Source organism: Gymnogyps californianus, chromosome 4 (assembly GCF_018139145.2).
Source record: "Gymnogyps californianus isolate 813 chromosome 4, ASM1813914v2, whole genome shotgun sequence".
In the NCBI taxonomy this organism is placed as follows: Eukaryota; Metazoa; Chordata; class Aves; order Accipitriformes; family Cathartidae; genus Gymnogyps; species Gymnogyps californianus.
This window is the reverse complement of record NC_059474.1, coordinates 14,149,199-14,437,556: the sequence shown is the minus strand read 5'-3', so window position 1 is coordinate 14,437,556 and position 288,358 is coordinate 14,149,199. Positions and strand designations below refer to the sequence as shown.

The 288,358-nt window shown below is 40.2% G+C and overlaps 2 protein-coding genes across 3 annotated transcripts; one reads left to right on the top strand and one right to left on the bottom strand.

Moving 5' to 3' along the window:
* Positions 1–38,717: 38,717 nt before the first annotated feature.
* Positions 38,718–41,299, bottom strand: CYTL1 (cytokine like 1). The gene is made up of 4 exons (XM_050896438.1): positions 41,153–41,299; positions 41,003–41,047; positions 39,494–39,622; positions 38,718–39,331 (listed from the first exon to the last, which is right to left on the bottom strand). Exons 1-4 carry the CDS (start codon positions 41,294–41,296, stop codon positions 39,248–39,250), a joined length of 402 nt encoding a protein of 133 aa, XP_050752395.1. The 5' UTR covers positions 41,297–41,299; the 3' UTR covers positions 38,718–39,247.
* Positions 41,300–69,871: 28,572 nt separating this feature from the next.
* Positions 69,872–252,113, top strand: STK32B (serine/threonine kinase 32B). Of its 2 annotated transcripts, XM_050896172.1 has the most exons (12): positions 69,872–69,947; positions 100,143–100,198; positions 108,726–108,877; positions 166,949–167,122; positions 193,372–193,409; positions 202,918–203,007; positions 217,568–217,671; positions 221,826–221,942; positions 223,072–223,197; positions 229,162–229,293; positions 230,062–230,126; positions 251,975–252,113. In XM_050896172.1, the coding sequence occupies exons 1-12, from the start codon at positions 69,872–69,874 to the stop codon at positions 252,111–252,113; spliced, it is 1,269 nt and encodes a 422-aa protein (XP_050752129.1). The 2 variants fall into 2 exon arrangements, with proteins under 2 accessions (XP_050752129.1, XP_050752130.1); XM_050896173.1 differs by lacking the exons at positions 69,872–69,947; positions 202,918–203,007 and having other exon boundaries at positions 100,151–100,198.
* Positions 252,114–288,358: the final 36,245 nt, after the last annotated feature.

Here is a 288,358-nt window from a genome sequence, read left to right as displayed (position 1 = left end):
TTCCAAATAGAAAATAATTGGTTTCTTTAGTAAATAACGAGTACTAGAGTAGATAATATCAAAATTGCTGTAATTAACATCCCTGTAAAATGAAAAATTGACAGAAATGAAAATGGTGTCATATCCATACCTTAGCAGAAGTGTGATCATTTGTATGAGTCTAAAAGTGCAGTCAAAGATTTGTTAAGTCAAACACTCAAAAATGAAGAAAGTCAGATTGCCCATGACCTTCAAAATATTCTCTAACTTTTTCTATTCACTTAACAATAAATGTAATAGCTCAGAACTAGTTTCAGCAGCCCCTGAGGCAGAATGAGTTGTCAACTCCCCTGCTTTTGTCACAATCTTCTTTTTTCCTTTAAATTCCCCAGCTCACGTATTCAAGTACCGTGGGAGAACTTCAGCTGTCCTTTTTCTCATCCTATTGAAAATGAATAAAATTTTTGGAGTTTGAACCCAAAAGTTTTTAGAAGAACTTTAAAATGTCCAAGTTCATTACTTCAAACCATCTTGTTATTTATACGGTAACTTTTCGAGGCACAGCTTATACCATTTTAAGATGAATATTGCCTTAAGCACTAAGAAAATCAGGCACTAAATCCAGTGGGCACTTTGTAGGCACCAGAATAAAAGTGCTGATTTTTCACACTGATTTTTCAGTGTGGTGAGAATTTGTAACTTCCATTAACTCACTAAGCTTATAAAGGAGGCCTGAAGCTGTGTTTTCATTTTAATGGAATACAGGTTGGTACTGAGACTTTGTTAATATTGAGATATCAAGATAGCTAACTGGAGAGCAGTAACCTTGTGAAAATACACCCAGTATTTGCAGCGAGGGCATATATGGTAAGGTCAAGATGGGAGCTCGAATCCCCTGAGGTACTAAACAAGGATGCTTGCCATCAATTCAAGCTAAAAATTCTATGCTTTTGTCACCAGCCCATGAGATGAAGCTTTGCAAACTGCCAAGTCAAGTCTTTCCAAACAAGCAACAGATTAAGTTCAGAGGAACAGAAATAATCTTTATTTTAAATGTCTGATAACTTCAATAACCTCAGAATAACTTAGCTTGCATTCTGGGATCACTTTTCTGCAAGGGGGCAAAGTTGCAAACAGTATAAATTAAAAGTGGTAAAAATATTTATTGGCAACCTAAGTTTTTAGGAGCACAATTTTATATGTCTCTGTTTGCATAGCTTCAGCATAAATGGGGTAATATTAATACCACAAGAAGGTCTGTTTACATGCTGCTCCAAGAATTTTCTTGCAAAGGAAAAAACCCTTGCCTTTGCCATTATTCTTTATGACCACAAATCCTGGTTAGCTTAAAAAATTTAAGTCTCTTTTTACGTTTATATGATTCTATTTTTTTGATCATGGAACGAAAAGATAATTACTTGGAATGTCTGATAAAGCTGTTTATTAGGATAATCGTATTACTATTTTTTGTCTATAAAGGACATCCTACCTGAGCTTGGTTTGCTGTGGAGGAACAGCACTTATCACGTGTTGCTATGCTCACAGTGCAGTTGTAGGGCTCCTCTGGGCAGAAAAGAGACGGGGATGTTTCCTGTTCGGACACAAAGCCTTGCGTTTGTCCCTGACTAGCTAGAAACAGTCTATACTGCCACAAAAGAAGCTGTGAGACCAATAAAGTAATTTCTTTGGGTTTCCAGCAGCCCCAGTTCCTTCATTTACACTAAAAGCATAGTGCATGCAGTTGTATTCCTGTACAAGCCTTTCCATGTGCAAAGGCCACCCATCCGGTGATCCTTGTTCCACCACGGACAGGCCCTGTCTTGCATCTTTGTCCCAGTATCCAGTTTTCCCCAATGGAGTTCATGTCTTCAGCCAGTCCCACGGCCTGGCAGAGCGCAGCACTCACCGTGCCACTGCCACCTCTTAGCAAGTCTAACACAGGGGTTTCTTGCATTAAGGCAGTTTGCAATTCCACCTCTTCAGCAACACCTAAGTTCAAACCAATATGAAAGCAAGGCAGAGTCATCTGCAAAACTTTTAGTGAGAGTTGTCCTTTCTGTGCAGGACCAGTATGCAAAAATGTATAACAAAGCAGGGCTGCTGGGTCAGGAAACAGGGTTTTCTTCCCTCCGCTTCAGTGTCTGTTCGGAAGTTGAAAGGGTGGAAGAAGACAACTTAGTGGTTCTTCTAATAGGCATGGTATTATCACCTGCCACAACTGCTACCTGGTTTCCCCACATCAGGCTCTCTCTTCTTAGATGGAAAATAAAAACGGTTTGATTTTGCAAAGTGCTGAGAACCCACTTCTCTCACTGATGCATCTAAGCAAGTTTATTGCAGCACTAATAATTGCACACAGGCCTGCTACACTAGCTGTTTTCAAACTTTTTCCTTGCCCATTTCACTGACACCAGGGAAAAAATCTTTCTTCAGCATACACAATCATGCAACCTGAAAATAAAACTGTTGAATTAAAAGAGGTTAGTACATATTTAGGATAAAAGGTTGTGATAGACCTAAGAGAGAGAAGACAGAGAGAACAACTGAGGACAGGAAGAAAAAACTGGGCTGAACGCAGAAAGGAAGAACAGAAGCTTATGCAGCTGGAGAAAATCTGGAGTGGAGAGGATACAATACTAGCGGCTGAGAAACAGCAGCTGAGAAAGTCTTTGGAGGAAATGTCTTTGACATCAGCCTTGCTTTGTGTTCATACAGAGTGTCTACAGGGGGGTTATACAGCTTCAGCTAGGTTGTGGTATTGCCCTTGTGCAGATGGAAGCAGTGAAGGAAAAGATGAGAAACTGGGACTGTATTGTCAGAGTAGATCTGCCATGAAGTCCCAGCCAACCCCAAATCCACCACTCCTTGTCCTCAATGTCTCGTGGTGAGCCAGGGAAGAAACACAAATGGCCTAGATACTTTTTTGGCTTTTGGAGTTCCTGTGTTATTGAAATAAGGACAGGGAAAGGGGTGTTAGTTAAGAAACCAAAAAATTTCAGCTGGCTGGAAGCTTGTAAGCGACGCTGCTTTTTGGACTAGATGAGATTTATAAATGGCCGAGGTTTCTGAGGAGCTTGGGAGTAATCCAGCCTGTGGGTGGAGGGCTGATGCTTTGCTTATGATCCTCCTTGGCTGCATCATGGCCAAGAAGTGGGATGCTTGATTTTTCTGAGCAGTGAGGCCAACACTGCCCAGGGTTGGGCTGATGGAAACAGGGCAATGCTGTTATCCTCCCACGTGCAGATGTCTCGGAGGGGAGGTGGTAGGAAGCTGAAGCCTCTGAACCACAAGATGATGAAAAGCCTTAAGCTACATCTGACCTGGCTGCCAAGACCTTTGCTGGTGAGAATAAAGCTCAGGTGTTCAAGAAATCATGCTGTGTGTCTATCTAACTGTTTCTGTGTTATAACAGTCATTTAATTCACTTCAGTTTTAATTTTTTAGTAGTGAAATTGCAAAGCAAAGAGTGGCATAGGAACGATTATAGTTTTGACCGGTGAAGTTAACCTGTCATACCCAAATATGGTATGGTAACTCATACCCAAATAAACCATAGTGTTTTCTATTGGTCACAAAAAGAGATGTATCTATGATACAGCTAATTTAGGTTTGTCTTAATGTGATCTGCATGGATTTTTCTTAGCATTTAGGAAGAAAAAGTAACCATGTTTTGCTTTGGTCAAGATAAATCAATGGCCTTGAGACTTGGAAACAATATATATTCGACCACACAAACTAATAAGGCACCAGTGTTTTAGCAGACATTATAAAACATAAAATTAGATGGAAAATTGCCTTAAGCCCCTGTAAATTAAAATTGCTCTTTTTATAGCAAAAATGAGCCTTATATAGCAACAAACAATTTTGTGATCTTCATTTAACTGGCCAATTTCATATGGCAAACAGTATTTATTCATCCTGCTCCAGTGACCTAACCAGCAATTTACAATGTGATGCCTTGCATATTTTCACAGCATTGTAAAAAAATGAGGTTCTGTAGATTTATTTGATCCCTGTTGAAAAATTATTTTTTTACCTCCTCCTAACCAGTGTAAACTGGAAATTGTTCTTAATGTAATTCTCTTGCTTACCATCCACTCATTAATCAGGAAACTAATTAGAGCCAGTTTGCTTACTCTAATTTGAAAAAGTGAAAGTAACATATGCTGACAGTTAATTTGGATTTTTTTTTGCTAACAAGCACACAAGTTTTTATAATGAAATAATATTTGATACTGATACAGAAGAACATGGACTAATAAATTGCAACAGGCTGGGAAAATGCACTATGTTAATCACTATGGGAGTAATAACATAGATCATTTAATACTCTAGTTTTTCTGTTGATGATTTTCCATTTTAGCTATTTTTATACGGTATTACAGTGACTTGATTTGGAACTTCTCAAACACACGTCAATACAAGTTTTCAGCATTTTGCAAGTTTGTACAGGCCCAGTGCAATTTCTGAGACCGAGTTACAAGAAAAATATTATGCATCTAGGCTCCATTTCAAAAACTTCTGTTGTCTTGGCTTTTTAAAAATGTCAATATGCATAAAAGGGTGCCAGCTGACAGCCTGCAAGGCTCTCAGTTAAAGCTTGATTTGAAGCCCACCCAGATCATTTGCAGTCTTTGCTCTGAGCTGCTTTGTCATTGGGGCAGACGACTGGCAGCAGCAGCACGAGCATCCCCATCTGAGCCACTTGTGAGCTGGAGACTGACCTCTACCCAGATGGGTGGGAGTTTGGTTGTAGTACAGGTGTCCCAACATGTGCAATCTTCAGTCTAGTAAAAGCAAGTGACAACAGCAGTGGTGACTTCACTCAGACAAACCAGCAATCCCTCTGGAGATCTCAAGATCTGAATTATGCACTCCATGCACAGCGCCCTGTCAATGCCCACATGCTTTAACTGCACCCAGACAGAAAACATAAACCAGTACAGTACGGGAAGAAACATTTAGCTCTTCAAATTGCCTTTTAGCACAAATTCTGTGTTCTTCATATCTCTGTTTGGAAGCACTATGTTACAATGAAAAGTGGTAGAGTCGGAAAAAGCAGAGACACTCTTGAGTGCGCTAGCTTCTCAGCTGCTGTAATAACAGTTTTTACCTTTCCCCAAAAGGCAATGCTTATATCCTTAGACCATCATAGCTGCACCACTATGCTCATTGTTGGTATGATTTATTTTGAAGAAAAAAGTGTAAAAATACAAAATCTCTAAGGTCAACCTCTATTTGGAGAAGCCACTAAACTGTCTTCATCTTAGAAGACTACTTTTTCAATGCAGAGGTTGTTCCAGTTATTTACACCAGTTACTGCTCCCTGTTGGCCTTATATGAGGAGAGGTCCCACCCCAGAAGTGGACACTGAGCTGAGCTATCACCCTCTGTTACCACTGCTCTGTGCTCACCTGAGTGTGAGAGTAGGGTGAATAGAGGCAGGTCCTGTGGTTTGAAGTGCTTCTCCAAGCTGAGCCAGCCTTTGCTTTCCTGCCCACAACATGGGGGGTAACATGCATATGGAAGGGATCTCTGTGGCCAGGCTCACTCTGCTCTTGTGCCTAGCACTCATGCTCATCGCTCTGACATGCTGCAGAAGTGATGCTAGCCATGGGCCCCACTGAAGTAAAACAGACAGACTGAACAAAAGTTCTCTACACAAGTATTTTCCAAGGAACAAGGGAAGTTTTTGTGAAGAAACCCATCCCATCTGCAGGAAGAATGCAAGCGCTTGAAGGTTTTGTTTTTAAATGAATGGCTGAATAGAGACATGTCAGACACCACCACATCAAATGTGGGATGGCTAATGTGTTCGTGGCAGTCTCTTCTGCCTGGACTTGATGTGAAGAGTAAGAGGAATAAGGCTTTGGAGGAGTCACCTCAGGGCTCTCACACTGTGGGCATCACACCCAATGCTGTCTAGCAGGCAGGTGGAGGGGAGTAAGAAAGCAGGAGGTACAAGAGCCACTTTTGGACTGACTTGGGCAAGAGACTATGCTGTTCCCAAGGCATTAAGGCAATTGGGGCTCCTCCTTGAACAAAGCAGCTGTGAGTTGCTGCTCACACTGAGCCCTTTCAGCAATAGGCTGGGAATTGGGACCGCTCCTTAAAAATACATAACTTCCTCCATTGGCAGGGGGGTTGGAACTAGATGATCTTTAAGGTCCCTTCCAACCCAAACCGTTCTATCATTCTATGATTCTATCTCATTGTATGTTAAAAAAATGGGGCTGTACCCACCTGATGGAATAGGCCCAGGTTAACACATGAGGTGGAGGTATCAATGTGTTACCAAATTAATTATAGGATTCATTATTCAGCACAGGTACTGAATAGTACCAGTGCCTTATCAAGTTAAAATATAAAATCATGGTGTGGTTTACATGTCCAGCTTTCAGAAAATGCTCCTTCAACAACAGACCTGGCAAGGTGATGTGCTGCTACATGAGTGGTCTTGATGTTACTACAGGTTAGGTGGGGTAGCTACCAGGATGAGAGTGAGCCAGGCACCAAGGATCTCCTGAGAATAGTTCACGAAAATCCTTGACGATACCTGGATTACTTGCCACATGGTCTTGACTAGATTTGATACAGGGCTTTCCCCAGCTTTCAAGATTTGGGGAAGAGAGGAAATACTATAACTACAAACATTTGTATATATATCTATATGTATATACATTTTTTTTCACTTTCACTGATATACATAAAATTTTCTAAGTTTTAATGGAAAAAATATTAAAACCTCCTTCTAAAAAACCTCTTAGGCAAACAATATTAGGTCTAGAAGCAAACATTTGGGTTTTTATTGAAAACTACTTTCTGACTAGCCAATTTTATGCAATACTTGGTAAGCTAAAACTGTGCGAGACAAATTTCTATTGAAAATCCAAATTGTTTTAAGTAAAATGGAAGTTATCTTTTAAAAATATGTTTTGTAAAAACTGGAAACTTGGACTTAAAATTTGTTTTAAAGCAACTGAAACATTTGAGTTTATCTTTTTTACCTTTGTTGCAAAACTTTTGGATGCTATCTGGAGAAGGCCTGGAACTGGCAGAGAAATGCGAGAGGAAAAGGAAAAGAGGCACTTCCTACAGAAAGGGAGGAGAAAAAAAATCTTGGAATCCAGACTGAAGACTTAATCAGAATTTTTTTTTTTTCCCTCATGGAGTATTTGAACAACTTTAATTTTGACAAGCAGCCACTAGAGGTCAGCTGTGTTTTTAATTTAACAAAATTATTTCTATGTTCCATTCCATTTCATCCTATTTTTGTGTCTTTCTATTTTTTTTTGATCAAAATTAAACTCGCAAATAAAATAATTGCTGGACTTTGCTTTTGAAAATAAATCCAAGAGCCTATCATGTGATGGAAATGATAGTTAGCAGGAAAATGTAGTAGTCAAACGAGGTACTTCTACAGAGGTAGTTTTCACCATTGTAGTTGAAAATCTTCACGGCTGTATGGTACACTGATGTAACTATATGATTAGCTGGCAGATACTAGTATAGATCCATTCACTTCAAATAAATTACAGTAGTTCAAACTATAATATACAACACTAGTTTACTCTCTACCAAGGATTTAGGCCTATTTGAAAGTGGTCTAAATCTGTGACAAATTTTCAAATTTCAAATCTTTACATTCTTACTTTAATTTTGTTTTATTTTAGATTTGATGATTTGAATAGCCAGGCCATGTCTGAGTTTTTTAGGGCTTTCAGTTCAAATGACATAAACTAATCCCCTCGTCTGCATTTCAAAGTCCAAGTGATTTCTTAACTGTTCCACATGAATCCACAAACTGCCCACACTTCCCCCCTCCCGCCTGCCCCCCCCCCCCCCCCCCCCCCCCCCCCCCCCCCCCCCCCCCCCCCGCAAGTGTTCCTTGCATTCAAAAAGACTTGTGATTCCTCTCTTCCTGAGCAGGGAAATCAGGCTAGTAGTGGGATGCTGGAGTGCTATCTAGGTGGTTTTCTCCATTACTGCTTCTAAAGATTTATTCTTTTAACTGTCCACTATAAAATCATTTTTGAGTGTGTGTATGGCAGGAAAGCAAGTCAGGAGTTTCTAATGAGCTGACAGCCTTTTCAAAGGTGGAAATACTGGCTCCTCTCTAGCTTTAAAATGGGGATTTTTACTTCAGTGCATTATCAGTGACCACACAGTGCACGATGTAGTACTACTGTAGCTGACCGTAGAATTTGGGCCAAATCCTGTAAAATAATTTTTTAATATAACATACTTTAATCCTGAATCGTTTAGTCTTAACCACAGCAAGACAATGACTCAGCGAGGATTTAATGGCTGGCCCCCCTGGGAAAGGCATGCTAGCAGATACTGATTCATTTATATTGGACACTGCTGTGAAACATCTTGCAGACAAAACTCAGATGAATTACTGTACTTAATGCGGTTTATGTCATTTATTCATTGCTCAGATGCATTACTCTGAATCTGCTCCCTGGCAGTTTTCCCGGTTAACTGGGCATGGCAGTTATTAGGGTACTGAGAAACATGTGCTCTCCTCCCTGCGCTGGCCAGAAGATTACCTGCAATTGCTGCCTTCATCCTCTACTTTCCTACACTGGATGACAGATCCCTGTTTTACGATGTACCCACTTAATTTAATGGCTCAGAAGGATAAGTGTTCAGCAGGACAAATATCTGTAATAGCAAAGCAAATGAAGCAATGGCACCATATGAACTTTCCATTTTGAATGAGTCAAGTGTGGAGTGCTGTGAAGAAGGTTTTGGTCCTCTCAGCTTGTACTACTCAGTATTTGACCGATGCAGATTTTTAATCCCTTCTGCTGTGCCAGTAGGCCAGTAGTGTTTGCAACGTTGCTTCAGCCTCTCTCTAATGTTTTACTATCTTTTCTACTTTCAGTTTCATCCCTTGGCTGGGCTGGAAACCCAAGTGCATGCACCATGCATTTAAGCAGCACTAGCTCTGAGCACAGGCAAAGCTTGTGGCTGCCTTCAAAGGAGCCCACCTGAAGAGGGCTTTCCTGAGCTGGGAACGGAGAGAGGAGTGGGAGAGAGTGCTCCTGTCCTGCTCCCACCAGCTGTGTATGGTGGCAGGGCTGGCCAGCCAAGGAGCTGGAGTCAGCTCCCCAGAAGTGGGGGCAGAGACAACTGACCGGAAATTTTGGAGCAAAGCAAGCTCTCACCTGCCCTTGTTCAGTGAGGCAGAACTCTGTGCATATTCTTTTTAGATGAAATTACTCCAATAACCCACTTGATTTATAGTCCCTTATTTCTTACCCTAATCGAAACTACTGTATGAAGCCTCAGATGCTGGCTCAGTGACTGGGAAAGGGGAAACACCAATACAATAATAGTGATCATGAAATGAAAAGTTCATCAGTAGGAACAATCCTGCACCAGTGTTTTGAGCAAAATGTTCAATCTAAGAAGTGCAATTAACAGCACAATTGATTTTATGTCTCAAAATCTTGAAGGCAGAACAAAAAAGGCCTGGGAAAGCAGGGGAAAGAAAATTAATCATTCGAGTTCCTGTCTTCTCTGTGCTCTTGTGTACAATGTTGCATCCAAAGGCAAGATACTAGACTAAATCCAAGATCCTTTAACTCTTCTATGATACTATTTTTGTGACAAAAATTCAGGCCTGAGACTGTGGTGGTGCTTCAAGTACATATGTAACATGCTTTCCAGCCACATCCCTGGGATTCGTACTCAGTCTTAAGAAGAAACGGGACTCTGTTCACTCCAGATGTAAACGGTATGGTAAAATCATATGGTACATAGTGTGTTATTGCCATATGGTCAGCAGCAGCTTCACCTGATAAAAGCTCACGGGCTAGGTTGTCTCTCACCTTGGTTAAAGAGAGTCTCGTCAAAGGGTTCCTGGCACAATCATGCCAGTACCACTGCAGCAAGGGTTGGAAAGGTGCAAGTTGGAGGTCTTTTACCTGGTAAATTTGGTATGACCTACAACATAATCCATTGTAGCAAATGCTTTTTCATCAACTCCTGTCTGACCTTTTCTGCCACTTTTTTCCAAGCTTCAAGGAGCTGAGCTTTCCCATGTCAGAACTGCTTTCCACTCATACTGTCCCCTCCAATCTCTGCTCTGCTCTGACCTGCTTTCCCATTTCCATTTGACACAGCTGTGATGCAGTGAAGGGTATGTTGATTTATTTGCCTCCAGAACGATCACTCTGATTCTCATTATCAAAACATGTTCATCCTAGACCTGAAATGTCTTTCTTCTGCTTAATTATATCTCATGGCAGAGCCAGTATTACACAGCAGCTCATCTTCAGATGCACATTTTCAGCAGACTGATTAAGACACACTACATTTCCGAATTATTTTCCTACCCAAGTGTTGAAGCAATGCAAAGAGAAGCAGCTTGTTTAATTTCCCAGTGGACCTACCAAGGGCAGCTTGGATTTCTCTCAGTTTGCAGGTCTCCTCTTTCTTCATTCATTCATTTTTGCATTTCATTTTGTTTTGAAGAGACGGTGACGGGAGCATTACAAATACCTGGCACACAGAGAGTGGAGTGAGTTTTGTGGACAAGTTCAGAGAAATTGAGGACATTAGGGAAAGCAACAGTTAATAAAACAGGACTAGGCTCCACAAATTCAGTTGTTTCATGAAACTATTTCCAAGCAAAAATTACATCCTTATCATTTACAGCTGCAGAGTGGGAGAAAGAAGAGCTTGTACAGAACAATGGCTCATGAAGTATATTTAATATCCAAGAAAAAAGCAGAAGTCTGTATTGAGTCAGGTTGCAGGATAATGTCTCACTGATGATTAGTTGCCATTACAGTAATACAGATCAAGAGTCTGAACTCACGTTTGAGAAATGACTGTGATCCAATTTTCCGACAGATAATTCAATTTAAGATGTCCTCGTTTTTAAGACCTGACTACTAACTTAGTTCAATTAACATCTGGTGCTTTTCAGATTATGTATGTGGGATGAGTCGTCCACAGGCAACTTTATTATTCTTTTCAGTGGAATAAAGATGAGAACCTCAAACTGCACGACTTCCTGATTACAAGCCATTTTTTTCTCTCTCTCTGAACTAGAGCACAGAAGGGCTGTTTAGACACTCTTGCTGTTGGTAATGGTTAGGCCATGCAGTCACAGAGCAGAAACCATCTCATCTGACATTAACTTTTTTACTGTGAGGGTGACTGAGCACTAGCACAGGTTGCCCAGAGAGGTTGTGGAGTCCCCATCCCTGGAGGTATTCAAAAGCCAAGACGTGGTCCTGGGCAACTGACGCTAGGTGGCCCTGCTTGAGCAGAGGGATTGAACGCGATGAGCCCTAGAGGCTCCTTCCAACCTCAACCACTCTTTGATTCTTATCATGTGACACAGGTGACCCACAGTAGCTACAATTTAATAGGAGGCCACTGCTCCTTCAAGGAGCAATACCCAAAGGAAGAGAGGTCTGTAACCTCTCTTCTACCATATAACGTTCTTCACCCTTCCTAAGGAAGTTCATTTACCTCTCCGAATCAGTGTCTCATTTCATCTTCCTTAATCATACGGGGCTAGACTCACACATAGGTCCAAAGGAAAATACTTCCTTCATGAATAGTAAAACGTACAGTATATGAAGTACACTTCAAAACGGGTCTATTTTACTAAGTGTATTCTTTTTACTTGTGCTGGCTGTTTAAGCGGAATGAATATTTATAGGGTCACAGATTCTGTTGCCACAGCAGAGATGTTTAGTGTATAAAACCAGTTGCATCTGGGAGGATATTTGGTAACCCTTCAGTCCCACCACCAAACATCTGCAGTTTTACCACTAGATAGCAGTGTGTAGCAATGAATGCTGTTTCCAAAGATGGCTTGAAATAGCTGGGTAACTAAACGCATCTCATTCACCCAGCAGATGGGAGAAATGGCAGAAGGAGAAAGCAGAGAAAATACTTCCTTATTCTTTTTAAATCTCAGCTGCTTTTCTCCTGTGACAATTTTTGATTCAGAAATGTTGAATTACCTGCACTTGCTGAAAAACCAAGTGCTCTCAAAATCAAACCACAAGATGAAGGTAAAACAAGGAGTCCTTTGTCCTGTGCTACATGAGTGTGCACAGAGGTGTAGAAAGACTTTTCAGTGTACCTCAGCCCTTGCCCCAAAGGACTCAGGGGAGTTAACACTAGATACTGTTTCCTACAACAGGTTAGTGAAGGAAAGGGTCGATGCTGGAGGTGGAGAAACTGCAAAGGCTGCTGGTGGTGGTGTTGGCCCCACAGGCTGTGACCATTGCCAACATTGCCACTGTCTTACACCATCGTGTCCTTACATCCGCTGTGTCCCTGCTTCGATGTTTCCTTTATGATAATCCACTAAAATCTAGTCCCTGGTGGAGATAATGGAGTGGTTTTTTAGAGAAATACAGTGATTTGCGCCAGATGTGCATCTGTCTTAATTTACAGGTGGTTAATTCATCTCACCTTGGCTAAGGACCAAGTTTGATGGATTGGTGGAATTTATTTGTGTAGTGAAAATTGAGCAGGGATTTGAATTCAAAACTAAGCCAGTCCAGCAAGAGTTGCCAGACAGGGTAACAACTAGTAAACACCAGGACTGGTGAGTTGAAAAGCAGGTCTTAAATCTAAGGAGAAGGAGAGAAAGTGTGGTGCCTATAAGCTGATGATATGCCTCTCTTTGCAGAGGACAAGATTCTTCTATGTTTATTCTAAGTAATGCTCACAGGAAAAAATGAAGAACTGTGCATGTTCTTTAAGTCCTCTTCCTGAGGATAACCACATACAATACCTGGTATTTTGTCCATTGATGTCAACTTAAAAAAAATAATGTTGTTAACATATTTTTTCTTAAATGCTCGTTTTCTCTTCAGAAATTTTATGTTTCTACAGAGCTCTCTGCCCTTTAGGTCATGTATTCAGAGTGGTGTCGAAATTAGGAAGGAGCAAAAACCATATAAGAAGTGGGAAGAAGTTGAGTTACTTCATTGCTTTGGAGGTGTAGTGACACTTTGCAATGAACACACCCAGATTTCCTGGGAGGGGGCCTTTTCACCCCACTCCCTCCCCTGGGGGACTCCCTGTGCTGTTCCCATGTCCTTCCAGACACCCCAGTGAATGCAGCATGTTCCTGTTCCTCCCAGTCATCACGGCTATCCCTGGCAGCCCACGAAGCAGCAAGGCTGGATGTGACACAGATCTTGTATTACAGTTTTACGTCTCCTGCTTATCTGTCAGTGTGTCTTAAGATACTTATCGCTGTAAGATGCCAGAGTGAATAACTCTGCTCGCTTACAGCACACATGAGTGCACTGGTGGTATTTTTTCCCTTGCCACGATGAGATCCTTATGTCTATCATACTGAGGCTGAGTGGATAATATAGTCCTTTACTAACAAATACATTACTCCATACTTTTTAATAAGATTTTAAATTATGGCTGTAAGAAACATTTTCTTCTTCTATCTCCCCTCACTTCAAGTGAAAAAGCTTTGGTGGAAAAGATGCATTTTTTTTAGCACTTCTAGCAGGTACTACAGGATATGTAGAACCCATGTGGATTATACTGTTAATTTCTCTAAGTATCTGAAAACTTGGCAGTGAATTTAATATTTTTGTCAATGGAGATTTTGTAGACTTTTTGAAGGAAGGGACCATTGGGCTGCTCTGAGCTGGACTTAGAACCACATCATGGTTTATGCTCTGTATCTCTGCATGAACATGTCAAAGCTGTTGCTAGATGCTGTCTTAAAAGATGGCATTCAGTGCCCTGGCCCTGGCAAGATTTTGGCAAGTCATCATGTAAAAGTCTTCCTTGTTGTTGCTTGCTGTTTGCAGGGTGAGGGAGGACAAACAAGCTGCTTCCCAAAAGGCACAGTAAGGGTGACTGGTGAGGACTCCAGATTGCAGTAGATGTTGCTCAGGAGTGGGCAGCGTAGATCCTCCTTGCCTGAGGGCCAGTAAAACTTGTGCACTACAAAAGATGCCTTCTGTTCAAAGGAGGAAGGTGGTAGGAGTTGGAGGGAGAGGACGTAAGTCTCCATAGATAGGCCAGATTTGCTCTCCTTGTGTGACAGATAGGATCTCCCATGGTGGGGGAGCCCTGATTAACCCTCCTTTTCTTGCATAACTCTGAGCTTACTGTCACAGGGAGGCAGGGACAGTTCACAGTTCTTAAAGATGTCATCCCATGTTATCTGTAAACTGAAGGAGACATCTTGGTACTGCTTAAACTTTTACATTTTTACTGGGTACTAAGACCTGGGACTTTGTGTCCATGTCTCTGTTGCTTATGTTTTAACCTCTATGTGAGTTGTTGTATTACTGTGTTTTCAGCCTGGTCATAGACATTTGATCTATTTCTAGCTAAGCAAGGATGAAGGTGGGTCATCTTCTCATATTTGAAAGTGAATTCAGGGGAAAAATAAATAGAAACACTTCAAATTCCTCAGATCTGTGCCCCTTTGACATACTGGTCTTCCTGTGGCTTGTTGGAGGTGCTGGCTAGCACGAGGAAAGGGTGGCGGCTGATGACAGGCAAAGCAGAAGTCAGACGAGGGCTGATATTGTGACACTGGTGTATTTTTAAAAACTAAGGTTTTCATCTCTGTCCATGCAAGAAACTTGAATCCTTATGGAAAAAAGATTTTGCCCTCAAAGGGAAAACTATAAGAATGCCTTTCTGTTTTCTACACTAAAGTATGACTTGTAAAACAGAGGTACATCTCACTGGTGGGACTGGTGTGAATCGAAGTGGTTGCAAACTCTCTTCTGTCAGTTTGTTTCTGTAAAAGGCAGGAGAGGGATTGCAGGTCTGACGAAGAGGCTTTGAGAAGAAATATTACTCATAGATATTTCTATGAGATAGATTGCTCTCCTACACCGCAGAGAAAGGACACCTGTTTGCTGCAGGCTGCGCAAACTGCACTGACTCAGCTATGTTGAAAATTGGGGATAAAGACTCACTCAGTCACTACCAGTGGTCACCCTCCTGCCTGGGGAAGGGATTAATGACAGACTTTCTGCTTAGCATGGCCAAGTTCTTGGTAACAGGAACTTATGTATTTCACTTTATGTCCCTGCATGAGACACCTTTTAGCCTTATGTAGTTTATGCCTTCCAGTTGTTGTCAATTTGAGGTAAATCTGAAGTGCTGTTCCAAAGGTCATTTAATATCAAAGGCATAAAATATACTTGCATTTGTATGCAAGGAGGAGGAGAACTTCATGAATTCAGGTTGCCTCTTCTCAGGAGCATCTGTCTTCTCAGATTGCAGCTGCCACAATGCATCAAGGAAGAGGAATTTCCTTAATAACTGAAGAAAAACTGTTTCACTGCTTTATGGAGAACACTCACTGCTCTCAGCCCTACTCTGGGATCCTGCTAGCTCTGGGGGCAAGGAAGTGTGTAGTTAGACTTTCCTCTAAACTCCTGTGTTTGAAAACAGCAGCAAAATCCTGCAGTTTTTAATTTATGTCTTCTTTCATGTTTCTTTCTCCTTCTCATTCCTGAATCATCCCTATGGATTACAGGGAGTTGCTGTAGCATTGCTCCTAGAGCTTGACAGAAGTACATGGTATTGATGGTCCCTACTACCTTTCCAGACAGGGTCAGGTTATCCGCCCCCCTGGCCATGTTCTAGGGTGCAGGCAGGCTTGTAAATGCTGCTGGGCATGGTAAGAAGCGGGGAATACCCTGCTGCAATAACTTAACAGTCATGGAGTTTGCTTCCCTTGTGCTTGTGTAGACAGCTGTGATGTTCAAACCGAGCTTTGAATGTTTGGGCAGGTTTATAGAGGGAAAAGCCTCTTGAGCCAGACTTTTTCTTCTATAGGCAAAAGAATGGACTTTGTTTCCAGCTGCCTTCATGGGCCCTGATGTGCTGGTTTTGGCTGGGGTAAAGTTAATTTTCTTCACAGTAGCTAGGATGGGGCTATGGTTTGGATTTGTGCTGAAAACAGAGTTGATAATACAGGGATGTTTTTGTTATGGCTGAGCAGTGCTTACACAGAGCCAAGGCCTTTTCTGCTTCTCACCCCACCCCACCAGTGAGTAGGCTGGGGGTGCACAAGAAGTTGGGAGGGGACACAGCCAGGACAGCTGACCCCAACTGACCAAAGGGATATTCCATACCATATGATGTCATGCTCAGCATATAAAGCTGGGGGAAGAAGAAGGAAGGGGAGGACATTTGGAGTGATGGCGTTTGTCTTCCCAAGTAACCGTTACGCGTGATGGAGCCCTGCTTTCCCGGAGATGGCTGAACACCTGCCTGCCGATGGGAAGTGGTGAATGAATTCCTTGTTTTGCTTTGCTTGTGTGCGCAGCTTTTGCTTTACTTATTAAGCTGTCTTTCTCTCAACCCACGAGTTTTCTCACTTTTACTTTTCTGATTCTCTCCCCCATCCCACCGGGGGGAGCGAGCCAGTGGCTGTGTGGTGCTTGGTTGCTGGCTGGGGTTAAACCACACCACCTGATCATCTGGTAAATAAGATAAGGCTTGACTCTGCATATTCCCAAGATGGGAGCAGTTTGTATTACCAAATGCAATGCCATTAATGCCAAAGGAAATAAGGGCTTACAAGCACTGGCTCTAAAGCAACAAAAACCATTTGATGTCTAAGCATCTGCCACGCTGAAATCAACAGGCATTTAAGTGTCAATGGGAGCAACACCAGAGTGTTTGAGCATAAATCGATTGCTTCTGGGTTTCAAATCTCTGGAGGTCCCTTCTATTTACAATGTTGTGGATGTTAATTCCTCTGAAGCACAGGGTAAGAATTATTACCAAACATGAGAGGCTAGGTCAGATGCACTAAAAGTTAAATCCAGTATTTTAAATGTTTTGGTTGAGGTTCACTAGGATTGCTAATGAACAGTAGCTATAACAGTGACTGTGTTTCTTAAGAACTGGACATTGGTGTTTAATTTGGGCCTCAAATATGTATCTCCTTTTCTAATGACCTCTTATCCTCAAGCAAATTTGTAGACTTTGTTTGATGAGATGGATTCCATTTTTCATTACTGACAGTCTGCATGCAGTAGACTGGTAGCAAAGCCAGTATGTTGGCTGGAATACTATTTTAAGTAGTTCTGTGGGGTTTTTCTCTTTCTTGGTTTGATGAATGAAGCTATTGAGGAGAAGGGAAGTGAAAAACTTGGGTACACAAAACAGCAATTTGTTTGCCTGTTTACTAGCTTTCAGCTAGCATATTAATGTGAGTTCATCACAGTTCAACTGACAAAGAAGAGAGAAAATCCTTGGGGAAAAATATAGTCATTGCTATTGGGGATTTAGGTAGGGTTTATGCAGATATGATCCCATCCACATCTTCTGCCTACTTTTGGGGACTGTGTAGCCACAAAGGTATCTAAATTCATACCTATCCTGGCCTGGTTACTTTAGCCACTTTCTGGAAAGCCTCTTTCATGGAGAAAAACACCCTCAAAACAACAAAAAAACCCCACTCCACTAATGGAAGAGAAGACCAAGACTAAGAATTTATCCTAAACAAGAGGGGTCAGACACCTATAATATTGAGGAGGAAATGCCTCAGCTACTTAAATTACAGACACTATTTTCCAGCCATTGGGCCCATTTCAAAGAAGGAGAAATGGGGTTCCAAATGCAGAATTGCTGGAAATCCCCATGGGGAAGGACATTTCAAAATTACAGTCACAAAAAGATTGGTTGGTTTGTTTCTTAAGGGATCTTTTCCAGTTATTATCAAAGGCTTTTATGTCTTCTAGGCTGTGCTCCAGGAAAAGCTCTGAAAAGCTGAACTGTGGACTGTCTGCTGCCTGTCCCAGAGAGAGTAACCCCTACCCTCTTGGATGATGCTTTCTGTTCCTGTAGAGTCAGTAGGGAGACTAGTGGTTGGTTACTTACTCCTCGGTCTAATGGATTTCTCAGTACAACCCTGATAGGGTCAGTCTTCAGGTCTTGTTTTACTCAGAGGTCCTGTAGCCCCCAGGATCAGTCAGGGCAGGATGGACACATGATAATGGCTTGTCTGCCAGACTGACCTGCTGGAATGGGTGTAGTTTGAACACGTAGAGCTGGGGCATGAGAGTGCTTGAAGAGTACAAGATGTGCTGCAGAAAGAAGCTACGCTATGGGTATGTCTACACCAGCTTTGGCAAACAGCCTGAGAGTGCTCTGCCAGAGTGGACACGTTTGCCCTGACTGCATGTAAGTCATACATCTCCGTTAGCTTGACCTCAGTCAAGCCCCAATTTATTCTACCTTTCATCGAGGCTTGCTGCTTCCTCCTAAGAGCAGCTCCACATCTCCTGGGTCTAGACAGCTTCCAGGAGAGGCAAGAGCATTATTCCCCAGCAGCTTATCCCAATCTAAGCTGGACTCTTCTCTCCCTGCCAGCTGTGTGGTTTTGCCTCCTGCCCTGCCACTAGCACACAGGCAACTGTGGGGTGACGTAGTGCAGGAAAGGATTTGTCTGAAAATGAACACCTTTTGTGAAGGATGGGGTGGGTATGTCTGCCCAGGTGGAAAGCAGGAGTGCAGCAGCCCCACTAGATCAAGTGAGATTGCTTTGAAACCTCTCACTTGCCTGAAATAGATGGAGGAGGTGGCTGCAGGGCATTGCTGCCAGCTCTGGCATGGATGGAGAAGGAGTTGCGCCCACCAACATGTCTGTCACCCCAGTACCTAACCCTGGGGTGAGGAAGGTAAGGATCATGTCTGCAGGACAGATATGTAAGGTGAGACAGATGACTTACCTGAGAGCCTGCTCTTCCAATGCTGAACTTACTGTATCAGTCTCTAGAGCATACGATGGGGAGGGGAAAATGGCTTAGGGAGCCTGGGATCTGGCTGCTAGCCAGGAGGAGAGCCCGTGACTGAATAAAATATGCTTACATTATAGCTTCAGCTTCTTGTTAAACACTGGCCAGATGGTTCTAAGTGCTGGCCTATAAACCCCTTCCCACAACAAAATCCATTGCACATGGGAATACTCATTTGTGAAAGGGGGGAATTTACAAGTCTGGTGGTGCTCAGCTCCTGAACTGATGGGAAACATCGGAGGTGGGGTATCACATCTTGGCTGTGACAGCATTTCACCCGCAGTGCTGCTACCACTGAACCACGAGTGAAACAATGTGCTCCACCTGGTACCAGCAAGTAATGAGCCACTAGCCATATTCACCTCATACGCACTTCTATTTTAATTGCCCAGCATCTGTGCTGTCACCTTATTCCCTGTAGCCTGACAAGGAGTTAAATTACTTCACATTGTAAAAAGAGGCAAGGCATCATGTCTGAAGTTAATATGGCATTCTTGCTTTAAGTTCTCAAGGTGTACTCGCATTCCTGGGGGTGCACATACTCCATAAATGCTTCTGGAAAGCTTTCCTCAGCTGTAAGGCTGTGGATCAGACTTAGTCTGTGCTTCCTTCAGGTAAATCAGCAGCAATTTTTGGAGGGTTGCCTTGCATCTGTACTGATGATTTTAGGAGCGTGACTTACCATACTTCACAAAGTGGGGCAGTGTGGACTTGAAGCGGTGCCTCCCTCCATCCCACCCAGGAAATCCTCATTCCTGAGTTGCTTATGCAACAGAACAGATACCTGAGCTTTGCAAAACCAAAAAGCCAGCTGCCACGTAAGCATCAAAGAGAGATTAAATGCTGCCAAGAAGATGAGAATCTTCTACCTGAAATGATGTATCCATCCTTTCTGATGGCATTTAATCTCCCTTTGTCCCCCACAAAAGGAGGACTAAAGAAATTTTCAGTTGCTAAAGCTTTAACAAGCAGATCTAATAAGAAAAGAGGAAGATTCCAGAGTCACCGCACAAGCACTCCCATTGCACGTCATAATTTGCTTGCTGGGGCAAAACTCAGCGAAGATCCTTGAGGGAGGGAAAGGAGATAGCGGAAAGTAAAATAGTAGCTGCTTCACTTGTGTCTGCCTGCTTGTGCTGCAACAAGATGGAATGAGTCATTGGCTTTGAAGGGAAATGAAAGGGTGGCAATTTTATGTAAGAATATCAAGTTTTCAATGGTCTATGCTAATGGATAATGTGAAGGGCTGAAATCATAATTCCAAGGATGCAGGAATAAGTGACCTCTTTTAATTCACTGAGGCCTAAATGTCACCCCACCATTCAAGAAAACTGGAGAATTACTTTATTGCGAAGACATTGCCCTCTTTCGATACATTTCAAGTAGAGCAGCTGTGGGGTTTTCCTTGATGCTAAAGGTCTGTATAGCACTGATCTCCCTTTAATCCTTTTCCAAACTGAGAACTTAAGGGAAAGTTTAAGTCCTTCCAATTTCAAAGAATTTTCTTCATCGATTTAAAAGTTAAGCTTTAAGAGGGGTGGGAGAAGTAGTGAGAACAGAGAACTCTGAGCATCTTTGAAGATCAATTCCGTAGCATGGATTCATCAAAAGGAAGAAATAAACAATCTTATGACTGAGAATGAAGTAGAATTTGCCTTTTTTTTTTTTTTAATAACCTGAAGACGTCTTACGAATTTGATAATGCAGAAAGGACTGGATGTTCTTTGCAAGAGCTGGGTTAAACCTCAAAACCAGGCTGGCTTGTGAATACAACTAAAAGACCCTATTTCAGGTTTAATAGGATTCATTGCTTGTTTCCACATTTTTTTCTGGCCTGAATCCATTTTGAGAAAATGCAGTCTGAACCTGGTGATAACAGGAGGATATAAATCTATTTTAATTAAAGATAGAATCACAATCCCCTAAAGCAAGACAATAAACTATCCTCTTGCACTGAAAATAAGCTGACCAGATTTCTAGATGACAAATCTAGGGTATTGTGGAGCAGGTGCTGTGATGTCTTATCAGAGATTGGAGGAAGAATGCTACACTGACAAGAGAAAAAGGTTTATTATGGTTTTACATACAAGTAAGCAGTAATATCTGAACACAGCACGGCTGTATGGTAAATAATTACATGCCTTTCAGATTCTAAAATCTAAGGGGAATACTAAGAAATTCCAGTTTCCACAGACATCTATCTGAACAGTATTAGAGACATAGCTCATTTAGAGATGTACTCATATTAATATACTTGATAAATACGCCAAATAAAAATCACTGTGAAAGCCGCCTATGGTGTTAGGTAATTTGGTGTGCTAGGAGTGTTGACAATGTCTCTCAAGCTAGAATCCCTCCGGTCTTAAAACTGTGTTAACCAGGAAGGTATGTGGCCATTGCCAAGAGTGACGGTGCTCTGACCTGATTTATTAACATTGCTTTTTTATGTATTATCCTTCCTGCAACTTGAAAGTGTATGTGTCTGCACAGTGAGGAGGTTTCTGTGGGGAACACTTTTTTCACAAATGTATGAGTATGGCAAATAACACGGAAAACTTGCCAATTCATGTATTGAATGGGGGGGGGGGTGTAGGGAGAACTGTTTAACATCCTTCCCGCCTACTTACTGCTTTCGTTCCTGATGTTACCACAACAGAACAAAGCCACTGTGTGTTTTTTTTCCCCACCCTCAAACTCTGCCAACTTGTATTGCAGCCGCAGCTGCTCCTTGGCTATCTTCAGCAGCTGGTGGAAGTGGGAGTTCAGCTGTCGTGTCTGTGTTTGCTTGGGATCCAGTGGGCATTTGCGCGTGTGCTGAAGTCCGGCGGGTGGGAAATCCCACCAAAGTCAATTGGATGCGTGTGCTTAAAGTCCATCACATGCACAAATGCTCTTCCTTGGGACTGATGCCTGCTGATAAATGAAATGCATTAATCCCGTTACTGCTCCGTATCAGCATATGGAAGTTCCCCTTCTGCCATTCTTGGAGAACTGGATAACTTCTCTATATGACATTGTCATCATCTCTTAACCATGGTTTCTCCTGCAGCAGTCTGCGTGAGTTGTGCTGCCTAGGGTGCTGGTGTGAAGAGGAGAAGCATGGGGGGCGGCATGGGGAGCTGTGGGAGAGCTTGCTGGTGGCTTGCCAGACCACAGAGTGCTCTTCCCACCATCCTTGGAAGGAGGTGGAAAAAGGGGCCTGGCAAAGGAAGAGCTGGAGCCTGAAATAAACAACAGGGACAGAGATCTAGTTTTGGGAAAGGAAAGATAGGATAGTGGGAGGAAGAGTAAGGAAAAGAGAGCTGAAGAAAGCAGAGACAAAGAGATGTGGAGGAAAGGACCACTGATGTGGGCTGGAAGATGACCCGGCAAGAGAAAGCATGACAGGAATGAGACTGAAGAGAGGGGTGAGACAGAAATTAAGGGGGTCTGTGTAAGACTTGAAGAAGGCTTCAGTTTGATGCTGCCTGAGGTGTGGTCCTTGGTGCAGGAGAAGAGAGCAGACCTTTGACTTGAGGGACAAGCCGCAGAGAGACAGAGACTGGGTGGGACAGCAAAGCAAAATAACTTGCTTCAGGCCATACGAGAGCTGAGTGACAGCTGAATATCCCGAATGCTTATAAACATGGTGTCCTGGTTTCGGCTGGGACAGAGTTAACTCTCTTCTTAGTAGCTGGTACAGTGCTGTGTTTTGGATTTAGTGTGAGAATGATGTTGATAACACTCTGAGGTTTTAGTTGTTGCTAAGTAGCGCTTATCTTAAGCCAAGGACTTTTCAGTTCCCCATGCTCTGCCAGCAAGCAGGTGTGCAAGAAGCTGGGAGGGAGCACAGCAGGGACAGCTGACCTGAACTAGCCAAAGCAGTATTCCGTACCATGGAACGTCATGCCCAGTATATAAACAGGGGGGAGTTGGCCGGGAGGCACGGATTGTGGCTTGGGAACTAACTGGGCATTGGTCAGCGAGTGATGAGCAATTGCATTGTGCATCACTGTTTTTTTCTCCCCCGCCCCCCCCTTTTTTTGTTATATTCCTTTTCATTACTATTATTATTATATTTCATTATTACTATTGTTAGTATTATATTTTACTTTAGTTATGAAACTGTTCTTATCTCAACCCATGAGTTTTACTTTTTTCCTTCCTTTCCTCCTCCTCACCCCACTGTGAGGGGGAGGGGGAAATGGCTGCGTGGTGCTGAGTTGCTGACTGGGGTTAAACCACGACACATGGATGTTCTGCCTCTCCTCTCTGTAGGGGCAGTGGGGGATTTTGGTTCTCTCTATCAATAACACTTTTTTTCCTTGGCAGAAAAGGGATGACTAGAAAGTCAGGGAGCAGATGGAGGCTTTTTTCCCCCCTGATGTTTCTGAGCTGGTAGAAACTTGTAGCTGGATCTAAAATTAGCTCCAATGAAGCCTGGAAGGGAAATACTGTTGTGAATTGCATTTTCTGTGTGATTTCTTTCTTTCTTTTTTTTTTTAATATAATTTATAAAACATGAGAGAAAAGACAATGCTTTATGGGACCATGAACTGGAGTCATCACATTCTAAGTGATGACTCCAGTGAGTCATTTCTAAGTGAAATTTTTGCATCTGTTACTGTGAAGCATTTGTTTTTGCCCACATCCCTGCCAGGTGCTTGAGATAAGGAAGAAGTACCATACGGGTCTTCACAGCAACAGGGAGCAGAGCTGATATATTGTGTGTGTGAGGGAGTGAAGAGGTATGGGAGGGGGGTGGGGTAGCATTTGGAGGCCGGAGGACTGCACAGACACGTTTGTGTGGTCCAGGGAGGAATGAATCCTCAAAGGCTATTCAGGACCTGGCTCATGTCCGCAAGAAAGTTTCTCCACAGATCTTGCTGGCCTGAGTCACTGCCAGGCACGTGAGGAGGGCAGTGCTGGTCCCATACATGGAAGTGCCAGTAAGGGCATCCTCTCCTCCCTCCATGAACCAGGCAGAGAAGGATTGCAGACCTGCTTCCACCAGAGCCTGGCAGTTTTCTGAGCTTAAGCCTGTCTTGTTGGACAGATGATTGTCGGAATTGGTTTCCTTCTCTCCTAAACTTTATTTTTAGATAAGCCTTCCCCCTTTTCAATCTCAAGTTCTATCCCTATCATCCGTTGCTTAGCACAAGGGCACTGCTAGCATAACCTGCTCTTCTTTGCTTTGCCCAGCATTTGGCACTCTGAACTAGCCATAAATTATACATATTTTCCTTTTTCTGTCAGATCAGTGCATGGGCCTGCAAGTCCTGAGAAATTTCCTCTGAATTGTTAAAGCAATCATTTCACAAATCAAGATATGCTGTGAGTGAAGTCCTTAGTGATGTGTATGATTTCATGAATCCAGTAATGAGAACAGGACTGTTTCAAGTCACACTTTTGGATAAGAAAAAGAAAAAAAGGAAGCTTTAAGTGGCAGAACTACAGTCATTCAATAACCAACCTCTCTCCTAGAATAAGATTCTCCATCTTGCCACTAGTGTGCTGTCTCCAAAGCAGAATTAATCTCTCTGAAAAATCCTTATCATAAGCCAAAACCAATTGGTGAAGACAAGAAAACAGTTTAACAGAGGACTGCTGTAGTGCACAGGAATCTGTGAACTGTCCTCACTTCAGTTGCTGCAACTTAAACTTTGCAAAGTTTATGTTTAACAATTAGATTTGAAGGAACTTCAAGTTACTCAGTTTTACGTGGATCAGTTTCCTGGATTACAGGTCAAGGTTTTTTCTTTTTTAAAACAGAGCTTTTAATTCTGTCCATCTAAATCGTGCTATTGCCAGGCTCATTCAGACTTTGACCTGGTCTTACTTTGGAGCTTTGAGCATTGACCAGACTCAAAGGAAATAGTAACACTCCAGGCTATGTGGGTATAAGCATGATGCCCACAACATGGCAGCTCTGAAAAGAACTAAAGCAAGACGAAGATGGGGTGGCCTCCTGCCTGTGACTTTTCATAGTTTGGCTTGGGCTGCTCTTGCCTCCTGTGATGATGAATAAAGCACGTTTGTTTTTTGTTTTCTCTGCTGTGATATGGCTTTGCTTTTCTCTGTGGTCTCTACCTCTGGGATGCCTGGTTCATTGAGGTGACTGGATGTTGTGTTTATGGTTGCAGTAACAGACTAAGTTTGGGGGAAAAATAATAATAATAAAAATATATACACATACATATGTATGTATGTACATACGTTCCTTACAAAAGTTGGGCATTTATCAGCACCGATAGACTGAGACAAGTGTCTGGGGTGGGGGAGAGTAGAAGAGGGAGGGAAAGCTGTTGTGCTTGTGTTGTAACAGCATTGAATTATACTGTTCTTCTAGATGTGACCATTCAGAGCTAGAATTTCTAATTTTCAGAAATCAAACCTGTCTCAGAAAGCTCTAAAGTAGAAGCCAATCCATCCATTAGTTTTTTATTAGGTAAACTGTTTAGACCACAAGTTAATTTGATAGGCACAGTGGGACTCTCATCTCTGTTGGTGATAGTAGAAACTCTCTGACAGAGTAACAGTTGTGCAAATGCCCTACTTCTTGCCTCACATATTTTTTTTTAATGCTAGAACACAAAATATTCTCTAAATCTTTTTAAGTTGTTTCCATTCCATTACAGTGGGTATCAATTTTATTCATGCTTTCCAACAGTTTCTATTACTTTGATCTACTTTTTGAGATGTTTGTGCCCAATCTTCTTCGAGGTATTTGAGTGTTTAACCTTTGGAGAGTTTGGTGCTTAGGCATACTGGATAACTTTTCAGAATAATCTCTTGAATTCAAAGGGACTAATCCAATGATGTTGTTCACGCTTACATATCTACAAGGTATGGTTCAGTTGTGTGATTCCTCTAATGTGTTGGTCTACAAGGTATTGCTAGTACTCATAAAGGTTAATTTATGAATATGTCCCTGTATGATTTCAGTTACTATTTATGCACTTGGAGAAACGAGACTTTGATTTCCCTAGATATAAAGAGATTCATATCCTTCCAGAGAACACCTTATGTAAGCTTGCTGTTGTTATTCTCTTACTGGAACAGCATGAACCATTGGTTTTAATAAGGGGATTAAGAAAAATAGGCACACTTCGCACGGCTACATTGCCTGGGAACACATTTGCCTACAAAACTATTCTGGAAGATCCAGTTAGGAGCTCATTCTGTGCTGTGTGTTTAAATTCATTCCTACTCAGCATAACGTTTAAATATAGATTTAATGAATGCCTATCTATCTGATTTGTTGAACTGAGCCCACAGTCATTAAACAAAGTGGTAACAGGTGACAACAGCTTGGTGGGCCATCAAGCCCTTGTATTCCCTACGGAGCCAGGGAATACCTATCAACAAACTGTTCCTCTTAGTGCAGGAAAGATACAACGTGGGCTTTAAAGGCATCAGAAGGCTTTTCGCGTCTCTTCACATCATCTCACACTGTCAAGAGGTGCTGATGGTTCTACTTTTGATATCTCAAATCTCTTCTTTGTAGAGACTCAATTAGGAATTTAATTAAAACAGGAGACAAAAGGAAATAGCGTGTCTTCCCTAGAGGAATATTCCTAACACTGAGTGTGCAGCCACAGAAGAGAAGGGAAAAGGAAGCGATCGAGCATGGGAAGGCAGCAACTCCTGGAACGACTGCCAGGGTACGGCCTGTTCCATACTGTCAAGTGCTACTCATCTCTGTACCCTTGCACAATACTTGGGGTTTTTTTGTTTGTTTTTCCTTTCTCAAGGCAGATGACTTTCCTCCAAATAAAGATACTGTTCACGTTTTCCCCCGTCCTCCCTTCTATGACAGAAGCAACTGTTTCTGTTGTTGGAAGCTGGACTTAACAGAAAACTATTTGCAAGTGTAAAAATTAGCAAAGAGCTCTTGTAAATGGAAAATCCCAGATGAGCTGTATAAAAAGAATGTCTGTCCTTATTACTGAAACTATTCTTCTGACCAAGTCTATATTTAATCCTTCTGTCAGAGAAACTAATAGTTTGGGGGAAAAAATTGCAAGAAGAAAAACTGCACTAGTGGAGTCTGTTATACAGACTAGCTTGTAATAGAGACCTTTCCCTGCTGAGAACCAAATAAACCTTTCAGATACCTTTGGTAGAGTTGGACTAATCTATATTCCTTAGTGCTGCTCAACAGGAACATGTGCCTGCAAAAACACATGGATATAATTGCAGAATCACAGAAAGGTTCAGATTTGGAGAAAGTCTAGCCCATGCCACGTGCTCAAAGCAGAATCAGCTAGAGCAGGTTGCTCAGGACCTTGTCCAGTTGCATTTCAAATATCTACAAAGATGGAGATTCCTCAGCCTCTCTGGGCAACCTGTTCCAGTGTCTGACCACCCTCACAGTAAGAGTAAGCGGGGGAAGCAGAGGGGAAGGATCACTTCCCTTGACCTGCTGGCAACACTCTTCCTAATGTAGCCCATGATTACCATTTTGCCACAAGGGCACATTGTTGGTTTATGTTTAATTTGGTGTCCACCGGGATCTCCAGCTGCTTTCCAGCCTCTCGACCTCCAGTGTGTACTTGTGCCTGGGATTACTCCTGTCCAGATGCAGGACTTGTACAACAAGCCAAAACTGTTGGTGCCAGTATCAACCCTTGAGGTACATCACTAGTGACTGGCCTCCAACTGGACTTCATGCTACTGATCACTATCTTTTCAGCCTGGCATTTCATCCAGTTTTCGATCCACCTCACTGTTCACTTCTCTAGTTTGTACTTCAGTTTGTCTTTGATGATATTATGGGAAACAGAGTTGAAAGCCTTTCTGAATTTGAGATAAACAACATCCACTGCTCTCCCCACATCCACCATTCTTATCATCTGGTTGTAGAAATCTATCAGGTTGGTTAAGCATGATTTTCCCCTTCATAAGTCCATACCAGCCACACCCAATCACCTTCTTGTCCTTCATGTGTTTGGAAATGGTTTCAGGAGGACTTGCTCAGGGATGGAGGTGAGGTTGACTAGCCTGCAATTCCCTGAATCCTTCTTACCCTACTCGAAGATAGGAGTGACCTTTGCTTTCTTCCAGTCCTTGGGAACCTCCCACAATCACCATGACCTTTCAAAGATAATGGAGAGTGGTCTCGCAATGACATCAACCCTCAGCACTCGTGAGTGAAACCTGTCAGGCCCCATGGACTTGTGTATGTCCAGATTGTTTAAAAGTTCCTTACATGATCCTTGTCCACCCAGGGTAAGTTTTCTTTGCTCCAGGCTTTCGTACTGGTCTCTGGGGCCCGTGATTTCTGAAGGTTGATCTTATCAGTAAAGATGGAAGTGAAAAAGGCAGTGAGTACCTTTGCTGTGTCTTTTGTCACCAGCTTCCCCTCCCCTTTCACCAGTGGGTCCATGCTGCTGTAGAATGTAGGTCCGTGTACCTGTAGAAGACCTTACTGGCCCTTGCCAGATTCAACTCCAGGTGGGTTTTGGCTTGCCTAACCCTGTCCCAGCATGCTCAGACAGTGTCTCTATATTCCTCCTGGGTCTTCTGACCCCGATTCCACCTCATGTGAGCTTTCTTTTTATATTTGAGTTTTGTCAGGAGCTCCTTGGTCACCTATGCAGGCCTTTCGGTGCTCTTGCTTTAGTGTGGGTAAGGACATCCTCTTTGAAAAGCATGGAGCACAGGGAATGTAATTTCAAGGGGAACAGATTTGCTATCTGCAACTTCCATAATATAATAGGATATTTATAAATTGCATTTTGGGGGTTTGATTTATGGGAATTGACTGAAAGGATAAATGAACACAGTTTTTATGAGGTGCACTGTTTTCTGCACATTTGGGACAAATTTATCTCTTAGAGTTCATGTGTCTTCCAGCAAAGATAAATTAAACCTGGCAATAAACTTTTCATACTCCAGACTTACAGAGACAAAGCTGATCCTCTTGCCTTCTTGTACTACAGCAATCTTCCTCCAATTTATCCAAAACTATCTTCAGCATCAAGTAGCATCAAAATGTGTCTGGCTATTGTTAATAATAAACCCTGAGTCAGCTGTAGAGAGGCAGATTTCAAAATCAATGAAGCTAAGTGGAGTGGAGAAGAGAAAAATAGTCCACACAGCAGCTTTCTGACTTTGCAATCTGACTTGGTGAGTAGAAGTCATAAATTTGTGGACAGATGAAAAGCAAAAATAGTGAAATGCCAAAAGCTTGATTGTGAAGCCTATTTGAACCAACCAGCACACAGTCTCTTAAGGGAGAGCCTAAGTTTACAAAAAAACTAAGACAAAAGGTGTGAGTTATTGTTGCCAACTTCACTGTTTTCACTGTAAATGTGCTGTTAAAACTTACATAGTACTCAGCCAGTTTCAAAAGTTGATAGCTGTGTTTCCACTGGGTTTTTTGGGTCTAGCTCAATGATTCAGATGCTGAGACACAGTGTCTGTTTTCCGGATTGAAGCAGTGAACAAGGGTTACTTATAGCTTAACAGATCAACTTGCTTTGAATAGCAATAATAAAAGGCTACCTAGTGTTTTTTTTAAATCTATGACCCATGCAGGCTCCTTGCCTAAGTTTTAGCATGGTGCCAGCTCATGCAAGAGTGTGTGTGATGGGGAAGGTGTAGGATGTTTGTGGGTGTGCCTCCTCCTGGGGTTCTCCTTTTGAGTGCAGAGCCCTATGAGATGGCATGGTCCCGACCACAGCATCATGCCGTGGCTGTTCAGCTGCTCTGTGATGGAGCAATAGATCTGTAGGCAGATATCTGTGATCACTGGAATCAGGGAACTGGCAAGTTGCAGCACAGAGTCTGATCACTACCTGTGAGGAAGGGCCGTTGCAGTTTGGCCCAAATGAATGCAGTTGATGATTTAAGGAAATTTCTGCATTCTGACACAGTGCAGAAAGGGTGGAATTGAACCTCTGCTGTGGGGGAATGAAGAGAAATATTTTCACTGCTCACATCAGATAGGTTTTACAACAGATGGTAGCAGAACCAAAGCACCAGGAATGCCCAGTGAGAACAAGCGATGTAAACTGCACATGCCTAGGTATGGAGGCTGGACCTAGGCTTTGAGTAATCTTTCAGCAGAGCTGACATGTGGATAATTCAGTGGTTTTTTGATTTCTTTTTCCTTTCATATGTTTCTTTATGAGGGTTCCCCAGTAAATGCATCCCACAATACATCCAGTCCTACAGCAATTGCACCGTGGCAGAACATACCATTAAGTACGCTGCATATTTGTGTAAGATCCTGCTATTGACCACTCTACATAGCTGCATAAAAGGAAATATCACTGCCTCCTAGAGCTTCCCATTTACTAGCATCAACTGTTTGATCAGATCTGTACCCTGGACTCTTGATAACATATCCTGACAGTCAATAGGAATCCCACTTAAAATACTACAACACTACAGTTAAAATACTGTTAAAATATTAAAAATATTTTAACTACAGTTAAAATACTGTAACGCTACAGTTAACACTTCTTGAACATGTTGGTTCCTTTCCCTTGTTTTTTAATTAGAACTGCGGACTCTGATCCTGACAGGCCTCTTGATTTTCACCAGCTGTTCAGTGGTGTTATTGTATGACATTTCATTTGACTGCCCAGGTAAAAGAGAGAAGAGGCATGGGGCTTTGTCATACAGTCTAGCTTAATGTCTGACTGTAAGCATGCAAAGTGTATGGAGACACTTGCATCATACTGTCTCAGTGGTGGTGGTGGCTGCAGAATTGGCTTTTGAAGACATTAATAACAAATCACTGTGCTTTTAGGGATCCAGGTTAAACAGTTTGTTAATGTTCTACAGGATTTCAACATTTTTTAGGAATCCACGACTGTTCTGAAGTTATTGTTTGCTGCTGAATTTTGGATGATGTTCTTCCCAAAAAGCAATTTGTGAAGTACATTTTGCTGTGACCATCAGGTCTTTGCTTTTCAATGTGTCCTGTATAAGCCACTGGGAGATACATATTGCAGAGAATAGACTGGCCTTTCATTGGCTTGACAAGAGTTTTAACAGGGAGGAAATATTTCTTCAAACCAGTTCTGGCATATGTAATAAGAATCCATTTTATATTTGGACCACAAATCTAACTTTGGTCAAAAGCTTGCCAGGCACAATGAAATAGTAATCTATTTGATTGCTGTGTAAAATGCTGATTGTCAGTAAATGCAAGAGCCACTCCTAGACTATGTGAGGACATGTGGCTAAAGGCAGTGCTCAGAGTGCTGGAGGAGGAGGCTCAAGAGGCGTATGCTTTATTTTTGGTACTGTCATCGATTTGCTGTCTGATCCTAGGCAAGCTGTTTATGCCACAATGTTCATATGTTGATCCTCAAAACTGCATTTAAATAACTAAACAAGCAGTCTGATTTAGAGGCATCAATGCCTAAATTTAATAATCTTTTTCTGAGTTGTCAGAGGTATTATGAGGTGTAATGAATGTACATAAAGCACTTCATGATCTTTTCTTTACCTGTCTACATCTTTATCCAGATTTTTATGCCATGCTGATGAGATTCTAAGTTGGAAGTAATTACTGTATGTATGAAGAGATGACTGAGAAAGCCTAATAGCGTAATTACCCTTATCAATAGATTTTCTTGAGAGCAACTCTTTGTTGTCCTCTTTTGAAGACAGTGGTGATTAGAAATGATTTTATTTGCATAAATTCTCTTCAGAATAAGATTGTTTTGTGAGGACGTAAGAGATAAAATGCCATTACAGGAGACTGGAGCAAGTCTGATGCATTTGCAGTTGATTAAGGAAAACAGTTTTGTGGAAACTGAACCATCTTTCTTTGAACAAACAAAGGTGCAGGATGCTCTTGCCTGGCTCTTCTTCCTTCCCATCCCCATTCTCTACCAAAGAGAGTGAGTGACCTTTAGGATCAGTTAAAAACTTTTGACTCTGAAGGTAATGGCAAAAAGACAAGGCTTATGTCAGGTTTATCTTAGGCAACTGGATAAGCCCATTTGTTCTCACAAGTGCTGAGCAGTGAGTTGCAGGGTGGGAGAGGGGGAAGATGTGGCTCTGACCTTCTGCCTGCTCTTTGAGGCCATGGTGGAAGTTCGCCCAGCCTTGCCCCTCCTGCAGACTGTCATGCTGTGTCATTCTTCCTTTTTCATATATCACTTCATGACATTTTTTACCTTTGATGCAGAGGATGTCAAGGATGGCATATGTACCCCATGCTGCAAGTAATTTGGCCGTAGACTTTCTCCTAGTGTCCATACAAGGCTTGGCAAAGCTCAGGCTGTAGGCTTCTAGGACTCCTCCAGTGTTACACATTCAGATCCCTAATAAAAATGAGACAGTAGTGTTTAAAGGGGATAAAAGTGCTGACTGAAGAAAGGTGCTACATAAATGCAACTGTCTGCCATATCCCCAGAAGCGGCTGTGGCTCAGCCTGGCTCCAAACTGCACTAGCTGGTTGCAGGCCAGGCCCAGGCTATACAACCCAGTGCTGTGTAAAGGCTGAACAAAAGATACTCATGATATTCTTTAGTCTAGAACTGAGTTTGCAGGTCTTCTTAAAAAAAAACCAAAAAAACAAAAAAATTATGGCTTGTTATTAAAATTTCAGAGGAGGACACTAAGGCAAGCAATACACTTTACAGCAATTAAAAGACAAACAGAACTGCTTGGGGGCATAAAATGTAAATAATTCCCAGATGTATGGCTAGTGACTGGGCTTATAAACCCAGAGACAGTTCCTATTCACTAGAAGAGGGAGGCTATAGAAAAGCCTGAGTGTATTTCTTTGCTTCCTTGACCTGGCCTCCGTGTCCTGATCAAGGAAAAATTTTTGATAAACAGCCTGCTTTGCAAGCTTACATCCTGTGGCTGTCTAGCTGTCGTAAGAAGGCAGCAAAAGCCAAGCACTTATTGGACCTCAGAGAACTCACAGTGGAGAAAAATAGCTTAAATTCTGCAACTGCAGAAGAAGCTTCCTGTATATTAAACAGTGGAAAACAAACAAACAAAAAAAGTTGTGATCTCCAAATAACATTTTCTCCCTTCCTAGGTCATTAGAAGTGCTTCTGTCTGACCTTGGTTTACTAAAAATTACATTCTTGCTTCCCTTTCTCTCTCAGTAGGAATAACGCCTTTCTGACTCATTTAGCTGGTACTTATCCTATGGGAGAGTAATATGGAAACTGGGCAGATTTGGGGTCTGTTCCCTGGACTATTTCAGGATTTTTGTTTTAATTCAATAATAATATGAAATGCATTAACAATCTGGAAAGCACAGCTCTTCTCCCAGGAGAGCAACTGAACTGCTGCACTCCAAAATCAGTCTTTTTTTTATTTGCTCAGTGTTAGGAACATTTCCAGGTATTGAAACATGCCTGGCTGTACTTGGAAATTCTTATAACAGTTCTGTGCACAATTTTGACCTGGGGCAGATGCCACTCTTCCGTACAAGTTTTGGATGTGGTCTGGGAGATAGCATGGACCAGAGACCATTGCCAAAAGGCAACTTGGCTGCAGCCACCCTGGTAGGAACGCAAGCGTTTAGTAGTTAGGACATGAACAGTTTCATGTCAGAGAGTACCAGAGAAAGGTGCAAAGACATTTAATGTAGGGGTCTAAAAGTAACCTCGCATCCTCAGTTGTGCCATGGCTCAGTTCTGGCAGGATTCGACAGCCTGGGAGCTGGGACAGTGTCCTGGGAAGGAGGAGGTGTGGATCACTTTGTAGAGTCCATATGAATTTAAAAAATGTGACTCCTCATTGCATAGTCTATTAAAAAACTGGCACTGACTCCAGTAGACTTTATAGCTACCTGTACAGCAAATGGAGCAGCCATTATATTTCAGTATCTGTTGCTTTTTTTTTTGTTTTCTCCCAAATGTTTTCTTCATTATAGAGTAGTGAGGCCAACCTGTACTCTAACTTTCTATATTCATCTTAAAATTTAAATAAAAGTGTAACAATGTCTCCAGATTCTTGGAGATGAATTTTTATTTGTAATCTACTGTTGTCAGAACATTACTGATAAATCTTTCTTTCTACACTACTTGACATTGATAAAGCCTCAGCTGGATGTCTATATTTAACTTTGAGCACTGTGCTTCAAAAAGGGTGGGAACCAAGTGGATAAAGCTAGAAGAAAGGCAACAAGAACGGTCATGTTTTCTAGACTTCTGATCAATGAAGAAAGATTGAAAGAATTGGATTTGTAGAATAGGGAGAGAGAGACAGAAGTCTTCAAATGTACTAATGTCTGCTGCAAAGACAAAAAAGAACAATCCCCATTTCTGTGATGAATAAAACAGGAAGCAATGGGCTTAAATTTTGGGAGGGCAAATTGAGTACCAAGTAAAACTTTGTAACAAAAGAGGGGTCTGGAATGGATTGATTTGAACTACTGTGGGCTTTCTAGATCAACTTTTTCTTAAAATCTTTCAGGCAAACTGCTAACAGGAATGACCTGGGATAGCCAGGCTAGTCTTGGGCTCAAGGGATGCGTTAGGAGGTCTCAAGCTTCTTTCTTGTTCTATGACTTTGGCTTTTTTTCTTCTGTAAGGTTTGAATATTAATGAAGTAATAATACATTTCAATCTATTGCAAAACATCTTTGGAGAGGTTTTTCTTCCCCCTTGCATCTGTTGGCTTCAAAATCCTCTTATCTGTCTGAACACATCCTCATTACAGACCTGTGAACATGAAACAAGATTTCAGGGTATATAGTATACATTTATCTGTCTTCAAAAGATAGATATTTTGATTCGTTTTCTGTTCATTGCTGTATTATTTATCTGAGGATATACATTTACCCTATGCTGAGGAAACACAGACTATGAAAAATCTTTTGATAATGGGATCATGGCCTTTCTCTGGACATTGTCTCTGAATTTTGACTTAGCTACCAACAGCTCCCTTGCAGACTGTTTTTTTTTTACTCTGGCAGGCTAACAGTAAAATCTTGGGTGGTACAGTGTTCCTGGCCATAGCAAGCCTCAAAGAAAAGTGTGAATCCAAAAAGTTGCACAAATAAAGTTGGTGGAGCTTGTCCATTGTAATTTTCACTTGCATTGCCATACACGCCAAAAAACAGAAGATTTTAATGTGGAAAAAAGTACTGATTAAAGTACAGTGGTTAAATGTTTGTAAGGTAACATTACTTACAAGACCTTAGCATTGTAGCAAATTTTTGGAAAATCTCCATCAGCATCACATTAGCTTAACCCACAGATGCCACATACATAGGGAAAGGTGCAATGGACAAATGGGCACTCCTAAATCTGGTGTTTGGACAAACTAACGCTCCACTCCAAAGGATCAGATTCCTCCCCAATACTGCATTACTGTTCTTCCTTTGCTTTAAAAAAAAAAAAAAAAGGATTTCATAAGAACATATTTAATTTGTACCCTATCAAATAGTAGCAAGTCACATGTTATCCAGTGGAACCTCATCACCTTGAATGATCTAATTATCTGTTTGAAGGCTGCCAGTTTTCCTGACTTGGGGTAGTGGCCAGGGATTAGACATTTGCTAGCTCTCATCCCTAGCCTGGTTTCACCAAAAAACAGTATATGAGGAGTTAAGTGACCAGAGTGCCTACTTAAGAAAAGCCCATGTGACTGAGACTGGAACAAAAGAGATGGGAAAGGAGCTGGTTCTAGTAAAATCCATGATATAACTTTTTGGCAAAATTGGAAATTAGTGTCTTTGAATAATTTTGCAGGGACTGTCCCCAAGACATACCATTTTGACTACCTTGGGATTCCATATGATAATATGAGGGACGGTCTAGCAGTCCTACGACTGCTCTTTAGTGAGGCTTCTTGCAGATAGAGAGAAGTCTGCAAAAGAAAACCTAGTCCTAGGATTCACTGCTCCTTCCAACAAACTTCCTTCAACAGGCAAGAAAACAGAACAGATGCTTTGTTTTTCTACAATTCTTCCCTAATGATTGTACAAACTGAGTGCAGTTTCTTAATGACGTGCTTTTAGTAATATTCTGCAATAACTAGGCAAGATGCCAGTTGACAAATTACAACAAATATGTCTTTCATAATCCCTTCATGGTCTCCCTGTTGGCTGGGGCCCTAACGAGCATGGGCTGCTGTGTTGCAGGAATAAATGTTCAGCTGCATGAATGGCTCCACTGCTCCTTATATGCCTGGTATAATGGTAAATTAAAAAGCTGGTAAACTTACTGTCTTACTGAAAGGGAGATGTGGATGATTTCTTGGCAAATTACAAGTGGATTAGATCTCTTTTCACTGTTTTTTTCCCCTGGACCATGACAACCTGGCAAAAGATGCTGTTCATAAAAAGGGTTCATCTAATCACAAATCTCATTAAGACAGCCTGAGTGACAGCAGGTTACTGTGAACTGAAAGGGTATAGCTTTGCTTTCAGCACACTTTCCATAAAAAACGACACACGAGATGTGAAGAAAGTCACAGCATAAACCATAGGGAATATACTTGGTGTAAAAGCACACCAACGACCAGACAAATCTGATTCTGGGAATAAAACATACAGCATCTGCAAGTGGACGACAGGCTTTTAAAGTCCATTCAAGTATGTATAGTCCCGAAAGCATCTAGTTGCTTTTCTCAGCTTCTGCAGAAGTAGGATGTAACAGTACAGAACCAAGCTGTCGGTAAGTAACCATGCTAAGAGTGTGTTGCAGAGTGTGTCCTTGTCAGTCATGAAAAGGCTAAAGTTACTAACTAAAGCAATGCAAATAAGGTAATGATTTCTACCCTACTTCCAATTCCGAAGACTTCTTGCAAGATATTTTGTCCTAAAGAAACTAGGCTACATTTTTCTCACAAATGTAATCAGCCTAAAGCAGGAGAAAATATATTTGGAAGGTGGTTGAAAGAATGGGAACATTACAGGAGAAATCTGGAGTTAAGATCATGAGTTCCATCAAAATGGACTAAGGAAGGCTTATTTACTTCAATAAAGCAGGATGAAGAGGAATTATGAGAAGATCCATGACATAAGCCTCATCAAATACTCCATTTCAGAAAGCGTGTGTCCATGTGACAGGAAAGAAGCAGGGGCAGAAGTGCCATGGTTACCTGCACAGACTTTACCCAAGGTCCAGTTCTAGGGACAGAGTTGCATGGGCTTCTGCGGGAAACGAAACACATCTTGCTCTGCAGTTTGCTTGCCAAGTCACAACACAAGCTTTACAACAGGCCTGTGTTTAAAACCCATGAGATCTGGAGGTGGAAAAAACAGCCAAAAATTAACAGCTTCTGCTGCCAGCTTCCAAGCACGTGTACCACCCAGTCCCTGGGTTAGCTCTGCGAACACCATGGCCTGTGGTGACCATTCCGCACTTTCTTGCAAGGTACATCCGTGGCTGTCTTTGCATGAAGGCATGAAAAGCAGAGGCTGTGATGTGGTTTTGGTACTTGTATGGAAATGTATAGGCCTTGATGTTATCCCAGAGCTGCTTGCTTCCCCAGGTGGTGGCTGAGCCCCTGGTTAGAGAGAGGAAAAACTTGAATGTAGAGTCTGACAGCAAATGGTTCAACTTCACCTGCATTTCTCCTTGAGCCAGGGAGCTGCCAGTGCTTACACACTCCCTATGTGGGTATCAGGCTCCCTGCCAGCATGCTAATAGGTGCCCTTATTCTAGGATATGGCTGCTGCTGAAGGAGTTGGCCTTGGGTATGTCCAGGTGATGCAGAAAAAATGGTATTGGTATCTCTAGAGTGTGTAGGATCCTGTACAGAGGTTGCTGGCTTGGAGAGGGGAAGAATCCTAAAAGGCAAACTAAGCAATGATTTTTCTCATAGTAGGACTATCTGAGCTGTTGCACATTTTTGAGTTCAGCTTGGTACTAGATCAGATTGCTGAGCTTGCTACTGTCTCTACCAGATGCCCGTAGAGACACCTGAGTGGAACCCCTGTGAGCTGCCTGTCGGCAGAATGTCTCATCTAGAGGATTAGTAGGGTTAGTACATGAGGACCTCATCTTCAGGAGAGAAGTACAAAGTCAGACAGGCACATTCCTTGAATGTACACTTAGAATTAAAACAAACTGGAAAGAAAAGCACTTGTTTACTTTCTTCCCTCTCTATCTGTCCCGGGTTCAGAGTTTCCAAACCTTATTCTGTGGTTCAATGGGATAGCCAAATTTTCTACAGCTAAAATCAGATTAGTAGTTTCTACAGGACAGGGTAATTCCAAAATAAAGAAAAAACCCTTTTTTTCCCCTTGCACGTTTTTTTCCTTTGAATTAATGTTATGATTCACTTATTTCCATAACAGTCATCAATCATTTTGGTTTATACCATCAGGTGTTCACTGACATGACAGGATGATAGAGGAGCTGCGATTGTCACATAATCCCATGATTACAGAAGATGGGTTTTTTTTAAAACATGGTGAGACCACTGACCAAGTCACCAGGGTTGGCAGTGCTGCAGATGAACGACCAGCAAATATTATACAGGAGAGAGGAACCACTTGCACAGAGGGAAGGAAGGGACTCTCTGGGGTAATAGCAGCTACTTCCAAGAATATGGGGAAGATGTTTTCTATTCTTGGTACCAAAGAGCTGCTGGGTGCGAAGGTCTCATGTCCTGCAGATGCTGAAGGGACCCATGACTCTGGAACTATTATCTGGAAATTTTATTAATCTCAGTAGCTCAGTATATGGGCTGTGTCTTAACAATCTGTCCAAACCTTTAATAGGCTTTCTGAGCCACTGCCTCACAACTCAACTTACATTCTCACAACACAGAAACAGTATTTTAAGAAAATCCACTAATTTCATCAAAGAAATTGTTTGCAGTACAGAAAACTTCTCCCAGTAGAAACTTACACATTGTCAAATCATGCAGACACAGCAAAGTTTGCATTGTTATGGAAACAAAGCTAAAGATGGCTTATGCTGTGAAAAACAACTTGCAAGTGACCATGAAAAGTAAGTTTATAAGAACGACACCTTTCGGGTTGATCTTGAAAGACATGATGTAACACAAGCATCTTGGGTTAGAAGGTTGTTTTTATTTTACTACAGAGACAGGTTACTTTTACCTCTATTCTTACAAGTCTGACATCAAAAACTATCAGCATACATATATGAGCTATACAGGTAGAGATACATCTGCCAGTACAGAGTTATACTTCTCCTATCAAACACTTTAAGAATTGCTAAGTCAGGATAGAATATTGATCATAATGTATTTTCTTTATATGAATCTAGTTATTCATAAAATAGTAAAAAAAATCTAGTATCTAATGTTTAAACAAAACATACTTTATAGATTTGGCTAAGCTGAAATATCATACCTTGCCAAATGAAAAAATGCTCTCTAACCGTAGTTTCCCTAGCAGCTCAGTAGGTATGCAAGGCATGCAGTTCATTTCCTGCCAAGGCGGAGAGAAATGGGTAGGTCTGAGATAATATTGCTAGTGTGCTTGAAAAAGATCTTAGTTGTTAACATTGTAGTTGACTGCGTATACATATTTTGACTCTTGGTCTCCTTGAAAATTTCCCAGGTACAACATTTGGGTTGACTCCCTTTTAGCTCTCAATGACCGAGGGCTCAATGGGAGGTAGAATAGGATTTTCCAGAGCATTACAGTCATCAGTGAGGAACACCAAGTCCTGGAGAAAGAAAAGAGAAGGCTAACATTTATGAGGAAGGCAGAAGATAGCACAATGTTGAGAAGCTCAGGCCCTGATCCAGTTTTGCTCGTCAGGGGACAGGGTGGAGACAGAGAGGGGTAAAAACAGAGACTATGTCCCTGTTGGTGCATCTTGACCTACCCTTCTGCAGTAGGAGATCATGATGGTGTACAGGCTCCGGGCTTTTTCCTTCAGCTCACTCACTTCAAGCACTCTCTCACATCTGGGGTAGGCCACGAAATCACGGAGTTTTGCCAACACACAGTAATTCTGCAAAGCACGCAAAAGAGGTATGTGTAACCCTGCACAAACACAGATTTATGTTTCTCGTCCACCGCTTACAAAATTCTTACTGCCTCTTTGGGAACCTTGATTCCTACCTCTATGTACATGTAATCTATGTAACCTTTAGTTAGGAAAATTCACCATCAATATTTCATAACAAAGATGTTTGGTACAAATAAATGCTTGGAAAAGTGCATAGACACAGTTTTGGTCTGCTAGCTTATTTCTCACATGCTTTAGGAAGCAGCAGTGCCAATACAATCAAATCTGCTCCTGTAGTAGGTGGAGTTAACTACAGAATAAGTGCACTGTCTCACTTTTAAGAGAGCACCTGATTTAACTGGTGAACAGATTATCAAGATCTCACAGACATGATTCCTCTGTTCCCATATAATAGGCAATACTGTGAGCACCAGGCAAAATTTTTTTCGGAGTAATTTTTACCTCAGACTTTGTGTTATCAAAATAAAGCACAGCCAACATGAATTTCACAACGTCCTTGTGAAGCAGGTAAGTAAATATCCCAGCTCTTGCTTTAAAGCAAGGGAAACTGAGGCACTGGACTCACATTGCTTGGTATTTGCAAGGAAGTAAGGCACTGGCAACCTTGGAATTGGGATCTAGAGGGTCCTGACTTGCAAGACTTGACGGTGTAGTTGCCTCTGGCAAAATGTGTCAGATATCTCTTGCTTTGTCTGATATTTTCTACTTTTTATTTATTCAGTGGAGCACAGGGAAAAGAAGTAAAATATGTTAAATATCCCAGGGCAGAACACTGACATAAGCTATGTGTGCAGGAGGCTATTTTGTCTTTGCTGGGAGATGACTACTGCTGTCTTTTCTCAGTATCACACTTCCATATCCTCAGGCATACTTCTTCTTTCTGGATTCAACAAGTGGCTATTTAAAATAGGAAAAGCCAGCAAGGTATTCCTGCACTTCTTTTTATTAAAACTGCAGTGCCAGAAGCCACTCATGATATAAAATGAAGTAGATTTATTAAGTGAAGAAAGTTTATTCTGCATTTCTTCTTTTAAACTATTACTCAAAGTTTTGTTGGAAATATTTAACTTCTGAAAAGGCTCTGTCACAACAGATTAATAATGTACTGATGGTAATCACTTCAAAATATTGAGTTCCTCATTTTTGAATTTTTAAACAAGTAAAATCTCAGCAGCTCCATAGCGATTTTAATAAGGTTAAAAATGAGATTTTTTTTTTTTTTGGTTACTCATCTCTCTAGTTAATTAAGCTTTTAAAAATTTGTTTCAAACTACTCTTCTGGGGTACAATCTTAAGAGTTATTCTGTCTTTTCATTAGCTGCTTTTACTGTGCAGCAGTAAGAAAGAAGCGTGAAAACTTACATGTATGTCCAAGTATAGTCTGGGCAGCATCTCCATACATGAGTCCTGCAGGAAAGAAGAAAGACCCGTTGCAATTTTGTTTTGCGAGAAACGTGTCAAAAGCAAGAAACCTGCAGTGTCTTTGCAGGAGCAGTTTTCAGGAAGACTCACCACAGCTTTAGAAGTCTGTAACTCCTTAAAGGACTCCGTGATTTCTTTGCTCAGAGACAACACCCTCGAGTAGCAAGTTGGAGGGGCTGCATTGGCTAACAGGGCAGCAGAGAGCAGAGCAATCAGGCTCAGCAGCATCTTCATTGTGGGGAGCTTGTCCAAAGGAGGAGGAAGGGAGGAAAAAAATCACCGTTAGTGGTTAGGCAGCTACTGGTAAATGTCAACGGGTAAGTTTGACAAGTCAGCCCCCAATTAAATAGTCTCCTGCATCAATGGGAAAAAAAAAAGTCTGGGGGTGGTCCGAGCAGCAGCTTGCTGCTGTTTTAAATTTCCTGCCAACCTATGAGGCAGAGCTGCTAGCGCTTTCCTGTCCAGAGCAGGGAAAGGAGGGAATGAGGGTAACAAAAAACCCCACTACTGGCACTTTTCATTCCAGAAAGAAAACAACCTAGTGAGCATCTCAAGCAACAGAAATATATGTAAGAAACAGCACAGGGTTATCAAAGTGTTGTAGGCCCTGATCCTGTATGTGCTTTGGCACATACGCCTCTTTCTTGATGTGGTGGGTTGACCCTGGCTGGATGCCAGGTGCCCACCAAAGCCGCTCTATCACTCCCCTCCTCAGCGGGACAGGGGAGAGAAAATATAATGACAGGTTCAGGGTCAAGATAAGGACAGGGAGAGATCACTCACCAATTACCGATACAGGTAAAACAGACTTGACTTGGGGAAATTAGTTTAATGTATTACCAATCAAATCAGAGTAGGATAATGAGAAATAAAACCACATCTTAAAAACACCTTCCCCCCACCCCTCCCTTCTTCCCGGGCTCAACTTTACTTCTGATTTTCTCTACCTCCTCCCCGCCTGCAGCACAGGGGGGTGGGGAATGGGGGTTGTGGTCAGTTCATCACACGCTGTTTCTGCCGCTCCTTCCTCCTCAGGGGGAGGACTCCTCACACTCTTCCCCTGCTCCAGCGTGGGGTCTCTTCCACAGGAGAAAGTTCTCCATGAACTTCTCCAACGCAAGTCCTTCCCACAGGCTACACTTCTTCATGAACTGCTCCAGCATGTGTCCCTTCCACGGGGTGCAGTCCTTCAGGAACAGACTGCTCGAGCGTGGGTCCCCCGCGGGGTCATGAGTCCTGCCAGCAAACCTGCTCCAGTGTGGGCTCCTCTCCATGGGTCCACAGGTCCTGCCAGGAGCCTGCTCCAGCGTGGGCTTCCCACAGGATCACAGCCTCCTTCAGGCATCCACCTGCTCTGGTGTGGGGTCCTCCACGGGCTGCAGGTGGATATCTACTCTGCTGTGGACCTCCATGGGCTGCAGGGGGACAGCCTGCCTCACCATGGTCTTCCCCACAGGCTGCAGGGGAATCTCTGCTTGGGTGCCTGGAGCACCTCCTCCCCCTCCTTCTTCACTGACCTCAGTGTCTGCAGAGCTGTTCCTCTCACATATTCTCACTCCTCTCTTGGGCTGCAGTTGCTGTTGTGCAGCAACTTTTTTTTTCCCCTTCTTAAGTATGTTATCCCAGAGGCACTACCACCATTGCTGATGGGCTCGGCCTTGGCCAGTGGTGGGTCCATCTTGGAGCCGGCTGGCATTGGCTCTATTGGACATAGGGGAACGTTCTGGCATCTTCTCACAGAAGCCACCCCTGTAGCCCCCCACTACCAAAACCTTGCCATGCAAACCCAATACACTTGAGAACATAATGTACAGCTGTGGGACTACACAGGCTGCAGATAGAGAGAAATCCTTCCAGGACTGGTGTCATATGCTGGCAGTATCAATCAGACTTGCTTATCATCCTTAGCAGGTCTGAAAGGTTACTGCTATAAAGGAAACCTCCCAGGTCTAGTATCATTTTCTCTTTTAACCTATGCAGATGCTCACAATTTCTTAATCAAAACAATAGTGCTTTTTATGGCTGCTTGGGGAGACCTGTGTATTTACACATTTGTGGTCTCAAACAGAATGAATACATCTCTATATGGCTGTCATAAATGTATAAAAACTATTTTGCTTTCTGAGTTGACTTTATGAGGCTCTGTTCTTTTATTAGATGCCAGACGGAGCTGAAAAATCCAGATGCTGGGATGCAGGCCTGAGGCTGAACATATGTTGTTCTTACATGTTAATTGTCCTGTAAAATGGAGGTACCCTTGAATGAAGAACTGGTTATTTCACAAGTTATCCCCCCTCCAAAAAAAAAACCCCACACCACCTTTCAAATTCAGATTTTAGCTAGGTATTAACCAAAATAGTGACGTATCTGATGAAGTACTGCAATCCCCTGGCATTGCAGTAGATCAGGAAGGTTCATCAGAAGGTGGGAGGAGGGGAAATGACTGAACACCTGTAAAAGAAAAAGGCTTCCCACCAGCCATTTTAGAGAGAAAATCAGAGTCTTGAAAACTAGTTTTGGTGAAAAAGAAGTATTCTATATGTTGCAGAGGACTCTGACTTAAATCCACCAAAACACCCGGAGGAAACAGGGAAAGAGAATTGCATACCACTATCTTGTTATACATTTCTTTGCTTTCCTAAAGAACGATTGGTTTAGTAACATCATGTGCTCCTGAAAGTTAAAGTGGTAGATACTCAGAGAGGAAAGAAAAGTTGGGAGTCCTGGCTGTGGGGAATTTAGGACTGGCCTTGGTGAATGGGCTGCTGGGTCTTATTTTCAGGAAAGGGAGTTGCCTAGACAAGTGAATGAAGAGGCCAGAGGAAGGCAGGAAACCTTCTGAGATGGCCCCAAGCAGCTGGATCATAGATCTAAACACAGCTACCTAGTGCATGTCCAAGGAAAGGATGCTACCTACTGTGAGCCTTGCTGGTAAAGAAACAGACTCTTAATCACCATCTCATTACTGTAAAGAGTAGCTGAGGGTAGGAGTGAAATATTATCCTTCTATCACATTCTTGTTTGGCAAGCTGTTAAAGTGTAGTTCCTCTGCCAGAAGAGCAGTCATCTGAACAGCATAAATGCTCTCCCAGTACAAGAAGTCAGCAGCCCAGGTGCTGCTAAGGATGGCTTCAAAATGAAGCATTTGCCTTTTTATTTTTTTTTTTAAAGTGCAAGCAATATTCTCTTTCTTGGTATTTTACCTATATTAAGCCTACAGTGACAACTCCCTTTCAAACTACAATTAAATACTATGGATCATGTTCTAAAATATAGATGTCAAAGTCACTGTGACAAACGTGGCCATTCTTTGTCTAGCAAGAAACACCAGCAAGACACGTCTCCAAGTCCTGTGTCCTGGCCATATTCAGGCAGCTGAAAGCTATTTAAAAATCTCTCTCTTTAGGATGGGATAATGTTAAAAGTGCCAACACTGATTTGGAATTACATTATGAACTGAGCTATACATCAGTTGCCTAGGGCCAGCAAGGCAAGCGTGTAGCTTTCTGTAGCCTAACACAATACCCTGTCTCCCAAGTTGGGGTGAAAGCGCCATGCCGCAAGAGCCTCACCCAGTGGTCATGTCTGAAGGAGCCTCGCATAAGTGCTGAATGCCACCTATTGCAGTCACAGCCCTCAGCTCCAAGAAGACATCCAGAGGAGGAAAAGGCCAGCACTTGCATAGCACTGAGGGCTGGAATTAATTTCTTTCTCAGTTTCTGAAGGTGCAGGGTGTTGGGTTGGATGGCCATGTTCTGAGGTAGTGACAAAGGGAAGGGGGAGGAAAGGACTGCCACCCACCGTTCATGCATTTGCACTTGAACTCTGCCTGGCCCCACAATTGCAGCCTGCATACCCATGACTCTTGTCCTAAGAGGTGAGACTTGCTCAGCCCCACACACTTGCAGAGCTGCTTTGCCACTGAGAGGCATGGGAAATGATCCACCCATCAAGTTTCTTCTGCAGAACAGGGAAATGCAATGACTTGCTGAGCGACCAAGCTCTTCTTGACTCAGAGAGCAAAGCAAAGGCTGGATCCAGGCCTCACCAAAACATTTAACCAAATAAAAAAAATGAGTGTCTATTTTGTGAAGGGGCAAAATTGCTGAAGTAATTTGCTCTGAAGTTTTTGCTCAGCTGCAGTATTCCTGCCTTGTGGTTTCTCTTTGATCCCATATAAACTAACTCAAGGAAAGCCACCTGTGATGAATGTCTACTTGAATATCTAAAAAAATGAGCTACCCTCAGAAATACTAGGAAAAAAGAATTTCTTTGTTTTTGGAAAAGAAAGGAAGGACTGGAGTTTAATTTCCTCACCTAAATCTTCTTCTCCCTGGGCCAGATTACATGCATAGTTGACTCTGACCCAGATGGATATTTTCCAATGTCTACTAGCTTATCAGCACTTCTGCGCATCTCAGCATGCAGAATATGCCACTCAGTTCAAAGAAGACAAATAGTCTCTCCTTAGTTATTTTCTATTTGTAGCTCATCAGCAAGATTATCCTTGAGCTCTGAGTACATTCAATTTATGGTCCAGATGTGAGCAAATAACTTCTTTTTCTCTAAGCAGCTCACTGGCGACTTCAGGAGAACTTGCTAGTGACACTAGGCACTGGGAGTCCTTTCAGTCTAAGGCACCTGGCACAACTCTGAACCAGATACACAGTTACCGAAGCCCTTGAAACTCCAGTCTCTCTTTTCAGTGACTGTTTTTATGCAGTCACTTATGCAAAGCCACTTATTAATTCCGGTGCATACCCTGCCTTGGGCAGAGAAGGTCTTTAACAGGGAGACACAAGCTGTTCCTCACAAAGGCTAATAGCATCTTAGAGGCAACATTCAAAATGGACATGGAAATAGTCTTTAGAGCTACAGGAGGGGAAGGGGCAAAGATCAAAATATGTTAGAGTTAAAACTTGCCTAAGGATTGCCTCTATGGAGAAGCTGCTATTTATAGTCCTTCCAGTCTGTGGGACAACGCTCAGAGTGGCATTAGAAGGGAGCACAGCAGGAGTCAATCAGTACCACCATATTTGTGATGATCATCATGACATGGACATCTCCACCACAGACACATGTTTACCATACTCCTCAATTCAATGAGCATATGAGGGCCCTGAGGGCTCAGGACACACACTCTCTGAGTTTTGCATCAACTCTTGAGGCTGATGATGTCACTACAGCCCCGAGTGCTATTTACAGTGCATTTATTTACTCTTTTATAAGGAATATTCCATAGCAAAAGTAGACACATGGGCTGAGAGGTAGCCTATCATGACATAACTGTGTATATATTTTTTTTTTTTAAATTTTGAGCTATGTTGTCCTTTTGCTTCCAAATTACTGAAAACTCAAACAATAATATTTTTCTAAAAGTCAAAGGACTCACTATGCAGACAGAAATTCTTCCCATGTTTGAACAGTCTACCAGGGCCTCCACCAACTTTTGACAAAAGCCCTTTCAAGTTGCTGACTTCCTAATAACAAAATCCACTTGTTTTTAATGAAAATGTTTATTTTGAAATAGTCAGGGGTTGCCACGAGACACCTCATGAAATGAGCTTCTGATTATATTGAAAAATAGGAAAAGAAAAGTAAAATGGTGCTTTACAGAGAAAGCCCTGTGTATTTAAGAAGCGATTCAAAGCGCCGTGACTCAGCTGGCTGTTGTGGCAAAGGTGGCACTTCTTGCTTCAGAGCAGAGCTAAACTGCCCTGCAAGCTTTGATCTCAGCACAAGGCTTTTTGGAAACCCTGGCGTTTTGATTAAACTCTTATCTGTTTGTCATGTTTTTCCTCACTGTGCAACAGTGCACTTGGTGAGCCTTTTTGTAGACATCAGCACTGAATTTTGGGATAGGGGTTGTGTAGCCTCACACGTTGCCCTGAGTCTTGGGGGTGCTGGTGCACAACGCTGCCAACTGCCCTGGTATAGAAGGCAAGCCGGGTACGGCAGCACAATGTGCCTGCATTTGAAGCTGGGGTAATCCAATGTGTCTCCTTTTCTCTTTCACACTAGCGTTAGGTCTCTGCTGGTGATCTGTATGGCTTGGCCAGGCTGTGGGCAATGGACAAGGCAGGCAGGACCTCAGGGCTCTCACTGGGCTGATGTTGTAACGCTGTTTCCCCATGAGAGTTAAGCAAAAGTCCTCTTTGCTTACTCAGTGGTACGGGTTTCTTTTTTCTACACTGGTGTTGTTATTTTTATAAATTTACATATATATTGAGGAAACAGATGTTACTGCTTAAAAGCCTGTTCTTAGATAAAATGATTATAGAAGCAGCTAAGCCATCTGGGTCAGAAAAAGAAACGAGATGTTCTGAAATCTGGAGGTCTTCCCAGCACGAACCTGGCACTAGGCACTTTCCCTGCAGGAAAACATATGGAAATGGGGAGTCCTGTGGTCCAGGACAGAGACACAACAGCCCAGAAGGGGTGGGGAACAGGAATAATTTCCTTGTACTGCCTCGGACCAGTGATCGAATCATTGACGCTGGCTGTGCTTACCAGCCCTCTCCGTGGGCTGTGTGCCCAACCTGCCTTTGCAGCAGGGCAAGGGCTCAGGCAGCAGGCTCCTGCATCCCCCAGGGTTTATGGGGCTCAGCATGATGGCAGTGCCTGGGACAGCTCGGAGATGTCTGCATGAGTGTCTGTTGCTGCAGTGCTGACGTAGCCCGGCTTGTCTGTGTCTTGGCTGCTGTCCGTGTAATGGGGATAATGGTATTTCCCACGGACGCTGTGGGAACGCAGCCATCAACACCAGGGAGACAGGAGATTACGCGGTTTTAGCCCTGTCAGTGATACTCTTTTCAGTGACTGCAAGCATTATTGATTCAAGTAATGCAGGATTTAGAGTCTTAGGCCTTCATCACCTTGCTAAGAAAAAGGCAATTTTACCTCGGAGTAACTCGCAGACCTCTCCAGTGAAATAACAGCGGTGCTTTCAATCTGGCTCCCTGGCGGGGCGTGGGCACGGGCAGAGCTCCCTCCTTTCCTCCTGGTAGCACACAAGTGCCTTGTCTGTGCTCCATCCGGGCTTCGAGACCACTCGTGTGTGAGTTATCTTAAGGTAATACCATTCTTTATTAACACTGAAGTCAGGGCCTCAATAGCAGCATTTTGGGGAGAGAGGCTTGTTCAGGTTTAGACCAGTGCTCAGCAGTAAAAGCAAGTTATTCATGCCTTCCTGCCCTCCCCTTGCCCTCACTCCCCCTCTCTCTCCGCATGCACATGCAAATGTGGCAGATATAGCTCCAGGTCTTATCATTGCTGGTCAGCTTCCCACTCTCCCTAATTACACTCGAGATGAAAAATTATGTCAGCCAGCAAGGAATGTATCAGAGGTGATACAAATAAAAGTATTCATTTACTAAATTTGTCCCTGATACAAGCGCACTGGGGAATTCAAGGGCTGGAAAAAAGCAAGGTCTGAACTATCTGCTCTCAGAGGTTGTCCCTCCAAGGAGCTCTTGTCTATGCTGTGGTTAATCTGCAAGGAGATGAGGGACTTAATTTTCTAGGACTGGTATTCCTGCGCCTTTCAGAAGTATTATGTCGCTAAAAGAAAATAAATGGATGAGACTGAAAGTGCAGCTCTGTGTAACAACCCGGTCCAAGCCAAACAGGAATCCAAAGAGACTTCTCTGCTGAACTACAGCCTGCACAGGAGCTTTTTAGTAGCTGCTTAGCATGTTAGCAGGCTCAGTTTTCTATTTATTCTTGCCTAGAAACCTGCAAACGTCAAAGCTTATGTTGCTGTGTATATTTCTAGATACAAACAACAGTTCTTCCAGCAGGCTGGAACAACCATAAGGTAAAATAAATTCTCATCTCAGCTGGCTGAGAAGGTAAAGTACGGGTCCATATAATACATCACGTCTCCGTAGTTCTACTTTCTTTTCTATACACTACTTTTCATGTTTTATATTTAAGCATAGTGGAAGAAATCCTGCCATCACTGAAATCAATGACACAAGTCACAGACTCCTGCAGATCCACATTCTCACTCTAGATTAAAACTTGTGTTCAGTTCATTGGCCATAGTAACACAAAAGCCTTGAAGGCAAAGCAAGAGTAGATCAGATGCATTATTTCTTGTTTCTCACAGAGAGCATTACCTTTTGGAGTCCTGTCTGTTGGAGACACAACACAGGTTCAGAGACATCTTTGCCAATGCCCTAGAACTGAATGATGTGACAAGTATCTTGTACAGGTGTAAATATTTTTCTACGGAACAAAAATGTACAAAATAGGGTGGAATAGTTGATGATCTGCTCTACTAGGTAAAATCCAGAAGTGTCGAAAATAAGTGGAGTTTCATTCTGTTTAAGAAAATCAGTAAACTTAAGAATTATATTTTTGTTCTGTCAACTTGCCTTGAAACACAGAAAAAATAAATATCTGAGCATGTCAGACACTGGTGTCAATACCAGACTGTGTTTCAGATGTAACTGTCATTTAAACCTGAATTTCATTCTTCATTGCAACTTTTCTGTTTTAAATTCTTTTGATAAAAATAAAAAAGGAAAAAGAATCTCCTTCTGCTTCTGAACCACATGTAATGAATTCCCAGATGACTAAGTGTCCCTACAAGTGTGTTTCTAGTTTGTATTTGTTTAAGTCAGGTGACTAAGAAAAGAATTAGTTGAAGAGATGTGAAATGTAGCTGCATACATGCATGGTATAGTTGATAGCTCTCTATGGTAATAAGACCGTAGCTTGCAGCAGGGTCTTGTCCACACCAGGAGGTTGCCCTGCCATCCCAGCAGAGGCAGAGCAGAGGCAGTGCTGCCCCCATCCATCTGGCTAGGTGTAGGCAGCATTCAACACGTAGTTTTGAGAACGTCTGTGAGGACAAGGTGCCAAACAGGCCCCTCCTGCCTGCACGGCTGGTTCTCAGGCAGCTTCCCGGAGCGCGCCCGGCGGTGCGGTAACCCAGCCCACCTTGGTGTGGGGTGCCCAGGGCAGCCAGTGCCAGGGGAGGGATGGGTGTTCATGGTCACTGGCTGGGTGAAAGGCGAGTCAGATCCAAGGGTGGCTTGGGGGACTTTCTCAGCAACTGTGTGTCTATTTAGTCTCATGGTTTTATAAAGTTTCGTTGTACCCTTACAGTTATTCCCAAAAGGAAAGAGGAATAATGATACAAAATGGAGACAACATTATGGCTGGGTAATGTACTGAGGAAAGCACCGAGGGATGGCACGGAGAGAAATATTTTGAGTGAAGAATCACCCCAGTTGCAGCCTTATGCCTTTCATGTGTAGAACAAGCCAACATCTTTAACGTCTATGCTTTTAATTTTGGACCATTAAGCTAATTTCCATTAGAAGACTAATCAAATGAACATTTATTTTCCTCCTTTCTATTTGGCTGCAGCTTTTCTTGTTTTGTTTTGTTTTGTTTGTTTGTTTGTTTGATGTTTTAGAAGGGTTGTGGCTGGGGAAGTGGGAACTTGGCTTGATTTAAAATGTAAATGCAATTCTATCAATCTTCCCCTCCGCTAATAGGCTGCCTGGGCATTTTAAGGGCATATAGTGAAAAGGAAACTGTGACTGCTAAAGAAAAGCCACCCCCTGCTGTTCCTGTTCATATTTATTTCACAATCAGCCCATTGAAATGGTGTGATTCACACTCTGATGCTGTCGTTGTCTAGCTGGCAAAGTCACTGGTGAATTTAAAGAAGTTTCCCAAGCTGAAAACCAGGCAAACTGCATTTGGGGCTAAAAGCAATCTTATCAGCAATGAGAGCTAGTGAGTCACTGCAGTGGTCTCTCTTGGTGAGAGCTGAGGGTACCCTTGCAAATGAGAAGGTCTCTTGAAATAAGAAGCTGTCTTCAAAAAACTGTGAGAAGCGTGTTGCTTTTGAAATGTAAAGTGTCCTTCTGATATACATATACATAGAGTATACAAGAGTAAAGTCATGCTAAAGTTTACAGAGGCAATTTAAATGTTCTTTGTTAAAACATTGTTCCTCAAATAAATAGCCCAAAAAGGGTAAAAGCATGTGTGAGTGCACAAGAGGGAAAGAGGCTGCCCAATTCCCCAGTAATCTTGGGTAAATACTAAAGGAAAACCTTGTCTGTTTACCTTAAATTATCCAAAGTTAATATATTCATCGTCTACCTGATAACCAAGCAGTTTGTGTGAAATAATGACTTCCTGGCAACACAAAGACACACAGCTGAAACATTATCTTTACTATATTAATCACGATCTATCTTTGTGACAAGTATTACCATATACCCTTCTGCTGACATAATTTAAAACAAAAGTTTAGGAGCCAGTATCAACATAGAAGATCAGAATAGCCTAAAGAAATAACTAAAGATTGCTAGAGACTGGATTAATGGAAATAACTAAATCCAACAGTATTATGTGTTTGGCTATGAGTTTTTGCATAGAATTTCTACTGTAATGCGAGAGCTCATTATATGGCAATGATAGAGGACGTGAAAAAATGTGCTAAGCTTATTACTACATATTTTCTCATCAGTCATGTGATAAACACTAGCCACTAGTCAGAATTGCCATGAAAAAAGTGAATGTAATCTTAGGATGTGTCAGAGGAGTTATAGTCAGCAGGGACAAGGCGATATTGACACTGGTGTAAAAGCAGGGATCTGCTCATCTGGCATATACTTTTGGTCACCCATGGTCGAGGAGGATGAATTCAGACTGCATGGGGTGCAGAAAGAACAGCGAGAACATTCAGTGAATGGGAGAGATGGGACAATGTGGGCATTTTTCCCTTCTACCTCCCTTGCCTTGTCGTCCCAGTTACTTTTCCAACAGCTGGGTCCTTGTCCTGCTCTCCTGGCAAAGCTGGCTGTCGGCTCTGTGGCTCAGGGCACTCCAGCCCCATTGCAGCCTCCCTTATTCACAGCCCGTTTTCCCATAGCTGTTACCAGGAAGTTCTGTAATAGGAGTGGAAAGGGAGGTGGTCCTGTAGACAACCTCTCTATGCATATACAACCCAGTCGCTCAAAGAAGTAGAAATCCAGGCACACAAGGACTGCAGAGCCCAGGCAAGCTGGAAACTCTACTTCTGCGCTGCCCTTTGGATTGGGCACTGCCTTCATTACTGACCAGTAGCCATCACTTTGACTGATATGAGAACTGAAGCTGGAGAGGCATAGGGTGATGCTCCATGGCTTTCTAGGAGAGAGCCCACAGCTGCCTGAAATAGAGGCCTTGGAGTCCAGCCCCGAGAAGGACGGGGTAATGCACTGGCCAGAGAAGTACAGTTGCCCCACCAGACCCTAGTCTGAATACAGCATTAAAACTGCTGTGCAAGCAGTACTATGCAGCTACGTGGCGCTCTCAGAAAGGCTGGGTTTGCTCCTGGGGAATGTGAAAAGCACATGTACAGGCAGCACAGCAGCTGCCACGCTATGAACCGCACTCAGAACATCAACCCATTTTATCCATTAATTGTACACTAACAAAAAAGGTTGGCATCAACTTTGTTCATGTCAAAAAGACACAGTTTCAATTCTTCCTATTGCATAATTTAGGTACATGAGCTTCTGTAATAAAACAATGTGCCAGGCGGAGAATGATAGCATTGTCCACACCATTTTCTCTCTGACACCAAAGAGAAATGGAGCGAATAGAGTCAAAGAAACCGAACAACATTCAGGAAAGTATCAAAGTGATCAAAGCAGACTCTTTGATTCTGCTTTACACATACTTTTCAAAGAAGGGTTACATTTCCAAACACAGTGCGTCGGTTCTTGATGCCAATAAACCAGCTCTCTTTAGCTTTATACTTTGATAGGAGTAGGAACAAAAAAAAATCTTTAGTGAGAAGCATTTTCTAAGCCTTGCTATCAAGTGTTGAACTTGCTAGGAAAAGGCTAAATGTATTTGTTGCTCTCTGAGGATGCTGAGTCCTCATTGAGAGAGATCCAGTGTCAGGCCTGAGTAGCCCTGTAGAGGAATCAGCATTTGCAAGCACCAGGAAAACCTCTGAGCTGATCTTTTTGTTCATCTGTATTTAATACACCTCTTTGTTAACAGACCAAGCCTCAGGGGAAAAGAGCGACTTACAAAGCATGTGGAACTTGTTTAAAGAGCAGTTTGGAAAAGGTGCCTGGTCGTAGTCCTTTTATAGCTAGAAAATATTGATTATTTTTGTGTATTTATCTCCCATTCTTTTCCCAAAGAAATAGGCAAGGTTTCAAGTCTCCTGATCTAAATGCGCTGGAGTAAAATATTATTTTTTGATGTTGTAATTTGACCATTAATGATGTCAAGCATGAAGCTTTTCTTATACCCTGGCAGGATGTACTCCATTTCTGTCCTTGTAAAATCTGATTTTCTCTCTGTGCTGCAGCAACTGTAAAGCACAAGCTGCCCCCAGGGAGGTATTTTGTTTAGCTGTGTGGACACATTCCTCCAGGAAATATTGAAGCCAAACCACACACACACATACGCACACACAGGCACTGTATTAGAAGAATTCAAACCATGAACAGAAAACAAACCAGTACTGGGTCTGGAGTCTGAACTTCAGTGCGTGTTGAATTGTGTTTTTCACATTTTTCTTTGCTTTTACCAGCTGGGGCTGTGGACCTATATAGGCACTTTCCAAACACAGAGAACACTGCCCAAGGACAGCCCTATGTCCTCTGGCCATGTCAGAGCTAAAAAAAACGTGGAAAAAGATTTGCATGTCCAGCACTTACTTGTTTTTCTCATGTGTGAGACAGACATGGGCAGTGGCAATTGTCATAAGTCAGAATTTGCTGCAACATGAAAATCCAGCATGTGACTATGGAGGAAAAATTGTGCAAGACAGGAGATGAGAGAAGACATAGATGTATATTTACTCTTTTATGCATTCTTTTCTTTTTGCTCACTGAAGATAGAGCTATGAGAAAAGTCAAGCTCTGTTTTATTCTGGTGCTCCCCTTGGCAGCTAGTGTCAGGAATAGGACAATGATACAGAAATATGATTAAAACTATCGGAGCTCGACCCTTGCTTAGGACGTGGCTTCTGCCCTGAAATGGAGCTACTAATAGGCTGGAGCCACTCTTAAACTGAATGACATTGTAGTGCTTTCTTTTTTTAGCTTTATTTATTTAACACATTTATTTATTTATTTATCTATCTTCTTTATTTATCAAACATTTATTTATCAAGCTTTTTATTTATTTAACTGTATTTATTTTGTGGGTTCTGACCACAGGAAGGAAAGACAACAGGAAAATGTAGGCTGGATGCAGACAGCTCAGATGAGCAAACGTGAGGCCAAACCATGAGAGATGCCTCTGCAACCAGCCCCAGTGATGGGTGTCCCACCTCTGCTGCCCAAGCAAAGCCTGTGAGGATCACAGCCCCTCATGCCAGTGAGCTCAAGGACTGTCTTCCTTGGTGATCCCTCCATTACCAACTGCCCCAAGGGGCGGCAGAGCAGACGAAGAGCCAGAAGGTGGACGGTGCTGTCTTAAGTGGACAAAGAGCCCGAGAGGTGCCAGTGTTTGATGCTGGAGTGATACAGAAAAACGGCTGTGCTCAGAGATAAAAACATCACAAGCCTTGCAATGGATTTTGCAGCTTGTTTTGCTCAAAGGCACTGCTGGGTAGGGACTAAGTTTTCATAAGTATTTTGGGCAGTGTTCAACATACCATCATTTCTTAGCAAATGATTCTAGTAATTAGAAAACAGATATTTAAAAACTAGGATAAGACCAATGTGAATGAGGGTGTTTCTTTCCCCTTCAGATTGTTCTGCTGCTTAAACTAACATTAAACAGTAGGTGCGACAATTATGTTCTTGGAAGAAATACAAGCTAATTTTGGATTAGACTGCTGATGCTGAGAGGTTCTTCATATAGAACCAATGTATAAATTGCTTGAATTTCCAGTGCAATACATGAAGGAGTTTCAGCTGTGTCAGAGATCAGCATCTGATCTTGACCTCTTTTTTAAAGAAAGCACTGGTTAAAAGGAGAAAATGTCTTTCTTCTTGGGGGGAAACCCAAGGTCCACATTGAGCAAAACTCTTAAGAACATGTGAATTTAGGCATACTATTGAATTCAGTAAGAGAACTATTCTTGAAACTGTGTACACGCATGTGCCTACAGCATACATGGTAAGAAAAAACGCCCAGAAAAAGTTGTGGACAAATACTTGTGTGCAACTGCCTAGTCAAGCGAGCTATGCTTTGGTTGACTCTATGTTGGAGTTTTTACTGCATAATTCAGAATCATCTTTAATAAACCATGTGGCCATTGGTCCTTCTGAAGCATAGACGCCTTAGGGAATATAATGATTGTTTGCTTTTTTTTTTAATGTATGCTTTATTTTCTTAATTCCTTTTGTCTTTTGGCTCACAGCCTCCAGCAAGGGAATGAAGTCTACTGTTAATCTAACTTACTGGAGGATGTTTGAAGCACAGAATAAGAAGACACTACATGTGATTATCTACTATGCTGCTGAGAGCTGGAGACTAATTTCCAGACAACATATGTTGTTAGCACTGCTATATGGATTACAGCTTAGGGGGCAAAGTCATAGACCGAGACTCCCACTGAGATAGAAGCTGTGCAAACATGTGGTGAAAAGATGATCTCTGGGTCGCAGAACTCTGCTATAACCTCTGCACACTTCTCTATTCAACCTACTGCCATTTTTCTCCCAAGATTGTTTCCTTACATCCATAAATAACAACGTATTTTCCTTGTCTGGCAATTGCATGCCTTACTTAGTATTTGTTTCATGAAATCAATAAATGAAAAATGTCTGTGTTAATGTGGTGGATTCCTCGCTGTTGTGTCTGCTGGCATCAATGAATCATTCCCACTTGAGATAGCAGATTTAGAAGGTAATCAAATTTCTCTCCTTTCCAAGACACACTGTGTTCCTGAGCACTCTATGATTTCTGGTGTTAACCATTCCACAGGCAGAGCACATACATACCTCTGAAAAAGTCTGTATCTGGTTTGGCTGCTGTTGCTGACAAGTTTGGCGTTTTTGTGTACATGGGATGCTCAGGCTGGCCAGCTTTTCCTCCAACAGTTCTCCTTAGAAGAACAAATACTGCTTTTGGAGTTTATTTTATCTGGCGACATTTAGGATGAATAGCACATTGCCTGTGTCAGTCTTTCTGAACAGTTTCTCCTGTTTGGGTCTGAACCTGGAAAGCAAATTCTTCCTTCTTGTTGCCACCTTGGTACCCGGTCCAGAGAAGAGAGAGCTTTCACAGCACCAAGTACAGAGCTTGGCTGTCCTGCTCCAGCTCATGTATTCAGCTTCAGAAGGCCTCAGCTCAGTCCCTGCTGTGGGCGAGCTGTCACATTAACATCCATAATTCTCTAATGGAGGCTCGTTTAGTGTTGGACAGACAAGTCCAACGCCAGCCACTGGACTGTGCGTACCACATGCTTGAGAGATGTTATCTTCTCTGTGGTGCCTTCTGTCTTGATAACACTGAGGACTGAAAATGAAATATTGTGAGCTGGTGCCTTGCTGAGAGTTAAACTGAAAAGCCTGAGGGCACAGGGAAGCGGGAGAGCACAGAATGAACCATGGGTGAGCAGTCACGCTGGTAAATGACCAGCAAGTTCTGCACTGACATGAATAAAGCAAGCAAGCATGAGCTGTATGTTTAATGCTGCCTAAAGAAAATACATTGTCTTTTTGGCAAGAAAGAAAATTATTGCACAAAATACAGGAAGAAAACACACATTCAGATGTGTTTTAAGCATGCACTATGCCACTGCTTTGGAATATATCTATTCAGTAACTGAACATACCGCAGCTCTTTAGGTTCAGGTAGCAAGTAAAGTAAAAATAAGAATAAATGGGTTGATTGTTTCACCATATTTTACTCTGATTTTTATGATTCTGACCTTTTTACTTTCCTGTCTAGTACTCAATTTCAAAAGCAGCTTTTAAAGTACCTTTAATAATTGGGTTATATCCAGTGCTTTGGTAACTACACACAGGTATCTTGGTGAATAGGGTCTACGTGCTAGGATGGATATTGCTGGAGACTCAGTTTTCACTTGGTCAGCACAATGTAGGAGGTGTATTCTGACTCCTCTGGACATATTACCTTCCAAACAGTACCTGTAGTACCCTTCTTAAGAAAAGCAGAAGAAAGTCCATTAATTTTCAGTGATCAACTGAAACCAAATGGCTTTGAAACCGGTTAAGAAGCGTGATTACCTGGCTTTTTGAAAAAGGGGAGATTTTGAATGCTTTTGCACTGGATTTCAAGAGGTGACGTTTTCTAGCATAACCACTAGTATGGTTGTTGTTAGTGTTTATGTAAGTCAAGTATCTAAGGATCCAGTGAGGTAAGCACTGCGTAGTTAGTGATCTGAAGAGATCAGAAACAATGGCAAAAGAAGAGGAACAGAAAATGTTATGTGGATAGACAGTAAGTGTATTTATTTGCTCCAAAATTGCTGCCATGCCCATGGGCCATAGCGGATCAACATGAGCTGGGGTGGTTTGGCTCCTTGCACTCTTGCTGCTACCCCATTCTCAGGAGGTGACTCAGATGGAAACTGCCAGGACTTCTGCAAAATCCTTATTTGTGAGCGCACTCGCAAATACTTTTGCCTGGAACGAGCTCCACCGCCCTATGTGAGAAAAGGTCACTGTTGGGCTCATAGCAGGAACAGTTTATATAAACAACAACCTTCACCACCAACATAATTTTACTTAAATATTTTTCCTTCTGTGTTTTTTATCCCCCTCCGAGGGCTGTCGGTCGCTCTGTTGAAGATTCCCGTAATTTCAGCAGTAAGCCACAGCAGGCTTCTTTCAATCAACAGCAGCAGCGTCACAGCAAGCAACACCAGTAACACATTTCCCTCCAAGCAAGCACACTCTGACTTCATTCAGGCACACAAATGTGCTCCAAATCCCAAATCACCATCTCCCAGCCCAGCAAGACAAAGGCTGCAAACTGAGTTGAAACAAAAGAGATAAGCAAGTTGAAACATTTTCTGCCTGCAGAAAAGTAACCCAAATATTTGCACTTTGCCTACCTGTGGGAACCTCTATTCCTTCCCATGGTCTTGCTGCAGCGTTTCTCCTCTCCAGGCTGAGGGCCCAAGCCCTTTGGGTGGGAAACATGATCCTTCTTTGACCTGCAGTTGAAAATTTCTCATGTTTCTCAGGAGACACGAAAGGACTCCAACTTTTGGGAACCTCGGTACTAAATGAAACAGTTTTGAAAAGCTGCCTTCAGTGATGTTAATCAGATTTCGGCTTCAGAGCAATGGAAGCAGGAACCATGTTTTCTTCAGCTTCATTTCTTTAATTTCCAGTTCACCATTTGCATCACTACTTTAGCCTCATTTTCCAGTTTGAAGGCACAATGGGGCTTTTGTTGTAGAAAATACACACATAGACAGAAGAATAGATGCTGCAGGTGGCAGTCACTACTGAGCATTGGCGTTTGCTGAGCAATGAGGCCATTTGTAACTCTACTCATAAATGTTTGCTGAGAAGCAGAAGAGACAACCACCTTTATATGCACCCAAAAAAGGATCCTGTTGGAAGCTGGTGCCATTTCTAGGGTTCTAGTGTGATTTATAATTGTCTATGAATGTCATCATTCTCACAAATGGAGTCTAAAGCTATTTTAAAACATTATCCTTAAAGGGAGGTAAAATCACAAAATTCATATAAAAATCACACATTACGTTGTGTCACCAGTTGTAGAATATACTTTCAAATATAGGGGTGTATTATTTCCCTCCTCCATTCTTGTTTATGGAAGAGTACAGAAAGATAAAAAAGAAAGTCAGGAAAGTTATGAAATAAATAGCCTTAAAGGGTGATAAGCACAACTGTGAAGGTTACAGTAGATCTGAAAAATGTTAAAATCCAGACCAAGTTGTCATCAGTTTCATTTCTATATCAAAGCAGGGGAAATTGGGCATGGGCCCATTTTGTGTTGGGTGCCTTTTTCCTCCTCTGTCCTAGCTGATTGTCTCCTGAAGAATCAGAAGAATATCAGGCATATAAAATGACACTTTAATAGATTTATACTTATTTAAAAGTTTAATTACTTTTTCATTTTCAAATTAATTTTCAAGGCATTAAAAATGTTAAAATTAAGATATTTTTAAACAAAAGCATAACTTAAATGTGAATTTAATCATTAACAGTAGTTTTCTTCCTGAATTAATATATGTCATCACACAGATTTCTCAGAGGAAAACAGTGTTATAATATCTGAATAAAGGAGATATGGCAGAATGATGAGGAACTTCTTCACATAATAGGGACTTATGACAGCGTCAAATCAATGGCATCTACAGGGCTGCATATACTAGGAATCCTAGAAAACCACAGATGTGATGAGCATAACTGATTTTCCACTTCTACACTGACTAGTCTGTGTGGAAGGAGTTCCTTCCCCTTCCTAATCAAGCATGACTATTCCAAACTGGGTGTCCAATTGTACTCTAACAAGAAAAAAATTGTTGTTGCAAATGTATGTTATCCTGCAGGTTTACCCCCAGGAGTCAGGCTCATTTCTCACAGCTGACTGGTTGTGAAGGACAGCTGATGTATCGGCTATAGTCTGCTCATTGCCTGCACCTATGCACTGTATTGAGGACTTTTAATAGGATGCCTCTCCTGGTACTTTTATACATTTTTCTGCTTGAATTGTTGCTTGAATGTAAATTGAGATAAGCTGGAGTGTAATACAGAACTAAATGCTGAGGTGTCTGTACACAGCAGAGATTTTTCTTCACCAACTGTTTTTTCTGTAAGCTGCATTTTTGGATTATTTTCTTTTTTTAAAGAGGGAAGAAAGACAGAACAGGTAAATTCTGCAATCAGTCTAATGATATGCTGCTTCATGTCCATGATATTATGGCAGAAATTTCAGCAGGGGGCAAAAAAAGCACAAATCAGGGGCTATAACCTCTTTAAAGGCCAGGCAGTCAGGAGCCTGGAGACATCTTCTCTATCTAGATTAGCAATTGGTTCAGTGCTATGGGAGCAGATCTGGAATGGGAAAGAGCTGGTGCTGAGGCTGTAATGTCCATGCTGTATGCGTTTTGGGGGTTTCACTTAGACTAGCGCTAGTCTGATGCTGTGGGCTGACCACCCAGTACCAGTCAGAGCACTAGGTGTACTCCTACAGGGCACCTTCTGGTTTTGATTCATCCCAAAGGAATCCAGACTATGTTCTGAGACTGCTCCACGATGCAAAGCAAGGCACAATAAATTGACTCAACTGTGAGATTTGCTTTAAAAATGCACTCCTGTGTCAAACCAAACCAGTAATGTAGATGTAGCCAGTGCTGGGGAAAAAAAAGAAAAGCATCTGGTCACAGTCCTAGGGGACATATTTGTTCAGGGCATCTTTGCAGTAGTTTCACTCAAGGGAAATCCTAGAGCTGAAAAGATAAACATACCTTCATGGAAAGCTTTATCAGTCTCATTTTTTCCTTGAACTAATGCATGATCTGGGGGTAAAGGAGCTTAACTGGTTCATGGAAATATAATTTATGGAGACTGGTGATGACTTTGGCTGTATAAGAAGGTTCTGACAGATAACTGGGCTCTTGCGTCGGTTGCATAGGATTCCAGTAAATGCAATACCAACGAGCAGGAAAATGCTTTCCCATGCTTATGCATGACCAAAGGTAAATTACAAGGTGCCAGATACATAACTCCTGCTATTTGTCACAAGGCGCAATTACATATCTTTAACTTTCCAAAGCCATGTGGTTCTCAAGCACCATTAGGCCTCACTCACAAAGCACATTTAAACCTATCCCTCCTACTTTGTCTCTTCTACCATCTTATTGCACTGATTATGCTCTAGTACGCAATATTAAATATAGGTGCAGCAAATCTCTTTATGAGATAAGGGCAAAGAGAGATGTGATTAAATCTGAAGAACAGCAAAACAAACAAAACAGAGAAAAATATACAGCTATTAGACATCTTTCCTTGGGCTGCAGTCTTATCCTTGCAGCTTTTTTCTGAAAATTATCATAGAGTGTTTATTTTATACCCTCTAAGCAATTAAGGTAGTGGAAAAATGATAAAATTACCCATTTCAAGAACACTTACAGAAGTTTGGATTCTCATCCAATTTGTTCAGCAGACACATGGTAACCTTAAAATTCTGTCTATTGGTTCTGTAAATTTGAATGTGAATTTTGCCCCTTTTGCTGCAAACTTGAACAATTCATGCATCTATCAAGGCTTTACACTGACAGATTTTAGCAAACAACTTGAATGGGATATTCAGCAAATAATGTTTTTCCTTATTTTACAGATCCAATTAATTTTGATAACAGTTCCTTCAGGTGCCACTTTTGTGAACAATTGATTTTTCTTTCTTTCATTGCTCAGCTACCTGTGTACAAAATCATCATGGCTCCTTGTACAAAGCTCAACTTGCATAGGTTTATCTTGTGACCTTCAGCAGATGATTTCAGCTTTCAAACCATGAGCTTTTATTTTCTTATCTCTGAGATGAGAATACATGTCTTGAGCAGTTTTAGTGGTTTATGTCCAAATAAAAAAAAAAAACAACAAACCAGAAAGAGAAAGTGTAGCTATACTCCTTAGAAGAAAAGAAACAAGAGAGCTGTAAGTCACCCTGGAACCCCTATTTAGTGTTTTGCCTTAATAGCCCAAATGTAATAGTTCTAAAAGAGCAGTCTCTTAACTAGTCTGCGAAGTAGGGCTCTTCATCACTTGAGCTACTTTATGAGTTCCTGAAAGACACTCTGCAGGCTATGAAAGATTGGGAAGTCTATAATTTTACTTCAATCAATACTACTGATAAATTACTAGTCACAAGAAAGGACATGACAAAACACAATAGGACAAGCTATTAACAGAGCATCCCCAGTGCTCCAGATACAGCTATATTATATGAAGAGGGGAAAAAAAAAAAAAATCATTAAGCAGTAAAGCTTATTAAACAGCTAAAATTGAGAGGAACATAAACCACACAGGACTGGTACAGACTGTGAAAGAGGATGGCTGGGCTGTTACACTGCAGGGTAATGGCTGCACCTCCGAGCAGAAGAGCACCCAGAGCAGGCTGCTCGAGGAAGCACAGATCTATTCTGACCTCCTTTGGAATATTTACTGTGGGGAGGGGCAGGAGGTATGTTAGGTTACTGGAAGGACCTTGTAGCAGTTGTGCTGGAAAAAAAGCCAACACAGCTGCTCAGAAGATGTTCTGGGGCTGCACATCCCTCGCCTGCTCTTGCTTGGCCCTGTTCTCCAGCAACACTTACTCCTACAGCCCTGGTGCTGGAACGAGTTTGTCTCTCTAAAGAAAGGGAAGCTACTTCAGATGTTTTCATTTGCCCCTTCCTTAAGTTGCAAGAACTCCGTTCTGAAAAATATACTTTGTACGTGAAAACACCTGACGGAAAGATGAAGAAGTATGCAGTGATCGCAGACCATGAACAGCAGGAGTGGAACATGGGAATCCCTGGTCTCAGTTTCATGCCCAAGCTGAACATCGCCATGCTCAAGCACATGATGTTGCAGTAAGTTGATCACAACAAGGTCCCATGGTCTCCAAAGTCTTTTGTCATATATATGTTCTGATGCCCTCAACCGGTTTAGAAAGATTCATTTCCAATGTCCCAAATATAAAACCAAAGGCTGTGACCAAAACCTGTACAGGCAGAAGATATTTTGTCCACGCTTCCTGTCAATGTACCTGCATGCAGTAAAGAACAATCTCTTGCCTTTTTTTTTGTGTGTGTGTCTCACATTGCTGATGGCTTGACTCTGCTCCTATTGCAGCTCTTTCACACCAAAGTATTTCACACCAAAGAATTGCCGTTGACCTTCACAGGACAGATACATGTAATCTTGCAGAGGGCTGACACCAAATTTCTCAAATTCCAACCGTAACCATTGGGTTTTGCTTTCTCATACCGTGGACTTCAAAACTTCAGTCATACCAAGCAAGGAACTTAGAAAAAAACTTTCATAAGTTTTCCATGTTATTTCTGTGCTAAGGGAAATACATAATGCATGCCACGTTGAATTCCACAGAAACAGGTAAAAGCTACAAAGGAGCAAAATGCCCTCTATTTTGAAGTTATTTCTGCTATGTACTGCAGTGAAAATTGCTTAGGGTTTATCAATCTGAGATTTAGTGTAACAGTGTCAAATCACAAGATAGGCATAATGGACCTGATCAGGCTGTGACGGAAGCCAGTTGCAAAAACATGACTCAGTAGGAATACGTCCAAACTGGGGACAGCAGTTCTGGAGTTGTAATCATTCCTGATCTCAGATTCCAGCAACTTCAGTTTCTTTTCACTCCTTGAATATGAACAGGAAGCTGACTTCCTTTCTGTAGACAATCATATTTTCTGAGGGACTCCAGTGGGTTGAGGACTGTTTCTAGCACCAATGCTGTCTGGAATGGTGTTTGCTGTGCAAATAGGCAATTTAATCCGTTTTGATTACTGGGCTGATATCACAGTATTGTACAGATAAAGTGTATATGTGTGCTGGTTTTGGCTGTGTTAGAGTTAATTTTCTTCATAGTAGCCAGTATGGGGCTATGTTTTGGATTTGTGCTGGAAACAGTGTTGATAATACAGGCATGTTTTCGTTATTGCTGAGCAGTGCTTACACAGAGTCGAGGTCCTTTGTGCTCCTCACACCACCCCACCAGCAAGGAGGCTGGGGGTGCACAAGAAGTTGGGAGGGGACACAGCCAGGACAGCTGACCCCAACTGACCAAAGGGATATTCCATACCATATGACGTCATGCTCAGCATACAAGGCTGGGGGAAGAAGAAGGAAGGGGGGACGTTCGGAGTGATGGCATTTGTCCTCCCAAGTAACTATTAGGCATGATGGAGCCCTGCTTTCCTGGAGATGGCTGAACATCTGCCTGCCGATGGGAAGTAGTGAATGAATTCCTTATAAGTAAGACTAGAACTTAGCTAGAAGCCCAGACCCAAAGCTACTGTAATTTGGACCCCAATGTATTCAATGTAGTGCAGAACCGACTCTCCCCTCTTTGTCAGTTTAGGGTTCTGTACAAATAAATTGTTCTAGTTTCTCTGTAATATATTACTTACACAGGCATCCTTGCTCTTCTTGTCCTTTATGTCCAACACCTTTTAAAGATGCTGTGGTAAAGGCTTTCTATGATTTCCTAAGCTTAGCTGGGATCAAACACTTTCTTTCTCTCCTGAAACAAGGCTGAGGATACAACAGGCCTCCGAGTGAATGGCCATAGTTGTGCCACGTTCACACAGATGCAATGCAAGTGAAACAGCTGGATAGCATCCTTTTATTAACCTTATTGAATGTTGTTGGCCTCCTTGTAAAATGGAGGATGGGAAAAGACACACTTGCAATCTAACCATGAGATTTGATTCTGCACAACTTGTCTATGAGACTATTCCATACTCCAGTAAGTTTTCTAATGGGAAGCCTAGAGCCCCTTTTGTCCTCACACAAATCCATGCCTGGATGACCCATACTGGGATTAGTTCAAAACTGCATTATGCTTTAAATTTGTGCCTTGGGGACTGGAGATAGGACTGCTGGGGAAGCAGCAGTTGGGAGAGTAGGTTGGGAAGCCCAACTAAACCACTGCCTTCCAGCAAGGTCATAACCCTGGCAAGGTAAAGGAAACTTTGATCTATGCTTGGACCAAGTCTTGCACCCTGTCACTTGCATGAGTATGCCAGATGATGCCAATTAGACTCACTGCTGCTCACAGTAAACCTCAATAAAACTCCAGGTTTTTAACATTATCTTGGTAGAGCCTTAGGAGAAACAGTTTTCTCCAAATTAATCCAGGGATGAAATAGGAGTCAGTTGATTTGCACAGGCTCTGACCTTTCTTGGGAACAGCAAGTACTTATGCCTGAAGAGTGACTAGAAAACTGTCAGTGTGTGCTTCAGGTTCTTGCCGCTTGCTGGCTTCTTTAGCAAGTGCTCCCAATGCATAAGTTCCCCAAAACACAAATAAAAAAGGGCAGAGAGCATGTTCCAACAGCAAACTATGGAAAGGTGAAAGTTTTTTTCTGATTTCAGCGTCTTCTGCCTTTTATCACATCTCACTGATCTGTAAGGGGGCTGGGAGGGGAGCAGATGTGGTTTAGAAAGAGTTTGAGCCGATTTACCTCTGCTTCAGCTGACATACGGTAAATAGCTGTAGTGAGCTTACTGCAGTCCAGTGCAAAGTGAAAGAATAGAATAGAATAGAATAGAACAGAATAGAATAGAATAGAATAGAATAGAAAAGAAAGTTTCAGTTGGAAGGGACCTACAACAATCATCTAGTCCAACTGCCTAATTGGAAAGGAGTTGGTTTAAACCATGGAGCCCGTTCTCATGCCTGAACTGAGAACTTGACTCCAACCGAAGATTTCTAACTCCTTACACTGCTTGAACTTTCTCCTGAGAACAAATCTGACCACACCACCAGTGAGCACTCCTTGGCAAACTGGAAAAACAGTAAGAATTGTGTTCCTCTCTCACTGATACTCCCTTTAAAAATCGCACTGCCTTTTGATGAAGACTGTGTGCCCTACCCTTGTCTCTGCAATGGCAGGAAGAACACAGAGCAGCGAATGTGACTCTTCTCAGGAAAGAAGCAAGCAGAAGTAACCACCTCTGTGTGGGGACCCTATTGGTTTCCGAGGAGGGGACTATTATTAACCTATCATGTTTCCTTTTATAGTAGTCACAATCATAAAGATAAGAGATACCATTTTAATATCTTGTTTGTTAACTCCAGGATAGTGTTCAAACACAAAAATGTCAGTCTAAACACTCTGCAATTTACAAATATAACATATCAACAGGGTATGCTTTGAAATCAGGAGCCATGAGGTCACTCAGTAAGTCTCATCAGAAGCATTTTAAAATAAAAGTTGTAATCACAGGATTACTGGCTTTAAACTACTGAATTCCGTAAGGGAAATTTTATAATGCAAAGAAGTGTAATCATGTTTGATTTTCTTTATTGCTAACTCTGCATGGAGATCTGAAAAAAATAACTATTAATCTAAGCCAGACAACATAGGCCTTAAATGAAAATGTGAAACAATATCTTAAAATGATGCTCATGCTGATTGCAGCTTCTCATTTACAGGGGGGGAAAAAGCTCTATTAGACTGTCCTTTTTCCCTACTGTGTTTTCTGCATAGGCTATGCAGTGTTTACCTGCCAAAAATAAAATATGTTTTTAAGGTTAGAACTTTGTTTATCTCAAGCAAAGCCTGATCATCTTTTAGGAGAGTAGATAAGCATGAGAAGTTGGATTTGGTTCTAGTCTTGCAAGACTTACTAACTCTGACTGCTTGTAGCTTAGAAATCTCTGTCCCAGAAGAGTAAATATTTAATTGTTCTGAAAATGCTCAGGCTTCAGAGAGCTTCATTGATATGCATGATGTTATGATATAGAATTTCAGACTTATTTCTGATTTGCAAAAGCAATTGGAAAAACACATGAGTAATTGTTCCTGAAGAGTTGTTGCTAAATTTGGAGCAGATGCAGTAGAATTCAGGTTGTTCTGGGTAGCATTAAAAAAAAAAAAAAGATACTGAAATTATGCATCTGTTCAGAGTTTAGCATGTATTCAGGGTTGCAAAGGACAAAGGGGAGCCCAGGACTGTGTGAATAAGCAGCCTATATATTCAAGGCTTGATATTACTCATTTCGAAGGTACTAGAAAATTGCCATTGGTTTCCTTGAGTCTTTGCTGGGCCTTGAGCACACATCTAAGCTTGATGCCCTCTGTTCCATTGGACATCATTATGAAAACAACATTTGATTTAGCTACAGAAATGCTGATGTTCCCAGGAAGCTGGTGAGTGTGGTACAAACAAATCTTTGTTCAGAGCAAAGGCACTGTAACAATGAATACATTGTATTGCCTTCAGAACAGCAAACCCAAGAATTCTGGTCAAACTATCATTTTTTGGTGTATTTATATAGAAAATGACTGTGAAGGATAATGTTTGTCACTATTCAAGTGCAAGAGTTATAGAGGAATAGAATGTTATCAATTAATAAATCATGAATTAATGGCTCATCAATACTTTATTAATATAGGTTAATTTTTCACATCTCACGTTAACAAAGCATGCTGTTTGTCTTAACCTCCTAGCTATGCTGATGTTTAAACATAAGCCAGGAGTTTTCACAAACCAAGGACAAATTAATTGCAAAGCTGTGATAATCCATATAGGAGTCAAAAAGACACATCAGTCTAGTAGGACTGACTAATTAATGAATAGAGAAAACTCATTGCTCTGTAAATTGTTAGAACTGTTCTGGTTCATGGTGGGCCTTGTCATATGAAATCAGGAAAGACATCTCAGAAGACTCGTTAGACATTTGGTCTATATGGAGGTAGTCAGATGTAAAAAAGAAATAGAGTAACTCTTGGAGACAGTTTTGAGTAATTTTTTATGAATTTGTATTTTCTGCATGCAAAGGAATCCCAAACTGCTCCTCCCATGTTTGTATTCCATGGATGTGTTTCTTGTGTGTAAAATGATCAGCCTGGGATTTACTGGCAAACTACTTCTTCTTCCTATTATTTGGAAGGTCACTTTAAAATATTTTCACATGAATTGAAGCAATTACATTAACATGATGTAAGCCCTTAGCTCAGGTAGAAGGTAACTCTTATCAGCTGAAATGTGTTAAACTGTAAGGGCAGTCCTCCTTTGCTAATGCAAAAGGAAATGGATCAACATAAAGCACGATGTTGGCCAGGTAACCCAAAAGAGAACTGAAAGGCAATGATTTCTATATGTTACTGCTGTCTTCTGACTGAAGGAACGTAACCTCAATAACATGATACTGTTTCTACCTTTGACTGGATGACTAAATCTTTGAATGGGTGAGTAATAAACAAAAGAATAACAAAGAGCAAGTGATGCTTTCCAGACTACATTTTAGATGTATAGTCATGGATCAACATTTTGAAAGCTTCCCTATTTTGCAAATGCTTTCACATGTAAATAGTGGCAAAACAAATAATTTAAGTAAGGGATATCAGTGATACAATCTGTCCATGTCTACTTATGGAAAAATATCACTGTGTCTGAATTTATCAGCTCTCTGGGTTTGTAGGTACTGCAAGCTCTGAGCTCTCAGCCACACAGCACAGGGTCTTACCCACTGCATTCAATTCTAATCAACCTTTCCCTGAAAAGTTATAGCAGGACTATATTGGGTTCAAAGACAAGTGATGCGAGTAACTAAGGCAGGTAAAAATCATAAGCAAAGAGCCTGAAAGTTCTCCTACTTTATGTAGAACTTGTTTTTGGGCTTTTATAAACAGCTATACTGAAAGAAGGATGGTAGACATTACAGGAGAACATTAGAGTCTTTCTGCCTGTATATATGAAAATACATATACCCTGGCTTCAGGCTCCTGTTCCTTCTGCCTCTTCTCCCCTTGTAACAGTGGAGAAGCCAAAAATGCAACTTTCATTTGATTTTTCGTCTGCGAGTTTCCCCTACAGGAACTGCACAGACTTTGACTTGGATACAATAATAATGTAGATTTTTTTTTTTTTTTTAACCTGTTTCCCTTTGGAGGAAGTTTCATAAGTAATTGTTTCTACTTCACCTCAAAAGTTGCTAACGGTAGCATTTTTGGAAGGGAATGAGACAGCTGTTTCTGTGTATAAATATCAACAGCAACTCTAGAAAGACCTTACTACTCGCTATATAGCAGGTGATTCATGTTATACTTTAACGTTTCTGGTAGTTTTCCCTAATGCACTTTTACAGTGGAGTCATTTCAAGATACACAAGTTGATATATATATATTTATATATACATATATATAAATATACACACCCACACGTTTACTGCACATCCAGAAAGACAATCCCAAAGCTGCCCCCTCCCTTCGGCCAGCCCCGCCCGGGGGACATCCCCGTCCCGCCGGCAGGTGGCGGTGTGGGGCCGGGCCGGGCCGGGCGCCCCGCCCCGCCCCGCCCCGCCCCGCCCCGCCCCGCCCCGCCCCAGCAGCGCCTCCGCCTCCCCCGCTCCGCCGGCCGCGGGCAGCCGCACCGGGGCCTGTCTCCCAGCGCTCCGGGGGATGCCCAGCAGGGAGAAAAACGGGAGGGAATTTTTCTCTTTTTCTTCCTTTTCCCCCTTGTAAACTCGGTGAAGTTCGGTCAGCTGGGTGAGCCCCCAGTCGGGAAGCAAAAAAAAAAAAATCATCTCGACCCAAGGCAGCGCTTACCCCTCCCAGCCTCTCACCCGCCTCGGGTCCCGGGAGCCCTCAGCTCCCGGTGACGGCCAGCTCCTCCGGGCGGCAGGAGCAGCTCTGTCCCCCCCCATCAGACAGCGCCGCCGGGGCGGCGGGCAGCGCAAGGCGCGGGTGCCGGCCCCGCTGCCGGGACAGGAGCGGGGGCTCCGCGGTCCCCGGCGGAGGTCTGGGAGGAGAAAAAGCGGAGGGAGGATCCGCGAGGATCCAGGTAGATCCAGCTTTTACCGCTTACCAAAAGCCACCAGCAGCAGGACCTCCGCCTCCTCCCTCCCTCCTTCCTTCCCTCCCTCCCTCCCTCCCTCCTCCTCCCTCACTCCCTCCCTCCCCTGCCCCTCCGCGATGAGAGACGAGCCAAGTCGGTGCGCGCCAGCCAGCAGCGATCTCTGCCAGGGGCAGCCGGATCGCTTTCACGTCGCAGGGTGACGGCTAGCCCTGCGGAGGCTCCCCCGGCCGGGCCGGGCCGGGGCTGGGGCTGGGGAGGCGGCGGCGGCGGCGGCGGCGGCGGGCGGGCAGCTGCCCCGGCGCCGGGGTGCCTCCCGGCGCGCCCCGCGGGATGCTGGCGGCGGGGGATGCGGAGCCGGCCGCGGACTAACATGGGGGGGAGCCACTCCCACAGGGCGCCGGTCTTCGACGAGAACGAGGACGGTGAGTGCGGAGCTGTCCACGGTACCGCGCCCGCGCGCCCCGCCGGTCGCCGTCGTGTCGCACCTCGGGGCCGCGGGCAGCGCCCTCTGCCCCGGGCAGGTGCCTGCCTCCCCCCCCCCGCTCCCTCCGGGGAGCAATTTGGAATAGATCCTCCAGCGGGCTGTCTGCTGTGGGGTGAGCTGCCCGGGGAAGGAGGAGGGAAAGCCCGCCGTTGTTTAGCCGTTCGCACCCGTTGCGCGGGTATTTGCTTTTAGCCGGGCTCATCCGAAGTCTCGCACACCGGCGCTTGGGGTTTAAGCACATGGCAGGTAACTTCATACAGGCGCTTATGAACGGGCACCGTTTTGGAGATGGATGCCCACTTTTTTGTTTTCGTTTATAGTTGACTCTTTGCCCACCTGCCCATTTTAAATGGTGATGTCTCTCTCAGTCGGTATGCTTCTTCCATCACCTTTACCTTCTGAAACTTTTTTTAGCTTGTTCTAGTACTCTGAGATTTTTCTCCCTGACTAGATAATATTTCATGAGAAAGTGTATCTCATAAAGTTTTTGGAAGGCAATGGAAAAGTTTGCACAAAATATGATGTTTCTTCATTATTTATGCATTTCCATGTCATTTTCATACATAGACCATATTTAACTGGAATTATGTGAATGTATTTCAATTACAATTGTTTTGGCTTTTGAAGCGAAGAGAACACAGCACTCTTAGGAAGCAGATATTTGTATATTATCACTAGAAATGTTTTTAATGTTACTTATGGGATAGATGTTGTTGCCTATCTGGATGATAGGTGCTTAATTTTGAGTATATTCCTTTCCAGAAGTTCCCAATATATTTTAGTAGGAGGTGATTGTGCCTCAATAGACTATAACATTGTTTTGGCTTTCTGAGGTTCATAACAAATCAAAACCATGTATGCTCTTCCCTATATGTTCAGGACACATGGAGGCATTTGTATTGTTTTGCTAATAGGGAGGAAATATATTAAATGCATGTAAAGTGCTTAAAAGGGTGAATACACATTTACTTGCATCTAAGAGGCAATTACCATTCCCTATTCCTTGACGAAGCTTGAAGAGGTATTTGATGAGGTTTGGTTTACAAGACTCCGTTGTTTGTGTGGAGAATGGGACAGATTATTTACTACCTGTGTATTGTGGTGCAATAGCTGTGATTTTCTTGTACTGATACAAAATTCCAGTCATTTGCCATAGGTCATGCTATGTAAACAAGTAAGAGAGAAAGAATCCCCCACACCTCCCCCCCAGGTAAAATCTTGATCGTGTGCAATTAGTCTTGTAAATCTTGAGGTAACTCATCAAGAAATACCCAAGAGTGAAAGCATGGTGTTTTCATCACCCAGACATCCTAAGGTAAAAAAATAGCCATGCCTTTGCCTTTGCAAGACTTTTGATTGGGCTCTCTTGAGTTAGCAGTTTCCATGAATTATTATCACTTCCCCCCCCCCCCCCCCCCCCCATAAGACAAGGCTGTGGTCAGTTTTTGAACAAAATGAACGAAGTTCAATAATAAATTACTGCAGAGAAGACTTCATGCCGCTTAGTTCTTTTTCCCTCAGGAAAACATTTCTGTAATGCAGCCATTATTAATACCTAATAAAAAAAGCACATAAAGTGTTCATGGATTTCTATTAGGTCATTATTTTTTCTTTGCCTGGGTTTTTTTGTTGTTGTTTTGCTCAGGTTTTTTTCGAGTATGAATGTTCCTAACATAATCTCTTTTTTTCCTCTTAAGATATTATGCTTAGCATAACCATCTACTTCGGAAGAGTCCGTTGCTTATGAAACAATAACCTATTTCCTGTAGTACTTACAAATTATTATTCAGGATGGCATTTTCCCAAGTACCTAAATAATATAGGAAAATATCTCCTCTTTGAAAATGTGTCTTACAAGGTTTAATCTAAAATCAGGCTGTATTTCATATTTCCACTAGTAGCTACAACAGTCACTGTTTTCCACAATATTGGACTCAATATGAAATTAAAAAAAAAAGAGGCAAAAGAGAAAGTGTAGCAAGACAAAGTAGATTTGTTTCTTGAGATGGTATGATTTTGCTCAAGAATGACAACCCTTATCAATTCAAAGAGAACTGGAATAAATGAGTTGTGTATGAATATGTAGGCATAGTAGAAACTAAGCTGTTTATTGTATTGTGTGTAATGTCACAGCTGCCTCTTAAAATGAGAAAAACAAGCAGAAAAAAGTATTGTCATTTTATGTTTGTACATGTTAATGATGGATGTAGAATAAAACATGTATTTTAGAATAAGAGGTTTAAAACCATTTATTGTCACTTTGTAAATCATAGAAAAACTTACTTACTCAGTGTACCACTTAACAAAGAAATATGTAGAAATAGTACGTGAAGAAGACCCAAGTACTGCCTGACAAGCCTATAGAGTATCTGCTCTAGAGTTACCACTCAAGCTTTCTGTCTAATGAGAATAGGTGTTGATCCATTGGGTAGGTCTAAAAACTATAGGCTGTATGTAGACTCCCCACCATGCTTAGGATAATAAGAAATGATCCAGCCAGAACTGGGGACTTACAGCATTTACTTCATGCTGTAAATCCCCAGTTATCACAGACAGCATAACGCATCATTATCATACACTGATCTTTTTAAAGGCCATAATGCATACCATTTTTAAACTGGCTATATTTGTTCTCTATGTTCTATTTTTGTTAGAAGGATCTTCCAGAACTTCACTCTTTGAATGGTTAGAAACATCTGTTTTCCTGATTAAATGATTCTTAACCTATTTATAAGATTTATGTTTATTTCAACTTTTTTGTTAACTTAAACAGCTCTCCACCCTCCATGATTACTCCAGTGCATTTATAGACAGCAAAAATGTCGCCTCTCACTCTTTCAGTTGTAAGAAAACCTCTTCTAGTTTTCTCTTATTTCTACTACTTTTTCGTTCCCTGTGCCCCCCACCTGCGTGCATTTGAACCTGTCTTGGTTGCACACAGATAACCCAAATTGTACACAGAATTGCAGGTGAGTTTTCACCAGGACCTTGCGCTGGAAACAGTACTTCCTGATCTCTACTGGAAATAACTTTCCTGGTACAGCCTATAACTATATATGCCCTTTTCATGGACATATAATGTGGATAGTTCAGTCACCCTGTGATCAGTTAGCCCACCAGTGCCCTGTTCAGTAATTTCCCTGATGAGCTCCAATCTACAGCAGAAATTTTTGGTGTTCCTATGTACATGACCTTGCATTTTGCATGACTGAATTACAGTCCATTTCTGTTATTCATATTCTCAAAGATGATCACCCACTTCTTTCCTTGTGATGCTCTGATTCTCCATTACTTTACCAATGTTCTGTATTATCACCACTCTCATCAACTCCATGCCAGTTATCAAGTCCACTGAATATTTTGTGTAAGTATTCAGCTGGATTATTTCCAGACTTCATCTCCTTTGCTGTTAACCCTCGTCAGCCTCATAATTCCTATTTCAAAATAACATTTTTTTCTTGTGTTACCCACCTTGCATTTTGCCAGTTAATCCTCACCTTGTTCAGCTTTGCTTATACTTTCTTATACATCACTTCACTGAAATTGAGAAACATTAAATCTAAGCCAACTCTACCATCTACAAAATAAGTTTCTCATCAAGGAAGAGTATCTGGTTACTCCTGCACAAACAAATTCTAGTAAATCCATGCTGTATTTATCTCATTTTTTCTTCTTAGCCTAGGTTAAAGCACAACAAGGGCTAGGAAAATCCAGTGAACAGAGTCCTTTGTTTGCCTAGAGCTTATACTCTGGCTGAAGAAGCTCAACGGAAAGATATGTTTCATTTCTTGATTTTTATTGCTGTATAGGTTGGATAGACAACTAGGTCTGGTGTAGCAGCATCACTACCTCTAATCAAAGCTAGATACTTTAAAGGGTTGGAACTATAACATTTTTTCAGACATTTAGAAAGTGTTTTCAAGCTAGATACCACACTAATTGTGTAGTCAATTCAGCACTCAGGTAAAATGAAAACAGTTTCATTTTGGTTAATACTGCTGAAGCAAAGGAACGTTGACTGTCTTTACCTCGAATATTTCCTATTCTCATAACAACTACCCTCTCCTGAATATGTGTATCCAGCACTACTATCAGGAACACAAAGGAACACATCTTTCCTCATATTCAGCTCTTCAGAAACAGCAATAAGTTCACAAGAATGGCAATAAAAAAGCGAGAGGAATATTCACCATTGGTAAATGTTATTTGCAAATTCTCAGTAAATATCATAAGTAACAAATACTTTAGCAATAGCCTGGTGACTGTAAAGAGTATCTTTCTTGCTGGATTTGCTTGACTGTGCTCTGTTAAAACTTCAATGATATTTAACAGGTGAAAGTGAAATAGTAGAAAAGAATAATTTAGAAAAGAGCTGACTCAGGAGAGATATTACTACTGCCAAACAACAGTAACATATTTGCCTATATTGCGGTGGGAGATACAGAGGAAAGTATGAGAAACAAAAGTGTTAGAGGCTAGAAGTTGGTTCTGTGAAGTGATATGACAGTTGTCTTCGATTATTTGGGGCTTAAAAAGTCAGTTTTGCTACAGTTACTTTTAGAAACAAGTGCATTGAACTTTTAAAGACCTTGTTTTTATTTTTATGGTACGTAACTTTACATTTAAAGCAAATACGTATTTCCAAAGAGCCTTTCACTGAGCATCCTGAAGCTATAGAGCTTGAACACTCCTTTGTGGAGGTCAGTGTGACATGCTGTGCCTCAGTACTGTAGTCTTGTATGAGGGAAATGAGGCATAGCAACATGCCTTGGCTTATTTCTACATGGCCAGTCCCTGATTCACTGTAGTGCTTATGGATCTACTCAACTTCAAGCAGGTGCTGAAGTCCCACTGCTTTGCCTGAGTCATAAGGCTTCATTCTGCTGTAGTGTCATAACTACAGAGCTCAAAGGAAATCTTATGTACTAGAGAATATAGCACCCATCCTCTGGAGTTAAACTTTAAATTCTAAGTTGTAATTTAAAATTGATTTCTACCTCTCCTCTTTAGAAAAGCCTTCAGCTTAAATGAAGCATTTTAAGTTGTTGGCGAGTTGCAGAAAACGTCATTATTAAATGACCAGCTGCTGAAAAGACCATCTTGTACTAAAAGCAAAAAAATAGATACAGATCCTAACAAAAAGGCCTGCAATTAATATGAATTCAGGTAGCTAAATTCAGAGCATAATGGCTGAGTTTATGTAAAGTGCAGTGGAAGCTGAAGAACTATAAAAGTGACATAGGGAAAAATGACACACAAGGGTTTCACTTGGAACCAATTTAAAGCAACGGTTAAATGTCAAAATAAGTCAGATTTAAAATAGAGTATGCGGTGTCCAGTTATTGTCAGTGATATGATAGTGCTCATCAGCCTGCCGCCACAAAGCTGTAATGGATAATGTCTGAGGCAGTCATATAACAACTGCAAAGAGCTCGAATCACGAGGCTAATAACATACTCTTTTCAAACTAATTGTTTCATAAAATATAGCCCTACAGAACAGTTAAATAAAGGGTTTAGAATCTAAATACCTTTTGTTAGTGAAAGTAACAAATATAGGATGGGATTAATATTTCTGCTGGATTTTTAGTTTGTTCATGCAATTTCTATGGCGGTTCTGTAGCATTTTACTTTTTCCTTTGCCAAGATGAATATTCCAATTCCCTTTTAGAATTGGATTAGGTAGCAATACCACATTGTGACTTAAAAATGCTCTAAGGCAGTTCTGTGTCAAAAAATTGATAAAACACAGCTTTTGAAGGCATTATTTTATGCTGGATGTCAAGATTTTAGATAAGTAAGATCCAGACCATTGGACTTTTATTTTTTTGTTTTATGACCATGTTGAATTATATACAATTTTATTTTCCATTTATTAAACTTTAGACATGAAGTCATCGTTATGTGTAGTGCAATACATTTCAGAAACCCTAACGCTAGTGTCTGTACAAACACAGAACAAAATAGTGATCAGTGTTGACCGTGCAGTTACAGCATGGTATGAGACAGTAGGAGAATATAGACAGAAAGGAGAGCACGGAAGAGCAATATGATAATTCCAGGCAGTCACAGAGGTACCAACTACCAAACTGTTGTCAAGAGTTTGCATGGTCTGTGCCAAAGGAGGTTCAGAAGGAATATCATGGCATTGCAATTACCATCGGCCATTATCTTCCTGACTCAGTCTTCTTAAAGCTTTGGTACAAGGTACACAAATAATGTGGACCTCTTCAGACACTGAATGATGATTATAAGTGAAATTTAATACTAGATCACAGATTTACCTTTTCTATAGGGAACTCTAAAGAAAAGCAGGATGAATCTGACACTTCCACCTTAACTTCTTGCTCCCTCAAATGAGCTGCATCTCTGTTCCCCCATTTGACTATCCTAAAAATGTTGTGCAATATCTGATTTACCTCACACTGTCAGAATTAGAACCAAGACTCTTTCGAGGGACAGCTAAAGTATTTACCAATTTTATTTTACCAGTATTTACCATCATCCAGATTCAACAAAATCTCTGCGAGCAATGGCTTAGAGATGGACCAGATGAATTTTTGAGATCCTTCCTAAACATATTTTCTACAATTCCAAGATTTAATTTTCTGCTTTGGTGGAAACATCCTTGTCAGGACCTCTGTCATAAACAAAGGCATCATGTAAGTCTTTGCTGCTGCTTTTGTAGCCTTCCAGAATTTACACAAGTGGTTGGCATGACACCTACCTCTAAAAGTGTTAAGGAATTTCATGGTGGCTTGTTTTCTAGAAAGTGTAAGTGCTTAGGAGAGGTAACATTTTACCCATGTTGCTGTGTGTGTTACGTAGTGTGCCTGGATGTCAAGGTAGGCTTTTTGGGTAACTAAGTGTAAATAATTAAAGGCTAACCAAGCATCAAGCAAGATAAGCTTAGAGACTCCTATCCAAGATCAGGGAAAACTCTGAATGTGACATAAACTGTGAGAAAACAAGATTATTGTCTAAATCTCAACACCATTGCTTTTGCAATTACTCCTTTACAAATTCATAAACTGTCTCCCATCCTTGCCCACAGACGTTTCTTGCAGTGAAAAGGTAAGGCTCTGCTCCTTCAGCTGTGCTGCTGTGGTTTTCTGTGCCAAAAGAGTAGGCTTTCAGAGAGCTGGGTTCTGCAGAACTGGAGAAGCCGCATGGTAGAAGTAGCACACTGAAAAGTAAATGCTTGGTTTTCCCATGGACAAATGGTGTTTAAATGTACAGAGATATTAAACTGACTCTACTCAATATTGGCTTCACTGCAGGTAGAGTTCAAAAGATCAGTCTTTCACTTCTGCCAGGGAGATCATGAGGCTGGTTGCACTCCTTCCCCTCTGACACCTTCCCACAGAACAAGGGAGAACAGGTCTATCTCCTTCCATGGGCTCCAGTGTGACATCCACTGGGTCATTGATAACATCTGGCATGAAAGTGAAAGAATTCCTTGGTGTGGATGTGTGGATGTGGGTTTCAAAGCCAGCAGTAATGTGGGAATGCAGTTTTTTGTGAACCTTGAGTTACATGCTGTCCAGTGAATGGAGGAAGTTCGGCCTGGAATCAAATGTTGTGCCTGACTAAATTAGAAAATGACTGAGAAAATCTTTGGAAGAAAAAATAATAAAGAATTATGATCTTGCTCATAGATACTCAAAGAAAGTAGGTCCTATCTGCATGTGGGCATAAGAACGAAGAAGGCAGGGGTTTTGTTGGCCAAGCATGAGACTTTTACTTTTTTCTAGCTTCCTCATTAAACAGCAAGGCTGGGAAAGCAGAAGCAGAAATCTTCGTGATGCAAAACCTAGTGGGCAGTGACACCTGGGACCAACACTGAAGGGTGGAAAAGAGGAAAAGACTGTCAAATTCATTTTGGAGGTTTCACAGTATTTTGACTTAGCTGGAGTGAGCTAATGCTGAGATGGTGGGAAAGGTGTGGAAGAGAAAAGGTTGCTACTGAGATCAAGCAATACAAAGCAAAAATTTCTCAGATGATATTCAAAGGAAAGGACAACTTCAAGTTCAGCCTGGTAGTGGAGCTCCACAGTATCCTATCATGGTAAAACATGTGAGGGGAAAGGACAGAAAGTAGGGGACTTATCTACCAAACTTAACAGGAGAGACAAGGACTTTCAGGAGGGGGAAGAGCAGCAGTAGTAAGCAGTGTGCACATCAGGGGACCTGATCTCTCTTGAGCACAGTTCTGCTTAATTTCATGAACTAGTTAAATCGATTACCTTAAACTACCTTACTTACTGCCTAATGGAAGCCTATGTTGAGCTGTTGCTGAATTTGCTGTTGTACTTGTGAACAGTGTATATGTGTGTATATGTAAGCTTCCCTGCAACAGGAAAAGGTAAAAGATTATTATTCTGCAAAGATCAAAATCTTGTTGTCACGGTTTAACCCCAGCCGGCAACTAAGCACCACGCAGCCACTCGCTCACTCCCCCCACCCAGTGGGGTGGGGGAGAGCATCAAAAAAAACCCTTGTGGGTTGAGATAAAGACAGTTTAATAGGACAGAAAGGAAGGAAAATAATGATTATGATAATAATAAAATGACAATAATACTACTAAAATAATTAGAATATACAAAACAAGTGATGCACAATGCAGTTGCTCACCACTCGCCAACCGATGCCCACTTAGTTCTTGAGCAGTGATCTGCCCCTCCCAGCCAGCTCCACCCAGTTTATATACTGGGCATGATGTCATATGGTATGGAATATTCCTGTGGCCAGTTTGGGTCAGCTGTGCTGGCTGTGTCCCCTCCAACTTCTTGTGCCCCTCCAGCCTTCTTGCTGGCTGGGCATGAGAAGCTGGAAAATCCTTAACTTAGTATAAACACTACTTAGCAACAACTAAAAACGTCAGTGTGTTATCAACATTATTTTCCTACTAGATCCAAAACACAGCACTATACCAGCTACTAGGAAGGAAATTAACTCTGTCCCAGCCAAAACCAGGACACTTGTGCTGGCAATAAATGTTATTTTCTTAACTAAATCATATTCTGAGTTTCCTTGCACTAAATCACAATTTGGCATGAATAACAAATACAGGGTGTTTGCGGAAACAGAACAGGCAGATGTCTTAATTTTTTCCTCCTTTGGTTAAAGAAGAACAAAACTGGTTTACTCTCTGGGGTTCAGTCTCTAATACATTAACCGTATTGAAGCATAACACTGACTTGTATTTGTCTGCATTTGATCCCAGGAAACTAGTTCCTTTATCAGAAATGCCTGTTCATATCACACAGTATCTGCAGATGAGCACTAATGGTGCCCAAGATGCCTACACCTTCTCAGTACAAGAGAAGGTTGAGTGTTAATATATTTATCAGGACTTAGAACTGATTCTTTTAATACAGTATTTCATGGAACATCCTTTGACTTAATTTTAAACTCTTAGAAATGAACATTGTACTGTGTAAATGATACATCATGTATACACAGTACATTATACTGTACACTTCAAGTTCTTACTCTTTGGCTAATGTAGTAGATGGGCTTTTATTGTACTTCCTCTATGCAAAGGGTTTTTTTGATAGATACTAGTACTGTACCTTTATAAAACACAAATTTCTGGAGAAAAGAGGAAAAAACGAAGGCATCTGTTGCTTCACTGGTGAGTACTACCAGGCTTTCCCTTTGAGACTCCTCACTTACCAGAATCTGGCAAATATAATGAGAGTGCAGCATGTGACTGTTTTCAGGTTGTCCTCAGGAAAATCTTAGTGTTATATATTGGCCTATTCCCTTAGGCAGTCAGCATTCACCTGAAGTGTTCAGCAACAAGGGACTCTAAGAGTAGGGGTGTACTTTTGTATCCCAGAAACAAGGACTTTCTTCCTTTTGTTCCCAAATAAGTTATTTTCCACCCCAATAACCAGAAGACTTGTTTACACTGTAATCATCTCTCACCTGATCAGTTTGACATCATCTTTAGCTTCCTTAACTTCCACATTGACTCTTATCAACCTGTCTATTTTCATAAGTAAATGAAACAGTCTGAACGGACAGGCTAGGATTTGTGAGGCAATTGGACAGTTTTGTTTTTAACCACTGGAAATTTGAACTCTGTAAAAAATGTTCGTAAAAATATGATGTCTCTTCTTAAATCATTGCCTCAGTTCTAGAGGCTGTCAACTTTCTGTATTTTCCAATCGAACTTACTTTGTCTGTCAGGAAACCTAGCAGTATGCAACCAGGGAAAGCTTACTGGAGATTTGGCCCTTAGGGACATGGTTTAGTGGTGGACTTGGCACTGTTACGTTTACGGTTTGACTCGATGATCTTAAAGGTCTTTTCCAACCTAAATGATTCTATGATTCTATGATTCCAGTTTATTTCACTTGTATTCAGTCCATCAGGGTTCTTTTTCCAGTTTTGCATTTGATTAGTTTCTGCTATAACTAATGGAAGATTCTTTCTGTCTAGAATCAGTTTTTCTCCTACATCCCTTTTCTATGATCTCTGTCACAGGTCTTAACACAAGAGTATCAAATTCTATAATACTTTTATTCTTAGAAATGTTGTACCCTATTTTCTGACATGGTTATTAAGTGCAATGTAGACACATAAGTTACTTTCATTCATTCCATAATTGACAAAGGTATTTTCCTTTTAAATTGAAGGAACCCTTCTTAGAAAGCATTACTAGAGTTGGCAGCAGCCTATTAAACAGGTTTTTAAGGTTTTAATGATAACTAAACATAGTTGATGAATCTGAAATTTATTTCCCAAATTTTATATCCCCATAAATATTTTCTTCATAACATCATATCATAATAAAAAGTCTGTATTTTATATTTCATTAATCCTTTTCTTCCTTTTTCTATTTTGAAAATGTTTGTTTTGCTTATATTCATCAAATCTACCCTACAGTTTGTTTATCTGACTCAAATTGAAATATGAATTAAATCTGTGCTTTTTAGCCTCCTACTTCTATCTGGCAATATTTTCTTGCTTTTGAGTTTATTTCCACTTTCTCTCTCATTTTATCTCTTTCTTTCTTTCTTTCTTTCTTTTTTTAAAAATTATTTTAATTCCAGTTCTTTGAAGTTTGGAAACTTTTAGATGGGTTCTACAGCTGATGTACTTTTCTGCCCTGTCATTTTTAGCTTGGTTTTATAGTGAATGAAATAGAGCACTGGCTTTGTCATTGTATTGCTAACACTGTTCTGTGTAAGAAAGACTGTTGCATTAAGTAAGAGGCAATATACTGCAATGGACAAAAAACATTTTCCTTCTTTTTCCTACTTTTGCAGTGATAAGGGAACACCTGCTGTTCCTTATTTAAGATCTAAAAATGCAAACTGAGTTAATCCTTCCAGTAATTATTATTTCCTTTTGATATTGTTCTGCCTCCCTTGCTGAGCGATGAAAACTATTCTTAGCCACGCTGTTAAAACAGAGATGCAATATAATCACAAAATCACCATTAGCCTCCTGAGTGTCCTTCACACCTTTCTGAAACTATCCTCTGCTTTCCCCTGGACTGTTTTCACATTGTGTTATGAAGATTGTTTTTATGCCTTTTGGGGTTAGGTTTAGATAAATCCTTGTCCAAGCTGTAGAGCCTGCAAACTTTTTTGGGGCAATACCACATCTTAGCACTGTGATCTGCTACACAGAGCTTGAAGTCAAAGAACAAAACTAATCAAAAGATCCTTTCTGAGAAGTAGGAAAAAGTCATTATTTTAACCCCAGCTTCATATTTGACTGTTTAGCATATGAAAACTACAGAGATAGCTACACAATCTTATGTGCAGGGCACTGCTGTAAACCAGTTAGCCTTTACTGAGATTGGTTTGGATATAACGGGAGGAACAGACTAACCAGAAGCCTTCTGCACCTTCATGAGATTCTTCTCTGCCCAGCCTTGGCAAGTGATTTTTCAGGAAGAGTATGCCAATTATGCCATTATTTCCAACTCTTTTCCAGCCCAGTGACATATCTTTGAGGTCTTTTGCTTAAGTTTTTAAGCTAAACTATTAAACTAGATTGTTTTATGGTGCAAATAATAATAGCAGATAAAAACACTTTAGAAAGAGAAATATATTTTCAGTGTGAAATTCTCTGCAAAAATCTCAGTGTTGAAAGACTTTCTTGCAGGATTTATTGATCTTCTGTTAAACAAAAATGTCACCACTAAGTGCTGTGAGATTTTGCTGGAAAAAAGTCATAGAGTACAGTACTTTTCCTCTTGATCCAAACTTTCAGCTGGGCAATCCTTGTTCTTGCAGAGTTAGGGAGCTCTCTACTGATGAACGGGAGAAGAGAGCAGCTAGAGAATAGCTGCCTGGGCAGTTGATGGCTGTGGCTGTGGGAGGCAGGACATGCAAGTGGAGCTTGTCTGGTGGCTAGGCAAATTCTAGCTGTTGCTAGGATAGCATCTTCTCTCTGAATGGCTTTTCACAAGGCTTTTCTGAGAGTGAGGAGAGGTTATGTTTGCTGTTTAGAAAAGATTAAGTAGTATGTGGCAGTGAAGAGATATCATGTTTTCAGTGGTTTCAAGCACTTATTCTGAGTGCTGCCCTGACTTCAGACCTTTGATTCTCCTAAGCCAGGAGCCATCAGTCTATCTCACAGGTGTCAGAGGGAGCACAGGCACAGATTTTAAATGCATTAATAGAAAGCAACCCTTTCAGTGTAGTTGCTGTCCCTTACAGGGACTTGTGGCATTCAGTTTTCTCACTGTTTCTAGTGAGATGCTGAGAATTTTGAGTGCTTCCCTGGGCATAGAAATGCTAACAAGTAACTACAGGCTCGGCTCTCAGCCTCCTAACCTTCCTCTGCTAGGTAGATCATATACATCTTTTGATCCACAGACATACGTGGATCAATGACGTCCTGATGTTTCAAGTGACAGGATATCCTGGATGTTGCAAAGAACCTCCTGCAGTGCTACATTCCAATTTGGAAAAGAAAAATACAGCCCAGCAGATCACCCGGGAAAGACTGCTGACTACTGTCATATGCAATATGTTTCTTCTAGTCTTTAGTAATATGAAGCTGATTTCCAATCCTTTTTCCACCTGTATTTGTTGATTAAGATAACAAAAAAAAAAAAAAAAGAAAAAAAAAGAAGAAAAAAAGAAAGGATAGACCTGGTGGTGGGAAATAAACCTTTTTTTTGCTATTTTGAAAGCTTTCCATTCTGTACTGTGAAGAAACCAAGACTGTTTAATATTCCTTTCATAAATAGCTAGAGGAAGCTCTGATCTACTGATTTACTATTTTATCCTAGTTAAGAAAATATAATACAGAGACACATACATTTTTATAGAATAGTTCTCTCTCTCTCTCTTTCTCTCTCTATATACATAGATATTTTTATACGTACATTACTCTCATCAAAACAAACCCAGTATATGTGGTAGGGAACTCTAGAACTGAGTCACTAATATTCATTATTTTCATCTAACATCTATAATTACACTTATTTGAGATTCTGTTTCTGTGATTATACAGAATTTGTATAAGCACATTTAATACCACCAAATGTTTTAGACATTAAGACTAACAAACCTTCTGCTACACTGAGTAATTTTATCCTCTGCAGTTCACTATTTGTTTGTGCTTTGCACCTAATAACTTTTGTTGTTAAAATTAGAAGTTATGTTCTTTCCATTAATACCTGCCAGCTACCCACCCTCTACATCAAATGAATCTTTTTATTTATTCCTGTTGTGTGGTGATATAATGTAAATCTTTATAAGTTAAGTTCTGGCTTAGAGAGTCTACTGACCTTCTGCTGTTAACGTCAACCCCCAGCCATAACCCAGGAACTGTGACTGGTCTGAAGTCCTCCTCCTCCCCTCAGTCACCTCTGTGCCAGCTGACGTGAAAGCCTAGGAATGGAGATGAGGTGGATTTGGTTTGTTTTGTCAGTGTATCTATGTTTGCTTTGCTTTAAATATTTCATGTTTCACTCCTAATCTTAGTATTGGATAGGTAAGACAAAGGCCCTGATTTCCTTATTTATATTTACTGTTTTCAGCAATGCATGGTCCTATCAGCTTTGGTGTAATTGCTTGTGGTGTGTAAATAAGCATACTTTTATCAGGCTGAAACTGTCTTTACTTCATCACTGGAAGGATTTCCCAGAGGTAAGTAGTGCAATGGTCAGGGAATAAGTCATCAGCTCCAAGTAACAAAACTTCTGCAGTTAGGTGGCCATTGTATGTACAGCAGTCAACCCATCTTTTTCAGTCTCAGTGTCAAAACCACCAATTCCATCATGAAATATTTACCTGTAAACCTTGAGATGAAGAAATTTGTGTTGCACTGAAATTCTACAAGTTCTTTATGAATTAAATATAGCTGTACTATCAGGGTTTTTTCCTACCCTTTCTATATACCCTGAATGAAGAGAGTCACAAAAAAGTGATGTATCAAAATAGAAAGGTGTTTTAATGTTAACTAATAACTCAGGATATTGCTTCAACTGAAGTTGGGAAAAATCAATCATGTTGGATCAACAAAAGTTTGGTCTTGAACATGTAGGTAAAAAACCTTTGGGAGACCTGCTTTTACTCCAAAATGGCAGACAAAGTGAAGTGATTCTTATGAAATTAAATGATTCACACAGTGAAATAGTAAGAATCCTAGCTAGAATCAAAAAGCAGCCCCTTTTTGGCTCCAGATAACTAAAAAAGTTAGAACTGTAAAGCTAGGTTCAGGTCAGTCCCTCTGGAACCTCAGAGGTTTGGATTTGAGGTTCCATCCCTAAAAAGGATTTTATTTTTTTTAGAAGTATAACTTAGTTTTAAAAGTTTACGAGACCTATGAGTAAGACGCCACTTGAGTGCTGAAGTACATAGTGAAAGTCATTTAATTGCGGAGGATGGATAACTATGGGTGGGCTGACGGATGGAGCTAATGGAGGTCAGCCCTCTTAAAAGTAAAAGTTGTTTCTTTTATTTAAAGAGTTGATGGAAATCTGGCTAGTATATGAGGCATCTAGCTTCTGCTGGACTCTGAGGTGCTTCTTTGTGGCAAGGCAGTAATGGAATACTTGCAATTTTCTTTAACTCTTCCGTACTGGAGCGCTGGCACTTAAACATACTCACTATATGTGCTGCTCATTTAATTAAACACTGCCTTTTTCCATAATGATAGGCAGCTTTTCCTGTTTCCAGCCCCCATTCTACCCTCAGCTACTGCTGTGCAACCTTACTACCTGCAGTTGGATCCCACTGCTGTAAAACCATGGCCCGGGCTGTAGCTCTGGAAATGCCGCCGTGCAGCAGGAGCGGGCAGGGTGCGGCTGCCCTGTCCCCGGGCCAGGCGAGCAGAGCAGGTCAGTGAGGTAAGCGGGGTCAGCCAAGAGTCCAGAGGGTAGTTGAGGTGCATGGCCAGGCACAGACGTACCTGCAATCTAGCTTGGGTGAGGACTGAGCTGACGTGCAGCTCAGAAGAGCCATGAGGAGCCTTGTGGGGACCTGCCGTGGCTTTGCTGAGCTACACTTCATGGCTCTTTCTCGTTTCATAGCGGCCTGATCCAGGCCTGAGCTGCAATGGGACTCCTGAGCCCACAGGCAACGTGGTGGTGGTGGGGCAGGGGAAGCTGGTCATGGCCAACAATGCCAGTTAGTGCCCTCAGAGCCCTGAGAGATACAGGTTGTTTTTCACGTTGATTTTTGTGACTTTTTTGATGAGGAAGAGCCACGAGACACAAATGCCTGGACATCTTCAGAAATGATCTTCAAACGTTTTTGAAATTCTTGCGATTTTGATACTATTTTCAAATCCCAAAAGATAAAGCAGACCTGGACAGCCACATTTATAACCTGCAGGTTTGCTTACTTCTTTTGAAAGTTTTTTCCCGGGGGAACATCACTGCTATCAAACTGATGACCTTTAATCTTACAATGAGAAATGAAAAACAAGCCTACGGCTCTGCACTTCAGGCACACTTCTGCTGCAAGTTAGAAATGACATCATTCATTTGAAGCCCATGGGGCTCGTTAGGTTTGAAAACACTAAATGGGAGGCAATCCCAATTGAAATGTGAATCTTTCTGACCCTTCAGTGTCCTTATTTGCCCCCAGTATTTCATCTATAGTTGTGGTTAAAAATAGAAGAGATAATTCTTCCAGATCCAATTTTGGAGACAGACTCCTTGTCTCTTGGGGTCTCAATTCAGAAGAAAAAGAGGAGAACAACTCATACTTTGTCTAGGTGTTTGGATAAAATCCTATTCACATGGCTCCCTAACCTCCCATTAACATAGCACCAAGACTCATTTTCTGAAATCCTGCTCTGCAAGAACAGTGTTCTCCGAGCCACTGCCCGAAGGAGCCTAAAGCAAAGAGGTTTCTTAGCTTCCTCCTGGCAGGTTTGGCATTATAGAGGCCTCCACGTGGATAAGATTGACTAATTCCTCACTGGTAACTTCATTTAAAGAATTTTCCTTCACCTGGGGATCACTCTGGTAAATTTTACTGTGGGAGAAAACAGTTTGGTCCACTGAAATTTGACATTTTATTCCCATAGCAACTTCCCTCAGAGAGCCTTCCAGTTCAGTTATTAATGAGGTTATTCTCATAGTAGCTCTGAGGGAGGTGAATATTCCCACTTTCTAGCTGAAAAAGATGCTTCATAGTCTATTATGTGTTTCCTGATCTCACAGGGAAGTCTATTACTGTTAAAGTGGAATTTAGACTTTCTGTATTTTAGCAATACATTTTCTCAAGGAGTATCTTTTCTGTTGGACATACCTGTCAACCTGTTTCTCCTTGCAATAGATTTCAGAGATTCTTTTTGTCAGCTCATTCGTAAGTAAGCAACATGGTCAATCAGAAACTCTCTTTTCTCAACAAAAGGGAGCTGTCTTTTATCATTTACGAAAGGTCTTAAAGACATTTTACATTTAAGCAGGTCCTGAAACTTTTCTCCTTAGTTTCAATGTCAAGTTTACCCTTCAAAAGAGCTATGAACAGCATGGAGGCTCACAAAGGCTTCCCTGCTATTCACTGGCTGTGATAAGGTCTAGTACATCAATTCAATTGTTCCTTGACAACTTTCGATGTTTCCAGTGTTGCTACTAAGTTAATAGCTTTTCTGAACCAAATCTCTGTCCTGTCACAAACCAAAACTGTTTTCATAGCAACAAAAAGGGATCTTTAATTAAAACTTTCACTGATCTTAAAAAAAAATAAGTTCACTGACTTATAATTGTCTTATAATTAAAATTGACTTATAATTAAAACAATAAACTAATGACAATTGTGCTTTTCCCTGATTCACCAGCTCCTAAGAGGAGCAGGTTGACCTCCCTGACCGCCTTCTCGCCATCCTCTCGCAGGTTCCTGTCGATCATCTTGCTCCTCTCCACCGCCGCCTTGTCCTCGGCGCTCAGCGTGCAGCCCATTTTGGGAAGGGGGCTGGTTTACTTCGCCGGGGGAAGAGAAGCAAGGGAGTTTATAATAGTAAAATTTTATAAATTACTGTTTTATAATAGGATACATGAAGGAGTGATTAAGATGATATCAGAAGTTCCAATTACTTTCCTAAAACAAGTTAGTCTATGCAAAAGAAACCTTTCTACTAGAAAATAGGTTACCTGAATGCTATATGCTAACAGAATGTAGATGCAGCTACATCAGTTGCAAAGACCTTCTGTTATGGTAAACTAACCTATGGTTATCCTGAAGATTTGACACTGTCTAACTAAATCCTAATCATTTTCATGTGGCAATGAGGGCTATGGACTTAAGTTAGTTGCATTATTATCCAATGCACCAAACCTAATAATAACCCAATAATTTCATGTCACGTACCTTCAGTGCCAGCCTAACTGGAGAATCACGTGCTTTCATGTGGCCAGTCACAATGAATCCTGTGCACAAGAAGTGAACAGCTCTGCAACACTAATGTGTAACTGTTTCCAACCACCACCAAATCTTTTCTGGCCTTTAGGCTTGTGTGGTTACCCAGGCTTTGGACACTGACGGGCACCAATGTGGTTATGTAGCAAAGGTGAGAATTTTTACATTCCACTCCATCCTGAGGAACATTTGACTTCTGATGATATTTTTCATAGCACTGAGTTATAGACCAATATGTAAAATCCCTGATCAGTCATTACAGGCTTTTCACAACAATCTGTGGCTATTTGCTGCTTGTTGAAAAATAGCAGAATTAGCAGTGCAAATTCCTTTCACTTTTCTGTTAAACCTAAAAGTGAGAGCCCCTTTATTTGAAGTCCAATTATCTTTTTAGCTTAATGTATGGATGATTAACTAGTCATTATAACAGAAGACCAATGAGATGTTGAGAAGTGTTGCTTCAAAATAATGCTGCTGAAGGATTACACTAAACTGACCCACACAATCAAGACCATCTAGGCTGATGGCACATCGTCAGCGCTCAGGTTCTCACTTTCAGTCTATGGTACCATATTACTATTTTCAGACTGATCGGATCAGTGCCCCTCCACTTTCATGGGCATGGAAGTAGCATTAGAAGAATGTCTTGTCTGTTGTTCCCCTGCAAGGGGTTGACTGCACAGATGTCTCTTCTTAGTCACAGTTTGAGTGTCCTCTCCATTGCACGTCTGCACTATGTTGTAGTTCTACCCCTTTTTGAACTTGCTGATGCCTTTTGGTTTAGGTGATATCCTGGGGCAGGAATTATTATAAACTGAATTGCCTTTTTCCAGTATTAGCCTCCATTAATGCTTGCCACTGTTGTATTTTGTCTCTTTTTTCCTTTTAAGCTGTCTCAGCTGCTGCTATTTTAAATCTTAGGTACCTGTCAAGGGAGCTTCACCTTGGTTATTGCCTGTACCATTAGTCATCATCAGGATTTCTGAAGACCTTGCATTATCCCCAAAAAAGACAAGTAAAACGTATCATCCTCTGTGCTAATTTTTGGAGCTCACATCATCAATGGTGACGTTAAACAGATAGTCATTCTTTCCTGTTTTATACTGCACTGCCCATGAGGACATGTTATCAACTTGGGCTTGATCTCTACCAGATTGTCCAGCTGACTTTTTGCAATTACAACACACATTTCATGTTCCTTGTATTTTCTGCCTACCTCTGCCAGATCTATTTGACCTTTTTTTGGTTTATTAACAAGAAACAATTTAAAATTCATTAGTTTAAATGAGTAACTTTACCTTCAAATAATAGCAGTTGTACTGTAGATTGTATTAGCTCAAATCTTTCTGGCATAGGATGTTTATTATTATTCCTATTTATTTTCAGAAGGCTAATTGGTTGCCTTCCTGGGATTGCCTTCTAAGTCAAAAGACCTGCTTAGCAGATCGTTTTAAATTTGTCTTTACCTTTATTGCCTGTGCTCATTTATGCAAGAGGAGAAAATGCAAGTATTAGAGTCAATGTATTTTAATGGGACAGGGATCAGAGTTTGAGCTCTGCTGTGATATAAGACAATTTCTGTAAAAGTAAAATACATAAACTCTGTACTAAAAAGTACTGTAACTCCCCTATGAAGGTGACTATCTCATTCTACTGCCCTTGAAACTAGACTTCTAACAAAACTAGCCTCGTAGGTTATCATAAGGTGTCACAAGTAGCTTAATCCAGTCTAAACGTCCATACTGCCACCAAAAGGGGTGCTCCTGCTCTCTTCCCTGTTCCTGCTGTCTGCAATGTGCCAGAGATGGTGTCCATGTGATTGCCTCATTTTCTTGTCAGGTTTTCAAAGAGCAAGTCTTTTACCTGGACGATCATGTGCTCTTGTCATTGCATCACAGGACAAGGATCATAAAGAAGAGCTAAAGCGCAGTGTTGGTGAGGTGGTCTTAGAGATAAGTTTGTTGTGTGTAAGCTCTAAAGCGCACAAGTTATGCTCGTGATGTTGGGGAGTATAAGTATTTTCTACTTCCTCTCATTATTAGGCTGTCTGAAAATAGAATTCTTTCCTGTGAAAAGCTAAAAGCAAAATGAAAAGTAATATTTCTTGAAACATTCTGATTTCAGCAAAAAAGCAATCAGAAATGCACACACACTCTGCATGGACACAGACAACAATAATAGCAAAGAAAAAATCATCATGAATCAATACTGAGAAATTTTTCATTTCAGCTGAGATCTGTGAAGACCTTTTGATTTTGTAATTCTTTCACTTCCTTCTCCAGTGGAAAAGAGCTAAAATGGAAAGCAGGCATAAAGCAAAAAGATGAGAAAGACCCCAAATCTGGATAATTTTCTGTTTGCTTTCATTGGAGTTGAAATCAAAGTCTTAATCAAAAGATCAGAACTTTCATATTGTTTTGTATCCTTCAGATTTACATCATTTATTTAAAAGAATACTTTTTTCCTCTCATCTCTTCCTACATTTGCTCAAGCAAACCATGGCAGGCAAAAACTTGCTTTTCAATTACTCTCTTTTTTCCAGCCACCTCAGAGTATCTGTGTATGCCTCTGAAACAGAGTAACCTGTCTGAAGACCACAGAGGCAGCACACTAAACTCTCCCATTATTAATTTTTATGGTTAAATTTTGGACTAGTTTTAAAGAGGCATAAAGCCAAGAAAATTGACTTTATTTTTTAATCTAATGCTCCCAAGAAGGAATGTGGGACAGATATGCAGTCACAAGAGCTCTTCTGATCAGTACAATTAACCTATGCCAGTAAATACCTATTCGTGCTCAATCCTTCAGAAAGGAATAGCTAATTTCATCAAATTAGTGTTAAAATTCTTGTGGAGCAAAGCAACAGGCAAACATTCCCACACCTTCCACAGAACAATAAACCTTTGTTTTTCCATCACAACAACCCCTGCAGTCCCTGGAGCTTCTGGTGAAGCCCTTACTAAGGCTACCACAGGGCAACCTTTCAGTAGACTTTCGGCAAAAACGAATGACAGTGTTCTTGGATCAAAATCCTACTGCAGTTTGCAGCTATGGGACTTTTTGTGCTGACTTCAATGGCTTGTTGACAAGTCTCTGCTACCTGTAAATCCCTCCCAGTGGCTCACAGAAGATGACATCCAGATCCCTCAAAGCGTCAGGATGACTTTTCTTAGTTTTGTTTTGGTGTTGTATCTCAAATTTCTCGGCAGAGATCTTGAGATTGTAGGATGGCACTCAGTAGTTTCAGTTTAAACTTCTCTCAAAGAAAAGCTGTAATGATTTGCAGCTTGTTCTACTTGCCCAAGGAGCAAACTTTGTTTTACAGGTTTCAGATAGCTACTTGATATATTTTTCAGACTAGATGTATTTAATGGCAGTATGATTTTAGTCTGCCTTATTACAGTTGTAAACAGCTCTGGAGAGAAATTTTCATTTAATCTTGGGTTCAAAGAGATTCTTGTTTACCAAGAAGTTGCAGTTTCCTTGTGAATGCAAAATCACATCTTTATTTCTTTTACAGCTTTTACAGAATAGCATTAGAAAAGGAACTATGTTCTTTTACAGAATTAAAAGGGAACCAAAGTTTTGAGAATCAGTCCTAGCATCTTTTTCTTTAACAGCTTGGTTGTTTTCAAACGTGAGTTTTCTTTGGGATTTCAAATTTATTTCTGTTGTGGCAACACATGCTTGTTTCTCTAACAGTGTAAATCATTAGCTGAATCACCAAGTTCTTCTAGTCTGTTTTTATAGGATTTTGGAAAATGGTAGACTGTTGTAGTTCTTTCCAGTATTCATGTTAACTAATGCATTCAGAAAATTCCCCAGCTATTTAGGAAAACCCCGACACTTTTAACGATACAATGTGAGGTGGATTTCACTGAATACAGTGTAGAACCCCATGATGTTGGCACTGCCTTTGATGAGCAAACCATGTGTCATCTAAATATTCTGTGAATTTGATGTGTATCTAAATTACATGTGAAGTACTACCTTGTAGAAGGATTAACATAAGGAAATAAGAATTTCTGTAGTGCATCACAGCAGATGTTATTTAGCCCACTCTTTTATCTATGGCATCAGTTATTTATTGACAGAATATAGAAATGAGAGGTATAAAATGGTACTTTCCCAACACCATAGTACTGAGCTTTTCTCCTCATTTCTGGCAATCTAGGGAAGAGGTTACTTCCACTTTGTCATGTTTGAAAGGTGACATAGATGGGAGATAACAAGGAACTCTGTCAATCTGTTTTGGTTTTTTTGGAACAGACTTTTCCCCTGAATAACTTTTTAATGGATAATTAAACTTTTTGCAAAATCAAAATGCCCTTATTTTCCTTTACAAAAATTAAGCCTTATACTGGGAAAACAAAGTTGATTTTGAAAGTTTGAATGGAATACAAGTTTACCTTTTCAAACTGATTTCTTTTGGGGTCAGTTCAAAGCTAGACTACATTTCTGTGATATGACACTTCTTCAAAGGTATTGGAATCTGATACTCCTATTCCCTCCTGTAGATCCAAATCTTGTACCTGTTTACATCTCCCATAATCCAACACACCACCACCTCTGAGTGAACAAAGTGTGCATCATGCAAGTGCTATGGGTACACCTACATAATGGGAGATATAGTCCAGCCAACAACCTCATCATCACAAGGAAGCACAGTATAGTACTGAACTACTGTGAAAGAAACCACTTCGGATCAGTCAAGAAGTCTGAAATGAAAGTCTTTTGATAATACGGAAATGTTTCACTTTGAGGAAAGTGAAGTATATATTTCCTTTTGTAAGATGGACATTGTTCGGAACTTCTTCTGGTGTTGCAGCAGGGTGGAAGCTGATTATTGTTGTAATCTGCTTGTGATATTTTAAAATGGAAAAAATGGTATCAGTTCAAAATGAAATACTTTAGTTCAATTGATAAAGTAGGAAAATTACATTTTCAAATCAATAGTCATAATTATTTTGCTCCATTAAGAGCCATATCTTTTTTTTTAATTTTGAGTGTTGTCATGGTTTAACCCCAGCCAGGAGCTAAGCACCACGCAGCTGCTCCCTCACTCCCCCCGGCTCCCAGTGGGATGGGGAGGAGAATCGGGAAAGAAGGTAAAACTTGTGAGCTGAGGTAAGAACGGTTTAATAACAAAAGTAAAATATAATACTAACAATAATAATAATGAAATATAATAATAATAATAGTAATGAAAAGGAATATAACAAAAAAAAAGAAGAGGGGGAAAAAAAGGGAAAAAAAAAACCCGCTGATGCACAATGCAATTGCTCACCACCCACTGACCGATGCCAGAGCCGCGATCCACCCCTCCCAGCCAACTCCCCCCAGTTTATATACTGGGCATGATGTTCTATGGTATGGAATATCCCTTTGGCTAGTTCAGGTCAGCTGCCCTGGCTGTGCTCCCTCCCAGCTTCTTGCACACCTGCTTGCTGGCAGAGCATGGGAGACTAAAAAATCCTTAACTTAGGAAAAGCGCTACTTAGCAACAACTGAAACATCAGAGTGTTATCAACATTATTCTCACACTAAATCCAAAACACAGCACTGTACCAGCTACTAAGAAGAGAGTTAACTCTGTCCCAGCCGAAACCAGGACAAGTGTAAACTAATGTTCAAATATCAGAACTTCCCAAGAGACAGGAATTACATTTTCCACACATTCAGTCTGCAGACATGATCAGACCGAAATGCATTTTAAAGTTCAAAGCAAAATTAGCTGAATTTTAAACAAAATTTGTTTGACTTACAAAGTTCTTAAGTTCTTTCTAATTGCAAATAAAGTCTGGATAATTACGAAAAATTATTAACATAATAATTAGAAGCAGTTTATATTGAGACTAAAACACTCATTAAGCCTGAAGAACTGAGACATTGTAATGCAATTTAAATGCAAAGCCCCTAAATACAATGATAGAAAACACCATGCTTCATCATTAAAGAGATAAAACCAGCTCTGAAACTGCTTTTGTCTTGTCCTTCAGTTATGTAACTCTTTCTAATTAGTAGGTTCCCCAATCAGTTGATGTATGGGAATATACCATTCCACTCAGAAACCTAATGAAGCTATACAGATTTCGTATTCTTTGCTGACCTCAAAGGTGTGCCTGGCTTTATCATTCTGTCAACAAAAATTCATTTCATACTTAATTTAAACAGTGTCTTTCTTCACTAGTGCACTTGCCATGAATAGAGTATGAAGGAATGTGACTCCTTATGACTACTCTAACCATTTTATGCCCTTTAATCTAATTTTTAAGCACTGTTCATGTTTGTCCTGTCTATGTCCATTCAAGCTGGTGACTCCATCATGAGTACTGAATATATATGACTGTATCTACTTGGTTACTCATCTTATGTGTCTTTGTGTGGAAGTACAGTAACAATTTTAACAAGCTTTGATGGCTACTAAGACCTACTGAGGTTCTGTCAGCACAGCCTTGTGGCTCTCTGGAAAAGGCTGGAGAATCCGAAAAATAGACAGACGTATAAAGAAGACTCCAGAAGTAGTTTGAAATCCTAATAGCAGTGCTGTCCAATGAGTCTCAGGTCAAACCATACAGGCCAAATCTAGAAGGAAAATTTGATTTCATTATTACTTTGTTTTTCTGATTCACACAGAAGCAGGAAGCATTAAAGCACCCTGAAACAGACCTGCAACATCTAAGAGAGCACTCAGACTTAAATAAAAATCTATTTTCTTGGCTAATGGCCACATCACATCTCCTTGTTTCTGTTTTCTGTTGAGATCAGTGAGAAGGAAGCTAGATGTCTTGAAATGCTCATTGTGTTACAAATACACCTTTACTGTACACCTCTTAATGCCTTAGTAGTCATGTTCTGGTTTTGGCTACTGCCAGACAGTCCAAATAAATCAGTGGGACTCAATTAGAGAAGGAGGATGTCTGGATTCAGCTTATCAAGTTCTTCCAGTTTTTCTTGAATTGAAAGGCCCCTAATCTCTTTTTTATGATGCAAAGCATGTGTACACCTGTGCTTTGACCACATTGGATTGGATATTTGCTCTTGGAGATACAAAGTTCTTTCAGGTAATGGATATTGAGTGTATTTGGACTAATCACATATACATGCTATAAATATTCCTCAGCTGCAGTAAGAACAACAGATGTCAGCTCTATGTCGAATCCACCCAATATACATATTGCCTCTTGAGCTAGATGTAATTTACACTTGAACAAATGATGGGTAACATGAGAATATTTTAGATTAGCAAAACTACAAATGAAAGGGTAGAAATCTTGTGTTCTTGTATGATGTCATAAATCAAACACGTAACCATCTGCATCAATATAACTTCTTTCTTTTTTTGTTCAAATCACTGTACCACTTATGAATAATGCAGTAGAAGTGAATGCATATAAAAGGCTTCATTGTTTTAACATATATCATTATGTATATAATGCTGATTAAAAAAGGAATAATAGGCATTTCCACTACAATTATCCAGGCATTTCCACTAAAACTATCCATTGTTTTTACAGTATGGTTGCAAAAACCCAACAGTCTGTGATGTGCATATTTTCCCCAAAGTGTACTTTATCCTTGGGGAGCAGTAGAGCAAGAAATATTTATTTTATCTTTTGCTAGAAAGTTTTATATCAAATGTCCGCTCCATTAGCGCTCATGCAGTTGGAAAGTTGTGCCTGAGAAATAGCGTGGTCTGAAGTGGGAGCCAGGTTCTGTTCTCAGCTCTGCGGCAACTTGATGTGTGGGGTTTGAGTCAATCATCTACTGATTTCTGTACCTCCATTCCCACAGTTGTGTACACTTCTCACTCTTTGAAAATGGCTTTCAATCTTTATAGTACTTTTATAAAGCACTATTACCTGAATTGGCTGTCGCTACTCTCCTGATTACTTGTGTATCTAGAGCTCTAAACTACTTCCTATGCCTAATTTTACAGCTGTTGAGAGGGGTAATGATTCATGTTACAGACAGGGACAGAAGATATTGAAGCACTTGCCTAAGGTCACATGAGAAGGCTATGGCAGTAGAGGGACTCCTGCGTACAAGTTGGTCACAAACCACTGCACCACCCTTCTAGATATTCCGGATAGTTTTTGAGTATACTAATATATTTGATCAAGTATCTGTAATAGCTAGGACCACATTTTTTGACTTTTCCTGGTAAGCAGGGTGCAACCTTTTATTCAGCTTGTGAATCCTGTTACCGTCATCCAAGCTTTCATTAGTTCAAGGTCAAACTACTGGAAAATGCTCTACATGGGGCTAATTCAAAACCATGAAAATAATCGAAGTGAGGTATACTTGCGCTTAAAGTTATTAATAGAGACTTGAAGCTGTGCAATGGAATTCATTTAAGGTTTATTTGAGCATGACTAAATGGAAAGAAACAGAATAGTTTATATACATATATAACTCATTGCTGAAATTAACAGGCATCCATCACTCTAATATCATATCATGCAACATATGTCATAAAAGCTGATCTATTTTCTCCCTTAGTTAGCCAAATATCTGTTTTATTCCATAATCCTTCTCAGTTTTGAATTAATAGTGACTTTCTTAGGGATGAAGGTGGAAGGTGGGGGAGGGGAGATTATAATACTTCTTGATTTTTCCACATTGATGAAAATCAATGAAACTGAAAAGAAAATCCCTCATACTGTTGTTAATGCTCACAGTTTTATTCTGTGGATTTGCCTGTATGGAAAATTAGCTGAAGACAATATAAACTAATTTTGATTTCTGAAAAATGTCCATACTCTAAGACTCAAATACGGAGCTGATGTCTAAGATCTCCAAAGTATAGTGTGGTAGTAAAATGAAAGAAGTGCTCAAAAAGTTGGACAATGTTTTTTTTTTCCTCTTGAGTAAAGGATACCAAGAAAGCTTTTTTCGAAAGAGTAACAGTCATATTACTGTTACTGAAGAAACTGTCCTTCTGCCAGCCACACCATTATCGCAGTGGGGCTTTGTGCTAGAAAAATGTCATTAGCTACAACACCAGGCTCCACAAGAGTTAGACATGTCATGTTTTAGAGGACACAAATACAATACTTGTGATATCCTCGTTGCACAGAGGAAACGGTAGTGTCTGACCTTGAAGATATTTTAAACATTGGAAATGCCAGAGGTCATGGTGAGCTGTAATTCTTCTCAGATTGAATTTTCACCAAAAGGGAGAAAAAACACATACAGAACCTAAAAAAAAGTGTGATGAACAAGCCAAAAATTTTGAGAGTGTGAGATTAAAAACACCTGAGGAAAACACCTGAGGAGAATGACCAGTGTAGTAATAAAGTGGCAGTGAACTTAGCTTGACCATTCACTGTTTATCAGGGCTGTGATGCTAACCTGACTTCTGCCCGGCTAGTCTGTTGGTGATGGGACTGTTGTTTAAAGCATCTTAGTTTTACTCAGCTGAATTTGATATTGGTCTCAGCTGCAAAAGTATCCCTTTTTTTATTCTTTCCTAACATCCCAAGGGAGGAGCTTCCCCAGTTTTTGCATCTACAATGTTGTGAGTGTGTTTGAATGATCAAAAGAGACCAAGTTGTCTCACTTTAGTGAATTAGCCCTTTCCAGAAAACCACAGTGGCTGCAAGCCTAGCTCCTTTCAAATGCAGGCTCAGGTGTGTTTGCATACTTCCACGGTCACTTAAAATTATCTTTATTTTCTCTTGCACAAAACATGTTGCAATCATTGTACCTTGATTTAAATAAAGCTTATGGGACAGTGAACTATAGAAAGAAAATACTTTTTTCTTAATGAAGATCTGAAAGTGTAACATCCCACTTTCTATTCATGTTAAACATAAACATTGAGAAAATTTGATCAATTGTTGTGGCTATGTTTTTTAACCACTTATTTGGCTTACTAATAATCCATCTTAAATTCCATTATCTAGTGCCTCATTTAATAATTTCTTTCTTATGGAAGTCCAATTTACAATTAAATCCAATTTAAAAAAAAAAATGTTCTGGTCATTCAGAGCAATAAACATCACTAAAGAAGGAATTACAGAGAAATAGAATAGAAATTATATGGACAATAAAAAATGTCCTTCTTATAGCTAAAAATAAATGCTTAATCTTAGTTTTACAAAACCAAAATAATTCATCAAACAACTGATGCGTTTCAAAATCAGTCAGGCTTCAGGACAATAATATAGTCAAGTCTTACTGAAATGTGACTTGACTGAAATTTAGATAATTACAGACTGTTTCAACAGTTTTCCAGCTGTTTTGGGGAACTGGCCTCAGCTGAATGACTGCAAGGTAAAGAACAAACTCAAACTAAGCTTTCTTTAAGGACTGTGTTTGTTAAAAATTGGTAAAATAAACAGGAAGCATCAGACGGTCTGAAAGCAGAGGAATGACACAGACAACACCAGCATGCTGGAGGGAAAAATTGCTGAATTTTCCCTATCAAAGAAATTAATGAGATTAACATATTGTTTTGAACCTTCTCAATGCTGTGTTGAATTGCTACGTAAATTAAGGATCAACTTAAAGATTCCGGTCATTAAGCTCTCAAATCCTTCATTCAGGGGCGTGTGCTTGGGAGGGATGACTTGTGGGAACAAGATTTAAGCTGATGTAAGTCTATGTGGAAGGTGGTTTTGCTAAGCTGACTATCTTGTCCATCAGACCAGTATTGACCAGCAGGAACTACAAGACAGTGCCCCACTGGTAAAAATTGTCGGCAGAGACAGCTGCAGGTTGCTGACACACAGTCTTGCTTCTCAAACATCTGGGTAACCCTAACTCTTACATGATTCAGCACAAGATTTGTTTTCCAATTTCCAATTTCCAAGCAGCTTACAAATCATTTGCAAGGTTATGCATTTTCATGTTAGTATCCAAATCCTGAAACTGCTATATTCACAATTACCATCTTTGTTTGCTAAAGACTAGAGTCTGCTGCTTTCAGCTCTGTCAGCTCTGGATTTGATTTGGTCTCCAGCAATTACCAGGAAGGTGGTTGCTATAGCTGCATGAATGAAAGGAGCAACCATGTTTCCTTGAAGACAATATAAGCAAGCATAAATAAACAAATGCTTAAATAAATTATAAGTGATGTTAATAGTGTAAATGAGATATTACTGCAACAGGGAAAATAAGATTTTAGCCCTTTTCAGTGGCTTGATATATATCAACCTTGCAACTTCCTACTCAATGCTTAGCTTGAGCTGATACAACTTTTTTGACAAATATTTAAAGTATTATTATCTTTATAGGATTTTCTTCATCATGACGCAACTCAAATTTTTGTGGTATTTGTTCATGTTACCACATTTTTCTAGTGACAGTTTGCCTCCATAATTTTGCCGATTCCTGTTACGCCAATAACGGGCACATAGATGGAGGTACATGACCAAAGCCAGGAACATAAGAAAGTTTTAATTTTAAAAAATCCTTTTAAGTTGCACTGAACTTTGTCAACTCTGGTTCACTGAGTTTAGCTTTAGTGTGATTCTCTTCTGACAAGTGACTGTAAAAACTGTGTCACACATTGTCATGTTTGTGTTTCAGTGGCTCGGTATCAATTTTGTTCAGGATGTTGTTGGATTTTTTTTTAAACCACCAGACCTACTAATGAACCAGAGATTTGAAGGTCATGCTGTGTTCAGTCTCATGCAACACCAACAATAATGGCATTTCTGAGAAATGAAATCTCTCACTCACCTTCACAGCAAACCACTTCAGTGTCTAGAGCACACTGTGCTGTCAGATTTTCATGAAGTAGGAGTAAATCCATTCTACTGCCAAGCTAAAATGAAATCTCCCAAAACAAACTTATGCTACATCTATGAAGTAGTCTTACAATATTAGCATTATGTATTGTATTAAGGTGGCAAAGTTTGAAGGGGCTGATCCTGCTAGCTCATCATGGGACAAGCTTCCATCACTGTAACAGAACATGGGAATTATCCTGCAGACTGATTACTGTAACAATACTGTCCTTATATTACTATGTGTCTGTAAGCAGATGGTGTCACTTACCTGAATTATTCAGTATCCTTTTAATAGATCTTAATCTTTCCGGAAAATGCTGAGCAGGTTTTGCTAATGGCTGCGTAATGCTAACTTATTGTCTTGTTACTTGGTTAGGACAGAGATATGTTTCTTTTTGGAGATACTGGGTGCTGGAGGCATTGGGCCAAGACGAGTTGATGAATGAGTGGAGCATATTTTAAAACTGTCATTTCTTTTCTTATCTGATTTCTGATTCTGACTTAGCACTCTACAAACTATTTTCCTTTTCTTCTCTCCTTTGTTTTGCAGTTAACTTTGACCACTTTCAAATATTGCGGGCTATTGGGAAAGGGAGTTTTGGAAAGGTAAGACTGAATTTATTTTTAGCAGTTAAAAATCTAATAGAGAATTCCTTTGTGTATTTCTGGTGTGACCTGACTAGGGTAAAGGAACATAGGTTTTGTAGCTTTTTGCTTCTTAAAGACATCTGATCATCAGTATGAACTGACTGACTATTCATTAAATTATTTCTATTTCAGTACATTCACTAAAATTAATTGAGTAAAAATTATTATAATAATGAAGTCTCCTCAGTGGGGATTAGCAGAATTTAGAAATCAGTCCCCAAAACAAAAACAAACAAAAATGTAGGAGCAGACCACTTTTTTAGACCGTCCACTAGAGTTATCTTGTTCTTAAATCTCTGGACTTATTAATGTCTTTAAAATAATTGCAGTATTTTAAAGGCACTTTACATAGATTCAATACGCTTGGGACTGTATAAACTGACATACACTGTAATTATGATCATTGAGTAAATGTTTGTTCTATTCAATAGGATTTTGCTGAAACAGAGAAGATTAATGGTTTGTTTACACATGAGTAAACAACCTTTCCTTCCTAGAATAAAGACTATAACAAGGTTTTACATTTTAATTTGGGTAAATACAAGGCCATGCAGTGGGAGAAAATCATATTATAAAAATATTAGAAACCGTTACTCGCAGGAATACATTTGAAGGTGAAATATAACTTCAGTAACTGATCAAGCAATAGTTATCTAGATCTTGATTTCAATGATTCTTGAGTATATGCCAGCTGAGTGCTGGTGAGGTACTTCTGTAGTTATGCATTAAGAACACACACAAGATTTTGCTGGCTCTTGGCCTTCCATGCAGAAAAATTACTTTCATTTTACAGAGGCCAGAAATACTTCTCGCAGAACAGCATGGTCCTTCACGGCATGCTCCTTATTCGGTTCAGTAGTTTCCAAGAGAAACCCTCTTTGAGGTCAATAGGAGAATAGGCTGCTAGTGCAATATGGTATTCAAGAACCCCTTAAAAATCAGGGCAGCTGGAGATCTATGATTGTTTACTAACACAATACAGTGATGGAATATCATGTCAAACTAAATAGAGGTCCAGGAGTGCAAGTTAGGTACAGGATAAGCAGTTAAAGATATATCCAAGTCATGCTGGCCATCACAAAGATCACCTGCACTCCTCTTTCTTCAAAGCTTCCCCATTCACACCTGTACTGTCTCTGCCTTTTCAAAGGGGCCCTCACCCTTCCACATCATGCAGGAAAATAAAACAAGCCTACGTGCTTTTTGAAGGCTTGTTGGTTGATGTTTGATCCACTCTTCTCCATGGCATGCAGGAAACTGGTGAATGTTTCTATGATATTTCTAGAAATATCTAATTTTCTTACAGGTTCATATGGCTGCAGTGTTCTTGTGAACCTGCTTTGGGGATATGTACGGGTGAGAATAGAGTTTCACAACCCTGAGAGAACATGTTTAATGCAAGAAAGGACTCATGCATAAGTCTCTTCTAAACTTAAGTCCTTATTTTGCAGCTGTCAAATGCAACAGAAGTCCCTAGCATAACAGGCTGATTTGTCCCAAATGAATGCACGCTTCTGACGAATCACCTTGTTTTTCCTTCCACAGACAGGGAAAGAAAGAAACCCATTTTAAAATGACCTATTACACCGTAGCCAAAAGCACAACATGGTAAATCAGTCACTGTTTCAAGTGTCTTTCTCTGTGAGTCAGTCTTGCCTTTATCGTTCATTTAGAAGTCTCATTGCTGGCAACTTTTCCTATTACTGTCCTTCTGGAAGTACCTGGCAGCAGGTAATATCAACAAATGATGCAAGACCTCTAATCTCTATTGACTCGCTGTTTACTGTTTGGGGTCTATGGTGCTCTAGCATCCTGCAACATATAACACTGTGTGCGGTGTCATACCTTCCTTAAACTGCCTTCTTCCTTTATGGCTGCTCTGTGGCCTTTTCTGTTTTCTGAGAGCAGTAGGATGTTTTAAGACATACTCTACTTTTTTATTTTGTTGCTGTTGGTACAACCGCTCTCACGCTCTCTCTCTCAATATTTCTTAAATTACTGTGGTTGCTACAGCAACCTTAGGCCTCTGCAGGATATTGCTGCAGGAGGTATCTGATATGGCAGAGACTCCACGCAGCTCAGCTTGCTCTTGTGCACAGAGCTCAAGGTGATCCTCAGCACCTCACCTCCTCCATCAGGGCCAACTGCTTCAGCAGCTATGCTCTGTCCCTCCCAGCTGGCTTCAGAAAGCAGCTCCCTGCCTTGTCCTTTGGCATGTTCAATTCACAGTAGCAACATTTGCTGTTACAGGAATTCCTAGGCCATTTGGTATCAAATGCTTTGTATCTCAAGAGGTTGTCTTTTCTGAGAAGTGGCCACCTGTTTTAAGCTGCTGCCTCAGTACACGCTGTTTCTCAGGGACATGTTAAGAGCAGGTGCAGTCTTGTACGCACTGTAGCATCTTCCCCAGAAAAAGTGAAGATACATCACAGCACTTGTGAGGAGGGTAGGAAATGAATGTGGAGACAGGGGAAAAAGGAGCATGCTTTTGTTTCCGGAAACAACCAGGCTCACTTCAAAGGTGTCCTTTGAGAGCTCAGCTTGCACCCTGGTAAGGGACAGATGAAGAAGGTGAGCTCTGAGCCTGCATAGGACCATCACAGCTACAGCTTCTGTGTAAGTCAGTCGTTCTTTTGCTCAAGCCAACTGACATGCAAGCTATGGCAGAATGGTGTGTGACCCCTCACTGAATACTTGCTCCCACTCCTGGACACATGTATACATACCCAGTGTATGTATCTGTACATACAGATACTGGTACAGACCCGTGAGCTGCTGCAAGGGTGACAGTGGTACCCAAGCAAGGTATGTGACACTACTCTAAAAGTAGCCTTGCTGGCTTCAGTGACCTTGCTTTTCTAGGTAGATGAAGGTAGCTCTTTGCTTATGCTTTGGTGTCCTCATACGTAACAGGAAACATTTAATTTTTTTTCTTTTTTTGGAAGACCTTTAAGCTAGTTATGCTTGGCATGTTCCAGCTATTAGTATTTCCAAATACATTTGAAGTGGGCCAGGTCAGAAATTTTGTCCAAACAGGTTTTATTCATATATTAAGTATTTGCCTTCTAAGTCAATTCAGCAGCAGACAATTTAAAATACTCAAACCAAAAATGCTGAACACTGGTCTAAGTAGCTATTTCTTTATGACACGTGATACCTTAAAAGTGCTGTCTCATGTAATCTGGCTAATTTTTTCCATGTTGTTATATGTAGAGCCACCATTCCTATCAAACAAAATATTGCAAAAAATTATATATTTGAATATCATCCAATAAGTACAAAACTGGCTAGCAGTGAAATACAAGAATTATCATTGTTCTTTACTGCAACAGTAACCATATAATTGCAGGCTTACTGCCGCAAAATAATTTGCATTCAGGTGCAACAACTAGTTTTCAGTGATATTATAGTACCAATTTTCTTCAAGTTCTCTGTTCATGGGAGCAGGTATATTGAACAATCTGACCTCCTTAAATTAAATTCAAATTATGATTTCAATGTACAAACTCCTTCTCCTATTTGTCTAAGACGCTGAGACACAGGACTTAGTTCTGATTAATTTGGTTGTACAAAACAGTGACTTCCTCTGCTGAAGTAATTGAGATTACACTGGTGTAAAACAGATGGGAGCCCAGAATCACATCTGCACTGATGGAGGGTACTTTACTAAATAATATGCAAAGTATTTCAGAAAAAATATGCTGTTGTCCTAAAAGCAACATAATGCACAACTGCAGAATATGAATACTGTTTGACAGTATAATCACCTATTTTTTTAGCTTCAGTTAATATGACAGGATACTAAGCAGATGCTTGGTCCCTGCTCCAGCTGTTGTGGTTTGCTCAGGGGAATCTGGGAATGAATCCCCCTATTTCAAGGAAATTCCCTGGCAGTGAAGCCAAACTTATGACATCGATTCTCCAACCTCTTTGTGTAAATCTCTCCAACTCTGCTTGTAGGCTGAGACTATGAGCATTAATTTTTCAGAGTATGTGGGTAAGAACAGACAAGGTAGTAGTATTTCAGGCACACGCTTCATAGCAGATTTGTCAATTCCCACACTGAGTGTGAAACACATAGCTGATTTCTGTCCTGTAGTCCCGTATGTCTAGGTGAGTGTCTTCTGTCCATGCAGTGCCACAGCCCCTCTGCTGGGCTGTGATTAATCATGGCAGCTATAGCTGCCCCATCTGATCTACTGACCTCACATACGATGCATAATATTATGATACAGGAGCAGAGATGAAGTGTGCACTCCAGCTGCCAGCTCTCCACCTAACAGTGACCTTGCACAGAGGAGCTTTCTCTGACTGTGGTGTTGCATCTCTGCTTTTCTATGACCTGTCATGAAACCATATCATGTGGTAGTCTAAGAAGTCTTAAGTACTCATGTACCAAACTGAGACTGAAACGGCTTTATTGAGACTAAGTGCACCTGCTCCCTACTGTTCTTTCCAGACCAAGCACATGGCAGCTAGAAGTCTTTTGAAGTTAGTGGGAAACAGGAGAAATCTGTGTTTTTCAGCAAGCCAAATTTTTCAGCCATCCCCATCTTTTGCTCTGGGAAGAGTTTCTGTGAAGCTACCTATGGCTGCTCAGCCAACGCAGCATTATGCAGCTTTCTGCACCAAACCATTAGGAAATTCTGCCCCAGTTTTACTCAGCATAACTCTCTTGCTTCACTTAGCTCTGCAATAGCCCATAGGGTACTTTGTCACCCATAGCTGTCTCAGTGGCTGTGTGACCTCTTAATCTGCAGATCAAACTTGAACTGTAGGTGCTCTATTTTTTGCACGTGAAATCAGAGGAAATCCAAGAAGGTGGCTTAAAAGTGGACCATAGCATACGTTGCTCCTGAAAAATGAAGTTTAGCCCTGAAGTCATAATCTATTGGTTTTCTTCCCCTGGCTCTGAGGGAAAGTGGCTCCAAGTCATACCCTGGTCAAATTTCTTTTAACATGATAGTTTTGAAGGCAATTCACTGTTACCTTCTCCTGGATATAAAAAAGATACAACCCTGTGATACACCTAAGACATGTAGAAAAACCCTCTTTAGAAAGGCAATATTTTCACAAGAGACTTTTAAAAATAAGCACCATGTAACTCCAAAGAAAATTAATGGGGATTCATATTGCCTACCTTTAAACATGTACAACACAGATGCCTACATCCAAGCTAGTCATCTACAGTCTCTTTAGGGGGACTTTAGAAAAGAAGCCATCCCTCTAGAGATGGTCCTCTGGACGTATTTAGACCCGTACCTTAGGTGGAGATGGATGTGTCTGTCTCTCCCTGCTGACGATGAAGCTGGATAGTTGTTGAGTTCATGACACTTATATTTGGTTTGAAGCATCACCTGTAGAGACTGCTGAAGCAGTGATACCAGTTTGAGCAGGGCACTGTCTGGGCTTTGGTAAATGATATTCACAGCAAAATTGAAAAAGAATATTTTAGTAATGTGAGCGTGACAGGCTTCCATACTGATATGTTTAAATAAGGCAGTTCTGCGCAGACTTCCACAATAATGAGTCATCACAGAATTTGTTTGCTGAGGTGCCAGAGCACCTGTTTGTCCCTATTTTAAAATGACTACTTCAGAAAGCATTTAAACCATAAACAAAAAAAAACAATTTAAACAACATTTCCCATTAAGACTGCACATGTGAGGAGAGCTCGAGGGCTTTTTCTTTCTTTCCTGCAGCAGTGGAAAAGTTTCAGCCCATTGCTCAGAAGAAGAGCTGATAGCCAGCAGGTAGAAATGCCAGGGAGGATCTCCACTACGATTCAGCGCTGTCATAGCAATGTCAGGCGTTTTGCACAATAACATCAGCGTGGATGCAGTTTGTGTTTCCTGATTTTTAGTAGGAAGTAGCTTTCATATATTCACTAAAATACCATTGATTTTGAAACCGTGTTAAAAGGTGTGTGTAGGTACACATTACTAGAAAATGTTTACTACCATTCTGCTTTAAAGCCATATGGTAGGCAAGCTTCTACTAACAACAGAAGGTCTGTTTCAACTGTGCTGAATACCCTTGTCTTTACTGGCAGGTAAGAGAACTGAGTGCCTTCTGGAGTCACAGTAGTGTTTCAAAACCTGTTTACATTACATATTTAGGTGCTGTATAAGAACCTAGTTTGCCATATTGGTCAAACTTTTAACTCTCAACTGAGTGGAACTCCGTTCTCTCAGCAGTCTCACTAGTTAATGGTTCAATAGGGAGGCTTTTTTATGTAATGGAATAGGAGGCTTCTGCAAACACCTCAGTCTTGGCCAAGTTTCATATGAAAATCATGCTGCAAATTCATGTAAGTGAATGAACTTCTGGACAGGTTCTGAGCCAAAATCCATAAACGTTGTACTTTATAATGTGATTCACTAAATTGGAGTGTCCATGTAATCTCAGACAGGATGTCAGGAATTGCCCCTGCAAATTCTGCTTATACCTTTGAAGAACCTGTGGAAGCTTGAACAATTAATTTCGATCCATCCATTTCAGTTCAACCCCACCTGCTACCTCTTCTTCCCCCAAAAGGCCAACCCCAACTCCCCATTGTTCCACAGCCTGGGTTCTTGCCATATAAGCGTGAACCTTTAGTTATCTTAAGGGTCTCACCAACATTCAGACTCTCCATAACAGCCCAAGGAGGAAAATGAAACAAAACTTCGGTACTCACCATTGTGCAACACTGATGGGCTCAAGATAAAACATTACCATCCATGTTTTACTTAGCAGAACATCTCCTGATATTAGGAAAGGTAATTAGAAACTCTGCTTAATCACAGCTTGTCATTATAGGTTAAAAGTACTCTATTAACTCCTCTCTTTGGAGTAGATTTGAGCTCAAGGACACACTTCATGGAAATAGAGTTGCAGAGAAATAAATGTGGTTTGGTTTCACTGGCCCAGTTCCTCTTGGAGGGACTGGAAAAAGGCAGGGGAAGTAAAATATGCTGATGGTACGCTCCTGGAGCCTTTCCTCTGTGTTTAAGAAATAAGTGACAACACAGTAGGTCTCTCTAGGGTCCTCACCCTGGCGCTAGTGGTTCATCACCAGGTCCTGAATCCAGATGACACCTTGTTAAAATCAGAGGTTTCAGCTGTGGAAAGTTGTCTTAGTTTCTCCAGATAATTTCTGAATTTTGAGCACGCAAGTTCCTTAAAATACAACTCAAACCCAAAAGATTTATTTTTGGTGGGCACCATGTTGTAATCTGATCTCTCAGCACTAATTTTATGTGTGTATACTATGTGTGTATACTATAATTTTATGTGTGGATAATATGGGAGTGTGTATGTGTGCATGTGTGTATGCACATAAATATACATATAAAATAATAGTGACCACACCAATTGAATCTAGAATACCCTTGAATTTAGATACTACAAAGTTGTGATATCTAAACCAGATGCTTCCAGTACATAGTCTGTATATGTCCTGATGATGAAAAATTCTGATTGGAGCCTATGGCTGTATCAGTAATATAAATGTTGCACCGAAATAATATTTTCAACTAATATTCTGTTGGCTGTGAAGACACACTAGGAGTGTCACTTAAAAAAGTCCTGATCAATTAACAGGAAAAACCCTACAGAACAAAAGTCTGTTGAGGATATAGTTTTGCTCTATGTGTGCATGTAGGGCTGTTATGGAACAAGATTTACACCAGCTTTGGGGATGAGACACAGAACAATCTTATATCTCTGTGTTGCCAGAAATCATATTTAAAATGATGGTTCTTGGATGTGGTGCTGGTGACACTCTCCAGCTTCATTCACAAGGTAAACTACCATGACAAAAAACAATCGAGGCCTTACATGGGATTTCTCTTGACTAAGATTTTCTTCCTGCATTTACAAAATTATTTGACTTGTGTCAAAAAAAGAAAACAAAGTTAAAGCAAAGAAATTTACTGCCAGAGACTAAATCATTGTAATGGTCTCTTGTGACTTCAAAAATACTATGATGAATCTCTATATGAAAATTCTTTTTATTTTCAACAATAATTAAGGGAGCATAATTCTGATATTTAGATGAAATATTGAGCCTTGTGAACATAGGCTATGTTTATGACGCAGTAACCAAGATGTGTGTATTGACTTGCGGGAATGAGCACAATGATTTTGCATTTTCCTAGGCAGGAGGCAGTAATTTCTGTGACTAATGAAATAGCCTGTGATTCGAGCAATTGGAGTGTATTCCTCCCAGCTTTACCGTGTAGCGTCTGAAAGTTATGCCACTTTTCTGGGTCCTTATTTCTTCTTATGCAGGAGGGGGGTGTTCTTTTGTTAATTTATTAATTACAGTCTATTACAAAGAATCCTGCATAGTTGTGATGTGGACTTTCTGAAGGTGTTCCTAGGTTGTAGTATCCAGATCTGGATTATTGAAATATCATAAAAGGCTCCTTTTTTTCAAAGGCACAACTGAGTTTCCTTTCTGTAGGTGTCAAACTTTTTCTTTTACTTTGCTGTCTATTAGGTGTGCATTGTACAGAAAAGAGACACCAAAAAAATGTATGCCATGAAATATATGAATAAACAGAAGTGCATTGAGAGAGATGAAGTTCGAAATGTTTTTCGGGAGCTACAGATAATGCAAGGCCTGGAGCATCCCTTCCTAGTCAATCTATGGTAAGCAAACCTTTAAAATTCTATCAAGGATCTCTTGTTTTCTCCTTATTGCTGAATCAGTTCAGGCTATGGAAGGCTGGAAAGCTGAAAAGTACGAAAAATTTTTGGTGACCTCTTTTTTTAAGGTATTTAGGTTTTGCAGAGGGTTTTATTTTTCATGAATATTTTAAAGGTGCCCTTTTGCATTGGAATATTTAAACATCACATTCACCTTTTCATTTCTGGTTTGGTTTCTCTCCAGATTGTTACAGCAGTGTGCGGAAATGTGTTGCTCTGTCCAGTTTCATCTTTTTTTTTTTGACAATACCTGGACTAAACATCTGTTATAAGGCTGTGGAATACCGAACCCAACCATTCAATTAATTTTTTTTTTAGTTGATTCAGAGAAAATTCAAAACTCAATTAGTCTTAAAAAATGACATGGAACAACAGAAAAACATCTTTTTATCACCTGGAATTTCTCTTATCTTCCCTGTGCTAACCACTGAATGCCTTGGTCAAATATGAGTGTGAGAAAATGTTGGTCAAGTAATGACTAGATTCAACTTCACCACCAACTTAAAATATTTGGTGGCTTTTATGTAGTGATAGTAGTAATGCAGACTTTTCCTCCCTTATCTAAAAATGACCATTCAAAAAAAAGGGGACATAAACCATTATGATATGAAAATTGTTCAGTTTGTGAAAACTTGATTGGCTGCGGATGGTCACAGTGCAAACAGACCTTCTGTTTTGTGAATTTTAGCTGTCTTACTGGAGGTCAATGTCTAACCTACAGTCTTTTGCCCATCCTTTAGCTCACTCTTGACCTGTACAGGTGAAAAATTTCTTGTTGCCAGCTTAGCACCTTTCATGAATTAAAAGCCAAATAATGCTCTGGCTTGAGTGAGCACAGCTTTAGTATAATTGCACTTACTTATATGAGCAAAGCATTTGATCCCAAAATTCATTCAAAAAGGACCTAACCATATATATATATGTCTGAAGTGCTCTCCACTTGACATGAATGATCATAATTGAGCTAACCTAATATCCCGTTGGAGGCTTAAAGAAAAATATATAAACACTGTGACTAATACAAAACTTTCCCAGTATATTTTCCAAGGTTCCAGCAACCTGTACTCTGGAGATTTCTTCACCAAAGATGTGGTATCTCTGTGCTTAAGAGCCTGTGGATTTTTCTTTCCTGCATTTGTCTAATCTCTTTTGAATTCACACAAGCTTTTGTTCTTTATCAAGAAGTCGGAAAGATTTCCGCTGTGTAACTAGACACTGTGCAGAAACAGTCGTAAGTTAACATGATCTACAAGATACTTCAGTAAACATAACAGTGCTGAAGGACTAAAGATCAAATATTTATTGTGAAACAAAAAGTATGCTAGATTCCAACTACTGAATTATAATCAGCTAATAAATATTTTTTCTCGTTTTCTTTTTTCATGCCAAAGATTAAACCTGAAATAAGCAATATCTTAAAATGTGTTGGCTGTGATGATGATTTTTATTGTAAATAATTAATTTATTGTTCTTGTGCTTCTGAGATACTGTCACAAGATCTCAAGACTCAAATGTTATACTGTATGGGTATATGAGAAATGTAGAAAATGAAAGAGAAATTTAGTACTCTAGAATTAACAAAACATTTCAGGCAAAAAGGACACTATTCAAGATGCTCCAGGACACTAATAATGTTCTATATTCAATGTCTCCAGCAATGGTTATAGTTGACCAGTCTACCTAGGATGCTTATTAGGTAGAATGAAAAGATTTTTCTTCAACGGAAAGGCACAGAGGGGGCCTGCCCACCCATCAGATCACGTAATAAATGACAGGTCACCTCCCATGGATGGGGCACAAAATTTATCACTTGCATTAAAGCTTGTGACCCAGCTCAGCAGCCAACAGTCCTGTCTCCCTGTCACCAAGGCTAGTTTTCAGGTCTATGCTATGAGACAGAAGAACATGGAATAGCCTGAAGACTTACATCCAGATCTAAAATCAGTGCCTACATTCAGGGATAGTCCTGCGAAGATAGGCAATTTGCTTGTGCAACCATTCAGCCCCTGCTGCCTTAATATCTCAGTGCTTTGCTGCTGAAATGCCCATGTAGACACCATACTTTGGTTCTCCTTAGGACCAAAACATGAACGTGTGAAGGTACAGCTAAGCTAGCAGGTGAAACAGCATCCAGGAACATTCCCAGGTGCTGCCTGATGCAGCTGGACTGGCCCTTGGCAGGTGCCAGTCCCATGTGAGCCAGCCCCTTCCCAAACAGGTCCTGGGATAGTTCCAGAGTCACAATGTCCCACGGATCAATGTGGTGTGGCCAGCACCCTTCAGCAGCAAGGACTTCCTAGCAGAGACACAAGCTGCTCCCTGCCAACTGGCCTGAGTGCTTGGAAATGCTCCCCAGCATGTTTCATCTACTACGATAACCAGAGTGGCTAAATGAGAATAGGAGATACTACCCTGGTGACCTCCATCCTTCCTGTTGAAGGTGGGCAACTGTGTAGTCAAACCCCAGATATATGAGACTCTACTGAGATTCAGGGACTCGGACATACACAACTAGAACTGTAGAAAATTTTCCAAAAATAATTTCATTGACACTTAGTATTTTCCCCTGAAGTGTTCACCTCAAACATTACACATTCAAATGTCTAGTGATTCAAAGCTCATCCAGAATGAGCTACTGAACTACTGGAGAACCTGTATTTCACCTTGGGCTAGCACAGCAAAGGAAAGTCTTGAACCCAAACCTCCCCAAAATTAATGCAACCTACCCCAAATAACTCATTCTTTGTACCAGGCCCATAATATGTTTCTATAATTAGCCTTGCACAATCCTAAATTAATTTTAAATAGCTTCTGATATATTTCTGGAGTGTCTACACTTGCACACTGCAGTAGTGTGTTCCAGACCTCTGAATGCTTTATCTCAACTTTTGCCTGAATTTCAAGATGTTCTACACATTGTCTTCAAATAATGACTTCTGTCATTGAACTACAACAAGGGCAAAACACAAAAATCACAAGTGACCCGTGAATAAAGGTCACATCTGTTTTATTAATGCTAAGCTATACAAAGCTCTTAAACATATTAATTATATTTTATTAATTTAATAATTGAAACTACGTTTTATTGGTTTATTTACTACCATGAAAAAAGGAACACTGCAAGTACAAAAGGAATATTCCTTAAATACATTTTATGTGTTCCCAGCAATAATCTCTTAAAATAACAGCATTGTCATTGATTGTTGGTGAATTAGCAACCTGTTTAATGTATTTTTGCTTGCAGTTTATATGCAATAATAATTTGCATCAAATACATTTACATTGTAGCTATAACTTGCATTAGATGACTAGCAGGAATCCATGAGATTTCCTCTTATGAGTCAATTCCTGGCATACTAACGGAAGGAAACAGTTGAAGCTGCATTTCTTCTATAGTAATTGCAGCTAGATTTGCGTTTCATTTTTCGGAGTTAGATTTTTTCCTGTTCATTTTGTTAATTGCATTGTAAATGTACAAATGGGCTGTAACAGGAGCTACTAACTCTATCTTGTTTCACAAACTGGAATATTAATTTAACAAGGAATAGTTATGTCATGGTGTATGGGCAATAACACAGCTGCAGCTCACGTAAATGTTGAGTTTCTTTTGACCAAGCTGTTTTGGACTAGTCTGTCTTTCTAGGCTCTATCACACTCTCTAAGGGTGCATATCAGTTTTCAGAAATCCTGCCTAAGGTAAGATTTTGGTGACTAAAACTCAGGAATTCCATCAGCCTACTAAATTTAATTGGCATCTCCCTACTTAGCCAGGGTATCCAACTTTGATTTCCCAAGGATATTCAGAAGTAATTATTCTGAGAAGGTAAGTACCAATCTGCCATCGAGAGCTCTGCTGCAGCCCCCACATCAGTAGACAGGCACTGACACTCTGTTCACTTAACTAAAAAACCACTAACCCTCCTAGAGAAAGTCAGAAATTCAGTTATAGGCAGGACTCGGACTAAGACGAGTAGTGGTGAACAGCTTTCCCAAAATGGTTTATTTGTGCCTTTTACATTAGACTGTCATTAGATAAAAACTGAAAACAGACTTTGGAGGAGGAATTGTAGTAAAGTGTGTTTGCACAAAACACTTCGTGGGCTTGTAGTTAAGCAGTCAGGTAGTCTGTGAAGAATGGGGGATCCGGCTGCCCATGCTAAAGGGAGCTTAGAGCCCATGACTCCTGCTGTCCGGATGAACTGACTATTTGTCTACTACAGAAAACGTGATGATAGTGCCAAGAGATTTGTTCATATAAATGTATCTATCTTATTTGCCCCTTGCAATCTCAGTGAAAAGTAATTAGCTGGCTGGACCAGTCTGGATGGCACTCCAAAAGTCTTCAGAAAAATCTACATTTCTCCATTGATTTGAAAGGGAAATTAGGTGCTTATTTTCATTGTATTGTCCCTTCCCCTTGATTCCTCCTTCCCCTAATCCCCAGTTATATGAAGCAAGACTTAAGCTTAGGTAGGTAGCCTAGATCTGATTTGTTGTTCTTTTGCCTGGAAGGGATATACATGATGAAAAAATTAGGGAATTCTATTATCAAAATACTTGCATTTTTTTTCAAAGTATCATTTTCTGTAAGAACAACTTCAGTGTCATCAAAATTTATTTTTTTACTTTTGGATGAATTGAAATGAAATCTTATTTCTTTTAATTCAATATGTCAAATCCCAAATCCATATTGAAAAGCATATTTGGAGGCAATTCTGCTCATGACAACCTTTTCATGAGTTTGTGGGACTGTCCCTGACCAGAACAGCTGATTTTCAAAAGCTAATCATCCTGAACTTCAAAATAAAATTAATATAGTTGTAAATCTCCCAACAATTCCTTGAACCAAAGGGAACGCTAACTAAGCACATTAATCTTTCTTTGAGGAATTACATCATCAAAAAGAAAAGCTGGCAACTCAAGAAACAAACATGAAGACTGGACAACCCTTTAGTTGTGCATGATAACTGCACAAAGAAGTAATGAGATATGCATAAGCAATCTGTCATCAGTTAAATTCTCGTGGAGAGAAAGAGAAGAGGAAAGAAGAGAAGGTAAACCTTCTGTAGTGGGTAATTCTGCTGGCATCCGTCAGTAACCCCAGCATACACAAGAATACAGAACAGCTAATATAAAACAAGGGTAGCATCTCAACTCCAAAAGATCTATATTAAAAAGCTTTTTGAGGTTCATGCATCTTCTCTGAGCTTTATTACATTTAACTTCACAATCTCAATTTATAAATCATATTATTTGAAGTATGAACTGTCTTTCATAACATCTGACACAGAAAAGAATCATTCTTCTGTAAATGCTCATAATAGTTTGGAGGATAACAGCATTTTTCAGGAAGGACTTGGGGTTGATTTATAACCTTCATTTTAGAAATGAAATTGAATAAATGCTTAAAGATATGTGAGCCTTGTAGCCAGTTTTATCACAGTTAGAAGCATTTCTGATAATAGAGATTCCTTCTTAAAATGAAAAGCAGTCCTGTTTTTTATCAGACCTTTTGTATGTCGTGTATTTCAAGCATAGATGAATGAGCTGTAGAAATGTCAGCTCCTAACACAGTCCCCCCTTGAGACTACAACGTGGCCCTCTAAGATCCAGCATTTTATCCATGTTTATCCTTCCCCAAATGTCTGGGTGTCCCCAGGGCAAGATGAGTAACGTTCCTGAAAGGATCCATATTTTAAATATCTTTCTCACAACATACGTTAGGACTGAGCCAAGAGCCAGGTTACTCCCTATGCACCAGTGTGGCTAGACTTGTCATTACATGTCTTGAAACATGAGTAGATCCACTGGTTGCTCTGAAAATAATACAGCTTACCACAAAAGACAGAAGTTTTTTGAAAAAAATCATGTACCAAAACGGTTTCTCTGCTGATGTGGAACAGAAAAATCTGAAAAAACTTTTGGACTATTCCTCAAAACTTTTGGAACATTGAAGTGATCTTATTTTTAACAGCCTTGCTTAAAGCTGTTATATCCTTTTTAAATTGTCAGAACAATTTCAAAGGCAGCAGAGGGAGAAGGATGAAGATTTACTTTGCTCAGCTTATAGGTCATTTTCCTAGTATAGACAGAACAATATGTTTGATATATTTAACAACCCATAAAGAAGTGTTGGCTGCATTCTCAGAGTGGCTCTATATTTTGATGTATTTTTCTTTCTACTCATCAGTCTATGGAAACTGTATGTATTTCATAAGACAGATCTACAAAAGTACATTACTGCTACTAGCTAGAGTAAGACTAAGTTTCAAATTCAGTGAAAACTGGAACAAGTGAAGAACGCACATTGTAGCAAAAATGTTCATACATTTCTGCATTCGCCTCATACCCCAATCTGTCTTCAAAAGAAAGGGGAGGTAAAAAAGAGAAAAAAGAATACTGGAGAGAAGAAATTATTTGTTCACTCTCAAGTGTTGGATGGGTTGTTTAATGTACACACATGTACACACAGGTAACTGGAAATCATCACTTCCCTGTGAAGGTGCCCTTTCTAGAATAGGCTGGGAGAAATGTTACCTTGGACTGCCCCGTAACACGGCTCTGCTCCTCAGACTGGCATCAGAAATGTGCATAAACCTACAAACTCAGGGAAGCAAGAACACCTGGCCAAGTGTTTTACTGCTAGGTGGAGCTGAAAATAACCAATCAAGGAGCATCAGTTACCTATGAGAGACCCCAAGCACCAAGAGGAGGTGGTTTAAGTCAGTCTTAGGGGAGTTTGCTTAGTGGCTGCGGTGTTGTGGCTGTGTAACTTGCCTTGATATAGTAGACCTAATCTAGAGTGAAAATATTTTCTAGGGGACAGAAAATTTCTTTTCTGATATCTAATATAACCAGCTTTCTGAGCTTCATGAGACTCCATGTTAAAGGCTGTGAGTATAGTCCATGATCTAACAGAAAAATTACATGATATTTTTGGAAGGGAGCAGAGGGCTTGTGGTGTTTCCTGTTAGGACACAGGTTGGGTGTTTGCAACTAGCCTGACTGCCTCTTCTGCAGTAAGGAATCCTGCTGAAAAGGAAAGTCAAGCTGTAATGATGTCTGTCTTAATAGTATGTGGTGGATCTCCAAAAGGTCATGAAACAACAGATCCTGACAAACGTTCAGTTTTCCTGGAGAGTAATGAAGGTGCTCAACACTCTTAGCTCTCTTTGGTTACATCCAGCTGCTCTAAGCCTGGTTTATGGGAAGAAAGACTATGATGTTGCCCTCTTTGGCTGTATCTATGCTAGTAATTTAAAACTAGGTATTCTTCCTGGACTCTCGAACCCAGTCTTCCATACCGCTAAATATTTTTAGATCCACTCCTAGCTGTGGGCTGGGGCATAAGCACCATCCCAGAGAAGCCCCAGGCACAGCCAGATTGCTCCCAGTAGGCAGCTTGCATGCCATCACCCTGGTTTTGAAGCTGACAGTATAATAGTCCAGGCACAGACTTTTCTGTGCCATTTGGTCTCAGTGCTGGAGAACAGCCGCTGGCATGTTTGTTGATACAACATACGTTTCTCACTTCTTTTGTGAATTTAGCTGAGGTCATGAACCCCAGGCCATGTAATCCTGGGCCATTCTAGATATCTGATGGCAAGAAGAGATTGTAAATCAAGAGAGAAAGATATATTTAGTGTCTTGCACAGAGCTTAGATGGTTGAACTCTTTTTGCTGTAGAGGGAGCAAAGGGTGAGTACTTTCTTCAAATAGCTAGATCAATTCATCACTGCATTAATGTAAATCTGGAATAGGTAAAGATATAGAAGTTTTATACCTAAGATTGAAAAAAATGTCTGTTCTCCACAGCCTTAGAAGAGATAATGATGGAGGAAAAAGGGCAGGAAAAGGTGATGAAGCAGCAGGAAGGGTAGGATAATTGGAAGAAGAGAATATAGGAAAGATTTGTCTTGAGTTGTAAATATTCAGGATATTATTTCTGGCTGTGGAAATTACATTGGACTCAACACTGCCAGTTGGTAACCTCTGGATGCTTGTGCTAAATGATTGTTAGCTGTAACATCTTCACTGACTGATGAATGCATGGTCCAACAGTTATTTATTTTGTGCTTATTTTAATATCCTAAGATACTAATTGCCAGTATTGGAACACTGTCTTGAGTCTGCCTATATTGAATTTTGTTCTGGTGACTAATTGTTTCCTGTGAGAAATTGCTGTCACCTTGAAATATATATCTTTTAACTTAACTTTAATACGTTCCTCATAAAAGCAGGAATTGGCCTTTGGCATAGTTTAAGTTTTGATCTTTTTTGCTTTAAAAACTGCTGCAATAGATATTCATCTCGTGTGTGTCTCGTTGCATCCTGGGACCTTTTTTAGGAGCCTGTCTTCTGCATCATTCTTACTGAGACAGAGACTTTATTTGCTGACCCTTAATAAACTTTTCTTACACAAAGCTTTCACTGCAAAAGGAATTTTATTATAAACACTGAAAATATCAAACTGCTGGGAAAAATAATCCCTTTTGTTTTAAGAATGTTCAGGTTCAGTCAAGTTCCTCTTATGAATTCACGTTTATTGCCTTGTTCTGCCTTCACAGGGGGATAGCTGCTATCCAAAGCAGACCCTCATGAGCTTGGGGTTCGCCTTGGCCACGTCTCAGGTCTGTGGTGTAGATAGTCACAATAACCCTCTGCACATTTGTGGCAGAGATGAGTATTGTTCCTTTTTGGACAGAAGCAGAGCTCCAGCACTGTGGCAGGGGTATTCTCAGGAGAGCTTGCAGGGAGCAGGGTTTCAGTGCTCTCTGCCTAATGAGATGGGAAAGAAAGAAGAAAAGTCCTTAGACAGTGCTTCAGACTCCTCAATTGCCAATTTAGGCAAGCAGTGCTTTTTTTTTTTGCTTTTTTTTTTTTTCCATTCTCTGCTTTAAAGGTTATGAATGCCAAACATGATAACTAGAGTGTGTAATTAGACTGATAACCAAGGTCCTGTAGGTAAAGTGGTTCTCATAATCAGTGACAGAGTAATGAGTTCATCATGCAAATCTACTGTTTTCAGGCAGGCAGGATCGATTCTTACCTATGCTGTGGAATTATTACTGCAATTAGCCTATACTAAAAGCTCTGCTAAAGGTAGACTATACAAGATGCAGCTCGGCACTGCATTAACAAAGCCCAACAACTGTGGGACAGCCATTAGATTGCAAAACTGTCTTGGATACACTTGTAGAATTGTCCATAGACATCCAGAGAGTGAATGCAAAGTAGGTGATCATTACAGAATAAAAATAAGTGCTTAACACTTTCACTGCAAAACTTTGATACCGAACAGATCCTACAAATCTATACCTAGTCCAAAAATGCTAAAGTTATTCTTGGAGACTATTGGTGGTGTAATATGGCTTGGAAATCATTCCTAGTTTACTTTAGAATATATTTGAGGTTTTAGGAATGATACTTTTAGTTCAAACCAGATAAAACACATAGGTGAATTCCTTTTTATTTATAACAGGTTGAAGTAAAAGTCAGGGCACCAATACTAAAAACAAAACAAAAAATCACTATGGAACTAGCAAGTAATATCAAAATAGTGATCACTGAAGTAATATCTGTGTGCTTCAGGTAATTTGTTAACTCTCCGAGTCAGATCTTTCCTTTTTACTTCTGCTAGAATCCAAGTCTATTTTTGATGTTGCCTAATATTAAAAGTTGGGGACTTTTTGGCCAAATGTCCAAAAAGACAGAACAGAAGCCAAAAGTCTGACTATATAGGTATAAAAGGTGTAAATAAATAAATAATAAGAAAAATCCTGAGCGTAAGGCAATTTAAATTTTGCATTGCAACAGTTGTATCAAATAGAGCGGACTTAAAATGGCAAATAGTGGGACTGAACCAAAGCAGGAAGTTCTGTAATCCATTATTGTTTTAATATTGCCTGCTTAGGGGAACTTTTGCCTTGGTTCATTAAAATTTATCAAAGCTTTTATTATTTTAAAAGTAAACTACAAATTTTTACAGCATGAGTGTGCTCTTAATTCCATTTTATTGAACTAAAATGGTATTTATTGTACTTGTAAAGTGCAGTGAGAAGCTGATACTAAGACTTTAGAAAATGATTAATGGTATCCTGTTTGTAAATTAATGACAGTTTTGCAGTGTAAAGTTCTCATTAGAAGAGACTAACTCTCATGTTTCATAAGTACATGCCACATAAGGGAGAATTTAAGGTTCTTTTTCTACTGATGTTTTATGTTTTACAAACTACGTCCTGACCGAGGAAAGGTCATGGGCTATGAAGAAGATGACTATTTAAATTCCTCTGCAAAACAGTTGTGGTCAGGAGGAAAATGACTTCTGCCTGTCAAATTCTCTCTAACTATCTAAACTAGAATTTATCCAGAGTGCAGAGGGTAAATTCTCTCTTGCAAAAAGCCGAGGTGGTGGGATTGAGTCTTGTTGGCAAACGCATAAGCAAAACAAAACTAACAGAAGTAACTGTTCTTCTTGATCATAGCTTTCACAGGCTCACCAACAGATGGGTTGGGAGAAGGATGAGAGAAAATAAGGTTGCAAACAGAAGTGATAATGAGCCTGGTGAGGGATGTGAACTGTGGGATGAAAGGAGAAGGCATTTTTGACCTTTAGTGGGTACAAGATCTAACCTCATCAGAAAATGTAACCAATATTGGTACGTAAGTCAGATTCTTCAAGGTCTGAACTTCCTTTACAGATATTTGAAAATAAAAAATGCAGAACAGGAAGTCAGGTTTTGTTTCTCAGGTCTCTCCAAAGAAGAGGAGAGGCGAGCTATAGACCTCTGTGCATGCTGTTCTTTCTGTGGAAGCTGAAAACTCTGCAACCATTTTTAAAAAATAACCAAAATATTTTGTTCTCCTTGAACTAGAACACTTGAAATTCTCCCTTGAGGAAAAATATCCTTTATTTGAAGATAATATTCAAAACCAAAATATTCATTCATAGAGAAAATAAATTGGTAAATGATAAATGATCAAATGGCATGATAAAAATGGAACAGCATATTCTAAGCTATATGCATTTAAAAGGAATTTTAGGAGTTAAGCTTCATAAGGCACTAGAAAAATATAGAGATATAATTTACAAGTTAAGATATTAACATCCAAGAGGGATAAAAGACCATGTTATGCTGGTCTCAAGTACTATCCTTATTATTATTGTTCCTCGCTTACTTAGTAAATGATGACATCTGTAGTTTTGACAGTACAGTACTTCATTCCTTAGGGAAGGATAAGCAGTCAGTACAACCAGCTCTATATAAATGACAGGTAGGACAATTTTCACTTCTTGAAACAGCTTTACTGGATGATCCAGGGTTCACATGTGAACACCTGCATACTTTTACTAGACCTGGGAAGTCTGGTATAGCAATGTCTTCCATTTGTCTTCAGCCATGGTCTAGCTGCCTGCATTTAAGTAGTCTTTAGTGAAGTATGGACTTAGCCAAGCTACCTACAGTTGTACTATCACTATTCTAAAAGCCTGGTGGCATATGGTGTCTAACAAGGCTCCTATGAAATAATAAGGACAAAAGTCTGATTCTGGTCCATATTTGGGATCACTAAATTATGGAATGATACCAATGAAGCATAGGGTCTTGAAGCGTTCGTTGAAGTGGAAACAAGAAATTTAGCTGTACTGAAAAAGTGGCACTAGTCATTACCATATAAAGATATAGGAAGATTGATAAGGCAGGCTTTTAAAAAGTAGTGAAACATTGAAAATTACATTGTGAGCATCTAGAGTCACAGAGAGCAGCATGTCTTGGGGAATAGCTCTGAGGTGGCCACCTCACGCACTTGCGCTATCGAGAAATGAACAGCTGTTCCTCCACATCCCAAGTAAAAAGCTCTATGATGAGCATTTTGCCAGAGAAGCTCTGTGACCAACAGCCACCTCAGCAGCTTGGGGCTGCTGAACAGCACAACATGATTCACTCAGAGTGATGGGGGAAAAAATACTACTTTTATGACTCTTTGACCCAGTTCAATGCTGAAGAAGAAATTGAACTTTTCTGTTGACACTGCTCTGCCAGTGAGCTTGTACTTAATTGTCCTTTGAGCCTTTAAGCAACTCTATACTGTATCTGCCTCTGTTCCTAATCAATCATATTAGGCCTTTTTCTGCTCAGCAAGGTCTGTCACTCACTTGTGACAGACAGAGAAATGCTTGCTCAGATGCAGTCTTCTGGGTTTCCTCTCCTGTTCCTCTCAGTCGCACTCTTCTCTGGAGTTGTCTGGCTGGCAGTCCATTTCATTATATGAAGGCTGTTGATGTCTGGTGAACTCTTTAAAATGGTTTATTTTATTTCCTGAAATGTGGCTGGATAAACTAAGTATTTTTTAATGTCTCTCTCTTTCTTTTTTTCTTTCTTTTTATTTTTCTTTCTGTAAATAATTCAAGAGTATCTTATGACCTTTTTAATACTGTTTTGATATGCCAGCTTCAGGATGCCCCATCAATAAATATTGAGTTGCCTGTGGTTCCTTCTTTTGCTGTCTATTTAGTACAACTGATGCCACGTGCACATTAACTGCATAACTAGTGGCAATGGCTGATACTCCAATTCAGATGAAATAATATCTTTAGTGTTATCACAACCTTTGACAAGTATAGCCTGCTTTAATGACATCCTCTATTCATTATCCTGTAACTGTTCTAATGAACAGTTTCATTTGATACTCTAGAAAGTCTTTTTTTGTTTCCTTTTATCTCTCTTAGGAGACATCTGAAAACTTAGCATGTCACCAAGGTTCTTGTGCTCTCCTGAGTTGTCTGTGCTCTTCCCCAGTGACAAGAGAAAAATGGGACCCTCCAAATTGCTGTCCAGCCTCTGTTCAAGCAGGGAACCCTGGCTGAACAACACCTTCTACATCCTTGCAAGCACAACTTGTTTATAAGCTATAGGACACAAGAAACTAAGGGTGCTGTCAGTAGCTTCAGAGTAATGGAGCTGTCAAAGGCAATCAGGTTGGGGAGCAGCGCTGTGCACAGTGTTTTTCAGCCCTGTGCACAGAAAAGGGCAGGAGTCACCACCGAGGCTCCCAGCCAGGCTGACAGTGCGGGGCAGCTGGCACCGGGGTCCTGTCACTGCCACGGTCAGACAGTTTGACGGTACATCAGCAGAAATCGATACGCTCCCTGCTTAAACACTTTTTTCCCCTGTTTAATCAGTCGTGTGTGAAGCGTTTCAGTTTAACCTTGGGGATATGCTTTGTTTTATTCATTCATAACTCCCAGAAGTGGAGGATGTATAGTTACAGTGAAATTAAATGATAGTGTCCAACAAGCTGCTCCTTCCCCGAGACATGGTGGGTTTTTGTCACAGTCTAGAATCAGTGGTAAAGAAAAAATCCTATAACTACCCATTGATTAACCTGGAAAAAAAAAAAAAGTATTACTCTTAATCTCCTGTCTTACTTACTTGGAGAACTTGATTAAATAATAAAATGTTGCAATTAAGCTTGCAGGACTTTCACCCATGCTATCCTCTACCCTCTTCCACATTCTCCGTTAATACTGAATTTTTAACATGAAGCTGCAGCAGGAGCATAAAAGCATCATGCGTTCCATTGCGCCTGCAGAGCTTTCTTCTAAGGACAAGTCTAGAAAAGTAAGATGTGGTGGTTCCTACCTCTTCAAACTCTGAGTCTTTGGGGAAAAAATCAGATCTGGAAGTAAAGTACAGAGATATCACAGTACACAGATGAATGAAAGAAGGCAGGTGACAAAGTAGTGTTTAATGAGGAGAGATCCTTCTTTTTCAACTATTTCTTTAACATCCTTTCACCACCATCTTGACGCTTCCTGCTTCTACCAGTGCCCCCACCCTGACGTCTCCTCTCAAGGCAACCTGACAGGCTCTTGCTTCTAACCCAAGTTGGTTCTTGCTCTTACGGAGAAACAGCCAGGCTGCAGGAACTAAATGAAAGAGCAGTTCAAAATGGCCTTTTCTCCTTTAAATTTACCCCTCAAAATATGTCATTGGGGGGGTGGAGGGGAGGAGGGAGGGACTCTTTTCTATTCATCTTGTACTTCTGACTTATTTCTCTTTATATATGTATTTATATTTTTATAGGAATACGATTTGTTTCGAGCAGCAATCCTTTAACTATGCTTTTGAAAAGCGTGTTGTGGGTGCTGCCATAATGTTACAAATAACTGCCCGATCCTTCTGCTGTACAGAAGATGCATGGGACATTAATTAGGTTCCATTGTTTCTTTGCTTTTAATTTAATGTAGGTTTCCGTGACAGCAAAGAGAGACAAATCAGTCAAAGCCAATATTTAAAACTGACAATTGGCATTCTGGTCACTAGCCTTAAAAATGTAATGTACATTTAAATGATTAGATTGTCTGAGTGTTTGTTCACATGTTATACTGCTGTCTTTTCATTTACAGCAGTATTCTGTAAAAATGTAAACTATTATGGAATGCTGATCTGCAGTTCTGATTTTTTGCTATTTACAGGGTAGTCTATTCAAATCCAATAAGGGTTTTTATCCTAACTAATGCAGTAATAGTAGTAATAAAAGCAGGGTAGGAGCTGTTATGCTGTAGCCTAACTACATCTTTATATATAAGTTGTATACAGAGATGGCTGAATGTAGTTTTAACAGAAAATTTAACAGAAAATGGCATATTGACTAAAATCTAATCTTTCTTCTAGATCTCTTACTTCTATTAGAAAAAAATCTGAATATCCAGAAACGTCTTGATTCTCTAATGTTGGCCTTGATTATTCTGCAAATTGTAGTCTGATGCATTTGCTCACTGTTTCATTCAAAAGGCAAAGATGAGAGGAGTTTAGGCACACCAAACAGTCTAGTTTACATATATTTACATACATTTTTTTAGAGAAAGCTTGTTTCTTACTGTAAGAAGTGTTTAGAAAAAAACTTCTTTAAGCATATGATTTATATTACTGTTCTTAATCATTAATTCTAGCCTGTAGCACAGGTATTTAAGATAGTTGTAGGCTTCCCCATGCAGAACTGTAGAGAGGGGAAATATGAAGTCATTGTAAATTTTCCTAAATGCGTCAGAGGAGAAATTTGGTTTTAATACTCTCTTGCTGTCAAATGGATCTGATTTAGGTCTACAAAATATGGCAGCCTTCTCCAAAATGGTCAGCTCACTTTGTATGAACTGTGTCTCCCACTTTAAAATGCTATTTCTGTTTTGTGTGATGGAAAGCACTGACATATTTTGTTGAAACACACACATGCAGAATATCTCCTCCTATTTTCAGCTGTCTTTCTGGAGCATGAGGGTCTGTAAGTGTATCTCCTAAAATAGCTCCAAAAGTAATTAAACATGAGGTGTTGCATCTGTGTCTCATTGGCACAAGCCAGAGAAGTTGCTGTTTTTTCTAAGAGAAATTTGAAGCAGCAGAACCTTCAAAATACAAAAGTTGGGGTCAGACACCTGCGGGGCAGTTGTCGCATTTTATGACAAGCTGGGCAAAAGTGCCCAATTCAACTATTCAGCATGCTCAGTTGAAAAATACTTAGCAGCAGCTAGGGAGAGCTGGCTGAACAGTCTCTGACTTGATAAGACCCCATTCTTGGTGGTACACAGAAGATGATCAGATAATGAAAGTTGTGTGCTCCACCCCCTCCCCAAACAACCCCAAGCCTCACCGTGAGTCCTTCTAGGGGTAGTCTTATGGATGTCTATGAAGGCTCAAGCAAGTGACTGCAGTATATCTTACAGAGAGCAAGCCTAGATACATACCCACCCTGCTCCTTCAAACTGGTAATGGGCTATGCCTAAGAAATGGGATTTTACCTTATACCCCTTTCTGCATTACGTCGCAAATGGTAGAAAACTCTGCACAACTTAAAAAACAAAACCACTCAACAGCGCAAGGATGTATACTCTGGAGGGGGTTCAAGTGGTGGAAGGAGGATTTGCTTGTTCCCTTTGGGTTTTTTAGGGAAACCAAATACTGGAAACAACTGCAGTGGAAGAGAAGACAAGCTCATGTCCAGGACTCTTGAGACAAATGGTCTCACTGAAAGGTTTAATTAGGATGCACGTTATAAACTTCCATTGAATAAGTAACAGTGGACTGGAGTAAGTAGTTGCTGTTATTACTTGCCTTTAAGGAAAAATACCAGACAAAAATTGATTTATTTAAATTCTGCCTTTGACAATTAAAAGGTCCACTTTGTACAAGAAAGTTTTGCTTTGGCAAACCTGTTATTTCTGTTAACATTTTAGGAAAGCAAAGCATTGGCTGCTGAAGAAAACAAGGCACTTGTAAAGCCTGAAGATGGATGTATGGATGAGGTAGCTACGTGAAAAAGAAAACTCTGAAAGTGGGTTTGATGTATAAAGATGTGATGAGATTAAAAAGAATCACAAATGAAAACCCAAACTGAACGTCCTGATACAGGATGTATTGGAGAATTAGGTCATTACAAAAATGGCTGGGTTGAATAGGAGTCTGATTACAGTGGTGACAGCCTGCATTCAAAGAGAAGGAATTACAGGAGAGTGTTAGAGACTGGTTCATTATTTGTGGGGATACTCAAACCCCTCCCCTTTGGCTCAGCTTATTTTAGAGTAATTCTGTCTCTCCCTCTATGTACTGCTGACATAATCTGAGTACAAGACAAAATGAAAGCAGAAATAATGACAGTGAGAATGGTAATGGGGCTTTCTGGAAATAAGTGTGGTGGGTTGACCCTGGCTGGATGCCAGGTGCCCACCAAAGCCGCTCTATCACTCCCCTCCTCAGCTGGACAGGGGAGAGAAAATATAACGAATATATCTCGTGGGTCGAGATAAGGACAGGGAGAGATCACTCACCAATTACTGTCACAGGCAAACCAGACTCGACTTGGGGAAATTAATTTAATTTATTAACAATCAAAATCAGAGTAGGATAATGACAAAATAAGAACTAAATCTTAAAAACACCTTCCCCCCACCCCTCCCTTCTTCCTGGGCTTGACTTCACTCCCGAATTCTCTACCTCCTCCCCACCTGCAGCACAGGGGGATGGGGAATGGGGGTTGTGGTCAGTTGATCACACGTTGTTTCTGTCGCTCCTTCCTCCTCAGGGGGAGGACTCCTCACACTTTTCCCCTGCTCCAGCGTGGGGTCCCTCCCACGGCAGACAGTCCTCCACGAACTTCTCCAACGCGAGTCCTTCCCACAGGCTGCAGTTCTTCACAAACTGCTCCAGCATGGGTCCCTTCCATAGGGTGCAGTCCTTCAGGAACAGACTGCTCCAGCGTGGGTCCCCCGTGGGGTCACAAGTCCTGCCAGCAAACCTGCTCCAGCGTGGGCTTCTCTCTCCACGGGTCCACAGGTCCTGCCAGGAGCCTGCTCCAGTGCAGGCTTCCCATGGGGTCACAGCTTCCTTCGGGAGCATCCACCTGCTCTGGCGTGGGGTCCTCCACGGGCTGCAGGTGGATATCTGCTCCACCATGGACGTCCATGGGCTGCAGGGGGACAGCCTGCCTCACCATAGTCTTCACCATGGTCTTCACCATGGGCTGCAGGGGAATCTCTGCTCTGGCACCTGGAGCACCTCCTCCCCCTCCTTCTTCACTGACCTTGGTGTCTGCAGAGCTGTTCCTCTCACATATTCTCACTTCTCGCTCCGGCTGCAGTTGCCCAGGTTTTTTTTTCACCTTTCTTCAATACGTTATCCCAGAGGCGCTACCACCAACACTGATGGGCTCGGCCTTGGCCAGCAGTGGGTCCATCTTGGAGCCGGCTGGCATTGGCTCTATCAGACATCAGGGAAGCTTCTAGCAGCTTCTCACAAAAGCCACCTCTGTAGCGCGCCCCCCCCCCCCAAACCTTGCCACACAAACCCAATAAAATAAGTCTTGGAGGTGAAGGATGGATTAACTTTTTGTCTGTAAAGGAGTATGGAAAGAGTATCTGGAATCCTGTTCTGCTGGGTCCAGGAGACTGATCTGACAGCGAATATGCATAGAGGCTCTAAAAGATGTGGTAGTGTGGTGCGTCTATGAAACTACCACAGAAAGCACAAGCCCCAGGGGAGAAAAAAAGTATGGAACAGGGCAGAAGCTTTTGTAAAGAAGTAAATACAAATCTAGCAACTTTCAAGTCAGACAAGGTATAGCAGAGACCAGTGCTACAAGGGCCCAGGGAAATGGGAGTGCCTCATATTTAAGCCAGGAGCATATTTACTAAGAAAAGTAAGGAAAGAAGTATGCCTAAACAGTTGGGAAGCAGCAGATACTTAAGTACTCTGCAGAAGAAGCCCTTTGCCCCTGAAAGACCCGAAGTTTTATGGTAACTTGAGAACAGGAACAATCATAATTCCAGTAAGTGGTACCTTCCCGCAGTAATGGTGTTTTGGCCTCTGACATAAACTAGATTAAATATCTCTTAAAGACTATTTTGTCTCAACTCCCTTCTTGTTTGCCAAAAAGAAGAGAGAAAATAGGACAGCATAAAATGCAATGTGAAATGTACCCATGCCTGTAACTTCAATAGCTCCTAATCCTTGCAGAGGCTGCTGACAAGGAGGACTTCTGTAATCCCCCCGTCAGCTCCCTCTGTGGTGGGGCAGGCAGGTGGGAGGGCTGAGAGAAGAGCTCTTCTGGAGGAAGAAAGAAGCTTCTTGACTTTGCTGGGGGAAAAATATTGTATGATGCAGTGAGCAGGGCATAGCTGAAGTCTAACTATGGTGGGAAAACTAAGGATTCTGTGCCAAAAAATGGCCACAGGCTGAAACAGTCTTTTTTGTCTTTTTTTTTTTTTTAAGGGGCTTTTATATAACTTTTTTCCTTTGCTTTCTAAAGTATGTAGACCATCCCGACTTGTATTTCCCATGAGATCTACCTATCAAAGCACCTCACTAACTCACAGCAAAAAAACACCTTAGACAACTGGACTAGGGTTAATTTTGGGTAAAATATAGGGAGGACTCCTATTTTAGGTGGTTTTTTTGGGGGGGAAGGGGGGTTTTGTTTTCTTTTGGTTTTTGGGTTTTTTTTAAGGTATGGTTGCAAGGCAAAAGATGCTGTAAATCTGCCTTCTACTCTTTTGAACTCTTAGGCTAATAAACGCATTACATTCTTCACTGTGGAAGACAAAGCTTTCTATCCAGATTGGCAATGCAAATATCCTTCTGCACTCAAGTAATAAACTTTCCTTCATGACCTGGACAAAACTTAGCTATCTAGAGTTCTTTCTTGTCTTTTGAGTTTGAAGTTGTCCTCTCATCTAAGTTGCAGTAGGTTGTTTTGCAGATGAGCTTTTTTTGAACTAAGAATTCAACTGAAGCTAACATCTCTTCCCTAGAAAAATGTGAGGGGAAAAAATTTCCAGTATTTGAAACTGCTGGAATAGCATATTTTTAGTACAAAGGCCAAAGATTCAAGGTTTTGGTTTCCTATAGCTCAGTTACTCTTCCAGAACCCACGGGCTCATTAGCTCAGATCAGTTTTGATGGAGAATGAACTGAGATGACCCAAACTGGAATGTATCGGCCCTTATTACAGAAATTGAAAGCGATCATGAAGAGGTAAATGAATTTAGCCATAGCACAGGAGTAAATGCCAGTCCTTTTTGGAGAAAGAGGAAAAATTTTTGCAATTAACAGACAATAGCAGAGAGGTAACTAAAACATATGACTGCATTTTATTAAGTTCCTTAAGGCTGTGTCTGCATTAGCAAGGAACACACTGCTTGCCCTCTAGGAAAAGATTTCTAGAGTAAAGCAATTGTTGCTGAGGTTCTAAGATCCGTGTTCATTTCAGGGTGCTTTGCTGCACACTAAATCTAGTTTGGGCCTGTGGACTGAATCCATGGTGGTGTGCACTAGGTACATCTCTAAAGAGCATCTTCTGGATCCTTCCAAAATGAATTGGCTCCAAGAGTGCTCTGGAAAGTGTATCAGATCACAGTAACTGGGGCTGTGGGGAAAATCACTTCAGAAGTATACTCCTCATCTAAACTAAAGTGTTAATTTAGAGACATTTTGTGCTATCTCCTGGATGTCAGTAGTTCTCAATATAAGTATTGAGCTTCAGGCTTATGCCACTTAGGATGCATTCAAAAGCACAACTGTAACACCTTGCTTAAACACGGAAATCAAGAGCCTATCATAACAAATGGAAATAGCAAAGCTGTTCCAGAGGACATTCCGATGTCCAAAGGACCACCAATATGTTGCACAAAAAGTTGATATAGACTTGCATGTACAAAGCTTTACTAGCAGGGTCCATAACTGATGCCATACATTGACTTCAAAGTTACTGGAGAGAGTGGGGGCACGGGGAGTGGGAGTGTGGGAAGGAAAAGGAGAGGAAAAATAGAGAAAGGGGAAAAAACTCAGTAGTGTCCAGCTGGGAGAAATGGTAGGGCCCCAAATGAGCACCTTTACCAGTGCAGAGGTGTTTCCCAACACTGTTCTGTGGGAGTCTCATAGCTTTCATCAGGACTCCCTCAAACTCCCTGTCAGTTGTTCTTCCTTATGACAGCATGAGCACCCATTGCAGCACACTGCTTCAGGTGCATGTGTTGTATGCTGACTGGCTGCTAAGCTCTGTACGTTTATATTGTTAGCTAATATTTTGGGATATGTAAATGATTATGTACTATGTTATCCATGGGGCTGTAAAGTTAGAAGCTACAAGGGTAACGTGAAAAGTATGGGGCTACAGACTAAAAGGTTTGAGGCCACTCCACAAGCACAATGTTGAAGAATCTGGCAATGCAGCTCCATGAAGGCAATGGCACTTGGGGTGCTTTCCCTTGGGGTGAAGGCACTGCCACAGTGCCTTTGGAGTGTGCAAATGAAAGGTTACAACTGAAGGGTGGGCAACACAATGGGAAATGAAAGGTCCTTCTCAGTATTACAGTAGTTAAAGCACCTAAGGCACCATGCAACAAATGTTATTTTGGAATCAGTATCCAAGGACCAGGTGCAGAGCAGTGAAAAGCTTTAACCCTCATTAAGCGGTAAGCACCCTACAGTATATACCGTAGATAACTATATCTTTGTCCTTTCAGACATCCACTACTGATTTAAATGCCATTGTGTTCAGAAAAGTCTCCTGCTAATTGCTAGTCTTAAATATCCACATTATACTGCTTCCAACCACTGTGTGTAAAATTATTTGATCAATATTTTATGGTGGTGGCTTCCTTAGAGGCAGAACCATTGATTCTAATAGTTTAAATCAAAGATAGATGACTGTCATCATTCAACAACAGTAATTACCTTATCATAATTAGTTAGGTACTTAGTAATAAGTAATAATGGTAGAATACAAAAATGATAACTGGAGGCTTTTATAATTAAAATTGCTAATGGTGAGTCATAAACAGCAGCTGAAAGAGAGGAAATGAAAGATGCATCTGTGTGGCACTTTCAGCAGCCAGATCTGTTTCTGCTTAAACAGGAAGCAGCCAGCTTATCAAAACAATGTTTATGTTTCAGAGAAATAAATAGCTAGCTGTAGAAGGAACTGGTACCTGTCCTTCCTCCAGTGAAAGTGTGTCTATCTGATGAAGCTAACTATGCTCTCCTTTCAGCTGAAGTTCTTATCCATATAAGAAAAGAGAAGGATACATCTGTAATGCCAAAATCATTTCTCCCTGGTGTAGATAAAAGATCAGGAGCTGGCTGTGGAGAGAATTATTACTTAGCCTTCATCTAGACTTTCTCCTACCTTTGAATTTCTTGAGTTTCAGGAGTCCATGGGTGAGTGCTGTCACTTGCACTGTCATTGCATCAGTGGCATTTGCCCTTCCTCCAAGTGTATACTCTTTGCTGGGAACATCACACTTTTCCCCAACCTTCTGAAGAGTATTGCAAGGAAAACATACCCTAAGGGTTATTTAGCCTCAGTTTCCACAACACTAAAGGCACATATGTATGCAACAAAGATGGAAATTTCTTCCACTTCAGGAAGAGGTTCTTGAGATCCAGTGAATTTACTACTAGCAGTTTAGCAACTGTAATTTTTGTCTTGCACTTAAAGTTGTGAACAGCACAGAATTAATTTAAATATGACAGACTTTTTTTGGCTGAAGTGTCTGCACCTTCAAGTTCTATATAAATTTCTATAGTGAATGGGCGTGAACTGCTTTCATTCGGTTGTGACAACACACATGAATTAGCAACATTCATGCCTTCTTTGCACTGGATTACAGCAGGTTAAAGGCAAGAAAGTACCAGACATAGCTACTATATATTTTGGGGTTTGTTTTGTGTTCTAGTTGTACAGATGAGAAGATTTGCATTAAGTCTGAATTGTATCACCAGATTTATACCAGAGTAATTTTCTGAGTTAATGAGGCTACTCTAATTTTGCTCTTAGCTCAGAATACTCTTTCTAATCTCTGTTTCCTCAAGATCAAAATCTGAAAGTATAACTTGTCACAGAGACAGGTTTTCTGTGTGTTTAAAAGCTCTTTCATTATACATCATAGAATCATAGAATTATAGAATGGTTTGGGTTGGAAGGGACCTTAAAGATCATCTAGTTCCACCCTTCCTGCCATGGGCAGGGACACCTTCCACTAGACCAGGTTGCTCAAAGACCCATCCAACCTGGCTTGAACACTTCCAGGGAGGGGACATCCACAACCCCTCTGGGCAACCTGTTCCAGTGCCTCAGCACCCTCACAGTAAAGAACTTCTTCCTTACATCTAATCTAAATCTGCCCTCTTTCAGTTTAAAGCCATTACCTGTTGTCCTATCACTATATGTACTTGTAAAAAGTCCCTCTCCAGCTTTCCTGTAGGCCCCCTTTGGGTACTGGAAGGCTGCTAGGTCTTCCCAGAGCCTTCTCTTCTCCAGGCTGAACAACCCCAACTCTCTCAGCCTGTCTTCATAGGAGAGGTGCTCCAGCCCCCTGATCATCTTCGTGGCCCTCCTCTGGACTTGCTCCAACAGGTCCATGTCCTTCTTATGTTGGGGGCCCCAGAGCTGAACACAGTACCCCAGGTGGGGTCTCACAAGAATGGAGCAGAGGGGGAGAATTGCCTCCCTCGACCTGCTGGTCACACTTCTTTTCATGCAGCCCAGGATACGGTTGGCTTTCTGGGCTGCAAACACACATTGCTGGGTCATGTTGAGCTTCCTGTCAACCAACACCCCCAAGTCCTTCTCTGCAGGGCTGCTCTCGATCCACTCATCGCCCAGCCTGTATTTGTGCTTGGGATTGCCCCAACCTACGTGCAGGACCTTGCACTTAGCCTTGTTGAACTTCATGAGGTTGGCAGGGGCCCACCTCTCAAGCTTGTCAAGGTCCCTCTGGAAGGCATCCCTTCCCTCCAGCGTGTTGACTGCACCACACAGCTTGGCGTCATTAGCAAATTTGCTGAGGCTGCACTCAATCCCACTGTCCATGTCGCCAACAAAGATGTTAAATAGCACCAGCCCCAATACCGACCCCTGAGGAACACCACTCTTGTTTTCTTCCTCATTCTCCTTTTGGTGTCCTGGGTGTTGATTACAAAGCAATTAAAACTTATTGCTGTGGAAGCAAAAGTTTGACTCAGAATGACATTGGTAGCTGTCACCATCCATCCCTTCTCCATTTTCAATAGATCCCAAGACCTTTTGGCTAAGAATTTATAAAGTTGAAAGTCATGAAAGGTACAAACCTCTTTGTTGTGTGCCATTACCTGGAGCAGTCTTCAGAGGAGCCTCAGGTCACCCAAGTGTAACTGGTTCGTGCTCTAGAACTGACAACTTTCTGCCTTCCTTCTTATCATCCCTTTTCTGTCCTCTCCGTGCCTGCTCCTTCCTCCTCGTTTCTTTCCTGATCTTTATTTGTTTCTCTTTCAGGTGTTTGCTTATATTACTCTTTCTTTTTAGTAAAACATTTTTTCTTAGGTGAACCTAATAGATATAAACAGGAGGGGAAAGTTTATTTTGTCATGAATATAAGAGGAATTGTGGCCTGTAAGAGGAAAATGTAAGGATTCCTTGCTATTTAAATAGAAAACAACATCTGAAAGACCTGGTTGAGTAAAATAACCAATAAACTGACCAAATTAACTTTCTCAGATTTAAGATCTACTGATATTCCACTGTAGGCATGAAGGCTTTAAGGTTGTACAAGTGTTTCTGGGAATAAAATTTTGTCCTTTGGGTTATGCTGTCTGACACAGATTATGATAAATGCATGCAAGTTATCCAAATGTCTAAATGGTTTGCCTCTAGCAGACTCTACACAGACTTGGATTTTAAAACAGATACATCTTTGTCAGTATGCATATTTCATTATATAGTGGGATGTCCTCTAAAATCTTTAGACTGGTGATTAGTTGGCAATGAAATTTTAGGTGATCTTTTTATGAGAAGAATCCATTGACAAACCTTCCAATAATAAATTGTTAGGTCAAAGTCAGTTTGAATGTTGCATACTGAGATGTCATTCTTTCCTTGCATTAACACTTCATGGAGAACACAGCACTGCATTAAAGCAGCATAATAATACTGAGTCGTGTCCAAACTGTCACTGGTGCTCTCTTGTGACTTATTAAATTTTTGTTTCCTGAGGGCTACTGAAATGATACTCTTCATTTTTCTCTAGTAAGACCATGCTGGTTTTGGGTCACACTCATTTCTTCTTGTACACTCAAATCCCTGATTTTGAAGACTTCTTTGTTATGCTACTGTTTCATGTTTTTTTTTAATTTTTCAGTAAATTTAGTATTTGTTTAGTAATGACTTGTGTAGGTCTCTTGAATTCCATTAGAAGTTGGAAAACAGTATCGCTTTAAAAAAATTGTTATTAATATTATTATTATTCTATAATGGAATACATAATAACACAATGTATAGTATTATATATCATACAATTCTATATAATCCAGTTCTATGTAATAGCATATATAGTATTCTGAAATATTATATATTCAGTGAAGAAAATGTTTCTATATTCAAAATTTGTTTAATGTATAATATAAGAATAAATACCTGGGTAGAACTGGGTGGGTCAGTCTAATTTCTGAATGACACTGTATATATGTAAGGACAATAAGAGGAATGGGGCTATACTGCTTTCATTACACTGCCTGGGTAGGATGCTTTGTCCTGGTTTTGGCTGGGATAGAGTTAATTCTCCTCTTAGTAGCTGGTACAATGTGTTTTGGATTTAGTGTGAGAATAATGTTGATAACACTCTGATGTTTTAGTTGTTGCTAAGTAGCGCTTATCCTAAGTTAAGGATTTTTCAGTTTCCCATGCTCTGCCAGCAAGCAGGTGTATAAGAAGCTGCGAGGGAGCACAGCCAGGACAGCTGACCCAAACTAGCCAAAAGGGTATTCCATACCCTAGAATGTCATGCTTAGTACGTAAACTGGGGGAAGCTGGCCAGGAGAAGTGGATCGCTGCTGGGGCATCAGTCAGTGGGTGGTGAGCAATTGCATTGTGCATCACTTGTCTTTTCTTGGGTCTAATTTCTCTGTTTTTATTATATTCCTTTTCATTATATTTATTATTATTGTTACTATATTTTATTATTATTGTTATTATTATATTTTATTTTAGTTATTAAACTGTTCTTATCTCAACCCACAAGTTCTACTTTTTTCCGATTCTCCTCCCCATCCCACTGGGAGGGGGGAGGAGGGAGCGAGTGGCTGCGTGGTGCTTAGTTCCTGGCTGGGGTTAAATCACAACATGCTTGTTTCAGGAATCCCACAGGAAAGCTTTTGTCATCATTGCTTGTGCTGTTCTTGTAAAGTCTGCCCTAAAAGGTTTTGTGCTGCAGATAGATATCCATAGCCCTGGCAAAGTCACAACAGGCAAATGTGTTAATCCTTTCCAAATGAGTGTTCTGGAGTACCTGCTCAAAAGATCCTTTGGGATCAAGTTGGTTGCATTCATGGTATTATGGTTATGTGATCTATCTGTGGGCTGGAATCTCTTTGGTATTCATTCATCAAGTATTGGCCACATGGTGCATGGGTCCTTGATCTTAGAGAGGGAGTCATTCTTCAGGTTAGCTCATTTTCTGTTTCCTCTCAGGAAAGGGTCACTATTCTGTAGAAATCTTTTAACTTGAAGAAACCGTAAGTCAAATGCCCTTTTTCTAGTACAACAGATCTTTTTTTAGTAATGGTAGAAGAACAGTATTTATGTCTTTCCATGAAACAAATTACTGATACGAATCCACTTATTTTATTTTGCTTGTAATTTTGGATCTTGAAAAAGGGATAAACTATCATTAGAAACTGTTTGTTAAACCTTCATCCAAAAAACCCCACAACCCAACAATACAACATAAACTATTCTCAAATACCCTTCCCCCCCACCCCCCCTCTACTGGGAAAAGAAAGTATAGGGTACCATGTAAATGACAAGAGATGTGGTGGAAGAGAAAGTAGTGCATTAGCAATGCTCATGGTTGCCATTTTATATAAAAAAATAATTTCTTTTTACCAGACAGAGTCAGAATTTCATCATCTTCTTCAATCTTTTACTGGAAAACTTAAGTATATTCCTTGAAGTTAGATATATTTCATTGTTTTTGTCAGAAAAAAATAAAAAAAATCAGTGAGAAATAATGAAAATGAAATACAGATGTTTCATCAGATTTTTGCTAGTTTATAATATATACAGGTTTTAAAGAACTTCAATAATTTTAAAATATTGTACTACTAGTCAAAATTATTCGTGTTAGTTGCTTCTCAAAGCATTTCACAGAATTCAGAGATGTCAACTTTTTCTTCAAATTCTCAAATAAGAAAAGACTTTAACATATTAAGATTACATATTAGATGGAAGCCCATTTTTCAGAAGTGATACTGCTCAGTTGTTCCTCAGACCACATTTATTTCTCCTATATTTAAAATTGTATCCTGACACCATTGATTTTAAAATTTGCTTTCATCCAAAAAAACCCCAACTTGTGTCCGAGACCGTTCTGATGCAAGACATGGTCCTGAACCAAACTAAAAGGGTAATGTAATCACAGCACTGCTAGGAGCTTGTTCGTTTGCTAGTCATTCAAATACAAAAGTAAAGGACACAGGAGCAAAGGCCCTTTATATGTATTTTAATTGTAGTTCTAGCTAAATACTGTGACAGGTTTGCTTTTTAGAAATGAAAGGCTAATGACCCATGTAATGAATAAATCAAATGGTTTTATTCACTTCGCACATGCTTTCTCACAAAATTAATCAGAAATGGAGAAGCTTGTTAATCATGGAATGTCTTGTTGAAGCGGATGCTTATCAGTCTCCCAAATGTAACATTTGCTGTCAAAGCTTCCGTGCAAAATGTGTGGGTATTTGGCTTTCAGTGGAAGGAGTCATAACTAAACAGCTCCTTAATTAGTATTTTGTCACATCTCTCCTCAGGCAATGTTTGTCTGGAACTGTATTATTGCTATGCAAGGTATGAGGGTGTCACAGTTAATTTTTTTTTAAGAAAGACTGAGAATGTCATATTTTCATTGGGAGATATGTGCCCCACAGACCACCACTCTCCCTTAGGAGCCAGTAGTGGTTTGAAAGATGTCATTGTCTACCACTTATATTTCCTTTGTTTAGCAACTACTTTGGTAAGAGTTGAGAGATTTTACTCTGATGCTGGGTTTAAAAACTAGTTGGACAGTGTTACTAACTCCTACTGTTACTGCCATTTCAATTTTTTCACCTTAATTTCCATTTTCTTAAGATTTGTGTCCTTTGGAGCAGCAGCAGGAAGAGAAGGGTAAAGTGAAACCTTACAGATAACTCCTTCAATGTCTGTTTAGGCTTCAAAAGTTGAGGGGTTGATCGTATAGTCTCAACTTGGACCTTTAGCATACAAAAACTATATAGTTACTTTATCTGATGCAATGCAGTCTGATGCATGCACTTTTTATTGCAGTAGAAAGTTAGTGGGTTTCTGAACGTTCCTTGTTAGTTACTCAATTATAGACTTAGGATATCTGATTTCAGAACTCAGATTTGGTCAGATTGGTCTGAATTTCCTGATGAAAAACAGTTTCAGTAGTGGATTTGGAGAGAAAATATAACTTCAGCTAGAATAACTCTCTATTGATGTTGTTTGCTGTACATGCCTAACTTCAGGGAAGACCAATTTGGCTGAAATGATCTTTGCTTTTTATCTTCTCTCTATAAAATACATATTGATCTCAGAGTATCACATAATATAAACTATGGTGTCATTCCATACTGAGCAGGAGTTTGTTCTGAGGTCTTCAAATCTACAAATCCCAGGTGCATAGAGAATAACATATTAAAAATTATCTATTCTTGTTTCTTTATGGCAGCCTGAATGCAAGAATAAACATTGGTTTGCTCTCTTTTCCTTTAGGTTATCTTGATTAGGTTTTTGTTTATTTGTAATAGGTCTGTGTTTTTGTAAAAAAGGATATGAACATTTTCAGGGCACGATGAACATGACTGTTCAGTTTTCACATCCTGTAGCAGAGATCCGATATCACTGATATTCTAAGACAGAGGGGTTTTTTTTAAGAAACAAAACAAAACAGATTGTTTCTAAAGATTAGGCAAATACCATAAACTTCTTGCAAGAACTTCCATTTTCATTTCTTTAAGCTTGTTTGTACACACCGGAGAACTTTCTGCACTCTTTCATGAATACCATCTAATGAGTGAGCCCAATTTTTTAAATGCCTGGAAGCTAGTTCATATAGTCATATACAGATTATTAGGTTCAATATATGGAAGATTGAATAAAATTCTTCTGACCTGTGTTGTACAGCAGGCTAGGGGAGATAACCCACCGGTTATTTCTAAATCTAAGATGTATGCATAGTCCAAAAAGAAAATAGGACATACATAATGAATTATGGCAACAATATTGGAGAAAGTAAGAAGCTGGGCATCGAGGATGTTCTGTTTTCCTCTTGCACAGCTCTTTGAATTGCAATGAATCTGGGAAGTGGTTGCTCACAATCAGAATTGAATTCCGAGATTTAATCCCGAAGACATTGTGAGAATGCATTTGTATAGGAAGTCTGACCATTTTTATTGACTGGGGGCTGTAGGATGTAGGGAAACATTTTGCCTTGGAGACAAACTGAAATGCTTTAATGTCTCTCCCACAAAATTAAAAAATACTCTCACAAACATTATGCGGCAAGCAGGAGTACCACAAAGAGTTATTGTGTTGTGTTTACCTGATTGAATCTGGCCTGCAAATGGGAAAAAGTAGAATTTCAATCCTGCTTTAAATGCAGATCACAGCACAACAATAGAAAGCAATCATTACTGACTGCATAGTTTGATACGCACATATGTTACAGAAGGGAACAGCAATAGCCAAATAGCAACTTTGTCTGTGCCCTGAGTGGTTGTGGGTATAAGATACAGTTAGTGCTGGCTGTAGGTGCAGTACATATCTTCTACTGATAATGAAGATTTAGCTCATTTAAGCTTTTCAGTCAGGAAGCCCTGGATTTTTCTCACCATTACATTATTTAGGAACTTAGGAATTTCTGGTAAATTGCTAGCAGCTCTGGTTGTGTCTCAGTTGTGTCTTTGGGTCTTCACAGAGAAACAGGGGCCCTTGGGGTAAGGACCAGTGAATCTATCATTGGTGAGGCAGCTGGTTGTACCGGTGTTGTCTATTCTCCTGTTGGAGACTCAGGGCTGGAGCTTCCCGGAGGTCTTGGGACAGACTGACTGTTGCTTTGGCCAAACAGATTGCCTGGGGCTGGTGTCCCAAGGGCTGGCTGAACCCTCCTGAGCACACAGCAGCCACTGAAAAGCAGCTCAGGTATGTGGCAGTCCTGGTGTCCCTGGCTTGGGAAAGTCCTGGTGGAGCTGGGGACTTGGCCATCTATTCAGTGAAATCAGAATGGCTGGTTTCAGCACAATTTCTGACTTGACAGGAGTTGAGAAAAAGTGCATGGTTTTGCATGATTAGGATTGAAATAAAATGTACAAATGACAAGTCTGGTCATGAACAGAAAACTGTGGTTTTTATCTATCCCCTACTAATGATCCCATCTAGCTACAAACCAAGCTGCGATCTTATGTACAGCTCACACGCATAGCAAAGTATGGTCTTTGTACCAAACAGGTAAGACAAAAGAGTCTCTTCAACTAGAGGCCAAGAGAAGTGAAATGTTTTGTCAATTGTATTACATGTTCTGATGCAGAAATAAAATGAAATTTTCAAATTCCCCATCAAGTACTTGACATCTCAAGTCGACAGCTCAATTTCCATCCCTCATTTTCCTTGATCTGCCCCAAGCATCCAGAGTGTTGTCTATGCATTTGTAAGATCACCACCCAGTACTTCACTTTTCTGTTAATGCAATGTGAAGACCGCTCACATCAGTTCCAACTATACATGCTGCCAGTTTTCAGCTGGTGGTGATAATAATGTTTCTTCTGTTTTCACAAAACAGATCTCTTGCTTATAACAAGTTTACAACTAACATTATATGAACTGCTATCTCAGTACCTGTCTGTGGCTGCCCTGTTTACAGTTTCTCCATTGGTCCACCTTAGTAGTTAATTTAGCCTCAGGCACTTTCCATGAGAATGACTGAAGAGCAAAGAAGATAGAGGAGCTATTTGGAAAGAAAAAAAAAAAAAGGCAGGGGGAGGGAAAATCACTGCAGCCATCTATTGACTAATGCAATTCCATTTCTTCATGCTCAGTTCGTTGGCTCATCGATGAGGTCTGTTACAGGCTTTCCTGAGATGCAGCCTGGTAAGGTCTTTCATAATTAGGAATCTCTGTTAGTTCAGGGGTATCCTGGTTAATCTTTGTACAGCTCAACAGATGCTAGAGTAATTCAGAGCACATGGTGTGTCTCATGGAAAGAAAGGATGGTTGTTTTTTCATCTTCCTAGTGCCTTGTGAAAGGAATAACAGAATTGTCCTCTGCAGAATTAAAGGTAAAAGAAATCAGTATTTGTTTTTCTTCTAGTTGTAGGGTGTTTTGCATGCCTGCTGGACCAGGTTCTCTTCTTTTCTGAGTCGGAGCAAATGACTGTTTTGGGGTCTAATCCTCTAACTCAACTTTGCACAAGCTTTTATGGTTTTTGTTCAGAATGTCTTTGATTCAAGGGAAGACTTTCACAAGAGCCCATCATTACCAGCTAGATACTGTCAGAAGTAGATTTGCTGGCAGCAAGGAGAGGAGGAGAAAGGAGCAGCCTTAGCCCCAAGGGAGAGCTCTCCCTCCTGTGAGGGGTGCTTTGGCACAAATTCTGCTCCCTCCTTATGGAGGCCATGTACACCCCAAGCTAGAAGGGTGCAATAACCCGATCTTGGACTTGGATCTTTTGTTCCAGCATCTACTGCTGTGCTAAGGAAGAATCCTGTTTAGTGATCACTAGCAGTGTTCACCAAATACTCTGAAAACACAACACTTCATCCGGTCAACAATGAAAAAATGCAACGAACAAAAACAAAATGTATTTGCAAATTATTTATTGAAAGCAAAAGGTCAAAATCAATAAAATGGGCTACTCACATGATACCATCCCTGTTAGCAGAACACCTGTAAGCATATTAATATGTACTAAAGTCTGGAAAGGAACAGAAATGACAAGAGGTCTTTTCTTATCCAGATTTTGCCACCAAAATAACATCAGCAAATGGGTTTGTTAAAAACAGATCTGTAAAATGCAAATAACTAGAGTTTTAGAAGTGTCCATGTTTCACTACATAATTTTAAAAGAAGGCTGTTGCAAAATCTTACTGTCTCTGGTGTAATTTCTCTGCTGTGAAGGTGAAATATCACTGTTTCTGTTATGGCTTGCCAAATCTCGTAGTCCCATAGAGCTCCATGCCTCCAGGTCTCACCAGTAGTAAGGCTGAACATGTATTCCCAACAGACACACACATAAACACACTCTGCAACACATACATACACATACATATGGCCAGCCACACAGACAGACACAGGATACACAACACTTACAAACACCACCAATGGCCTTATCAGGATGAAGGTCTATTACTGGGAAATACATACATATATATGTATATACACAGTGTAGATCCCTTTGGAAGCTGGACTTAGACTTGAGTGGTCTATCTAGTAATTGCCCCTGCATCCCAGTCTCACCTCTGCTGGCATCTGGACGTATGAACCTGAGGCTCACAGCCCCATTCTGCTTACCAATACTGACCTCCATCCTTGCAGACAGCAACGGATGTACATGCACACACACACTATGGATCCTTCCAGCAAGTGCCCTTAGACAACCTAGTAGCTGGGTAGTCTAATGTGCTTCTTAGTTGACCCAGCTACTGGGTCCTGGATTCTCTTGTCTCCAGCTGCCTTGAGCACAGACACACACATATATGCAAACAGCTCTCTTGGTTGTCCTACAGATTCCACAGTCTCCCTTGCAGTTTTCTGGGAACTCCTGGTCCCTCCAGTAGCCAGCTCCTCCTGTTGTCTCACTCAGAGAGATGTGCATGTCCAGCGGAGACTTATGGCCCCTTCAATAACCAGCCCCCAGGTTGCTTATCCTGCTCCCCTTCCCTGCATCCCATACCCCTGGCCATTAACTCCCCTGTTGAGTCTCAAAGGTCATCTAGAGAGCACCTCTCGTTGACTCATGGTGATGAGAATCACGTCCAGCCCGTGAGGCTGATGTGATATCTCCTGTGATATAGCCCTGGGAGCATCCAGGTGAAGGAACATTTTGGTTCTCCCTTGTCCCATTGCTCCTCTGGGCTCTTTTGCATCCATGTGTGTGTGGAGATGACTCTTATCATAGAATCTAATGGTTTCCTTATTAGTTTGATGAACTTGTAAGAAAAAGTTTGTTATTTCTACTAAATATCAGCTTAAGTCTAGATGAGTATGGCTTGAATTGTGCTTTAAGCATGGGCCATCAGTGATGCTGCCGCCCCAGGGTCACATTTAAAAGGGTGTCACTGTGTATTGACTAGATTCAGAAGAATGGCTGGGTATGGAGGGTCTACCAGGATGATCCTGCATGCCAGGGGGATTGATAGAAAGTCATTTGTACATGGGTGGATTATGGATAAAGCTTATGACTGTATAAGGCACCAGTACAGAAAAGGCCTTTTGGCATGGCAGCGTAGTGTGGGCTTATTTCTCTTCTACAGGAAGAGTCAGCACCTGCTCTCCTAACCATTACTGTAAAACAGCTGTTGTCTACCAGCTGTACACAGGTGCCTCCATTTTGAAATGCTCCTTGTACTCAATGGACCAGAACCTCATATCTTGCCCTTTGTTTCTATGTCAGCTCTCATAGAAGGTCAAATATCGGAGTAACACCATGGGCATGGTGGGGCTTTTTTGGGTTGGTTTTTTTTGGTTTGGTTCGGTGTTTTTTGTTTTTTGAGAGAGGGATTGTTGAGCTTTTCTCTTTTACTCCCATTTTCACGAAGAAAATTCTGTTTAAAATTCTCCACCTGTGGCTCCATGTGGGCCAGATTGTCCTGGACCTGCTTGAAACACCAGACGATTCAGAGCAGGCTTTGAGTAAACCTCAAAAGTCTCATAAGGGTCATCTTCCTCTTTTAAGCACTGAGTAGCCTACTAAGAGGATAATCTTTTTCAAGAGGAGAATCTTCTTCACCTCTCCTCTTTAAGAGAATCTATAAAAGTTTTGGTGTATTGACCATGCCTGGAAGCAGTAAAGAAAAGAACAGAAGCAATTTTTCTGAGTTGAAGAGGAGATACTACCGTGTACTTGCAGTGTGAGACCCACAGCCTCACTGCTTGAGATGTGGGATGTAAGTACTGTTTGCTGAAGATCGGCTCAAATGTGCTCTGTGTCTACCAGAGGCTTCTCAAGTTGTTTTGTGTCTTATTTATAAAAAGAGATATTTGAAGTTCATTTAAACAGATAGAAAATGGCTGGTTCAACAAGCTTGTGGTATTGTTCTCTCAAAAACATTCTCCTTGTGCTTCTTTCCTTGTTTGGGAACACCTTCCAATTGTTAGGAAGTAGTTGACTTGTTTTGTGTGGCACTATCTATCTGACTAGTTTTGACAAATAACTGAAGAATTCCCTGCTGAGATATTGTTCTCCCTCATTGCTCTTCCTTTATGTATTTTCATGTGTTGTTTTTCTCTTCAAAGTACTCTTCTAACATATAAATCAATCTTGCTTGCTAAGTTTTGTTTTCTAATCTTCCATAAAAATTGAAAAGCTTGTAAATTAACTTCTCTTCTCTTGTATACTTCGATTCTGTTGCAGATTATTAGCTGTTACTTTGGCTTTCTCTCCGTGCAAAGATAACACAGCCATCCATAATTCAAAACCCAGAGTTGAGCTTGAATCACATTCCACCTCCTGCTATAATTCTCTTTCATTCCATTAAGTACACAGTCAAGTAGAAAAGTTCAGAAATAATAGTGCAACTGTAACTCTGCTACTCTGAAATTAAGTATGAAACTCTGGGGTATATCCTTTCTTTGATTCATGTGTATATGTCCTCCAAATTAAGGGCTTAGATGTTCAGATCAAAGTCAGAATATGCAATACTTCATCATGCATTTTCCATGTCAAGTGGAAGCTGAGTTTCAGGAATCAGTGGCTAGCAAATCTGGCATCCTGACTGCAAAAACTGCAACCATAAAATTAGCAACCACTTCAATCAAATATAGTTCAGGAACATTTCTGATGCTGTTTAAGTAGAACAATAGTCCCCAGAGACATTTATTGGCTAAACCGTGTTTTGGACAAAACATTTTTTCACCAAAGGGAATAAATAGTTGAGCAGCATGAGTCTTTCAGAAGCAATTCCAAATGATCAGAGTGTTCATAGGAGAGGAAATTAGATACTGTGGAACAAGGAATACTGAACCCTGCTGAAGTATTTGAGAAAATCTGAAAGATGGTGGTTATTTTTTCCATGTGTTGTTTTTATTTATTTATAAGTTCCTGGAGCTGAGGAACTGCTGAAAACTGACTCACATCTGAAGCACGTCACTTAGTGTGTGACTATCATGTAGCTGCGAAGAGATCAAATATATTAATTGAAAGTCTCAAAAAAAAAGGAAGAAAAAGAAAAGCCTGAAAATGTTTGTTTATTTTTAAAATCACAATATTTTTATTCAAATATCATGGCTCAGGGGCACGTGAGTGTCTCTGGTTTATCTATATTGTCAGTATTCCCTACTGCCTGAATCCTACTGTATCCCCTGTGGGCTTAACAGAGAAAAATGTTGTTGATTAATGAATAAAATGGACCTTGAAAGTTTTTTTACTAAATTTTATTCCAACAGTTAAATTCCCTGAGCAACTTCAAACAGTTTAGTTCTGAGAGAGCAAAAGAGAGAGTAAGGAGTGAATGTGGCACCATCAACTACCCCTTCCTAAATGTGAAAATGGGATCTTGCAATCATTTCTACCACAGGAAAGTTCAGCTAATTGATTGCTCTCAATCTTCCCCTTCTCCCCTCCAAAAGTATGCAAAATACCTACTTTTGCCTTTGGTGGACTGAAGAGATTAGATGTTTGTGTACAAAATGGGTTTAGATCACTTGAAATATTTATTCTTTTAGTTAATGGTCTACAGGTGAACTGATGGTTTGTTTCTTTGACAGACACAGACTCTCATATACCTCACCCAAAAGTTTTACATTTTGTAAAACTTTCAGATACTCTCTGAAAATTATGTGAAACATGATGCATATGCTGTCATCGTGCCAAGTACTCATCTTAATTGCTTATATGTACTGGCTTGGGATAATTTTCCTGAGTAAACTCCTCTTTTTTGACAACACTCACTGTGTTTTCTGTGCTATGAAATCACTTACACATGAGTTGAGTGGTAAGAAATAGCACAAAGTGGTTGTTCAACTAAAAGTATGTGCCAATCTTAGTTAACCGCTCATGATTCAAAATGAACATCCCAACACCAGTAGAAAATTATATTTGCAGATGCAATAGCCCAGAAACCATTCTGTCAGAACAGCACTCACATTCCTATGAGCAGTAGCTGACAACTATTGATTCTACTGATTAAAACGTCTGGTAATTCAGCTAAAGCAGCAGCACATTGTTTTCATTATTAAGTCTAACAAATCTCTGTTAGCCTTTCGAACTCATTTGTCTCCCATATCACTTCTTTCATCTGTGAATTCCAAATGTCCTAACTCTTACATTTCATCAGTCTTTTAGAAATTTGCCATAATACACACATTAAAAGACCATGGCATTACAGCACTGATTCAGATAGTCTTTCTGCAATAAGTATTAAAATCTGAGGTTTTGATCATGAAATTTTCCCCCTTTTCTTTTGAATCGCCTGAAATGTCAGTATCCCAATTTTCTACCAGAGTATTTAAGGAAGAACTACACCTATGACATACTAACGAGCTGGTCCCTAATTAAAACCAGCCATTAGAGAGAAAGGCAATTACATTCTCTGAGTGAGTATTTTACATAATCAAATGATACACACCAAGACACTGAACTGCATTTTATTTCATTTGATGTTAAAGCTGAGCTGAGCTCTTATGGCAGAGTGTGCCCACTGATAGGAATTGGGAAATCCTGACCCTTTAATATCGTGTTCCACTACTGAGGAGATGCACTGTTCTCAGCAACTTTAGGTTATCTTGTTGTTTCAAATATGTATTGGTAGAATGGAGACATGAGTGTTACCCACATAATTCACAAGGATGCTACGAATGCAATTAGAAGTCACTAATCAGTATTGCACTTGAGACCTATTAATGCTTTAATTCATATTCAATGTGATATTCCTTCTCTTGAATGGCATTGAAGATTTATTCCTTTCCTGCATAAAGATGACTGAAGGAGAGTTGCTTTTGCAGGGAGCTCATATCTTTTATTTTTAAAAGCTCAGTATATTTGTGCTGTATCTCGTGAGTCCTGAGGTACAGGAAGGAACCACTGCACACAGAAATAGAGGAACAAAGCAAGCTGTGGATTTACACAGGCAGCTTTTCTTCTGATATCAACAAGTCCAGTCCTGCAAAAACTAGCACCCCTGGCAATATTGTACGAATAAACTGCTCACACGCTGTCACAGGTTGCCTCTGTGGGCAGAGTGCGATGTGGACAGGCAGAAGGAGGGGGTGGAGCAGGTTGCCCATGTGCCTCTTGAGAACATGCTGTTGGTAAGCTGAACTTGAGCAGCTGAACTTGAACAGCAAGAAAAAAAAAGGATATGGCTGGAGATGAAAAATTAGTTTCTGGAACATGTTTCTGGACAGTACAGATAACTGTGGGGAAGAGCCGGTGAGGGACAATAAGTCCCTTGAAAAGAAATGGGTCTGTTGTTCTGGGAGAGGTGACAACAATGATGATTTAATAGACAAGATTAGTGCTAATGAATTGTGAGCACTTCTTTTTCATTTCAACAAAGGGATTGATTCTCTGAGTTGGCACTGTCCATGAAACTGGGTGTTCTCAACTGGATTGGGAGTTGGTTGGAAAATGAGGTTGGTTTGAAATTGCTTGAATTCATGTATTTTAAAGTTTGGAACTAACCTAAAAGTGAACAGTGTACTGATTTAGCAAAACCAGTTTATTATGAACTTAATGTGGGATTTTTTAAATGGTATTTCTCACTAATTTGACTTCAGGAAATAAACATTCAGCTACTGTTAACTCTTTTTCTTCTGCTTCTTACTATGCTTCATTTTGGCACTTGTAGGAATAGCAGTTGATGTGACCATGAAAAAGGGAAGAAATGGCGGCTGCTAGAAAGTTTTATCATTCCGAATTCCTCGAAGTTACAAAATTCAGATTTTGACCCACTATGTCAAAATGTAAGACCCTAGAGGGCAAAAACAGACCAAAACCAATCAATGGGTTCCTGTGAATTACTGGTCAAATACACAGAAATAAAAAAAAGATTTCTGCTGGGAATCAAACAAATAAATACCCAGTATGGTGTAATTGTATATAAGCAAAGTCACAAAAAGCAGAATGGGATACTTATCACTGGACTAAATGTATTTTGGTAACTTTCTTGCTACATAGTACAACGAAATGCCAAAAAAGAAGACTAATCCACTTGTTAGAGGTGAAATTGTTAACTGTCTAAACCACTATTTTATTCCCTGCCAAATCCTAAGTCTGAGTAACTAGAAAAATAAGAAAAATAAGACTTGCTATAGCTGGGGAGAAAGAGCATATCTCAGAATATTTGAAAAATTCAAATGTACACATGTCAGCGAGTCTGACAAATGTATGAGCAGACCATCAATGCAAAGAATTTGCTACACAGAATTTAGTTATGCCACTGATGTGGAAAATGGCTGGGGACTTGTACAAAGTACTGCAAATGTAACTTTCCCAGCTGTCAAACTGTTGATCTGGAAATACTTAGGTAGAGGTGTCCACTGGCCTTTCTGTGTGCTCTCTGATGAAACCCTGGTGCTTCAAAGGGCTTCCTTCCTACCTTTTAAATATTCATTTCATACAAAATTTATGCCATTGGCATGTAGACCAAACTTCAGTACTGCTGGTACCTTGATGGCCTCATGCTGCCATCAGCTGATTGTGTGGTTTTTACCCTTTTAACATTTCACTAATTGCTGATGCTCTCCTGTTTCCTTTCCCATTCCCACTGGATCATCCTTTTGAGAACTGGTGCATTAGTGGTGCCAATAACCAACCAAGCTAGTTATAATAGTGGCAAAGAAAGAAACAAATGGTTCATCATTCCTTATAGGTCTTTGAATAGATCTTTTAAAGGTACTTTTTTTCTTCTGTAGTAATTGCTTTGATTGTTTGTATTGAGTTCTGTGTAGTTTTGTGCAGTGGGTGTGAATGCAATGCATATTTTTATTATTAATTATTTTTCTTCCATATTGTGACAGAAGCCTTGAAGCTGTGAGATAAGGTGACTTGCAGCCTGGCATTTGGGAAAATAATTGTATTAGCCCACTTTTATTCTTAATATTGCTCCCTTGATGATTCATTTGAGGTGAATTTTTATCTCATACTCTGCCCTTATCTTTCTAATCACAGACCATCATCACGTATGCCTCATTATAAATGTCACATTACAGATGTGATCACTTTTGAGCTTTTCTGATTAAATAGTGATTTTCTTTCCTCATTTTATAAGTAAGAAAATGCCAGTAAGTTATACTCAAAAAATAGTGGGCTTCTTTTTGAAAGATCTGCCTCCCAGCAGGTGAGAAAACTTGCTTTAAAGATTTCAGTTTGGATCTGCTTTTCTATATGAACTAATGCAAATAGTCAAGTCACTGCTCAGTGATTAAGTCAGAGATGGTTCACAGGAAAGCAATTTGGGTGGACGTGATTTGGTGCAGAGCCAAAATGGAAGCACCAAGTAGCACAATATAAATCTCTACAAGCAGAGCCCTGGGGTGGGGATCTCAGGACCCGTGTTAACGCTAGCAGGGAAAGGAAGGAAGGATATGATTTGGACTCTGCAGGCTGGGTGTGTAAGATCAGCCGGGCAGTGTCACAGCCCAGACTGCTCTCCTGCCTGTTGGCAACTGGAGTCTTTTTTTTCAGAAGTGAAACAGGGATTACCTGGTCTTTTCTAATGACAGTGGTGCAAGTCCTATTTGTTCTCTCCCTTCTATGTAATAAGCTGGTGGGTAAAGCCAAGGAAATGTCAGATTGTTTTCCTCATAAATATCCATTTAAAATAGACTTCCATCACAAACCAGTGCTGACTGATTGCTCCTCCACTGGGAAGCCAGAATGCAAAAATCTCTGACCCAAAGATGCACACCTGCACAGCAGAAGAGCTGTGCTCATGTTAAAATGGGATGCTGTTGACAAAAAGCAGAGCAACAACAGAAGGCCAGTGTTTGCCTTGCCCATGGTTACAAAGCCACTTCTTCCTTTCTTCCTTTTCATTTCTGTTTTGCAGAGCAGCCACACCTACAGCTTGCACTAAAATTTACTTTCCTGAGGCAGAACCAGAAACCAGAACAGTAGGCTGACAGTCTCAATAGGATGTGCAGGATGCTCTGCACTCATCGTTTCCTCCTTGCTACAAGTCTGTGAGGCTGCTGAATATTGTCATCTTTACGGAAGAGAGGAGAAGATGACAGAGATTTATCCCCCTGGTCTAATGCTCAGGGGTGTATACAGGTGACTCCGTATTTACACACAGATGGATGAACCTATAGATATAAACAATTTCCTGATTGTTTAGATGCCTATTTGAAGATGTGGCCTAAGAATTACAGAAGAATGTGAGACTAAGAAAGAAATGAAGGTTTTGTCCTTACCAGCCTTGTATTTAGGCTGTTATCCAGCTTCATTCTCAGAATTTCAGCTTTCTTGACTGCTTCCACTGTATTTCTGAATCTGTACTCAAGACCACAGTTAACATATGCATTCACAAAGGATGATTTCTGCAGCTATTTGCTTCCTTCTGTCAGAGGATAAATTTACAGCTTCAGTCTACGTATTTGTATGCTGAAAGTATCTTTCTGCTCTCATTTGCTATAGTGTGTAAATTGTCGTCAGCCTCTGTTAGAAGCTTTGGTTAATGGGTACAACAAAGCCGTGTTTCTTTCTTGGTCCCAGTCCCAACCCAAAATGTTTTTTAGTCTCATACTAGCTTGTTAAAGGAATATATTGTTTCCATTGTCCCATCCAATTTAGCTACAGCTGCCAGCCTTAGCACCAAGAATCAGATCCACTGCAATTATTACTTCAAATTAAGACAAATACAACCTGGGGGGACAGCTTATAATGATTTTCTCTTAGTGTGCAGTAAGATAAATTTGCTGTTATTGGAGCTGGCTGAATTTTTTCCAGGAAAATGAGGAAAACCTCAATTAAAATGAATCAAATGTTCTGAAGACATGTGTCAATTAAGACAAAATTTTGTTGGAAACCTGCCCCCTTCTCGTCTTGCCTGGAGGACTGTTAGACAGCCAGACTCTAGACTCCTTTGCTAGTGGGTTGTGAAGAAGAAAGAGCTCCCAGGCTGGCTTTCTGCCTCGTTCCCCCATATGCAGACTGCTGGGTTGCCTGAGCCAGAAGATCTACACCCACCTCAGTGTCTGGACTGCCCAGCTCTGAAGCTGTCACATCAGCAGGCTGGTGCGTCTCCTGCATCCCATGGGAACAAGCTCCACAGCAGCATGGAAGCTCAGAAGCTCCTGCTGCAAGTTTTCTTCAGGAAATATCCAAAGGTAATACTTGGGTTACTATATCCCCAGAAACCCTTTCCACCTCTCCCCTTATATCCTGACTTGATAATAATAACAATGATAATAATAATAATAATTATTATTATTATTTAAAGTGACAAAACTCTTGTACTGTGGCTATGGTAGTATTTCTACTAGCTTTTGTAGTGCTTGGGAAAAAAAAAGATAAAAACCTGGGATTTCCACGGATGTTTAGAGCATCAGTGAACCGAATTTTGAAGCACTGTTGCTTAAATTTCCTTCCCCCTCCTATTTTCTTTATAAAGAAACAGGCTGAGAGAGATTCAGGGTAAGATCAGGCCATATGAGTGCTGAGGCAGGACAGGTCAGGAAAGGAAGCACCACTTGATCCTGTCCTACTGAGCCAAAGCAACTGTTGAGCCATTAGCTCAGCAATACAGAGAAAGGACTGTAGCTCCTCAGCTGTAGATTTGGGCGTCCACAACAACTGCATCCAACTTAGTCTCTGTCTCATCTTCTTGACCAATAACACAACCCATTTCTGGCAGGAGGCCTGTAGTGGTGCAGGACACACAGCCCGGGAAGTCTTCCTGACAGACACCAGTAAGTCCGTTGATAGCTACTGTACACAATTAATATCTGCTGTATTTTGTTGTATTATTAATATATAAATAGTGATTCAAGAAGACCTACATGTGGAAACTGGGAAGTAGTGCATGCAAGGAGGTGTGTTGCTCTCAGTATTACTCCTTCATATCTGCTCCTGTTTGCATCAGGAGACAAGATGCCTGATGACACAGGCTCTTGGTGCAGCCCTAAAGTTAATGATCCCTCCTTAGTGCAATGTTGCTTTCGAAGGTGATCTTCTTTGCTGTCATTGTGGTCTCTCCCTTGTTCCTGACAGTTTGACATGCTGCTCCTCTCTGCACCTCTGTTAAGCTAAGCACTGTTACCACAAATTATATCACTCTGCCATATTAAAATTACAAAAAGAAGAGTAAACATTGAAGGCTTGACAGACAATTTTGCAGAATGAATTTAAATGTCTGGGGTGAGACAGAATGATAGTAGTTGACAACTGAAGTTCCTTCTTTGTGATTGCTCTGAATCAGCTGTAAAGTAAGAAGGCAAGAGTTATCTCGGTTTTATAACAAATCTTAACATTTATTCTGACTATAATTGGAATTGGGAAAAGAAGATGCTGAATCTAAGAGTGGCAATAAGATTTGATTATTCATATTCTGAAATAAAATTCTGCCATGACAAAAATATTGCTCTTTGGTGGCAGTTACAATGAATAAAGAACAGTGAGTCATTGACGGTAGTTCCCAGAAAATTTAAACAAAGATAAACCAGGCAGAATTAGAGTTTGTTACTCTTTTCACATGATGAGATCATAAAATCCCATTCCTGGGCAGACAGGCCGAAGAAGCACATCCTCTCTGACAGGTATATTTGTGCCAAGTGCTCTGCCTGGGGGACGATGTGAAAAAGACCTAACCTAGCAGTGGCTGCCGTTCTCCTGGATACTCTCCTAAGACTTGGCCTGCCATACAGGGCACTGGCTTACTCAGAGATTCGGTTAATTCATGGTACTGAACTTGGATAAAGTAATGCAGTAAAAGGTTTTTTTCCTTCTTTCTTTAGAGTTATAGTCTTCCCCAGGTTCTGAGGACTGTACCAAACCTCTTCTGTTTCTGCTGAGCGCACAGAAGAACTTTCATAATATAGTGCTCACAGTGTTGTGAGTTTCAGAAAACAAAAAGACCCAAAAGATCTGCCAAGGGAAGATGTTCTACTTCATGTGCTCAGAAAAGGAGGGGACAAGAACATGTGGCACATACACAAAATACAAGTGGAAGCTCCTCAGTTCCTATGCTGATGAGTATGGCACAAGAACTGCCATGAAACAGAACACTAAGGATCTTGGATTTTGGTTATCTGACTGCTTGTATTCAAATTAATTTAGTTTAAAATAACAATAGATATGTCCTAGCCTGCATCCTTACAGTGATGTGAGCCAATGCAGGTTACTTTGTGACTAGCTGTGTGTCTGATCACTACAGTATGTGTGCCAACTCAATTGCTTATCATTGTATGGGAGTAAGATGTGTTAAACAGAGGAGATTTTTGAGCAGCTTTTCTTCCTTTAGGTTTCACTGATGTGCTGGTATTAATGTAGAGACAGCAATATAAAAAGATTAAAAAAAAAAAAGCACAGGGAAAGTGCCTATTGTTATTTAATTTTACTTATTCCTATATTTATAACTGCCTTAAAGACTCTCCTTCTTACTTCAGGACCCCTAACCTGAAGGGCTCATCACTCTTTCCATATCTCCTTGCAATAGCTCTTGTTCTTGTCAAAGAAGAAGGTGTCATTTACATGAAATTGAACATTAACCAAAAGCTTCTTCAGAAGGGGTTGGGGAACAGAGACAGAAAATTAGGGAAGTTTTCATTATTTTCCTTTTTCCTGGATTATGCATCATAACATATTGCATTTGCAACTTAATACTTTTCCTCTCTTTTTAATGTGAATAGATGAAGGTTTGTTTTCCTGGAGCTAAATGTAAAATCAATTAAGTGATCAGAAGCACGATATGCACCACAGTTAAAGGAAGGAACTCAGCACTTGTAAGACCAGCATAAGTCAGAAATGCGATCTTACATTTGCCTTTGCTGATCAAACAAAAAATGTTCAGTCGGTCATATTTATCAACTCTTCTGTAGCAGTCAAAATGTACATGTGATGTGATGCACTGATCATATTAGGGACTTCCCAAAACAGAAAAGACAAGCTCTAGAGGACTTGAATTCTTCCTGGCTGAATTCAGACATCAGCCTCGTCCCCTTGGGCTACCTCTGTAATCAATGGGAAAAAGAGGGAATCTCTAGAGAGTAGTTAGCACACCTGTGATCAGGACTGTCTACTTACTACACAGTGATCCTAGAGAAACTACTCTTCTAACCCAAAGCACATTAATAATGTGCCTGAAGGCAGTCTGCGCAAAACTAGATCTAAGAAACTCAATTCTAGTAAGTTGTTGAGTTCTTGCCCAGTTGGATTTATGAATAATGTTCTAGAAAGCAACCCAAAACCTCTTTATTTCTGTTTTCCAAGGTTTCTCTTAGATTTGGTGTATGGGTGGGAAACAACAGTAAAAAGAAAAGGTTGTTTCATGTATGCTCATGCTGCTTGGGGAATCACTTAAATCACACTGCTATCTTATGTTCCTTCCAGAAGAATTGATTGTAAGGAAATTTTTGTGGGGAAAAAAATAGCTTTAAGTTGAAACTGAAAACAGCTTTCTGTCCTCAGTTAAAATGACAGAGAGACAATAAGCTTGATTTGCTCTGCACTACATCCTTCACATTACTATTCAGATTTTTGCTTCATCTTTTGGGCCTGGAAAGCTTGCAGAATAACTTGTATGCCAATTAAGAAGGTAAGCCTGAAATGAGCTAGTAAAGATTCAACAGAGTGAACAGTGTTTTGGTCCAACTTGTTTAATTTATTTTAACATTTTAGAAATGTTCACAATTTAAAAATGGAGTACATCATACTAAGACGAATGTCTGATTTCACTGAAAATGTTAGTAGGCATCTACATGTGATTGAAAGCATTATGCTTCCGCACCACAGTTTTAAATTAACAAGTAGTTTATTTACAGAAAATAGGAGGAGCTGCTTGGGTGAAACCTTTTGAGTGGCTGGTTTTATGCGCCAGGGATATTATTGGAGTGGAGGAGATTCTGTGGGAAACTGGCTGAAAAGTTTGGGCATTTCTAACAAAAACAAAAAAAGATGAACCATTCATTGCAGTAGCAGAGAGAGGTTTTAGTCTGCAGCGAAGTCAGACAGAGGGAAGGGTGCATTTGGAGATCCGTCCAATTCCAGTGAGACAACTAGCTACAGAAGGTGTACATGTGCAAGGTAAGCTTGATCTGCTTTTTCTGGGTCACATACAAGGAAAAATGAAGGTTTTTGTGTAGCTCAGAGGAAAACCTCGTTCATGCCTAAATAAATAATAAAAACCCCCACTATTTTAAGCCTCTCAACCCATGCAGAGTGCTTCACGCACACAGATACATGTACACAATCACTGCAGTGTCTAAGGTTATATACAGCAAAGACTTATGCCTATTCTTAACTCCAAAATGTGTTCATTTGTTTTTCATTCAGTGAAGTTTTTAATGTGCTGAAGGTTAAATTTTGTTATGATTGAAGCTTAATGGTGGGTGCTGCAACTTTGATGTTTCTTTGCTTCAAAAACCTCAAAAAAGACTCTTATAAAATTGTCTCTTAAACAGAACAGTGTTTGAAGTTAAAAATAGAGACTGTTTGGAAATCATTTCACTGCTGAACTTCGGGTTCCACCAAAGTATGAGTCCCGACCTGCAACAGGTTTTTTCCAATAGCTGCTATTGCCCAGCAAAACCTTATTAGTTTTGATTAGTTCAAAATAGTATGAAACTTTGGGTTATTTGGTCTGGTTGAAATCCTTGTTTAGTAATTAGTGCTTATCTCTATTTAGAAATGTTGGTAACTATTATTTTTTAAAATCTTCCACTGAATGAAGTATTGTGAACCTCAGATAATGAGGCTGTGAGAAAGAGGGAAAGGAAACAGAGGAAATTCTCCATGAAACATCTGCTCAAACTCTGTTCTGCAACACTCCTTTTATTGTATGCAGCCCCAGTTTAGAGAGCCAATCAGTTAGCTGCTGTAATGAAAAGATTGCAGAATCACAGAATTGTTTAGTTTGGAAGTGACCTCTTGAGTTCATGTAATCCAAACCCCCAGCTCAAGCAGAGTCACCTAAGGCAGGTTGCCCAGCTGGGATTTTAGTATCTCCCCAAATGAAGACTCCATAGCCTCTCTGGGCAACGTGCTCCAATGTTTGACAACCCTCACAGTGAAGAAGTATTTCCTCATGTTTAGATGGAATTCACGTGTTTTAATTTGTGTCCGTTGCCTCTTGTCCTGTCACTGGGCACCACTGAGAAGTCTGTCTCCCTCTTCTTCATTTCTGCCCGTCAGGTATTTATACATGTTGATGAGATTCTCCCCGAGCCTTCTCTTCTCCAGGCTGAACAGTCCCAGCTCTCCCAGCCTCTTCTCATATGACAAATACTCTAGTCCTTTAATCGTCTTTGTGGCCCTGCACTGGACTCTTTCTCATACTGGGAAGCCCAGAACTGGATGCAGTACTTCAGATGTGGACTCCCCAGTGCTGAGAAGAGAGGAAGGATCACCTCACTTGACCTGCTGGCAACACTCCTCCTAATGCAGCTTAGGATGCTGTTGGCTTACTTTGCTGCAAGGGCACATTGCTGACTTTTGGCCAACTTGGTGTTCATCAGGAACCCAAGATCCTTTTCTGCAAAGCTGCTTTCCAGTCAGTCAGCCCCAGCATGTACTGGTGCATCGGGTTGTTCCTCCTCAGGTGAACATTTCATCTTGTTGAACTTCAGGAGAATCCCCTTCGTAAATTTGTGCTGACTACTCCCAACTACAATCTGGTCCTTCATGTGTTTGGAAATGATTTCCAGGATTAGTTGCTTCATCACCTTCCTAGGAATTGAGGTGAGGCTGACCAGCCTGTAGTTCCCCAAATCTTCCTTCTTGCCCTTCTTGAGGATAGGACCGACATTTACTTTTCTCCAGTCTTCAGCCATCTCTCCCAATTGCCATGACCTTCCAAAGATATTTGGCAGCAGTCTTGAAATGAAATCAATATCAGCTCCCTCAGCATTCATTGGTGCAATCCATCAGGCCCCATGGATTTATGTATGTCCAGTTCATTTAAGTGCTTCCTAACCTGGTCCTCCTCCACCTAGGGTCTTTCTTGCTCCAGGTTTTCCTTGCCCTTCACATCCCTTGCCAGACTCAACTCCAGGTCAGCCTGGGCTTTCCTAACCCTATCCCTGCAAGATCGGACAGCAACTCTGTGTTCCTCCTCTGTCACCTGCCCCCACTTCCACCTCTTGTACACTTCTTTTTTCTGTTTGAGTTAGTTAGGTTCTCCTTGCTCATCCATGCTGGCTTCCTACTGCCTTTACTTGATTTTCTACTCATTGGGATGGTCCATAATTTACAAATATACAAAGCTTTGCAAGATGAAGACTGAGCTCTGGACTTGCATCTCAAATTCGGTCCATGTTTTCCATCCATTATTCCCAATGAGCTTTTTCCTTGTCCACATCTTTTCCAAGAACCTACTTTTCTTGGTGAGCTGCTTCCTGTATTGGTAGTGGGGCACTTGTTTGTGTCAGTAGTTTCCCTGAGTTGTTCACATATGCTGTCTGTTGCTTGCTTAAATTGGATGTGTTTGAGACAAGCAGGCGACGAGAGAGACTAGTTGGCACTATACAAATAATTGCTACTGCTGTAGTGCCATGTGCATATGAAGTGATATAAATTGGCAGTGATAATAACACAAAATGATAATGAAGAACTTGGCAAACATTCACCAAGTCATAGCACATCTCCAACACAGCTGAATGGATTTAGAGACTGCATTCAGATGAGAATTTCAGTAAATCCCGAGTGGCTTCTATATATGCTCTTATTCACTCAATCAGAATAGAGCTCTCGTGTAATTGTGATGTACCTACTGTAAAGAAGGCCATACATAGAACAGGAGATAGTGGAGACTTTTCTTTGATCCCCTCAACAAAACATATATGAAAGATAAAACACTTGGAAAAAAAATTGATGAAGAATGAAGCTGACTTTGGACTCAGAGAGTAAAATGGAGTGAACTCAGTAAAAGCTGCCATGCTTTTTGTGGTGGCAGAACAATTAAAATCAGCTTTGACAATATTGCATCCAAGTCTGCCAAAAATCCTAAACAGACTGAGACATGAGCCTATTTTGCATTCATTTGCAAGTCTTACTTTATCATGGGTCTAATAATATTTGAGAAAACACAGACTTTATCATGAGACTGTGCCATTAAGTCTACAAGTATATGAGCAAATGAGCCAGAAAAGTAATTAATTTTCTCCTAAAAAACAAATTATCAGAAAGCACTTTTAGAGATGGACCACTTGGAAAAATGGATCACTTAATATATGGGAATAAAAATGTTGTCAGAGTCATAGTAATTGCTAGCAGCATGGCTGCGTGGTAGTTTTTCTACTTTCAATCATTCATAGTGCACCAAAAATTCATCCTATTTGTCTGAAATTTTCTAGACCTCAGACAAATGTTTGTGAAGGTTTCAACTAATGTCACTCACTGTCTCAAAAGTTACCTCCTGCAGTGGTCTTTCTTGGAATAAGTTCATCCAACCCTTGTCTACAAGATTTGGAGAAGTATCATTGCTCCTGGGTTAGAGAGCAGAGCTGGGACATGACACTGCTGAGCTGAGGAAGGGAACTAATTGCAGTCTTCCACTACCCAAGAGCATGGTGGTGATGACATAAAGATGGCAATATCTACAGATGGAGAAAAACTCTTTTTAAAGGAGATGTACACTGAAAGGATGAATGACGAGTAACATGGGGCAGCAAGAGAAATCCCAACTGGATATAAGCAAAAAGTCTCTTCAAAACTCAATGAGTGGCTGGAACATGCTTCTTGGAGAGACTGTGGAATTTCCATCCTTGGGATTTTCAAAACTGCCCTGGACAAGGCCCTGGGCAACCTGACCTAAGTTTGAAATTGGCCCTGCCTTGAGCAGGAGGTTGGACTTGTTGACCTCCAGGGAGCCCTTCCATCCAAAATTATTCTACACTTCTGTCTAGAGTTCAGTGAACTCTACTTAATCACAATGTAAAAGATGTGTCTCTCACATGACTGTGGGTCATATGCAAACCCTGGCTTTAAGCTCTTCACCCCCAGTCTAGAGGAACAGAAAACAGCCTAAACAGTAAGAAGTCTCTAATTTAGTAGATGACCACCTACATTTAATCACATGCTTTCTCTACCATACCAGAGAAGACACCATGATTAAGAACAAGCAAAATATCCACAGTTATTACCATAACCCACATCTCAAATGACCTCATCCTCCGCTAGCATGTGCAAAATCAGAGGCAGAAATAAAGAAGCTTCCTTTAGACAGAGCAAAGCATTGGTTGATTAGAGACAGATGAAGGAGTAAAAGAGAAGCCACTCTAAGGCAGACCATCTCAAATGATCAGGACTCACAAAGAACTTGAACAGTTCAAAACAGCATTGATCAATAACCTGTAGTTTATACATGTAAAAATACATTAATGAGGTTTATTTCATTAGGTGAAAGCAAAGTGCATAGTAAAACAACAAGCAGCAGTTATTTGTTTTGCATTTTGCTTTTATATGTTTAGTTCATTACTGTTCTTTGCCAGTTGCCTGTTGTATGGTTGCATAGCTCATGATGAGCTGAGCTGAATGCTGTGGCAGTGCACAGGGGAATGATGAGCAGTTGTTTCTCAGATCGGAGAGGGTTTGTGGCCTTCTCTCCTCAACCTCCTGGAGAGAGAAAAAGACTTTTCCTCCATGTGTGGATGAATACTAAACTTTCTCTAATTGATAACCCTTGGCTGGTTGGGAGCTAATATTGATTGGTGTTGGTTACATGAATATATACTATGCTAGTAAGTCTGTAACATGTCTCTTACTACTTTTGTTGAGACAGAAATTCTTGGCATCTTTCAACTTCATTTCAGGCTATTTTTTATTTAGTCATTTTTCTTAGCTGCCCCTTTTGGCCACATCAGAACTAAATAGAATTTGAGAAGGTATTTCAAATAAGCATAAACAACTTCTTTATAGAAGAGTTTTCCTGTTCTCAAAAGTTTTCTTATATAATCTTGAAAGATTTTTTAATATATTTATAAAGAAATAAAGGAAGTAATTGTCCTTTGTTCTTAACAGCATTTGGAGAAATGACTCTTGTCTTTCTGAGTTTGGAAATGAACGTATTTCCATTTCTTTGCAACAATAGACTTTTATTAAATGTTTCGCAAGCACAAATTGCAAATTCCAATAACCAACGTTTATCCATTTTCCAAAAGGACAAAAGAAATCTATAGAAGTGTAAGCAAAACAGACATTATGAAGGAACATTTCCAACATTCCTCCATAATACTTACATACTTGTATTTACAAAATTCGTAAATCTTGGAGGTTTGTCTCTTGAGGCTTGTCCTTGGCTGGCAGAACACAGAAACTTGACATTACTTTGATTAGCTTGAACATTTCATTTTATGAAATACGTAATTCAAAGATAAGTATTTGCTATTCCCAGTCACAGTGGGTATAATAGTTTTCAGCATGCCTTTTCAGCACAGGCAGGTTTGTAGTGATTTGATGTATGAATGGACAAAGTTGCTATTTTTGACACCCACACTATACTATAACCTATACCCATACCAGTCTATACTACACCTATATTATATTCCACCATACCTATATCAGGGAGTTTTGGACCTGTATTTTTCTTCTCTACCTAGCTGTTCGGTGTACCATTCTTTGGCAAATGCCAAATTATTCAAGCCTTTAAGTGATATGTTCTTTTTCAATACAGCAAGTCTTGGGTGAACCTATTGCTGCTTAACAATGGATGAGGAGTATTCCATAATATACAAATTGGACTATTAAAAAACAAAACAAGGCAAGCATATCAAGAAATAGTGATACCAGGATCAGTAATTATGCCCTCTACATGCATAAGGACATTATGGCAGAATCTTGTTAACTGCAGGATAATGCATTACCTGTACGTGATGATGATGCAAGTTGCCTATAACCTCATAAATTCATTGGTAATATCTTTGAATTTTAAGTACTGTACGCTATGCTATATTTTAATGTCATACAGGTTTAATTTTTCTTTAGCAATCAAACATTTCTATATGGTATAATCTATAGCATGTAAGTGTTAATAATTTTGTTATCTTTTAATGTACTTTCTTACCAATTCCAAGCACAAAATTCCTTAGATTTAGAGGCTAAAGCGGTGAATTTTTACTAATTTTGCAATTGCTTTTTTACTATATATCCAAGCAAAACCTGTTTATATTTCTCTGCTACCTAACGCATACTGCTTGTCATGTTACATATAGACTGACAATTGATCTTTTTTTTTGTTGCTCAGTTGTTTGCTTCTTTCAGGCAAATAAGCGTAATAAGGCCGTGTGCTATACTTTTGCAGTATGTTTTACTTTATAAAGGAAAGATAAAATGCTGATTCTCTATCCCAGCAAAATATAATCCCCTTTGTATATAAACTTTGCTAGATATGGGATCCTAGTTATTTGGAACATTAATCTTAGTAAATGTTATTATATTATCGGCACTTAGGTACCTGGTGACTTCTTTATGCTATGTGTCATGCAGAGAGTACAGAAGAGTTTTCTCTGCTCCCAAAAGCTTCGAGGACAAGCAGAAGAACTGGGAAAGCTCCCGGAGCAGTGCTTGCATTGGAAGGGTGAGAGGGCAGTGCAGCTGGGCAGCCACATCCCCATTTCACCCTGCCTCACCTGCAGCTGCATTTGCTGTGCCTTGTCTAGTCTTGTGAGTGTGCTGCCCTGATCATTTCACCTCATATTTCCTAGAGAGACTCTAATAGCATTTTCTGTTGTTCTCTGTCCAGAGGCAGTTTCGATGCATTCCTATATTGTGCAAGCCTTAAGAGCTCTGCAGAAACCAGTCTTGTCTCAGTATGCTCATGACATTCACTGGGCATCTTTATTATGCAAATACAGCTGCAGCATTGATTTCCTGTTTAGCAATGTAGCAAGATGACTCCTTCAAATTAGTAGTCATGTAGAACTATACGTAATGTAAAAACAGAGTAAGTCAGTAACTATTTTGCTGGTAAAAATTTGTTTCATTTATGTAAAAGCCAAGCAGAATCAGCTGTGGTAGCATGATGCTTCACATTGGTTTTCCAGCAGAAAACAGGTCTTCATTCAAAAGCTTGTCCTTAAGTAAAAGTCCCAATTTTCAGCTTTGCCGTACCTTCCAAAAAGGGTTCCCCAACCTTTAGGATCCACAGCTTAGTGGCATAGTTTCCTAGGAGATTGCTATAGCATTGGCAGTCTACTGCTTCTGAAAATTTTGTTGTGAGATAAAGATTCTAGGACATCTGGAGATCCCTGGAAATGTCAGAGCTTCAAGCCCTGAGATCCTGGTTTGGGGTAAGGGCTCCGGCATTTGAACTCCTTTGTGAAGTTTAAAGTCTACTTTTGAACAATCTTTCCTACAGAGAGGAAATTCTCATTGACGAACAGGGTTAGTGGTAGCTCGGGTAATTCAAACCCCATCTGAACACTCAAGACTGCAGCACCAGTAAAGCACCATAAGTGGAGCTGACTCTTCCCAGAGAAGCAGGTACATTCACACAACACCGCACAGGGGTGCTAGCTTGGGTTGAGGAAGCCAGACTAGCCTAACTAGACCATCCTCATGCTTTGCCAGAGGTAATAAATTCTGCTTTCACAAAAGGGGCAATACCACGGTGCCAGAACTAACCTTGTGTCTGGGTGAGGTGGTTTCTTTGGACCTAGCTCAGACATCTCCATGAGATTGCAGTAGGCAGTCCAGATGCAGCCACAGGATTTCTCTGAAGGAGACCAGTCTGACCAGTTAATGAGGGTCAAACCACTGCCTGCTTGCTCTCTCTTGGACAAGCTGAATAGGCTTATGGAAGTTTTCTATGTTGGGATCTGTCTGTGAAAGGTTCCTCCAAGCTTTGTTAATCCAGGCCAATGCTGAGCAGCTCTGCAACAGGAATTGAGAAGGGCTCACAGAGGCAATCCACAAGGCACTGAGACACAAGGCCTGTTCTTCCCAAGTCCTTGGTGTTCTTTGTTTTGACTGCAAACTTAGGAGCCAAGGCACTGTTACAGCTCTCTGCTTTGCACTGTTCTGGAACATCTACATCTACACTGGGAAAATCTACAGTCACTAGGGGCTTCATGTCACTAACAAAATTACCTCCTCCCTTTAATGCTACCAGGGGAAAACTGGAAAAAGATCCTTCTTTAAATTTATACATAGGAGCTACCAAGACTTAATCATTTATCATATTCAGTACAGAGCAGAGGTGTTATCTGAATGTCTGAACTGTGTATATTTTGCTTTAACTGATTATCTCAGATTTATGAAGTTTGGTTTGGGCTTAATGATGAAATTTTTGTAATGTGTTTTTACTTTTAAATTAAAGTCGTATATAAAATATCCATTATGATGTCCTTTTTCCCAGGTAATACATATGAAAAAAGAACTCTGGATACTGGGTGCCTCATCTGGCAGGATTTCAACGAAAAATTACCCTAGATAACTAAGATGAAGGAATACAAAGGGGAAAAATGATCTTAATAATTCATCTGTAACTGCTTTTGTGAAGAGACAAAGATACAAATAATAAATACAAATATGATATAAATACAAAAAGAAGATATTATTAAAACAAATATACAGATATAAATATGGAAAGAGATATAACTTGTTCAGAAAGTGCTTTGTTTAAATTTGTTTCCATGGAGGATTTTGTTCAACGGTAGTTTATCTTCCAGTCTGTTGATAATAAAAAATCCAATTCACTGTTGCTAGGGGCATTATTATTTTATCTTAATTTGGAGAAAGCTGATTGTAATGCATTAAAACTTTTCTTCAAGCAAGAGAAAGCAGAGACTAGCTCTGTAATTAGAACAGTTTTCCTACAACTGGTTCATGACACTACTTAAAAAAAAAAACTGAAAAAGAAACAAAAAAATTACTCCAAGTCATTTACTCTTTCATTTCAAGGAGGATTAAAATTTTGTCTTTACATTAACTTAGTAATGTATTATTAATATTCAGTATCAGTCATAATGCTATAATTCATTCAGTAGGTATTTCTCAGTTACCTGGTTAACATAAAAATCCTGAACAACCTCTGATTTTACTTCAAAAACCAATCAGCCCTTTTGTATGTCATTTGCCTTTGAGCAAATAAGCTTACAAGAGTAAAATTACAGTGCTTACTCAAAAAACTAATCTCCACTGGGCTGATTTGCCACCAGCCCCTCCCCAACCTGCAGCAATATTTTCAGATTCATTTTTCCCATGGCCAATATTTCACTTGCTGTCAATTTCAGTTCTTAGACCAATAAATGAAAACCGCTTATTTCTTGAAATATTGAAAAAGCAAAAAGCTAAAAGGGAATACTTCATTTCTTGTATAAAGAAAGAATACTGGATTTGTGTAAGGGAGAGAGACAGAGGACTAGACTGCTTGTGACCATGACAAACCGAACGGGTCAGGAGCTGGTACACCAAGTCCTGTGAGTCCTTAACGCAGAGCAGGAGCAACACCGTTCGGTATCCAGCTGCACAGCAGGACCTGGAGCAACTCCTGCTCTGCATTCAGTAGCTTAGAAATTTGTAGCTGCAGGAGCTACTTAGTGGAGTGGCCATCAGCTCCAGAGACCTCCTGCTGTTTGCCATGTCCAAACTCTCCTCTAGGTTGTAGGAACATCATTTCACTGGGATGAACTCATTTACCCTCCAGAAAATCTCTTGGAATGATCTTGCGGCACTTTTAGTCACACTGTGGTCTGATCCAGATAGTCGGAGAAATGCCATCCGCGCAGGTTTGACACAATTGGATCCGCTGTGCAAGGAAAACACCATTATCCATGGCTACGTGCATATGATTAGCATAACGATGTGTATCAGGTGCAATATAATTTAGTGGGTGAAAAAGTCTGCTGATATACTGAACGTATCCATCCACAGTATCTGTTCTTTCACACTGGACCTATAAAGGTTCTAGCTTAACTACACCAGTATACATAACACTTCTGACAGGATCAGCAGAGTTACCACAGATATATATCAGCACAAATGAAAGAAAAATCTGGCTCCAAGTGAAAGAGGAAAACATGGGAGAGGATATACAGAGCTCCTCAAGAGCTGTGTCTCGGTGTGCATCATTCTAGCTTCAACATCTAAATAAAACTGGCCTGTGCTCCATTCACAGGTCGTGACAGATCATAGAATCATAGAAACATAGAATCATAGAATACCAGGTTGGAAGAGACCTCAAGGGTCATCTGGTCCAACCTTTCTCAGCAAAAGCACAGTCTAGACAAGATGGCCCAGTACCCTGTCCAGCCAAATCTTAAAAGTGTCCAATGGAGGAAGGCTGATGAGTGCAAACATTAGCCATACTTCTGAATCTCTTCAGGTTTGATTTTGGGGTTTTTTTGTCTGTTTGGGTTCAAAACACTTTGTTCTAGAGGTACAGTCACCTCTGGAAGCCTTGTAGCCCTGTTTGTAGGGATTGCACTTACTTTAATATGTTTACCTGAGAGGCAAGGTGTAGTAGCAGGAGACCAATCATTCACTAACAAGTCTGACAGGTCCCTGGACAAAACCCGTCTCTCATCATCCCAGCCTGGATTCCCAGAGATGGCAAAGAGTCCCTGAAAGTCCTGGAGCAGTGAATGGGTAGAGTTTGGTTGAGTCCTGGAGGAAAGCTTTATATATCTCCATAGTGTTCTTTGTTCCTCCCTGAGTGTCTGCTCTCTGGTGACTCCCAAGCTAGTTAGATGTCTAGTCTGACCTAGTGTGGTTTCTCTTACGTTGTTATGGAGTGTGAGCAGAACTAACATGCAACCCTCCACGCCTGACTGTAGACATGCTCTTCTGTGGACATGCTCTTCTATGCAAAGAGTATTATTTCCTGACATAATGAAATGGGATAGAGTACCAGCTCTTTCCAGTTCAAATTTTTGATCTCTCTTTTAAATCATTAACAATTCACAGATGCACCAAAAGCTTGCCTGGGAGATGACAAAGGACCACCACTCCCCACTCACAAGCACAGGAAACCAGAGTGCATCAGCAGAAACACATGCTTGGAGTGAAAACCCAGTTCCATCAATACACTCATGAAACACACTCATAATTTTCCCAGAAAAGGGAATAGTCGTTGAATTTAAAAGCAAGTTCACAGCAGTCACTCTTTACCCTGCCTTCACCCTCTGCCTTATGGTGGCTGGATCACTGAAAAAGTTTCTTAGGACATTTTCCTTTTCGAGACCAGAGTTGCACCAGAACCATTTCTACTGACATGTAATCATATGATTTTAGACACCAGGCAAGCTGTTTAGTCCCAGACTAGACACAATATTTCACTTATACATTTGAGTAGAGTTTTCAATATGTAATTTTCATTTTGGATTTTTTTTATATGTAAAAAGGAACCAGACAAAAGCTACACTTTACTCAAGCAGTAACTGAAGGAAAAAATAACATCTCTCATTATATCTGCTCACTGCTACAACTACTTCATTTAAAATAACAGCAGTGTCAAAAAAGAAAAAAAAAATCTTAAACATAACTACATATTTAAGCTTTCCTTTTGCAATTGCTCCAGGTTCAGTAACGCGCAACATTCAGAGTAATTTGAATATAATTGAAGCCTTCTGTTTTTTTAACATGTGCGTTATGAAATTCTGAGTCTCTGGAGGTGAGCAGACACCATGTACCACCTACTTTACTATTTTGCTTCCGAGATTTGACTTATTGAGAAGTAAGCTTAATGCAAATAAAATGGCTTTCCCCTCCTGGCATTTGGCAGGCATACAGAAATGCAGCAGAAGAGCAGAGTACCTAGAGACACTAGCTTCTCAGAACTGTGTTCGGAAAGAACAGAAAGCATTTAAATTCAAAACAAACCATCTGTGACAACCCCTAAGCAGTGCCTCATTTCAGAAAGTGCAAGCCTGGGAATGAAAGTGAAACTGTACGTAACTGTCAATTAAAATAATCTAATATAAACTTTTCTGCCTTTGGGGGGAGAGTGGGCACAGATTTTCTGGAAGCCCACTCTTTTTCATTTCCTTAGCATATATTTTACAGTTCAGGAGAACTGAATCACATCTGTAGCCAACATATATTACACACCGCATGGGAGAAAAGGTGATGGAAGAGGCACTATCCTTGTGGATCACCTCTCAGCAGTTCATATCCACAACTGGTATAAGCTAATATAACTTCACATCAAAATTAATTCTAGAACAACTTCTAAGAGAAGAGTGACTTCATATTAGAAATAAGGTATTCACCGTTCCCCATTTGGGAAATCTAAAATACTGTAGCTTAAACAGTTGCATTCAGAAATGAAAACCAGAGAGTTTCTGTCAGTTTATACAGATCAGAAATAAACAGAGCAATGGCAGCATAGCCAAGGTAAGTAGAAACACATGGAAATTCCTGCTTGCCCAAGCAGTATATATACAGTATACATTGGCTGGCTACACCTTTGGATTTACAGGACTTAAATCAGATCAGAATTTGGTCCTCAGAGTATTCAACAGGCAGTTCTGGGAAAGGGTCCAGAAGAATTCAGTCAGTAACTATGAAGACTCTGTCATTTTATAAGATATGAGTTGCAGAATGAAAAAATATGTATTGTTAGGCAGTAAAATTACAGTTCTATTTCTTACTGAATTTGGAGCTACACTGCAAGCTGTAGAAAATACTCAGCTAATAGAACATAGTGTATATTTATTGAATCTGGAAAATACCCCCGGGACAGCAGCTCTTGATCCTGCCAGGATACTTTCCATAGGCACTGAACTACAGTTGTATGCGTGTGAATACCCAGTGTGTTTCAAGGCCTTCCATTTTATTGCTATTATTTAGTAAGCCATTTTGTCAACTCAATGAGTATATGGTTATTTAAAAATGTAAAAACCTGAAAGGTATTTCAAATACTGTTTTATCAACAGTCAAGTGTTAATCTATGGTTAAAACAAAATAGTAGTACGGCAGCAGTTCAAGCTCTGCTTGCCTTGAATGTGCAGAGAGTCCCACCACAACCAAAGTCTGGTTGCAGGATTGGACCACAGCAGTGAGAAATCGGTGTATGCCTTTTGAGCAAATCATGGACTTACCATGAACAGATCTACTTACTGAGAGCTACCCCAGGGCACGGCTGTGGCTGCATCACCGACCCTGAGACCTCAGCTGTAACTCTTTCTTCCAGGTATTCCTTTCAAGACGAAGAAGACATGTTCATGGTGGTTGATCTCTTACTCGGAGGCGATCTGCGTTACCATTTGCAGCAGAATGTCCACTTTAACGAAGGAACTGTTAAGCTGTACATTTGTGAGCTGGCCCTTTCCTTGGATTATTTGCAGAGATACCACATCATTCACAGGTGAGTGAATTTCATTTGAGGGATGGGCTGCTTTCTTTTGGCAGAGCAGAAGACTTTTATCACGTATCTGATTACGTGGTTCTGTTTATTCAAAACCTCAGAAAAGTTTCCATTGTTATCCAAGGGTGGAATTTGACTCTGAAAAGGTTTTTTAAAATGTTTTCTTTCTGCCCTCAGCCATTCAGTAGCCCCAAATCCTTCCCATACTACCCTTTTCTTCTTCTGATCTCATACTACGATGTATATTTTTTACTATGGTCTTTACACACTAAATACAACCCATAACAGCATCCTGGCTGCTTTTAATTTATTTTTAGTTCTACAGTGCCCCAATGTTCCTGAACACAAAAATGTTGTAATCCAGTACAACAACTTCACACAACAACATCAGGGAAACGTCACAAAACCAAAGGCTGAGAATAAAGAATAATTTGTTTACTTGCAGAATCTGCGTGAAGGTCAGAAGGAAGAAAAGAGGTGGGGAAATAAGAGAAATAGTAGAAATAAATTGGAACAGTGATAAATGGTGAATCCTTTTTGCACTTCTTAGATTACAACAATCTGTTATTTTTACTGCCTTACAGCTGGCAATCATGGTATTCATGTCAAAAAAAGTGTCAAGCATCAGGGTCTGTTTGTTTTCCTTAAACAATTTGGCATTTAACTGAAGCAGCAGGGTAACTTCTCTTTTTATGTTCTTTTTATTTCACAGCAACTGTGAAATTATAAAATTATGGGCTTGAGCCTCTATTTTACTCTTTTTAGGCTAAATTCAGGATATTCCTTCCTGATTTACAGTGTTCTGAATACAAAAATAATTAGTTTTGTGTGTTTCTGAAGCTGGATGTGAGTGTCAGAGACCAAACTAAACTAAGCTGTGCCATAGATCTTCCAGTGTCCAGTATAAACAAATTCCTCCAAGTATTTTAACTGAGAGTTTTCATCCCATCCACCTACCAGAGCCGCCTCATGATTTTGCAATAAAGAACCAATAAAAAGTATGATCTGACTTTCTGAACAGGGAGGGTCCGTACAAAATCTCTCTGATCTGAGGTGCAGTGGTAGATGGGTGTTCTGTATTACTGAAGCTGCACAAGACAAAATTCAAGTAAACGTTGCAACAGTTGTTTTCCTTGCAATTAAAACTTCTGCAAATGTTGCGAACAATTTCTGAAATTTTGTATCTTTAGCACACTGTTATTATTTTAGTACACTTCCATGTATTTTGCATACGTTTGGCTGACCTTTGTTTCTATGCCTTAAGGAATGTTCTTCATGAAAAACGAATTGATGAGCATTTTTCTCAGCCTCATTTTAATGATGAGACATTTTATGCAAATAGGCTGTCAAAACATTGATGAGAGAATCCAGTTTGTAATCAAAATTTGTGTTTTGCTGCAAGCCTGTGACTTAAAATGTTTCACAGAAGAGCCTGTGAAAGGTGACAGATGTCTTGAGAGAATGAAGGACTGGTTTGAAGTCATTGTGGTTGTTTATAGTTTTTTGTAACAGTCTCTGCATCGCCATGGTCCCACTGTGAAAATGGGCAAGACACTTTGTTCTTTTATGTATTACTTAATCTTAAGTAGTTAGCACCTGATTTTACTTTATTTCTCTTTTGCACTGGTTGTAGTATAGAGTAACACCGCTGGCTTCAACACTTGTTGATTTGCACCAAGACAGGGGAAGGCATGGGGGTCTGGAGCTGGTTGTTGGCTCCATTTGGGGGCAAGTTCTGGGGTTTCGTTTTTGCTTTCACTCTACACCAAAAGTTTTCACAAAACCAGACGTGACAAAATACCTGTTTCTTAGCTTGTGGCGAGTCTCACTGGCTGGTTAACTAGGATTCTTGTTTAGGGTATAAAGAATCTGGTTCAGGACCCCGCTGTGTTATAGAAGAGATGTTTATTTTGAAGCTGGCAGACCTGAGATCTGAGCATGGCTCTCCCACTTCACCGCTTACCGCCCAAATCACCCAACTGTGGCACAAGGAGCCCACCAATTACTGTAAAATCCCAAATGATCCACACGCCAGTCAACACATTATTTAGCCAGGAGAGTCCCAGCACATTCTGCCTCCTGCCTCGCCGCCACCTGGAACAGCACTCTGCGGGGCGGGTCTTCAGCTGCCATACATCTCTGTAGCATGGCTGGCATCAAAAGCGCAATGCTGATTTAAATTGGCTCAGGAGCTGAGCCAGCAGTGATGCACAGTGAGGAGATGCGTAGCCATGACTTTTTCGTTGCAAACACGCCATCTTGATCAGAGATGAAACTGGTGAGCTGGTTGGTGTTTTTTCTTCATGGTAGCAGACCTCAGCAATATCATTGTGACCAAGTGCTTCCAGTCAGCATTCACACATTAACCTACAAAACTGTACTAGATCTTTCATTTTTAAATGAGTGCATTGGCAGCAAAAGGGGGAAAAAAAGGTTAGTGAGTCACAGAGTCATTGAGAGAGACCCCTACTAAATTTTGTCTGGGTTACAAAGAAAGAATAGTTGAATGATTCATCAGACTGGGTAGGTGGATTTTCAAATTGCACTGTTATAAAGGGCTGAATATATGATGTGTGAGTCAGGAACTTAACTCCTCCTCAATATTTACAGATGTGTATGAAATGTGTTCAGGTTTCCATTACTATTGCATCCGGCAACATGACAGAACGTTTTTTTCAAGATTAACCTGCAGCCTCAGGAGTTTGCTATAAAAGGAAGTGGTAATGAAGGGGACAGGAATTATCAGGCATGTATGAATGGATGTAGAAGTGTCCAAATCAGTGCTGTGCCAGTTCCCCTTGGAGATGCCTTGCAATGCCTCTGTGTTTGTTGATGTGGTTAGCATTGTGTACTTTGAATGTGGCAATCTTTTCAGCAATAGAAGTATTGTTTCTGCAGGGACAACTTTAACCATAAATAATAGTGTAAACACCACTACTGTTCTGGTGTGTTTATGAAACTTGTCATTTTTATTAATCACATCCATGTATATAAAATCCATATTTGTCACGCACAACTCTGCAATAGTGGATTTATTTATTACGGCACAATAAGGAATGCTGCACTGTGCCTCACTCACAGCTCTATTGTAAATGTTTGCATCTACATAGATGTTCAGCTAGAACTATAAAAAATTTAAAAAGAAAGCTATAAGTTTCAAGCTATGATTTGAAGACTATTCTGGGCAAATTTTTCACTTAACTTACACAACAGCTAACTTAATATTGAGATATCTCTAAACTGTTTGTCACAGGTAATGGCTACATCACAAACCCTTATTTTCTCACAGCCTTATTGTAATAATATTTTATCCACATTTCTTAAATGAAAAAATAATTCTTTGAAAGCTGGATGAGCAGTGTTTATTATAGACCCTCGGATCAAGTACACACAGAAAGGCTTCTGACAATTCACATGGTCTCATTCATTCTCAAATGTTGGATCAAATCCGGCATTCTGCCATTTCAAGACGGTATGACTAAACACATTCTTTCCAGCGCTGCTTGTATAATACCAGTGAATAATGTGTTGGACAAAAGTCTTCCCATCAAAGGCTGAATAAACTTATTTCAGCCATGAGTAACTCAACCTCCTCCTTTCACAAATGTTGCTGTTCATACATTTCAATAAAACCACCTGCTTCCTCACCAAAGTAGGCTGCCCATTTTCATTCAGCTAGTTCTTCCAGCGGTAGCTCCGGTGTTGTCTCTCCCAGGATGCTCTTGCAGCTAGAGCCTTGGCTTGGAGCAGCGCTGGCCCTGCGGTGCTGCGGCTGCTGCCCAAGTAACACGCTTGCTGATAAAATGACATTTTCTCTTTCTAAGGGGGCAAGTGTTAACTGCATTGCCCTTACAACTTTTCATCATCGTTTGGCTCCATTGATTTTCATCTGCTCAGAAAGGAGGCTGGATGTGGCAGATGTCTGGAAAGGAAATTGCAGTAACCTTCCAGCACAATTTTAGGATACTGGACTAGCTATTTGATCTGTATGCCCAGGGCTTTTTTATTTCAGTGGAGTTTTTTAATGCAAAACCATTTGTGTGTGTATGTGTACATATATAAGCATACATATAAATTTTTGGTTGAAGTACAATATGACTGGAATCGGTCCGGCTTGGCAGGTCTGTGCTGTGTGGCTACTGTGATCACCACTCTATTTTCCATTCCTGCAAGTTCTGCTTCCAATGGAGAGTAGCACCAGGAGCTATACAGCTACTCAGCAGCAGTGCAGGGTGGGCAAAAGCTAATGGAAAATCGAGCATTACATTTTCCTCTGCCAGCTGATCCACTGCAGAGTAAGGGTGTCTTGCTGCTACCAGCTAGGCAAGATGTACTCTTTGTTCAGCACTGCTAGGCTGGGCTGTACTGTATGTATAGGAGATGCCTGTTTGTTCATTACTGTTGAGCCTTTCAAGGTGTCCAGCAGTCTGGTGAAATAAGATAATAAGTCTAAATGATTAGACTCTTCTTTAAAATGGGCCTTCCCAGTGTCACTTGTGACACCACACACGAAAAGAACAAATTCTAATTTAAAATGTTCCCTTCATAACACTGTCCATTTAGTAAGTAAGCAGTAAATAGGTTTGGAAGTTATTTGAAAATGGAGAATTTGCCCTTTGTTGTTTTTCACAGATGTCATAAGCAGAATAGTGCCAACCTGAGATTTACCAGGACATATTAAAAGGACACAGTTCCTTACAGATTTCAGCTCATACTAGTAGTCTTTTTCTTGCTAGTAAGCATGTGCAGATGAAGAAGAAAATGTAGTAGAGTCTGAAGTAGATGAAGTGGGAAAAAAATAACCATAATATAACTGCTATTCATAAACAGTACCAAAGGTTATGACAGGTCAAGAGGCCTGTTCATTGAATTTTCTTAATTTGTCTTCCCATGTCTCTTCCATGTCATCGTATTATGTTCTTTAAACAAGCGCAAGCTCACATTATTTCCAAGGACAAATTGCAGGAACTGAGCAATGAGTTGTGTAAGAGAAGCAAATCAGAAAACGTACCAAAACCAGCCAAAAAAGAAACACCATGCAAACCACAAAGCACAGAAAACCGGCTGAATGCTTATGAACCAGCACTGATCAAAAAGACAGTGATGCACAAATTCCAGGCACAAAAGGTATTTAAATTTCAGTCGTGTCCGTAAAAAAGAATTAGATATCACAAGATATGAATATGCAGAGAACAAGCCTTTCAACTTTCAACAAGGCTCTACCTACAAGAACAAATTAATTTTACTTCTGTTTGGCAACAGTAAAAGAAAAAGATATTTGATATACCAGATGACACACTGCAAATAAATGAAGTTGGTTTGGAAACACACTGAGATTTCAGTATCCAGAGACTAGTTTACTAATGAAGTAAAACTGCCCGTATCGGGGAAGAGACACAGGGAACACTCTGAGATGCGTGATGCCCCATGAGGTGCTCCTGTCCTGCTGCTGGCACTGATATAATCTTTCTATTGTGGGCATAGTGCGCTCTCCCTTCATCACTCAGGTGAAATACCAGAAGACACCCACCATACCCCCACTCCTTTCTTACCCCTTTGCTGAGGGATCCTCGTTGAAGTCAGCAGAGGATTGCTTGGTTCCTGACAGTTTTCAAGTGAGTAGATGAAGTTGCCCCTTGGCTCTTTCTTTCATCCTCCTTCTTCTCATTATTGCAAAGTGGTAAGAATGTGCTTACATGAAATATTTTGTTTAGCCAATGAAAACTCATATCATAAGCCATGCACCATTTAAAATTTAGGTGTCCGGTCAATGTTAGGAGAGGGAAGATCTGAAATGTAGACTGAGCTCAGCCAAATATCTTGCATTAGGTGCCAGACTTCCAGTGGCCAAAGATAACCTAAATCGAGCCCATCCTAAGTGTTTGTGCTGTATACAGCTCTAGAGAACAAGTTTTCCTTCACTAAAAATGTAAGTTCTGTGATTGTAGTTGTTTTTCTTATTGCTTGCTTCTCTCTTTAAAAACAGACACCCAGACAAGTGTAGATAGACATAGAGGAGCGTACGACACGCATCTAGAAGAAAAAGTTACATCTTACTAATTCTTCTAGAAAGCAACTAGAAAGAATTTCAAACAGTTTTGTCTGAATTGTAATTTTTACACACTGATTTAAAGGTTTTTGTGAATCTTTCCTCACCTCACTGTCGCTTAGCTGCAACCAACAAAATAAACATGAAAAATCTTGGTTTTTCTAAAACTCTAAAACCACAATACCATCACTAGGGAATTGTGGACTTACACGTGTCTGACTTGCTCCTACTAGTTGTAGCTCCATACTCCTCAGTACTGGAAAACATAGCTCTCTTGGAGCAAGATAAAGCATTTACATAGAGGGAATCAGCACTTCATGCTGTTCATGGCTAAGTACACAGGAACAGGAGACAGTGTAGAGAAACTGAGACCCAGGCAAATTCAGACTCTCTGTCACATCAGGAGGTACGAATATTTTGAAAACGGGCAACAAAAAGCTGCTAGGGAATTACCTTACCATAGAGCTTGCTGCTGCAGTAAGTGTGATAGCCAGCATCCTGGAGATGCCAGCAGGTCCACTGATGCCTGAGCTCAGCACACTCTTTTCTGTGGAATGTGCTCAAAGGGAACATATAAAGTCCATGTAGATATTTTACACCAGTTTGCCTGTTCCATGGTCTGCATTTCCCACTTTCCAGTCACTGTGGCAGGGAGTATACCGTTGGTTTGGCTTTTTCATCTACATCTGTCTTCCAGAGGGCTTTCTTAAAGCCCATTTTTACATTTGTTCTGGGCTTATAATGACTTTCCTACGAATTGCTTCCAGTTTTTGCAAAGTGCACCCCCACCTAAATCAGCTGCTGTCACCTGTCTGTGTTACTGTTTTTCCCCTCCTTCTGGTTTTCTTTAATAATCCCTTTACATTAACCTACCTTTTAGGAAAAGAAGTCTTACACAAGTAGTCTTCAGGGCACATGATATGTGTTAAAATACTACACATCCCTCATCTCCACAATTTAGCACCCTATTGATGGATAATGAAATTAAATGGTTTCCTTCCTTCCTTCCTTCCTTCCTTCCCCCACTCCTCAGTATTAAAATTTTGATCATGAATCATTTTCAGAGATTCAGACACTGAAGCAGAAGATGCTGACAGAATTGAAGCAGAGCTTTATATTCAAGATTATCTCAAGCCTCCATCCACAAATCTGATCTGGTTTATGCTAGTTTTCTGCTTTAGTATATTGCTAGTTTCTTTGTGGCTAACGCAATGTGAGTGTTATCAGAGCTATCTTTCTTTCACAGAAATCCGTTTTACAAATTTCTTGGTGTTGCTTTAAAGCTTCAAGTGATTTTAGTATAGGCATCTGCTCCCAACTTAGGTATGCTAGCAATATGCCTGTCTCATATGGCACTGCCTGGTTCACCTTGGTTCTGTGACCCTCCACCCCCCACCTGCCATCCCAGGGTGGTGCTGCTGCCCTGACCTCCCCGTGCCAGCTGAACGAAAGCCCCTCTCACCAGTAAGAACAAATTAGCAATGAAGTGAAGTCTTAATTAACAGGGGAGAGAACAAGAGCCAACCCCCTCTGATACAATATAGATCCCTTTTTCCAAAGCTTTGGTGTTAACGTTATATTAAAAGTATTCTGATACGTTTGCATCTTGGAAGTTTCACAACATCATGACTGTACGCAGGCATATTTTCTCCACTGAAGTGGCAGGTTTGCATGCAGTGTGCTTGAGTCATTTTTTTGTTTGTAGTCAATGAAGAAATGTAAAATCTTTGATTAAAGTATGTAGATGGAGAGTGGGAATATGGAAAAAAGCTGTAAACTTCAGGCTGAGCAAAGTATAAACCAATAGCAGCATATGGACAATTGCTTCTTTCTCCTGTTTCTGCTTTAATGATTGCAACTTTTTTTTCAGCTTGGATGAGCAATACATACATAAAGTATTCTATCATTCCCTCGGATATCTCCTTACAATGCAAGTTTTGTTTTAATATATGGCAAAATAACAAAGACTCATGGAAAAAGGCGCACATTTACATTATTTCCTCATGACTGCAGTAGTCTTTGATATCTCAGGAACTGAGTAGATTGTCCATGATGTGGTAGAAGGCATTTTATTAAAGGACATTGCAATTTAAGCTTCCTTCATGCCTTGGAAATGCATTCAGCAGCTTTCAGTACAGCTTTGATACTTCAGGTGAAATGTGGTCTGCTTTGTACAATTTTTAACTTAGCAGATATACAGAGGGATGAGAAAGAGTGGGAGTTGTAACACTGATCATCTGACAGAATTTCATCTTTCAAAACAAATCGTCTGATGGGCAGGGATTGTAATTAAGTTACAGATTGCCACAAGTTTTGTTCTGCTGAAGTTGCCTTCTTGACTTTTTTTCTCTTGCATTTATTGTCTATATCCTTTTTTGGGAGCTCCTCAGGGCATTCCCTCGAGGTTATTTTCAAACATATCTATATCCTCTGTGAACTGCTGTCCCAGCTCCCCTGGATGGGTTTTACAGAGGAGAAAGCACAGCAGCTCAGAGCTTTGATGCTGTATGACAGTCCTACTGATGAACCTCCACTGCTCCCAACATGTGCGTGCACAGCTTACACTCATCCCCGGGGGAATTGCCTACTGACCCAGTGGGGATAATTGCACTTTCCTGCAGCAGAGGAGATGAGGCAAGCCTGCAATTCAGCAGCTGTGGTGCTCTTGCACATTCAGAACCGCTGCCAGCAGGGAAGACCTTAAAATACGGTGCCAAACTGGGACCTTGCAAGGGGTACACTTTTAATAAACCAAAACTTATTACACTAGATTCTAATGAATTTGGTCATTCTTTACACTGATGATCAAAATTATCTTTACAGTCAGACTAACAAGAAGAATGAGAAATAACCTCTCTCCAGTGGCTATCAGTTTTTATTCAGTCATTTATCTGTTTATCTTGCTATACACATGAAACTTTGGTGCTGCTCTGAATGCAGGATGCAGAAGAGTTGCTTTCTAGTCTAGTGATAAAAACAATACAACACTTGAGCTTCCCTTTTTTTTCTTTCACAGTGACTATTCTGTGTCTAGTCATGTTATAGTCTCCCAGTTTATTTCAATGATATTTTTATTGCACATTTCACTTTTTTTTTTTAAGATTTGGAGGTTTAATCATGAGCACAGGTACTTTATAAGATAAATATGAGTTTCTCATGATAAAACTGTAGGCCCTCTTTCTATACTGTGTATAGAAAGATACTGTCTCTGCTGTCAGGTTTAGTTCAGATTGTAAGGATTTTGAGGTTCAAACCATATTTTTCTTGGCTTTATTCAGCCCTCAAACTTCATTAGTTTTTAGTAAAAAACAACACTGCTAAAATCTCATCTTTCTCTGTAGTTTTTATCATTCAACGTCAAATGATGTGCAATGGAACTGGAATGATAAAAGACTTCATAAATGATAAAAAACACTACAAGAAAAATAACAGCACAGAAGGTATCAATTTTTTAACAGTGTCAGAAAAACAAACTGATCGGACAGTCTTACACTGAGCTCTGAATGTCTGGCCTGTGAGTTCACAGTTTGGACTTTCAGTGAAAGTGGCTGATTTTTGAGCCAGCTGAGCAGCTACACTTTGGAGAGCCAGTAGCAAGAAAAAAAGAAATTGGTGGTAAGATAGATGGACCTAAGAGTACCAAGAAGAAAAAGGACATCATATCCCTGCATCAAGTGTGGAAAAGATGCCCAGAGGGGCACTAGGAGGGCTGAAGTAGAGACCAGGGAGTGCAGAATGTGGTGTTGGGTGTGGGCAAGGGAAAGCTGCTGCGCAGAGGAGTAGCCCTTGCAAGTCAAAATCAGGAGTGACTGCAGAGAGTGGAGAACATGGGAGAGAGGCACCATGAAATGGGGGAGTGCAGTAACAGGGGCAATAGGGGGTCAATGCCAGTACATGAATTCTGGGTCAGAGGGGTAAGGTTACTGAAGGCTGAATGGTTTTGAATATGTCTCTCTTGGTCATTGTCAGGGTCAAACAGCTTTATTCACCAGCTGCAAAAAACTTTGCTGAGTTCTGCAGATAGGAATTAATACACTGGCATAAAAATTAATCTCTCTGTGTATTCCTAGAAAAGGTGCTGATGTTGGGAAAATGCAGTCTTAGATTTGCTATGTTGCTCTCTCAAGTTGCTACAAAAATTAAGATATGGTCCTCTTTAAAAATATCAGATCAATAGTTCTACTCAACGAGTGACAGAGGTCTATTTTGAATGCAAGTCAATAAACAATAATTGGCTTATTGTCAATAATCAATAACAATTACTAATATAGTCACTTAGCAAGACTTGCTGAGTGGAAAATCTATTGCCAGAATGCTGCATTTCTTGGCTTTTATGCTAATTAAATGTATTAGTTATCTAGAGTTCTGCCTTTAAAATCTATGGAGACTCACAGCTTGCCTCTTAATTTGAGAGGCTGCAGAATTTTCCCCTGATGGTGCTCCTTCAACTCTCTTCTGTAAACCTACTCAGCCACAGAAACACTCTACGGACGGACCCCAATGCAAACACATGCACTTACCTATGTAGAGTTGAACACTAATTTAAGTACCAGCTTATTTCCCTGAGTCCCAGAGTACCTCTACTGCTGAAAGTAAGAATTAGGAGCACATAGGCAAGGATGTCCATTTCCAGCCAACAGTTTTTTATCCTATCGTTATTGTTTAATGTTTGCTTTTGGAAGATAAAGTGTCAAAAAGGAATAGCATATGAGATCTAAAGCTGAGAAATTGAATTATTAAGCCTTAGTTGTCTAGATTTTTGAACATACACGTCAAACCAGGGTAACTCTTTAGTTAATGGGAAGAATGGTGGTGCTCAGTCATTGACTGCTCTTCCCTCCTAAGAAATACTTGGTCACCAGTTTCCTTACATCAGACAAGATTTTATCTCCTTGAGATGAAATGTGGCTCCAGTTGTACAAAAGCAGCTCTGTGTGGCAGTGCCAAGTTCCCTAGATGCCACAGACATCTGGGCTTGTGATGGCTGCCTGTCTGGAGGGGAGTGAGGAACCCCTGGGATCCTTCCTCAGACATTCCCCTCTTAACTTCACCAGGCTAGAAGACCATACAAAGCCTCAGAGGCTTTCATGCCACAAATGAGGAGGATGTTTTATTTGACGGCACCAACTAAAAAAATTCTTAAGCGTGCAAGCTATTTTAACTACAGCACAATTTATCATGTATGAAGGATTGCGTTCTTCATGGTGTGAGGTGACGTCAAACAAGACAATGAGTGCCAGAAGCGTGACTCTTGCAAGAGGCTTAAATACCTGCCTGCGCTTCTGTGATAACACATTACAATAATTTGACTCGAGAACATCCCCAGTTGTTTTCGTAATTCCACACAGCATGCAAAATATTTCTTATATTTTTAAAAACTTATTCCACAGTTCACCAAGATCTAAGTGCAGGAGTCTATATTTTTTTTAGTTGGCTGTCCAAGCAAGTGGATACCTGGTCAACACGGGCAACAGAATCTAAAAAGCTATTCAGCTCATCCAAAAATAAACATTTGGTCATCTGAATGGCTCTTTACACTCCAGTGACCATGTTGTTTATACATCCATTGACTATAATGGGAATAATTCACAATAGAACCAAATCTAAGTATCTTAATCTGAGAGCTGCATCCCATCTCTATTTTCAGTTGAATAAGTAGCAAGAATAATCCTTATAATAATTTCAGTGCAAATAGTTACTGTAACAGCAGTTTCTCCACACAGAGTCTAGTTTAAAAACACCTTTCACCAGTACTGTATTCTTGCCTACTAATCTTAACCAGGATGTTGCTACTACAGTCTGTAGACTCAAGTAATATTGCGAATCTTTCATTCCTTATCCAGGTTCATCAAGAGGAATTGGAATACTTGGCTGTTTGATTCTGAGCAATATGTTGTTGACTTCTCTTAGAATAGGGAGGCTTCTTAAAAAGGTGGTGTACTGGAATATGAGTTGTGGTTTGGGTCAAATGTATGCTGTCAAGTCTTATCTATCTTAAACAGCAATCTCCAGGAATACGCATATTTATTGCTCTGGGAGTTTCTTTGTAAACGTTCCTTCTTAAAAGCATCCAAAGTTATTCTTATAAGTAATTTATTACATTCCTTTCCAGGATAGGTGAGGCTGGAAGTACAGAAGTGTTGTGAGATTTCTGTTCAAAACATTAGAGATTGGCTGGAGGAAGCAAATGCAGCATAAAATCAGATATTTGCCCCTCAGTTTCAAAGAATTAATCCATCTATTGGTGGATTTCACAAGAAGACCTGCCAGCTTCTGCTAACATTTCAGGTAGTAGCAGGTCAGTTTTTTTAATCATTTACCAAATACAATTTTCTTTTCAAGCATAGACTCTGCACCTCCCAGCCCAGTCTACTGCAGCTCACTTTTACATACATTAAATCTACAAAACCACCCAGAAGGGCAAGCATATGCAAGACATCAAAGTTCACTTGATTGTGGAACATATTCAGCCACCTCTCTGTGATGTGTCCTGGTTGTGTATTTCATGGGCTCTGAGGCGGTCAATTTGAGGAATAAAGGCCCAAATCCTTATACCCATGGTTCTCATGTCATGGGAATGACCCAGCAGGAAATGATGGCAGTGGTGAGGGTGACAGAGAATCTGACATTCATGCTAGCATTTGGGGTTTCAGACCAGAGTGAACAAGACAGCATCACATGGTTGTTTCCTGCTTGCTGGTCTACAGCCCTTCTCCCTGCTACACTGTACTGCTGAAACTTGGATCAGCAGAAAATGTGCTTAATGGGAAGTTTCACTGCTGCATTGAAGGGATGACTGCCCAGGCACTCGCTGAAAACCTGAAACCTTTGGAAGCTGCTGTCATCTTCCTTGGCCTGCACAGGAAGTCCACCATGCTGTACCGTACTTTAATTGCCAGCCATGTCAGCTGTAATTAATTGCACTTTGGTATGGATGAAGGAAGCAGTTGTTAAAAAATATGATACTATTATTGTGGATACTGCTGTTCTAACAAGGGTCTGAAGAACTTTTACGTATGGAAGTTGGTAGGGCTTTTAAGGCAAATTTTAGGGATATTATACAGAAATTATACAGTATGAACAGTGGCTGACTAAAGCACACATGTGTTGGAATTCTGTATATTTTCTTTTTGAGCTTGTCTGATAAGCCTAGCAAACTCTTGGAGATGTGATACACCTGAATGGATCTATTCTGTATTTCATGCAGTGAAAAACAAAGGAGCAGCTATATGAATTTCAGCTGTTGCAAAACAGCACACTTTCGGTGCTAGCTTTTTACAAGAGAGAAAGCCAAACATGCTTGTCAGTAACAATGCTCTTCTGATTTATCTTTAGGCAGAGGACAAATGTCATCAACTTCTTCTCTCATTTAGTTTCACACATGGATTTCTGCCTGTGTAAATTGGAAGAGGGCCTATGCCTTTTACTGGAAAGAGACTGATATGCAATTGCTGGCAGAGTACACGCAGAGTACATTCTCCCCCCTATTCCTAGTCAAAAGCTCTCACATTGTATCATCGAAAGAAGCATCACCATTGCAATGTATATGCTTTCCTGCTGGACCAGATAATTCCTTCCAAATGCCACACTCCAGTTAGCATCTAATGAGTCGTGCATTTCCCGTGGTTATCAGAGATGTCACCTGTTCTTGAAAGCTGATTCACACGTAGGGGTATGACCCTTGTACTTGTACGCAGAGAAGGTCTCAGCAATACTTGATGCTTCAACACATAGAGTCATCGGCTGTGAGATTATCAACAAATTACTGCTATGTGGTAATTCTGCATTACTCCTCCATCTGGAGGAGTGATCTGGAGTGATCTGGAGAAGCATTTGGCTGAAAAGACTTTTTATTTGAAATGTGGTGATGTTTTGGCATCATCACAGTGCTGACAGTTGTTCAAGGTTCCCCTCAGAGCTACCCAAAAGTCCAAGGGCTGTAGTCATGTCTAGCGTTAGCTCTAGAAAGCAGTTATAGCAAAGGAAGTGGCACATTTGTCATTGCTTTGAGTCCTTCAGGCAAGATGAAAACTAACCATTGGATTGCCTGCAAGTCGTTTGTGTTGGTTAATGTTCACTTGGAAAAGAACCATTGTGTCCGGAAGAGGAATCCTGGATAACATAGTCTGGGCTTTGTTATGTAAAAACTCAGTTTATATGGCCGCAGTGGTACTTTCCAATCCCAGTCTCTGAGACATTATTCAATGCATCACAGAGGAGGCAAAGTACAGGTTCATGTTCTCCGTTGGACAAATCTTTCTAGCTTTAAGAATCTTCAAATATTTTTCTTGTTATTGCAATATATAATTACCTCTTTGATAAAGTCATATTGGATCTTCAGGAAGAACAATATAATGAAATACTCTGTTTAATATTTTTATTTTAATTTAGTATCTATGCAAATTCAGGAGCTGAACCTAGCGAAAGACGACTATTATCTGGCTATATATAGCCAGAAATGCAAAAGGTTCAGTGTAGGATTCCTGTTTTTACAAAGGTAATTTTCTTCAACCTGGGATAACAATATCTACTGCAACTATTTCTCTAAGCTAAAATTGGCAAATACAGTGTTTCCAAAGACCAGTGTCCATTCAGACAAATGTAGATATCATTACTGCCACCTATTGTTACAAGTAGAGAATTGAAAATATTTTCATAATTGTATTTTTCCAAATGGAGATAAAACTGGAAAATAACAAGCTTGTTCCAGTTAAAGTATTTGTAAATAAGCATGTTTTGGTGCCTTCTTTGACAGCTTTATTTTCAGAGCTATGTAAAATTGGCTAGTACAAGTGCTAAGAAAATCCAAGATCTTCATGGACACCTGGTAAAAAATAGTACTAAACTAAAAAGGAACCACAGGCACCACCATAATGCTCAGCATCACAGTAACGTATTTCTATATATCTAGGTACTACAATCCCAAGCCTTGAGCCAGGTGTCCAGACACTCTTTAGAGGTACATAGGAAGAGGTAGGGTCTTCAGAGGCCCTCATTAGTGAGAGCTTTTTCACCTGTCGTAATTATTACAGCAGTTGTATCTTGCATACATACTAGAAAATGGTCTTGTTGCCACCCAGGTTGCCACACAGAAGGAAAAGGCTGCAAAGTGTGATAATGGGCTGGATGATAGGATTCTGATTAGTATCATATGAATGCGTGCTAGCAGATAATTAGTTGGAAGTAGTTATGGATTTTTTTGTTTCTGTATTAAAGCCCCAAGAGTGGGAATTGCAGAGAAAATAAAAGATTTCAAATAAAAGAGAAGATTTTAAATAGGAAGATCCAATAAAAAGATTTTTTTTTGCAAGGCCTACTGACTTGTTGAGTACCTGAGGTTCATGAATAATGCATCACAGATTGTATAATAACAAAATTACGTATTTCTGATTGGTAATAAATATATTATTTGGGATTGCATATGTAGAATCTTGTCAAAGGTGTTTCAGTTTTACAGAATGATTTTCAAATCCTGAAACCTTTACTCATTTTTTTCACAGAGAATTCTGTGGAATTCTATCAATTTCTAGATTTAGAAGTTGCCTTAATGAGTACTGTGAGGTTTGAACATATAATTAAAATATCATAAAACTATTAAAACACTGTGATAAAACCAGATTACATTTCAAGTTGTAATGTTTGTTAGTCTCAGTCTTTCTTGAAGGAAAGAGTTAATTTTTCTAAGACACCTGATATCTATCTATCCACATACATATACTTATTTGAAAAAAACAGTCTTCTACTGGAAGCTGATGATTCTGAAACTGTATCATCTGGTAAATCACTGCAAAACTACAAATTTCACTCCATGCCTTATTTGGAATCTGAAATGTATGTAGATTTACTTGTTTTTTCCCCTGGATGGAGATGGGGCTGACTAAGTAAGTTCCACTGGACGGAACTTAGACCAATTAATATTTTAGGCTTTTTGACATTTCAGACTAGAACAGGACACTGGAAGTGATGCCCTTTGACATTGCAAGTCCTCTGTGTATAACAGGCTCCAGAAAGTGCAAATGGAAATGGCTGAGTTGATTGAATGAATTATTGTACCCTTTGCTTCTCAGAAGATAAATTTATGCATGGACATCCTGGCGCAAAATAGCGGTTTATTTTGCTTTCAAGCAGAATTAGTGGATCTCAGCTATGCTGGAATTTTCTCCTTACTCAAGAGAGAAATAGCTTAAAAAGGTGCATTCCTTTTTATTTATTCCTATAAATAGCTCAGGTCAGTAAAATTACCTATGTAACTTGTCTCTGGTTGTCAGTGAATTAGCACAAGTTTAAATATGTAAAGATCAGGACCAGTACTTTAATTTTTTGTCACCTTGATCACTTGTTTCTGCATTTGCTGTCCACACCTATGACCAATGGCTTTTATTAACAGACATTGTTTCCTCATTCCTGTTTTAGTCAGACACCAAGAACTGTGAAAGCCTGTTTCTGAACTTAATTATTCTGGTGGCTGGGGTGTCAGATGTGGTGCCTTGTGGAAACACACCCAGATTTGTACAAACAAGCATCCACAAGATGTTTTTTTCTTTACAGATCTCTCATAATCTAATACCACATCTTCTCAGCTAATTTCCAGTTTTACTGAAGTCTTTAAATTTCAAAATTGCAGTGATTCACAGGGTCTTGTCATGTCATGACATTCATTAGAGCAGGAACAAAAGGCTCTGAAGGTCTTTTTATGAAAGGGCAGTAAGTGGCAGCGATTACTGGTGAGATCTAAGTGAGGGGTATGTGAACTGACAATCAGAGGTCTGGAGCAGTCAAAAGTGTTTCATTCCCATCCATCTGATTGATTGATAGGAAATAACAGTAAAGAACTCCGAGATTCTTACTATGATTTTGTTTTAATACCATTGAATATTTCTTGAACCTGGGAAGGATGTTATTCAGGTACAAAAAACTAAAAAGATAAATGAATGATGAGGTGTTGATGAAAGGAAGAGAGAATGCAGCAGACTTCATTAAGGTTATTTCTTGAGCAAGCACTCTTGGTAGGTACTCTGCATAGTTCAGCTCTGGAGGATATGTGATTTCTGTGCTGCCCTTATGGAAGCAAAACACCTCTGAATCAAATTCATCTCTTGGCTGTACAGCGGCCAATATATATTGACTTTTCCTTCATCCAAAGCTTCAACAAATTTGGCATAAGAAAAGCTCACTATGTATGCATTCACTTTCTTTATGAACTGCACGCCTTGGACATGTGTATTATTTGTGAATCTAAATATCAAATAGGAAGGAAATAAGGTCCCTATCTGTGAAAATCAGAATTTGTTCACATTTCTTTGCATAATTGGGAGAAAACCCTTTATAATGTATGATATGTCACCTCAGTGCTCTGATACAGTGATGTCTCATGTGAACTCAAATAATCCATAGCTGAAACTTACATTTCCCAACTCATTGCCATTTTTATGGCTGTTAGGAACTGTTATACAGCTAATACTAATCTTAATGAAAATTGTCCAGAACTACTCATGTCACATTAGTTTATTATTATGTGGCAGGTATATGTTTGGGATTTAATGTGAAACATTGGTGTGACTAACTAAACCTAAAAATCCTAACAAAAAATAAAAGGCTCTGGTCAGGTGTATTCTGTACTATATAAATGGGTTATGAGCAAATAATTGAGAATAATTTAATAGTTGAGAGAATCAGGTACTCAGTAAACTGAGGTTATTGGAATTATCCCTGCATGACTTCAGGTTGTTACCCAGAAGTTGTTGCTTTTTACCATGCTTTTTTTTAATGGTAGCAGCTGTCTTCTAGACTTTAACACTTGCACCTAATAGTCAATGCAGACTCCTAGTCTTCGTATAACATTCCCTATATCCAAAAATACAACCAATGCTCACTTTCAGTCATGACTGTTGGGATCATTTTGACAAAGAGAAGGCAAACAAGAGTGTGAAGGTTATTGTAGGTTAAAAACTAGTTAATGTGACTTTCTGTGATCTTAACACAATTTTTTTTTTCTTCCCAGTGAAAACTGGGAAGATGCCTATTTCTGCATAAGGAAAAAGATATTAATATAAGAAAATATTTAAGGAAATATTAAGGAAAAAGCCTTTAAACTCAGTATTTCAAGGTTTCCTACGCAACATACAGTTAGATTGTCAGCACTAAAGAGAAAAGAGTGTGAGAAAAACTTTATTAGGTTTGAAACAATGTCTACTGAAGCCAGTGTAATCCTTCCTTTGACTTGTCTGTCCCCATGGTTTTCCTTTATATCCAGTCTGAACCTCCCTTGTTTCAGCTTACACCTGTTGTTCGTATGCTAGATTCTGTCCTTTGAATGAAAGTAAGTACATCTTCTATCTATTCAAATAAAAGCAATTAAGAGCTGCTATTAAAAATCTAAGACTTCATTTCATGAGTTGGTACACAACTGAGTTTTCTCTGTAAGTTGCCTTTGATTAATGAAGAGTTGAAACCTCAATGGTCCTCGTTCAGAGAAAACCAATCATCATTAAAAAGTGGAAATAATCCTAATAAGTAAGTCATGCTGGTAAAACTGCTATCAGCTGAAATGCTCATAGATGTTACTGTGGGATTTTAGAAGCTCAAGAAAATGGAAATGTGAGAATACATTAGATCCTGCTCTGAGCCAGCAAGGAAAAGAATGAAGTCTGTCAGACATAAAGTTGAAAGAATGTATTTTGGATTTTTGCTGATAGCAAATAAGGGTTAGGGGTTATTACACATGTGAATTCAGACCCATCCAGAGCTGTTATAACTGAAATACTTCCTCTGATAATATTAAAAAGCTGTTTGGACTGGCAAAGAACAGCTGTCTGTGTCAGAAACACATTAAATCTTTTGATGAAATAAGGACAAAATATAGGTAAAAGCAAAAAATCACAAATTTAAACATGGCAGAAATCAAGCCTGTGGTGTTTGTATGTTTGCTGCAAAATATGAAAGCAGAATAAAACAGATGGGCAGTGTTAGTTTTTCAATTCTCACAGGTTTCAGGAAAAGCATAGATCTTGTGTTTGACATTATTATTGATGTGTTTCAAAAAGGTGAAGGGAAGACAACATCTGTACTTGCTGTAGAAGTGCTTCCCTCAATCAATTAGATGAATCTTAGCTGGAGGAACTCTAGCTGGTAGTTCTGTTATTCACATCAATGGCTAAATCTTTGTTTAAGCCTCTGAAGCATTTTTATGCAATTATGTCTTGTACTAATCAACTCGAGTTTAATTCTCAGTTGTATAAATAAAACCCTGTTTGTTTAGTTCACTTCTGTTTTATGAAATATGAACCTTGCTTTCATGTTCCAAAAGTAAATAGAAAAGTTCTATTGACCATCTAGATACTGTTTATTATTTGCTATGCCTGTCACATCACATCTTACAGATCTCTTCTGTTAACTAAACAACCCTAATCTATTTGTTCTTTACTCTCAGGGAATTTTTTTGTCCAACCTTCCTCAGATCTTTTCTTTTTTGACTGTTTTCTTTGAGATGCTATGAAATCAGGTAACCTGAAGGACCTACCTGTGTTTTAAATTACAGCATAACACCTTTTTTTCAATATTTTTCTGTAACCTACTTAGAATCAGTTGTTATCAATGTGAAGTGGTAGTCAATGAACCAGACATTACTTTTTTCCCTTGAGAAAACTGGGCAATTCATGATTGACTTCACCACACACCTTTCATTTCTAGATCGATGTCTCAAGTCCAGTCGATATCAATAGAGATCAAAAGTTACAATGTCCTTGTTGCTAATTCGTAGCAGTACATGTGAAACTTTCTTGGAGATTGTTCTGGATTTCAAGCTTTAGAGCAAATGGCATGATCACATGTTTTTCAGTCTTCTTTTCTATGACTATTTGACCTACATAAGGGACACAAAAGCATGACCTCTGGAGGGTTATTTATGGTCATTAATCCCAATGAGTAATTCAGATTCTCCTCTTCTGACGTATATATATAATTTGTGTCTATTCTTCATTTTATCTGGCACTGGCAATATAATCACCTAGTTTTGCTCACTCTTACTGAGATTTCTGAGTCCTCTTCAGGTGAAATAATCTTCGTTCTTTTACCACTTCACATAGCTAATAAATATTGTGTTACACCTCTCCAGTGCTGAACTGCAGAGCATTTCAATTTTAACCTGCTTTCATGCTGAAGATAGGCTATTTCTTCCCACTATTTTCTTCATGAGTATTCAAGCCCCATGACAGAATTTAACATGTTGAATCTCTGACTAGCTTCCAACTACAATGGACTATACCAAAGACTCACTAAATTCCACATATACAGTCCTCTCCCTGGTCTCTTCAATCTTTCATTAACTTCCTTGTAGCCAAAAGGGGGGGAATAAGAATGATGGACTTTGAACTTGGATACATTATTTTTCATAGACTCACAAACTAATTCAGGCTGGAAGGGACCTCCAGAGGCCTCTAGTCTAATGTTCTGCCCAAAGCAGGGTCAGCCTTCAGATCAGACCAGGTTGCTTGGGGTTTATCCAGTCAGGTCTTGAAAACCTCCAAGGTCAAAGACTTCTCCGCTTCTTAATTTAGAAATCTGCTTCTATGCCACTTAGTAACACCAGAAAGAACCATTGATGGAAGCGGTAATTAAAACTGCAGATACTTGAACCTAAGTCCTTTACAATCATTTTGAGCCTTTCCAGGGAGTTCAGGGGACTCTGACTGACATACACAGTGAACATGAGTCGAGCCACACTCATGGTTTTCCTCCATGCAGAGGAAATGTCTTCAAGCACTGGATGCCCACTCGGACTAGATATTATAGAAGATACAAATAGATTATTAATCATTCTTTCCTACTTGGAAATTATATGCAGCACCTTCTTACTGTCCTTTCATCCTTCAGGCAGCCTTAGTTTGACACTTGTAGCTAAGGGAATTGAAGCAAGCTAGAAACAGTTTCACAGGCAGTATCAACAAGTGGCAATTAAACTGTAATTTTTCCAATTTTTTTCTCATTTGTCCACACCTCTGAGTTTCTTGGGCCAGCTCTTATATTAGTTATGCCTGGTCCTGTCACTGAGCAAAGACTTTGAAGGTTTCTCTACTCCTATTTCTATGTTGCTCTGATTTTTCTGTGTATAAAAAGAGTTGGAGTAGCACCGGTACAGACTGAGAAATTTGTGTTTATGAAATCAGTGTCAAGCATACTGCCATAGCTCTGCTGGCCACTGCTTGGTGAATGGTTAGAGGGCAGACCAGGGCTCTTTTGAATCCAAACTGTGAGTGAGTTTGGTCCTTGCAAAAGTCCTTCAATTTCTCTTATGAGCTGGTTCAAGATATTTGGATTATGAAATGAGTGTTTCAATTCATTCTCTTAGCTAGGGATATGCATAACAGGAAAACCCTGAAGTTAAGATGCTGAATTTCACACCCTGTTGTTTGAACATGCTTGCTAAGGGGAAAATGTTTTCTGAAAAATTGATGTGTAGTCAAAACAAAATTTCACTTACTTAACAAGTTTGAATTTAAACTGCTTAACTAAAGAGTTTTTATCTTTTGAATCCACTTTCCTACATAAACGGTGTTTTTACTGTTTAAATTAATTTGACTAGAGTATTTATTTAAAGGAACTAGCTGTCTTTTGTATAACAGATACCTGAAGCCCTCCATTCTGAATATATGTAGTAACTTTAATTGCAATGCTCCTAGACCTGCCAAGTTTTTCCCTTGACTGTGTTGAACCCTCCCTGCCCTGTATCTAGCAGGCAGCGGTTAGTGCAAGGGCAGAGCAGTGGCCTCGCTCCTCTGCAGTCTCTGGAGCTTTCAACAAGCTGCCTCTGGAGAGGAGAGCTTTTAGTGCCACGCTGTAAAGTGGGGACAACCACATAACAGAGTGCTGCTGGAAGGCATGCTCTTCACGGTGACCCTGCGCTTTGCTTTCTCACCTGCCATGTGAATCTATGCATTACATGTGTGTCCAGGCACATGATCCCAAAACAGCAGCATCTCACTTAAGAAACTTGTTCACCTTCTGGCTTAAGTTAGCCCATGACTTTTACTTGCTGTAAAAGCAGTTTAAAATAGCCTATTTTGAGATCTGAGGCGCGGTTATGAGTCCATCAAGTTGCCTCAGGGCTTGAGGGGCTGGGGTGCTCTGTGCAAGGCGATATACCCTGTTGTACCTGCCCCCAGCTACAGTCCTGCCTCTGAGCAAAATGAGCAAAGTCAGCAGAGCCCACGGCGGGGAAGGTCCCTCAGGTAGGAAAGGCTTTATGGTCTGTGTGCATCTGTATCAAGTATCAGCCACTGCCTGAATTAGTCACAGAAAGATAAGCACAGATCTAATTTTACTGCTCAAATTTCTGAACATTACAGATGCAACTGCAGGAAGAATATATTTGATGATACATACAGTTGTCAAGTGGATTTGTCAATGTCTTTTTTCTGGTGGCAATAAAAATGTATAGTCTATTTAATGGTGCAATACCATAGCAGATATTCAAATTGTTTAAACTCATCTTCTTAAAAAAAAAGATAGAAAAGGCACAGTCTTGTAATGAGCAATCCCTGGGTGCTGCATTGTTATACACATGGCAGTAGCTCATAAAGCTGAATTTCTCCTTTTGATCAGTTTTATTCTCAGTGAAGTACTAATGATTGTACCATTCTAATTCTTAATTTTTATTTTCTTAAACTGGGGAAACAGTTTGGAGTTATGTTGAACGTATCGCTGATTTTAGGAAGCCACAGAAAGACCCTAGTGTACTTGGGTGTGACCCCCAATCTTTTTACCCACGTGAGAAGTGCAGAGTCAGATTGTGTTTGTTAAACTTTGTGAAGACAAAGTTTAAAATATTTAATTCAACATTCAAAACTATGACGTGCTTATTTCCATTGAAAGTCATTGCTGTATTTTCAAGTCATGGATCAACCACAAAGACTGTTTATCATGAAATCACAATTCCAACTCTTATCAGAAAACAGTTATCAAAAACCAGAGATCATTTTGTTACTAGCAAATATATTTGATACCAGCTGACAGTAGCTCTTCCAAAAACTCTTATCAATTGAGAAATTAGATACAACATTACATATAAAAATGTATAGAATTTCCTACAATAATTCAACCAAAGAGAAGTTTTATAATATAAGCAAAGATATTTAATCCTACAGTTTGCCTGTAACTCACAACTTCACCCATATGAAATCAGGGGAAGGAGAGGTTTTGATATGGTAAATGATATGACAAGTGACTACAGGGGAGAGGAAAGAGACAAGTCAGAGTTTGGAGGTTTGTGGGTGACTTGGGCTCTAGGAGAGATTTCCCCTTATATTACACATATAACTAGAACTGCTGCTGAATCAGGCAATTATAGGTAGCCTGTAAGTTGTGCAGAAAAAATACAGTGTTTCACACTGAAATATTGGTATAATTTAAATTTCCATTCCAGATGGTAATTCATAGTGAGATCCTTTTCCTTACACAGACACATACACATCCTACATTATTTCCACATGTGCAGGGAATGATTCAAAGTAATTTCTTATTTATCCTACATTTCCCTAGCTGCTGCTACACAAATTGTAAACATAATCTTAGTGTACTTCACAATTTCATATGATTCTCAGGAAGGGCTAGAAAGCTGTATTGGTTTTGCGTGGCAAGGTTTTGTAGTGGGGGGACTACAGTGGTGGCTTCTGTGAGAAGCTGCCAGAAGCTTCCCCTATGTCCAATAGAGCCAATGCCAGCCGGCTCCAAGACGGACCTGCTGCTGGCCAAGGCCGAGCCCATCAGTGATGGTGGTAGTGCCTCTCGGATAACGTATTTAAGAAGGAAAAGTTACTGCACAGCAGCAATTGCTGCTGGAGAGAGGAGTGAGAATACGTGAGAGGAACAACTCCACAGACACCAAGGTCAGTGAAGAAGGAGGGGGAGGAGGTGCTCCAGGCACCCAAGCAGAGATTCCCCTGCAGCCTGTGGGGAAGACCATGGCGAGGCAGGCTGTCCCCCTGCAGCCCCTGGAGGACCCCACGCCAGAGCAGGTGGATACCCGAAGGAAGCTGTGATCCTGTGGGAAGACCACGCTGGAGCAGGCTCCTGGCAGGACCTGTGGACCCATGGAGAGAGGAGCCCATGCTGGAGCAGGTTTGCTGGCAGGGCTTGTGACCCCGCAGGGGACCCACGCTGGAGCAGTCTGTTCCTGAAGGACTGCACCCCGTGGAAAGGACCCATGCTGGAGCAGTTTGTGAAGAACTGCAGCCTGTGGGAAGGACTCACGTTGGAGAAGTTCATGGAGGACTGTCTCCTGTGGGAGGGACCCACGCTGGAGCAGAGGAAGAGTGTGAGGAGTCCTCCCCTTGAGGAGGAAGGAGCAGCAGAAATGTGTGATGAACTGACCACAACCCCCATTCCCCGTCCCCCTGTGCTGCTGGCGGGGAGGAGGTAGAGAATTTGGGAGTGAAGTCAAGCCCAGGAAGAAGGGAGGGTGGGGGGAAGGTGTTTTTAAGATTTGGTTTTATTTCTCGTTATCCTACTCTGATTTGACTGGTAATAAAGTAAATTAACTTTTTCCCTAAGTCAAGTCTGTTTTGCCTGGGACAGTAATTGCTGAGTGATCTCTCCCTGTCCTTATCTTGACCCACGAGCCTTTCATTATATTTTCTCTCCCCTGTCCAGCTGAGGAGGGGAGTGATAGAGCGGCTTTGGTGGGCACCTGGTGTCCAGCCAGGGTCAATGCACCACAAAAGCGTGGAATTCAGAATACTAAACTGTAAGCTTCCTTCTTTTGTCAGTAAAAGTGTGGATACTGAGTGATGACTGAGCTCATACCATGCAAGCAATATAGATATTATAACTGATATTGCTATCTTATTCCTGTATGATGTTTACTTTAGAAGTCATCGTCTAATTCAAATAAAACAAAAAAAGTGTTCTGGTGTAATACATTTACCTTTTGCAACACTTCACTTTTTTCTTTATTCCGTTTATGGGCACATTGGAAAAAACTTGTTAGCAAAATCCAAGTATGCATTAGTATGTATTTCAGTCAGGATAGGATTTCCTAGGAAATGTTTAAATTGGAATAATCAAGACATCCCTTGGCTAAAAAGAAATTACACAGGTGGAAGTGTTTGGAGTTCATTTGCAGACTCATTTGACAGCTTATTTTAACAGTTTACTGTGCCTTTTCTTTTGAGATAAATGGAAAATTCAGCCCAAGGGGCAAATGTTTTGCTCAAGGAGGACTGACACATCTCCCACTCTGGCAATGCCACACCAAGAACACTGCTTCAAAATTGCATGAAGTGCAAGCTGCCAGTGAAAAGGCAGTGCCACACAACACTGCCGCATCACACTCACCAAGCCACACGGTGAGCCAAACCAGGGACCGATCCAGGCTGGCAAAGGGAAGAGATGAGTTTCCCCCAGAACAGGTCCACACCATGAGCAATGATGCTGGACCAAGAAAGAGGGTGGGAATGCCCAACAATGGTGGGGAAAAGCTGTCTCCATCCCTCCTGACAGCGGCATGAATGTAGGTCAACAGAAAATGATCCTGAAAGTGCAGCTCTCTAGGGCAATGTTGTTCCCTTGTGCCAAGAACGGCAGAGCTGAGCTGATGCTTCAGCACATCATAATCTCCATCCTCCCTTAACCCCACTCCTTTCCACAGTGCAGTACCTGCTATAGAGACAGCCAAGTGGAGATTGGGGGGCTAAAAGGAGAGCTGCTAGACTTACCCAGTTAGCATAAGATAGCTAGCAGGACTCTACAGTATGTGAGTGATCATGCATACGAGCATGGCAGATTAGCCGGGTCTGCCAGAAACGATAGATCACCGATGTTTCCAATTAAATGATTTCTTGGGTCTGTCAAATGCGGAGTCCCTGAGGCAATCAGGCACCTCCTAGATGCAAATCTTCCATCTTGTTGTTCCCACTGCTATAAAGAATAAAGTACATAATCTTGAAAACCAAATCCATGTCAATGTTAACCATATGAAAACAAAACCACATGAAATGGAAACCTAGAGAGCCTCTTTAGTATGCACGTTTTCTCAGGGCAGTAAAAAGATGTAGATAAAAATCATTTGCCTTTATGTATGATATCATTTTCATTGGTTTTGTAACGATTTAAGTGACTTGGCCCTCATACCCAGATGGGGAAAACTTCAAAATCATAGGTTTCCTTTGGGTATGAAATGTAATGCATTCCTTTCCTTATTTTACAGGGACATCAAACCTGACAACATACTACTGGATGAGCATGGTAAGTGCATATTGACTGCTTTCTCTCAGATATCTCTAATTCTTGAGATCCAGTGACATCCTCATGACATGCTTTGTAAATCAGCCTCAGATGTTGGACTCCTGCCTAAATCTGAACTTTCTCTACAAAGTCCCTCTGTCCACCTTGTGGATTTTGTAATTTCCTCTCCTATTGCAAAAAAAAAAAAAAATGCTGATTTGACGTTTGCAAGACGTTGTGGTTTAAGCCCAGCCAGTGACTAAGCACCATGTGGCTGCTTGCTCACTTCTCCCCCCACCGGTGGGATAGAGAGGAAAGTCAGAAGAAAAAGGTAAAACCTTGTGGGTTGAGATAAGGACAGTTTAAAGGTCAACACAAGGAGAGAAGAAGTAATAATAACACTAATAAAAGAATGTATAAAGTGCGTGATGCACAATGCAATTGCTCACCACCCGGAACCCGATGCTCAGCCTGTTCCTGAGCCACGATCCTTCCTCTCTCCAGCCAGCTCCCCCAGTTATATACTGAGCATGATGTCATGTGGTATCCAATATCCCCTTGGCTAGTTTGGGTCACCTGTCCTGGCTGTGCCCCCTCCCAGCTTCTTGTGAAAATCAACTCTATCCCAGCCAAACCCAGGACACAAGACCTGAAGAAGAAGGAATTTAATATGAATTGAGATCACCAGGGACACCTGATAAAAAGAAGTTAATATTTTATTAACAGGATTACTGTGAATCACCATAATCCCTTTTTAGGGGCCTAACAGTAGAACAGTACCAAGCACTTATTTTCTCTTTTAGAACTTCTGAAGGGCTAAGAAATTTCATATAGCAAATTATTTCTCATTTAGTTATCTGAAATTACTTTCCTAAATTTAGATATGGAATTTGGAAATTTGACTCTAAGTCTGCAAAATTTTCATGGCTCTATATGTAGTTCTGGCTTAAATAATATTAAAAAGACTAGACATCATAATCAGCTTTGAACTTTCAGTACTAATTCCATGATCTCAAAAAAAAAAATTGTGGTATGAACAAAAAAAAGCAGCTAATTTCTTTAAACTCTAATTTTACACATATAAGCTGTCTATGAAGTATTTTGCTAAAACATCATGCATCATTTTGCAAATATTCATAGGAAGAACATGAGAAAATACAGGTAAAGAAGGCATTAGCCTTGTATCAGTTAGAACAGAAATACATACAGGAGGAAGACTCAATGGAAAAAGGAGATGTGTGTTTGCTACTGTTGGAAAGTCTTGTTGTGCTTTGTTCACCTCAGAAATTGATTAAAAGCAGTTAATCTTTGAGAAAATATAAACTTGAAATGATGCCAACATTACCATTATCTTTCAAAATCCATTGCAGAACTGCTGGGTATACAAGTTAAAGTTGATTAAAGAGGTACCATTGCGAACAGCTGGAGTTTGTCCCTGGGAATATGGAAGGCAACAAAGCTAGATAATGTTGGAGTTTTAAACCATCTAGAACTTCAGGAATTTAATGTTTCAGACCCATAAGTGTTAATTTCCCTAGACACTAGTATCAGCAAATAAGCATGAAATAGAAATCTCTTGTCTTTAAGTCCTGCGTGAATTAAAGATGTCAAAGGCAACATGAAATGACTATGAGCATGTTAAATCTCTGATTGACAGCCTTTGAAGTACACTTGCCCTTATCTCTCCTTGCCCCTCATCAAGGTCAATTACTGCACAAAATCAGCCTCTTGCGAGAGCTTTCCTATGGGGACTCAAGTATTGCAGAGAAGAAGCTACACCAGAGTGAGTGATATGCTGCAAAATGAAGTTTTTTTGGTGATTATAAGCCATTCAGCAACAAAATTATCTGTAGCCAGCTTGGATATTTGGGGATGGATAGTCCCTTTTCTGCAAAGCAGCAGAATACTGCTCCTTCATAGCACACCTGCAGACAAGTGGTGAAACAAGCATGCTTCTCCGGACTTGCAGATAGACCTTGGTCAGCAGAATTAATCAGCTCATGGATCCTTGGTTCACAGACCTGTTATGTGGTTGGAAGATGTAATTCTCTCAGCCTGGATAAGGGTCCACGCACTTCAACTCACCAAATGAGGTGACATCAGTAGGAGAGATGTCTGTACTGTGCTCGTCACCACAGGCTTCCTTTGCAGATAACTGAAAGACATAGACATGTTTCAGACCATCTGATCTATTTTGGATGTCTGCACTATACACCAGTATCTGTTTCTCTTTGGTGACTAATATCTAGAAGTTTTGAGTAAAGATATAGATATCCACCTTATAGATGCATGTTTTGCAAGATGAATGCTATCTTTGAGGTCCATAAAAGCTTTGATTAAGCTGCAACATAGTAACATCTTTTTTACAGAATCATCAGATTTCACTTAACGGAAAAATGTGCTGAATATATGCACCATAAATATGCTAGGCTGTAGAGGAAGCATAACAAATTCACCTAATGTGAGTCTAACCAGGTCCACAGGAAGGAACTTTATTTTAGCCTGTAGCCTCTAAGATGGCACAACAGTTTCCTATATGCTTGACTTTACCCCTAGGTCTTTCTTACAGTTCATTAAACAAACTGTGCTTACACAAAGTATTATGGAATTGGTTAGGCACAACATTCAGGACTGAGAGTTTGTCTCAGTGAGTTAGATTTCTTTGACCTCACTGAAGAAAGCTATTTTGGCTGAAGTCAAAGTGTAGTATTACGCCACTCACATTGCCTTACATCTTCAAGCAGTTAAACTGACTGATTTTCATAACACATACCAAGATTATAGATTATAGATATTTCTGCTCATTAAAACTAGTTTCACTACAATTTATCTGTATGGCTTAGGGAACATACCTCAGGAACACAGAAGTAGTGAAAATAGGAGATTTTTCTTAACCCATAAAAATGATCAATCTAATTTACAAAGAAAAAAACCCCATGAAAATGTATACAACATATTCAAAATCATTCTGGCAGAGGAAGCCTGAAATTTCCCATATACTTTTCAGCAAAGCCATATCTCAACACTGCTGAGCACAGCTTCTGATGCATCAGTGGAAATAAATGTTTGATGATCACTAGAAGCGTAATGCTACATGAGAATGGGGTAATCAGCTACTTAAAATAGTGTTCAGCCCCTACCAGAAGATGATTGCCTGGTCTCCTGGAGAGATTCTCCATCCCATAGAGGAGCCTCCTCTGAGGAGAGAAAGTAGGAGTGGTTTCAGGTCCACTCTCTGAACTGGAATCAGACCTCTCTAAGGAAATGAATGCTGTCCATAAAGCTCTTTTGTTACATTTCCCTCTTAGCTTTCCCAGAAAGCTCTTCCTCTTATGACTAACACTAATCTCTAAATTTAGTAGTTGTGCTCTGTTTTGCTAACATGCATCTGAAACAGAATTATTCCAGTGATAGCTGAAGGGACTACCTGATGGTTCAGGAGAGCTATTATTACTGTATTGTGCAGAGAAAAGCATTATAGAATTCTCTTAATAACAGTATTCTGCTTCCTCTACTATTCCTTTTGTTTCAATGGTTTAGAACAATATAACTGAAATTACAGCGTTAAGAACTGAAAGCTGGCAAGTCTGGTCCATGTTGTATTTTTTTCTGAAATTAAAGATGCCTTTAAATCTTTCTATGATCTATTAGCTATGATGTCTAAGGAGCTGTAGAATGCCTAAAATGCAGAAAAACAAACAGTGGCAAACAGATTAGTACATTGCCTTTTTTCAGAGATGATAACATTATTTCTATAGCTATTTGGTAGCACCATTGATACTAACATTTCTGGTCATTCTGCAGAAATTATGAGGCTCTACTTTGACATCCAGGTTTTACATTGTGCAGAGTGACCACACCATTATTACACTCTGTTTACAGGAAAATTGCAAGGATTTTATTTCCTCTCAGGCAAGTTTTTCAGGACATCATTTCGTAAGACCCAGCAAGGTCTCTGCTTGGTTTACAGAGGACAAACTCCCTGCTGGGTCAGACCCAAGACCTCGGCCAGTATTCTGTCGCAACCAGTGGCAAGAGGAGATACTATTCATGGAGCGTGCCCTTTGCCACTTGGTCATCAAATGTTTCAGTGCTTCATATCACCCACAATATTTGTATTAAGATATTAGAATATCTCTGTATATTCCCTTTAGAATCTGGATTAATCTTTGTTAATGAGTTTGTCTACTGCCTCTTTGAAGCTGCTGCTGCTATTGGCCTCTACAACCTCCTGGAGCAACAAGTTGTAGAAGTTCACCATCTTTCATGAAAGAAAAGTGTTTTCTTTTACGTGTTTTGAAACATCCTTCTTTCAAGAAAAACATCCTCTACTTCTAGAATTGCAGGATTTGGTGAATAATAGCTTACAATCACAATCTTCATGATACTCAAAAACTCCCTCAGCACTCTCCTGTCAGCTGAAGAGCCTCAGTCTTTTTAATTTCTCCTTATAAGGCACTGCTCTGGTCCTTTTGCCCCTCCTCTTGCCACAGATAGTATTATAGATATGCAGGCTTTCAGTTTCACAGCAGAAGAGCAATCATATTGTATCAATGACCCATCTAGTTGAGTTTCTTATCTCCAAGAGTCTCCAAAAAGTGAATGACAGAGCAGGATATAAAACGAGACTAGTTTTTGTGGCACTTCCCCCATGTACTCACCCAACCTCCAGCCTTTTGTGACTGAGGCATTTCCTGAGCTGGATATGGTTTCCACACACTTAATAACTTTCAGTGGTCTTTTCCATGGTCTTTTCTGGTGCTTCCTTGAGTGGAGGGAACTTTTAGCATCCTTAACATCTTGTGGCAAAGCGGTCCTTAGCTTAAACACAGATTATGTGAAGACTCACTACCTATTTCTTTGTTTTGAAGGTGCTACCTGCTAATTGCACTGAATGCCTCCTACTTCTCGTCTTGGAACTGTTTTCTGGTACTTCTCCATATTGAAATCACGGATCTAATATTTCACTCTTAGACTTAACAGGACTAATTACATTTTATTAGGTTTTGGGGGTTTTTTAGATTGGATTTTTGCATCTGTTAGTGATAATTTTACTCAGTAATCATTTCTCTTACGAAAGAGCAAGGCAGATTTAAGCTGGCATTCATACGTGCCTTATTATATATGATTATATTGTTTTATGATCATCAAAGTTTTCCTTAAATCTCTATTTCCTTGATTACATTAGAATCTCAGCTTTCATTTGAAAACTAATAGCAAAATTGAAAGATGCAGTCAATGAGCAATCTTGGTCTTAAAACCAAAAATAGGATGGAAAAAACCCACCCATAAATTCAATATTTTGAACCCCGATATTAACTTCTGAGCAACTGAACTGGCAACATTATTACTGTATAGTGATGTCTGGGAGACATAAAGTCTCCTGTAAAGATGTACCTGGTGTGTCTGCACTAGGGCTTGTCCTTATCATACCCACAGACAATTTTCAGGGACTATATCTCATTTAACACTCCAACGTTGATTAACAAGATTAATATCCTCAGCATAATTCATCCACTTGAAGCTGTCTACACTTTGAAAATATATTGGAAACTTTTACATGCTTACATGGCCATTAAACAGCCTACCCTTTTGAAATGTACAGCCTCGCTGAATCCATCTATGGCAGTACAATAAGGTTTCTAACAATCTCCCTGATGATAAGTGGCAGACTGCCAAGTCATGCCAAGTTCACATGGATACGAGCTTACGTTCTTGTACATAGTACAGATGAACCAGGGAGAGGCTTTTTAAATTGTTCATAGGGTTTGACCTTCTGAGGGCAAAGCAGATATGAACTTGCTCCAAAATGTTACTGTGTTGAGATTTCCCATCAGCTCTGATGCATGCTGAGTCAGTGGCATTAACTCCAGTCTGGTATTTCTTCTCTCTGCCCTCACATTCACCCCTTTGGTTTCAGACTCTGAGAAATTCAATGAGGTTTGAAGTCATGTGCATTTTCCTCTGCTAAACCTTAGTCAGCCAGCCTCAGCCACCTTTCAGCACTTGTTTTAATTGTCATTATGATTTGTTCAAAAGTTAAATAATAGTCCAAACAAAGATCATCTGCTATTTACCTCAGACACTGGGATTTCAGGCCATGTGGAAAAGTGAGGCATAAAAGCCACACAGCACTTCTGAAGTGCATGCATAAAGCTTCTCAATGTCATACACTGTGCTGTAGATACTAACTTACAAATTTTCCCTGTTAAAGCCTTAACTGGAAGCTGACTGGAGGAATGCAATTTTTGAAACAATTTCCACTGAGATACTGTCTGCTTGCAATGTATGTGTTGGCATACGTGAAATCTGTGCAGTCTGCGATGATTTGAAAAAGCCGCTCTGCAGAGAGCCAGAGGAATGTGGTCATTTGCCTTTTCTTCCCTTCTCTCCACCATCTTCTTATTATCATATGGGGTCATGCAGCCATGGGAATTAACAAATGAGCTCTTTCCCTGTGATACTTGAATTTAGTTAGGTACTGCTGAATCTGTTGTGCACTGCTCTGCTTTACAGCTTGTAAAAGCTAAACCCAAGTGGCACTGACATACTGCTTAGTTCAATATTTTACCTCATACCTGAGAAGGGAGCCAGGATACAGATTTGGTTTTGACATTTAGTTGTTCACAATAATATCCAGAAAGGGAGATCAACTACAAGGTGTGAAGCTCAGATGGGAAAAAATCCCCATGAATTGAAACTTTGGAAACCGTATGAAGTAGCTAGTATACCAGCATATTTACCGCAGCAATAGCAACCTTTCCTTTTCTATAAGCAACAGTTGCAGTAAAAAGGTGTCTTAGAGGCAGATTAGAAAGACTCCTATAGAGAACTGGGGTCTAACTGTCTGTTGAAATATTCACACCAGGAATGAAAAACTTAAAAAAAACCTCAAACAAAACAAGTCACTAGGCTTAAAAGAGTTGAAACCATTCAGTGGCGTGCGCAGGCAGGCAGAGCTCTGCCTTGACAACCCTCCAGCCCTCCTCCACTGCCAACAGGCATAGGGGGTCACTCCCCACCTGACTCAGTCCCAGACACAGCCTCTCTCCATGCTCCCAGCTCCCACCAAGCGCTGTGTGCAGTCCCTGTGGCAGCACAGCCATCCGCCTGCCTAGGGGACACCCTGCTTTCCCTCCATAGCCAATTAGCAGCCCTATAAGCAACCGGTAAAGGCTGCCTGCAGGCAGGCCATGGGGTGGTCCCTGCAATGGGGAAGCGCAAAGGTGGAGTTTTTCCAGCGGTACAGACATGGCTCTGCTGTGCCCTGCTACGTGTACAGGAGCTGCCCATTGCTGCTGTATTGGCAGCAGGGTGCAGAGGAGCTATGCAGAACCTATCTATCTTCCCAATCCATCCCTTACCTTGCAGAAAGGCATTTTTAACAAAACCCATCAACCAGTGTATACAACATTTCATGTGGGCTGTTTTGGTTTTGTTAAATGAAAAGAAATCTAATAAAAGGGAGAGAAAACAATGCACTGCAGGAGAGGCAATTTTCATTGCAAATCAACTATTTGCATCAGTCTGAATGGGTATTATGCAATAGGTGTTCTGCAACAGGCTATCATGCTGGCAGTCTAATAGGAAGCATCACTTACAATGCTGTCATTTAAATGACCAAACTTTATATTTGTCTGTCAAAAAAAGAGAAAGTATTAGTCTGCTGAGATCCTTGCAGCTTTTCATTCTACACTGTACATGGAATTGCTTAAAACTACTGCCATGAGGTGGCTATGTGTGGTTCAATTATCATTTTCAAGAAGCCTTCTGCCATGGTGTTTTATTATTACAGAAATAAACTGCAAACATGCTATGCTCCAGCCACGAGGAAGGAGGAATACCACCTTGAAATCTGACGGCATTTCTGGCCATCAGGCTGGGCTGTGAACACTAATTCTTGTTATGGCAGCCTAACACCTCCCGCCCCTTATAAAGTAATCGCTTTCATCTGCCCACAGTTTTTGTCTGCCGAGTGCAGATGTCTTCCTGGGCTAGGTGTCTTAGGAAGAAAGTGTCAATAAAATGTAAGCAGCTGTTTTGAGAAAAGTGCAGAAAACATGCAAACCATTTCATTGAAAACTTCTACTGTGTCTCCCATTTGGAGAAATAGCTTTAAGTTTAGCAGTGGGATGTGCCTTCTTCCTTTTTCCCTTCAAAACCAGCTCAGATCTGGCCAAATCAGGGGCCTCTGAGAATTTCAGTTCACACATGCATAGCTGCAGACTTGTTAGAGGTTGGCAGATACATTTGCTGCGGACTTTGAGCAGGATCTAGGTTAGACTATCAGAGCAGCATAATCTTTTGTTGAGACTGCTGTTCCTCTGTCAGGCACCACAATAATGTTCAACATCAGTCATTTGTTACACTCTTTTCATCTTTGGCAGCAAACGTGGTAATAACCTCCCTTGCTTAATAACTGCATCATGCCCAAAGCCTGCTCCATTCTGTGGACTGAATGAGGTTGAGATCCTAAATCACAGGAACCTGTCACTCAAGACTCTAGTTCAACACATGATGTATTAATCCTGATCCGAGTGCAGGGCTAAGCTGGGGAAGAGAGTACCTTTCCCTATACTTTGTCCTCCACAATGGCATTGCCAGATGTCATCACAGAAAGCGTAATATCTGCATCACTCCACAATATAAAACTAGTCCTTAAGTGGAGGTGCAAAACCTAACAGCAGATTTATCAAATTAAAAGTCCGCAGATTTTCAGGCTGGATTTGTATTCAGTTTACCTGCCTATAGCAAGCCAGGATTAACAACTATTCCTTCACTGTGGTGGAGCAATTTAACCTATGCATATTGTAAACTACTCCAGAAAAAAATTAATGACAGCAGGTTTGGGCCATCCAGCCTGATTAATTCAGTTTAAATCAGCTGTCTGGCTGGTCGGGCAGCAAGTCCCCAGGCTGACTTCCGTCACTTATCTTTCATCTTGCAACCTGCTGTCAAATGAGTGGTCATTTGGGACCTGCTGCTGTTACATACACGCTCTTCTGCTAGCATAGATCTAATTTTCTAGTTATTGTATGATAAAAATACCCTTTTTCTTCTCGGCTCCCTTTTTGCCCTGAGGAGACTCAGAAAAAGCCAGGCGATGGTAACCTGAAGTGGATGTGACAGCAGACAGGTGTCACGAGTACCTGAGATTGTGAGGGGTGGCTCTAGCTGGAGATAAGGAGAGGTAGATTTCACACATAGCTTCATATGCTGCTCCTGTGTGTTACTGCTCTGAGAAGACAGTTTCTGTCCTTAATGTTTGTGGCAGGAGAAGGTTCAGGGGTGACCAGTAAAAAAGGTTCAGCACTGCGAGTGGCTAGTGGATGGAACCACACAAGAAAAATGTTCCATCACTTTGCCGCTAATATGATTTTTCCAGTTATGAGTAACATTTAATAGTAAGTTTCCATGAATTGTTATGAATCTTTCCAATTTAATTTCTTTCCATTATCACTTAAACAAAGGGAGGAATATTTTTATGATATGCTATTTTAACTTCTGGTTTTGCTTTGTGTAATTGCAGGACATGTTCATATCACTGACTTTAACATAGCAACCATAGTGAAAGGCTCAGAAAAGGCTTCTTCTATGGCTGGCACAAAACCCTATATGGGTAAGTTTTCAAGACCATTTAAAAAGTGTAAGAAAAGTCACACATTAAGGTTGACTAATGGTATATTAAATGGATTTTAAGTTGTAAACGCATACAATAAATGTGATCAACTTCTTTTTTTGACAGTATATATGTGTTAGCAATGGAAAACATTGGAGATGAGGGATTGGGCAGGATCGTGGTCTCTACACTGCTTCTAGTCAGGTTCTGTTTGGTTTTGTGAAGCAAATTCAGGAGAATGTCAACTGTGTTACTTCCTGCAAACCTCCATATCTGGAGACAAGAATATATGATCATGTTTGCACCACTGTGGCTATGATCTAGCAGAGAACATGTAATGTCAGTTTAAAAGTATCTAGGCACATCCTTAATTGCTTTGCTATGCTGAGTTCCTCAAAAATGTGTCTGTTTAAAATTAGACTTCTATGTAACTAACCACTTAAGTGTTTGCCCTATGGCTTTTAGGGGCATTTTATACGTTTTAATTATGTATTTTAAATGCGTAGATAGATTGAAGGCTGGGAGAGTAAAATTCAGTTCACTTGTCCTGATGTGTCTAAAAGTTAAGTATCTTGGCTAAGTTAATAATCGAAACTTCCCCAGGAGCTGAAGGACAGAAGGCATCTCCTGAAGGTCATTTGTCCTATCAAAGTTAGGCTAGCTTCCATGACTAAGACTAGGTGTGATTTGTCCTATTTGTGGCTTCCTACACATCTGCTGTTTTAATTCTGTCTGTATATAGAATTGTCATTGCCTGAGGAGATGACTAGCTTAAGACTAAACATATTTGGGTTCTGGAAACCGTACTAAGAGATATGTGTGTCCCCAAGAGACTTTCTCTAGCAGACATGCTCAGAGCACAACTAACACCCATGCAGTGGTAAAATATTGGTAACCAATCATATTCTGAAAATGCCATTCAGGGAACCAAAGGCCACTGTTTTACCACACTTCTGCATATTAGCATAGGAGTAAAAGCATGGGCCCAAGAAATAGGAATTAACACTTATGTTTTTCACAGCACAAAGAGCACTGTACCAACCTGCACAGGAAGCAAGCGTGTGTCTGCAGCGTGCCTCCATACCAGCTATGAGACTGTGTCAGAGCACTCTCAGGCACTGGAGCAGAGTCATATTTTCAGATATGATGTGATTTTTGTCATGAATCAACAGTTAGCAGGGGCTGGAGTCCATTGCCCCTGAGCAGCTTGTACGTATCTGTCCTGTTTTGGCTGTTAATAGGATACAATAGCATGTGTGTGGCCACACTGTGCCACTTGGGTTCAGGACCGGTACACTGACCTGACGCTGGTTAGCTTACTCTTATAAACGTACTCAAAACAGACCAAGAAACATTTTATGTAGTCCTGACTCAAGCATTTAAGTTATGCAGAGGAATGAGGTTTTAGATTAATATTTTCTCAGCATTTCATATTGGTCAGCTTTAGCTGAGTGCCTAGTTCAGTGTCTCTACTTAGATGAGATGGCCAACACTGCACAGGCATGGGATATAGAGCATTAGGAGATCAAGTCTGCATACAGAGCTTCCCCTCGGGGCCAGTACCTGAGTGTTTGATGTTGCACCACAGGTTCCCTATTCATTGCGGTGAAAAGAGAGGGGAAGGGATGCTGCAACCTCATTTACACCAACAGCTTTAGTTTAAAAAGAACTTGCTTGAGCATTTTTGCCTATATGTGGTGGGTTTATTTATGGAAAAAAAAGACAAATCACAAAAAAAACCCTCAGGAAAAAAGCATTGTTTTTGTCTACAAGTAATTTGACCCCCCCCCAACATATACAGACAAATAGCTGTACAACTGACTTGTGAAACTAATTGCATTCACAGAAGTGTCCTTACATATATGATGACTGAAATGTTAAAAGATTCCAACATTTTTGATATGGTAGTTTTGCATTTCTGTGAAAAGCTTATTTCTCAGAGCTCACACATTCTGCTTAAATAGCTGCCTAGAATCTTCTAGTAGCCATTGTCATTAGATGTGCAAATTCTTATCACATGGATTATTCAAAAATACTCTTGAAGAGTAGCCATTTTGCAAGCTCAAACAAGTTCAGAATAGACGTTTTCCACATTTAATTGTGATGATGACAGCAGACATGACAATAGACCTTTTTCTGAGATTTAATTTGGTAGTCAATTAAATGACTGTTTTGATGGCCTTACGTTTTTAATCTTGAAGTGGTTGCACAGTTTTACATTAGAAAGCATAATTATTATGAAAGCAGAAAAAAGCTGAGTACTTGCTTAGGGGTCAGCATTTAACATCTGTCTGTCATAGTTTGAATGTGTGTAATGAAGAGATCATCTGGTGGCTAATGATCAGAAGCAGATTAGTTAAAACAGCTGTACAAAAAGGTATGTGAGTATTCTTCAAATATTTTGCTGAGAGTTAACAGGAAACTTAGTGTCCTTTGGAGCATCTTTCAGACCATCTGCACACATCGGTGGACCACCACCTTCTTAGTTCATTAGTGGTCTCTGTTGGCAGGCTTTTCTCACAAGAAAAAAACCTAACTTTTAACAACAGAAAGCACAAAAATCTATAGCAAGTGCTAAGTACCGTGACCTGTTATTTTAAGGTTAAAATTATGAAAAATGGCCCCGTCCTTCTGGAATTCCTACCCTCCATCCCCATGAGGAGGAATAACTTGTTCTTTGTGTACCTGACATTTGCCAAGAAATGGTACAAGGAAGGAAATGCTGAGATTCATTTTAGAAAACATTTATTTATTCTTCATCTATTCAATGCAGAGATGCTAAAGTCCAGTCCACCCTGCTTAAACTCTGCTTATGTCTCTTTCCACAGTATTCTCCATTTGCTAGAAAATGCCGGAGTCCTTGTATTTAGTAGGAAAATACTAATCTCCAGGATAGATTATGTCCTTTTATAGCCTTATTGTTTTGTAATTGCTCCTTAGCTTAACATCATGGCAAATCATTTCTCTGACCTAAGCCTGGAGTGCCACAGACATCTGAGCCTCTTTGCCTTCCCAGGGAGCTAAAAGAGCTCCTGGAGGGTTCCTGTGAGAGCCCGAGCTGACTCAAGGAAGGAGGTAAACTATAGACCTGGAGCAGGGGGAAGATGGGAACAAGATTTTACCTTTGCGCACTAATGAACTGTTGTCTTGGTTCACCTCAGCTCATGGAGCCATTCTGCCCCAAACACTCATCCCCACGCGTCAGGTCTCCCCCGTATCCAACAATCTCACAACAAGAAGAAATGGTATAAGAAAAATGCTCTTTCCCTTTATGAAAAGACTACGGCACCATCCACCAGTTTACTTTCTCTCCAGTGTGCCTTCTCACCTCTTGGAAATGCAAAAATACTGCAAAAGCCACAAGTGCAGTCTTCGCTACTCAGAAAGTGCCAGAAGAGTCATCCATGCATTTATTTGGAGCTGTAAGAAGGCAGGAAAGCTTTTAGAGCTGTAAAAATCCTCTCTTTCAGGTGAAAAGTGGTGGGTGAGGATTCTCTGTGACACAGCTTAGGTATCAAAGCTTCAGCAAACCTCAAATATTAAGAGTTTGACAGATATGGCCAGACACTCATTGGTGCTGCTTTTTCCTCTAAGTCCCTCTAATTGATTTCACTTCCTTTCCTCTTTTAGTTTACACCTTTAATTTTGTGAAAAATCATAACTTTAGTGAAATGCTACAAAGACTTTTCAGTTGCAGTGCTCAAATTAAGGAATTTTTGGGCTCGCTCCTGATAGTTATTTAAGTCCATATGATTTCTGGCTTTAAGGCTGTATTGAAGACTTTCCATGTGGCTTCACCTAAGCCATTTAGACAATGAGAGAAAAAGAATTGGGGAGGTTGGCTCTATGGTTGGTAGTAAGCTTTCATTACCAGGAGTTTAAACCAAACTTTAACAAGACAAAATCACCTTCAAGTAAGGTACTTGCTGAGCACCAGAACCAAGGAAAATTAGTGGATCCTGTAAGACATGCCTTATGCTATGATAGTTTTCATGATGATGAAGGTATGAGATGTGATGAAAGGTTTTTCACCCTCTTGGAGGTTTATAAAGGCTTACTCCCATGTGGATCCTGTTATGTTTAATCAGATATGAGGGCACTCTCCAGCCTTTCCCTTAGTAAAGGTACTTATAGGATTTCTCACTTCTTCCTATGGCCAATTTAAGGAAATAAACAGAAAAACGTTATCTCTAAAGCCTCCATTCCTATTTGAAATCTGATTGAAATAGGCTGAGAAATTGCTAGTAAGTGATTTGCTCACATGCAGTATGACTGCATAAAACTGGTATCCAGGAAAAAATGCAGTGAATTGATCAATATTGTGTTGTAAAAAGGCACTAGCTTTCTGATTAAGATACCTATCTTGTAATACTAAGTGTGGTGTAAGTCAGCTCCTGCAGCCTTTGCTTAATCCCACTTCACATTACCCCTTTTTGCCCCTAAGCCTTTCTCAGCCTGAAATTTTCCCTGCTTATTTCCTTACTTATTAAATGGTTATGCAGAATGCAATATATCTGAACCTGAATGTTCCTCCAGAAACCCTGGTAATTTCTCTATGTTCGCCTTTCCTAGCTGATTCATTCAGACAAGTGAAATACCTGCCATACGTAGGCCACAAAAACACGGACAACAGTGAATCTGAAAGGAACGAGGCCAACAGCCTGGTGAGACAAGCTACTTCCAGCTGCTTCTGCAGTTTTACTTCTCAAAGCCATTGACCTGAAATACTGAAGTAAAATCAGGTTCTTCGTGTTCCGGGGTCTTCAGAGTTTCTGTCTCGTACTGTTCAAATGGCTGCAGCTGTGAAATACAATGTGTGCCTTAAGCGGGTTTAGCAAACTTGTGTGTCACCCATGCCTGATTTTATCATTACAAATTCACTGCTCAGACCTTCTGCAACACCTGTGATTGAGGATGCTGTCAAAGGTTTTATTGTAGGAATAGCCCTTTGAAAACTCATAAGTTTTCAGGCTGTCATCCTACGCTGGCAAGCAATGCAAAATGTCCTCTGAGACCTAGCTGACTTTTGGCAGGCATGCCTGCTGCCAACAAAAAGCCACAAGCACTTGCATTGGGATGTGGACCAGGAAAGCCAGTGCAGGGCAGGACATGGTCCCTGGCAGCAGCCTGTGCCTGGGATATTCAGCTGTGGCTCCTTCTTGCTGCAGAAGGCTATTCATTAGGCCTCTTATGTTTAAAGAAAGTGTGCCTTTGCCTGGCTGGAAGCACCTCTGTAAGTGTTTGCCATTTTCAACACTGTTCCATCTTTATGAGTGAAAAAAAAGAGATGTTTCTTATATTGGCCCCTCAAGCAGGCTGCAAGAAAAATGCTTGTGTCTCAGAGAATGTGCTTTGTGCTGGGCACCCATTTGCAGTAATGGCCCTCTCCCCCTGCAACAGGTTGGTCAGCTACAAAACAAAATGTTAAATACTAAAATACAGCTAGAAAACATTACAGATATTGCCTTTTGTTTATTCCTCACTCTGGTATAATTTAGATGTATTTGAGTCCTAGAGCACATGCTTTTTACTCCCTGAAATGTTTCCTTTTTGAATGATCAATTTCCATACATCTGTATATTATTTGTGAGTGTTGCAAAAACTTTCCATTCACAGGTTATAAATTTGGGGGGTTAGGGTTTGTTTGGGATTTTCTTCTGTTTCTGGTAGTAGGAGGGTTGGGGGAGTTAGGTAGAGTCTTTGTGGTTTTCTTCAGCAGAGGCTGAAGTTATCCAAATAATGCACCAATTATTTATCCAAATCAATTATTTATCCAAATAATGACTTTACTTCAAATCAAACCAATAAAATACATTTTATGATATAAATACACCTGAGAAAAATCCAAAGCCAATAAAATCAGCCATAATTTATGTGAAAAGTTTCAGCTACCCCCTTCCTATCCTACAGGCTTGTTATCTCAGATTTTCACAGCTGCTTTCACAGGTTGCTGTCACGGTGAAGAATGGCTGTACGCTTGATATTACCAGAGGAGCGTGGATTTATAGAGGTCCACTGAACTTCTAAAATGTATGAGTTATCCATATTTATTAATTAATACTGTGTGGGATTACTATTGGAGTCAGAGGAAAGCTAGTGGATGTCCCAATAGCAACCTCACAGGTAAAGTAAAAATATCCTGTATGGCTAAATTTGTTCCTGAGGGAGTTACAATATAGCAGGGACAAATTTGGAGTTGGGATTTCAAAGATGTTCAACCTTGGTCTTCCTTGCATTCATACTAACCAGTGCTCTGAAATTAAATAGTGTTTTGCAGCTCGTTGCTTTTTGAGTGCAGTTAAGGCAGTGTTTAGGTTTTTAAAAATCCCACCCTTTTCCTACCAAGAGTTTGACTGCCTATCTACAGAGTTTCACTGGTGATGTCACTACCTGCCCTTTTGATCCCAGGGAAAATGTCATGATGCCAGCATGAGCCAGGAGGCTTCTGTTTGTTCTGATAAGCAAGAACCGAAAGTAGACGTGTGAGGCTTTGAGGTGCTGAAAAACATACTTGCTGTACCGATGGGGTTTTCAGCTTGTACTAGGAGCACCGTGGCTGAGGGGATTAAGCACTGAGCTGCGAATGGGTATTCAGGTTTTGGCTGTGCTCTGACATTACTGAGTAGGCACACAAGCAGCTGAAAACCCTTGGGAGATCAGGAAAGAAGTTACTGCCTCCAGCTGTTTTCACCTCTCTGTGCTCTCTGACCTGCTACCATCCTTTGAGATCTTCCAGCAAAACTGCTAATATAATTATTTCTTTGACTATTTCAGTCAAAAAAAACTCCCACCGAGTTCAAATGGTAGTTTTGGTTTGGGCTTTTTTTTTTTTTTTTTTAACCTGCCTGAAAGGGCCTGATCCGACGCAGAGCTCTGTAGGCAGATCTGAGGGGGAAGAGACCTCTAGCAGAGGTGGCAGACGGGGCAACAAGTGGGGACTTCCAGCAGCCCATCAGGGCATTTCTGCCCCCTGGGTAACTCTCATTCTTTGGTCAAGCCACACAACTCCCCCAGGTTTTTGCATGCATAAACTGATGCAAAGACATTTGCTAACCTGATATGAGTATGTGACATGAGTACGTAAGTAATAGTCCTTCTGATGTGTCAGGTATACAGTCTGTCCTGTGAATCCCCAGTTATCCAGACCAGTTAATTTCAGTACTGGGGCAGAACGGCTGCTGTCCATACGCTGCCTCAGTCTTCCAAATAGCAAATGGATATTTTTGCACACAATCCCTTCAACAAGTTGCTAGAAAAACTGGCACTGCAGCCGCTGTGAGCTTTTGGATGGAGTAAGGAAGGTACTTCTGGATCATTTCATACTCAGTAGTAGGAGACCATGACGCATTCATTGGTGCTGGGCTTTCTTTCAATGGGGCTAACAACTTGAGGTTGTTTCTCTGAGGTTGATCCAGATGTTCAACCAGTAAGGGCTTCTCTGTGCAAATGCAAGGGCAAGAAATGGGTTCTGTTCAGTTGTGGAGTAATGCAGAGGGTTTTATGAGGACAGCACTCTGAGGAAGGGCGGGAGAGGTTGTATAGCCACATGGTAAACTAATAAGGCATTCTAAATGCAGTATCTGTATTCAGGTAATGGAATCTAAAATACTTACTTTGATTGAATAATTGCGTTAAATATAAGTATTAAAACTATTGAGCTGTATTATGTGAATAATGGTCCAAAATCAGTTACACTGCTGTAACAAGTCTAGACCTCGCACTGGAAAATTGCCAGCCCAGCATGGTCAGGCTTTAAGCAGCATTTTGCCTTATACAACAGAAGTTAGCAGTTGGTTAGTCTAAAGCTCTGAGTCAGAAAGCTGTCCACTATAATTTAGACCCTTTTAGCACACGAGAAAGTGAACACTAGGAGGTAAATTGATAGTTTACCAAGTCCACATTTATATTCAGGGAGAGGGAAGTTGTTTTCTTCCATTTTGCTCTTAAAACAGCTTCTACTCTAAATAGAAGATCACTTGTCATCACTGTAGTTTGATTTCTGTTTTCTATTTAAACCATGACCTAGAAGAATTACTGACCTCTGAATTTACTTTTCAGAGGAAAGTGAAAATTAATATTTTCTCATCACAATGCTGAGAAAGAAAAAAGATGGACTGAACCATCTCAGGCCAAGGTTCTTGGAATATTATTTCAAAAATCAAGTTCATTTTTTATTCAGCTCACTCTGTCATCCATTCAGCCTGATTCAGCAAGGTGAAACTATGAATGTGTTATACACATCAAGTCATTCACACATTTAAAATTTGGAAAGGTCTAAGCTTTTAACAGCTTGTCCTGTGCTAGTCAATCAAAATACTGTTTATACTGTGTGCATCGTATATATGTGTATATATCCATTTTTATATATATATTCTTTTTTTTTTTTTTTTCCCAAGATCAGGGACTAATATGAGGAAGGAGGATGATACCTGGCAGCATGGTATGCTGAACCTCAGTTAATGACACTGGAATCTATTTTCTTATCTATGAAATCTCAGGCATTACAATAAAACCCGTACCACTGAGGTATGTTCTGCTACGACGACTACAGCAGAGTGTATTGCTTTGCAACCCCTGCCGTACACCACAAACCCCTGATTCCCCTTACTGACATGTAGGGTCTCTGCTGAGATGCAGACTACAGAGAGCTCTAGCTAGCCAACTGGGTGACTAGCGTCAGGGTTTTCATTTTTGAGAAATGTTTTGGACGTGCCCACCTGAACTTGATCATTCAAAAAAATTGAGGCCAAACCACTATGGCTTTATTTTTTATTTTATTTTCGGTTTGTCATATTAATAACATTGGCACAGGGCATTTAGTAAGAATTAATGACCAGCTCTCATTGGCAACATTTTGCTATTTGTGGAGAACCAGCTCCTTACAGCTAATCGATCTTGCAAGACTCACTTGCAAGTTATTGCTTAAATATGCTGATTTGTTAGTATGTAGTAAAGGCCACTTGAAGAAGGGTCTAATGCGTTCATCTCACTTCACTTTCCCTCTCACCAATTTTGCAAAGTTTCAAAGCAGCCTATGGAAGTCGGTGATGCTTCAAAGTAAGTAATAGCTCTGTAAGCTTCTTAATCAACACTTGGCAGTCTCCCGGGTAGTGGTAGGCAAGTACACCCGGAGCTCTTTGATTAGCTTCTTGCGAAGGGAGTGAAACTTAAATCAGTTCATCAGAAAAGAAAGGCCACATTGTGCTATTTAAGATTTGTATTAGAGCCACTCCAAGCTCTTCATTTTGTGATTTAGTCTGATGAATTATCTTTACGATTAAACCAGTATGCTCCATCAGAAATAATAACAGCTATTCTTTGTGCCAACTATTCCAAGTGATAGACCTCAAATTGACTATTTTATTATGGACAGCATTTTCAAACCCACTGTTGGGCACCAAATTAAAATAGCCTGAATTTCAGAGACCTGGAGCACTTATAGTTTAACTATGGACTTAAGTGATACCTTTGAATACTCAGCAGATTTTTAGAAACCCTACTTAAAAGCATTTTATCCGATGTACACAGTGCTCTTTTACAGTAGGAAAAAATAGTGAAAATTGGGTTCAGTGTTTGCACTTACATGGATATTCGCTTTTATTTCAAGCTCATGAATCATATTGTTAGATACTGATAATCTTCCGCAAATAGGGTACATAATTACCAACCAGTTAAGTAAAATTTCAGTTTTGTACTTTTTTTTTTACAGATCTTTAGGGAAATATGCATACAGTATGAGATGCATCCTCTACATCATTTACGCTGTAGATCATCTGACTGCTATGACAATTGCAGTGAGTAGTTATATATATGAATTGATTTGTCAGAAATTACTCTCTCTTTCACAAAATGATTTGGAGCTCCAAGTATGGCTAAACCCACAGAACAAGAGTATAGATATCCCAGGAAGCCACTATTTCTAAGATGGATGCAGACCCACTAGATTTGCTTTCATGTTCAATTTTTTATTAACCGTTCTCCAGTATGGTTTTATTTTAAAGAGAAATAACTATTTATTTACTTCCCACAGTCTGCAATTATATGGTATTACTAGAAAGATACAGTGCAAAAGCATCAAAAGACAGAGCTCTGAAGAGGATTTATTTTATTAGTTGGAAAAAATGCCATTAACTGGAAATATCTATTAGGGCCAACCAAGGAACGCACTGAAGCGCACTTAATGCAGCGCAAAGGTGGGTTCATTTTATGTCATTTTTCAAGAAAGCAAAGCAGATAAACAGTGAAAGCATGAAAGTATATTATGAAGAGAAAAATATAGATGGAGAAAAGAAAAAAAACAATCAGAGGATTTTTAGCTTGGCAAGTTGCTGAAGTTAAATATGTGCATTTACTCATTATCATACAAGACACAGAAACATTCCTGTTTTTATTGCTTGCCCTGTTAAAATTAGCAGAGATGTCCCAGCTTGGAATGGCATTAGTTTTGAAATGCTCTGTCTTTGTAGTTACCAAAGCCTTGCATGAAAGGTGTCGGATCACACTTCTGCCACATATGAAGAGTAATCTCCCAAACTAAAAGACTGCATTGCTTCTGAGATCCGGACTTTCAAAAGTCCCCAGTACTTTGGGTGACAGCTTTTCCAGGTGTCTGAGCAGAGGTGAAGAGCCCATGCAGTTCATGATGTCTGATAAGAGGAAGAGGCTGTAAAGGTCCCATTGAGGCTTCTGGCCTTAGACCCCTTCATCACCCCACTCAGATGCGCTGTGAGAAGGTGGTTGCTTGACCTTCATTAGCATTGCAGGATTGTAGGGTGATTCATGTCAGCAGGGGCCTCAGGAGTCTCTAGTCCAACCTCCTGCTCAAAGCAGGGTGAGCGGTGAGGTTGGACCAGGTTACTGCTGTTGAAGACACTCTTTTGGGCAGGTCTAGTAAAGCAGTTCATCATGTCAAAGATGTTTTTTCATGGGGAGCTATGAGGATCTGTAAGACCTACCAATTGCATTACTTCACTTGTCTTTGAATTCACTCTTGCTGCTAGACTTGCTATTACTTGATTTAGCTTCACTATTTAAAAGCTGTGCTTCCACCATGCAAACTTCTACTGCCTTCCCTCTAACTGTGTGTGATTGATAGTAACTACAGCCCTCAGCCAAAAGAATCTGCAGGATCAGACTCAGTATTAAAACCACGTATTTTCCTGAAAAGCCTTTGTTAAGTAGAAATTGCTTGAGGAAAAAATCTGAAACTCTCGTTCTTACATGCATTCTCTCACTGTTGTTCACATGAATGAACTTTTGCAGGCAGAATCCTGGCATTTAGGTAGATGCACAGGGGTAAAAGATGTAAGTATCCTTCTCATCCTAAATCTATTATGATAAGAGAGGATGTGTGCAGAAAGGGTGCACACAGCAGAGCTGTTGTCCTTGCTACAAGCTGGCAAGCTCAAATCTTATCATCCTTTGGAACAACCTACCTACATCAGGCTGCAGGACGGCTGTCCAAGATAATTTGTCCTGAGATCAGATTCAAATTTTAAAAGATTACAGATAGTCTATTTCAATAACAATCCTAAAGAAAATCAATGTAGAATTTTAACTTTACTTTCAGATTTTGTATTTGCTTTTATCCTAGCCAGTTTGTACTCTGAATTTGTTCTCCTGACAGTTATTTCTTACAGCAAAACCTAATGATATGTTCTGTATTTCACAGCTCTAGTTCTTCAGAGCTTGGCTAACCCCATCACTTGGAGGATCTGCTGTCTTTCTGTAAAATCATGCTGTGTTTCTGAATGAGCGGGCAAACTCCAGAAGTCTACCATACAGCATGGAGACCTTCATTTGCACCTAATGTCTCAGTTCAAAAAGGCTTTTAGACACATTAAGTACAAGCTTAGTGTGAGATTGGTATTTAACAGCCTTCCCAAACTGGGGAAAGGTCTTTTGGCTTCAGCAGGATTGAGATTTCACCCTGAGAAAAAACCTGTATGTAAGACATTGTAAATCATATCACACCTTCTATCAGTTCCCCCTCATCTTGTGAAGCAGGTGCTTACAACAGCTTCACTGGAGCTGACTGAATCCAGAGAGGCAGTCCAGCTGGACTGCAAATAATACTGCTACAGGGGAAAAGGGGCTATCATCTGCTTTAAAAATCAGGAGCCTAACTGCCCATTTTCTGATCTAAGGATGCCATCAGCTTAAGGTAAGAAAACAGAGCTTCAAAACACCAGGGCCAGTGGGCAAAAGAAAGCATTTTCTGCTGATCTGCTTAATGTGGGATGACTTGACCTTGAAGCTTTTAGAACAAGCAAATAAAATAAAAGTGGATAACTCAGTCACTGAACTAGCAAAACAGCTGCACCATTCTGGCAATGTTGTAGGTTACATCAATAAAGTACTTTCACCTCTACCTCACAGAAATCAGATAGTGATCCATTGCATTATTACAATATTAAAGCTATAAAAGAAAGAGTGAAACCAATATTTTACCTATATAACTCAGTAGAAAGGCCACAAAGGCTATTTTCTGTAATGAGATATTATACATCATCTAGGCACAGTGGGCAAAAACCGTAATGAATGTGGCTAAATAAAGCAAACCTTCACTACAAGGTGACATTCAAAATATGTCTTTGGTGCCTGATGTGCAATTTAGGTGCATTGATCCACTAAAGTAACACAAAAAATCCTGCCTACCCTCTTAGCATCTATCTATATGATAGACCGCACACATGTAAGTTGTGTCTATGCAGATCCCCAGCAGCATGCAAACAAGATCTGAAGTACATCTGAAGATATAGTATGCCACATGAAGCTATACTATCTGGAGGTGAGACAGAGCTAACTCAGTGTGATGACTTTTATGGCATTGTTGATTCATGCTATACTGGATCACAGCACAAGCTTACCTATGCCAGAGATTCACTGGTCAGCTATTTGCCAAACACACGTATTCTGGCAAAAATGTTTATTTAGGTGCCTGCAGTGCTCCTGCCAAACCTATTTAGAGAAGGTCCTGCTGGGCAGAGACTATAGGATCACTTTCATTCATTCATTGCTTTTTATCCTACAGATTAGGGTTTTGCCGCATCTACTTCATGGGTGCCAAAATCTTCTATTAGGTTTGGCTCTTCAAGACTTTCCGAACTCAGGTCTGGAGTTGTAAATTGTTGGGTTGCCATCCCTAATGATGCAAGGACTGCAAAAGGTCCTCTGAAAGGAATGCCTTTCCTTTAATTAAAGGTGCTTCTCTACATGCCATACATAGTCAAATCCCAAACTGCCAGTCAGAAGTGTGTGACCAGATTACATATTTCATTGCAGTATGCCCATTAGAAAGTGATGCGATGGTAATCAGGTGGTAATGTGGTACATTAGACTCGGTATCGTGGCCAGAAGAGGCTCACATGGTAATTGCAATCTAGCATGATGTTACGGTTGGTGATAGTGTTGTTTAGAAAATCCCCAGGGAAAGTGCTGTTTTCACAAAGTGTACTGAGATTCAGCTGTGAAATAATTAGAAAAGCATGACTGACTTTTCATTTCATTTCATATCCTCTCATTTATATATGGTTTTCTGAAGAAACTACAGTGGCATTATTTACTATGTCTTTCTTGCTGAAATTAGCCAACTGGATCCTTGTTTTGAAAAGATCTTTATTTTTTTCCCCCTATGAAAATTATTTTTATGGAATTCATTACTTTATTGACAGCGTGTTTATTTCCAGTCATGACAGAGTTTCTCACAGCATACAATCAGTGTCAGGATTTGAACTGAATTAGCATTTTCTATGCTGAATACCTTTAAAACCCCTTTGATTAATTCTATCCAAATGTAGAATGAGGTTGAGGTTTACCATGTTCCACACCTCCATCAATCACAAAGAATCACCTTGCTTGCAAATATTTGTCCCATAAAATGTTTGCATTCCCCTAAATACTCCAAGTCACACTTCCCATTTTCTTATTTTAGCCACATAACATAAAACCCAAATGGACCAGGTGGGAACTAACATATAAAATTATTGGCTTTTGAAAAACCCTGACCAGTGAAGGCTCCCCAGAAGCATATAATGCAGATGATAAAGTATGGGGTTTGATATGAGAGCTGGGCATGAAGCCAATCCAGGATCAAGCTCTGGGCCATCTTCAATGCTCTCCTGCCTCCAGCTCTGTTCAGCACTAGGTGAAGCATGGCGATCCTGCAGCAAAAGACATGGTGTAACCCACAGCTCAGCATTGCCCACGTGGTTGGTCAAAACCCAGTGTAGATATATTCTTAGAGACCCTTGCTTTAGTAGAGCGGCATGTGAGAGTATTGCATTTGCAGAGGGAGAAACACAGACAGTGTTGCACCATCGCTCTCCTCTACGCTCTCAGCAAAGCAACCAAACACACAAAACAGCACACTGTTTGTTGTACAAAAGCACTCTTTGCCAGCAAACCAAGGCACTGAAATTGCATCCTGAAAATGCTGCGTTTACAAATGTATTTAATACCAGTTAATTGCATCCTTATTCATTTTTCAGCTGCCAGCATTAATGATCCATAGTCTAACCTTAATATAATGCTTTTTGTTTGATTTGATTTATTGTTTTAGCTCCGGAAGTGTTCCAGGCCTTTATGGATGGAGGTCCAGGATACTCGTACCCAGTAGACTGGTGGTCACTAGGAATTACAGCATATGAATTACTGAGGGGCTGGGTAAGAATGATAGGGTTTGTTGTTATTTAACACATTGACTGACAGAAGTCCTAAAGTTTGCAGTGCCCCTGAGTGCACCCTTCGTAATAAAATTTGAGTAGACGAGGCTGCGGTTCAGGTCAGGAATGCCATCCTGAGTCCTTCCCAGCTGGAAACATTCTCAGAAAAATTTCACCCCGCTCTCAGTTACGTTATGAAAGTTTGCCTAAGTTTGGCTAAGGAAAGGCCTAAGGTTTTAATCACTTCTCAACAATGCCGAATTGGAAACAACAGTATTTTTTTTTCCAAATAGAAGTTGAGTTACTTCAGGCTTTATTATATCTTCAATTCTCTTGGCTAATACCTTAAAAGAGCTAATGTAATACCCTAAGATGCTTGGCCCAACTACAGAAAATGCTTATCTGCCAGTGCACTTGTTACTTATCTAATCAATTATGTGAATAAGCCTAACGAAAAATCTTCCTGAGTGTGGTCAAATATGACAGAAGACAATGGAAAATTCTTTTCCACTTTGGTTCAAAAGACTGAAGGTCGTTGCTTAAATATTTACTATTCCCTATGGAAAACAGTAATTTAGGTACTATTTCAGGATAATGACATGTAGCTAAAGTAGCAGCTTTTTTTTATTCTTAATTCCTATTTTGGAGAGAGGATTTTATTGCATTCCAGTACGTTGTTTTTAAGGGAGGAGTATTTGTTATCATATGACACTAACACAGTATGGCTACCGTGTCCTGCTAGGCACTTTGTGATGTCAGACAATCCATCCCACAAAGATCTCACAGTTTCATGTAGGATGACAGACAAAGCAAACTAGAAATAAGGAACAATTATTATTCCCATTTTTAGATGGAAAACTATGTTTCAGAGTGTCTATACATTGTTACTTCAATCTAGAAGCTACATTTTTCAAAGGCCTAAAACTTGCCCAAACTTTTTTTTATTTCCATAGAAATGGCAAAAGTCATGCTCCTGATGCAAAGATCTCTCCCATGCCAAATCTCAGTCTCTGCTCTCAAAGCACAGAAGTATTAAAAACCTTCTTAAAAAAAAAAAAAAGTCTTTGCAATTTTTCTCTACCATCATTCTCAAAAATTACTGAGTTTTTATGCTAACATTCTTCCCAGGATGGAAAATTTAAACCTGAACAGTTAAGGTCTGGCAGTGATAAGCAGAATACGTTCTCAACCCTAGTCACAGATGGTAGTACTAGCTGCACATACAATAAATTAAAAGAACATCCTGCTGGTTTTATATCAACCCTTTCACCAATGAGTGTCTCCAATAAAACAGCACAATGAATGATTGTGTAAGGAAAGCTGAACTCCCAAGACTAATCACAAAAGATACCTAGTTACTTTAATAAATGAAAAATTATATAGAATGGTATTCATTTGCCAAGATCTGTACAGTCTTCTCTGAATAAGTCTATCTGGCTACAGACAAAGCAAAGCTGAGACTGAATCAAATTTTTTTTAAATAAAAACATTGCCATCTGTCTATGCTCCAGTCAAGCAAGCCAGCTGCTTGTTTTCTCCTGAAAAGTGGCTCTTGCCCACTAAGCAAGCCAGAGGGTGCCTTGGCAGCCCACACCTTTGTATAGACTAGGAAAAGGTGTATTTTTTCCTGAATTGTGTTTCTAAATTTTTCTAGTCTAGAGAGGGCCTAAACTGACAGGAGTGATGGCAAGAGCAGCAGCGGCGGGTTGAGGAAATGTGCTTAACCCGAGGCGTGTTGCTGTCTGTAACAACTGTGAGCTCCAAAGCTCCATCTGCTGCAGCAGCCCCGTGCAGATGGCTGCAAAGAGGCAGCTTGCGCGTACAAGGCTGCAAGCTAAACCTGCAGGCAGGCAGCCCCCTCCTCCTCCACGCTCCCAAAGCACTTTGTTCAGCAGTGAGAAGAAAGCCCCGTTGCCGCAGAAAAGAGTGGTGGGCACTCGGTGCAGCCCTGGATAAAGAGGAAGATGTTGAACTGGGCAGAGCCACCTGGAGATATGACTTTCTCCAGTTGGAGCATGGTGCATGCTAGTGCATGGGGAAGGCAGGAGGAAAGGAAGAAAGGCACATTAAAAAGGAGGGGTTATTTCAATCATTTTATGTTGCATCCAGTACAGAGCTGTCTGGGCCATTTTTTGGTTATCCCCACTAGCGCTAGCATTTCTCAATAGGTTGCAGGCACATTTCTCTCCTTAGCGAGCTCTTTTACAATGAACTTTGGTAAAACATTGTGAACAAAACCAAAGCAGTTTTTTTTTTTTCCTTTTTCACAAAATAAAACAGAAGGGGTCTGACCCTCAAGTGGACCGAATAGCTGAAAAATATGGGAGATATAGGTGTGAAGGACCTCAAAAGACCAAGCTTATAATGGTCATTTCTTTGAGTATTTATGGTTTGAGTTAACTAAGAACAATATTAAAAATCTCTGCAAATCTCAAAAAATGAAGTGAGGTTGCAGAGTGCTAACAATCTTTAAAATAAGGTAAGTTTTTTAAGGATTTTTCTGGTGAGGAAAAAGGCATGTGCAGAAACATTCTTAACAGAAAAACTTTCTTATTTTTATTCTCACTTTTTACTTCTTTCAAAGATTCATTTTTCCTTAAAGTAGCTATTTTTAGAGCTGAGTCACCATTTCCAACAATTGGTGTAAATTCTGGCTCAACAATCATATTGGTCACATCGTTATATCAAGTCTAAATCAGCAGTAGGTTACTTCTTGACAACAGACAGAATTTTAACCTTTCATTTTTAATAGCTGTTTTATGGCAGCATTACCACAGGTAGGGAAAAGCATATGACAGACTATTTCAAGTGACAGTTTTGAACCTGATTCAAGAAAATTATGTATTCAGAGCACGCATTTAGGTCCTGTTGAATACATATGGACATGATATAGCTAAATGACAACAGACTAATGGAATGTGAATCAAATCAAAAAGATTTAAGCAATCCTTGGATTTATTTTTAGAACATCCCAATGCCTTGGAATAGACTTGGTTTCATACACATGTTCAAAGTTAAACATGTGCGTGAATCTTCTCTAAGAATATTTTCTGAGCCTTTATGAAGAGTGGCTCTAATTCGCTGTCAGATTAGATAACTAACACCTAGAAATATTCTTAAATTATAATCTTGTACCAGTACATGCTAGCAAATATCAAGGAATGATTCAGTTCTTAGACAAGGTAATGAGTGTCTGCCCTTTGCTGTTGAGGATATTGGATGAGAAGGTAACTCTATGTTGTATATGAATTATGATGCATCAGTTCGCACATTGCTGCTATGATGGCATTTGGCTGCAGATCTCATATCACATATTTGTCACCTGCTGGGTACAACTTAATTCACAAGCAATTCACACTCTATCCTTGTTTAAAAAAATACATCAACATAGAGTATCATTCGAACAACTTGCTTCACAAATACAAGTCTTTAAAAAATATGTGCACAATAATTAATAAGAATATAGATTTTTATGTAGTACTTTCATTTCCAAATGTTACATTCAATAAAAGATAAATCACAGCAATCTTCATCAACAAAGCACTGTGAAGCCTAGGGCTTCTCTTCACCTATAGAAGAATTTAGGCACAAACAAACACAGGACAGCAGGTCCATATAATCCATAGGTCCATGTAATGAGTTAATTCTAGATTTTGAAAAGGGGAAGGAGAAGGACTGGGATTTGGAGAGTCTACTTTTTTACTGTGCTTCTTACACAGATTTTTGTAAGCATTTTTTAATTTCTCTATCTACTACTCAGTAAAATCAGGATGACACAGATCCCTTCAGCCACCACTTCTCCATTTTGTCAGTTTAGATCACAAGTACATTCTAGTACTACAAGTAAAAAATAGTAAATAATCCACATTTCACATAGAATGCCCCAGGAACAAAATTATTCAGCCATCTCATTTGAACTGATGCTTCTTTTCATGAGAGAAAAATTTGCAGAGGAAATGCATCTATGAGTAATTACATTCATTACGACCAAAGAAAAGCACACATACAAAGAAGGATTAGCCTCAAAATTGTTATAAGATGTTTTTGTGGTTTTGATATTTCCAGCATAAACAATACTGAACTCAGGAAAATGTGACTTGTCTACACTCTTTTATCCATTCTTGCTGACTTGATATTGATTTAACTTTACCCCAGAGGCCCTATGAAATTCATTCAGCCACCCCCATTGATGAGATACTCAACATGTTCAAGATAGAAAGAGTTCACTACTCATCTGCATGGTGCAAGGGCATGGTAGCACTACTGAAAAAGGTAAGAAAGCACAAACATCTTCTGTTCTCTCTTCTCTCCTCTTCCAGAAGCCCCTCCAACAATGCAGAGGTGTCAGGCAAGCACACACATTAGGTAGTCAAAATTTCAAGGATGAGAAAGCAGTGCTTATTCCTAGACTTTTCTGAATGTGAATGGCGCAGTATTTTCTCTTGAGAAGCTGGATTATTCTTAAGCGTGGACTCAGGCTTTTCATGGCCTCAAAGAAATAGAAATCTAATATTTTTGTTTATTTTAAAACTGATTCACTAGTGATAGCAAAACTTTGGGGATCAGTAATTCCCACTCTGTGCCCTGGCCCCATTCTCTCCAGCCCTAGCTGTGCATGTGGGAGAGGGAAGGAAGGACCACTCTGCCCTATGAACTTCTGCCAGTTTCCAGCCAGGGAGCTTAGAAATGAAAAGGGCTGTATCTCTCCCTGTCCCATGTTGCTATATGTGCAACAAGAAAAGTCGAGCCACTTTGCTGTAAATATCACTAAGCTACAAGACAGGGTTCTTTCTGAATGCATCATAATCCTGGAACTCACTTTCTTCTTCAAATCCCACTTATGTGTTTGTTTTAATTTTCTGGCCACGCTGCAAGGCTCATCTGTTTCTTTTAGGTATTTCAGACCATCAGTACTGATATTTGAGCAGGAAATGTTTGTGAATGTGTGAATAGAGCAATACAAGATCTATTTCCTTTGCAGCAACGAGCAATCTATTTTTGATAGATGGAGCAATGAGGTGGTTAATTTTAATTGCTGCCAGGATGCTCAGTGTAACTATATATCTTCCAATAAATTAAAGATGAAATACAAATTTTTAGGTGACATTGAACTGTGATGTTCCATGTTGCTTGGACTCTTGTGTATTTGTAAACAGACTTTTGTTACTAATACATTTATACACTTCATGCCTGCAACAGCCATCTGGTGGCAATTAAATTATATTCATATCCTATGAGTTATTACTTTTATTTTTTTAGATTGGGACTTCTAGGAGTTGTTAGGAGATTCCCTAGCCATTTTCTTACTCAAAATTGTGTATCATACAATTTATGCGTGTGATGCATTTACTCTTTTATATGGCATCTAGTCTCTTAGAAAATGCCTTGTGCTTGATCACAGCTCCTCACTAAGGACCCGGAGTGCCGTCTTTCAAGCCTGGCAGACATCCAAAGCTCTCCATACCTAGCTGATGTCAACTGGGATGCTGTTCTAGAGAAAGCAGTGACCCCAGGCTTTGTTCCTAATGTAAGTCAATATTCCAGGTGAACTGTGTTTGCAAATTCCGACTTTAATTATCACTGCTGTTTTACTTGTTTACGCTTGCATGTACTGCTCTTCAGTGACTTACTTCTCACAGAAGCTTTACTTTGGATTCTACTTTCATTTACTCAGTCACAGCTAAGGGAAAATTTGGCCTATTTCATTAGATCATAACAAAAACTAATTAACCTTGGTTCACTTTTTCTTCCCTTTCAAATAGAAAACATTTTCCAGACTTTGCATTTCAGCTGTTAGAGCAAATGATTGTGAGAGTTAACTCTGAGCCAAAGAATACCAAGAAGAATGTTGCTGCTCTGAAAGTTAGGCATCTGAATAACATTTGCAAGACTTTTTAACATTCCAGTGCGTTATTCCTTTTTCACTTAAAAAACATTGTTCCAAAAGACTGACCTATTTCCTTTGTGACAGTTTCCTACACTAAAACATTCAGATTCTGTGAGGGAATCTGCTCGTTTCTTTTTTACTGTGGTTCCATTTTTTTGGCATTTTCTGGATATTTCCATTTTGATCATTTGTAAGTTAAATGGATTTGAGGGCCATGAATAAAAAGCAATGACTGTAGTGTTAACATGCTTCTCCACTTTGTTCAGTCATATTGCATGATAATTCTTCTCCAAACAATACATTTGTTTGGAGAATACTAAGGTTTGTTTATATTTTTTTTTAATGCAACTGTAAATAAAGATGAGGAAGGGGAAATAGCTAGACCCTGTCCCCATCCAGGTGCACATTAGAGTTCTTGCTAAATCTGATGGGGACAGGATCCAGCCCTGCAGAAGCTGAGGGCAAGAGGGCACTGCCTAATGGACCAAAGGCAGCTGGGTGGGTTGCCAAGACAGTGCCGGCAGTGTTTGATGGGCTTCTTGGCACCTGATCAGAGCCTTTCCCAGAAGCAACATCCTGCAGGAGAAAAAAGCTATGGGTGGGCAAGCAGAGCTTCCCTCAGGGAGCTTGGGGAAAGGCCAGGAATATAGCAGGTAACTAGCACAACAGGTGAAGAGAAAGGCAGGCCCCTCTTAGGCACTTCAGGGCAATGTTCACCAGGGGTGAAATTCCTTCCTTTCACATTGTAGCTCAATGGTGGTGCAAGCTGAAAGCTTGAGAGGTGAATGTTATATCTACCAAACCAAGGCCAGGACTTCTTCCCTCTTACTCAACGTTCCTGCAGCTGGAATAACTGCTATGCCATGCCAGGCCCTTCCCCTATGCTCTCCCAGGTTGCCACCCTAAGCAAAGCACTGCAGAACAAAGCTCCTCCCTGGCCTGGTGGACCGTGAACTCCATTCTCCATGGTGGCGTGGATCTGCAAGATGAATGGAGACTGCTTTTCCTCTTTTCTTTTTCAAGTTAGAGCTGCTCTCTGAGATATCGGAGGTGTAAGTCGACTACTTCTCAGACAAAACTCAACAGATTATTTAGACCTCTTATTCCTAGCTGAAAGTTTAATCCACACCTGTCAGCATGTGGGAAACTTCACAACCCTGCTTTGCATTTTAAAAGAGGCATCCAGTTCCCCATACCCAAAGGTACAACATACATGGGGATCCAGGAGAGTCCCAGACTCTGCAAAGCCCAGTCTTGCCTAGGTACATGTCTTAGGACTTGAAGTCAAGAAAGAGGACTTCAACCTGCTTCAGCAAAACCAGCTACTGAAACCTGCCTATGGCAAGTCTATTCTCTGTTCCTGCAGCTGCTCCAGTGTTTTCCTTTCCCCAGACATCTCCTCGGTCTCCTCCTTGCTCCCACTCAAGCTTGAATTCATAGGGCCATATCCTCCATCTTCACTCTGCTCCTGAGGATTGGACTCAAGCCAGCTTTGGTCCAGGAGTGTATAGCGAACTAATGCGACGTGTGCCACCCTGCTAAGCCTACCTCCTAAGCAGTGACATATGGTAGTCTGACTGTAGTAATAGGACCTAATAAAGGGACTGCAAGTTTTCCACATCCAGCTGGCTTGCTTACATCCAGCCTGCCCAGCGCTGGGGCACAAGAAGTGTGTGATGGTCTGCATCTGGCCACAGATGATTAACCCTAACTCCTTAATTCACGGTTCTCATGTGGCTGTTTGCTTCTTTCCACCTGGATTTGGGTTGTTTTGAGGGTACCTTACTCCTGAGAGAGCATAGATAAGTTTTCTGACTTATCTATATTTATATCTATATCTATATTTGATTTTAAATGTAATTTGAGAAGCAATTGTGGAACCTATGTGTCTGGTACTCCTCTATTAGCCAAGTGGCCTGTCTCTGTGGCTGATGTTGATCGTGGTGAATGTGACAGAGAATGAGAAAAGAGGAAGTCCTTGAACTGTCTGCCATTAAACATGTGTCCAAAGACAGCTATTCTGTTCACATATGGATTCACCTCATTTGCGTTTTGGCAGGAATCTACAATATTGGAGGGAAATCTGTAATATTGGAGGCAAAATAATATTCTATGTTTAAAAGGAAATAGGAGTAAAAAGTTACTTTCATCTACTCAGATTAATCTGAAAGTCCCATTACGAGCTCTACCAGACACTTCAGGACAGAGGCTGATATTGCAGGGCTTGTTCCACCTGGTCAATCAGGTGTGTTAGAAAAAACAGTGAGAAGGTCAGAGTCAAAGTGTCTTTTCTAGCACAACACTTCTTTTTATAGTAAACTTTGCTATTTCATAAGACCAAGTTTGGCTAGGCATTTTCCAAGAATTTTTCTCTCTGTTGCACCAGCAAAACCTTCACTGATAACTGGGGCCACGCAACAAAATATTTCTTGGTTTTCAGGCTTTGGTGAGAGGGTGAATTGGGGCCAACATACAGTGTGATCCGGGGAGAGTTTTACAAATAGAGAGTTTTATAAATTTTGAGAGCTTGCCGTTGCTGTCAGGAGCTTGCCTGCCTTCTGCAGGCGAAAGGACACGTGGGACGCCTGTGGTAGGAAGGTCCCATCGTTACATTTCTCCCTGTGTAGTTTGATTCCATAAACATCGTTCTTACTTAACTCGTACATGTGTTTATGGTTTAGCTAGTTTCTTTATATTCAGCTTGGAGTCATAAATTGTTAGTAGTTTTTTTGTATTGTTAAATATTTATTTAAATAATTATTTAGCAAGCAATTATTTAAATGTAATTTGCTTTCATTTTTAAAGCTTCAGAATTAAAGTGATGTATTTTTTAAGTGCTCAAACAAATCTTAAAATTGTACACACTCAAGAAAGGAACTGATATTGATCAGATGTAAAGAATTATTTATTTATAAACAAATATAAATAAGCTATAAACCTTCATTAATAAAAAACAAATAAATCTTATTAAACCTATAGTATGCAGGAAAAGGCATCAGAGAACTTAATATTATACTTTGAGTATACAGACTTTGCTAGGAATAAAAATGATGGAGAAATCTCTAAATCAAATGTTTCATTGTAGGACACCACAAGTTGTACAAGTCATTTCTGATGTGGTTTTACTGCTTAGTGGCTTTGGTTACTAAATAATATCTGCCATTTATATATGACTTATCTTAGTACTTCCACCTTGATGGTGACAATGGTGTGACTGAACTCTCAGAAGTCCCAGAGAAAAACAGGCTGCTTTTAAGATCTTCCACCACAAATTCAAATTGTTTGCAAATTTTTTTTAAATGCTTTGAGAGAATGAGGAGAAGAAAGGAACTCATGTTACTCTGATCACAGGAGTAGCAAAACACTGATCCAGTAATTAGGATGCCAAGTCGTGACTTTTTAAAAATGTATTGAGTTCAGCTGAAATATAGATTTTCTGGCCATACCCTAGCTCTTATCCCTAAATAGGAAGGGAAGAATTCATCCCAAATGTTGTCATGAGATGGCTTTACTGCACTAATGAGTAGAATTTAAAAAAAACCCTCAAGGCATAAACTATGCTCCCACAAACTTTTATGCTGAAAAGATCTGAAAGAATCAAGAACCTGAAAAGAATTAAGGAAGAATCTGAAAAGAATCAAGGAAGGAAATGACCATACAGAAATGATGTTTCCAATCATCTTGCTTAAAAAAGGACTTCCTGATACAACAAAGAATCCTAAGATTTGGTTCAAGCATCACAAATTAACATAAAAATGGAGAATCCCCAATATTTAAGTAAGGTAAGTAATGGGTAAGAAGAAGCATAATAGATTGGACAGAATAGAAAAAGCATAATAGATTGGAATGAAGCACATGATTGGGAAAAGCCAGCACAGATTCACCAAGGGCAAATCATGCTTGACAAACCTGATCGCCTTCTACAACAAAGTAACCTGCTCGGTTGATGTGGGGTGAGCGGTGGACATTGTCTACCTGGATTTCTCCAAGGCTTTCGATACGGTTTCCCACAGCCTCCTCCTAGAGAAACTGATGCGTTACAGTCTAGACAAGTGGTCTGTGCAGTGGGTGGGGATCTGGCTGACGGGCCGCACCCAGAGGGTGGTGGTAAATAGCTCCTTTTCAAACTGGCAACCTGTCACAAGTGGGGTCCCCCAGGGATTGATATTGGGCCCAACACTGTTTAATATCTTCATAAGTGATTTGGATGGTAGGATCAAGTGTACCCTGATGAAGTTTGCTGATGGCACCAAACTGAGTGGGGAAGTGGACACTTCTGAAGGGAGAGCTACCCTGCAGGAAGACCTGGATAGGCTGCAAGAGTGGGCTAACAAGAACCTTATGAAGTTCAACAAGGACAAGTGTAAGGTCTTGCACCTGGGAAAACATAATCCAGGAGTGCAGCACAGGCTGGGATCTACCCAGCTGGGGAGCAGCTCTGTGGAAAGGGACCTGAGGGTCCTGGTGGACAAGCTCAATACGAGTGAACAGTGTGCTTCTGTGGCAAAGAAAGCCAACAGGATGCTGGGTTGCATCAACAAGGGCATCACCAGCAGAGATAACAAGTAATTATCCCACTCTGCTCAGCACTTGTCAGGCCACACCTGGAATACTGTGTTCAGTTTTGGTCCCTGCTATGCAAAAAAGATGTCGACATGCTGGAGAGGGTCCAGAGAAGGGCCACAAAGATGATCAAAGGACTGGGAAGCCTGCCATATGAAGAAAGGCTGAGAGAACTGGGTTTGTTCAGCTTTGAGAAAAGAAGGCTTAGGGGAGACCTTATCACCATGTTCCAGTATTTAAAGGGTGACTACAAAGAAGATGGAGACTCCCTTTTCACAGGGAGACATGGAAAAGACGAGGGGTACAAGTTACTCCTGGGGAAATTCCAATTAGACACAAGAGGAAAATTTCTCACAATGAGAACAATCAGCCATTGGAATAATCTCCCCAGGGAAGTGGTGGATTCCCCAACATTGGACACTTTTAAGATTCAGCTGGACAGGGTGCTGGGCCATCTTGTCTAGACCATGCTTTTGCCAAGAAAGGTTGGACCAGGTGAACCTTGACATCCCTTCCAACCTGGTATTCTATGATTCTATGAACTATTTTTTTATATAAATGCTGCTAACCAAAAAAGGCCTGCTCCTTCCTTTGTTATCATGGACAGGAGCTAGGTAACTGAATCCACCTGCAACTCTTCAGAAAATCAGATTTTAACAAGTAAGGTCTTAGAAGTACTCCCTATCCCTTCTGCACAATTACAGTTGCCATTTATGTTCTACAGCACTAACCAATATTCTGATGAAGACCCTGGGCCAGATTAATATCTCTCTTTGGGGTGACATAATTGTAGTCACTCTAGAAGTACATCTGTATATAACTAGGAAGAGGATCTAACTCTTTATAATTGCTTTATAATATGATTTTTATCTTACCTCCCTTATTTAAACTTCAAACATCACTCCAGGCCTAAATACAGTTTTCATTTTACAGATGTGGTTGGGAAGCTGGATCATTATTAATGCTATTAACACTTGCCAGGCAAACTAAAAAAACCCACAATGATGCTTCAAAGAGTAACTTTGAATCCTTTTGTACCAGAAAGGAAGACTGAACTGTGATCCTACATTTGAACTTGAAGAAATGATTTTAGAGTCCAAGCCTCTCCATAAAAAGAAAAAGCGACTTGCCAAAAACAAATCCAAAGATGGAGCTAAGGAAACCTGCCCACTGGTAAGCTGGGGACTGTGGCTGCAGTCAGTGACATTCTCTTTAACAGACAAACTCAGTTTAGTTCAGTTTTATCATCTCTGAAAATAGACTTGACCTCTATGTCTGTCATTTTACATATAGCACAAACCATCTCCAAAGCAAGATGAAAAGCAACCATTTATTTCGGTCAAATAGTAACAGCATGTTTAAGTTGTAATAATTTTTAAGATTCTCACAGATCCTCATTTAAAGTATGAAAAAGTGTTGCCAGTGGGCAAATACGCTTCCCACACATGGACAGATAGTTACAAGGAGTATTTATCCACTGCTAGTATCAAAAATGAAAAGTATGCAGTGAAAAGCTCATTATTTATAAATGTTTTAAAGCTCTCTTGCAGTCTTGACTAATGTGTCCCATGTAGAAAGAGTCGTTGTATAAACAGTCTAAACTTCTGAGAAGATTAAGAAATAATCATTTTCCAGACTTGAATTTTCATTTCAGTTAGGTTTTATAAATTCTGTTGCTACTCCTAATGATTTTGAATGCTCATGCAAGCTGTTGTTCTTAGAGCTATCAGATGTAAAAATCCTCAGGAATTCTTTGTGGGGAACTTCTTCCAAAAGAAAGAAAGATTGATTGTGCTATCACAGCCCACTTTTAAAGTGTCGTCAAAATGCCTTCTGATAGTATTCATTCATAAGCCTTTTTGTTCAGTATCATTTCTGTTGTGATTTTTGTCTATGATTTTCCATCTTTTTTAATCAACTTATTCATGCTGTTTTTTAAAGAACGTACACCTGCAGCAGTGCTTGGAAACCGTTAGGAAAGAATTCATCATATTCAACAGAGAGAAGTAAGTGCATTTCTTAATGCCTGTTTAGCATTCACTACTGAAATTGATTTAAGAACTATTTTTTTTTTCTCCCAGTGCAAGGAAAAGTGATTAATGATCACAGCAGCAGCAGCTAAAAGGCTGCATTTCCATTGACTTCTTCCTCTTACAGTCTCTGGTGTGACGGTTTTGTAGTTCTTCCATCTCTGAAAGCAAGCAGAATTGCTTGTGGTGAAAGTATGTTAGAGAGATAAGGTAAATGTCACTGACACTCTCCAGAGAAACTGTTAGCAATTAAGCAAAGGGAATACAATACAAGGGGTTGCTTTTTCACAACTTGAACAAAACCAAGGGAAGTGATAATTCATGAAATTTTAATGATATGAACTGCTGTGTTCTGACTTGGAAACACTATTCATACTTCACCACCATTAAAAAGTTTATTTCAACATTATTTATTTCAACAGAGCTAAATATTAAAACTATATCAGACATGAAGCAAGTGCTTCATAGTCTAAGAGTCAGCCAGAATTCGTAGAAACACAAGTCTGAATCCCAAGGATGTCAATAATCTTCCTGGTCCAATTAATACACTGCATTTCACATAGTTTACTGTGTTTGAGTTGCAGCCACTATGGACCCGTTTGTATTAACGGATACAGCTCCTAACAGGGGAGTTGTTTGTGTCTTTGGTCAAATTATTGCATTTCATCCAAGTATATTCAGTGGTTTTATTTGACCTAATCATATCTGCAAACCTTTCTAATGGAGTTGGGAAATGTTAGAAATTAATTAAAAAGTTGTGACTATCTTACTTAATGCTTACAATGCAGGTAATTACTGTCTTCTGTAATTAAAACTGGGAAAGGGATTGCCAACTTTGCATGGTTGACATGATCTCATGAAGGAAATTATGCCATGGATAACCCCATTTTTCCTGTTACAATCCTGTTACAATTGGGACATGTCTATGCCCAATACTGACTGCTCACAGAAACTACAATGAGGACTTACAAAGAAAAGGAAGGTCTTACAGATTCTTCACATTATTTCGCATGATTTCTAGCACAAGAGACACATATGTTTATGTAAGAGCCATAAACAAGAAAAGCCAGACCAAGTCAGCTCATAAAATGTTTTCAGAAAGGTTTTGGTGACTTCTCTGAATCAGTTCCGGTATCAGTGAACTAGGGAATGCCTGAACTTTGTAGGAGTTTTATTAACCCACAAAAATCAAAATTATTAAGATCATAATAACAAGATTAGAAAAAGATTACGTTGATAAATCAATTTAATGTGTTTCCAAGAAGTTGTTCTTACAACTAGTTCATTTCCAGATGTGACTCTCACCTACTCCAGAGTCATATATCAAGGAAACCCAATATACAGCAATTTTTGAAAGATAAAATAAAATACCAGATTTTGTAAAACACTTTCAAAATCCCATTGTGTGTGTTCACTAGCATTGAACAATTTCTTTTGATATGATTTTACTGTGTTATTCTTAAATCTTTTTTAGCAGTGCATAGGAAGTTTTTTTCATTTGTTTCATATTGCACAGCTACAGTAACAACACAAGCTGTAAAGGACTCTGAGAGGCTGATGAGAGATCAAGGAGAAGTTTAAATGGAGTAGAAGTAAAATGGAAGCAAAAGATAAAACACATGCACTTCATTCAGAACAGCATGTGTTTCAGTCATTGCTTGATTGGCTTTGACAAGGTAAAGGAAAAATATTTAGTATAGACCTACAACAGATCCTGCATTGTCTAAAGCCAGATCACAATCATATCCTGTTTAAATTGTATTAGAGCTGAAGAAGGACATGGAGAGACTTCTGTAACACTTTTCAAAGACAAAAATGTTAATGAGGGGGGAAGCAGAGGTGAAATTTTTGAAGTGCAAAGTGAGTTCAAGTTAATGGAACCAAAATAAGAGCAATGATAGACACAGGTGTCATCATACCGGTGAGAAGAGGCTACACAGTATACACCAGAGTGATTCATGGTGGGTTTCCTTAGACCTTTCTATGCCCTCAAGGCTGTAATGTACAGGCTGAGGCCGTGCTTATATGGATTTCCAAAGCTACATGGCTGATCAAGTTCTTAGGAACAGCTGCAGATGCTGAAAGACATGAACTGTTCCTAAAAACACAATATCCACTATGTGTTCATATCATTAGGTGAGGTGTCAATCCCAAGCAGGGCTTTAAATCAGTCTCAGATTAATGCAACCAGATGTTTTCATATTCCTCCATGTTCCTCTACATAGAGCAGAATTGTATATATAGTCTAGCTCTTTGAAAATATCTGCATACTTCCTTAGATATTCATTATATTCAGCTACAAAAATCTACATTTAATTGTGATTTAGGCCTTCTGCTCAGTTTACTTCAGTGGCACAGAACACTACATAAATCCTAAGAAACTGTGAATCAAAAAAATTAGCCCATCTTTCAAGGGAAAAGATAAGAATCCCCAAACTCAAAGTATTTGAGGAAAAATTTCAGACTTTTCTAATTGAGCAACATGAAGTCATGTAGTAATGTGTAGCTAGAGTGCGATGTTAACCATCCCAGTTTCACAACATCTTGCAATCCAATACTTGTACAATATTCACTATGAAAAGCAGAATCTGTTTTTATTGAACGTCTTGCTGATACTTCCAGGCTGTGTGTCTTTTTCACTATGTATCTTTCATCCTGCAACAGATGCTGCACATCTTGAAATATGCCATATTTATTTTCTTTCCAAGAAGCTCAGGAGACTATCAGAAACTCTTAGATTGCAGATAAGGGTCAGGGGGAGGTAGAGAAAAGGCTTACTAAGCTAAAAAGAATTAAAAAATAATTGAAGAGACTGAATGAAGGAACTTAATTGTTCAAGTTAATGCCTGCAAAGACAGAATGTGCACATTTTCACTTTTCTATTGCTTTCTGCAGTTAAGTAATTGGAAACTGGTATTTATAGGAATGTTTTAAGCAACATGAGTGCATGAGGAAGACAGAGTCCATTTTATCTAAGCCAGGCTTTCAAACGAGTAGGCTTAGTTAAAAAGGCTGATGTTTTTCCAGATAGCTTTACCAGCAGCATTCAGGCAACATACCTTCTCAGTAAGTCTTACATTGTCCTTGAATGCAATTTATTTGGTTGGACTATAGTTTAACCATGTAGCTGATATCTTTGGTTTGAACAGTTGTGAGACAGGATGAAAGATTTGAAGAATTAAAAAGAAGTAGGATGCTGTATACAGTCAGAGAGCACAAACATACACTGCAGAATGATAGAGCAAATGTGTTTTGTTAAAATAGGAATTAGGAAAGGAGGACTTGGAGCTGTGGTATTAGCTGTTTTCTTTATAATTTGGATTTAACTGTACAGAGCTTCCTAGACAAAGAAGTGTTGTCAGTGATTATCAACAATGGGTAACAAAAGTTAGATTTGTGTATCTTTACTTCTGATCACACAGCGTCTTCTGTTGATACTATTCAGAATTCACTGGAGAGATGAGGAGGAATGGAGGGAAGACCAGCTATTCCCAGTTTCTCTGTAGAAAAAGCCAGAAAACAACCTTATCAAACAAAGAAGTTTCCAAAAGATGAAACAAAACCATTTTCCTAAGATTCGCATAAGTGCAAAAGACTGTCCTGTGTACTAAAAATGGCAGTAATAGGAGAGAAGTCCAGGTGTAGTTCTGTGCTTCAGTTTAGCTAGGCATGTTCTCATTACTGTTAATCCTATAAAACAGTCTGGGAAATTTGTGAAATCTGAAGGGAATACCGCTTTCATGTCTGCAAAATGGACACTGAATGTTCCAGTCTTTCTGTGATCCGAGTCAACAGTCCTTCCTATGATACACCATTTCTTCTAATAAAAGGATTAAGGAAAACTGAATCTGGGCCATGTTCATCTTCCACCCCCAATGTAATTTCCTCTTGGGACACTCATAAACAACTCCAAATAATGGAACAGCAGACCAGGAACAGCTTTAGGGATGTGCAACGTCCACAGGTTGAAAATACTTTCTACTCCATGTAAAATGGCTAAGCTGTTCTGAAGAGGTAGCTTTATACCTTCATCTTCATTTGTGCAGGAAAACATTAAGCATCCAGAATGAAATCCCTTACACTGTAAGAAGATTTTATCTTGATTTTATTTTTATAGTGCTTCAGATACCAGAGTGGCTGAAGTGTCACTTCATTCAAGGCTTTATTCTCACTAACATCAATATTTCAGTGGATGTGAGCTACAAATTAAAATACATGTATGTCTTTCGATATGACACGGGTATATGTCATCTGTTCACATTGACATTATCTTCCAGTACCTTTAAGAGAGGGGTACACACTGTCCTGATCCAAAATAAAATAACATAGGAAAATCCTTTTACAACCCAAGTTTGAATGTGGTGCAGGAAATGTTTTCTATTCTTCTTAAGTGTCAGTAAAATCTCTTAGTTTTGAAAATATAAACTAAATAAACTGTGACCTAAAAATGATCCACACACTGGGTCTTAGCTAGAGAATATGATCTGAAGTTGATTTCAGGAACTTGTTTGGCTCCTTTTGCTGACAAATGATTTTTTTCTGGTTTTAAATCTATTTCTATGGATAGATGCTTTATTATATCTAGAAATGCAGCACCAAACATTCTCCAGTATCTGAATATTTATTCCCATAGACTTACCCGCAATTTTTCAAGAACTTGATCTCATTTAGAAGCTGCAGGCTAAATTTTCAATTTTTTTGGTGGGGAAAGAAAGATTGTACAGGTAAAGGCACACTGTTTGTTTGTAGCTTTATTAAAAAGCTGAGCACAGATTATTTTGCTATTTTTGTGCTGTTATCACTAAACAAAGTTTCACGTACACCTACATCTGTTTATGAATGTCCAAAACCTGAAATAGCCAAAAAAGAAGAAATAGATTCAATATTTGCTTGTAGTGGAATCATATTTCTTATCCTTTATGGTTCCTGAGCCTCGTCTTCTCCCTGAAAGATGTCTTTAAGATTAAAGGGGTGAGCAAACAAAGAACAGGGGAGAAAACACAGGAAATATCTGTTCCTTGGGTAGAATAATCCTTCAGTTAGATGCTTCACAAACGTTTCATCAAAATTATGAGCCTGCTAATGAAAGTAAAATCATATAGCCACCTTTTACTGAGTAGAACATGCATTTCATATATCCAATGTACATGAAAATGGGTTAGAATTCTGCAAAACTAGTTTAATAAATGCAATGGAGTGATGAGCAAAATATCCATATTTTTAGCAATTTTAGTGGAAACTTTGAAAAACTTACTAATGATTTTGAAGTTGGAGGGGTTTTTACTTGGCAATATTGTGCAATAGCGTTGCTATGATATTCAGCTGTCTAGTCCCCATTGATCAGAACAGGCTTGCCTCTTTCGTAAGCTACTGGTACACCTTATTTCTCTTCTCAGTATTTGCTCAATGCAACCGCACTAAAAAATTCTGCCACAAATTGAAGCAGTCAGATGGCTGCTGCACATTTCCCTCTCTTTTCCTACTATATTTCCTGCTGTTTGGCCATACCTAGTTCTTTCCTAAAAGGTACTGAACAGCTCTAGGTGAACAGACAGCTCTCTGTTCCCAGAATAAACAGCAAAAGTTAAGGGAGCATATTATAAGCATATTAAGATGCTTAAAATCATGTAGTCTGATTTTGTCCATATCATAGGTGAAAAGCTTGCTTAATATTCTCTGCATTTTTTACAAGATCAAATTTATTATCTCTCTTTGTAGTTCCTTTTCTTTCCTTTCAATTGTCTTCTCAAATTCAAATCCAGAGTCCCTGAGTGCTCTCTTTCATTTCAGTTTGATTGGAATTGAATATTCATAATGATTTGCAGTATACCTCATTGAATATACTTTTCTTAATAGGTATTTTATATCACTTAGTGTCTCTGGAGATATTTATATTATCATAATCCCCATAATATCTGAATGCTTTTTCGGTGAGGCTACAGCACAACTTTTCTTTTCTTGCCAGTTCCGCTGACCTTAATTCAGTTTAAATCCATTTCTTTCTGAGCATTTCAAGTGGTTGCACTGCTCTTCACCGATCTCTTTCTTGTCCCTTTTGTAATGGATAAGTCTGCTTTTGGAGATTGCTCCTGCAATCTCACCTAATTAGAAAGATGTCTTTCTGAACATGATTGAAGCTGGTTTGTTTTTGGGTACTAATAACTGCTGCTTGGTCACACAAGCCCTTTCACTTCTGCCTTTGATTCCTGGTCATTATTACTGGCTTAGAATTACCAGTCCAAATGTCACTCTTTTCTTAGTGAGCCAAGCTGCCTAAAGATTTGAGCACAGCAGGTCCAAGCTGGTAATTTTTCTGTAGGCATACCTACAAATTCACTTTTTTTGAGAAAAGAGTGGTCATACAAAAGCCATTGCTTCAATAATGTGTTCACTTCACAGTTTCATGGAGGGGGGGGGAAGCTAATGAGTATCTGGAACCTCATTTTCAAAGCCTTCCAGGAAAAATGGCCAGAGTTTTCCCAAGCAAGTAACTACATCATTGTAGTGGCTACACTTCACCAAATGGACATCCAACTTTGGGAATGAAAGTTTGTGTGGGGATATATATATCAGAGCATTCTCTGTGCCGAAATGTTGTCCTGGAAGGATCAGGATAACAGACGCAGATCCTCAGCACTGTAGGCCAGCAATTCGTTTCCATTTACAGAAATCTAAACACAAATAAACCTCATAAAAACTAACCAAAAGCCAATTCATAGGCAGAGAAAAATCTTCATTTGCACATCTCAGACTTTGGAGAGGAACAAAACCTGTATGATTCTGAGCACCACATAAGATTTTTTTTTTAAGAGGTTACATGGGACAAATCATATCTATGAGAAATGAAGGCTGCATAACAGATCATGACTATCAGTGACTATAGGGGATTACCTTCATGATTTCTCATCATCCCTCTTCATGTCCTGCACTAGCATAAATTTTCACTTGTTACGAGTCTCCATAAATTAAGAATGAGTCATGAAGACTGAACTCCTCAGCCTGTCTTAGGAAAGCATTTTGGGGCCAGTTGCTGAAGCAATGCAGAAACAAGCCAGTAATGATATAACATTATTATTGCCAGTCATTCTGATACTTCGTGTGTCTGTTGAATATATTCATAAATGATTCGGAAAAGAAGGTGAATGGTGAGGTGACAAAGTCCACTTATGATACCAGAGTAGTCAAAACTAAATCAGACTGCAAAGAGCTGCAGTAGATAATGATGGTCATGGTTCTGATTTCCAGGGTAATAAGAAAATGGCAGCTGAAATTCAGTACTGATAAATGCAAATATATTAGGAAGAAAATAATCTAAACTTTACCTTTAGGACAATAAACTCTAAATTAGCTTCAGTTACAAAGGAGAGAGATTTTGAAAAGACTGTGGGTAGCACAATGCTTAGTGAACAACTAAAAGGTGTTAATATGCTCAAAACTTCAAAGAAAGCTATAGAGAAATGAACATCCGGATGTCATTGCATGTATACAGATAAATGTTCATATACATACACCTGCATCTTCCATTCTGTGTACAGTTCTGCTTCCTTATCTCAAAAAAGTTATAGAGGACTTAGAATGGTTGCAAAAAAAGAAAAACAGGATTCACCAGAGGTGTGGCATGGCTCACATTGAAGGATTTCATAGACTTGAACTAGTCTAAACTCAGAGAAGAGGCAACTGAAAAGACAGAAACTGGCTAAATAATAATATGTTATGAAACTTATTGAGAAACTAGGCAATGATTATTCACTCTTTCTGGTAACTCAAGGTCACAAAGTTATCAGGCTGCAGGTTTAAAAGAAAACAAACCATGCTTTTGTGTGCAATGCAACACCTTGCCAAGGGGTACTTTGGATGCTAAACATACGAAAAGATTCAGAAAAGGATTAGAGGAATTCACAGGGAAAAAAAACATCAAGGTCTATGAGACGTGAGACCTCCAATGCACTCATTGGTTTGGGAAGTCTGGAAATGTCGGAAGCAAGGAGCATATGCCACTGCAGACATTTGTCCCCATTTGGCTTGTTCTTTGGCAGTGTCCACTAGTGTCTGAAATGGGCCACTGTGAGAGATGGGCCATCTCTTAGATGGAATGGCTGGGTATGTGCTTTCATGTTTTCTCACGGCTTATAAGGTCTCCATCTTCATATAGAGTCTTCATAATAGCACAAGGGTTGCACAGTAAAATATACATATACAAGTGTATATATATGTATATACGCAAGTACATATATATATATCCTTTTTCGAAATAGGGAAAGTAAAGCAGACTTAGGGCAGTAAGAGATTTTGATAAGATTCAGATTGTCCCTTGCTGTGTTTCAGGGGACGTCAGCACCCATCCCCTGGGAAGACCTCAGGGTTGTAAAAGCCAGCTGGAGATAATTTTCCTGTGTCCCACCTGGGGCATAATACATACTCCTGTTGTGGGTGCACCTTAGTGACTAGCCTAGACGGCTTGATGTTCAGTACAGTGGCTTCTGTGGATCACCGTGTTAGGCACCCACCTTCCCCATGAGTTGTGTAGGGAGCTTTGGTGATTAACTAAAGGTTGCGAATTATGCTGTGTGATCACAAATGAACTCCCAGCTAAGTCTCCTTTGGGGGTGTCCATCCTTCAGGGAATGAAAGAGCTGCACAGTTAACTAGACTTCTTGTGAATCTAAGTTTTGGACTTCGGCAGAGAAATCTTCCATGAGGAATAGGTGGAGAGAGAGGAGCCAGCAGAGACGTCAGTGCAGGCTGCGGTTGCTCCCTGGAAACTCACATGCTCTGATTCCTGGAAGCCTGCTGCTGCGAGAAGAAGGGTAGGGCTGAATCAGCCTCCTCCCAGACTTTTATTCCAGTCTAAGAATATTTATTGTCAGGTCCCAATAATCAGGCAGAGCCAGACTGGCTTTTGTGGTGGGTTGACCCTGACTGGATGCCAGGTGCCCACCAAAGCTGCTCTGTCACTCCCTCTCCTCAGCTGGACAGGGGAGAGAAAATATAACAAAAGGCTCGTGGGTCAAGATAAGGACAGGGAGAGATCACTCACCAATTACTGTCACAGGCAAAACAGACTCAACTCAGGAAAATTAATTTATTACCAGTCAAATCAGAGTAGGATAATGAGAAATAAAACCACATCTTAAAAACACCTTGCCCCCACCCCTCCCTTCTTTCCGGGCTCAACTTCACTCCCAATTTTCTCTACCTCCTCCCCCACAGTGGCACAGGAGGACGGGGAATGAGGGTTGTGGTCAGTTCATCACATGTTTCTGGCACTCCTTCCTCCTCAGGGGGAGGACTCCTTACACTCTTCCCCTGCTCCAGCGTGGGGTCCCTCCCACAGGAGACAGTCCTCCACAAATTTCTCCAACATGAGTCCTTCCCATGGGCTGCAGTTCTTCATGAACTGCTCCAGTGTGGGTCCCTTCCATGGGGTGCAGTCCTTCAGGAACAGACTGCTCCAGTGTGGGTCACCCACAGGGTCATGAGTCCTGCCAGCAAACCTGCTCCAGCGTGGGCTCCTCTCTCCACGGCTCCACAGGTCCTGCCAGGAGCCTGATCCAGCATGGGCTTCCCACAGGGTCACAGCCTTCTTCGGGTACATCCACCTGCTCCGGCATGGGGTCCTCCACGGGCTGCAGGTGGATATCTACTCTGCTGTGGACCTCCACGGGCTGCAGGGGGACAGCCTGCCTCACCATGGTCTTCACCACGGGCTGCAGGGGAATCTCTGCTCGGTGCCTGGAGCACCTCCTCCCCCTCCTTCTTCACTGACCTTGGTGTCTGCAGAGTTGTTTCTCTCAGATATTCTCACTCCTCTCTCCAGCTGCAATTGCTGTCACACAGCAGCTTTTTTTCCCCCTTCTTAAATATCTTACCCCAGAGGTGCTACCACCATCACTGATGGGCTCGGCCTTGGCCAGCAGTGGGTCCGTCTTGGAGCCGGCTGGCATTGGCTCTGTTGGACATAGGGGAAGCTTCTGGCAGCTTCTCGCAGAAATCACCCTTGTAGCTCGCCCGCTACCAAAACCTTGCCATGCAAACCCAATACAGCTTTCCACATACCTTAGTTCTTAAATTATTGACTACGGCTCCCATGGAGCTGCAGTTTCAATTAGAGATGCCACATTAAGGAAATCGGTGTTGCTACGCAAGTAGGTTGTCACAGCTAATATTTTCCTCACTCACCTCTGAACCAGGATCCTCTTCTCAGCACCAGGGGAGAGGCATGAAAAGCAAAGAGAATAATCGAGATGAGATTGAAAAGCCACGTCTCGGTGATGGCTGATGCCCTTAAGTCTGGTCCTGCTTTGCTGTGGCAATCTGTCACACCAGTTCACTGCCACAGAGCTGCAGACGTGCATCACCAACACTGCAAAGGCAGCAAGCATTTTACATGCATCACATTATTATTTGTCTTAAAATTCTCAGTCTGTTAGCAAAATTACGCTTGTTGCTGTGGTCTGCTGTCTGTTAACAGCCTCTTCACTCCTGCTCCTCTGTAAAATCTTCCTGCCCTGAGGTCCAGGGTCTTGGTGGGGATGGCAGTGGCTGAGAATATGTTTCCAGTAAAGTATATCTAACTCTAGATGCAGACGAAGAATTGTCCTTCTCCCCATATATTTCATTTGGACTTGACCCAAAGGATCACTTTACCTTGAAACTTTCACCAGAAGAATAAAGGAAGTTAATATTTCAAAGCAACTCCTGTGATCTATCCATCTGCTGAGAGCTGAACACAAGGGTGAGCCTGCATCCTTCAGGATACACACCGAAGGCAGGCTAGGAAATGAATGTCTTTATTGAGAATGAGTTTTGGCCCACACTGCTGAGAAATATCCTTATTCATGGGCAAGTGCCCATAGTTTTTAAACTGGATTCTGGCTAACTAGAAAGAAAATTTTCTCTCTGTGGTCCCACAAAGTCTAATAAGCAATACATTATTGGGAAATTTCTTAGCTGCTTTCCTGTTCCTTCTACATGTGGATCTACAGACATATCTAAACTAGAAAAGCTAGTTCACATTTTAAAATGTGGCTGAACAAGACACATACTGTTTAGGATGCACCTGGTCTTGGACAGACAATAACCCACTTCTAAGAGACACCTATTTTACTAGTCTGAACATGGCTTTAATGTTAGTGTTAATCGGTTGTTTTAGTCTCATTTTCTTAAATGGCTGCACATCATTTGATGTTTTCATTTATTTACTTCATGTCTTCACTTTTATTTTGCTTTATCAATTCCCAGGGTAAACCTGAGATCTCAAGACATTGCAGGTCAACATGCTACAGCATCCAGTATAATTTGTTACTTGACTTCCACATACTAGTATTTCACATGTCACTCACGCCGTATGTGCACCTGAACCCATTATGCTTGATTATAAATTGCTGGTTGATAGAAAATTATATTCACAGGCATTTACTGAGCGTAATTACTCAGCAGGAACTATCAACCTGAATCAATTACCCATGGTGTAAGCATATTTCCCCAAGGATTTTTGGAAAGGGTGGGAGTAAATGTCATGAATGTCAGTGGTACAAGAAGACATCTGTGCTACATGGGGATACTTCCTCCAAAATTTTACTTTTCACATTCAGCTGTAATAAAGCGTAACTTTTACTCTGTGCCTCAGTCATTTAAATTTAAATGGAGTTAAAACAGAGTTATTTGAACGATTACATAGTAATCTACTGAGCTATAAAAACACATACGTCACACTGTATTTGGAAAACAGACCTGAGATTATGACTGTTTCTATCGAAGCAGTTAGTACCAAGAGTACATGTTTGGGGTCAAAGACAGACTGAGTTAAATATTGGTTAGACGCAGAACAACTCCTACCCCAAAGGGTGTATGCAAGATTTTCAAAGGTATCTGAAATAAATGGGAATTAGATGACAAAGTATTTTTCAAGATATAGCCCAAGTCATGCAGAAAAGCCATTGCTGGCAGACCCAGAGCCTGAATATGCTACAGGCACGTCTGCATGGATGAACAGGCAATTGCACCCCTGTGCTCCTCGGTGACTTCATTACCCAGCTCTTGGCAGTGTTTATCGGCATGTGCTATGTTCCAGGCTGATGGGACTATTCAATTTCTGCACGCCTGAACAGTGTGGGTGTAAATTAACTCTAATCCAGAAGCAAATTGGCTCTGCTAAGCAGTGCAGTGTGTGGTAAGCTTATACAGCTGCTAGACAGGAAGGGCCTTGAATCTGTGGTTCAAGGTATCTCTATTTTTCTAGGGATGCAACAAGACTATACTCCTTTAAACTAATCAATTTAAAAATCATTTATTGAGTTTAAGCTCCTTTAGTAGTCAGTAAAGAGAGATTTGTATCTCCCAAGGCTGATCTGCGACATGTATATTAGATAACTTAGACTGGAACAAATTAATCTATGTTAGTGCTTCTACTTATCCTGTAGAGAGAGCCTGAACTAATCTTTCAGTTGTCTACAGTTAGCTGGCATAAAATCCATCCCACAGTTGTGGGCTCAGTTCATTTCTGCAAAACTAAATGCTTAGCTGCCAGTCCAACAGGCACAGGTTGTCTGTGGTCTGCTGTTGCGTCTGCCTGCTCTCTCTGAGTGCCAGGTAATCAAGGGCATCTCGTACAGCACCGAACACCACTTGTGGGGCAACTGCATTTGTGCCATATGTACCTAGCCATGGGGGCAGGAAGCCAAGAACAAGTAAGTTGTAAGTGTGAACATTATCAAGGAAGAGCTAAAGACTCAGGACATCCACTCTTGCTAGTGATTTGATGAGGTTACTACTTGGACCCAGGTCTCCCAAAACACATACCTGCTACTACACAAACACACAGTAGCATTGCATTTCATTTAAAGCTGCTCTGCACGTGTTCGTTCTCTATACAAACTCTAGAGCAAGGGGAAATTATCTGAGCTTACAGACTAATTTTCTGTTTGGAGTTGTGTGACTCAGCGCTGACGCTGCTGAGTGATGAGTGTTGACTGCTCCAGTCAGTCCTTAAGTCTGCCCTGGTCTGCCCCAAGCTTCCTCTGGTACAGAGCAAGATTGTGTCTTCTTTGTTTACTGGAAAATGCTTAGCAAATTCATTCACTTTTCACTGATTTCTGTTTTCTTGAAAGCACTACTGAGATCACTCTGTGCACAAGCTAAAGAAAAGAAAAGCCCACTATTAACTCTGCCATGGTTACTGCTCCTCTGTTAGGTGTAAAGAGGGTTTTTAATAAAAAAGAACGTTAGCTATATACAGCTGCCTTTTGAGATAGTTTTAATTAGCTATATAATTAGTTTAATTAATTAGATTTCCACAGTTGGGATTCTTTTGAATCCTTCCTCATTTTTCAGGTGTTTAACTCTCCTTCCATTTCTACTCCTTTTTTTTCTTATCCTATGTTTTCCACCTCATTGTTGTTTTCTGCCTATTTTTTAAAGGCCGAATATAGGCAATCTTCCATGCTGCTCAGTTGTTAGCATGGTCCCTGGCATAATTTTTCCCAGGCCAAAATCACTCTCTGAAGCAATTCCCTTCATGTTTCAGAGGTTAGCATAGACCAAAGGGTGCCTAATAGGCAGCTGGAATACAAGTCTGGTTTGAAGATTAGAGAGCTTAGCCATAAGGATGCAAGCCAGTCTGTGCCACTTAGCTTCCAGGCATCAATCCCTGCACCATTTTACCTTCTGGTGCGAAGGTAACCGATACCTAAACTACAGAAATGACATTCCCATGCAGCGCTCTATTTGCTACCTGGCATGAGAGCCCTCCTGGGTACTGCTGGGGAATGGGAAGTGGATGAATAGTTTGGCAGATGTTCACATTGCCAGGTAACTAATCTTATGCAGAATTATTATATCAATTAGTTCTGATACATGTTGCTATGAAATCAGAGCACTTTTCAAACGGGGGAATTTCGCAGAATTTGGACAGAGACTTACCTTTGTTCACGTGTCCTAACCATATGCCAACTCCTTGCCCTGCACCCTGGTTTCCTTAGGAAGCAAACCTGAGCATGAAAGGGCAAGGTGGGATCTGCAGCTCACACCAAGAGGATGTGGACAATCCAGGAGTATCATATTTGTTCTTTTTTGTTAGCATGTTTCCTTAAGGTTTACACTGAGCAAAGGTTAGTGTTTTCTTCTTTACGGATGGAATTGTAAAGTAAGCAAATTTCCTGAACTTCTGATAAACTCATTGGCTTATTTTTGTTAACTTTTTTAAAAAGAAAGCAAATACAGGAATTTTCACTCCTTTCTGATATATTTGGTGGCTACTTTGTTTTGAAAAGTAAAAATACTCTTCCCAAATATGGTTATTCAGTTAAAAATAACCTGATCAGGATGCTTTGCTCACTTCTTTCTTCTTCTTTATTTTACCTTTTCACTAAAAAATGTAGTTGAATGAAAACCTGGCAGATGAGAACTAGTAAGTAGAATAATGGAGATAGAAGAGAAAGAGTAACACTCATTTACAATTGTAAAATACTGCCAGCTTCTTCTTCAATTTTTACAAAAATAGAACACAGCAAGAACCAATTTATAAGAGAAGCCTTTAAAAATGCAGGCAGAAAATTATTAAGTGTCCATGTATCAAACGCCATTCTTATTCCCCACAGTGGCAGCCAGATGACCAGCAAAGCTGCTTATTGTCCCAGAAATCATGCTCAGTTGTCAATATTTCTACAATCATTGCCTGCAATTGATGTTAAAATGATGGCAGAAAAATAATGGGGGAAGTTTTCAAAGTGGAGTATAAGATGCACATGCATATAACCCATTATTTTTTAAAAGACGTGTGCACACTGCAGGACCTATGTATTACTGCCAAAAAAATGCCCTGTTTTTGTAGTATGTGCACTTTTACCGATGCGCATGAGCTCCTGTAAAGCTTAAATAAGGGATTTTACAAAAGATAAGGTTTTACATGATCTTGGGGAAGTGACTCTTTTTCTGGCTAAAGCATGAAAGATTGTGGGTGCCATGAACATTTTTACTCAGTGTCAAACCAAGCTAATAGAGTGTTTTTGGGGCTGCTGGGTGAACTGATCCAGAAAATGAGCTGGTATGACCAACATTGTTAGCTTTCACCTGTCTACCACCTACTTACCACAGAACACTCATTATTTAGGTCAGAGAGGTAAACCAAAACATATGCTTTCTCCTGATGGTTATACCGATATGTAAAATTCAAGCTACCCGGTAAAATTCAAGCTTTCTGTTTATACTTTCTATCACACTACAGGTTAACAATGCCAAGGGTGATGCTGGACTTTGAGGTGACAGCATGAGTCCTTTTGAGTCTTCACAGTCCAAATCCTTCTATTCTTTCTCAGAACAAGTTTCTCTGCATAAAGCCACTCCAAAATGTGAGGAACACATGAATACACTCTGTACTTGTTAAAAGCTAAAATTAAAAACAGATAGTGGGCAATAGCAGTGGGCACTAAACTGACACCTTGCCTGACCTCAATGCCAAGATATCTCACTCCAGCCTTGGCTATCTACAACTAGCTACTATCTTGGCTCAACATGCTGGGTATTCCCAGCTCTGCAAGTATCCCTGTGAGATACTGCTACAGGAGGGGTCCTCTTACTTTATGGAGTCCACCTCTACAGCATTATACCACTCTGTAAAAATTATTTTCAATTTGGCTGAAATTTTTGCAACTCCAGAATATCCAGCAATTGTAGTTATATAGCATAACTTCCACATTTCTATTATCTATGACCAGGATATAACACAACAATAGCTGAGTCTGTCACTTTCTGGCTTCTTCTAATTCCTTTACAAAATTTCATTGCTAGATCTTTTCTATTGAGAACAAAAAGGTTTTAGTGTTGCATTTTGAAAGAATACTGTCTTCCAAAGAATCTGTTTTTACCAACAAATATTCTAAAAATACAGGATTTGCACATAAGGGTCTTTACTGTTTTTCTGAAATCCCCCTTGTAACTTCTGTGTCTGTGCTCCAGTAGACAAAACACAGTGACATGCACAGAGACACGTAGCTGAAACAGTTCCTTTCTGAGCACAGTCATTCCCCATGACAGATCAGTTATTTTCTTCTCCTGATTCAGACATGTTTGGAATTAGCCTTCTAGCAAGGCCATCTGGACAAGACATCAGCATTACTTCTGTGTAGCTGCTAAATCATAGAACTGAGGTGGGTTTCTAACTATTTAGCAAGCTGTCCCCCAGGATTCATGAATTTGAAAAGCTAGCATAAACATGCCTCGTCTGTTCTGACCTCAGACCTCTTCCCTTGTGAAGAATAACTGGGATAAATGTTCCACAGATTTATCTACTCCTCAGGGCTTCTTTCAAGGGATGTAAAAGTTTCCATTAATAGAACTTCTTTTCCTACAATAAAACTACAGTTTCTAAAGCTTGTATTATTATGCCCACCTTTTCCCCAAACCAAAAGCAAAAGCATCTGTTTTCTCCAGCAGTGTTTGAAATATCAATAGGCCAAGGTAAAATGCTAAATCTAGAAATGGTAAAGCAAATCCACTGCCCACTCAGACCATTCTTTTTCCTCCACACCCAGGACACTGGGTTTGCAACACTGGCAAACTCACTTGCAAATTTTCTGCAATAAAAAGAGTTTCCTGTAGGACCTGGTACGTCTGGAAGTCTCAGATTCAAGATCCAGCATTGGAAATCAGTACTGCAGGAACTCTACTATAATATCTGAGTATCAAGATAATAAGAATCTTACAAACCTTTCCATAGCTCACACAGACACTTTCTCTTTATCAGAAATACTGACGAAGCCCAAGACTTGACTGAACGCTCAATTACTTTTCTTGATGCATTCCTGTAGTGGTTGATACAGCCTCTTTCTTCCTCGCTGCTGGAGAGGAGGTTGTTCAGTGCTCAGTGTCACGCACTATCAATATTGCATGGATCAATGGTGAAGGGAAGGAAAACTCAGCTTATCTCTTTGTTGGTTCAGCAGAAGCACTCTTAATTCCCAGCACAACTGCCTCTGAGACTACTTATGCATTTGTACAGAATTGTCATGGACTAAATGTAATAGACACTTTTCAAACTTATTTTCATCCTCTTTTCCCTGCAGGTTTTTTTTTTCCATATGACTATCCACTAGAACCACTTGTTCACTTCTTTCATCCGCAGCTGGCCATTTTACCATTTATTCTCAGTCAATAGTATTCAGCACAGACACAGCTACCTGTTTCAGATCCACAGCTAAGTCCCCTTCAAGCCATTCATTCTCCCTGGGCCTTTATCAAGTTATCACAGCCTGTAGCTGCATCAGCTTAAAGGCAAGATAAGTCATTCACTGGAAAGCAGTTTTCTACAAATGATTTATTGCATTAGTGCTATTTTTAAACAGAATGGCCCAGACTGCATTTATTTTGCCATGATTACAGGAACCGTGTCGAGGTACCCATGTTTTTGAAAAGCTGAGAACGTCTGATGGAAAAGTACTCCAGCTCTGGCACCAAGGAATCAAGAATGCATGAACAAAACAGAGAAAAATTTCACTTCTGCAACAGTCCAACATTTCAACTGAAGAGACTGCTTGTTCACACACAGCTGCTGTGGTGAGATTTGTTTAGGTCTTGACCTGGGCCTATCTGCAGTTTGGAGCTAGATTGAAATACAGACCAATTGCCTTATTTTATTTTTGCTGAAATTGCAGTGGTTTGGGAGGAGGCCTTAGTCTCTTAGCAAAACTGAAATTTCAATGGTTACGTTGAATCTGCAACTTTTCAGTCTTTTTCATTGAACTTACCTTACAAAGCAGCCTAAAGACAAACTTTCGATATTCTTCTTCATCTAGTGAACAAAGCTGAGCTGTAAGCTCTTCCCTGGTCGTCCCCAAGTTTGCTACTGGATTTCATTAGATGTTCGTGATTTTCACTCTGGCCTGCCATAGTTGTAGCAGTCTTTTTTGGTTCAGTATTTTATTTTCCATGCTAGCTTTTAGCCAGTCTGCTCTCTTTACTTTTGTATTTTTATAAATTCAATAATGCATATATGCATAATTACATATGCAGTATAATTATATTTTGCTTGATTATATATGCCACCTTCTTTTCTTAATCATCACATACACCAGACTGTAATTCCCCATTTCATTCAGGCCTGTGAGTCACAGAGCAGTACTTAGAGGCACAAAGCTCTCAGCTTCCATCACTCTCAGCAGCAGCTGCCTCAACATCTGATGTGCAACTACAAGCAAAGTCCCACGTTGCTTGGCGTGTTCCTGCTCATTGCATCCTTTGCCTAATTGAGAGCTGCAAGTACAAGCCTGTAACATGCTCTGTCACCAATTTATCCAGAAAAATCTCCTGCGGGCATGGGTTTGATAAGAACACAAGGTTTCATCAGTCCAGGCATGGCTTCAATGTTCTTTTTGTTTCTATTTCTTAGCCACAACTTATCCAGCTCAGATTTATGACTAGAGCTCCAAACCATGCAAGATTTCTGGACAAATATAATTTTCCCCTCAGCTTCACCCTCCTACATTTTCTGTGCTTGTCAAGAGAGAAGTTAAGGCACAGAAAAGGGCTGTAATTTGCCCAAAGGGTGACAGAGTTACAGAAACAGAATCAGCATCTCCTGATTCTTAGTCCAACTCCCCAGCCCCCAGGGCACACTGCTAAGTAGGTGCATGCCCATAATAACTCCTTACAGTGAAATCTTTAATGTAATTTTAATCACTGAATAAAGTGATTGATAAATTATTAATAGTTAAATAACAGTTAAATTTTTACTACATCATCAGGTTAATAACCTATTGCTTACTTTGATAGTCTGTAAATATGGGTAGTTGTACTGGTTTTGGCTGGCATAGAGTTAACTCTCTTCTTAGTAGCTGGTACAGTGTGTTTTGGATTTAGTGTGAGAATAACTATCAACATAATAATGTTGATAACACGCTGATGTTTTAGTTGTTGCTAAGTAGCGCTTATCTTAAGCCAAGGACTTTTCAGTTCCCCATGCTCTGCCAGCAAGCAGGTGTGCAAGGAGCTGGGAGGGAGCACAGCCGGGGCAGCTGACCTGAGCTAGCCAAAGGGGTATTCCATACCACAGAACGTCATGCCCAGTATATAAACTGGGGGGAGTTGGCCGGGAGGGGCAGATCGCTGCTCGGGCATCAGTCAGCGGGTGGTGAGCAATTGCATTGTGCATCACTTGTCTTTTCTTGGGTGTTATTTTTTTTTGTTGTTGTTATATTCTTTTTCATTACAATTATCATTATTATTATTATGTTATTATTATTATTAGTTATTAGTGCATTTTATTTTACTTTAGTTATTAAACTGTTCTTCTCTCAACCCACAAGTTTTACTTTTTTTTCCTCCTCCCCACCCCACTGGGAGGTGGGAGGGGGAAGTGGCTGCATGGTGCCTGGTTGCTGGCTGGGGTTACACCACGGCAGTAGTGAATCTAGATACGGAAACAGAAAATGTCTGAAAGGGAATACAATGAAGCACTGCTAAAACAATGTATTTCTTTAGCACTTCCAACCCCCCATAATCTAATTATGCTTCAGTAATAGACCTGGGGAGTAGGAACCAGATAAAAGAAAATAAATGGAAATAAATCAACAATAGAAACCACCTCTAGAGAGAGTGGGAAGTTTGAAGCTGGTCAGTGGTATCTTTTGAACTCAGCATGGGCTTCATTTCTCTCCTTTTCCTGCTGTCCTCCTTATACACTGCGTTTGTGCCAGTTTCAGTGGTTTTCAAAAAAAAAATAAATTGGTGTTTTCCTGCTTTATGCTGTTATTGAGAGACTTATTTCCCCATTAATTTTAGCAGTAAATACCTTCTTTTTCAGCATTTTATCAACCAAGTAAATATTAAACAAATTCAGGGAGAAAGCACTTGCATGTCTTAGACCAACACAATGATTCCTCAGATCTCCATAGAGTCAAAATTTGTCTCACCACTACTTAGCAGTTTGCACAAGTTTGCAACCCACATTTTGCAACATGAGTTTCCAAGCACGATAGCCTTTTCTCTTGATGCCTACAAATACCTTAGTCTTGTAAGGGCCTGTAGCTCAGACCCGAAGGTGTGTCAAGACTTTGTCTCATTCAATTACTCTCCTGGCAGTCCCCTGGATCTTTTTTGAAGCCCTTATTGAAAAAAAAGAAAATGCCATCACATTTGCTGTCTTCCATTCCTTGGTGCCAAGACAGTTTCAACAGTAAGTTAGATACTCCATTCAGCTGTGCAGAAATTATATATTTCAATTTTCTTAGAGCCCTTGGGTGAAAGTCCACTGTCTTGTTGCTTTGTCAACATTCATTTGAACGACTGGTTCTAAAGCTGTTTGACTGATGGTTTGGCTGGAGATGATGGACAAATTTCTCATAAAGAAAGGAATGTCCCTAAGCTCATTTGTCATGAACATTGTTGAAGATAATTCATTGGCTTTTCAGCTAGGGACTCATATTTCTTGTGCTATCCTCTAATATCTCAGTCATCCATTGGTCTGTAGACTCACGGTAGCCATTGTATTTCTGGTGCACTTGAAAAAAATCACCATTAGGGTAAATACTTTTAGCAATTTGTTCCTCTAATCTGTTTTTTTCAGTCTGCCTTATAGTTTTTTATTTAATGTGCCAGGGTTTGTGCTCTTTTAAACTTAACCTATTTGGACAGTGTTTTCATTATTTTTACTTTAAATCGCCTCTATTCCTCTGTTTAGCAATGACGGAATTTTCATGTCCTTTCACACTCTCTTCTGAGTCTTCAGTATGGTGTCTCTATAGTCTTTATGCCACCTGGAAGCATTTTATCCTTTTAAACTGAACCTTTACATTTCTTTTTTCCATGCTTTTCCATTATTGAGTATTGTCTACATATTCAATGTTACTTGCAAAGTTTTTTTGGAGTATATCATATATACCACTTATAATCACTATTACAAAGAGCTTCTTCCATAGTGTCTCTGGTGCCAACTCTTGGTGCCTTTTTTGGGAATACATCAACAGCTGTTTCTCATTTTGAGAAAACAAACAGTCAGAGAAAAATTCCTCCAAAACAGCAGCTGCTCACGTTTTCAAAAAAAATTGGTCTCTGCCTCATAGCTCCCCCATGAATCTTTACACCTTTCTTGAAAGTACTTACATTGTGTCCGTGTTTGGAGGAAAACACTGAATATCACATGAATCACAGTAAAATCACAGAAGTTGATACCAGTGTTGAACAGAAATGCTGAGAAGCTTGATGATAAAACCATTGGTGTGGACTGCAGGTACCGCTGGGGCTGTTGCTGTTCTCTAGAATATAATGTCAAAAAAAGATAACTTTGCAGTCTGTAAGCAACGCAGGATTTTGTTGTTGTTGTTCCTTGAAACCACCTAGGAGACTTTGACAACATATGAAGTAATAACAAGAGGAATATTGAATATACTTTCATCTGATGTTTTTTTCTCTTGTACTGATGGAGGTTACTGATAATTTTGTAGGACAGCAGAGGGGAGCAGCTGCTTACTACCGTTGTGTGCCCAGTCAACAACTCTCATCAGCCTCGAGCTACCTGGAGATTTTGTCAAGTTACAGTCTGAGCAGAGGTGCTAAAGCCAGAGAAAGCGCTCTCCTCTGCTGGCTATTTATGATAGGCTTTAATGGGAGCAGGATTTGACCAAGACCCAACTGCACATATTTAGGAGGAAGCAATCATCAGTGTTTAGAAGAAATGGCAGCTATAAAGCTCAAGGAGTTAACAGAGGTCAAATGGTGCAGGAATCTGTTTTATACACAAGTGTACGTGGCTACCCACAGGACAGGCAGCGGCTGCCATTCTGATACAGTTATCTGCACATGATAGCTATATCAATGTTTTTAACCTTTGGCAGATTAAGAAGACAGCAGGATCAAAGTGGACAGACTTCCAGCATGGACAGCAGAGCATCTCTTCAGAGCCACGAGAAACTCCAAGACGGACGTAACAACAATTTACTGGGACACGGCTGCACAAGAGGCTGCAGCAGCTAGTGAGCTACGGCCCCGCACACACTTCCACCCCGGCAGGGCGAGGAAAGGTCCTCTCTGCGCATGCCTTCATCTTCACCCCTCAGATCCTGGGACATCTGACTCCTCCAAAAGCAGGATCCCCAGCCAAGGACAAACCCACAGAGCACACCGGCTGAGACTTTCCACGTACGACCCTGCTCTTCTTTTGACTCTGCCACTGGAAAAATCACCATCAGCAACAAAATACAGTTTTGTAAGTAAGTGTGACTTTCCTTTTCAAAATCCTGGAAGAAAACTTGAAACAATCCATTAGGCAGCCTCTCAAAGATTGCCATGTTTCTGGCTACTTGCAAGAGACAAAGTTATATTGGGGCCAGCTTTATCTTGAAGGCTTTATGTTAACCTCTCTGTCTCCGTTAATTAAAATGGTCCAGTTTGGAATTTTGTGAAACTGCTGGACACAACTGTTTCTGAGCACGTGCTGTTGAGTTTATAACAGATGTATATGATGTAAATACGTGAATGTAGTGTCAAATAGGCCAAACACTGAATAATTTCATTTAAATACCTGAAGCCCATTGGAAAAGTTGCAGTGTGAATGTATTCACATTGTTCTTTAACTTCATGCATTCTGCTTTGTAGTAAAAGATGTGACCCTGGCCAAGTCAAAGTTTTGCTAGTGACTTTAGTGGATGCAGGATCAGACATATTAGTAGTGTACGATAACCACGACAAAGAAAGACCTTTTTATTTGTAACAATAGGCTGACTGAGCCAGAGTTGAAAAGCAGCTTAGTAAGTAGAACTAAAAACATTAAGAATTTGCTCCATAGCTAGGTGTTATAAAATGTGAAGAAGTTACATGTGTCTCTGTTTTCATGGATCTATTCTGGATGAGAACCATCTTGAATAGAAAGAAACATACTTTATCCAAAGTATTGCTGACATAAAAGCCTTTTTTTTTTAAACAGCACCCACAATTCCAAACATTTATGGTATTTTACAACTTGTACATCCACATTTTGATAATAAATGCATGCTTGTTCTGTCCTATTGTTCTTTTATTTTTAAGGGTTACCATCCATAAGCAAATTTCATTTCAACTTTTTAAAACAAACAAGTTACGTTTTTGGACATGAAAACATTTTATTTGTAATAATCTATTTTTACTGTATTGTTTCCATTCTATCTTTTACAAAACAAAGTTCTTTGTAATTTAATCTATTTTAAAATTTGGTTTCACATTATATGTAATTTTTGTCACAAATTTTTCATAAAATACAGATTTTTATCACTCCATGAAATGATATGGTGTTCCTATCAACAACAGAGCAGTTTACAAATGTACTAAGGTAAAGATTTTACATCTGTCATGAGCATGGTGTTGGTCTACTTGCTTAATTTGGGCATAGACTGAAATAATCATAGGATCAAGCAAAGGAGCAGAGTTTCTCTGGTCATAAGAGGACAGATTTCACTGCCCAGAATAAACTATTTCATGCCCATCCCTTCTTATAATGACTTTTTTTTTTTGCTTAATATTGGTTTCATTTGGGAAGGACCAAAGTGGATAACATTTCACCTAATTCCTGGAAACACCTATTGTTCTGTTCCAATCAAAATGCATTATGATCTTGGATCTTGATCTGGATCTTGATCCTGGAAAGAAATGAATGGTTTTATTTACTTGAGTAATCCTACAGAAATTAATAGTACTACTCATAAGTAAATGCTTGCAGGATCCATGATATATCAGGTAATATAGATTAGAGCCATGGAGTTTTTGGAAGCAGGGCCAGTAATTTATTAAGATTTTCTATGTAAAATTTTCCAATTGGAAAAACATTTGGGAAAAAAAGGCAACTGCATATTTGCTTTTTTCCTATGATTACAGTTGTTTTCAGCAAGAAGAGTTATTGTGGGTGATCTTGTACAACATCAACCACATAGGATGCAACTACACTAGCACCTTAATTCAGGCTGGGAAGGCATTTTTGAATTTAATGTCTCAAACTTACAGCCCTACTGCACTTTGGTTCATATTGTAGCACCCAAATCAGATTCTTTTTGGATGATACAAAACCAGAAGATGTGCTCCAAGAGAGCACTTAACGTGATCTGCCCAGCCTTGGGCCTGTAGACCACAGGAACAGGTGAGAGCAAATCTGAAATTAAACTTCCCCAAATGTGCCTCGTGTGGATGTCAGGTCTGCATCGCCGACCACTCTGCTTTGCAGAGCCCCTCCTGTCGGGCTGCACTGCCTGCTAATGCACACACAGCCACCGAGAAGCCTGGGTTTATAGAATGAAAAGTTTATAGACTGAAAGATCCACAGCCTTTAGACTGTAAGAAGTTCATCAGCGACTGTATTAAAAATTGAGGGAGTTTCCTGCAGAGAGAATTTAATTAGCAGCAGGATTCTACCAAACATTTGCTTGCTGACCTGGCTGGCTGCTGAGTGTCTTTGCCAATGCTTTACTAAGCTGGTTTTGAGAGAAGCCTGGTTATTCGATAGATGGCATCTACTTAAATATGTTTGCACAGAGTATTGTGCATGAGTGCAAGCTCACTCAGACACTTTAATTTCACGCTTGTTGCCACAAGATAATTTCTCAAACAATTCTACTGCTTGCAAAAAAAAGAAATCATGGCACCAATCAGCTTTATCCAGAGTCCACGGCACTTCCACTGACTGCAAGCTGAACCTCATGCTGCATATAATTATCTACTTATTACACAGGTCAGAGAATACCCTCAGCTGTACTGCAGAGACCCAATATAGAGTCATAGAATCATAGAATAGTTTGGGTTGGAAAGGACCTTTAAAGGTCATCTAGTCCAACGCCCCTGCAATGAGCAGGGACACCTTCCACTAGATCAGGTTGCTCAGAGCCCCGTCCAAACTGACCTTGAATGTTTCCAGGGATGGGACACCTACCACCTCTCTGGGCAACCTATACTTAGTTCATCTTTCCTTTCAACCAACATAGCTGTAAGGAACTGGCCTGTCATGGGAGGCCCTATAATGGTGCAGAAGAAGAAGAAGAGAGGTCATTCTGTATAGTATGTGCTTTGTGAGGACAGAACAAGTACTACAAGAAAAGCCACACGCAGGCTGGGAATAAGCCTGAGAAGTGCTTGCTTGGAACTTGTCTCCCCTAGCTTTAGACATGAGAAAAATGTACGCATGTGCAGTTGAGTTAGCCAGATCCAGGCTCAAAAATAAAGAGGAAAAAAAAGAAAGATGCTGTGGTGCACCAGCTCTGTCTTGATTGTCTCTTTCAGCAGATGGTTCTGCCTGTAGCTCTGCCTCCATGGAGTATAACGTCACTGTACACAGCTCAGGTGTGGACATGCACATTGTGCACTGACATTTAGGCAGATGATTCTTGTTTGTGATGGCACAGACAATTTGTGAAGATGCAGTCTAATCCTTAGGAAAAAATGGGAAGATTTCCGATCACTTCAACAGGAGCAAGAGCTGTTTATCCTTACATGCGAAAGTGGTATTAGAGGGCCGAGAAATTACACAAAAATAGACTCTTGCAATGAATACTGCCTTGCTTTCCAGCAGAAATGAAAACAGGGAAGGCAACCTAAATAAGACATAGAAAGTTTTTACGAAACACTCAGTGAGATGGAGGGGGAAACCAAAGCAGGGCAGTCATAAAACCAAGGAAACCTCCTTGGGACTCATTTATTCTATAGAGCTTTATTGCCTTGCAAAAGCAGCCAGTGATCTTAACTCCCAAAGTCTCATCTGGTTTCTCCAAGTCATTTCAAGGGTAAAATATTTTTTCTCATTTCTGTTCCACGGAAGAGGGAAGGAAGTCTGACACAGCTGGAAAAGCAGTTGGCTGCTACAACATTTTATTGCAATGCCACTTGCTCTGCAGTGTTACAGTTCTGATCACACATGCACATTCCCACAGCATCACTCCATGTTAAACTCTGCCAGATTTACCTTCTGTTCAGTTTGCTCCTTCTACATTGTGTATTAAATACTGGCACCGTACTGTAAATGTTTAATTACCAACTGTCATAAAATATAAATGGCTCCTTTCATCTGTAGTCTTGACAAAAATGATTAATGAAATATTTCCAGAAGTTTTCCCTGTAGATTTGGGGGGTGGGAGGGTTGGTTATAGATCTTGGCACACTACTCAAAATGACATCAAAGTACATAACAGAGGAAATACTAGGCACCAATCCATCCATCCATTCCATTCATTTAGATGTTTTCTGCTTGCAGAAATATGTGATCACAATTTCAAACTCATTTCTGACAGTTTAAACTAAACCTAAATATTGGTGTATTGGGATGTACTGAGGAACTGTGGTTGGCTGAATAAGACCCAAAGCATTTTTCTGTTTTCCAGTTGGATAGCTATGCCAGCACTTCTGCTATGAAAACAGTGTCTGCCAACATAGGAGAAACTTAGAGGTTTTGGACAGGTACATTTACAGTTTTGGTGGGAGTTGGAAAGCAAGGAGATATTCAAAGTGCATTTAATTAAAAAACCACAGGTATCCTCTTGAATCTCCACTGCTCTAGCACCTGCCTCAAGAGGAGACTTGGAACAAACCACTGTTCTGCAAATAATCCCCATTTTTTCTGTATCTGGCCCAGATTTCATCTGTGGTTAAGTAAGTTCATCTATGTAGGCTCTGAATAAGAAGCGAGCGAAGGCAAGACCCCACTTGTTTGCAGTGCTGGGCTGCTCAGACTCTGCCTTCTTGTACAGCAAAAGGAACAACAACTTACAGCAGCCGCTGGAGCCAAAGTCATCAGTCCTGCTAGGAAAAGCACAAATTATTTTTTCCTACACAGCAGTTGCAGTTCAGTCCCTTAGCACATGCTGCCAACGGGCCCCATGGTAAATTTTGAATGAGGAATAAAGTAAAGCTTTTATAGATCCTTCTGGTGCCACGCAAAAACCTCCATGATAGATTGGTGTGATTTTTAAACAAGAGCTTTGCAGTTCTTCTGGAGAGCATACTCGTAGCTAAATAACTAATTTCTTATGCATATTGTGCTTAATCATCTTAGCTTCCATCAGAGTAGTTACTTCTGTTTATCTGCATTTTAATGATTGGATCAACTACTCTCTGGCCAGCAGGGAAAAATGTTTTGAAATTTTTAGCATTCATTTAGCAATGCAAATTAGCTGGCTATAATCGTGTTTGTGAGAAAACACACAGTACAATCAGGACCTTAACAATGACTGATATTAGCTATGCTCTATACATCAATGCACTTGGCTCAGAGTCACAAACTCTTTTTTTTGTCATTTTTAATTGGGAAGGAGGAATATATCTAAAAAATTGAAACATTTTTTTCAAAATAGCCGAACAGTCCTCATGAGTCCTCCCACAGACTCAAAATCATAACGTAGGGCAGAAAGCTTTGTTGTTCAGTGTTTGGGATTTTCTTAAGGTCCGTTATAAGCAATAAGGTAAGCATATCAAGACCTCTGTAGCTTTCAATACCCACAAAGAGAAATATGACTGAGAACAATCCTAAAATGCAAGTCCTTCTAAAATGTATGCCCATGAATACAGAATTACGTAAAATCAGTGCCCTTTGAATGGAATTAGATTTAGTCATAGACACTTTCATGGCAAAAAATATGTTGGAACTAGCACTCTGGAGAATTTTTTATGTCTTACCTTTTCACTGTTTTGATGTGTGCTATATTACATCCCTGGAATTTTCCCACAGTGATTATTTTGTACATGAAAAATCCCTCTTGGAAGAGTATTGTACAATTTAATTAGTAGTTATAACTTTTCTATACAACTCTATAGTGAGGATAATATTCTCCAGTCAATGTGCTAAGATATTGAGGCAATTTTGGTGTGGTTAATTAGTAATGAGAGAATGCTTTAAGTCTTGAGCCCTATCATGATAAACACTATATCCACACATTAAGGTAAAAGTCAGACACTACTGCAAGGAATTTACAGTTTGAACTAGCTTTATAAGACATAATTTGAAGCCAGAGATAAACTGGGGAAAGTGTTCAGGGAAGCAGGTAATGGTGAAATCAGCTTAGTAAATGTAATGAGTAACCATATAATGCAGATTTATGGATTTTTTCTGCATTAAATTATATGCAACATCTCCTTTAAGGCCACAAATTTCCCATTTATATTTGAAAGCTCAGGCTGTATAATCTTGGAGAGTAGGGAAAAGGCCGAGGGAGTGGAGCAGAGGCAGAGCTGATTGCAGTGACACCGGTGGCTGTCATCAGTGCCTTGTCCTCTGTCCAGTTCAGGCCAGCTAGAGCACAAGAGGCTGGTTTCACTGAGCAGAAGATCTCTGCAACTGCAGAATCAAACTGAGGAGAGCTGTGAAGAGTTGAAACGAAGAAGTATTCAAAGAAGATGAGAGCTGTCATCACAGCTGGCTTGTTGCTTCTGCATCCCCTCGCAAGAACTAGCACGCTTCTCTATAAATCCTGCCTTTCCCATGGTCTGGCAGGGGAATTCGCTCCACCAGGCTGTGGAGTGCAAACATCCACATGCGAACATTGCAGCACAGAAATTGATCCCCGCTGAACACCATTTTGACTGACACAGATCAATCATTGCCCTCCCAAAGTCCTGCCAAACACCACCCACAGACATACATCCCCACCTCCTTCTCTCATCAACGGACCTGTCAGACGAAAGACCAGTTTTCCATCTACACTGTTACTGTTAAGATGAGTCACAAACTCCAGGAATTAAAGGTGTTGGAAATGCTTAGAGCCTGCTGAAACCCCACCAAGTCCACTGGTTAGAGTGTTTCAGAGGGTTTTCTTGTAGCCAGCATTCCTCTTACTGCTTTACCAGGCTTAATTTTACATTTTTCAGAGGCACACATTAATACTGAACAGCTAATAAAAAAGAAAGAACACTAAATAAAGCAAGACAACCAGCAAAGCAACATGTATTTTAAAGAGATTTCTGAAATATGTTTTCGCCATTTCATAGGCACAGCTATTTGAATAAGCAACATAGCTTTTTTGCAAGAGAGAGGCATAATCACTCAATCCGGGCAGACAAATGCCCCTAAATGTATGTAACTGATAGTGTGCTCTCATATTATAGCAGTAACTTTCATTAGCTTCTTCTCATTATTTTCTTCAAGATAAAGTATCTGCTTTAGTGGTGACATTGAATCCTACAGGTCAAACTGTGTGAACTATATTTAAAAAAATAATACCATTTCATATTATCAGCCTTTAATTTTATTCCACTTCTTTATTTTCTGTTTTGAAGATGAATAGGACCACACAACTAGCCTTTTCTGGATCCTTCATTGCTTCATATTATCCTCACTGTTATTCGTCTCCTCTTTAAATACACAAACATTCCCCTGGCAACACACAACATAAACACCCTCCTGTGTTTTCCCCTCACATGGTTTTCAGTCTTTCCACACAAATGAAGCTCTCTGTGTCTCTAAGACATCGTGCTGTCCCTCTCTGGAAAAACTTCTCTGTGAACTGTGCTGATTGATTGTTTACAATTGCCCCACCAGGACTGTATGTTATTCATATGAGGCTGCATTATCATTTTTAAGATGCATGAACATCCTAGTATTTCATACTATCATGTTTCATACTACTGTAGGGTATTGGGAAAAGGGCTTTTTAAGGAGTTAAAGGTTTGGGGGTTTTTTTGAGTATTGGTATGCATTGAGCAGCTACGTACACAACAAAGCGCTGGGCTATTTTATGGCATGGTTTTAGCATATTTGTACTACAGCAATGCATGTAACTCCCTGAGGTTGCTCCTTCCAACCTTGACTGTGTCAATACTGATTTCCACCTTCCACCCTGTTGTACTGCCATCTCTTATTAGTAGGACCAAGATTATTGGTTTACTGAGCTAGTATCTACACCAGGGACATATCTCTGCTTTTCTTGAAGAGCATACACATATATGAACAGATTAATTGACTGTATTTTTCTCTTTGAAGAAAAAGGAGTATTTATTTTATTTCTACTAGCTGAGAATAACAAAATAAATCTTTTCCATTTAGCACACTTCAAATAAAAACTTTTCTCACTTCCCATCAACTGTTTAAGTCAGTTCACAAATGAACGTTATGGGATTTAAAATGTATTACCTGCTGAAAATACGCTACTATTTTTCTTGAAGACATTTATTCCAAATCTCTTTCCATAGAAATAATGCAGCCATCCCTGTGATCTTTTACACTGTGATATGCTCATTATGTGGCATATACCTATTAATCTATAATTAAAAGGGTTGGCTATGAGAGATACTTCTTAGTTCATCTGCCTCATGTTCACCAATAGCTTTGGAATGTATATCCCTTTACAAGTGATAAGTCAAAACATGAATAGGAAAACATGCATAGGAAAACATTTGTAGCACAAAAAACCAGATTTTTCCTGTCAATGGGTGGCAGAAGCCTCAATCTTCCAAGCTAAATAATGCGCTTAAATATAATGAGACATAATGCAGCCACATCTGCAAGTGTGTTCGAAAATAAAATCTTTCTTGCTTTCTCTCCAGGGATTTGAGATCTGCAGATTTCCTGCTAGAAAAGACAGAAATGGATTTAGAGTAGGTTGGAGAGAAGGGAGTGCTTCTAGGAGACAGAAAAACACTCTGGCCCAGTATTTGGAACCCGATAATGTTTTATTGTTAAATCCTGTGTCTTTCCAAATAAGGGTGCTTTCCTTGACATAACAAGGCAAGACTAGGCATAAAACAAATACTTAAACAGATTTGTGTTGCTCCAGCGATAGCTTATTGTTACCTGGATGTACCATACTAATAGGGCTAGTTTTTTGCAACAAGCTTGCATGTGATGGGCTTTCTCTCATGCTATCATGAGCTATTATAGACAGATAAATTTCTGTCTGTTTCCATCAGAATTTTCTGAAGCTTTTTGAACTTCCCTTCTGCACCTCTCCATTTTTGCCTCCTTTCAATGCCCATGTGTCAAAGCCCGTCTTCCTCTCCCAAGAATTTCAGCTTAACTCTGAACTGAGCACCTGTTCTTCCCATCAAGTCTTATCTTCAAGTAAAATCAACTTTTTATTAGATTTAGTGACAGTCATTCTTTGTACTTCAAAGAAAGGTCTTCTTTAACCATAATGGGTGCCATTTCTGCCATGGAGATATGAAATCACTTCTTTGGCAGTCCTTCCTGGACCCAGGCTTAGCTGGATCTTCTGGATCCAGAATTATGAGGTAGCTCTAACAAGGGACTTCAGTGGCTAAAATATTCAAGTGCTGTAAATTTAGATGCTTGAACCACAGAGCCCAGGGAAATCCAGAACCATGTGCTTAGAGCCTACTCTTTTCTTTTACTTCACAGGGAGACCTCAGAGGCACCTCAGGGGCCCGAGCAGCTGTGTCAGACATACAGAGTTCACCAGTAAAATGTCCTAAGCACTGGGGTATGCCTAAAAGTCCTACCTCTCTTGAGGCAATGGGGCCTCCATCTAGCTCAGATCTACAGCTGTCCTAGAGATAGTATACTCCTAGACCAGCAATACCTGTGACAGCTTAACACTGAGAAAATTCATCCAAAAGTGAGTTTGAGTTTGAAACTTTCCACAGCCCAGGGAGCTTAAAATACGTCCTTCCAGGAGAGTGGCCAGACAGTAGAAAGAAACATGTCTCTCTTTTCCCAGTCTCTGAAGAATTCAAGATTAACATGATCATCTTACAAATCTTCAACTAGGGGGGAAAAAAGCTATGAAAGAAAACAAGATACCATTATTTAGAGAACTGTAAAGAAAAGCACAATGCATACAGTACACTCAACATAAAATTTAAAAAAGCTATAAATACTTGCTGTTCAAGTTCCACATCTTTGTTACTTGCTCTCAAGATCAGCTACAGGACGAAAAGTTATTGCTCTCTAATCAGTATTCATATGAAAGTGTTCAAACTGTAATTCAGGATCCTGAGAGACTGGAATGCTTCTCAGTTCCATCTTTTTAAAATGAGAACGAATTCCATTTCAGTGTTAGCTTTGATGTATTTCAGGCATTTTTTTCCACCTTGGTTGGAAGAAAATTATTTGCTCCAACAAATCTTAATGTCTGTATGTTTTGGGTTTTGTCTTTCCCTATACTGTTTCTTAAATGACAAACGTTTTTTTATGAAAGTCCAACCATTTTATGAAAGCACATTTGAAAACATCTATCTCCTGGTTTTAACACATACTAGAAATGAGGTTTGCTTTTGAATTTAAATTATTCAGAACACAACTACGTTGAATGATCCCTTTTGTTGCATGAAGGAATTGGCATAGTGGGCGGGGTGAGAGGGGAAATGTTTTTTAACACAAAGTGCAATTGGCAAGAGCTCTTAATTAACACTCATGCCGAATTTTATTTTGCCAAAAGGACAGAAGTGTGTATCACAGGGGAAGATGTGGCACATAAGGCTAAAAAAATTCATTCTATTATTTGCTGCAAAAACAAATTGGCAAGTGAACACCATTCAGCCAGCCTGTAAGGTGATCCGTCAACAACAAAATGTAGAGGAAAGAGACGAATGTGCAGTGGGCCTAAAGTAAGGAGCACTATGTCCCTTGTTCTTTTATCAAGAAATCATGTTACCTGAAAAGGTCTCTTCAACGTAAAGGATGCAAAGGAAGCTACTAGTGCTATTATAGATCCATTTCCATTGGAAGATCAAAGCAGCAACATAAAAGCAAGTGTCGGATGAAGTATTTTCCTTTACTTTCAAGGTAAAAGGTAAAAGCTGCTGAACGGAAATCTATCAAAATGTTTTCTTCTGACATGTTGATGGTAATTATCGTGACTGATATTAACCTTGTTAAATAGCCATCAGTGTCTGCTAGAAAAGTGCAGAATGGAGTCCCTCCCCACAATCCGTCTAAAGGAAACATGGCCAAAAACGAAGAAGTCAAGTCTTTTGCTTACTACTAAACATGAACAGATGCATAGAAAAACACCATTTATACTGGAAGTAGGTTTTGGTCCCTTGCTTACCACTTTGTATTTTCCGTAGCTTAATTCTTTGTCTAATTTTAACCACTCCCTGATCAATATTCTATCCAAGTCTGCTATATGGCTCAAGGTGATTTATTTTTAAGAGAATTTTAGCTTTCCCCATTCCCCCCTATCTGAGAATGAAGACAGAGAACTATATTTTGCTTTACTCACCTTTAAAGAATCTGCCGTCATCTCTAACACCTTTCTCACCTGCTGTCCGCACTTCACAGCTGCAAGCTGATGCAAAGAAATCATCACAGCCCAAATTCTGGGCTTCTCTGGAAAGGCATAGTCCAAACACACGTGGCACCTGAGCATAATCCCAAATTCGCGTTGTCTAAAGTATCGGGTAAAATCAAAGCCAAGTGCTTTACAGCCTCAGCCACAAGCAGCTCTCAGGATCCCAGTTTATCCTATTCCTGTGATAGATTTTGTACCCAATTAAAACCAAGTTACTGCCAGTAGTGTGGGCAGAAGGGACACGGGTCACAGAGTGCTTGATCCTCTCTATGATAACAAGACCCACCAGTGTGTTGCATCAAATTCAGCAAAATGCTAAGAAACCTAAACCCAAAATGGTGTATGATATCAAAACCTTCTTTGGTATGTGGTTCACTCAATGCTGCCACGTTGTGTTTGTGAACCAAGAGAGCTGGACCGGTACCTGTGGAGGAGAAGGAGCAAAGGAGGTGGTGGTGAAACAGAAGAACTGAAAATGCCTGGGCAGAAAAGCTGAGTCTGGGAAAAGAGCAAGAGAAAACCATGGAAAGAGGCTACAGTCTGAGATTACACGAGGAGATTGGGCTGGCGATTAGAGTTGGGACACAGCCAAGAGATGGGCAAGACTGCGAGCCTCGGACTGCTGGCAGAGCTCGGGCAGGGAGAGGTAGCACAGATGAAGGAGCCCAGGGATGAGTAAGTGAGAAGGAGAAGAAAGTCACAAGGAGCAAGGGCAGGGAGAGACCTGGGATGAAAATGGGTCTGACAGGGCAGGACAAAGCAGATTCTTGAGGAGTGGATGGAAAAGTTGGTGCCCAGTGGGTCATATTCCCTTTCAGAGACCAGATTTCTCACTGTCCCTCTGGTGTTAGAAAATGCTGTGAATCCTCCAGCAAAGCATATCTCATCCCTCTCTAGTTCCCGTGCAGAAATAAAGGGAAATCAGGAGAAATACAGCTACCGGGAACAGAGGTCTGTGCGACAGAGCCAACGCTTCCAGACTTGCAGAGGAAACATATGAGTGTGAATGAGGTACTGTATGATTAGAGCTCACCAGCTCCCAAGAAGATATTTTTCCAAAAACATAATTTCGGGACCAGAAGGTGCATTTGTTCCCTTCGAAACAATCAAAGCGCTGTCGCAGCAGGGGCTTTTGGTGCCTCCAAAACTGGAGAGCAGGAAAGCTGACACCTACAAACTGCCAGGACTCAGGGAGGTGGGGAACAGTCTGGCAGGAAAGGCTCCCCTCAGCATTTCACGGAAACCAAGGTATTCCCTTGCAACCTGCAGATTTCTGCAAATCTTCATTTTCTGACAGAACATGCTCTATTGAAAAATTTCTACCAGCTCAAAACAAAAAGAGAATCCTGGTTTTCTGGCTTCTTGACAGAGCTAGTGATTTACACAGAAAAATATTATTAAGAGATGGTTATGGAAAAACAGGGAAAAGTTAGAGACTGCCAGAAAAAGAAGGATCAGCACAAGAGCCCACAAAATATAGACTGAAAGCTCAAAGGCAATTTAGCAGACTCAGTGGAAAACTTCTGATTTTCTTTTTTTTAAAAAACAGCAGTAATTTTCAGAAAGGTTTTGTCTCTTCTACAGGGGATTGTTTAATGGCCAGCAATTACGGTCAGTGTTTCTATTATCCAAGTAATGAGAAAAGCAGCATACCAGATTTATAGCAACAAAGATTATTGGATCCTCAGTGGGATTTAGATGGAAGCAGGATGTGGTAAAGTCCCCTTCCACTGTTAGCATCCTCTTTTCTCATTTGGTCATCAGCGGTGGGGCTTCAGCAAGAGTCCTATCAAATGCACCCATAGAGAAAACTTTCCTCTGTCTATGGTTAATGGCCTTTCCTTTAATCCTGGATTAGATTGTCCTCAGGCAGAGGAGAGCACCAAACAAGTATTTCTCCCCACTTTGTGTGAGTTCCCCTATCATTGAGTTGCTGAAAGGGAAGAACCACCTTCACCTTGGAAGAAAGGTTTTAAAAGGAAAGGTCTCACCTGCGTGGTAGAAAGACCTGCCCTTGCCTACTTGCAGTCCAGTGCTACAGACCCTGAATGAGAAGTACATGTCCCTGGGATCCTGAGGCAATCAGAGCCTGCAAGAAGCCTGTTCAAGGTACTCATTGCTCAGACTACGCACTGTGAATGGATTACTTCAGAAATCTCATGGGTACACATCAGTTTTGAATATAAAAAGCAGAAAAGAAAGGGGGCTTGGTCATCTTTGATTCCATTTTCTGTGATGACTGGATGTTCCCATTTTTTTCTTTTATTTGTTTAGGATCATGTATTATTTCAATAGTCAGCATCTGGTCTCAAAAAGCCTAACAGAAACCATTTACAAAAGCCAGCAATTCCCAGACTGCAAATGCCTTGGGACTTTGGTACTCTGCAACAGAAAAACATTCCAGCTCATTAAAATATACTGATGGGAAAGGAAAACCGCAGGCAAGAGCAGAGCCCTGGGTCTCTTCCAAGGCAGAAGATGTAACAACAAAACTACACTTGCAAAATCCCTCAAACATACTGCGCAATAAGGTACGACAGTCCCATGTCTTGTGAAAATGAACAGTTGATAGATAGCGATCTGGAACAATTTTCCTGTGAGTAATCAGCAGCCACTTACCCATATGGTCGGGCTGTTGCTGTGCCTCCTGCTCAGGGAGAAGTGGCTGCTCAGGCAGCTTAGAGAAGGGACCAGGCACCCAGCTTTAGTCTAATGGGAAACGAGCACTGTGCTGGCTGATCCTATCAGGCCCTAAGTAAAGCAGGAGTGGGGGATTTTTCAATCTCATACTCTTTTAATCGATGTCTGGATTCAGCAGGAAGGGAAGCGAAAGAAACCTTAATTTTCTAATCTTCCTTCATGGTGATTTCATGAGGTTTAACGGATAAGTATTGATAGTCTTTTAAGTATACCCATGTTAAGATTAACTTCTTCCAGTCTTGTATTTTATGCAAGTATTCAGCACCTGTCTTTCTCTAATTTTGAATCTTTTTCTGAAGAGCTATTGCACCTTTTCATTTTGCTTTATTATACAGTTTTATCAAAGCTGAGACATTCACATGGAAAGTAATCCACAAGGATGAAAGATTCCTGGGCACTGCCAGTGCCCCAGTGGACACTGAAGGTTCAAGTGCATGACCAGATAATTTTAATGTCTCGTTTAGGATTCTGACTTGCACTTCAGGAGCAAGCTTTAAAGATCTTTGTTTCTGAACATAATATGGTAGCTCGTAACAGGAGCCCCACCAGCAAGCACACAAAAACACGTCTAGCAGCATGCAGCAGATTTTGCACATAAATTCTTAGAAGTAAGCAACAGGGAAAAGCTGAGGGTAGGAATGAAACCAAACCCCTTCACCTATAGTTGCAGAAATCATCTATTCCTTTTATACACAACAGCACTGTATGAAATGAGATGTGGAGCATGCCCCCATTTTACCTCTTCCAGCAGTCTGGTGGTTAGAGCTCGCTGCCCTGAGGCATGAAAATGTGTGTGCCTGAGCCTAAGGGAGGTGTTGAACTTACCGAGTGAATGCTATTTAATGAAAGGTAAGAAGTGTCTTCTCTTCAGGCTATGGTTTGAAATAAAAAAATGAGCTAAACCTTCATAAAAAAAATTACGATGCAGAGACTGCAGTCCAGGAGGACAAGGGAACCAAAGCCCAGAAGAGATACTGAGTTTCCGAGCTCCTCCTCTCCCATGTGGGCTGATGCTGGTCCCCACCAGCACGCATGCTGGCTGGGCTGGAGGAGACTCCTTCCCCAGTCCCTGCTCCCCCATGCTGCCCAGGGAATTGGGGGGAATGGCTCTGCAAAGCCACGCATCTTGGATCTGACCATTAATGTTTTATTCTGACATTACACTGTCAGCCAATATTAATAACACTTTCTTAACTGTGTACCTGATAATGAATTGTTCTAATTTCCCGAGTTACCATGCATTCATTATTGTCCTGTGTTCAGTTACATTAAGTGTCACTTTGAAATTCAGCTGCAAAGGGACTTTTAAGCTCTTTGGAAAAAGGTTAATGACTGGGGAGTAGTTTTCTATTTTTAATGTTTTGCAGGGATCAGCATTTAAGATAGCATATATTGCTTTGTCTGAATCACACATTTCTGCTAAGCTCAACAAAGGAAACCAATGGAGTACTGAACTCTCAGATATCTAGGTTTTTTAGGGCACACAGACACAACTCTCATGTCCTTCCATGTACTCTTAAGTCTGTCAGACTTGCCTAGATTAGATAGTATTTCTAGTCTTTGGCTTTCATCTAAGGTGCATAAATGGAAGCTGAAAAGTAATGACAAAAAATATTTTATTCTCCTGTACTGTTAATGTCAAGTTATTGTTTACTATTTTTGATTCTCCTTTTTAAAATCTTACCCTTTTCATATGATCGTTTTTGTTATATATCTTCATGGCTTTTTACAGTTTTTTATGTTTTTCTTCTCATGCATGCTAGTTGTAGCCAACTGTTGTAGTCATATGACAGTGCTCAGAAACACTAATATGGGGATTTTGACTCTGACATAAGCTAGGCATAATGGACAACTTTCTCTCTTGAATTATATTAGATGAAGAGAACAACTTTGCTCCTTGACTCCTTCCAAGCAATACAGTTGTGATGCTGTTGATTTCTTCTCCTAGCTTATTAGGGTCAACAGGAACCTGATATATTCTACTGGTACTGTCATCTTTTAGAGAGAATTAAAATTCAGCTGTCATTGAAGATCTTTTGATACTTACAGCAAAAGAAGTTACTATAAGGCTGTAGAGAAAATTGTAATCCTTTTGAAATCAATGAAAGTTTTACCACTGATTGCCACAGGACCAGGATTTCACGCTCCCTAGTGTAGAAACTGCATTCTGTCCTGGTAACCTTCTCCCTGAAGTTTAAAAGCCTAGGGGGAGTTACGATATCCCCTAGGAGCGTATGACTTATAGTGTCTAACTAGAAATTGGAAATGGGTAAGGAGAGAATACTAACCTGGAGATCTGACATGAGAAGCCAGAGCCCTTGCAGAACTCAGTTTTAGGAGTACAAAGCCCTTTGATGCTTCTGGTCCAGCTACTTGTTGCCAAAGAGAAGCAGGTAACATACACAGGAGAGTCTTTAACAGAACCTCCATTTGATCACACCACAAAAATCCAGTTTAAACACCACTTGGGAACTTCAGTTGCATGTAATTTGAAATTACGCACTTCCAATGAGATAGATAGGGAGACTTTTAAATTTTATCAGCAGTAACATTCCTCCTACAGTAATCTTCTATCTAGATAATAGTCACATTTTTCTCATGTTCCATAGGAGTTACGTGGTAGGTGGGGAAAATACTGATGAGTCGGTTTATATTGAGCATGAAACCCAAGGAGAACCAAGAGTCAGTATCATCACTGGGCTAGTTTGTTCTGGGGGTGGATTCCCTCGGAGGATGTCATTGAATTTTTTAGTATTTCTTGCAGCTTCTACAAAGACTTCTTGGAATAGTAGGTGTCTAGTTATCACACTTGTTCTTGAAATTTAAATAAATGTGCCATATTCTAATAATATTCATCCTTACACAGGTTTTGCTGGAATTGATTCTGTATTAAACTTTTATTTCCTAGAATTAAAATTCACAATCTTTTTTCACTATAGAGATAAAAAGGTGAGGGTGAAAACCAGCTACAGAAATTTGCAGCAGCCTATGGCAGATATAATGGTCCCGAATTAAATCTCTACATTTCAGTGGAAATTCTAAGTATACTATTCCTCAGCAAGTTTCTAGAAGAATACTGGCAGGTTTAGAAATCAAACTTTCTCAGAAAATAAGTTATACTTTTTTTTCAAAAAGAATTTTCATAATTCTTAATTCTTTTTGACAAAGAAAAACTTTGGGTTTTGTCTTTTGGGAACAAGGAAAATCAAACTGAGGCAACGTTCAACATTTTTTGCAGGGTATTTCAAAATTCAAGACAAAAAGTAATAGAAATAATAGGAGAATATCCCATACAATGTAAATTGTGGTTAGACAATTTTCTAACTAGTTCCACTATGTAATGTCAATAGTTACAAAACTCCAACTCTTTTAAAATTATTTTACATATTTAGCATGCTGAGATTCAATTGCTTGGTTTACTGCTTAGCAATGTTAGCAATGTTCCACAGGTTCCATAAACACCTACGCTTTTGAAAAAATAGGCTCATTTTCTGCATTTCTCTCCTTCAAGCTCCTTCTCAGCTAGCTGACTACTGTAATAACTTGGCCCCATACTATGGCAAATTTGCCCTCAGGCTAGTCCTATTAAATTGCAATTTCTGGAGCTCTGTTACACAAGAGCCTACAACAAACATGGGGGAAAGGTTTAGTATTAGATCAAGTCATCAGCTAAACAATTTGTTTAGGGTGTGCATGGGAGTAGCTCAACAGCACTTCAAGTATTTTAGGAGTACCTTTTTTTCTTTTTTTTTTAATCTGTGAAAGAAAACTAGAACATAATAAAAGGAAGGTTAGCAGTAGTGTTCTTATCCCCCAAAGCCTTATCAGTTATTTATACACCAGAAGTTGGTATTTGTACTGTGTTCTGTATTCTGTAAAGTATCTGGTAGAGACACCACTCAAATCTGCTGCACTGTTGACCTTAGATGAACATAACCTCAGCCCAAGCTGACCTGACAGAGAACGGAACTCCTGTTATTAACATATTAAGGTAAGGGGGAACATTCAGAATGCCAACATTTGCATTTGGGGGCCTGTTCATCTGCAAGTTTGTCACTGTTCACATTTGATCCTCCGAGAATGGCTTGCTGTTAAACACCACTCCATTTCAGCCATGACCTTGTGGTGGGTTGACCCTGGCTGGATGCCAGGTGCCCACCAAAGCCGCTCTATCACTCCCCTCCTCAGCTGGACAGGGGAGAGAAAATATAACAAAAGGCTCGTGGGTCAAGATAAAGACAGGGAGATCACTCAGCAATTACTGTCACAGGCAAAACAGACCCAACTTGGGGAAAAAATTAATTTCATTTATTACTAGTCAAATCAGAGTAGGATAATGAGAAATAAAACCACATCTTAAAAAAACACCTTCCCCCTACCCCTCCCTTCTTCCCTGGCTTAACTTTACTCCCAAGTTCTCTACCTCCTCCCCGACAGCAGCACAGGGGGACGGGGAATGGAGGTTGTGGTCAGTTCATCACACATTGTTTCTGCCGCTCCTTCCTCCTCAGGGGGAGGACTCCTCACACTCTTCCCTCGCTCCAGCGTGGGGTCCCTCCCACGGGAGACAGTCCTTCACGAACTCCTCCAACGTGAGTCCTTCCCATGGGCTACAGTTCTTCACGAACTGCTCCAGCATGGGTCCCATCCACGGGGTGCAGTCCTTCAGGAACAGACTGCTCCAGCGTGGGTCCCCCATGGGGTCACAAGTCCTGCCAGCAAACCTGCTCCAGCGTGGGCTCCTCTCTCCACGGGTCCACAGGTCCTGCCAGGAGCCTGCTCCAGCGTGGGCTTCCCACGGGGTCACGGCGTCCTTTGGGCATCCACCTGCTCTGGTGTGGGGCCCTCCACGGGCTGCAGGCGGATATCTGCTCCACCGTTAACCTCCATGGGCAGAGTTATTCCTCTCACATATTCTCACTCATCTCTCTGGCTGCAACTGCTACTGCCCTGTAACTTCTTTTCCCTTTCTTCAATATGTTATCCCAGAGGCGCTACCACCATTGCTGATGGGCTCGGCCTTGGCCAGCAGCAGGCCCGACTTGGAGCCGGCTGGCATTCGCTCTATTGGACTTAGGGGAAGCTTCTAGCAGCTTCTCACAGAAGCCAGCCCTGTAGCCCCCCCTGCTGCCAAAACCTTGCCATGCAAACTCAATACAGACCTATTTTATGGGGACCTTAGAACAAGAGAAGAAAAAAATTAGCTTTTAGTTGTAGAGCAAATCAGAAAATCTCTTGATTGTTCAACCCAGGAATTTAAGCCTATATAGAATAAACAGAAAAATAATGTATGCAAGACTTACACTTAGTAGTCTGTGTCAAAGCTAAATGAGACTTACAGCTAAGAGAGGTTTGGGATTTGGGGACCTAGAAGAAGTAAAGAATGACAGAAATAAAAAATATGGTCCTGGAGAGTCAGTCCTTGGATCAGTGTTCTGAAATAAGCCTAAACTCATTGAATTAGCCACTTAATTAAATGAATTGAAATACTGAAATGAACTTCCTGCTGTAATAGATTTTGTAATAGTTTCATCTGAACAATTTATTCGCTCTGTTTGAGGCTTTTATGCAGTTGATTGATTAGTGAACAGTTTTGCAGTTTAATAGTAAATATCTGTAGTGGCCTGCATGATTTAATGGCCAAAGAACTCAATGCTAATTTACTATGAGGCCAAAATACAGAAAAACATTGTGTTTCAATTGTTGGCAGTTGCTATGGCTGAGTTATATAAATACAGGGGCTAGCATCTCTCCAAGAACAGTGGTAGCAGTTAGGAGACCTAGCCGTGCCAGGCACTTCAGACTGGCTGACAAAATATATTTTGAAAAGACAACTGATGACCAGACCCAAAATTCTCTAAATTGAATGAAAAGCCTCCCAATGTCATTAAAAAATCCTGAATCAGGGTCTTTGTTTCACTATTAAATTTCAGGCAATGGTTGTGGTCTATCACATTTCAGAAGGCAGTAGTTCTTGGTAAACACTGATTTTTTTCATTAGGATCATTTTTGTTCAGGATTCACTCTGCCTAGATTTTAGTGCAACCAACTAGTAGTTAGCCAACGATACAGTTTTGGTTAAATTAGTTCTGTCTTACTCTTCTACTTGTTTGCAAATACATGGGTAGTATCATCTAAATCCACAGTAACATTTCACAGCAAGAACTGCTCTACTGAGAGTTATGATCTCTCTTTCCGTGATTGCTATTGTTGCTAGCAATTTCTGAGTGTTTCTCATGACTGTTTTAGCAATATTCATCCAGGAATCCATCATCCTTGCTCACATCCCACATCATTTGCCCTCCTATGGAACTGTATCCAATTTTTAAAAGGAATTCAGAAAATTTTTTTCACTGAATATAAATATAGTAATGGAGTTATTCAATTGAATCAGGGAAAAAAAAAGAAAAAATAAAATTCACAGTAATGTTGTAGGCTATTTTAGGGGAAGATCATGACACTTTAAAAATGACATCTCATTCAGTATCCTACAAAAAATAAGTTGATTGCCCTGCAGAGAAAATAAACCAAAAGAAGAGCTTTGAGAATATACATTTCTCTGTTGTTTGCAAAATCAAAATAAGAGTTAAAATAAGAATGAGAGGACAACTACTACATGACATTTCTTGGTCACATATAAAACTCAATTTTACATGGTCTGTTGCCACAGGAAACAAATTATTAGAGGATTATTTGTCACTGGAGAAAACCTTTAACAAACTTAGGATGTATAGGTGGTAGCAAAATACAGTAGCTTACCCTACTAGATCTGCTTCAAGAAAAGAAAATAACAGTCTGATGTTGCCAATGCTTTAGATCTCCAGAGAAAATGAAATTTTATCAATGTTCCTTTACCCACTGGTCGATCATTTTGGAAACTGCACTTTCTAACTGATTGCAAATATTAACCAGAAAATACATGACAGGTGCCAAAATATTTTAATAATACATCATCTTCGAGATGTAGATGAATGAGTGAATTCTGACAAGTGAAAAAACTCAAAAAACTGGAAAGATGATGAAAAAGAGGGAGAAAATGGTCCAGAGGTTAAAGTACTGAGCTGTTACTCTGTTCTCAGCTCTGCCACAGACTCCTGGTTTGACCTTTAGCAGACAGGTTTGTCATCAGCTTTCCCGGGTGCTAGACCAGACCTTGAATGCCTCAGCTCTCCCTCCCTAAAAGAAAAACAATCCTTCCCTAGAAAGCAATTGTGATGATGCATTGTGAGAGGTTTAGACACTGTGGTGATAAGCACCGTACAAAAACAAACTACAGCAAGATAAAACTTGTACTGTCAGTCACCAAACTGTTAGGAGGTATTTTTCAAAGTGACACTTTCATATTATTTATTATAAAGAAGGGAAATTTTTACTTCTCTTTTCAATTAGCATAGGCAGCTATAGTACAGTAAGCATAGTAAGCATAGACAGCTTAGAAATAAGACAGCTAAGAGTAAGCGTAAGTAAACTCTGAGTGATGCCATGTGGTGCTAAGATTCATACTCGGACCTCTTATTTTGGCACCCACATTCGCTGAGGAGGAATGTGGCTCCAAGAGAGCAGCTCTTGCCAGAGCTGGAGACGAAGATGGACAGACTGCAGAAAAGATTCACTTTGAAGGGACTTGGCACACTATTATTTATGTCCTATGTCAACTCCTATTTATACAAAACAAACAAAATGATGTGCTGCTTAGCAAATAGACCTGTGGAACTCCTTGCCAAAGGATGCTGTGAGTCCTAAAGTTACATGGGTACAAGCGTGGAGAAACAGATGAAAGAGAAACCCATGGAAAACATAGAAAACACATCCAAATGTCAGAGAGCTAAAATAGCTGCAAGCTGGGAAAGGGTATTACCTGCTTGCCCAGTTCTTGTTTTTCCCTTGGCACTAACTTATGATACCACTGGGGACACAGCACTGACTTCAAAAGACTTTTGGATGGACCAGTTAAAGCCTTTCCTAAGGTATTTCAGAATAAACTTTCCAGGACACACATACTTTCTTGTTGCCAAGACCTAAATCACAGCTGGCTCCAAGGAGAGCATTCAAGGTGATATGCTTAGGCTGCACCACCAAGGCCAGGAGCTTCAGCAGAGAGCTTCATTCCCATTGACTGGTGTTCTACTCTTCTCTAATACAGGCAGCCCACATTTCTGAATTCATCCTCTCCTTAGAAATAAGGATACATTTTTTAAATTTTTTTTATCAGTAGGAAACAGCCTTTATTTTGGAACAAGTATGATTATCCAGTGATGAAAATTTCCATGTCACAGAGAAAAATGCTGCCGTGTTAAATCAGAACAACTGCGCATCTCACACAATACCTGTTGAGCTGTATTTCTCCAGGGTATCAGATTTACCTCAGGAGGGAGGATAACAAATATACGACCTAAACCCACTGATGGTACTTAATAAACAAATGACAGATACTGCCATCAACTTACAAATGGAGGAATAGTAGAGAACTACAAGGAAAAAGATGCGTAGTCATCAGAAACACAAGCTCTTGCAATTCATTGTGTGTGTGTGTTCACTCATGTATTAGTGTAGTTCAGCACATCCTATAGAAAAAATAGCACCTTTCGATCAGAAAAAGTAGCACCTTTGGATTGAAACATGCTTCAACAACTCCAAGATGAACATCTTAATAGAAGGTATTTGCTACAGATAAACGATACAGACTGCAGTTTAATTACACAATATTTCATAGTGGACTTCTTTCTTTTAATTCCGCTAGGGTACAATAATGCTAATTTGAGCCCTGAGCTGATGGTGTGTTCCGAAAAGCTATCAGTCTTATGCTATGTCTTCGGGAGGACCTGAGTGCCATGGTGTGTGTCCAGGCACTGGTGTGTGCAAGGGCAGGAGAGAGTTTGGACAGGGCAGCGTCTCCAGAGGGAAAGGCCACCCCTGTCACCAATGGAGCTCAGCAGCATGGCCAGCTCCTTAGCGCAAAGGCTGGACTTGGAGCTCAGCCTCTCACCTCTGGCCAGGGCTTAGGTGCAAGGTGTGTGAAGGGCTATGAATTCCTTACACCTTCTCATCTGCTCTGTGTCCAGAGGAAGGACTGGAGACCATCTGATCTTTTAGAGCTAAATGCCTGTGCGATGTCTGCATCACAAAAACTTGAATCAGTATTAAAAAAAGATGACCACTAATGTTAGAGCAGGGAGCTATGGCACAGATCAGATTCACACTGTGTTGGTCTTTTTCTTTTTTTTTCCCCCTAACAGGCTCCAATGATGATGTCATTCAGGAATACCTCTTGGTGATGTCTGCTGGCAAGGACTGCCTAATCAGTTGTAATGTTTCGTAAAGCGATTAAAAAAACTAAATAATGCATCCCCCGATTTGCAAACATTGCCAAGTATAGCATCTCTCATGTCTGTCTCTGCACATGCACATTCTGAGTCTATAAAAACACTTGAGAGGTGTTAAAAAAGGGCCTGCAGACCTTTCTTTCACATTGCATTTATTCTGCATTTTCTCAAGGCAAAACCAAGGACACGTTCTCTACCAGCTGGGGTGTGCTGTGTTAATTTTGATAGAGCAAATAGATCCAGACAGACAAAGGTGTAAACATGTACAAGCACTAACCAAGGTTCAGAGGAATGAATGCAGATGCTTTGGTATGAGCACCATAGCAACAACCTCCATTAAATATTTTTAACCCTATCTTAAAGATATAAAGAAGAGGAAAACTGTTAAAGCATTTGAAAAGTAAAAGACGAAGTGAAATCCAATTTAACAATGCTGTTTACCTCTTTCCCTTCACCTGTAGAGAGGAATTCTGTTAAATGAAAAATACATTTATTTGTCAGTCTTTTTAATGGCATTAAAGTATTTAGCTGTCTCTTCAGGGAAAAGAGAGGAACTAGAATTGTTGCTGCTCTTTGAGGCTGTTTTTGCTTCCCGAAAGGCAAAATGGGAGCCGAAAAAAGAATAACAGAGATGCTCAGTTCTTGTCCAGATCTGGTAAATCTCAGACTAGGGGAGCACTACATAGAGAACTGCATTCACTGCCTCTCTGGTTGCGCTGTTGCTAAAGATATGTGGGTTTTTTCTTTTTTACTTTTCTTTCTCCTTTTTTTTCTTCTTCTCCTTTTTTTCATCTCCTATTTTTCCTTCTCCTTCCTTTTTTCCTTCCTTCATTCCTTTCTTCCTCCTTCCCTTCCTACCTCCTTCCCTTTCTCTTTCTTTCTTTTCCTTTTTATTTCTCTTTCCTTCTCTTTCTTGCTCTTTTTTTTTTCCTTTCCCTCATTCCCTAGCAGAAATCAAAAGGAGATGGATGCTGCACCCAGGGAACAGCGCAGGGAAGGGACAGGATGTCAAAGAGGGAAGATACAGGCGAGCAGAGTCCTGGGGGGGCCAGGACGCAGGTCATGGCAGGCACAGCCTCAGATGCCCTCTCCCCGTTTCAGTCTTCACTGAGAAGCAGAGTGATGAACCCCAAACAGCCCCCAGAGATGGGCTTGCTCCTGTCAGTCCACCTGCTGCCTTCAGACCACCTGAAAAATTATGGACCAAGGGAAGGAACTGAGACAGGGAACAACCTGTTTTCTCAATTTGTCTACCAGTTAAGCCTAAAGTAAAGCTTGATTTCTTTTTCACATTGTCTTCCAGGTAACTTTTGGTCTTGGTAGTAGCAGTAGGCCTTTTGTTTTGTTTTGATAAGTTCAGAGTTTTATACTGCTTGCAAAAACATTTATATAATAAGGACTCGTACTTTGGCCAGCTTGGGTTTTAAGCCTCTACCCAGTAATCCTTTGTACCTCCTTTTGGTAATATACACAGCCCAGCAGTCATGGTCTGAAATGCAATGGAAATAACTAAACTACGTGCCTTCCCCTATTGCCTGGTTAGTGAGCCCTGCCCATAGCACAGGATGAGGAATACAACCCTGAACAGCAATCCCAGGGGAGCAAGGAGACCTATTTTTGATCAGAACACTTGAAAATTGAGCAAAATGCTACTTCTGTCATCTTTGTGGAAACAAATAACAATTTTATTCAAGAGAAAGCAACCAGAGTAGTTATGATTATAGTAATTTAAATATCATTATCTCATGCTATTAATGACATCAGAACTTCAGACAAAACACGAAGTGACTAATCCAAGACAATGTAAGCAGTAACTCTGAACCCAGTGCTTACTCCTGACTCTGCTAGACCAGGAAATTCATTGGTATTCGAGAACTGCCACCTCAAACAGAGCTTCAGGAGGGCTGTATCCAGACACATCTTTTTAAAGCTTTTATACTCTCTGCATGCTGATTGCAACCCTTCCTGATGAGTCTATCCATACTCATGAATTTTAGATCTGACATTATATTCATTTAACCTTGTGACAGCATGAACAGGTTTCTACTCACTGAAAAGAAACAAACTCGTATCCCATCCCTCTGTTTCTCCACACACATTTCACTGCAATAGTAGTGGTAGAATTGGCTTGATCGCCCTTAATTCCACACTAACTTCTTTGCAATCACATTTTAAGTGATTAGCTTCACAATGGCATAGAAACTAAAGCACTTTCGAAATGTACGGTATTCTCAAGGAATAACTGAAATGATGTCAGTAATAAAGATGTTGTTTTTAATGACCATTCTGAATTATCTGAAGTGAAAGACTCTCAGTCCTTCATTCAAATTGTTGCGTGCTCAAGAAGTACTTTCCTTATTGCCGCCTTTTTCCCTCAGCTGCTCTCACAGGCCTTTGTGTTTAGGGCACTTGTGAAATAGCGTCAGCTGTTCTTCACCCCTCTTTGGGAAGGGATGGCATCATCTGCTCATAACCGAGGTTCATGGGACAAATGCTACATGACAGCACCTGCTGGAAAGATCACTCTCGCTTTCCTTGAATCTATTTATTCTGTGCTTCATTTCCCCCTCTGTTAAATGGTAGTAGCAATACTTCTTTACCATGTTTATTCAGAACAAATACTGGAGGAATGGAAGTAATGTGAAGTCCGTATTACTGAAACACAAAGAATTGCTTTTTAAAAGAATAAAAATCACTCGAAGTGAATAAAAGGAAGAGATGCAAATTATGCTTTGATGTACATGCCCACCGTGTGCAGTATCAGACTGGTAATTGTCATTCCACCTGCAATTCTCTATACCCTGCAAGGCTGCTCGGTATTACCAGACAGTCTGAATGCAAAGGAGTAGTTAGAATTATTCCCTTTAACTGCAGTGGGAATCAAATGAAATGAAAATTCCCTAGTCAATGGGAAGGTATACAAGGATGAATAGAGCAGAAATGGATTTCAGATCTAAGGATTTGTTTCCAGTTACAATACAGAAATTACGCACAGATGTAGTTATTTCTTGTGTTTATATGTTTATGCTAAAGCAAAAAGAGAAATAAAAAAAAAAACCCGGAGCAGAAACATATGAATCATCAACAGAGCTTCAAGGGGTATCATTTAGGATGCATCTGTTAACATCAATGGATCTGTGCTCAAGATCTGGCTCCAAGTGAAATTTTCACAGATGTGTAATATAACACCACTCTTTCATAAAGTACATAACGCATATTTAGCTTGCTGGTTATTTAATTCAAGCCTTAGGAAGAACTAAGAGAAAACCAAACCATAAAATTTCCTCTTGGGACTGATGGAAACACATGATCAACACATTTAATTTCTGTAACACAATTGCATGGCACATGAGTAACTACTTGCATTTCAGCCCACTGCAGCAGCAGTTCCTGGGCACAATGGCATCATCTTCAACAAGAAGAATTAGCAGATTTCATATGTCAGCAATACAGCCATGCACTCCCAGGCAAATATATCTCCAAGATAGCCTTTTAGGCTCTGTAGATATTAACTGTCATGAAAGCAGTGTAAAGATTTGTTGGTGTTCCTTTTGATTAACACAATCTACAGTGATAAAACCAAGACTCTCTCCCACAGCACAGTGAGTTACAGCTGAGCACAGTAATGTCCTGAGCATATTGGCCTCATAATATGCTTCGGTCTCCTGTAAAGGGTCCATACTTAACCCCTGCCAGGGCTCAGCCCCAGTCCTTGCTCACAGAAGCTGGAGAAGGAGCATGAGCTGTGGGCACGCAAACTGGCAGCAATTGCTCAGTGCAATAAGTGAATTGCTTTCAGCAAAGGTGTATTTCTCATTGTGACAGTGCCAGAATTTAACTGTTCACCAGAAATCTTTCATTCATTCAAAAATCTTATAATGACGGTTATAAAGTGATAGTCTAAACTATTGCTTAACATCAACAGGTAAAGAGCAAAGGGGTTACTCAGCTTCCCTTCAGACTGACTGCACCAAGGGTCCTGAACACGTCAAACGCTGAGCCCAGATGACTTTGTTGCCTCATGTTTCTTCACCCACTAATTTGCAGTGGCATTTTTAGTCCCTGAAATTAAGACACTTGAATGACTGGATTTTCAGACTTCAGACAATTATATTAAGAATTTTAGAGAATTCAGACAGCGTAAAGGCTACTTCTATGGCAATAACAGTATCATAACTCAGCCTGGTTTGAGGGAATACCTCTGCTTTCAAGCTTACGGTGCCTCCATTCATAGAGACAGGGGAGGGCTCTCAAGTTGCATCTGCACATGATTTTTAGGGTTGCTTTTTATACATTTGACTGTTTCCTGAGGATGAAATGTTTTTTAAAAAAAACACTCTTACCTTGTAAAGCCCTGCTGATTCATTAGGAAGGCATGAGAAAGAAAAAAACCCCCTCTTAAATAAAAAAGCACTTTTATATCTTGATTCCTCTAGCAAGCATGATCCGTGTCAGTCAGCTACCCCATGTCAGCCCAGCCCCACAACTGACCACATACAATATGTTGGTCTGGGAGCAGCACACAGCTGTAGAGCCTCAACTGAACCACTCCCATCTAATTTCTAGATGTTAAACATGTTTCAGGACAAATGAGACACCAAACTATGCAGCCCCATTGAGACTGGATGACTTTGGGACCATTGGCACATAATTACTAATAAAAATCCAGGTAACTGTGGGAAATAAAGGTTCAAGACTTCTGAAATGTAGGTGCCTTTAGACTGTAGTGGAGAAGTATTCATTGAAGATCACATTTTGGATACTTAAATACATACCCTATTATTAGCACTAATACAAGGTCCCAAGATTGTAGATTTAGCCCTAAAGTTTAGACTGGTTTAAAATGACCAACTCTTTTATCCAAGTATTTTGTAATATGTTTTGCCTCTATTAAAAAAAGGCTTATTTTCATAAATTAAAGGAAAAGGTAAAAAATAAGATTTTCAGCCATTTAAAGCATTAAGCAAAAGAGGAAAAAGGAAAGTGGAAACAAACCAGACTAAATGTTTTTATTTCTGATTTTGTTTAATATGTGTTAAAGAAGTTTGTTTTTGAAACGATAGTCATTCCTTCATTAAAAATATTGACCAGCTTTAATCACATATTTGTTTGAAATTGTTCCCACGGCAACTGCAGCCAGGAGCTGAAAAGTTCTTGTTTTTGTTTGAAGAAAGACTTAAATGCTGAAAAGCTCCTCTGCTTTGCCCAAGTATACTCATTAGTCTAACAAAATATAGTTCTTCTCCCTCCTAACCATGATGTCTGTATCTTTTCTACAGAGGTTCTGAAACCCACAACGAAAATGTACCTCTGCTTTGCAGAAGTCACACACAGCAAAGTCCAAGAGAAGGAGAAACAGATTTTTATCTGAGTATTTTTTCCTACTTGGTAGCATGGAGTCAATTTTCCCAGTTCCTCCTCTTCTCTACTTGCATTTAGTAACAAAGCAGTAGGAGAGAGTTATTCAAAACACAAACTATACCACCTGTTGTAGGTGTTAGATGAACCATCCTAAGGTAGTGCCTGTACCTATCTATCAGTTATGGGGAAAGCCACGACATTTTGCTTCAATTAGACACTGTGACATTTAGCTGGTCAAAATAAAGCAAAACAAATGGCAGCACGTACCCTGTGCACAGAGCACGCTTTGACAGCCAGAACATGCTAGCAGGATTTTGCGCCACACTGAATTATTCTCTAGTCTGATATGACGCTGAATCACAGTGTACAGGGGTTGTATTACCCAAACCCTGACATCTTTATTCCTGTAAATAGTATTATTACATTTAAGGAACTATTCATATGCATAAAAATTGAAGGGGCCAGGAAGATGCCCGGTCATTTCTGCAGCGTTTTTTTCTCCCCCAAATTTATAGAGCTTTTCTTATCATAATTTTCTTATGACATGTTCTTGGCAAATATTATTTCCAAATGCTAGAAGTAGCAGTGCTCTCTTCATAAGCTTCAATTAGGAAGAAAACCTCTCAAACACAAACACAAAGGCAGCAATACAATTATTCTCAGAATAAAGTAATTTCGTAATCTTATTTTATTCATTACACAGTCTAGGCTTGGTATCAGAAATTAACTTCACTCTTGACAGCAACATGCAAGAGGCTTTTAAAGATCTTTGTCAGCACATGCTCCATTAGTGTTACAGCTTCCCGCTTTGCATCAAAAGCCTACAGGAAATTTACTGAACCCATGGCTTTTTCGTGCCTGGTTTGGAGGAGACGGACAGCTCATGAACCCTCTCTCTCCCACTGCAGTGCTACTCAGGAGCCAATTCCCACAAGAGACCATGTTGCATATTCAACAGTTGGCTGCGAACTGCCTTATTCCAGTGTTGGTATTTTTCACTCGTTTTATTCACAAGTGAAATGCAGTGCACTGGGGCCTCGGTTCCCAGATCTTTATTCATCCACCACTGGGATTCACACAGGCTTCTTGGTTTAACTCACTCACAACAGAAAACCAAATTTGGATGAAAGAAGCTGACAAAAAAGCCTGGAGCCTTCCTTAGGTGTTTGGCTCCCAGTGCATGTGGCAAATTGTCACATCTCCATGCAACAAGGCTGAGACTGTGGAGGGTAAGGTAGGAGCAGACCTGTAAGGAATCAATTCATCCCCAGTGCTTCCTGTGGTTCTGAGCAGAGATGGAAGAAGAAAAGGAATCAGACAAGTGATGTCCTCATTGGACGCAGAATGATTATCTGGGCTTGGAGACTGAAGATACGGACTGTCGTAGTTTAAGCCCAGCCAGCAACTAAGCACCGTGCAGCCGCTTCCCCCTCCCCTCTCCCAGTGGGGTAGGGAGCGGGGCGGGGGGGAAGTAAAACTTGTGGGTTGAGATAAGAACACTTTAATAACTAAAGTAAAATAAAATACACTACTAACTAATAATAATAATAATTGTAATGAAAAGGAATATAACACACACACACAAAAAGAACACCAAGAAAAGAACAACCAAGAAAAGTGATGCACAATGCTGACTGACCGATGCCAGAGCCAAGATCTGCCCCACCTGGCCAACTCTCCCCTGTTTATATACTGGGCATGACATTCCATGGTATGGAATACCCCTTTGGCTAGTTCAGGTCAGCTGCCCCGGCTGTGCTCCCTCCCAGCTTCTTGCACACCTGCTTGCTGGCAGAGCATGGGGAACTGAAAAGTCCTTGGCTTAAGATAAGCGCTGCTTAGCAACAACTAAAACATCAGCGTGTTATCAACAGTATTCTCACACTAAATCCAAAACACAGCACTGTACCAGCTACTAAGAAGAAAATTAACTCTATCCCAGCCGAAACCAGGACACGGACCCAATGCTGTAAGCAGCTTCTTAGTGCTGATGTAGTTGGGACTACGTGCAGAAGTAAGAATGAGATTGTAAAGTAAGCCTATATTTATATATTTAATATCTCTAGTAGACCTCATTAAAAAAAAAAAGTCATACCCCCACACCCCCCCCCCAATAAGTTGAGGATTATCTTCCTCAACTGGGAACACAAGGAGTTTCTAGGACACTGCAGCCATCACTAGGTGTTGCACAGAGCCACTCTCTTCACACCAAGAGAACCCCACAGTTTCAGCTCCGCTGCCGCTAGCTGGGTAGACTGGAGCTCTTCGAGATCAGCACCATACTGTTGTTGCTGACACGTTTTAACTGCAGAAACAGCTCTTCACTGCCATCACTGTCTGAGCTGGTCCTCCACGGAACCCAGGACCTCATTTGTTCCGGTATCTCTGCAACCAAGAACATATTCTACAAAAAGTACTATATCCCTTCAAAAAGACAATCATGTTAACAGCATGCTGGCTTGTTATACAAATAAGGTCAAAAGTTAATAAACAGAACTGTGAATCTAACATTTATATCAATTGAATTGGTTAGATGTGGCTTTTCCTCTACCGTGAAAGGAAAGAGTTGCATTATTCTAGAACTTGTTTGAAGGCCTGCATCTCTCTCTAAAGCCGCATAAGCTATACTGATAGATTCTGTAGTAATCCTTGTTTGTTTTGTTTTTTTTTAAACATGGCATACTAAGTATTTTATACAGTACTTGAAAGCAAAAAACATCTCTTCCCTCCCTCCTCGCAGAATGCCATGACTTGGTTTACGCTGTAGTGTCCTTGCAACAAAATGGACCATCACATACTCTTTAGGACGAAGGTATGACAGCCTCTGTCTAGAACCTGTCTCTCTGCAGGTACGAGCTGAAGATGTGTGTCTCCAAGACAGACTTGGCAACTGGCAGCTCACCAGCTAACCACAAAGCTACTCAGTGTTCATCAAACCATCGCCTACCCATACAACTACAGGGAAAATAAAAATAATAATAAAAAAGGTAGGTATTCATGTGGGTTTGAACCAGTCAGGGAGCATCACAATCTCTAACATATTCATTCTCCTGGAAAAAAAAAGGGACATTTAGGAAGGAAACCTGGGACAAAGCAAGGACTTGAGCCCAATCTCCCAGCTTTCAGGATAGAAATACAGCTTCTTCTCTGTTCCTTGGTGAAAAGCAGACATCAAAGAGAAAAATCTTTTCATAGGGAAACAAGTAAATTTTTCTGTGAGAAAAACATATCTTACACTTTTGGAAAAAAACAGCGAAAGGAACTATTTTTATTAAAACTGTCATTGAATTACTCTGTTCCTTCTCGTTTGAGAAACCGAGAGCATGGGAACATTCAATCATTATACAGGAGTTGTAAAAAAAGAAGATATTGTATATTGAAGATTTTGAGAATTTTTGCTCATTAGCAGAGCAGATAATTGGTTAAAAATATTACAAGAAAGAATATGGGGCATTCCTATTATTTTAGACAGTCTGAATACCTAAACCAGCAAGCTTTCAAAAGACAGCTTCTAATTCCTGATATCTCCTTGATATTCTCCACGACATAAGGATGGGAAAGCAGAGGTCCCTTTGAAAGAGATCACTTTCAATAATGCAAGCCTGAATTACCCAGTTTCTAAAGTATACAAAGAACAATGACAAACATACTCCTGTATATGCAATACGCATAAAGGCCAATTTGCAAATTCAGCCAAGATGGTAATTTTAGAGCGATGAATTACCAGTGATCAATAGCAAATGAATAAAAATCTCCTGGCACACGTGACTAGATTAAATTACTAGTGATGGTCAAGCCATAAGCAGAACAAAAATACATTAGAAAAATCCGACAAACAATTATACATTTATTCCAATTAACACAGACATTGCACATCCATCCACTCAAAATATTTTCTAATGGCTTTTCAATTTATACTCGTGAAAGTAATGTTTTTACTCCTGCTGAAACACTCTGCATAGGGATATTTTTGTTGAGTAACTACAAAACCATTCACATATTGCAACCAGATATCATTCTCAACTATACATAATCAAGGACTAAAGCCTAACACCAACGCTCAAACTTACCAAGTTCTGCCCTCAGATTCTGAGTGCTATTTTGGCTTGGAATGATACCTGCCACTTCCAGGTTTTAATTTATTTTCTTATTCAGCTATCTTCCTTCAAACAAAAGTGGTTGAAAATACACAGCCTCTTTTCTGCAGGTAGCTTCTCTGGCATAATTGAATAAGATGCTCCAAAGTTGAGTTTTTCAAAATACAATTCACTTCCCTGCATATATAACCAAATGTCTGTCTCCTGCTCTGCAGAGGAATGTCTGAACCTCGGGGAAAACAAACTGCTTTCAGTCAATGTGGCTCTCGAGCTTCCTGATACAGCTGAGGTGGGAAACATAACTACTGGTTTTATATACCAACAAGCACAGACTGCTCAAATACAGAGATAGGCATTATCAGTTCTTATGAAATGGACCATTTATATCACAGCTTGTCTGCAACACAAAGGCAAACGGTGAGCACACTGTATAGTCCTTCACAGGGTTGAGCCTGACTTTCCCTGCTTTGCTCCCTGTGAATGACAAGAAAAGAAATGGAAAGAGAGCACTGAAGACTTGAGCTGGTGGCCTTTGCCAGCCATTTTGCAGAAGGGGACTTCAGTGGAGAAGCAGAAGGCGGCAAAGGCTGGATCCTACCTGGAGCACTCAGCTAGGAGGATAACATTCATCACTTGCATGATACTGCTCGGCTGGTACAAGTGTTCGTATGAACTCTCATACAGCTCTCAACAGCCTGTGACAATATAGCTTTTATAATTCAGTAAGGAAAATAAGCTTTATACTGGTACACCTGTGTCTGTACCAGTTACATCAGCACAGCAGCAAAACATTTCGGCATAGGGCAGAGGGGGAACTGGGTCAGCTGAGTGAGTGGACTTGGCGTTTGGTGCTTTGAAAATCCTGCTGTCAGCCTCTTGGGAAGCAAGAGCTGTTGATGAAAGGCAGTGTAATTATTGGCACTGGGTTGTATTAAGATAACAGCATAAAAACTTAACATTCCCCAGAAGAAATAAAGGTGTTAAAATAGCAGCTGGGTACATACAAGATAATGAAAGAAAGCAGCATGATTTCCCCAGCTTCAAATAAAGCTAACGAGTATTTTGCAGAATTGACCTTATTAAAGAGACATTGTCACTTTAAAAAATAATCTGAAAACAAAACTACTCCAGGAAGTGAAGATAAAGCTATCTATTAAACATAACAATTAATTCCACAAAAATGTCAATCTTTTTACTTCCATTTTTACATTTTTCTGTAGTGAAGTGCCAGGTCCATAGATGTATTTTCACTTTTCTTTACAATTGACTTTTTGACACGATGTTGAAAGTCTCTACCAGAATATCCAGTCATTCATTCTTGGTATTAATTATTCTTCATCAGGCTTAGCACGTGTACATCTTAGTGTACATCTTCCCTAAGATGTTTTTCACCATGTGGGATCTTTTTTATTAAAAAAATGTTTAAAATGAAATCTTTTAAATAAAAGCTTGATCTTAGAGTTAAACTAAACAACTGAGTGAGCAACATGTCTTGCATGCTAATCCAGTATCTGTATCTCTGATACACCAAGCCAGAAATATGGCAAGGAGAATAAACAAACTTCTGAAGTCTTATCCTTTCTAAAGGGAACTATGTGGGCTTCACGCTATTATCTATGACACTGTGATTTTTGTTTCAACCTCTATTAAGAGATGTAACAAAGAACTTCATTACTCAAATTAATTAGACTTCAGTAAATGCATTCATGAGGAAACTACAGGATACAACATGAACAACAGGATCACAATGACACAACAGGAAATCTGGTGAATAACTACTTACTCCACTGCAAATAGTTGCACAGGTCCAGAAACATATGGATACTGATTCTGTTTAAATCTATGGACACTGAGGACCCTGACAATTTCAAACATTCCAGTAAGTGCCCATTTAATCTTAAAAGGGCCAAAGTATCTTAAAATAATTTTGAGTCTTTATATGGTGCTAGCATTTTGTCCCTACCGATGCATACCTCTGCTCTGACAAATACTATGTGATCCTTCATGATGGATCACACCATGAGCAGAAAGCTGGGCTAATGATAACGTCAAGGAGCCTGTGCACAACTAAGAAGCCTCCTGAAAATCCTGAACCAGGAGTCAGGTTGTGCCCAGCAGCGCCCTGGGCACGAGGGATGCACTGTGCAGCGGGTGCAGACTGCAAGCTAACATTACTTAAGCGCATACTGAAGAAATGATAACAAAAAGCTACAGTTTATTAGTCCAGTGTGGAGAATAATTTCTTCAAGAAATTATACCATTGCCAGTAAGTCAGTTTTTACTGTGTGGATTAAACCATCACTGCCCAAGGACAGTTACTTTTTGCCTGTTCTTGACACATTTTGCTTCCTTGGTCAACGGCTTCAGGTTGAGGGGAAACAACAGCCGCAATGGAGATGGGAGTACATGGTCAACAGCCAAAGACAAGATGAGAAGTAGTGAACTTCCAGGGGAACACAATTAATTGTGGGATTAATTAGAGGCTCCTTCATTTCCAGTACTTTCAATCTCAGTAAAATGCATTGTATAGCCAGGCAGAAACCAAAAGGAAGAGTTGCTAAACAAGTGAGGCATTTCTTTGAAGTCCCAATTCTACAACGAGCATCATATTAGCACCCTTACCAGATACTTTTATCCTTTTAATTTGGCTACATCTGTTTAAAATAGGAGGTTCAGCCAGACTGTAAGCTGTCCCTTTCTGATGTTAATTTAGTGAGAATGAAGAACAATTTGCCCCATGTGGATAATATTCACAATCCTGAAGAATTTGGCCTTGTATTACTTATTTTATTGATGACTATGAAGCCAAATGGACTTAATTTGAATGGCTTGTCCAGCACACATTCCTTGGAAGACTTCAACTCTGAAATACGGATGCTAATACCTATGGTACACACAGAGAACTGCACACACAACAGCTAGCCCTCCTACGTCCTCTGAACGACTCAAAGCTGAACGTAAGTCAACTCTTTATTGAACTGGGCCATTACCTAGGTAGTACTTCTTTCATAAGGCACAAGAGATGTTAAGATCTGGACATTTCTTTGAATATGTATGGCATGATATGAAACTGATTCATAGCAGGGCATGACTTTCCCTGCTAGAATAGTTTACTATCACTGAGCTGCTTCAAATTTGTGATGCGGTGTGTGAGAGTTACAAATTAGCTTTCTATTATTATACAGATTATCTGTTAAGGATAATAAATTGATATTGCAATCAATAATAAGATGTTGCACTGTATTATTGTTACTGATTAAAGCTATTGGCCCCATTGTCTTATCTGTGATCAGTACTGTTATTTCCCTATTGTAACAACCTAGAGTCTGGGCTTGCGAAGAAATCTTGGAAGAGACTCACATTCAAGAGAGGGTACTTCAGCTTTCAAGCGTGCCTTGCAGCCCCGAGCACAGCTCAGGTTCTCCTATTGGCTTTTCTTGCATAGGGCCAAACCCCTTTCTGAAACACCTGAGCCTCCTCCTATACAGCTCTGACCTACCTCCAAGGTAGGACAGACCCTAACTTGACCTACCCACGCCTTGGGGACG

Bases quoted from the DNA above. Each gene is read 5' to 3' on its own strand.
- CYTL1 (XM_050896438.1), bottom strand. From the start codon at position 41,296: ATGAAGATGCTGCTGAGCCTGATTGCTCTGCTCTCTGCTGCCCTGTTA. The intron at 41,048-41,152 runs GTGAGTCTTCCT...TCTTTCCTGCAG, and splicing joins TACAGACTTCTAAAGCTGTG to GACTCATGTATGGAGATGCT. The intron at 39,623-41,002 runs GTAAGTTTTCAC...CGTGCTTTGCAG, and splicing joins GACTATACTTGGACATACAT to AATTACTGTGTGTTGGCAAA.
- STK32B (XM_050896172.1), top strand. From the start codon at position 69,872: ATGCGGAGCCGGCCGCGGACTAACATGGGGGGGAGCCACTCCCACAGG. The intron at 217,672-221,825 runs GTAAGAATGATA...ACTTTACCCCAG, and splicing joins ATGAATTACTGAGGGGCTGG to AGGCCCTATGAAATTCATTC. The intron at 229,294-230,061 runs GTAAGCTGGGGA...TGTTTTTTAAAG, and splicing joins CTAAGGAAACCTGCCCACTG to AACGTACACCTGCAGCAGTG.